Source organism: Anser cygnoides, chromosome 2 (genome assembly GCF_040182565.1).
Source record: "Anser cygnoides isolate HZ-2024a breed goose chromosome 2, Taihu_goose_T2T_genome, whole genome shotgun sequence".
NCBI classification, from domain to species: domain Eukaryota; kingdom Metazoa; phylum Chordata; class Aves; order Anseriformes; family Anatidae; genus Anser; species Anser cygnoides.
The window spans coordinates 140,242,675-140,459,966 of record NC_089874.1 but is presented as its reverse complement, the minus strand read 5'-3'; the positions used below and the strand labels follow the sequence as shown (position 1 = coordinate 140,459,966).

Genomic DNA, 217,292 nt, shown 5'->3' with positions numbered 1-217,292 from the left:
ATAAAAAAATCAGTGTTAAATGTAAATTTGGAAAGTGTATTTTTAATTGAATATTTACAATTTTCTCCTCTGTGCATGTATTCTGGATTTTTTGAGCGTCAAAGAAGAGCAACAAACTGCTGTGTGTGGTCGCCCTTTCTCACCCAACCCATTCAAAGTCTTTGAGCACGTTTAGCACAAGTGAAACTGCCTTGGATGACACCTGTTACAACTCAAGTAAGATTTTTTGGGGAAGTATATATGTGATACAATAATCTCTTTCTCTGATGAGGATATGTGTTTACCATTGGTCACAACAGTAGACATCACTACAGTAGACATCACTACTAGGATGCATCACTACAGGCGCAGCTAAAACAACTGGGGTGTGTCTCAAGTGGGGAAAGGACGAGGTTATTTCGGAGATAGCTTTTAATTTTATCTTTTGAATAATAAAATTCTATATAACAGGTTGTGCCTGCCAGAATTGCTTTCGCTTCATGCTTTTGATAAAAGACAGGAGAGGGGAAGAGAGGGGGTAAGAGGAAGGAAAAAGGGAAAAAAGGAAAGAGTGAAGGAAGGGCATTTCTGGTATTACCCAGTGTGACAAAAGAACAAAACTAGAAATTAGCAGAAACAATGTGTGAAAGAGTCCCAACGGGCACAGCGGCTTATGGATGCATGAGCCCTCCAACCCATCACAACTGTTGCATTGTTTTTAAAATAAAACAGTTTGTGGGCTAAAAAATAGGATGCTGAAAAAAGGACTGAGCTGAAAGAAATGGCCTTTCTCATCGTGCCTATTATTTGAGCTTCTTGACATCAAAATGAAATAATGAATTACACCATCCTCTCTAGAAATCACAGCAAATCCTCACATATTCGGATGATGAAATTTCACTCAGATTGTTCTTTCATTCTCTGCTTTATTCTTGTTCTGTCCTGGACATCTTTTGATTTCTGTTTGTTGAGAATCTGGCTTAGCCATGCAAGGCTGCTACGTTAGTAGTGTTGCAGTGAGCCCGTGACCAAAAGAGAGCTAGAATGGGTTAGGCAAGCTGATGATAGTACAAGCTTTGCATGTCTTAAGAGTATCCTAAATTTTTTTTAAACATTATTTGGTATAGGCGTTCTTCATTCTACAAAATGTACTTTCTTCAAGACAAGACCTGATGCAATAAACGAATGCTGTGTTTTGTCTATTCTATTTGTCACCCTGCCTTCTTTACAAACTACCTTGAACTCATTAATCTCATTTTGTCCAGGGACAAGTAGGCTCTGACTTTCAAAGCTGCCACAAAATGGCTTCAGCACGTCTCATCTGTTCTTTCTCACTTTTCATTATCCAGTACAAGTTTACTTGCTCTTGCAGGGATTTGATGAGACCCACGTTCACGAAGAAGAGTTTTAGTACAGCTGAGTTGAATTTGCAAGAGGTAAACTGTCGGTACTGTTCAGATTGCTGACCTCTGGGAAGAGCATTTAGAAGGGGGACTGTGGGGCTTTGCCTTTTTTTTTTTTAAAGGTTTTTTTTTTTTTGGGGGGGGGGGGAAATAAAACAAAGCTATTGCTTTTCTCCTTTTCTCAGGCTTAGCACTTCAGCAATGTGCTTTTGGTAGCTTATTTCCCCTCAGCTCTGTTCCTACTACCTACCTCACAGAAACACGTGAATGGATCACGTTTGACATGTCTGGCTCTTCCAGACTTTGAGCACTGAAAGCAAACTGTCATGCTGCATTTGACTACCCTCTGTGCATGTGTGTGCCACGAGCCCCCAGGGCTTACACCTCCATCAAGCGGCCTGTCACCCTGCCAATTATTTTCCCAGATTTGTTTCAGCAACCCCAGCTGCCTTTCTGCCAGGTAACTTCTTCCATTCCTTACACGCTGCTAAACAAACCAATTGCCCTGGACCTGCTCTGAACTTCCTTAACAAACACACAACGGTCTGGCAGCGGTCCCACAGCACCTCATTCCCCTCAGTAATCACCACTCTCTTCTGCAGCCTTATTTTCTGGATCTGCAGTGGTGAGGTATGCGCATCTCAGAGTTGCAAGGTGCTCGGCTTGGTGGGTCCATTAGTCCCTGCAGGCTCTCTTCGTGTACCAGGCAACTACCTTGCAAGGCATGGTCCAGGCTGGGAGAAAACCCTTTGCCAGGTGAGTCTCAAGTACAGTGTTTGTTCAGATGCTCTGGGGGAGCGCTATGTAAAGCTACACAACCAGGCAGTAGCAGTCAAGCTCTTCAGGGCTACAGATAATGCCAGAATTGCCTTCTGTGCTTCCCCTGAGCTTCCAAAAGCTCTTGGAAGCCAGGAATGAGAGCTAAGGGTTAGTGCTGGCATCCATTTTGAGAGAGTTATCTGGAGAACAGCATGGGAGCTGGACAGTTTATGAGTTTGGTTTTTTTTTCACTGGGTTTGAGTTTCCTGGGTTCCCGAAAATGCCTGTGTATCAGAGCTCATGGGAGCTGATCCAGATGCTCTGGGGCAATTAACCAAAGGGTAGTAACTGCAACAAGATACAGCCTAAGAACAGATGTGTGCCACAAACTACACCTGATTCAACATGATGAACACAGACATACTGTCCAGCTGACAAAGAGATAACACAGGCTTAATTATCCACAGTTTGATTATCCAGTGTTGACACGGTTTTTATGACTAAGTCACCCTTGAGACACTCAGAATCTGGAAATCCCAACCACAGATAAAAATTTCCTTGCAGCTACATAAAGTCACAGTGTTTTTCTGACAAACTTTGGCTGAGAGTTTTGAGCATTTTTAACTTATCGGGCTTGCAGAGCATTTTACAAGGAGAGTGAAGTCTTAAAGCATAAATCATTGACTTAAAGGAAAACAACTGTGTAACAATATTACACGATACACAGAACAGGATGCACTTGGATTCCAGTTTCTGTTCATTGGCTCACCAGAGAGGAGGATCATAAATCAGAAATAGAGAATGGAAATCAAAGAAAAGTAACAGGAAGTGTCAAAATGAAAACCTGGCAGAAATTACCAATAGGAGGAAAAGAAAAAGGACTCCAGATGTTAAAAAAAAAAAAAAAAAAAGATTCAACGAACAAAAGATCTACAAGCAGAAAAGAAAAAAAATGATAGCTTGGGTGGGGGGCTTCTCCTCATTCTTTCTCACATACAAGCGAGGTCTAGGGAGGCAAGAAAATATGTATCTGAGAAGATGGGGGAGGCAAGGGGGGGGGGGGGAAATAGCCATATAAACATCACCTCCCCTCCTTTCTTCCCATGAAGCACAACTCTGGAAACTCTGATCCTAGAAATATTTCAACTGAGCTCACAATTCAAAAGGTTCATTAAATCCAGGATTATTACCATGAGAGAACTTGATCAGAGCAGCCAGACTGTAATGTTTAAGGGGTTCTTTATTTCCACATACCTACGTGCTGCAGAGCTCGGAGTCACATGGCGAGCATGTGAAGCCCTGACCAGCACAGCACCAAGCCTTTTCCTCTGGGGCCATCTACCGGCAAAGCAAAGCAAAGCGGTGCTGGACCGGCTTCTCTGTGTGCTCCTGCCATGGTCACTTCACGAGGTGCGCTGCAGGAGAATGGTCACGCACCATTTCTCACGGAGCTGTACTCCAAGTTGTGTCGGAAGCCGTGGTCTTTCTGCAAGCCGGTGTGCCCCGCACGATGCCCACGGTGCGGGAGGTGGCTGCAAAGCACCTTTGGTCACGGCGGCTGGGAAAGTGCTCAAAGTCCATCCAGCTGCACTCGCAAACTTGAGAAGTGAATTTATCATTCTCGTCCGGAAAGAATTAACAGGAAAATCCTCAACAAATGAGTTCAAGCCTAAATTAACTAGATCGATCTGTAAATCTTCCCATACTTCACTTGCGATCACAGATGTTCCCCTCCTTTCCCCAAGCATGTGTCCTATTTAAATCCAACTACGTCCCGAAATTTTAATAATTAAGGAGTTAAGGTACTCTAAATCCTTCCTCCAACAAAAAACTCCACCCAAGATTAATTTATTCACCTCAGACTTTTTCAAACAAAGCTGTGAGTGTATGAATTAAGTTACAGGCTGATACTTAGAAAGACAAAACCGTTAACTGATCCATATTTAGTTTTTTAAAGAACCAAGCTGAACAGTAGACTCCTGAATCAAGAATAGATTACATTTTTATTTGTCATGATCATTTCAGGGTAAATGTTACCAGCTGGTATATACTTGTATCATGCTTCTACTGAACTACAATGTATTACTGTAAACTCGTTATTAAACTGCTTAACTCAAGAATGGCTGGAAGTTTAAGGCTATCATTAGAAAAAGAAAAAAAGAAAAGTCCAACCAACAAAACCAACTAACTAACCACGCTTCCCCACCCAAATCAAATACCTTGCTCCCCTTACCTGCCCCCTGCACACTTTACAGGTTTAATGACTGTTTGAGCAACATTCATAAACCCTACTGTAAATTGAGGAAAACCTCAGTCGCAGCACTTTCCATACAAAAATAAATTCATGTTTTAAGGAACCAAAATATCCCTACTTATTAACAGAAAATGTATGCTGACCCACCAAGAGCCACTGACATCTGAAAGGCTTATACTATCTTTAAAAGAGTTTTCTCTCTCAAAACTGAGAAATTGATATGCTTTACAATTTAAGAGATTCAGTTGTTACAATTTAAGATTATACAATCTTTTATTTGCATTTCATTTAAGCACAAAGCTTTTCCACCAGAGTACCTCACCTGCTTTCTGTGCTAGATTTGTCTACTTAGCTCTATTCCACTGTAGCCACGGACCCAAGGAAGCGGTAAAAGCCCCTTGCTATACACACAGGCCCAGATGGCATGTGCTTGTACGTGATCACCGAACTGGAAAGTTTCAACATATCAGCCATCTGACCGCAAGATTTCAAAAACGAAAAATTTGTGATTTTCTGTGTAAGGACTGTTATAGCAGCCACTGCTCTGAGGTGAAAAATGAACTATGTGCTTCTTAGAGATAAAGACGATCACAATCGTTAAGTTACTGTTACAAACCCTTAGCAGCGCAGACATCAGAAGTAATACTTGGTCTGTTTATGCATCAGTTATTTTCATGAGAAAGTTACAAAGCTTTTCAATTGTTTCATACTCCTCAAGACTCCGGGACTCAGAAACACCTCCTCAAATTTGAGGCATCTCAGAAAGGCCACAGAAGACATAACACACATTCTTTGGTATTTTTGGCATTCTGCTGCATTGTAATGATACTTAAACCTCAATACTAAGTCTGGCAAATCTGTACTGTAAAGATGCTGGAGTTCTTAACAAAACAAGCCCTTTTTTATCTGCTGGCTGGCCATGTAACATATAAAGCAAACCTGTCAAGCTAACAAAACCCAGTGCTTCTCCACAGCCTGCAGCCAATGAAAAATCCCCTCGAGTGACATATCCCAGGAGACTTCTGGAGCAGTGCGAAGTCATATCTGGGAGAGTGTCTGGCCAAAGACCAAGTATGAGGTCTTCATGTTCCTCAGTTGTTTCTTTATCTAGAATGCTGGGAGGGTCACTTTCTAGAGCCTCCACATTATCTTTCTTCTCTTCCTCCTCCTCCTCCTCCTTTGTCGTCTTCTTCTTCTTCTTCTTCTTCTTCTCCTCTTTTAGCTTCTGTACTTTGTGCTTGAATATGTCACGATGCTTGGGTTCCTGAGGACCGCAGAAGAGTTTGTCTTTGCTTAAATGCAGCAAGTCATCTTCTGTTGGGATGCAAATCATGGCGTGTAATTCAGGGTTCCCCTTTCTCAAGAGAGACAAGTTGACCCATACGAGAGCCCTGGGATAGCGCATCAAGATTGGTAAAAAGACATCCTCAGTCATTTCCTTTTGTCCAAGTCGGGAAATAAGGCGGATTCGACGATCTTTTCCAGAAGTGGGATAGCACCAGGCTGCTACCTGCATTAGCAATTTCTTGCTCCTATTAAAAAGTTTTAAAAATAAACATCAAGGATAGTTATTAACAAGTAGCACAAGAGAAATCCAGAAACTCACTTATTTACAAGACCATGATCAAGGAAGCCCAGGGGCTTTCTGTAACCTTCTGAGCCGATGTTTGTATCACTCAGCACAAAAAGAACAGGGGTGAGTGGAATTCATGTGTTAGGGTACTTCTTAAGGAGACATTCCATGTTAAAACCTGCTTTAATTGCAAACACTTTAAAACCTTCAGTGACACTCATTCAGTCCTGAACTGCCAGTATTTTCTTCCTCTAGTAACTACACAAAAACAGGAGACCTGCATTCAGACACTTTCCAAACACTGTTGCTGCCCTCATGTGTTGCACTGAAATGCAGGAGATTCTATTTTCTTTGCAGATATGTAAGTAGTGCAAGAACCACCTGAGATGGTGCATTAGAAAAGAGTATGCAAGCTGATATACACAGCAATTTTTAAGTCACAAATATAGGCCTCAAAGCTCTGCCTGCCTAGAAGCAGGCACTGCATGTCAACTCCAAAATGTTAAATTCAAGACTGTTATATTTAAGATAATTCCTTACTTCATCTAGTCACAGTGTTTGCTGGAGAAAAACAGGACTTCCACTCAACAGCAAAATTCTGGTCCTCAGCAAAACTATTTAATCTCCTCCTCATTGTATTTGGATCAATTCATTCTCTCAACTTAATAATCAAAGCTGAGCTGTTCCTTTTCCCAATTCAATTATTTCTAATAAAGGAATGACACCTCACGTGGTTGTATCATTTTGACATACCTGAGAACAACAAAGTCTCTTGTCATAGCTTCATCTCTCTCACCAAAGTTTTGGCTGCCTGGATCATCCTCTCTCTTTATGGCACCTTCAGAGCTTGTGATTTCCATGGTCTCCTCTACCTCACCAGTCTCAGAGGAAGCTTCTTTGACCACTTCTGGTTCGGGGTCACAAAATCCATTCCCTTCAGTCGCACAGTGCTCAGAGTGTGGTGAAGAAGGGCAGAGAAATTCTTCTGAATCGTTCATTCTTCTTTCCCAGTTCTTCGTCAGCTGCCCCCAAGGACAGATGAAAGGGGACAGAGTGCCCAGCTTGACATAGTTTGCCCTTTTTGCAGGGGGACGCCTAATGATAAATCAAGTAGGTAAGAATATTTCTTTCCTAGGCCCTTATTTCAAATTAGGGCTTCAAAAGGCTAAATGCCTATTTTGCCATACTGATCTACGGTGTTTTGAAAACAAGTATTTAGAACAGAAAGCTACCTGTGCATTCACTTGGTAATCTCATTGACCAGTAACTCTGAAGTTACACTTCTAGACAACACTGTTGTATTTCTGCCCTCTACATCCTTTCAGCCATTCTGGATACTTCTACTTACTACAACTGACACCACCGCCATTTCCTCTGAATTTCTCCCACCTCTGAATTTCTCCTACTTCTCCTTCCTAGTCCAAAGGGAAACCGACACCAGTTTGTCCAGAAGACACTTCTAGCTGACCAGTAAGTATGGTTAAGAGTTCTATGTTTATTGCAATGAAAACAAAGGCAAACTGCAGAATACCTAGTATTAAAAATAGTATTTAAAAGGTTGACACTGAAATACACCCCTTTGTTCACTTTATCCTTTATCACAGAATACTACTCTAATGTTCTGCCTTTGCTTTCTCCTCCCTCCTCCCATTTGCTGCTAAGGTTGCTTGAAATAAGTTGTTACGCAGCCTTCTTAGAGCCTTGTAACTGAGCATATGTCTGGAAATAGAAGGTTTTAGTTCATTTATACGGCCTGTTTAGCAGAGTCTTTCTGTTATGTACAGCTTGGATTTTTTTCTCCTTTAAATAATACTTGAATTTAAAACTCTAGTAAAATATCTTCATAAAGTCCAAGTCTAAATGAACACAACAACAGATAATTAAGGAACTACTTTAAGCAGCATTACTTCTTTTCCCATTCTTATGATCAGTCCTGAAATCAGTATTACCGTTTGAACTTTTCAAGAAGGGTGGCTTCCAGTTCTTTGGCAAACTGCATTCCCGCTGGGCAATCTGGGAAATCATTTGGAGTGTGAGGTGTTCTTTGATATTCAGAATGCTTTGCAGCCTCTTGCAAGCCACCAACTCGTACACCTCGATATATCTGTTATAAAAACCAAAACCCCAAAAAAGCCATGTTTGTATTGATTCCTGGTTACTAACTGAAACAAGACATTAATACTCCTGAAGCTACTGCCTTAAAAAATTGAAAGTACTGCTTCAGCTTTCGAAAAAAATCAACTTAAGTATGGTTTCCACAGTTCTAAATGATGACTTCAACAAAAATATTAGTCATGTTCTTTAAGATTGTTTGGAAAAATAATCAACAAAAATAAAGAGAATTTCACAGGTTCTGATCTTGTATGTTGCCAGGAACGTTGAGAGAGCTGGAGATGTTCAGCCTGAAGAAGAAAAGGCTCCAGGAAGACCTCATTGCAGCCTTCCAGTACTTAGAGGAGGCTTATAAAAAAGACAGAGAGTGACTTTTTTTCCACAAGCAGTGATAGGACAAGCAGGTATGGCTTTAAACTAGAAGAGGGAAGATTTAGATTAAATGTTGGAAAAAAAAAATCTTCACTCAGAGGGTGATGAGGCCCTGGCACAGGCTGCCCAGAGAAGCTGTGGATGCCCCATCCCTGGAGGTGCTCAAGGCCAGCCTGGATGGGGCTTTGGGCAACCTGGTCTGGTGGGAGGTGTCCCTGCCCAGGGCAGGGGGGTTGGAACCAGATGGGCTTTACGGTCCCTTTCAACCCAAACCATTCTATGAATGCGCTATTAATTTCATAAAATCACTGTTCAATTATTGTAATACAATAGGTGCCACTGCACCCTCTCCACTCAAAATTAGAAAGTTAACTGTAGAAAGGCACTGTAACAACCGTCTAAACATTCAAAAGTAGCATACTCCTAACAGCACCAAGAAAATATTCAGCCTAACTTCCAACTTTGCGTTTCAAGCTCCCCTCAAATCAGAGGCAACAGAATGTTGTCAGAACAGTGGAGATAGCCAAGCTGGAAATGGATTAGCAGCTGGCATCAAATGAGTTCTCTTCAGAGACATATGCTCTTGGAAACACAAAACCCAAGAGCTATAGCATTAGCTTTCTTTTCATAGTCCCCACGCTTCAAGCTTCAAGCTGCCACGTGGGCACAGTTATACCCAACAGAACACTGGGGATTTTGATCCTCTGATGGTGAATTGATTACACCATGTGAAGTATGCTAAAATCAGTATTTCAAACCAAATGACATCATTGTTGTATTTACTTGCCATTTCCAAGGAAAGTCACTTACAAAAGGAATCCAGAAAGCCATGCCCCAGCCCTTTGGTAGATAGATATCCCAGCCACTCCCCCATCCTGGTCGATCTTCTCCAGCCATTTTTCCTGGCTGTTGCACCAACAGTATGGGAATCTTAGACTCACAAGGACCCAAATCGAGCTGTGATCCAGGTACCAATAACTGGGCTCTCATTTGGTTTAAATCCTGAGAAGGAGGAGAAATTTCCCGTAAGTTAGTAACCTTTTTCCCTCTTCCAGATAACGTTCTGAGACACAGACATGAGATAACTTATGACGAGGAAAAATAAATTAGAAACTTTCTACACATTTGAATTGACCATCATTGAGGCACAAAATATACCTTTAGAAAAAAAAGTAAACTTTTTTCCCTCTCTTGTAACTTCCATATTCCTTAATGGATGGCAGGTATTGAAACTCAAAAGCAAAAATGTACAGCAAAGATGAGAAAGAAAAGCAAGTATTCCAACTTGATTCTTATAGATTTATGCACAAGACTAGACTGAGCTGGTGCTTTCAGAAAATCTGCCGATACATGGATAAAATCTGAACTATATCCAGGGAGATGGAAACAGCATTTAGTCATGAATCAGTTTTGCATGAAGCATGCTGGCACCAAGGCTTTGTCAATCACTCGTTGTTATATTTCATTGTACAGCATTATGAATACATTTATGAGAAGAAGAACGCCAGACTGCAACTTTATACGTCCCTTCTGCATCAGCTGTTTTTGTAAGGTAAACATTACATTTCACAACAGCAGGAAGACCACAAAGACTGTGCTGATCCCATTATATGCTAGTGTAACATTTTGGAAGCATTTTGCTTTTTTACACTGTGGTGGTCAATTTGAAAGAACACAAAACTAATTTGCATCGCAAGAATATTTGGAGAGATGTTTCTGCCATATGAACATTTTCTCTTTGGGTTATAATGGTGCCAAAATGTATCACCTCTTGTGACTAGATCACCTTTTCGCCCATTCAGTTGTGGGTTGCTCCAATAGAAATGTCAAAATAGAAGGTTTCAAACCTGTAAGAGCACATTTAAAGCTGTCTAGAAATCACAGGTATTACCCAGAATGACACAACACAGCGTGTTGCAGTTCACGACCAGAAGGATCTACTTAGTCTCATTTTCCTTTCTTTTGTCAGAAGAATCCACCTAGCTTTGACTGAGGAGTAAAAGGACAGAGCCTCCCTTTGCCACTTTGTCGCTTTTTATCTGCTATACACGAGTTAAGGTGATGTAGGAAAATCCAATTCCAAATCTTTCAGGTAAATAAACCTACGATGATTTAGTCCTGTGGACAATCCAGTAAAGCTTTCTTTTAAGTGAATCACAAACACTGGTCATACAAGAACATTACATAAATGCTACAGAATAGACACTTAATCTCAGTAGTTGGATACTACTACATTAGTAAACTACTGCTTTTGGAGTTAAATAAGTTTCAGGAGTCTCATATATGGACCGTTAACCATTTTCTCCACGGCAATCCACCTTGTTAGTTACCTGCTCTGAAATTTTATTTTCAGTGACGTTCTTACAGATGTCCTGGTCCCAGATAAAGCTGTGAGCGCACTCAACGGGTACACCCTCCAGGTACAGCTGCCTAACTTTATCATTATCTACAAAAGAAGAGAACCTTCAAGCAAAATTCACATTTTTGCAGTTTAAATTTCAAATTATCGAAACCACTCCAATATCATGAGTACAATGAGCAAACTGGAAAAAAAAAAAACACTACTGAGAGGTTAACAGTCATCAGAGTGTCTGGAATATATCTTAACACACATTTTTCCAAATACAGAACATGAAATAAACTACCTGTTAGTCTTAGAAGAATTAACCTTGAGTTTTCTTACAGACATTCCCTAGTAGAAGTGACATCACATTTGGCAATGTTAGTTACATACTTAGGAAGCAACTTTTAATATTCTGGAATTTGGCGTTCCAGGAAAAGTATGCAGCTCACCCAGGTTTGGTAAAAAAGCAATGTTACAAAGTCTGAAATAAGTCCTAAGCACTTTTCAGATAAGTGAATCTGACCTTTAAAAAGTGTACATACAGGCAATATTTTTACGGATACGACTACAATGCAGTATTTATTTAGCACTAGCTTTCCACTCCCTGGATCATTTCAGGCTCTGCACTTCAAGGAAGGGTATTAGTATGTCTGCTTTGAGTATGTCTGCACAGTCCCACTGCGTAAGTGAGTGTGTACTACTGAAGATGATAACAGTTCATCATTTGGGGTATTAAACCTACCTCTGCTTCAACTCCCCAGTCCAAGCAAAATAGAGAAAAACTATGGGTTAAAAACCTACAGGTTAAAAGCATTCAGCATTCCATATGTGGTACGCAGTGCACGCCAATCCATATTCTGAGTAAAATAATCCTTACCAACAAATGATACAACGAAGCTATTAATAGTTATGTGATTAAAACTCACTGCCCACTGAGTTATGTGATTAAAACTCACTGCTGCTCATTTTGCAATCTACAGTCTTACATATTAAAGGAACAATTTGTTTGTTTGTTTTTTTTAAATAATGTTTTGTCTTTTGAAAGACAAAATTCAGGTAATTTTTCCAGTTAATGTGGACAAAGACTTGGTGCACAGAAGACAGGGATTGTTCAGTAGTCCTAACTATACAATAGATACTACCAAACATAATTGCAATAATTACTTGTTAAAAAAATACATACTGTCCATAGTAATTACAGTTGCAAAAATCAACAGAAACATTTAATATGGCAACACTCCGGATAGCCTGATGGCGCTATTAACCTGATACTTGCTAAGCATTCTTGCTGATAAGATACATTTACATACAATGATGAGGAAGAAATACTAAAACAGTAATCAGATTAGGGTGGCATTCCTTCAAATTAAGAAGGACTCTGCATTTTACTGTGGACATCTTCACAAAATTAATGTAAAGACTCCAAATAAATTATTACAGTTCTTAATTTACAATAAAGATCCAAAATATAAATGTCATTTTGGGCATCCATTCCAGGTACATGCACTAGCAGGCAATCACCTAATAGCTGTTTCATTTAGAACGGCCAACAGATCTTCTTCTCTACCCACTGGGTACAGACCTCTCCTCTATACAGCACAGAATTAAGGTTTGTAGCAGAAGGACTACAACTGCAATGTACAGCACAGCAAGATCTAGCGGAAACAGAAAATTTTATTTTGTAAGGTTTCCAGTTTATTAAAACAAACAAACCAAACACAGAAAGAGCCATGCTATGGATGACAACTAAAAAGAAAATCTTTAGTCCTTGCCAATTTAGCCACAAGAATTCCTTCTGTGATCCAAAATTCAATCAATAACCTGAGGAGGAACCTGAAAAGGTTCTACGTTCCCAGAGGAAAAGCACGTTCTGTCTGGAGATACAGCAAATATCAACGAACTGAAGGAAGGAGAAAAAGACAGCAAAAACGTGAGTAGTTGTGGTAGGGAATTCCTTCCTGACTCTTAGAGACAACCAAGGTGAACGTAATTACAGGCAAATGGAAGGTAAGGGAAGGGCCTTTCCCATCTTCTGTACAGAAAGTATTTGTGAACATTAGAATCTCTTTAGGTTACATTATTTAAACATGTTCTACTTCCTTCAACTGTAAATTCTTCACTGTAACTTTTTCTGAATTATTTTTTTACCTCTTATCTCTATTACCACAGCTGAGATAATGCTATCCCTGCCATTCTTGGAGTTCTTTGGAATTCCTATATTGTAGGGCATGATTTATCTTTTTTTTTTGCCTACAGTCCACCCAATATTCTCCTCACTACCCTAAAATCTTTAACATCATACATTCTTTTACCTTGATCTCCATTCAACCTGGAGAATCCCATCTCTCTGCAAAGCATACTGTAATTCAAACTGTAGCCTTTTCCTGTTTTCTTCACTCAACAACGTAAGATTTCTGGAGAAATAACCCTACTGATGAATAATTTGCTAATGATATTGGAAGTGAGATGTTGCAGCTAGTACAGGAAATGAGGGAGCTGCATTACTAAGCACAGAAAGCTCAATGACAATCAGCATGTTACCTGCTTCTGCTGATGTCAAAGGTTGGTGCTCAAACAATACTGGCAGAGAAAAAGTTTTGTTTCATTTCATATTGTTGTTCTGATGTGTAACTGATTACCTTAGCAATCTTACAAGACAGAAGTAAGGTTAAGAGTGCTTCTACTTGAAATTTTTCTTTCTGTCTGTGAGAAGCAGCAGCAGAAGCAAAAAAAAAAGTACTGTTAGGGAACAGTTTCACAGCGTGTATGCGGGGGGTACCAGGAGAACCAATGCAAAGGGCTGGATACCTAAACCACTGCAAGAATGTGTTTATTGGCAAAGAATCAGGCTCTGTGTTTGCAGAAGTAACTTTAGCTCACTTATCTTTCATGATGCATTCTCCTTATACGCATCTCATTCACTGACTGTTTAGAGGCTCCACCATACCCCATGCTGAGCAGCAGAATTTGTATTCTCCCATAAGACAGCAGCAGTGTATCAAAATGTCGGAAGAGTACTTTAAAACGGAGAGAAGACTAACGCTAATTTGCGGTCATGTAAGTACTGACCGCTTGCTGGGAGGCTCGACTTCCAGAAGGCATAAACCTGCTGAGAAGGCAGTGAAAAGTGATTTATTCACAAACTCTCTATCCCACAGCCTAAAGAAATGAGGTCAGTTCCGTGAATAAACACACAGCCTGAACCCATGCATATGCATTCAGGAGTGTGAGTAACTGGAAAAGACTGAAGTTACCTTTGGTTAACACGTCACCCACAGGGGGAAAACTACACAGGCATGACCTTAGAACAGCTTTTTGAAAACAAAATAAAATAAAAGGAATATGGATAGATCCATGTCATTTCACAGATTTCACGTATGACGATCCACGGACAGAGATGAGGGCCGTAACTTACCTAAACTATTTGCACATCTGACAAGCGATGCATCTCTAAATTAGTAAGCACTGGCTAAGAAAATCTATTGGTTTTTACCCATTGAAGAACAAGAGACTAAAGCAAATATACAATCTGCTACCATAAGCAGTGTCATTTCGATCTTACTAATATTAATCCCAATAGCATTGGAATGTCCAGGAAGCAAAAAGAGGAAAAAAGTGTGGAATAGAGCAAGGGTTCCTTTTTATTGCTCAGTCAACGTGACATGTCATTAAGACAAATAGCTAGTACCATTTCTTACATAAAGGTCATCTTACCACATTACCACATCTGAGTAAGGTTATATCAAAACCAAGGCTCAGAAAGTTTATGTAGTTCTAAGGCTCGTAAAAAGATTTCCTCTTACAGAAGGAGCAAATTAAAACCATTTCAATGGAATTACAGACCTCATCTTCCATCAGTGGATCAACTATCTAGAATAAAGGCCTAACTTTTTTTTTGTGGGTGTTACTGTGGAAACATTGGTAATATCATTGCCGTAGTAATGTATATACTATGTGCCAAGATTAAATTCCCTCATTATTTTTGTTTAAACAAATTGCCCTTCATAAATTTGAAGAGGAGGATAGAATCCCTTCCTGGATCACTCCTCACAAAAGAACCAGTGTAAGCAGGACAGAACCGTTTGGAAAAAATGCTGGTAAAACTGGTAAATCAAACTCAAATAACCCCTGGGAACATGTTGCTTTTGATGACATTCTTGCTGGATATTTCAGTAATATGACTCCAAGTGTGGACAATAATAGGGTTCTGGGGAAGAGTGCAACACTATGATCAGTATGCAGTGATGTCATTCTAGACATTTATGGCTTACAAACTTCAAGTTAGAGGCGATCTTTCTGCATCGAATGGCCTTCAATAGTTTCTCCTCCGTTTATTTAATGGATTTTTAAACTCCTGCAAATCCACCAGGCAATCAAGGAGGTTGATAGGAACAAAGAACAAATACAGTTGATAGATAGAGCAACAAAACGTGCAACAAAACCACATGCTCCAACAAGATCACAAACTAAGCTGCACATAGTTTCAGGTCCTGAAACAGTAAACAGTGTGAAGAATGGATAATGCCTGCAGATAGAGAATAGATACAAAACATATTTTGCACAGTAACTGATTATGCCTAGGATTCCTTTTATTAGTACAGATGCAATTTTACTTTTTCTTCAAAAACACTAAGAATCAAAAGCATGTGAAGGCTTTCCTTGACTAGAAAATTATAAAAGTATCTGAGTTTAATAAACTAACATGGATAGATTTTCTAGAAGTTTTTCAAAAATGTAACTTCTCTTAGCTACTTGAACAAGTAAACCGATTAAGGCAGAGATACAGCACTGGTAGTAGCTGTCACATAGTCAATTACCAAGTCAGGATGGGAACAAGAGTCTTTGGAGAGTAACAGTAGCCTCTCTTTTCAACTAACACTTGAGGCTGAGAGGAGAGTGGTAGTTATATCTCAGTCTTGAGGTTTCTAAGTAGGAGAGATGAACTACCACACCATACGATTTAGCCACTGCACATCTAATGGGTACACAGCAGACTGTGAATAACCCTCTAAGTCATCCCACACAGCATTAGGAAGTCATTCAGGTGGGAAACATGGAGAACAGCAGCCATTCCTGTTCCCTCCCTACTGCTTCTTGTAGCAGGGCTGTTCTCTCCCTTTCTGCTCCCTTACCATGATGTCCTTTTGATTTTCTGTTAGAAGACAGCTGTATTATCTATCTACCTTCATTCTTCTGCTTACTTTTAACCTATCAGGTAGTGATGTGTCTGTGCAACATCAAGTCCTTTAGCAGGACCTAAATTAAAAGGTATCTCACACAGTTTACTTTTTCTTGCTAGCTGATCAAGGGCTTTCTCCCTGACCTGAATAGAAGTCAGAGAGGGGAGGTAATATTTTGAGCTTATGATAAAATAAAATTTTTAAAAAATCTCAGAAAGGAACCAGAAAGTGACACCAGATTTTCTGAATGTTTGTGGTTTAGAAGATTTTTTTTGCAAGTAGAAAGACCTTGAAGATGGCCATTTCTAGCCAGCCAAAGAAAGACAGGCATAGGTACCTACTTCCTCTTGTCTCCCTGCCCTACATCATTACTTCTTTACCATGTCTCTCCTTCCTGAGGGACGACCATCTCTGGCAGTGGGACAGAAACTGCTATGTGCCTTTTCCACTGCTTAGAAGCCTTCCACTGAACTCGCCTTCTTGAACGCATCTTCACAGACATGACAAGCAGAATGAAAGGGAACAGACTACTTCTTGTGGTCGCTAACTCCTTTACCAGCTCAAACAAGTCTCTGTAAACAAGTGGTGTATAGCTCACCTTACTCCTCGGGACGAAGGAACCAAAGTAGAGGTCACATATGCAGCAACATTTCCAACACGAACATTAATGATGAGAATGTAGCTAAGCAGAACTAATAAACAGAAGAAAGGCTGTTCTACATACAGAGGTTAAAATAGGAGGATATAAGAAAACCTGAATAGGAAGAGTTGTGCTAAAAGAGAGCTAAAAGATGGTAACCTAAATCAGCATTCAACCTGGTTTTCAGTGAAAGCTAAGGCTAGATTATTCTAGTATCTTGTAAACACACCACCAAGGAAACGAAGTATTTTGAAGTCTCTGGCAACTTCACTTGTCTTGTTTGCTAGCTGACTATTCTGTTTCTCACACTAAGTTAGCCAGGCTGTGTCCAATCAACCTAATTGTAAATGCCTACACAGCACTGTACACAAATCCCATTGTGTATGTTCTTGCACGTTTTTCAAGGACGTTCAAATCCAACTGATTTTGTATTTTGCACTGAAACGTTGTGCAAGTCAGCACTGAAATGAGTCTACGTAGTCACCCATGCATCTTTTGTTTTCAAGGAAGATACCGTCTTGACCATTTGAAATACTAACCTTGCAATTTATTTTTTTTCTCCCTAGTGAATTTGCAAATTTCACCATTCAAAGACTATAAACCAGAAACAGCAGGCATCTTCTTGGAGAGAGAGACAGCACCTGGAAGACTAAATACTGAACAGAAACTGAGCATCTTTTAGCACCTGGTTGGCCTTGCCAGGATTCGAACCTGGATCATCTGTATGGTCAGACAGAGGCTTCCACTGAGCACAAGACCAGCTTTGGTGCACATCCCTCCCTCACAATTGCTGTTCTAAAACCTATGCACTCTATGCAATTTTCAGGCTGCTTCTGTTCTGACAAGGCAAGTAGAAAGAGGAAGGAAACATTCTGAAAGCTAATGCTAGAGGAAAACAGCAAGAAAAAAAATCAGTAGAATATGACAGTAAATGAAAACAGAAGTGTAGAAAGAAACTGAATCTCTTGCCTTTGTCAGTTTCACACACAATATAAGCAAGGCATTTTACCTTGGTATTTTTCAGGGTCTGGCATGGCTTTTCTCTTCTTTTTTGGCAGATTTACTCGAGGATCTCCAACAGTGAGGCCCAGTATTGTACCTGGTGGCATTTCTGATGGTGAACTTATCCCTTTAAAAATACATAGATGAACACTGCCATGAAACCACAAATAAATTTGCAATCTTCTTCTGCACTGTTATTTTGTGCATTTTTGCCTGCAGGGATGTGACACCACTAGAAGCCAGAGATGCAAGCCAGAGTACTCAGTTTAGCATGTTTTGAAAACTCACCAATGCTTGTTAAATGTCCAATAACAAAAGACAACAACAGCAGCATAAGACTTAGTCTGCAATTATACTTATGCTTAGCATAGAAATGAGGTCACTCGCTCAACTTACAGACTCATATTCATCCTTTACGTTTGGCACAACTCTTAAGTAACAAACCTTTCTTTTCTACTTTTCTTCCAGAGAAAGGGAAAAAAAAATGTAATTTTTACCTCATCTTGTCCAATCTGAGGCTTAACTGCTTGAGACTGGGGAGCTTGAGTATAATTTGAGATCTAACATCACCAGCTCTTTATCTGCTTTCAGAGCTAAAAACTAAGATGTTGTTTACTTTGTATTTTACATCTCAGCCAAGTAAACAAATGCTCATTAGGAACAAAAACATGCAAAGCAAGACAAAATGCTTTCAGTTTGAGCAGGAGTCTACCATGTTATCTGAGGAGGCAGTTTACAACTTATTGTCTTAAGTGTGTGTATATACGTGAGTGATATAGTCCAACATAAACTATATCCCATCAACAACTTCAAATCCAAGTTCACAAAGACAAGAAACAAGATTTATCTGTTTAAGAGTTTGGACTACACAGAGGACTTAATGTTCCCTTTAAAAAAACATCAGCGTAGCTATCCTCAAACCTTTGACATTGTCACAGTAATTACCTATATACATACTCACTAGCATCACTATCTTGATGAAGCAAAAAAAAAAGCCTTTCCAAATCTAAGCCAACTTGTTAGCATGCCAGTTTTGACCGCTAGAACCTAAGAATTTTCCCTTCCTCCCATTTCACCCATGCCCAAATACCTTCTAATAGCTCAAAGATAGCAGTTTGACGTTGATGAAGAGATACTTTTTCAGAGTCCTTGCAGTTTTCTACCCACCACTTATTCAGTTCCGATTCTGAATCTGCCATCTCCTGGAAAACAACACCATCTAATTAACTCAAGTAGTAATTTAGTATTTTCTATCAGTACGAATTCAATCTCAGTTTGTCTTAATCACTATGATTATTTTCTTCCAGGTTTCAAACCAAAATCATTTATTTCTGATGCAGCTTATTCCTATATTCCACTTTATAATATCCCTCCAATAAGCACGTTCAATTTAACCTGTGTTCCAAAAGTAAACAAAGCAATCCACAATCCTTCCTAACTCTGTAGTCGGTAATTTCTTATAGAAAGCCAGAAATTTTATGGCCTTCTCATGTTTGCTGCAAGAGACAACAAAATCCCACACTGAAACCACAGAGATGCTACACGCCAAGAGGTGGACAAAATACTAAATCCTGTAGAAATTATGCATTTGATTTAAAATACAAGTCTTCTATACTTTTCATGCCTTGCTCTACAGAGTGCTCTAGCTTGTTGCTTGAGAAACATGATCTATAGATCGCCAAAGACAGCATGAATTATTCTAGACCTCTCAACACAATGTGTCCCTACTAAACTTTCAGAGCCCACTCAATAGTGTCATAGCTTCTGTGTTCTTCCTACCCACACTTGAAGTCCATACAGAGCTCCTCCTGAGATCAGCATCAGTCAAGGGGCTCAATATAGAGAAGCTAACAGAGTAAAAATACTTATTTTAAAGGCTAACCTGTGTAAGGCTAGACAGTTTGTGATTCTTTCTAGCAAAAAGAAGTTTGCGCACCCTAGAAACCTTATTAAAGCTACAGTAGTATCCAACTTGCTATTTTCCTTACTGTTTGGAGGGAAGCAGCTTTCAGGGTCTCTGTAAGGACACAGTGTGATAGCGGGCCGATCAGTCGATATCTGAGAATCTCCATAGTTCGATCACTGAAACAGAGGGAAGTTTCACCTGAGTGTATGCTTGTAGAGCACACTATTTTTCCCCCAGTACTTTGTTAAGCTATAATCCATCTACTTTTAACTGGTTATAGGTCACAGTTTCTGACTCTACTGTGAACAAACCTGATCACAACACCAGTAGTTTGTGAGATCCATGAGTAGGACTGCAACGGATCTCTAGTGCCATCACCAATTATTTTTTTCACTGGCACAGTTTTTTCTCCTTCTTTATCCTCTTTCTTTCTTTTTTTGCCAAGGCTCACAACGACATCCATTTGTTCTTCCTCTTGAACTGATGTTGTAACTGGCTCAGGAATACAGACTTTTTCAGGCTCTGAACACTGAAAAATTTCTTTTAACTCATTCAGTATGTCCTAAAGAGAAGTCAAAAGTTTGGATTAGGAGGATGAGCAGGGCATTACAAAGCTTAAGTACAATTTTAAGAATTACACTCTAGCATTTTAATTTCTTATAAGGATTTAAGGGAATGATCTTCATTCTGCTTAAGTCCATGCCTTACTATCAAGTGCTGAATGTAATACTGTTGCCAGGAAATTACTGTCACTCAAATTAATGGAAGAAAAATTGCAAGTGTACAGTTTATTTTATTTACTTATTGAAGTTCATAGCTAAGAAGCAGATTATGATTACCTGTGATGACAGCAACCAAACAGCCCGTCATGGGTGGCAGTGAGAAGGAAGCAAATCAAGCAACAGCACATTGTGAACGTACCCCAAGGGAAGTGTCACTAGAAAAACTTGAACAAGCTCACAACAAAAAAACTCAGAGGCATGCACCTTAAGAACAAGTTGCAGAACACAAATATGGTCAGTGTGAAAACAGTGCTGTAATTTTTAATTCCTAAGGCCAAGTACTACAACTGTCTCTTCTACACCTTTCAGAAAGTATCTCCAGCATAAGGAATAGATAATGCATGAACAAATTGGAATTCAACTATGAAAAACAAAATACCTGTTTGAGAGCTGGATGCATCCAGATCCATAACTGTCTGTTTTCAGACCCATCCCTGGGTTTCCAAATAAACGTAACGGGACCAAGCGTATCCTTAGGATAGCGATCTGCTCGGTAAAGATTCAGGGAACCCTGGAATCTTCCAGACAGACAACGCGCCACTCCAAATGTCAATCCTGAAGAAGAAGATACTTATTGAAAAACAAAATTGTTTAAGAAACAAAAAAAAAAAAAAAGAAGTTCAGTCTGGCTGTTAAGACAGTACCAAATAAAGAAGACAATAATAATTCATTTACTACAAGACAAATGAAAATAAGAAATCGTGGTCCTAGTATAGGACATTTTAATCATGTTTTCCATCCAAAAATCACAACTAAGTATCAACTGTTATTACTTCTCAGACTGCTGGCATATTAAGAAGGGAAAAGGATGAGTCAACCTTTGGTCTGTTCAGAATCTTAACTTTATTTCAAACTAGTTAAATTTTACCTGTGTCAACACTACATATTCGAGCAAGTTGCTTCAGAAGCTCATTCTCTTTACCAGTCAATTCCAGGCAACAGTAATATGATAAATCCTGAAACAACAGAATAGCGGTAAAGTGAGAATAACTCCTGCAAGTGAACCTGGCAAGGAAAAATCAGATGGAGCTCCATGATTTAAGCTGTAGCAGTATTTTTTCATTCACTGAAATCTGAGTCAAAGAGAAAACATTTTCCTTTCTAACTTAACATTGCTAGTTAAAGGACAGCTGTCAGGCATTTCTCGTTCAAGAACCAACCTTCCCCTTGAACCAAGGGATCAGAAAGGTCACACAATAAAGCACCTGTCTTCAACAGCACCCTGCTCTGGAAGAAGATACAGGGATTCACTTCATTTCTAAGCTCTTATGGTTGAAAATGGAGTATTTCAGTCACAGTTACCTTTTTAATACATAAGACTCTTCTATAGGCTCACCTTGTTCTCTTTGATGCTCTCCACCTTTCACTGCAGTTATGAAATTATTCATTTCATAGATAGCAGTTATTAACAGCTGACACAACATTACTTCAAAGAGACAGAAACACTTATAACTGAAGAGTTAATTACTTCAACTTTGCAAAATAACAAAGAAAACAGATGCAAACGTGGTACCTGAAGAAGGCAGTGATTTGTCATGGCTCGGTAGCAAGCCCTGTAGCACTTCTCTGTAGGGCTGTCTCCTAAACAGTATCCCCATTTTTTTACCATATGAAATCTCTTTGCATGCCAAATATGCGTTTCCAGCCAAATATTCTTTCTTTGCCTGCGATTAAACTCTGCTACCAAATTCACGTGGCGCCTTCTAGCCTTGCGACATTTAGTCTTTGACTGTTCTTTTTTCTGATGTACAGCCTTCTCTGCCTGTTTTTAAAAGAGAGGACATCAAAGTAAATCTCGAAAGGACAAACTTGTGTTGAAGAAAAAGGTTAACATATACAAGGATACAGAAAGCATTAGCATAATCTAAACTATACTTTATCCTGATGTTATTTCTCCATAACTCTACCACTTCATTTGAGGGTAACTAACAGATGGAAATTTTATATGCAAGCCCCATCCATACAAGCACATCAAAGTTTGACTTGAACCCACAGTTAAACCAAAATCCCCAGACGTTCAGAAACTTACCAGTGAACAGTAAGATCTGTTGGGTGGTGAGGCCCTGGCACAGGCTGCCCAGAGAAGCTGTGGATGCCCCATCCCTGGGGGTGCTCAAGGCCAGGCTGGATGGGGCTTTGGGCAACCTGGTCTGGGGGGAGGTGTCCCTGCCCATGGCAGGGGGGTTGAACTTAGATGATCCTTAAGGTCCCTTCCAACCAAAACCATTCTGTGATTCTGCTACTTCCTGTGCCAACATCAGTATAGCCACGTGAACAAAAGAACATGATACTTGGAAAACCTCGAAATCTGAGCTTGTACAGAAGCAGTATGGACTCAAAGACTGGCAGGTAGGACCTGAGGATTGTTAGAGTCTCTACAGTGTGCAGAAGCAAACAAGAAAGGGCCGTTCGTGATGTAAAACCAAATTGCTGGTAACGACCCAGTCAAGAATAGAATCACTAAGAGCGAATGCATGGCTGAAGAGGAAAGCTTGCCTCTCCAGTTTTTATTTGTCTTTCTATGAAGAGAAGTAGCAGAAAGAAATAGGGACTGTAGGGGAAAAATAAATCAACAAATACTTCTTACGATGCCCATTGTGGGCTCGCCAAGAAATGGCTGACAACAGACCATCGGTTGTAAGGGTAACAGCAGAGGAATGGGAACGCTAGAAAGTCACTGCCCTGAGCAGAGGAAACACTGAAATGACCCACAATGTCAAGGCAGACAGGCACAGAAGAATAAAACAAGTTCCAAGTCGCGATCACACTCATGTGATTGCCTGCAGAAAAGGCAACAGAAGCCACTGGGACAATGGTACGTAACTGATTTGTTCAGAAAGACAACTAGAGAAAAAAGTGATGTGGTACTGTAGACAAAAAATGCATTTGTCTTCAAACTTGTGAAGAGGTAAGAGAGAGTCTAGGTAAGTTTTTGCATGAAAGTGGTCACATTAAAGGATCTAAGAAAACAAAGAAAGTGCTGCAGAATCAGAACAGTAACTTTGAAGAAGCAGACTTCGAACACCAAAAACTAATAGGCAGAACCTTTAGAAAGGGAAATGGCTCAGAAGACACAAAAGCCCCAAGAAACCATGAAACAAAAAACCTGCGTAGGCACACAAACTACACAAAAAGACCCGAAGAGAGAGAATAGAGCATAAGAAATACAGCTACATGACCTCAAAAATCCAAGAATCATACGAGTGAAAACAAGGATGGATAAGAGTGAGTATATACAGAGAAGTTAGAAATGCTTCCACATGAAATGAGTTAATAAAGTAGGACACAAAAGAAGAAATATAAACATGAAAGAAATCTAGATTAACAAGGACAGAATGTGTAACCATGCAAAACAGCCCATGCTGTTTATGCCAAACTGTATAAAATCTCATCATGACTAACAAAGCAAAAAGAATGCCAACCAGAGCAATTAAAAAAAAAAAAAAAAAGAGATGCAGGTTATGAAGGTCTAATAAACCACACCCTAAGGAACATGAGCAGAAGTACTTGAAGCAATTTCTGAATCATGAATCTTCGGGAACTCGGAAGGAAGGGGTAAGATCTCACAGAACTTGAAAAAGGCAAAGCTAGGGGGAGAAAGCGTGCAAGAAATATGTCAATCAACCAACCTTAACGCATAGAAAACTTATCAGGAAAACTCATTTGATCATTTTAAGAAGTGTCCAGAGAAAGTATAGTGATCAATGACAAACATCAGACAGAATCAGACAGATACCTTTTTTTAAAATACATATTAATGTCGTAGTGGATTAGGAGCAAGTAGCTACACAGGAGCATTCTGACTAAATGCTGAGATGCCGCTCCAAAATGAGTTTCATGAGAAACCAGAAATACTCATTAGCAGGTCTGAAGCTGCATGCAGCTGCCAGCTACTCCAGCGTATGTCAGAGCTGTAACACATGAACAATTGCAGGAATGAGCTGTGATGGTTTGAGTCCAGCAGGGTCACATCTCAAAGCAGTGGCGGGTGCAAGCTAGGCAGGTGTTATTCAGGACTCCTGGAACCCAGATTCACTGCCCAAACAAACCCTCCTGCAGTAAGGGTTCTATCACTACTCCAGTAACTTTTCAAGTTGTCCAATAATCACAGAGACAAGTTGTTAGTGAGATCTACCTGAGCCACCATCTAAAACTGAGAAGTTTCTGCATTTTGGATCCAAATATCAGCCAAAGTTTGTGTACCCACAGAAGTTTTGCAGACCAGCTCAGGTCTAAACATTAACAAACGTACAGCTGAACACCATACACCAGCTATGCCCACGATACAGTTTAGCAAATACTATCAAAACACACTTATACCTCTTTTCTGGCAATCTCTTGCAGCCTCCTGGGTAGGCGTTTAATATTGTGACTCATAGCTCGCCTTCGCATGTGCCTAGGTAGCGTCTGGAAAACTAGTGAGTTTGAAGACTTTTGCGTAACTGCTTTCAACATGGCTTTCATCTCAGCAGCACGAGCTTGAGCAAAGGTAGACACTGCAATGAAAAGAACCGTATCAGAGCACGACAAACGGCAAAAATCAAAGAAGGGGACGCTACACAAATTCCTGAACTCCCAGCGGAGTATTTCTGCTACATCCATCCAATGACTTCTTGAGGTAAAAGAAAATACTGTGTACTGTCTATTACTGAAGTAACAACTATTCTTTAGATATTCTGAAGCTTACATATTTATTTAAGCACATACTTGGACATGAATGACTCTAAAAAGCTGTGGTGTAACCAACAAGTTCTATTTGCATCAAGTACTTCCTTACTAGATTAGAGTAGCAATGTTTTCAGATGGTACTAAGAGAGATGTAAAAGCTTCATCATGGAAAAACAGGAAGCAGTAGTTGTATTACATCCTGTTTTAAAATGATCAAATAAAGAGCCAGAGGGTGATTTTGTTTTATACTTACAGAAGTGTATTCATTATCATAGCACTGCCACATTTTGAAAAACTAATTTGTCTCTTTGTTCTCCTAAACAAATATTCTGTTAGAAGAAAAGCTGTCTTTAACTCACATCATGAGCATAAACAGTTTCACTGGCTACATTAAAAACAGATGACTGTCAGTACTCATTTTATTGGTAAACAGAAAGCAAAATGCACACCCCTCATCACAAGTAAGTGCAATTTTTCAACTCAGAAGTCTGAAAGGACTCACTGAACAACATCTGGTCGTTCATTCTGGTACACAAGTATATCTGTATTTTGGAGAAAATCAGGAAAAACAGAAGACCAAATGGACACGCCAAACACAGCATCAGTTCTGATTTTTGCTATTTCACAAAACCAAAGACAGACAGCACACAAATAGCAGCAGGTTGCCCTGGAAATTGTGGCCTTTTTTTGTATATACAAACCTGTTATGTATCTAGGTATTTCCTCAGAAGCACTCTGGTGTCCTCCTTGCCATCCTCCTCTTCCTCTGCCTCTCTCTCCTCTATTTTGTTCTCTGGGAAAATACTGGTCTTTCCTGTAGGGAGGCCCGGATGACTGATGCGCAAATTTCTGCTGTTGATACTGCTGCTCGGAACGAACATCTCCTGAAGGGTTTAGAAATGAACAGAGGTAACAGAAATACAAAGTCATCTGAGCAATGGATAAATGCTAAACCATCCTTTCTAATACAATTACATTACACACACCTCCTACTATATTTAACATGTACCTGAAAAAGCCATGAGAAAACAGAAATAAGTTCTTTTTCATCAGAAGAGACAAAAAATTTGAGCTGCCCAGCAGCAAGCTGCGGTAGATTAAGGAGTTTTTACACATTTTGAAAATGGTACCCAACTCAGACTTTGCCTCCAATGCTCTATCAGGCCCAATAAGAAAGACCTGATCAAAATCAGCCTATACTGACCGCCATCAGTAGTGGTTCTTATTATTGTCTAGTCGGGGTTTCAGTATGACACCAGCAAAGGTAATATTTTACCCATAACCATATGTATTTTTGTCTAGTATCGTATCTTCTAGCTTAAATAAGTCTCGTGTGTGTATTTCTATTACAGCAGTAAGTAAATTCAGCATGATACAGGTATGTTGGTGCAGTAAGTTACACACTCTTCTGGTGCAGGCATCTACATCAACATCAAAATTAAATAACAAAAATCTAGAGAAATACCCCTCAAGAGGGACAAGCACCTTAACAGCATTGCAAGGAAGTTTAAGAGAGCCCTGAAGTCCATAGTGAAGGATGAGCTTATATTCAACCTACGCAATTAAATCTTGGTTAGGATTTTGGGTGCAACTTGATATAAGGCTGTCAGGCAGCTCGTGCTGGGTATCTGGACTAAAGAGAGCCCATACAGCCATTTCTTCCAACCCACCCACTGCACCAAGTCAAGTACTAGCAGTAACGCAGGGCCATACGTTTCAGGGAGCCCCTCCCCTGATAATTATCCTGTGTCAGAGGGAATGGGCAGGAGATTAAAAAAAAAAAAAAAAAATCAGTTTTCAGGTTGATGAGCTTCCTAAACAAGTTTAACGTATTGTCCCATAAATTCTGCCACTGGCATGAGGAACACACAGCCTGGAGGAGCAGATACCCCTCCAGTAGCCTCAATTTAAACGAGCTTAGAGCAGCAAGGAACCTCCCTCTTCTGTTTCAAGCAATTGTGAAACTGAAGTTTCACATTCAGCAAGAATGCTGTTCCAGCTCGTGTAACCAGCTCAGAAGCAACCACACATTATGCAGCATATATATATATATATATGTATATATACGCACACTTTGGGATAGAAAGAAAAGTAAGTTCTCATGTGGAATAATTCCCTGATCTGAGTTTGCCACATGGCTGGGAGCAGTACTATCCAGACAGTGAGGTAAGGGTGGGGAGGAAGTAGCTGGGAGATAGGGATGGAGGCTGGAGCCAGCAAATTTGTGGAAACCTACAGCCCAAGTCAACTGAAAGAGGAGAGCTGAATGGCAACTAACTCATATCACAAACACACCTTCCACTGTTAGGTTAGCCTAAAAATGGAGGAACTGAATACTTTAATAAGATGGAAAAAGAGTGTTTCAAAAGGTAGTGACTGATTTAACACCCAAAGAAAAATCAGATGATTTTAGGTATTACATAGATTCATAGTTTTATAACTCTTCTGTATTTTTTTCCTTGTTTCTGCAGAACTAGCCCCATAAAACCAAGATACTCACTAACACTACAGGATAACGTTATGCATATGCTATTCAGCAGAGCAGAAAATTATAACCACGTAATCTTTTAAGTTCCTTACTAAAAGGAAAAGGCAGAAAGCAGTGTTTAATCCGATAGCACTGCTTTGAGGACACTGCAAACCCCTCAGCCGGGGCTGGCCATAATTTGCTGCATCATCCTGTCTGCCTCAGCACCGTCCGCTCGATATGCAGGAACATTTAAACATCATTTTTTCACCCCAAAATAGAGAGGCAACGCGCCAACCTCCGAATACTGCGCTCTTTGTATTTTTTCCCCAAAATAATATAGGTTAAAATAAAAGAAATCTAAGCCTGACTGAGGCGTGAGGTGGCACACGCAGACCAGGGGGCAGCGGGCAGGTCCCCCCTGAGGAGCCGTGAGGGGACCCTGAGGGGGCCGTACCTGGGGGCGGGCAGGGCCTGGGGCCGCCGGCGAGCACGGATCCCGGCTCAGCAGGCATGGTGACGCTGGCCGGCTGGTTCCTCATCTTCTTGGCCCGCTTCTTCTCCCTCGCGCCGGACATGGCCGCCGGGGGTGAGAGGACACACACGGGGAGCAGGGGAGGAGGACACGCGGTGCCGGTACCGGCCCCGGTGCACGCCGCGGCCTCACCTCACCACACGCCGCCTCCCGAGCACCACAGTGCGCATGCGCACCGCGCCACAGCCGCCTTCCTCGGACTACATCTCCCATAAACCCCTGCGGCGCGGGGCGGGCTGCGGCTGTGGGCAGGGGAGGGGAGGGTAAAAAGGTGGGGGGGCAGTAGGTGGCGGGTTGCTGAGGAGAGGCAGGGGGGTAGCGGCAGCCATGGCTTGTCTGGTGAAGAAAATAATCAGCACCGCCAAGGCTCCCGCTGCGCTGGGTCCCTACAGGTGTGCCCCGGCTGAGGGTAGCGGGCTTTGCCCGAGGGGAGGCTGTGGGGTGGTTGCGGGGAGGTTGGGAGGCTGTGGGGCGGTTTATGGGGAGGTTATGGGGAGGCTGGGAGGCTGTGGGGGGATTATGAGGAGGTTATGGGGTGGCTGGACCTGCCCCCGGGGGTGCTGGGGCCGGCGGGGTCCCGGGACCCCCGAGGGGAGCGGGGTTCCGAAATGGCAGCGGGGAGCCTCAGCCCGCCCGCGGGGTCCCTAAAATGTCCGCCCGGGAGGCACCGGGGGGAAACCGTGCAGAAATCGGCGAGAAGGGGAGAGAAGGGGTCAGTCCCCGCCGGAAACAGTCCGATTTGGGCAGAGCAGGGGGCAGCGAGCCCGGGAGGGTGGCTGCTGAGGGTGGCACACCTCCCTCCCTGACAGGGGCACGGCAGGCGGCTGGAAGCGCTCCTCAAGCCAGAAGATACTGGTGGAAAACGGGCTGCTCTTCGGCTTTTGTCATGCCTAAGTTCTTCATTGCAACGGTTCTGGACTTAATTTAAAAAAAAAAAAGAATCCCAAAAAAGGCTTGTCTTTGTTATTTAGATGTGAAAAATTGTTCCTGGAGACTTACGTCTAAGGTACTGAGGGGTTTTTACCAGTGTTTTCCAAGGGTTCCTATTTATGCATTCAGGGCATGTTATGCTTTCTTTTCCCATTTAAACACAGGCTCCTCGGGTTTTAAAACTGCTTGTAGCATCCTCATGCCTTCAAAAACAATATCTGTCTCCGTTCCTGTGAAAATGAAAGTTCTGAACTTCAAGCTGGATGTTCTCGATAGGAATTGTAAACTTAGAAAAGTACCATGTGTAGAGGCAGAGAGAGTCCCATGACCTAAAGGTTAACTTCTGCAAACAACGAGCTGTTGGTGGACTGCAGCCAGGGGCTCGGCATCACTTATACAGAGCACCTGGGACAGGGAAAGCAACAATTCTTCAGCTGCACACACACCAACTGGCTTAGCCTTTAATGTAGCCCTTGATTTCTGCTGTGGATTAACTGCACTCCTGTGTTTTGTGCTTGTTGGTAGTTCTTAACGAAATACTGCTTCTTATTATGCAGCCTGTTACTGGTATGACAGGCTACCATCAATAAGTTTATCACTAACTTAGTTAATCGAGTTCCAGTAAACTTTTCAAAGTCCAGTGAGCAAAAAATTGCACAAGAAAAAACTGCTGTGTCTCTGCTCTGAGCGTGGTAACAGAGGAAGGAGGGCTTAACGTGGAGGGAAGGTTTGGGGTGTATGGGCTGTGTTCCTGTCTCTGCTGCAGCCCTTCAGGGTGCTTCTTCTACCATATCTTATACCTCCTTTACCTCATCCAACTTCCAGTAATTTTATTGATATATTTATACACTTTAAAAGATGCAGCGGAGATGATATTCTTATATTAATCAACAACCCTATGAGTAAAGAAAACCTGACTTTTTCCAGTTTTTCTCATTAAAAAGCATGTTTGTTGATGCCATCCCTCTGAGGGGCGTTCTCCTAAGGTCATAATGGCCATCTAGGAATGAATGCACGTAGGTGTACCGAAGCCGGAATGACTTGAGGCACATGCCTAAGTCTCTGCTGAATCATAAAGAGTAGCTATGATTGATCCTAGGTATAGGATACATCTGCACTTAACATTTGATTGTAGTTTGTGCGCTTGGAGTTTCTGTGAGCTTTTCTCATGCCTTTGATTGCAGTGGAAATGTACTTTTAAGTTGGAGAATTGTTACTGGTGTCAGTGAATAGGGGATTCCACGGCTAAGCGTACAAGGGAAAAGAAAGTCGAGGAGCAGAGGACTCAGTAAGGTTGCTGCTGATCTGGCAGTGGTATTGGAAGGCTTCGGCTTGCTTTTTCTTTTTCCCCCCCCAATTATTCATGATTTGGGATTGTCCAAAGGTCAGTTAGGATGAACGTTTTGTGGTGTCATTTGCTTTATAATAAGCAGTATAAGACAATCTTTTTTTTTTTTTTTTCAGAGAGCTAATGTCTCCTTGTTGTGTGGTTCTCCACACAGGAAACAGAAACACGAGCTTGTGGTCTGAGGGCCTGTTCCTCAAACAAAGCATGATATGCTAAGAAAGAAAACAGTTAAAGAAGAATCTGTGTTGTGCTCATATACACTATCTAGACTGCGTCAGCTAGAAAAATATTTGTTTTGCCAGTTTCTCTTCTTTAAATGGTATAATTTTGTCTCATCCCAGTTTAGATGGTTGCTGATGTCAGAGAGAATAATCACCGTGTAAGATATTTTGCTCCATCAGATAAATCACTGGCTTTTTTTCCCTTAGTGGAATTGTAGGAGAATGTGGAAGGGAAGGTGGGAGTGATGGCATTGTTCAGATTGCCTAACCATAATCATTTTACTGAGTCCCTAAACCAGGTTAGGCCCACGTAAAGTCAATGGATTGAGCAATTAAGAGAGGTAGTAAAAGCATTCTCTGAAAGAGTGGCTTTCTTTCTCCACTGACATGAAAGAGAAGCTAAGCTGCTAATTTAGGTAGTTCAGGGAGGTGCCTATCTCCAGTTTGTGTAACTTCAGAGGCTTGTTCAGCTGTTAGAACAATAAATTTTCTTGTGGAATGGGAAGAGATAAGAAAAATGGCGTTGACACACCGTAAACGTTTTGAGAAGACCCTTTCTTTAATTTCTTTACAAAATATTTTTAGCTGTCAGCTGAAGGGATGCAAACTATGTCTCTTGCATAATAGATAGTTTAAGTCCTTGTTTTAATCTCTTAATTTTGTGGTAATTAAAGATGTTAATAATTGCTAACTCGACTTCATACCTGATGTTTACATAGAAATGGTTAGCAAATAGCTCGAATTCTGCAGTCTTCTGAGCTAAGCCAACAGGTCACTTGGGTTATTTGGTGTGGGGAGAGGGTTTGCTCTCGGGATGGAGATCCTTTGCCTCCCCCCGTCTATCTGCAGTGCAGAATATGTGCAGCTGAGTTTAATGTTGTGCTGCTGCACTCATCCCTTCCTGAGAAACAGGGTTTCTTACCTCAAAGACAGCTATGCTGTCTTCCACAGGTGGTTCAATCCCAGCTGAACTAAACACGCACAGGTTGAACGTATGACTGCGTGTACAAACTTGTGCGCGCATAACCCAGCTCATAAGCGCTGTGACACCGAGGGGCATGGTTTAATGATGGGACTTGGTAAGTCAGACTTGATGGTGTTGAAGATCTTTTCCAACCTAGGTGGTTCTATGTTAACCTATCTTTCCGAGATATTACAGATGACTGAAGAAAATGTGAAATGTGCTTACAAGGGAGTGTTTTTGAATAGTTAAATGCTTTTGGTGGGGAAACTATCAACATAAAATGTCTCTTCTGTTTTCAGCCAAGCGGTGCTTGTAGACCGGACCATGTACATTGCAGGACAGATTGGTATAGAGCCTTCCAGTGGGCAGCTTGTCTCTGGAGGTGCAAAGGAAGAAGCTAAGCAGGTAAGATGTGTCCTGGCAATAAACTTTTAATGGAGTTGGCTTGTGCTTTTTGAAATGTAGACTGATGAGAAATTGAAGAGTCCTAGAGAGCACATTTTACCTCACCTTGGAGGATGTGCAAGTAAGAAGTAATTTCATCCCATCCCTGTCACTTTTCTATCCAAACAACCTTGGAGGTCAAGGGAAGAATCTGTATTTCAAGTAGGAAAGAATCAATGTTTTGAATGAAGGTTTGACCCCAGTGGCTTTGAGTAGGGGAAAGATTCGTTCCCCCAGCAGCAAAGAAGCTGTGTGAGTAGATAGGATGATATTGAGCTGCATCCTACATTTGCATGTAATGAATGGATGGGGGTTTATTAGACGTTCCCTTTCATTAATTTACTTTTTAAGCTATTTCTGTTTTTTTTTTTCTTACCCACTGATGACTGTTGAAGGTTTGCTGGGTGAACGACAACATGGATCTGTAGCTAGGTTACAACTCATGTTTACATACTTACCTAAATACAACCTTGCTGCTACTTAAATATTTTTATCTCAATTTTCATTAGGCTCTAAAGAACATGGGAGAAATCCTGAAAGCTGCAGGCTGTGACTATGGCAATGGTAGGTGCTGTTATGATGGTGGCAAACAAGTGATTATTTTTAAATTGATTTAAAAAAAAAAAATAGTGACATAAAATAAAGCTGTTTGCAAAATATAAAGTTGCTACTAATAGCTAGAGGGGAAAAAATATCAATGTGCAAGTCTTAATGTGATGAGTATCAATGGGACACTGCCTTTCCCCCAAAGTTTCTGACCATAATACTAACTTTTTTTAATTCTAACTGAAGAAGCTCAGGTGTAGATAGAGCTGCAACAGACTACAGGCATTTTAAACATCGTAGACTTTACTTCAGGTAAAAGCAGGTCTATGTCTATCGTGTTCATATTCTAGGCACTTTCATTACCTTTTCTTTTGAAGCAAGCTCTAATAGTGGAGCCAAACCAGGATTAATATTGGCTTAGGCAGTCATGGGTAAAAAATTCTAGCGTAGACTGTATCTTCAGACATTCTGTGGATTTTTTGGCAGCAGTTATTATATATAATTTTTTTGCCAACATTTGGCTTACAATAGCTTTCTTAAATCAACCTGCTTCATCAGTTTGGTGCCTTTTAGAATTGGGCTTATAATGAAAGTTAAAACGGATACTTTCAAAACAGATCAGGAATATCTAATTCCTTAAAGTTTTATGTACTAGTTATTAAGATTTTTTAAGTTGGTTCTGTAGGTGGTAGTTCTAATGGTCAATATCTGTTTGGAAAACTTTTCAAAATGTTTATAATATTTGAGATAAATTCATGGAATAAAAGCAAGAAACTCACAAAATAACTGTGGTTATGTAATTTCTAGTTGTGAAGACTACTGTTTTGATGGCAGACATGAAGGACTTCAATGATATTAATGATATTTACAAACAATGTAAGTAGACTTTTTTGTTTGTTTTACCAGTATGGCTTATAGAACTAATTACACTCACTGTGTTTTAATGACTCAGATGATTTAATTCCCCTTTCTTTGAGATTTCATTAGAAATACAACACTAAATTAAAGCAATTTACTTGCAAACACCTGAACAAGTACAGCCGAATTTCATATGGACTCGTGTCCTACCATCCCACTAACTTTTCATATAAATATCAACCCTACAGGTTGATCTTCTACTCCTTTTTGCCTTGACAGATGCTGTGTTGTCCTTAATATAATTCTGCTGTAGGCAGCCTTAAAATGCTTACTTTCAGGCTGTGTATTTTTATTTCTTTAAAATCTGTATCTTTTAATAATTTCTGTGCTATTGTTATGGGACAAAGCTCAATTAAGAGGATGAGCCACCCTTCTGCACTTTGGAATACGAGAATAATGCTTGGTTAACCAAAGCGAATGTAAACTGAAGTAGGTGATTCATGAGCCGTGTTGTGCAGAAGAATTTGGGAGGCTATGCACATTACTTCCTTATTTTTGTAGGTTTGGGTTTTAATTAGATAGTAACATCTGGTCTTGAATAAAGTCTTTTATTCATGAGCTATCAGTACAGTCTTCTGCATGTCAAGATGGAATTGTGTGTGTTTAAGTGGAGGAAAAACAGACCAGCTGGATACTCAGTTACTTGTTGGCAAACAGACCTCCTACCTGTTGTTCAGGAAAGCTGTTGTTGCTGTTCTTTGATGTGAGTTATTAACTTGCTTTGTTAGTGCAGGAGCATGGAAGTGCCATTTCTGAGCCTAGCGTTAACTCTCACTAGAAAAACTTGTATTTAATTATGCAAATTCAACTCTTGTATCTTGACTAATACCCTTTTTTTTTCCCTTATTATTTTAATATGCTTGAGCTCTGGACCTAATTGAGACTGGAGGAGTAGGTCAGGGCCTATTTTCTCTGCCTTCCTTTGATACGAGTAAGGTTTGCCCCCTGCTAACTTCATACAAATCTGGGATCCTTGCTCATGACTCCTGCCAGGGTCCTGTTTCTCCTTCTTGCTCTGTCTGTGAAAGAGCCCTCTCCCTCTCTCCAGTCTTTGCACTGGCTGATCACCATTCTGGTTCAGTATTTTTGTTTCAGCCAAGTTGGTGTCAAAGCCATGCAGTGTCAGCAGAGTGCGTGTTATCTCTGTCCACTAGATCACAATTGTAGCTACCTTCTTGATGATGAATGGTAGCTTGCTGAGATACTAGAACAGTCAGTGATTTAATAAAAAAAAAAAAAAAGGTGGGGGAGAAGAAAGCTGGGACAGAAGATTATTTGTCTTGTCTCATTGAGCCTGAAACCATTCCAGTGACTGCATTTTATACAGATGACTTAGAGCTGTGTGGTTTATCAAGCAAAGTTAAATGATTTGTGGATGGTTTTGTTTCAATTACAGTTTTCAAGTCCAATTTCCCAGCCAGAGCAGCCTATCAAGTTGCTGCTTTGCCTAAAGTAAGTGTCACACTAAGTACTTGCTTCTGAAACATTATGACAACTTTTCTTATTCTGTAATAGGTTCAATTGTGATTATTTTATTGAATAAAATAGTTTTTGCTTTTAAGTATACTGGTCTTATTCCCCCATACAAGAGTTCTGAAAATGAGATACCTTGCTGTGTAATGGAAGATGGCTACAACTGTAGAAATATGAGTTTCTGGTATGTAAGGAAGAGTAAAGTGAATTTTCAATGTTAACGTTACTAAATCAGTAATACCACTGTCAGAAATATAATCCCCTTCAAATGTCACTCTTTGTTCTTATCAGTCATGTTATATATCCAATTGCTTCGTAAAACAGATACTTTTAAATTCCTAATATGTTTCTTCATTGCTGTCTCACAGGGTGCCCGAGTTGAGATTGAAGCAATTGCCATTCAAGGACCCATCCAGGATGTTTCAGCCTCTCTATAAGTAAAGGCTGAGTATCCTACACCTAGGACAGGTGCTTTCTTCCGGATTGTGGCCTTGCAGTCTGTAAAATACAAGTTTACAGTGGCTTCTCTGTAGGTGAACCCTGAAACCCATGGAAGCACTGCTAAAATCCATTGAGCCTGATTGTAGAACAGGGGCCTTATGTTGTGATGGTGATGAGGTATTCAGATACTGAAGTACTCATTTTAGGTGAATGTATGATAGTTAACTGTGGGTGATCTGGACATGGAAAACTAATGACTTGTAACAGTAGGCTTTTAGTAATTATTTAAAATAAGAAAAAAAGTCAGAAATGAGAAAACAGTAGAACACTTGAATTGGTTAGCATACGTTTCACTTACGTGTTTTGGAGAATTTTGTTGTATTCATTTCTAAACTATCTTAAATGCTTTCTTTACAGAATAGATTAGTGTTGGAATTTGCTCACATTTTTTTCATAAAGAAGCGATTTCTTAGGAGGGTGAATATTCATTTCAGAAAGAAGAAAATTATGCTTCTCTGAAGTAATGTGCTCATAGTTGTAAATCACCTGCAAATGAATCTGTACCTGCAACCTTTTTTCATAGTCTTTCTCATGATAATTCAACTTTTACTATATTGTGGTGAGGAAAAAAAAAAAGACATTCCAATTGTATGAGGGAAAATATCCTGTTTAATGACAATAAATGATAATTATATCTTTAAAAATGTGCTTGTCTTTTCTAGGAACAAACTTTTTGTTTTCCTGGTTATGCTTTCATGCTCCATTACAAAGAAAGTCCTGATTTTGCTTCTTCAGTAAGAAATAATTCAAAAAAAGAGTAGGTTTATTATCTGTCACCTAATAGCTAAGAATGAAAAATAATTCTTCAAGCTTTCAGCTACCATGGCATTACAGTTCTTGGCATTTCTTTGCTATTAAGAACAACTTTAATTGAAGCAAAAAAAGAAGCTGCTTGGTGGGGTGTTTAAGCAATACTGAGAAGTCATGCTGGTGATAGTAAGCTACCCTATCCCTCTGCATTCATCTTATATCTAAATTAGTAGAAATGGATACCGTGTTTTTACAGAACTAGTTTGAAAAGTCAGCTACCTCATAGTAGAGTTGATTCCCTGTCTTCCCCCACAGCCATGTATCTAAACACAATATTGGTTTATTCAGGTAAATGAATATACATTCACTTTGCTATCTGAATTATCAAGCAGTAACCTTAGAAAAGTACCTGACTCTTCTGCATATAAACTTTCCACAAATAAAAGCTATTAGTCATGGTTCTGCTCTTTCTCTCTGCTTACTATCGTCTTTTATATTCTACATCTCTAACTCAAGAAGCAATCCCTCCTAAGAATAAACATGAACAGATGTATTCATGTTACTACCAGCTACTTCCTGATATGATTTTCTAAGAAACAGAGGGAAAATGTTGCTTCATTTTGTCAGTTAAGAATAATTAAGAATGTCATTGAATGGAGTTATATTATTTAAACAGATTCCCAATTTATATTTGTTTCTTTGTTACAGCTTTGCTCACATATAATTACTTTAACTTTTTTTGTAGCAGAACTGTTTTCCCCAGCAGACTGCAATAGTGTTGGAACATGAGCTAAGTTTAGTGTTAAGTAATAGCAAGAGTTATCCCTTATTACCTCTCACAACATTCTTTACTGTGATGCCTGCCTGCTTTACTTGTGCTATGCTGCTTCTCTGCCAATCTTAAACCTAACACTAGGTGGCAGTATGTATGTAGTTAGTTAATTGTTTCTCTTATTTTATTTTTCCTGCTGCTGACTCTCACAAAGGGGTGTGAATATACCACTACGTTCCCCAGTAAGGTATAGGCTGAGAGTGAAATGTAAGTGAAGCACCCCCCAAAAAAAAATGCGTGCTGGATGCAACTAGTAAGAGTCAGTACACTATTTCCATTAAAAATGTTTGCATCAGTAAGTAAAATTCTGCAAACAGCCAGGAATTAAAAATTCACTTTTAGCTCTAAGATCATTTAGCTTTTAACTGAAGTCCAGTTGCATGGCTTCTTGAGTGTCTCAGACCTAAATATGTATTCTTCAGGTACAAAAATTCTTGAATAACAGAGAGAAACTCTTTTATTTATAACTGTAACAGCAGTTCTTAACATAAAATCAACTTTACAGACATGTTTAAAACTTTGAATTTTTTAAGTAGAATTATATTTCTTGATTCTATTTTTTAAACAAAAAGGCAAAGCCTCATAATTCTCCAATATGAAAACCAAGTATTGTGGAAGTATCTCCTGTTTAGAAAAGTATAAAATATTTAAGAAATCTTGTTTAAACTGGAACTAGGTTAAACAGGTTTTTTTTTGGTTTGCTTTTGGACTGAGCTGCAAGCATGAAAAGTATGAAGTTGCAGTTCAGCCTGTGACATACTAATTTCACTGTTTAAAATTTGTTTCAATCGCATGTAACTTTAGAGAGAAACAGCAAAACCTAACAGGTCCTGTGTTCCATTCTGGTTCCATAAATGTAAAGCAATTCTTAATTTTGGTATTAGGTATTTCTTTAGTATTTTTTTCCTTAATGATTATCTTGTCTACAGATTAAGCAACACAAAAATAAAGTTCAGTACATAATTTTAATAAAACTGTTCTCTATTAAACCAGAGACTACTTCAAAGTTTAATTTTTAAAATTTAAACTGCATTGATCTTTTGCTACAAGCACCTTGCTCTTGCTGCAGTTTTTATCTGAGAGAAGTTATGCATTCAGTGAAAAAGCCAACCCTAGCAAGCCAGATTGCTGAGTATCTTCTGAGATCCTAACACTGCACGTGTTTGTCTGCGTAGAGCCAATAGGGTCCGAAATTAACCTCCTCTAGGGCTATGTGTTTTGGTAATTCAAACAGAATTCTTACCAGAACTTTCTTGTTAGCTTGAAACCTTTTTACTTCAAGAGTCCTGCCCACCACTCTCTGCAGCATGGGATAACTACTAGCTTGGATGAAGTTAAGGACTGAAGATAGTCTAGATTTTGACAGACATTTCTGGAAATGGGTTTTTATTTTGGTTATTTAAAAAAAAAATAAATCTAAGGTACATTGTCCTAGCTCTGGAGGTATATCATGTAAGGAGAGACATCAGAGTACATCTTTTTCTCAGACTTTAAATGAGAAAGCTCTTTGATCCACAGACCAATTTCTGCCCTAGGCAATCTCTGTGATACCTACAGGTTTGTGGAAGCAAACGACGGCCTGTATTTTGACCTTTTATGCATGGTACGTGCTTTGGTAGCTCACAGACCATGAATACTAGGCCCCTAGTCCCCAGTGGGACAGTGATTGTCGTCTTTCTTAAGGCAGAGAGGTTCAGCGTAAGTTTAGCATCCAAGTGCTGACTTTGTGGTAATTTATCCAATTAACATATCACGTTTAGCACAATATCAAGCATATTTCATTTTATGGGAAGGTAAAATAGCTTTCATTTATTGTAATCACAAAATACGTAAGGACTGAAGATGACTGAGAAGGGCTGACCTTTTGAGCCATAACTGGTTCACACTCCTTGTTTCCAATTAGCATTGCTTTTAATGACTTGAAAAAGTTGAACAGCGAGGTAAAGTTGTATATTGTCACCTATCTTCTTTGTAACAACAGTGGCAGCAAGAGTGGTTCTGAGGTGAGCAGGTTATCTTGACTCCCTTGTATGTTTATATTTTATTTCCAAGTGCCATTTCTGCTTTTGCTGTTAATGTTACTGGTCTCTGTCATGGAATTTCCATCGGTTTATGCTTTTAAATCATTCAATGTGATGGGTCATACTGCATCTCTTCATCTAACATGCAACTTGCAAGTAGTCAGCATGGCTGCCCCACTGATTTTTAGTTCCTCTGTTTGGAGCAGGTATTTGCCAACACAGGTGCTGGTGGCTGAACCAAATTCTTGGCTTACAGGAGGAAAGCAGCCACTGGGACAGCTGAAGGTGAAAGAGCCTGGGCCACAGTTGCGTGTCCAGCCTCATCCTGTATCATGCCAGGGAGTCCTTATCCTGTGTCCCTGCTCCTCAGCTCTCTAAAATGTATGTCTCTCATGGCTTTTTGCCATCAAAAGATTTGGGGATGTGGACAAAAAGTTTGACCTCCTCTGTTAGAATTTTTAATTTCCACTTTAATGTCAATAGATTTTCAATAGAACCAGCTGCTTGTTTTGACTTTTTTATTACAGAAGACTAGTAAAAATAAAAAAAAAATAAAACTGCAACATCCACCTACCAAAAGTCCTTTAAAAGAAAGTATGCATTTTGGTTTCAGAAGTTTATGCTGCTGCCTACAGAAAGGCAACCTTAACTGAAGTTGACAAGATAGCTGTAGCTTGAAAAGATTGCTGATAAGCAGAAAACCTTAGATGCAGTGATGTAGCAAAGGAATATCAGCTAAAGTAAAAAAGCTGGTGGGCCAGGGTTGTCAATGAAGATTATTTAAGACAAACCAAAGTCATCCGGAGTCAGATGTGCGTGTGCAGCTTAGAGGTGATTTCCATAATTTGCTGCTGACGATAAAATATTTTGTGAAGTCCTTTTGTACAATAAAGCTAATAAAAATACTAACGTGCTTGCCCCTTTTAGATACTTGACCTTTTCTCCACTGTCTACTTCCATATGCCAGAGAGTCCTGTAAACACAGTCCCCAATAAAGATATATGGTCCCTTTGCAACATTCGCTGTCAGAGCAAATTTCTACTCTCTGTCAGATCCATGACATCAATTATATTCACCTTTTCCACAGGAAGTCTGAAGGATTTGTCATTCCGCTTCAGCTCCAAAATGATTACTTTGCATTTTGGAAAATAACGCAGTCCCTGAATGCATGTTTCTTCTGGAGGACAGCTCTACAGGGAAATCTAGTAGATGACTTCTCCTTGGGGAACAGGCTTCCGTATGTCCCTAGTTAGAAATCTATTTTAGAAGCCACGAGTGTATATTAGGAGCTACATGGCTAAAGATGGCTTATTAATCACCATGTGTTTTAACTACTGTGAATTTATATTTTAAGTGTGCCAGACTTTAAAAGACTAAAACATCCTACTCCTAGTTCAAAATGACTTTTTTCTTCCAGTTATGCAGAAGTTATTATGTATACTGTACTACTAGCCTTTCAATAGATGTTTTTAATAATGGAGAGTTAGGAAAAGACACCTACTTGCTTCCTGGACGTTGCACCCTGTCTGTCTTCCATTTTCTGAAAAACTAGCCTCTGCATTTAGTAAATGGGCAATTTGGGGTTTCCAGTCCTCTATGTGCTGTACACTTTAGCAGCTCCATAAACTGGTAGTCCAGGCACTCAGAGAAAATTGCCTGCATGTACAGGAGTTCTCAGGACCAGGACTTCCATTTCTTTCTACTTACACTACTATTAAAAAAAATAAAATGCTACGCTGTATCCTTTATCCTATATAATGCTGGTTGAAGGCTTCAAAGAATTAAAGTTGGTTATATGAACCTGGACATATTCTTAATTGAAAACTGAATTATTATACTACTGTCAGAAAATTATTGCTCTGTGCTAACAGCGTACAGAAGGCACTCTGTGGCAGGGAGGTGAGAGTTCGGGTATTCCAAATACTTGAAGTCTTGGCAGCTTGACTTCAAAAATATATATATTATATAAAAGTTTTTCTGATGTCTCTTATTCTTATATGTGGTTCATTCTATAAAAGCTCTATTTTCCCAACTTAACAAGATTAAAAAATGTTCATGTGGACAGAAGATCCGGCCCACGAAGAGGATGTTCATACAGACATAGCTTCTATTCCTTGTTATTAGCTGTTTCTGCAACACATGGAAAAGAAAAATAACGTAATAATTACTTTAGAATAGAACTTGATATTCACCATATCCTACAGGAATTCTGTATGCAAGTGCCCTGGAAGTACCACAGCATGAAGGGGCTATGTGCTTTTCTTCAAAATCTGTAAGGGTGTTCTGTGCGGACTCGAAACGGCCACAAGCAGCTGCTGGCTCTGCTTCCTCTTCCCCCACCCATCCCGTTCATACAGTCTTCCTCTTTTAGGCATTAACATCGTTATGTGAAATCCAGTTATGCTGGGATGATTTTATGCTCCTTCCCACCCTGCTGCCTTTTCTCTTAACAATTTTTGAAATCACTAGGTAGTTTCGGTCATACTTGACACAAGCAGAGATCTCACAGACATTAAACTTAAAGCAGGCTTGTAAGAACAAGAGGCAACGGGCACGAATTCAAATATGAGAGATTATATTTAAACATAAGAACAAGTTTTTCTTACAAAGACCCTGCAAGGATAGGATGGGAACATGGGACTTGGGGTTCTTGTAATGGAAGGTGGTACTGCCATGAGGCTGGGGAGAGAACACAGGGAAGGTGGAGTTTTGCAGGGAACTGCAGGTGACAGGAGAGAAGGGTCCAGCTGCAACACAGAGGCTGACAATTTGTATGAATATTGCAAATCCTTTTAGTGGTTTTGAACTCAACATTCACGTAGTGTCACTGAGCATTTCTTTGTTCAGTGAGGAGCCTCGACTACTTTTAGAGCACTGTTTATTTTGTGCTGTGATCAACTCATATCCTTTCAGTTATCTCCTCTCAGAGGCAAGACTTTGAAGGCTTTTGATCTCTCTGAGAGCAAGAATTTTTCCATTCCCTTCAGCAATCTTGCTTCTCTGCCCAGAACCTTGTTTTAGTCCTTCAATATCCTTTCAAGATGGAAGAATTGCTCCTTTACGCAACAGCATCCCAAATTTATATGCCCACTGTTCCGTTCTTAACAGCGTTTGCTTTGCTCGCTCACAGCTGTTCACTGAGCTGTCTGCACCAGTATGCTCCTATCCTCTGAAATGTGTTAGAGAGAGAGGAGCAGGGCTGCTCTTTCTGCTTCTCTAGAAATGTTGGGGATAATATTGTCAGGCAGGGCAGGTAAATGCAGAAAGGGAGTATTTCATCAAAGCTGTAATCATCGCGTGATGAAATCACTTACTCTTCAGAAGCAGGATTCTGTTGTGGTTTTGTTTGTTTGTTTCTTTTTTTTTTTTTTTCCTGAGGTTTCCTAGAAGCAAATAAGTGCTTTGCTGAACTCGCAGCACAGAAAGATAATTCTGACCCTTTGCAAAAGTTTAGGGGTAAGATACTGAAAACCATTCAAGTGAATAAACTTCTCCAGACTTCACAGGCAAAGCTATATGGCATAAAATCGAAGATCAAGAACGTAGATGAAGAACTGCAAGAACATAGCTGCAAACAGCCAAAAATAGCTTTTTTTCTACAGGCCAGCTTAAAAATGTAAAAACATACCAGTGATAAACTTTTAAATAGATGAGAAGTAACAAGTAGGTGAGTGCATTTTTTTAGTCACTGCTTATCTAATTCTACTTGAATAATCAGAAGGTCATAAAGGCACGTATGCTGGGGACATCAACCTACTGGTCTCTCAGGCTGTGATGTTCATGCTGAAAAATGTTTTCCTGAATCCTGTAGCAGGTGGAATGTGCTGGGTTGCTACAGTCAGCACAACTGCTGCAGATATTTGGGTCTTCCCACTTGGAGAAGAACCTGTCTTTCTCCACCAGCCACAGAAGTTGGCCTGCAAAGCCCTTTCAAATGCACATTCCTGGACCTGCCCAGCAACACTTCTGAGTGTAGGTTACTCAGTGAATATTGAGGAAGAAGAAATAACTTTTGCCGAAAGACTGTGATGATGGAAATGTGAACGTAATTTCTAAGTCTGATGGAGGGTTAGTCCTGTTCCCTCACCTTCTTCTCTTAGCTGGTGTTATAATTCTCCAAAGGCAATTTATTTACCTGGTGTTTTTTCCTTCCCACCATGTGACTGCATTTACTGTGCAATGTGCTTTCACCCCAGTGCTACACTGCTGATTTCAGCTAGTAGTGAGAACAAGGGGATCTAAAATGAATGTCCAGCACAGGATGGAAATCACACAGCGGTGTTAAGGCATTAACCCATAAAAACAAGCTTGGCAAATAATAATGAGCAGAGTCATGATTTTAACATTGGTTTCTGTTTTCCAAGACTGCATGTTACAGTCTAGCATTCTTTCCAAACAGTGAAAATGTATCTCACGTGTTATAAAAAGATGGCCCATGAAAAAAGTGGCGTCATCTTTAGCAAAAAGCAAAAACATCTCTTAACATGGATAAAAATATTTATGACTCTCCTTCTTTCTTGTATTAAACTGCAAAAAGCAGCAGCTGTACCCCAGGATGGAGGTGACAAGACATGTTCACTGAGGACATCAGAGCTTTTCTGTCTCCTAAACAATAACCCATGCAGTCCTTCCCTCCTCTGTCAACATACCTATCTCTGTTGCTGCTGCACCATCCACAGCTTCTCCTGTTTCTTCTTCTTTTGTTTCAGGCCCTCCACTTACTATCTCACTGAGCAGCTCAGTTTCCACCTGTTCTCCCGTCTCACCTGGGAACAGTAACCATGGAGATCAAATTAGGATCCACTGAAAAAGCACCGCGGGCCCCAGCTCCTTCCTGCAAACCTGATTTTGCTCCGCCAGCTCTCCAGTGCCCTTTACAGGGGCACTGTGTGGAGGTATCAGCTGAATGGATCAACCAGGATGCTCCCCATCGTTTTCCATCATCCAGGTACACACATCCCTCATGCCTGTGAAATCCTCCTGACACTTTCATAAAATGCCCTTGACACTCTATTCAATATACATCATAAGCGCAATCTCTGTTCACATTATTTTTCCTAAGTAATGGATTATTTTTTTTACATGTGTGCAGTTTTATTTGCAATTGGAACAAAACATTAACGTGCCATTCTGGCTGAAACTGCAGCAGGGAAGCTACTACATAATTAATCTACTCACATAGCTAGTAAAGGAAAACAAAAGTCCTTATGCACCACACCATAAGAAAGAAGAGTCTGTTCTTCATCACATACCTCATGGGAAGAAAATGCATGCAAGTTAAGACACTGGAATATTATTTCTACCTTGGTACAAAAATGAGAGGAAAACTCTTTTCCCCAAAAACATTGCTTGCTCGCCCTTCAAGCAGCATGGATAGCTCGGTGGCCAAAACCCAGTAACTGATCCCCAGGCAAACGTCCAGTTGTAAGCATGCTTTCATGTACAGTAGGTCCTACTACACCATTCAGGGGGTGCTGTTCTGCCCCCAGTGCTGCACCACAAAGCTTATAGATGGTGATAAACGACACTGGAGTTTTCAGCCAGGTGCAACTAAGTGTTTTGCAGGTGAGTCATTTACTGCTTGTATAAAACAAGACTTTATTCCAAGCGATAGATCTCCATTTTATCTAGAAGAGAACCTCAAAATTCTTTTACAAAGAGACGTGGGAGAGGACAAGCCAATACCCATCCTCAGCTACTGGGATGCAGAGTCAGATTTATGTACCCAGTTCACACACGTGCACAGCAAAGCCATGGAGTTAAGAGGCAGTGCATGCGATGGGCTCTGGGCTTCCCATAGAGCAGTCCTTCTGCATTTTGGACTTCTTCAGGGCAAATGTGGAGTGAGGAAGGCTGCTGATACTATGTTTCCCTGCAGAGAAATACCTCTCATGTGCTTCACCTGCATATTCCCTGAAGAACTGCTCCCCAGGGAAGTATCCAATTCCTCACTGAGCTGCTTTGTACCATTTAGGAGAAAGCTGACTCCTCCTGTGAGGTGTTCACCTTCTGCATGTGCAGTAAGAGGCACATGTCCTGGGGGCATTAACCCAAAGTAGAGTACAGCCTGCAGTCTCTGGCAATGGGCACACCTCCTGCTAAAGGTCCCTCTGACAGCTGCCTGGTGCAGTGGAGATCCCTTCTGCCTCGGGCACGCAGCCTTCGTCCCTAGCTAGTCATCTCCAAGGATCTTTGGAAAGCCCAGCCCCATGTCCCTCCAATCCTGTCTCTATTCTGCTTGCTTATTAGCTTGTTTAGGACAGACTGGATATGCCAAGGGCGCATCTAAGAACTGCTTTTTCCTCTACAGATAGACGTCCAGCCCCCAACTTCATGTGCATAGGGACGTTACAGTTAACACAGGTAACTAAGGGATAGAGCCTTTGGGCTCTGCAAATATGAAGCACTGTCTGAGCTACACAGAAACACAACATTTAAATGAGGGATACGGTGGGGCATCTTACCCACTAAGAACACAAAGGGTGTGAAATGAAATAGCAGAGATAATGATTGGAAATGCTGATTGGATTTATTACAGCTTGGACTTGCGAGTCTGAGGCTTCCCCACCCATGCCTTATTATGCTCTACATTGTACAGACTCTGTGGGCCAAATTCTGACTCAGAAGCTCACATGAGGCTCTCCCTAAACTCAAAGGGACTCCCCAGCGTGTCTCTGGAGGCAGAGTTTGGTCTCCCGAATTTACAAAAGCACAAATATTACCCTCAATGAAGTGGTCCTCTTCAGTAACATGCACTTTGTTGAGGATTTCCACTACAGAGCTGTCACTGCCCTCTACCAGCCCACTGTCCTCCGCCGGGCCTGGTGGCAGTGACCCAGCATCTTCTCCCGGCGCCGGTGGTGGTGAAGGCCCTGTGGTCTCCTCTCGCCACGCAGACGGCAGCTCAGAGCTCTCCTCCGACCCCGCAGGCAGCGGCTCCTTGCCCTCCGGCTCCTCCCTGTCCCTGACCGAACCGATCTTCTCCTCCTCGGCTGGGCTCACAGCCGCAGCTTCGTCCCCTGGCAGGCGCTCGCCCGGGTTGGTCTCCTCCGAGGCGAGACTCACCTCCTCCGCCGGGCCCAGCAGGGTTTGGTCAGCTATGGTCTCGTAGTCGTCTGCGGTGGGGGTGTTCTCACCTGGTGATGCTGTCAGTCACGGCAAGGAGAAGAAAGAGAGTTACAGATAACGGACGAGTGGCCATTTAGGTTAGATGAGGACTAGACTCACTGGGGACTGGGCCGCACAAGCACTACCTGTCAAAGAGCTCACACCTACAGACAATACTTGCTCACCGGGGCTGCTGCTCCTGCAGGATGGTCTGTTTGTTTGTTTGTTTTTTAATATTAAGCTACCATTCGTATTCTTTTTCCAACAAACCATTCAACAACAGGAAGGCTCACCTCAATAAAACTTCTGCTCCCTTCATCTCTCATCAACTCACTTAAAGCAATGGGCCTTTCTGGCAGACAGAATTTATGAACAAAGACATGGCAAAATTACTCTGACAGGTATTTAATGATAAAAGTTGAAGCCTTAAATTGAGCTATACCTACCTATCAGACTGATTTAATCCCTTCCTGACTAAATTCAGTTTGACACGAGCTTGTACTTAACCTTGTCAGAAGGAATGTCAGGATGGAAACACTGGGAGGTCATGCACAAAATTTGTTTATGTAATAATTACAAGATCTGTATGAGTTGCATTTTCTGGGAAAATTATTATCGTAGTATCAAAGACTGAGCAGAACTGTATGATTTTTCATATACACAGGTGAAAACAGTGGAAAAAAAAAAGTAATGCATCTCACTCTTGAAAAGGCTGCTTGAATACTGTTGTTTTTAAGATAAATTCACAGTTCTTTTGAGGCATTCAGGCAAAACAGGTCCACAGGGAGCACCATCCAGTTAGTGTGTGCCTGTAGACACAGAGGAGGATGGCTGAGCCAGGGGAAGGGCAAGAACAGGGAACCTGAGGTGTCGAGATAGACAGGAAGCAACTTTGTCCATGGGACATGTAAAATTTCATTTTACATGGGAACGGTAAAACCATCCAAGGGTTCATATCCTGGGAGGTTCAGCCTGAAAAAAATATGGAAAGGAACCAGGCCTCATGCTGGGCAGTGGCCAGCAGGCATTTCAGGTGCTTTGCTTTCTCAGCAGCCTCCTGAGCTCAGATGAGGCATTTGGCTTCACATGGGACATGCAGGTGATTCAAGGCCCCCCAAAATTCACAGCCAGTGCTGTGAGCAAGCAGCTATCCAGCACCACTGGCGGGACACGTAGCAGGGAGCAAGTCGCTAACAGCAGCTCCAGCCGGGTCTGGGCATCTCCCTCCGCTCAAAATTCAGAGCATCGCAGCCTGTCAGGGAGACGTGACTTCAGATACCCCTTTCTGACCATTCGGCACCTACAGCAGCAGCCAGAGGGGAGCAGGCATTGAGCTGCTTTTGTGGTCTTAGTCCTCATTACTGCCAATGTAATTAATCTGTGTGCCAGCTGGGTGTCAGCAAGGCTAACAGCCACAGGGTAAAACCCCAGGTCTTCAATGCATTTGTTGGAAATGTTATTAGGGTATTGCCATGAATTTTATTATGGTCTGCTTATAGTATTGCATGGGGATTATGCATGTTACAGCACGATCAGGCAATAGCTAAACCTGTCAGCTTAACTCCTCCGTGTGATTTTTTCCACCCGGTAATGTTTTAAAAACAAAATGTGAAAATTCTAAGAATTTGAGGTTGTGGTTTAAAGAAAGGAGTAGACAGGGTTTTCAACACCTCTTAAAGGCACGAGAAGCACACAAAGTCAATGAAAGGCCCGTTTACACACCTCAGATTTGTGGCTGTGTAGAGGTACGGTTATACACGGTATAAAACAACACAAAGAAAAGGAGGTAGGATGAGCTGCATAAGCCTCTGTCTCGTAAGTCAACCTGTCTCTGTGGGTGGAGGGTTTCACAAAGCACATTGCTGCTCTGTTTAAGCCTGCTACAAGTAATTTCATCAAATGACACATCTCTTGTGATATAGGATACAGCAAATGTGTTACCCCGTTTACCTTCTCAAGATCTCTATCACACCTTATCAGCCAGGTACTCCTTTCCCTAACATGAAAGTCAATGTGGAATCACTTTCTGCAAACAGATAGCTAGTCAAAGTAACAGTAAATAAATCTTGGACTTGGCACGAGCCTGTGCACAGTGTTTCACAAGAAAGGCTCCTTCTGTGCACAGAGTTCTGGTGATTTCAGGCTTATGGCCCTTTATTTCCCAAAGGGATCAGTGGGAGCACAAGTGTCCATCCACTGTTCAAGTCCTGATGGCTTCTGGCTTCCCAGCACCTTGTAAGAGTCACACACCTTGAAGAGTCTCACCTTGGCTACCCTAAGCAGTGACTACCTATGCCAACAGACAAGAGGCTTGATCTTTTCACGTGTTATTTTTTATCCCTTTAGACACTTCTCATGCCTTCATCTTGCTTAGTACAGGTGGACGGGTAGCATAGAAAACCCACAGGCAGAAATAAACGAGACATGAAAACTCGCTGTTTCTACCAGTACCAGAAACTTAACTCCACAAAACCAGTAAAAAATTACTGGGAATTTCCTGCAGCTCCTATAAACATCAGCTGGTCCTCTCTTCATCAAGATATTTTTTATAAATTGGATTATAAAATACTCCCATGCAATGTGAGACTTGCACTGCTGGGAAGCCTTGAAGCATTCTTTTGCTCTCAATTAAATGCAAAGAATTCTCTAATACGGAAAAAATGAACCTCCTGGTAATCTGTTCAATACCTTCATCTGCAACAAGAATGAAAATTGTGTGGCAGTCAACATTCTTAGGATGCCTTATTGTTTGCTTTTTTTTTTTGTTTTGTTTTTTGTTTTGTTTTTAATAAACTATAGTTTTTCTTTTGTTCATTATTTATATTTTTTATTTTCCCTGTTGTAGACAATTTCAGCTGGAGGAGCAGTGAAAAGCACATTGAATTTAAGTGGACCACAGGTACAATATTTTAACCTTTGCCTTCTTTCTTTCCTTTTGAAAGAGCCTCAAATTTTTCTGAGTTATACATCAATAGAATGAAATTAAATACATTTTTTCCATTGGCACATTTAGAGAAGTTTATTTCAAATTCTCGTCTCCCAGTAATTTAAATCAGAAAACAACTAACATATCTGGCTGGTAAGAGTCCAATTAATGGAAGTATTTCAGATGCAATTGCAATTAATTATATGTTATCATGACATTAGCTTATGTACTCAGGACTTTAAATAATTACACTAACATGAAAAAGACTTCAGACAGAATTCCTGAGATACTCAGAACAAATAACTTCAGTTGTTTCCCTGAGCCCTTCAGCATTCCTGCACAAAGCATTAATATCATTCAGCTAGAGGACAAAAAGGCAGAGGAATTTGGTACACTGACCAGGCGAACAAGACAGCAGGTACAATACGAAGAGACTTCTGCTGATACTTTCCGTGAGGCTGCCTGTATGCTGTCCCTGTAGTGGCACACACAGCACTCACCCCATACAACCTGCTAGCACCCCTGCAATCACTACAAGCCGTGACACTGCGAGGGAGGAAAGAGAAAATAAATACACGAGGAAAACTTGGATGCTGCAGCCAGAATAACAGCAACGGAAGGATAAACTCGAGAATACAGGAAAGAAACGCAGCGAAATGAAAAGCAAACAACCTCTGTGCGTCTGTCTTCAGGACGTACCCTTTCGGAGAGCTCGGTATCGCTATCTGCAGTGACTGGGTTCTTAGAGTGAGAGCTCCCCAACCCCCTTGTTATTATAAGGGGGAGGAAGAGATCCCAAACATGGGATTTGCGAGGGATTATGGAATTTTTGTAAGGTGTTATGGAAAACCCGAGGGGCTCTTGGCTCCCCGCGGTGCTCTGCACCGCGGGGAGCCAAGAGCCCCTCGGGTTTTCCACAGCACCTGTGGGAAACGATGAGCATCCCATGCCCCAGAGACCAATACCCCCATGCCCCTTGCCCCTATTGCCCCCCACCTTCTCCCCCAGCCCAGCTCACCCCGCAGAGGCTCCCCGGTGCCAGGGGGGTGCTCCTGGGGCCGGCTGCGGGCGCTGCTGGAGCAGCCCATGGCGCTGGAGCCTCTTCCCAGCTCCAAGGGGGCGGGCGGTGCTGGGGCTGGGTGCTGGGGCCGGGGGGGGGGGGGGGGGGGGGACAGGGCGAGGAGGGGCTGAAATTGCCGCTGGGCAGAGCAGGGAGATGGAGCCGGGGGGGTGAGGAGGTCGCTGGGACTTGCGGGCTTGCAGCAGTACCTCTGCAGGCTGTGGCTGAGATGCCGGGGATAGCGGGGAGGTTTAAGCGCAGGGATTCCTTCCCTTAGCGATTTTTCCCGAGTGACAGCAGCTGGAGGTCTGCCGGATTTAATCCTGTGCCTCTAAAACTTGCTAGCACACTTTGAGCCGGGCTAGCAAATTCATACGGGGACCCATCTGCCAGGTGGGAGGGTCCAGGGTCTTGGCAGGGATGTCAGACAGACTTAGAGACCGTGCTGATGTAGGAGAGATCCATAAATTGCAGATCCCAGAGTGCCTGAGGCCGGCAGGGCCCTCTGGAGCCACCCGGTGCCACCCGTGCCCAAGCAGGGACACCCAGAGCAGGGTGCCCAGGACCACGTCCAGGCGGCTTCTGAAGGGCTCCAAGGAGGAGACCCCACAGCCTCTGGGCAGCCTGTGCCAGGGCTCCGTCACCCGCACAGCACAGAAGGGCTCCTGGTGCTCAGGGGGAGCCTCCTGGGGGCCAGTTTGTGCCCAGGGCCTCCTGTGCTGGCGCTGGGCACCACTGAGCACAGCCTGGCTCCGTCCTCGCTGCACCCTCCCCTCAGGGATTTACAGACAGTGATGAGATCCCCCTGGTGTGGGGTGAGAATCACAGAACAGCCCAGGCTGGAAGGGACCTGAAAGATTGTCAGGTTCAGGCTTCCCCAGGAAAAGGGAACCCAGCTGAGGTTACCTGGCACCTCCAGTGATGGGGATTCGACCACGTCTCCGGGGAAGCTGTTCCAGTGACTGTTCTCTCTGTAACAGAATTTATTTTTTGGCTCACTTTCCCAAGAGCCCTTCAGTCCCAACCAGCTGGCGAGGAGCAGCAGGACTGGGCTACCCGCACTTGGCATTCTCTAACTCATTTTGGAGCTCACTAGCTGATCATCATTTTGAATATTTTGGACAAGATTCCTACTCCAACTAGTAAATTTATGTCTACTTTCTGATCCCTGAAACTATATACCCACAGCCAGGGACTTACCATATTACAGTAGACTTTTCAAAACATGATATTAATAATGAGTTTTCTTTTTTAAACTACAACTCCTTTTCTCAACTCTTTGCCTATTCTTTACAGAAAGAACAATACGGACCAGGCAATAAAATATCCTAGAGTTCATTGTGGTGGACAACTGAGGCCAAATTTTCCACTGAGGCAGATTTGTGTAGCTCCATTTACAGCTGCTCTGTGATGATGATTTATGAACCACAGAAAACTGCCTTCTGAAAGACAGCTTTTTATTTTGCCTAGGATGGCAATGACCTTGACACTTAGCTTCTGAGATGTACCTCGTGCTTTCCAGGAAAGGAGAGAATCTGAAGGTCTTATTATCAGGCTACCTGCTATTTTTAGAAATCTGTATCTCTGGATTTCTGAACAATTTGGCCCTTAGAAAATGTAAATATCTTGTTTTACTGGCACTCTAAGATTGCTATACATATATATATATTAATATATTTTTATATGTATGTACTTATACATGTGTATACACACAGGCACTGCTAAACATCTTTTTACTTACTGAAAGCATATCCAAGGTGTGCAGATATCCAGGTATTCATAACAGACAGTATTTAACCTCAAGATTTTCCCTGTACCCTAATGAGGTAACCTTCTTTCTGCATTCAGCCCATTTTTCTCTACAGCTCTTTTCCTCCCTTCCCTTCCCTTCCCTTCCCTTCCCTTCCCTTCCCTTCCCTTCCCTTCCCCCTTCCCTTCCCTTCCCTTCCCTTCCCTTCCCTTCCCTTCCCTTCCCTTCCCTTCCCTTCCCTTCCCTTCCCTTCCCTTCCCTTCCCTTCCCTTCCCTTCCCTTCCCTTCCCTTCCCTTCCCTTCCCTTCCCTTCCCTTCCCTTCCCTTCCCTTCCCTTCCCTTCCCTTCCCTTCCCTTCCCTTCCCTTCCCTTCCCTTCCCTTCCCTTCCCTTCCCTTCCCCCTTCCCTTCCCTTCCCTTCCTCTGAGTAAAGTCATTGGAAGGATGGCTGGGAAGAGATTTGAATACTGACTCAAGAGACCTGTACATTACTTGGATTCCAAATTCCCAATGGTCTGAAACAAAGAGCTGTATTTGTTTGCCTGACAATGAAGGGGATAGTTCAGTGCACGACCCTGTGAAAATTGGATGAACGTGTTTGCATTTGCTGTAAATGTGATTATTGTCAGAGAACACGGTCTGTCACTTTTAATAGCCCTGACAAGTGCAAAAAGAGAAAATAATGGACGCAGGTGTTCACACAAAGTTGTTATATAATTGTGCAGAGAATTTAATGGGACTGAAGTGTAAGAAAGGATTATGTTTTTCCATATGTTGCATTTTTATTGTATACATTATCATGAAATTATATATTGCATCCTATCAAAATAGTATGTTTTGGCCACATTGGTAAAAGAAAGGGGTGGGCCTAGCTTTTCAAATGGTCAATCTCCTTTTTTGAATTGGATCTTGTTTTTCATGGCTAGAATGTGACTTCTGGCACTTGAAGCACAGCTAAAGATACACAGCCTCAGCCTTGCGGTGGGTTTAGGAGAGGTGGTGACTTAAAGCCCACCCCTGAATCACATCACACAAAATTTCCCGGTTCTTTGCTGGTAAAAGGTTGATCCCATCAGTCACCCAGCAGCTCTGACAAGCAGCAAGTTGTGAGCTCTACCCACTCCCTCCTCAAGTGCAGGGAACGGGGGCAAGCAGGGGTACAGCTTCAGCCGTTCCTCTGTGCTGAATGTCTGCAGAGGCCACACGAGTCCCAGGCTGTCAGGGAGATGCGTGCTCTCTCTAAAAGTCAGCAGTGCTGCTGGTTCAGCTTTATAAAAAACAGAGTTCAGAGAATTTAACAGAATGATCCATCCCACGCTACGCCAAATAGTATCCACGTACCACTTGTTTTTCAGACTTCAGTATTATTCTTTATCTTTCTTCATTCAACAGAGATCTTTCCATTACTTCCCCCCACCTGATCATATATCATCTGCAATAGCATACATAATTAGTGCACTTTTCTCTTTTTCTTACTGCTTCATTTTATTGCCATCAGATTACACGTAATTTTTAGATGATCAGGGAGGGACACTCCTCTGTTAGTAAGCCAATGATGGCGTTATTGCCGTCGCATTTGAGGGGGCAATGCCTGGAGTTCTACAACGTGGGGAGAAAGTTGCTTTGGGATTTCTCTGCAGAAATGCATGTGCCTTTGCAGAGTATGGTCAGTACTTACTGCTTGCAGCTGAACTTGCAAGAGACCACATCCACGATCCTAGCCAGCCCCCGCTGTGAAGCAAAAGCTGTTAACTCGCCTGGCTTTCCTCAAGCATGCGTATGCTCTGCTACCACGGCTTGCTCTGTAGTTTTGGCTGTCAGTGGTGATGCAGCCTCAGGAGCTTCCTCCCTCGCCCTGCGCCTCTCCCCTCCCCGGGTCCCAGCTCATTCCCACCCACAGCAGGACATCCCATGGCCTGTGTCAGTACAGCTGAGATGGCATTATGAAATGAAGCACTGGCTTGAGTTAAAAACAACTCTGAAAATAAATAAATAAAAAAAAAGGCTCAGGGTGGGAACTCCTTTAGCTGCCATCTCTGCTGAAGTTGATGTATCATGAAATTATGATCCCAGCTAAAGCAGGACAATTAGACTGTTAATCCAGCCATGACTCAGTAATTTGTGATCACGTGTCCAGACTCAAAGGAAATAAGGTTTCTTTATGATCTTGCACATTTTTTGCCTTCTACATCACTTAGGATTTTTCATATGCTGAGTTTGTTGCATTTTCCTCCAGATCCCGAATGATGAAGCTGCTCTTCAGTTTTTTAGCTATGTCAGTGTTCCACCGGTGACTGAGAAGTCCTATGTCTTTCGTGCTCCTAGTTTATGCCTCCAAATACCTTTAACTGGTGTCTTCTTACAGAACCTGATTACACACACACAAGAGGAAGGTGGTGAGAGACCTCACGGAATCACAGAGTATTAGGGATTGGAAGGGACCCTGAAAGATCATCTAGTCCAATCCCCCTGCTGGAGCAGGAACACCTAGATCAGGTCACACAGGAACACGTCCAGGTGGGTTTTGAAAGTCTCCAGAGGAGATTCCACAGCCCCCCTGGGCAGCCCGTTCCAGTGCTCTGTCACCCTCACCATAAAAAAAAGACCAGCTTCACCCCTGAAGAAGTTGATCTTCCTGGCCCAACTTGGCCACTGGGGCAGGCAGGAGGGTTGGATGTGTCCATGGTGGCTCCTTTAGGGCAGGAAGACCTTGATGGGAGAAGTAATGATGGTTTTCCTGACATTGGCAGCTGCTCCCTGGCTCTCTTCACCTTGAGAGTTTTTTTGTTGTTGTTGCTGTTGGAAATGGTGGCATCTGTGCTTCGCTCACTTTTTTTTACTTTCTTTTTTTTTTTTTACTTTTTTTCTGCTGTAACGCTGTAACGTGGCCTAATCATGGGGAGGAGCACAGCACCCCTTGCAGAGGGAACGGCACTTGGCCTGCATGCCAAACGCAGCCTCAATGCTTTCCCTGTGCTTTAATTCTGGAACAGCGCATTGTAAATGCACATGCACTCAAGCTGCTGACTGATATTTAGTGGCCATGTAATATTGTTTAAGGAATTTTCAAGGGCACAAAGCCTTTTCTTACTACTGTTGTTGACTTCATCTGACTTGAGACAGCCCTTTGCCTTTATGAGAGACATTTTATGAACCACAGACTCTTAGAAGATACCTGCACGACTACATAAGGGAGATTTGGGGTGTGAGGAACAAGTGCAAAAGCCTATTTCTGACTCTATTTCCCCACATATCCAGAATTAGTGTCACAATTTGGGTCCCAGTGACTGGTTTCTGACAGAAAGTTCTTTCAGAAAGGCATTTCTTTGTTTGTTTTCTTTAAAAACACATCACTGGAAAGAACTAGTTCTACAAGCTTCTAAGGGAAGTACTACATTTTCTCCTAATTTGAGCTGAGGTTGCAAGGAGTACCCTTACAAACAGCTCCCTCTTCAGGAGCTGTGCAGGATTCCCAAATTTTGCAAAATAACATAAAACATGGCATAGTCGACCAGAACTGCACTGAGGAATTCGCTAGGCCCACTGAGCTTTATACCCTCTTGTGAGTAATTTCAAAATGCAAGAAGAATATTTGAGATGACCACAAACAACTAGGTAAAAATTTAAAGAATTAAAAGAAAAGGCACAACTTGGCAGTGGGAATAACAGCAGTGCACCTGAGTGTTGGGACACAAAGAGGAAGAGGAACAAGAAAAGAATGAGACAAAGCTGACAAAGAAAAGTTTGAAAAATGCTTCAAAATTGATGTAATTATGCTCTGTGAAGGGCTGAAAATATTGAAAACTTGTTTCAATAAGTAAAGTTGGACTACAGGAAGCCATCAAAATGTAACTTTTCATATTATGACTTAAATAGTGCATATATTATTCATATGTTCTTAATCTAGAAATTATTGCCAAAGAACTTTTCAATCAGTGATGGACCAATATTTGAATTTCTGTTGTTAAATTTAAGGTCAGCTGAAGCTTGGTGATTTTTTTTCCCCTTATATACCTTTATTTCATTTTCATCTTAATGTTAGCAGGTTGGATTTTTATCTAGGTTCTTAAACTGGCCTGCTAAAAACTAAAGTTGTCACCCAGTTTGTACACAAGAAAATGACTGGGATGATTTTGACTGGGACGCATTTTGACCAAAGGCTGCTTGCCACTGAAAAGGCTTTACTTTTATAAATATTTGATAAGGTGTGTGACCATATACCAGAAAAAAAAAAATCTGTGTGAAGGCATCCATATCAGCAGAAAGGCATAGCAATATATTTCTAGAAATTATTTCCCTTCCTTAATCAAAATAAACTATATTCACATAAGCATCCTACTGTAACTGATTCTGGTATGTATTGGCTTTGTTCTTCATTTTTTTTCTACATAACACACAAAGGCATCAAACTTCCGAAAGCCAACAAATACAATGCTCTCCCATGCCTATGCCAACCTAGGCAAATGTATAAATGCTTTTATGCTAGCTTTGTAATTTCATCACAAAACACATACATTGAGACGCACATGATGCGGTGTGCCCCAAGAGCACAAAGTCATACCAGCAGAAGACCTACTGTACTACAGGCAGACTTCCCTGTCCTGATGTTTCTATTAGGGAACCATATAATTTTGAAAAGAGTTGACTGTGGACGAGGCACGATTTAGCTGGCCTGTAGATTTAGAGGTAGCATAGCCAGTATCATCTCTGCAGCAGAGATGGGTTGGGCTGACTGACTGCATGCAGCGGTGCCAAAGATCCGTAGAGATGACGGATGCCTTCTCCCTTATACCATCAGTACTTAGGGTGCTGTTGAAATGCAGTGAACACTGGTATGGAAGATGTCTGACCGTGGACAGAGAAAGCAAGCATCTGCTCCTAGAAGAAGTGTTGCAGAGAGTACAGAGACTGGGGCTCGTCCCCGAGCATCCTAGGCCAGCCCTCTGGGACAGACTGGGCCTCTCAGCTGCTGCAGGGTTTCACAGGGGAACACTCCAAAATAACACCCCAGATCCCAACCTCACTCGGTCCCTGCAGTGTCCAGGTAGGCATCACCTGAACCTGTGCTGCCCACTGCTCCCCAATACCTACGCTGCTCTGGGATGTCTTCCCATGCCGGGAAGCGCCATGGGACCCCTGTAGTCCCAAAGCTTTTAATTAAAAGACCTTTGTGTAGATTCTGACTCTGTGTGCTTATTGGCAGGTTGTACTGAGCACAAACCTACAGACAACACTATCACAGCTGTAACTTTCTCACACCCTAACTGCATTCTCCAGTAGCGTGTACTCAGAAATTTTCTCGGTATTTTCAAAGACAGTTGTTTCCAAAGCCCACAGGGGTAGGACTTTGTTTCTGTGCCCCGTGTTGAGAGAGAGAGGGAGAGGAGAGGCCTTTGCCTTGAGCAGAGCCAGGGGGTTTATGAAGCATGCCCAAAGCTGAACCTGCCAACACGGGCAGCCACGAAGGAGCCACCCCGCACGGCACTGGGGCCCTGTTCGGTCAGGGGCTGCCCGTCAGTGTCCCTTCCCCTTCCTCACAGGGGAAGGCAGGCCGCCTGGGCCTCCCCTTGAGCAGCGTCTGAAGCCTCCCGGAGGCTGCGAGGGAGAAAAACAAGTGTTTAAAATCGCTCCGTGAGACACAGGGCGCCATAAGGCGCTGGGGATGAGGGACACGATGAGGAAAGCGAGCTAGCACGACCACCCCGCTGGGCCGCTAAGGCGCGGCCGCCATTTCGGGGAGCGTACTCTGCACGTCCCCCCGCCTCGCCCCGCCCCCTCCCCGGATAAGCCAATGGGAGCCGCGCGCGGGGGCGGATTGACAGCCGGAGGGAGGGGCCTGGGCGGGGCTGCGGCGCGTTCGCGCCTCTCGCGAGAGCTGGCGCGGCGGGGAGAGGCGGCGCGTGCCGGGGCTCGCCCCTTTGGCTCGTGGCGGCCATCTTGGCGGCGCCTCAGCGGTGAGTGGGGCCGGGGCCGGGCGGCGCGGGGGGGCTCGGGGGGCCGCAGCCGGGCGCTAACCCGACCCCCGGTCGTCCTTTGTGTGTTCCAGTTCCCGCCCCAGCCGACGCCAGCCAGCGACATGGTGGCCGCCAAGAAGACGGTGAGTGGCGGCCGGCCGCCGCGTGGCCTCGTGGGGTGGCGGCTGGGCCTCTGCCGGTGGCGGGCGGTGCGCTGAGGGGAGCCGGGGGGCTTCTGAGGGGAGCCGGGGGGCCTCCGAGGGGGCCCGGGGGGCCTCTGAGGGGCACGGCCTGAGGCCGGTTCTTGTGGGCTCGGCTCCCCGCCATGGGACATCCCAGGTTGCTCACGGGGTCCCTGGGCTAGAGGGGAGGAAAGGGGAGCTGGTGCTGTGCTCCTGGTGTGGGTGGTAGGGTGGTGGAGCTCAGACTTGGCGTTTCGTGCCATCTTTTTACTATAATTTCAAGGCTGTTTTAGCAAGCATGGGTTTCTTACTAGGTGGTGGCACTTGCTGTTGCACGAGCACCACGTTCTCGTGTTGGGGGGGCTGCTCGTTTTGCATGTGATTGCTTGGCTTTGCCTACCCGCTTAATGCTGTCAACACGTGCCCTGGGAAGTGCCGTATGCAGAGCCTGGCTCGGCTTCGTAAGGTGGAGGTGGTATGGGTTTTGACTTGACATAGCTGAGCTTTGCAAAGGCACGTTTCTTATACCACTTATGTTGATTAACATAGGTAGCACCAATAATGCTTTTTTCCCTGTGTAATTGGTAAGAGGCATTTTGATGAAGTTGGGCGAGTATAGTATCAGCATCATTCTTATCCACAATTGTATGGTGTGCAAATAATAAGTCATGAAAAGATTGCTTGTAGTTGAAATTTCTTCACCTTATGTTTCCTGCCATTTTGTCAAAGGCAAAGTAGCATATAATAAAGCTTTTTTTTTTTTTCGTCTTCAGAAAAAGTCCCTGGAGTCTATAAACTCTAGGCTTCAGCTGGTTATGAAAAGTGGTAAATATGTGCTAGGATACAAACAGACTCTGAAAATGATTCGGCAGGGCAAAGCCAAGCTGGTCATCCTCGCCAACAACTGCCCAGCTTTGAGGTAAGCAGATGTATGAATTACTACTTTTTTAAGCTAAGGCGAGTGCTTTGTATAAATACAGCATGTGCTTTGTGTGAATTGGTAATACAGAGTAGCTTATTGGCATGCTCCATAGTACCGTGAATTAAACATGGTGGGTTGATTGGTGTATATGAATTTCAGGTCGGGATGTATTAAAATGCTTCCCAGATGTTTTTTAGCTTCCTAATACCAAGAGTTCACATTAGAGAATGTGCTGTGAGATTTTTCACACTGTGATAGCATTCATTGAAAGTGTAGTGGGACTCAATTCCTGCTTTTTCAAAGTAGTATATCGGAAAGTAATTTTACAGGTAGGAAAAACTGGTAGTTGACACTGATTTGAAATATATTTGAAGAATACAGTATTTGCTGTCAAAGTTAAGTTATAACTTAAAGCTCCTGGCCATAGAAGTATTTTTTTTGAAAACGAAGTCTTTGGCAATTTCCATCTTCTGACATGTTCCTTGTTGAATTTCAGGGCCCTTTTTGTCATCAAGGAGTATCTGACAGGTTAAAGAAAGTAAAGATGCAGACATAACGTAGGAGACTGTTAGGTTTTCTGGCAAGAAATAGATGTGTTTTTCTGGGAGAGGAGGAAAACTGTAGAGTTTAATTGTGGTTGGAGTTAGCACTGCTGTTGCTGTATTATGTTCGATCAGAATTGTTTGTCAGTGCTTTAAGACCCAGTTTTTGAATCTCAGGAAGTCGGAGATCGAGTACTACGCTATGCTCGCAAAGACCGGCGTCCACCATTACAGCGGCAACAACATTGAGTTGGGTACAGCCTGTGGCAAATACTACAGAGTGTGCACGCTGGCCATCATCGACCCAGGTACGTGTCTGCTGCCGTATAATGACCAAGCCGGGTGTGTATCAGCGGTTCCTCCATTGTCTGAGCACTGCTGCTCACTAGCAAGTAATGCGCAGGCGTGATGTTGTAGCTTTGCTCTACTTCCCTGTACCGTTCTTAATTTTCTCTGCCCAAGATCCCATTCTTTTGGGAGTCCTAGGCTCTTAGAACTTAGAGGTACTCCTCCTTAAGTTTGTGTGTAGTTCCTTTCACTGTTAAACCTTGTGAGCTTGCCTTCTGTCTACCTGTCAGTCTGTAATGAGGGTTCTTTCAGTGGCTGGGAAGCAACTTAACGGTACTTGTGTTTGAGCCTTGTGTTTGAGCCCTCTGCTAGAACGTGAGCTTGTGTCACGTGCCGTCTGTGCCAATTGGGTTTGAACTTTCTTAACCCAAGACAAAGGGTCTCAGCAAAACAAATTGTTGGATTGTGACTTGTCTTGCTTCCTGGGGTGATCTATACTAGAATAAGCTATGTGCAAGTGGATACTAGTCCAGTACCAGAGCTGAAAATCATATTAAGTGATAAAACTGTAAATTGGTGTGTAATTGCTATGGCTTGGTAGCACTCTTTGTTCAGAGTTGTTCAAGTTCCTTGTAGAGTCTGCTAATTAGGGGACTGCCTATCTTCTTTCCTGAGTCTTCTAGGAGAAGAATCAAATTATCTTCCATTATTCTGTTTGACCAAGAGTTATCTTAATTAAATGCATACGTACGGATTTAATGATTTTTAACTTTCATCAAATGTTCCCCAAGTGATGTCCGTTTGAATTCACTGTTTCTTTAGAAACCTTTATTTAGCTTGTTTGTATTCAAATAGCAGGTAAAGCTTTGTTTCCAAAACAATGCTTTTAGGTTTGTTTTATTTTGTGGCTGTCAGATTAAGAGCTTTATGTTAAGATAAAGAACTGCAACTCAGACTTCCTGCTGTGTAGTGCAATGCGAATATTCTCGCTGTCCTGATATTCTCGTGATCAGGGGAGGCTAGACATTCGCTATATTAAAGCTGTGCATTGTGTCCTCCAGGACTAGATTGTCACTCTAGTACTGGCTTTGTAAATGCTAGTGACAAGTACATAATTATCATAAACATACTGAGTATGAATTAACAAAAATGCAGGTAAAAGTATTGTTATCAAGCCATCAAAGTTACTTTTTTTATAAATACACCGTTTCCACGTTACTTTTACATTTTGTTTGTAGAATCTCTTATTTTTTTTGCTTATTTCTGGAAATGGATCTTTTTGTAGATCTTTTTGTAACGATGTATTTTTGTTTTACAGGTGACTCTGACATCATTAGAAGCATGCCAGAACAAACCAGTGAGAAGTAAATGCTGTAATGGTGTTCTTTCTACAATAAAACTGGTTACAAATCTGTTTTAAAAAAAAAAAACACTTGTATTGTATTATACATACTTTGCTGGTTTTAGGGAACAAACTATATAAATGAAGATTCTTTATCACCACTGTGTTTTTTGTTCTGTTAGAAGTAACATTGGCGGGACAAAACTTGCCTGTTGCTTTCTGTATGAGCTGGGGCTCTTGACAAGGTAAGTGGAGTAGGAGTTGACCACAGTAAGCATGGTGTCAAATCCCAACAGGGTATTGCTCCCGTAGGTTTTGGTTTTTGGGGTGCTAATGGGAAGACAAGTCATAATGTGAGGCACAGTAGCAAATTTGGGATGTTGCTGGGGGATCACAATGGCTTTACTTAAAAGTGTGAATAAGTTTATTTTAGTATTTTTTTCACCTAGTCAGTCACAAACTACTAATGCAAGTTACTGTATATTCGTTCCAAGAGAAAATATGTACACGTGTTACTGTTGAGGAGGTTGGCATTTTCTAGATTTGTCTTTTTTTTGTGTGAGACCACAGTCTCACAGGACTGTTCCTTAGTATCAGTGACTACTAAGTGGGGTGTTGGCACTTTGCTGACGTGCAATGAAAGGAACATTTAACAACAATCAGTATGTACCAGCAGTCTCACAAAATTTGCATTCTATTTGCCAAAGAGTGCTAAAACACAGAATACCTGTTTACACCTTGTTGCTTTGTACACGTGCATACTTACTAGTTTATCAGTGATAATTTAATTTTGCTGCAGCTACATTGGTTTCTGGAACAGAACATACAAAGTTGTGTACTTCAGGTTGGAGATAGTAAAGAGGCAAAACGTGTCAGAGCAAAGAAGGAATTACCGGTGTCTATCTATTAAACCCCAGATTTAGGTCGCTTCAAGAAATAGTTCTGGTGCTGCAGCAGTGTGAAAGTAGAGCTAGCAGAAGAGTGCTTTTGCTGCTAAGGAGTGGGGGTAAAACTTGAAAGCACTTCAGTTAGCCAGAATGGCTGGAAGCGATTTGCTGTTTCATTTTCATCTTAGCGTTTGTCAGACAAGCGTGCAGCTAGTTGTATTGCCCAAAGAATGTCTTCATAATGAAAATAGTTGCATTCAGAAAAATGAAAGAATCGCTGAATGCTGACCAAGAGGAGGGTTGAGGTAACCTGGTCTTGTTGTGGCAAGAGAAAGAGTACTTGGAACTTCAGATGGTGCTACCGTGATAAGCCAGCAGACTCCCTGCTTTGCTCATTTACATTCGTCACATTTTCAACACAGACATAAATTCGTATTTTCACTTCCAGCTGATTTCAGTAGTCTGCACTTGTTGGAAAGGATGTATGAAATCTAACTGCTGCGAATGCCATCCCACTGTTCTGTTCTTGCACATGCACGTACATACAACTACACGTAGGCGTGCAGTCAGGGTGCTCGAAATAGGAGCAGAGTGAGTGGAGGAGGGAAGTACAGAAAAGCAACCCAAATAAATTCATACCTTAAAAATACTTCAGAATGTGGAGGTTTCACATCAAAAATAACAGCATTTTAATGTTTTGCATAGCTTATTTCAGTTTAGTTCTACTGAATTAGAATTTTTGCTAGTTACTAAATTGTTTATATATAAAACTTTCAAAAAAATTCTTATCTGCAATCAATGCAAGACAGAACACGTAGTATTACAGATGCAGGAGTCCAAAATACTCTTATTTAACTTGAGACAAGGATTTGTTATTTTACTTTAAACTGATTTAACAAAATAGCTCTCACAACTTTGTATGTATAAATATACAGTGTAGTGTACACTTGATGCTTTGGTCAGTATTTTAGCCTGTTTTCCAAGTCTTCCATTCTCTTCGTCATTTCTTCCAGTAGACAAAAGTTAAGGAAAGAGCTAATGATAGTATATAATATTAAAAAATAACGTCAGGTGTCCAACCAGTTGCATATTGCAGAGCATGACTACATAGCATGGAATAAAATAGGAAATTAGGAGGGCTTAGGGAGGTTAGCCATCTCTTGCTTCAGAAATGGCTGGGCATCAGTTGTTCATGGGAGGTGGGAAGTGATTGTCTTTGCATCACTTGTTTTCTTTGTCCTTCCACTTCTCTGTTGTTGCTTAAACAATTTTTTTGTTGACCTGCAAGTTTTGCTATAATTCCTCTTTTCCTCTTCCCCTGTCCCCCTGGGAATCAGGGGGAAGGGGAAAGTGTGTTGCTTAGCTGCCCACTGGGACTGGCCTACAACACCCCCCTTTATGAAATAATTCTGCTTTGCAAGGAATAATTTAACCAAATGAGCAAAATGTGATTCCTTGCTACTGAAGGGTTTTTCTTGGGAAGATGGGAAGTAACAGTGGGGCTGGCTGTTGAGATACACAAAATAGCTGGATGTAAGGCAAGAGCTGGTAGGGGTACTCTTGAGAAGGTACTAAATCGGGCTTGGTGGACAACATTCCGGGATTTGCTTGTCTATCATTTGCTGAAATCTGTATATTTTGGGGTATCTGACAGACACAGGAGAAATAGTTTTGTGGTTGATGGTTGAGCTGGCTTAAGAGCACCACTCATCTCTCACACACCTGATAGTGGAGTTCTTGGGCAGGCAAGTTAGGCAATTTCAGGTTAGCATGTGTAGCATTGCTGACCTCGTAGTGAAGCTTAATTTTGGGAATTCGAATCTATCAATCTACGCTTCCTTTTCTGTGTGCATATTTGTTCATGCAAAAATAATCAGACACTGTGTCCTCTGCTTCCTCTTCACTGGGAATCTTACCTTAAGCACCTTCCTGCCTCTGGTGCTTCACCTAGCATCTCGGAAGGGAAATATCTGATGGTTCCTGTTGCTACTAAATGCTGTTTTGTTAACATCTGAAGAAGGAAACCAAAGCAGAGTATCAGTCTTGAATTTAACCAGTGCTTTCTTTGCTGATCCTGAAGGTGTTAATTGTTACAGATCATTGAAAGATCCATATTAATATTTTGGTCCCTTCTATGAAGGAGAAACAGATTTCAAGTCTTAGGAGCCTTGCTTCTTGGAGATTAACAGTATCTACTAAGTAGTTCAGCTTTTCATTGCAGTAGATTGATCTGTGCCATGAAGGCAGCTTATACTTGCTATGTTAATAATTTCTTTTAACCCATCCCTCTTGTTTTACATATAAGAAAGGATATATCGCTGTGTGAGTTTTCTTACTTCACTGGTTGCATAGTTCTGGAATGTCACAAGGTTTTCACATTTGCATTGGTCTTTATCTTTTGCTGAAAAACAGAAACAGTCAAGCATAGACTTAAATGCCGAATAAATCCAATGGGCTGAGGGAGAGAAAGACAAAGATTCTTAAATGCAGAGTAGGTTTAATACAGCTCCCTGTTCTCAAAACAGGTCAACATCCCAAAGAATGCTATGGGACAGATCTTGTATACTGGAAAATAGTACACGGCACTTCTTAGCCTAGATAATCAAAGAGCAGTCTGGATTATCTAAACAAAGGTAACCTAATTACCTGTTGTTCTGGTGGAGTGAGTGTGACTGTCTTCAAAATGATACTTATGGTGTATTGCAAGATTGGGACAGGCAAGGACATCTGTGATGGTTATTGTGGTTGATTCAGGTCCTGCAGGAAACCCCCCAAAAGTCTAAAAATGAAACCCACTTCACGTAATTATGCATTATTTTTTGCTACTCACATGCACAGAGTTCTCCTTAATTAGAGGGTAATCTCACTGACTGCAGTGAGGATCATTCATGGAGAGGACTAGTGATACGAAGATGTGAAGGAACCAAGCTGTTAGGCTGTATTTACTGTGTGCATGATTTAAGTTGTGGGTTGCAGAACTGAAAGGGAGTTGTGAGGTTCCTGTGAGAAACAGCAGTGATTGAAAGCTGAACATGCTTTAAAAATCAAGCAGTGTTGAAATACAAGCTTCCCCTTGAAGAAATTCATTTGGATGGTGTAAAAAGGGAGCATGCAGCCATGCGTCTGTTACGGTGGGTCTCAAAATTTTCTGTACTAAAAGCAGATGTGAATTGCAGAAAAGAGGGTAGCTTTTAAGGGGGTTAGGGTGGGAAATGGGTGAACAATTCTCCTGTATGTGAACTGTTAGGGTTCTGTACAGAAGCAGCCATGGAGAAGGCAGCTAACTTAGCGGCGATTCAGGGAGACAGCAGGACACTTGTGTTAAAACAGCCAACCTGAAGACTGTGGACCAGTCTTACGAAGCCTTCCAGATGACAGATCTTGCTGGCGAGCTGAATCTTTCAAGGCTGGTAGAAAGAAAAGAGGTCACAAAAGAAGTAATAAAAGTTTCACAGAAATGGAAATGTTTCTTACTTGTCTCTCTCTCACCATACATTGAGAACACATCATACTTGTGCAGGTTGGAAGAAGTCCATGGTGATACATACCAGGACTGACCCTTCAACCTGACTATCAGAACTCCTCCAAAACAGGAAGTGCTTTACAAATACTTCATGGTGGTGAAGCACTTTGCAATTACAGCAACCTATGTGGTGTCCTTTAGTGACAATTCTTGTGTGTTTCACTGTCATCTGTTGGTCCTTTTGGGGTGGACTGAGTAAGAATAAAAACTGCTTGCAGAAGGAAGACATGTCTCATTCTCCTTCAGTGTTCTCCTTTGTAACGGGAAATGTGGATCGGGGAGTTGGGAGTGTTTGGTGAGAAGGGTGCAGTTGAGTTTCTTTAATGCACTACAGTTATTAGCAGCAGTACCAGTATATAGCTCATCAAACAGACTTTAGACTGCAGGAATTTATTCCAGATTCCACCTACCCAATTTTTAGTTAAAGTGTGTCTTTAGAGAAATGGAAACCTATTTCATACTTACAAAACCCCCTATTTTACACCTACAGGTATAACCATCTCAAGGGTGTTTGCACGCTACCTGCTTCCTGCCACTAGAGGGTAATGGAGAGACAACTTTTGTTTCTTAGGAGTGAGTTCTCTTCTAGAAAATTAATGCTTCACTTTCAATTAATTGTGAATTTTGACGGATACACAATAATAAGCAGATGTACTAAGCTGCTGGGAAGCAGATGACACAGTTGGGGGGTGGGGGCTGAATGCTGAGCACAAGGAACAGGGAGTGAACAGATGAGTGGCTGAGTAAGACCAGAGTTCAGCAGGCAGAACTACATCAGAAAGCATGACTGGGAGCCTGTTGGTGAAGGGAACACTCAGAGCTTAGATCTGAGTCCAGAGAGGTGTGGGATGAGATCACGAGCTGAGGAGGAAACAAAGTAGGTGAGGTGTCTAGTATAAGAATAACCACCTAGGAACAAGGATGGTGAGATTCCCAGTGTAGGTGGGACAAAACAGGTAAGGTGAGCCTTGAGTAGTTGACACTAAGTAGTAAATTGTGTGTAGTCGTGGCCGAGTGGTTAAGGCGATGGACTAGAAATCCATTGGGGTCTCCCCGCGCAGGTTCGAATCCTGCCGACTACGGCTGGAGCTGAAGAGGCTCTGTGCAATTTTATGGATCACAGGAATTTCCGCACCAACATGAGGAAAGAACTTCTTCACGGTGAGGATGACAGAGCTCTGGAACAGGCTGCCCGGGGAGGTTGTGGAGTCTCCTTCTCTGGAGATATTCAAGGCCCGTCTGGATGCCTACCTGGGCAGCCTGCTCCAGGGAACCTGCTTTGGCAGGGGGTTGGACCCGATGATCTCTGGAGGTCCCTTCCAACCCCTACAATTCTGTGATTCTGTGAAATCGCTCTAGAAGTAGTTGAAGATCTGTAGGCTAATGAGACGGTCTAGGAAGGGTGGAAGGACTGATGTGAGAAGTCTGAGATCTCGACACTAGGCTGACAGATAGACAAGGAGTTAAGGATTCACATGTAGGGGGCAGAGAAGAAACAAGACTGGCAGGATACATTGGTAGAGGTGGGGCAAGAGGCTTCCAGTTTGGGAGGGTAGTTGAGCACTTCAGAAACTCCTATTCAGGCTTCAGAGACTGGTTTGGACCCAAACAGTTCTATCTCATCACCTCTGTCAAATCAGACAAGTACAGACAGAGGCTGCTAACCTTAAGTAAGTTATTTGATAAAGTTAGTGTAGTCAGCATAAATTTTCAAATTTGTTGAGGAAGCCACACTAAAGTTAGGTGTTTGTATTTAATGTTCTGTTTTGGAACAAAATCTAAATATTACGTTAGAAAAAGCCTTCAAGAAAGTATCTTCAAAGGCAGTGTCTGACTACTTGCAGCAGCGATAATGATCTGCAATTTGGAAGAACAATGTTAACCAACAGGCGTCATCTGATCAGGGCTGGGGGGGGCCTTGTGACAAAAATACATGTAGCTGTGTAATTAAAGGCTCCCGTAACGCATGTGCTCAGAACAAGGGTGGAGACCATCATGATGAGTGCCTATTAAATATGACATCGCTGTAGCCTTGTTAGTGCTTCCAGTCGTACGAGAAATTCATACTAACCAAGGCAATGAATGGAACCTTCCAAGTGAGTTCCTCTTAGTAAGAAGCATAAGAGAAAAAACACCTTTTTTTTTTTTTAAATTACTAGTCATCGAGAATAATTAATAGTAATCAGCAACTGTTCTACAGAGCTGATGGTTTCTTGCAGAATAAAAGGAAAAAGCCTTACCCCATAACAGAGTTGGAGGACTTCTCTTTTGCTTGTACACATGCAGCCCATCCACAGTTGGGACTGGGGATAAGAGGCTTTGTCAGTGGAGTCCATGTCTGAGCTGCACAAAGTGCAGAGAGCTCATCCCTGCCCTCACAGTCTGGTGCCTTAGAAGACCTCAGCTGAGGACTAAGGCTAGAGTCAAAATGAAATTACTGCTGTTGGAAAGGATGGGAAAAAAAAATAAGCCGAGAGGAAAAACTGAAAGGAAAAATAAAACTTTCAGCTTGTGTAACAAGCATGGAGGCAGAATTTCTGGTGGTATGAGTTAATGAGCAATAGCTGATGAGCAAATTCCTGGAGTGTCCAGGAAAACAAACAAACGAACAAACAGCTGAGGCACTGCCTCAGGTGAGAGAGGAGGAGGACAGAAGCTGTGAGGCACCACCTCTAACCAGTTACTAGAGGTGCAGTTTAGAAACTGCCACAGAGGGGCGGAATTTACTTATTTTTCATATGATATCAAATATATTTAAAAAAAATGGCTGCTAAACACTGCTGTGGGTACCTGAAGGATGCATTTCCATCACTGAGCTCTGGGGTTTGCTAATGAGTGAGAATTATTATACCAGTTGCCAGCCAATTTTGGCCTTGGCGTCTCCCCAAGCTTTTAAGATGACACGCTGTCATCAGTAGATTATCTGCCTGGTAAGAAGGTTAATGAACAGACTTGGGTTTATGCTATCACAGTATTTTGAATTTCAGAAAGACGGAGCTAGAAGATTCATATAACTATAAGAAGCACAAAATATACAACCTAGGAAACATTCTCACATTCTTTTTTTTCAGATTCTTCCCTGACATCTGTATGAGGAAGAAATGCACAGCTGCTTGCCAGTGAATTTTACACAATAAAGCTAAAGAACAAAGTAAAACCTGTTTGCATTTAATTTCAAGAAAAACAACCAAACAGAAGTAGTGAAAATTAAACCACCCGATACAATTCTAGTGCTGTGCTCAGTATTATTCACAGTGATGCTTCTGCATTTTACTTCAGGTATAAATCTGAATGTTCTAAATAATGCTGAGTCCTGGGAACGTGTGAGTGGGAGAAACATACCGTCCTTCCTCTAGCTGAACAGCTTCCATCCCAGCTCACATTCCCCCTGTACCTTGCAAAATGTCAGCTGGGAATGTTTAGATTGAGGCTGTTTGTGCCAGAATGAGGAAGGGTGCTTTCTGCAGCAAACCTTCCACATTTGTAAACCAAAACGTGGAGCTTACGTGCAACTGAGATCTACTCTTTGTAGCTTTGAATATATATTCAATGAACTGTTTTTAATATTCGAAAAATATGCACAACAGATCTTGATAATTTGTTTTGCTGAGTTTGTTTTCTTGCTATTGATCTTAAGAGCAATTTACAAGTCTCATTAGGCTCTATAAATCCATTATTATTTTCCCACATTCCTAATGAACTAGATCATGCTGCTTCGGCAGGGTGGGGTTCAGTGCACGGCTGGCTTCAGTGTAGCAAAAAGAAAGCGATTGATCCTTCTAAGCACAGAAGTGTAGATTTTATACAAGCATTATGAAAATAAAGAAAATGAAATTATTCTATACCTTTACCTGGTGATAGATTAGGCATATATTTTCCTCACATATTAAAGAGCAGAAAAATTACCATGAGCGACTCATGCCTTGCAAAGTCTGACACCGATGACCCACTATGACAGAGGTCACCATGAATAAAACTACTTGTTACTTTAGGCCTGCAAAATAAATCTATAAGCATTCATTCCTCTTCTAGCTCAAAGGGGAATACTGTTACCTTCACAGATCTGGACTTTTAGCTCTTCACTTATGTCCTCCAAAGCTGTGAAATCCTCAGCATAGAAGAGATGCTTATATGATGGTTCAGAAGCAATTTCCAGCAGTTCTTCCTCAATTGCTTTTCCTATTCCAATGGCATAGATAATTATACCTAGATTCAAAAGAAAGTGCATATAATTATTACATTGGCATTTCTAAACCCTTGCTCCTCCATGAAAGGAAAATGTATTAGTCATTTTAGAGAGAGAGTGGGAGAGCACAAGAAATATATATACGTGCTGTATATCTTCAAAAATGTGTTTGAACAGGCTTAATATGCTTCAGTTATTTAAAAGATGTGCAGAAACTGCTTTGCTGTCATTTAACAGATAGATGTTTTTTAAGATAAAGAGATGAGGGTTGGTTGGCCACTGCTAATTGTAAATGAACCCATAAAGAGCACTGTAAAACATCCAAGAGAATTAGTTGGAAGCCACTAACTAGTGGTATACCTCAGGGGTCAATACTTGGCCCTATTCAACATCTTCATTAAGGATCTGGATGATAAGGCAGCGCATACCTTCAGCAGGTTTGCAGACAACACAAAACTGGCAGAGCTGGCTGACTCACCCAAGGGCTGTGCTTCTATCCAGAGGGACCTCAAAAAGCTGAAGAAATGGGCTGATAGGAACCTTGTGAAGTTCAGCAATCGGAAGTGCAAAGTCCTGCACTTGTCAAGGAACATCCCCAACCACCAGCACAAGAGGCCACCCAGCTAGGAAGCAGCTCTGCAGAAAGGAGCTGGGGGCTCCTGGAGGGCACCAAGTTGAACATGAGTCAGTGATGTGCCCTGGTTGCAAAGAAGGCAAACGAGAGCCTGGGCTGCATTAGGCAAAGTGTTGCCAGCAGATCAAGGGAGGTGATCCTGACCCTGTTGGGCCCTGGTGAGGCCACATCTGGAGCACTGTGTCCAGTTCTGGGCTCCCCAGTACAACAGAGACCTGGGCATACTGGAGAGAGTCCAACAAAGGGCCAAGATGACGAAGGCACTGGCACTTCTCTTTTATAAGGAAACGCTGAGCAAGCTGGGACTGGTCAGCCTAGAGAAGAGAAGGCTTGGGGGAGATCTCATCAATGCCTCTAAATACCCAAAGGGAGGATGCAAAGAAGATGGGGCCAGGCTCTTTTCAGTGGTTCTAGTGACAAGAGAAGAGGGCACGGGCACAAACTAAAACACAGGAGCTTCCCTCTGACCATCAGGAAACGGTTTTTCACTCTGCAGGTGATGGAGAACTGGCACAGGTTGTCCACAGAGACTGGGGGGGTCTCCCTCCTAGGAGATTTTCAAAAGCCATCTGGACATGGTCCTGGGCAACTGGCCCTGGGGTTGGACCAGATGACCTCCAGAAGTCCTTTCCAACCTCAACCACTCTGTGGTTCTGTGAATCATACAAGTCAGCCTCCCAGTTGTACTGAGAGTTCCTGGTCTGTGTGTGTCTGCGCATGCAGGGTATGTGCGATAAAGGCAATTAGTGGGTTGGTGGGGAGACCTATTATGTGTCAGCAAATGGGTCAGACTCTTGAAAGATGCCAGTAATTTTTAAAAAATACATAAATAATAAGTTTTTCACTGGAATCCGCAGAGCAAATGGATACTAGATGCTTTCATTCTAAGGGATGGGTTGGGAGGCACAGCAAAGGCACCCAAACCTGTGAGGGTAAGAAGAACATGGGAAAGGAATCCTGGGGGTCTAGGAGAGAAAGGCCCTCACAGCAGGGATGCTCCATACAGGCATCTCCCCTGCAGACGTGCTAGGGAGAAAAGAAAAGAGGATTTATATATAGTCTTCTTCACTCTGATACCTGGGCAGGAGGAAGTGGCTCACAGCCCTCTAATTGGAAAGACTGTAAACAAGCAATGAGTAGAAAACACGGTGATCTTCAATATCCCCTTTTTCAGCAGTTAACCACGGATTTCTTTATTCTTGCAAACATATCACTTGACACAACATTTCGCTACGTCATTTCTGGCATAGAAAATGTCCACAGCTAGTATTGATTTTTTGATCCATGATACAGCAATTAGCTTCGTAGTACTTCAAGCTCTTTTGTGAGATTTCAAGAGCAAACAGTGACTTCTCAGCTGTTTGGTTTCAGATAAAACTTAAGATAAGAGGGTTCGGTGTCTCTCTACTGTCACTGAAGAGTAACAGCTACACACTCACTGAATTACAACTTTAGCCTTCTTGATGAAGAATCCTGGGCCTGATAACATCATAAAACATGAATTTTCCAACTCTTCAATATTTTGCTTGAGCATCTCCTTACTTTTTGTCATGAATCTGCCTACAATTGCACTTCAGCCAGGAAAGCAAAACATTCACCAGAAGCTTATTCAACTTAATGAATGAACCAGTCATGCTGAAGTCTGTTGCTTTTTAAAGACTTGGAGATATCAGTGATAAAGCATTCAAGGCCAATTTTATGTTCAACATTACTACATTGCCTACACTGCAATTACACAAGGGATGGATTTGGCTTGTAGTGCTACAAATATCAGTGTAAACAGTCTGGAGCTGGGGTTTCATTCAGTAAGTAAGCAAGGTTGGCTTAGTACTGTTTTCCTTCAGTCCTGTAAATTCACCACATATTTTCCCAGACCGCACTATTTAGTGTATAAATCTTTCATTTTATTTTTTTTTAAAGCACTTGGTTTATATTTCATTGTAACAGCAACCTTGTTGGCGCATACTCTCCTCATATCCTTTTCTTCGCACAAAGAAGTCGCAGTCCTGACCAGGGCTACGCTACTCATACATGACCGTGACTGTCATACCAAGTCAATAAAACAAGAACAGAAAAAATATGTGCAGCATCGTTGTTGTGGTTTAACCCAGCAGGCAGCTAAGTACCACACAGCCGTTAGGCACATGGAGGAGAGGATTGGGAGGAAAAAAAAGTAAAAGTTTGTGGGTTGAGATAAAGGTAGTTTAACAGGACAGAAAAGGAAGAGAAATAATAATAACATCAACAACAATAATAATGGAATATAAAACCAAGTGTTGCTCAATGCAATTGCCCACCACCTGCTGACCAATGCGCAGCCTATCCCTGAGGAGTGGCTCCTCCCCGACCCCGGCTAGCCACCCCATGTTTATTGTGTAACATGCTGCCACATGGTATGGGATATCCCTTTGGCCAGTCTGGGTCAGCTGTCCTTGTTCTGTGCCCTTGCAGCTTCTTGTGCACCCCCAGCCTGCCCACTGGCAGGGCGGTGTGAGAAGCTGAAAAGTCCTTGGCTTAGTGTAAGCACTGCTCTGCAATTAACTAAAACATCAGTGTGTTATCAGCATTATTCTCATCCTAAATCCAAAATATAGCACAATACCAGCTACTAGGAGGAAAATTACCCCTATCCCAGCTGAAACCAGGACAATCGTCTAAAATTTGGCTATTTTATCCATGTTGTGGGGTCATCAGGCCTGGTTCTTAATGCAGTTTCTCAGAACACAGAAAATGTATTTCAATGTTTTCCTGTAATGTTTTACTGTAGCACACCTACACTATCACTACTCTATGATTCTCTATGATTCTACATCCTCTTTATCACAATATTTGCCTTTAAGAAAGAATCAAAGACACTTCCACTCACCAGTTTGCTTTGCTCTAGCAGCCCACCCAGAGACTTCATCTTGGGCTCGTCCATCCGTAAATACAATAGCGATTCGAGGGACATTTGCTGAAAATGGTCTGGCTCCTTCTGTTTCTGTGAAGCTTCTCTCAAACATTCGCTTCAGAGCCAGTCCTGTCATGGAACCTCGCCCCATATATTTCATTTGTGATACAGCTTTCTTCATGTCTTTGGCTGAGTTGAACTGCTTTAATGTAAACTCTGTGCGGACTTCACTGGAATACTGAAGCAAACCAACTCGAGCCGCTTTGGGTGAAATCTCAAGCGTATCCAATATTCCTGAGACAAATTGTTTCACGATTTCAAAATTGTCCTCTCCGAGACTTTTCGATCCATCAATCACAAACACCAGGTCAACTGGGCCTTCAGTGCATCCTATGAAATAAGCAGCAGTGTTCAGATCATGAAAAAGTCCACAAACTTGAAAATAGGACCTAGATACATAGGGACTGTATGAACTCAGGTGTCATCTAGAGTACCTTGATCCTGGCTCAGACAACCTTGCCAGTGTGTCTAGAGATGTTGTGTACAGTCTATATCAAAAGGTAAGAGTGTGCCCATGACCGGAGTTTATAACCAAACTATAATCACAGTGAATATTTATCAAGATGTGCTGCTTTGTAGAATACTTCACATTTTTAAGTTTGCTGTAAAATAGATTTTTAAGCAAATTTTAAGAAAGACAGTTAAGTGGGGAAAACTGTAACTGAAGAACATAGCTAGGATATAGAAACAGTTTCGACCATTTTCTTCTAGGGATAGGCCTGTATGCTAACTTTACCTTTGTGTAGATGACCAACACTGAAATAAATGGAAGAGAATCACTGAAGCTGTATTTGTACTACAGAAGTATCAAAAACATAAAGGTGGTAAAAAGAAATGAGTTGCTGAAGCTATACTTGTATATAAGTTGAAAATCTAGAGGTTATGTTTAGAGTTGCAGGAAATAATGAGGCAAGAGCCAAAAAGCTTGGGGAAGGCTGAGAGAGAAGGGTTAGGTAGACTGCCGTACAGCTTGGGATGAGGTTCATGTCTAGGGACAAAATTCAGATGATGCTTGTGTTTTATAACACAAATTTAAACCTCCAATGGCAAACAGCTAAAAATTATAGGGGAGACAGTAAATGCTAGAAGGGTGCCTAGCTGATAATGTTGGATCAGAATGGTTTATACACATTGTTTTGCTTGTAACTCTCTAAAAATCTTGTAGTTAGAAGCCTTATTCATTGCTGAAATTAATGTTTTCTGTTTTACCCACTGAAGCTGTGGGTAATCCAGGAGATACCGACAAACTTGGAGTTCTCATACTTGGTTAAGTGCACTTGCAAAAACCAAAGCAGCCTGTAAGCACTCTGCTTTGACTGCAGAAATTACTGAAGCTGTCTGTTAGCAAGTCAGTAGGGATATGCAATTTCAGTTTTAAAGTTTGGACAGTTCTTCATAGACAATAGCTCCTTTTTAGAACCACTGTCCAAGAATTCCTTTCTGCAGTCATCTGAGGAAAAGATGTGTCATGTACTAAAACAATGGAAATGAACTGAATATCAGAACCACCTCAATATCACTGCGTATGTTGAGACAGGGCAACAGTTCATGGCAAACTGTTTTAATTATGACTGAGATCAGCCATGCACATGTTACCATTCTTTTGGTAATAATACTCTCCTCAAGTAAGGCATCCATTTCTGCAGAATAAATATTTTTACTGAGCTCCAGTAGATGAGTTTCTCCTCCAGAAATTAAAAGGGTGATGAGATAAATGCATATCATGTTCCAAGGATGTCATGTTAGAAGATAAGAAAATAGAATTAATGATATTTTAAAATTTAGTATATAAAGATAAAAGCTCCACAGTATATGAATCTGTTTAAAGTACACATTCCTTGATAATAAGATTTTGTTCTGACTTTTTTCCTGATGTTTGGAAAGGATTATTATTGTATTTGATACTGTATCAAAACAACCGTTCATTTTGTTATTTTTTTGTTTACAAGAGCATCAAGCTAAATTGTTCAAGACATTTCCCATCACACTCACATATGCTTTGGGCTTTCAAACAATACATCAGTTTTGAAGTGAGGCATTTGAAGTGAGGTCAAGTAATTTTAAAAATCAAAGAAACAAATTCTTTCCAAATAAAATGTACCTACTTCTGCAAGTTTTCTGATCTTCTTTTAGTACATATCCGTCCTGACATTTGCAGATGTATGAATCATCATTATTAACACAAATATGTTCACAACCATGGGCAACTGATTTGCAGACATCTTTGCCTACGAAAAATTGAAATATTTATATGTATTCTATTTAAAATATTTCTAAATTCAAATATTTCAAACATGTCATTTGAAGAACATATGACAAAGAAGTAGAACATCTTTGATTTTTTTATGTAGTAATACTGGAGAAGGGTGTCTGATAGACTTATTCAGTTACTTACTTCGACATGTTTTTCCATCTTGCCGCAGGACAAAACCCTCATGGCACTGACAGCTGTATGAATTGTTATTATTAATGCACACATGTTCACAGCCATGGTCAATGGATTTACACGGGTCTTTATCTGAGAATTGTTAAGAGAATTTCCTTATTAGATTTGTTCTCAAATGCAAAACTGGCATAAGACACTTTTGAGAAAATTTAGTCTGTTATCGCTTTTATGACTGAAATAACATATTCCCCATAAAAGTTCCAGCTACTCACTCCTGCATGTTTTCCTGTCTCTCCTCAGTATAAACCCTTTGTGGCACTGACATACGTATGAATCACCAGTAGGAACACAAACATGTTCACAACCATGGTTGACAGTTTTGCAGATATTTTTACCTGGGAATAATGAAAATAATGTTTAGCACAGTTATCCAGGTAAATAACTTTCACAAAACATAAAAATTAGAGCAATAATCTTCCATGAAGGAGCTCATTTCCATTAAGTTGATTGCATGTTATTTTATGAAGTTATTGCTGTGTTAAAGACAGAAAGAATGCACTACATGATATGTTTCATGAACAGATCAGAAAGTACGTAATGAAGATCAAACATCTTACTTTTACAAGTTTTCCTATCTTCCCTCAGTATGAAGTCCTCATGGCACTCACAGATATAGGAATCATCAGTATTAACACAAATATGCTCACAGCCATGGTCAACTGATTTGCAAACATCTTTATCTGAGGAGAATGGATGGAGTTTGTTAGATGAGATTCTTTAGGGAGAGATAATATCTTCAAAATGTAGCTCGAGTAGTTAGAAATCACAAATAAACATACACGTGTGGAAACACTCACAGGTGCAACACTTAAATGCCTCAAAAAAAACCATACTCTTATGGCTCAGGCTACTCACATCTACATGTCCTTCCATCTTCCTTCAGTATGAAATTTTCATTACATTTGCAGATGTAGGAATCTTCAGTATTCACACAAACTTGTTCACAGCCATGGTTGACTGAATTACAAACATCCCTGTCTGCAAACAAAAGAGTCAGTAGTTAACATATATCAGCAAAGGTCTTGATTATATGCGTCATTCACCAAATTAAGTTATCATGCTACTTACTTTTGCAGGTTTTCCCATCTTCTCGCAACAGGAACCCATCATGGCATTTGCAGATATAGGAATCATCAGTATTAACACAAACATGTTCACAGCCATGGTCAACTGCTTTGCAAAGATCTTTATCTGAGAATAGATGACAGCTCTTGCTAGTTAATACGTTTCCACACAAGCATGAACTGCAGATAAAAAGTTTGCTGATAAATATTGGACTACTTACTTCTGCATGTTTTTCCATCTTCTCGTAGCAGGAATCCCTCCTGACACTTACAAATAAATGTATCACCAGCATTAACACAGGAATGTTCACAGCCATGGTTGACTGATTTGCAAATATCCTTGCCTAGCAATAGTCAGATAATATTTAATGTGATTTCCCAGTTAAACTTGTATATATATATTTATATTTATATAAAGACTGTAGGGGTAATCCCATGAGCAAAGAAATCTGGAAGCATGCATGCTGAAAGCAAATTTCTGGCTAGATGAATGATTGGCAGTTTAGCTCACATGGGGCACGAGTTCTTTACTATCTGAGCAGAAAGAACTGCACGGTTTGGACGGTCTCCCACTGACAATGAATCATTTTAGGATTAATCTGACTAGATTAAGGGGGACACTACACTAACAGCAGTAAGAGAAAAAGGAAGGAGTAATTTAGCATAGTCATTTAGCATAAATTCATGCTAGTGAAAACAAAATTAAGCAAAACACCACAGGACACAAAGCAAAACAATTCCTTAGGACTCTTACATCAATGCCAAGAATCTGCATAAGCAAAATCCAGGAGAATAGGAACTACTCATTTAAGAGGATAAATAAATTGCTGAAAACTGATGGGGGAATTTGTATGAGTGCAATGTTAAAACCAGTTCATCATAACCTCTTCAAGAAGGATAGAGGAGGAGAAAGTACAGGAGGAAGTCAAGCCATCTATCAGCATTCCCTGTTGCTTTTTCACTGCAACAAAAAAAAAAATATATATTCCCAGTTGCTAATGCAGAACTACCTTTACATAGGAAATATAACCGTGGATACCTCTGACAGCAAAGTTCAGATTGGTCAGAATCACAGAACCATAGAATATCCGAAATTGGAAGGGAACCACATCGATCACGGAGTCCAACTCCTGCCTCCACACAGGACAACCCAAAAATCAGGCCGTATGTCTGAGAGCATTGTCCAAACTCTTCCTGAACTCCAGCAGGCTCAGTGCCATGCCCACAGGCCCAGGGAGCCTGTCCCAGTGCCTGACCACCCTCTGGGTGCAGAACCTTTCCCTAACCCCCAGCCTGACCCTCCCCTGTCCCAGCTCCATGCCGTTCCCTCGGGTCCTGTCGCTGTCCCCAGAGAGCAGAGCTCAGCGCCTGCCCCTCCGCTGCCCTCGTGAGGGAGCTGCAGGCTGCCATGAGGCCTCCTGTCGGCCTCCTCTGCTCTGCGCTGAGTAAACCAAGGGATCTCATCCACTCCTCATACATCTTCCCCTACAGGCTCTTCACCATCCTCATAGTTCTCCTTTGGACACACTAATAGTTTTATGTCCTTCTTATATTGTAGCACCCAAAACTACACGCAGTAATTGAGGTGAGGCCACACCAGTGCAGATCAAAGCGAGACAATCCCTTTCCTCGACTGGCTAGCAATGCCACGCTTGATGCTCCCCAGGGTATGGTTGGCCCTTTTTGCTGCCAGGGCACACTGCTGGCTCACGATCAACTTGCTGTCGACCAAAACCTCCCAGATCCCTTTCCTCAGGGCTGCTCTCCAGCCTCTCATCCCCCAGTCTGTACATATGGCTGGGGTTGCCCCATCCCAGGTGCAGAATCCAGCACTTAGTCTTGTTAAATTTCATGTGGTTCGTGATTGCTCAACCCTCCACAATCAACAGCTCCTGCTAATTTAGTGTCATCTGCAAAGTTACTTATGCAGTCAAGTCCTGTCCAGATCATTTAGAAACACAATGAAGAGAACTGGCCCTAAAATGGAGCCCTGTGGACCCTCACTACTGACTGGCTGCCAGCTTGATGTAACCGCATTCACTATCACCCTTTGAGACTGACCCATCAGCCAACTGTTCACCCATTGTATTATGTATTCGTCTAGCTGTATTCTGGATATTTTGTCCAGAAGGATAATGTGAGAAACTGTATTGAAAGCTTTGCCAAAATCCAGATTACATCAACTGGCTTCTCTTGGTTCTTAGCAATTAGCAGAGCAAGTAAGTTCAATGTGTAGGGAAGACATTTATGTTTTCACAAGAACTTCAGTCTGAGACGCATTACCTGGAGGTTTCATGCTGCCAATACAAAAATTCCAAAAAATACTATAGAGGACAATGTTCTAACTCAATAAGCATTACATTCAAGACATAACAATCTAGACTAGATCGTGTTCTAGCAGGTAAACAAGAAATGGTTATGAAAGTAAAAATTAGCATCAGTTAGCATCAGTTTATGCACAGCTGTGTGCAATATTTGTTGATTTCAAACAGAATGAAATACAAGCCAGCTTGTATTTCAACAAACAGCTATTACTTCAGAAGGATAAATTTTACATAGCTGAAAGCAATTATGGATTTTGTGTTGGGAGGAAAAAATAAAATATAAAAACAAAAAGTAATGATGACTGCATTATTTAAGGTTATTTTAGGTAACCTTAACTAGATACCTCCAAAAAAACTTAGTCACATCATCAAAAAAGAATACCAGAGTAGTTAAAAACCAACCTCCTTTAGAAATTGAAACAGAAAACAGCTATAAGATATGAATAATGAATGAAAGGAAAATTCACATTATTTACTGAAAATGAAAATGTGAAATTCAAAAACATGGAAATAATAAGATAAAGGAAAAGGGAATGCATGACCAACAAAATGAAGGGTAGTATGAGTAAGTTATTTAAAGGCTATTTAAAAAAAACAAATCATTCTAACAGTATATTGTTAATTAGTAGACAGAAATAATAGAATTGTCAATCTTAATCCAGAAAAGGTAAAAAAGATTTAGTATATTCAAACTGGAACTTATGAAATAGGCTACTGATAATATTGTTGGAATGATGTTTCATGAGCTGAGTAGTAGGTCACACAGCACCTACTGAAGAAACAGCAGTAACTCCAGATCACTTGCAGCCAAGAGGTGTAACAGAGCTGGCTTAGTGTTATTTTTTGCTTAGTGTTATTTTTTTGTTACCTCCCAGAACTCCAAGGAAGCCCCAAAACACTGAGGAGTTTCCATCCCTTGTGCATACACACACAGTGTTTGAAAAGGACAAATAATTCACTGTAAGCCTGTCAGCTTGACACTAATCTGCATTAAAACAATGGAATAGATAATGTCGACCTTGATTTAGAGAAAATCAAAGAAAGAAAATTAATCAAGTTGGTATTATGGAAAAATAGATCTGGGAAAAGTAAATAAGTATCTTTTTAAATTGACTATGATGCTGTTTTGTAAAGCTCAGGTTATTCATACAATGGAGAATCCAGTAAGGTATCAGCCTTGGTATTTATTTTGATTAAGAAAACAAAACAAAAATAACTACAAAATAAACATTATATGGATTAACAGTGGCTAGAGAGGTCTTCAGGATATATTGTAAATTGGGAATTGTCAAGTGGCTTTCTTTCTAAGGAATGCCTCTCTGCTATTTAACATTTTAATGAACCATCTTAAAGAAAATATAAAATAATCACTGACAAAGTTTGCAGGTTATTCCAAAGTTGAAGGAATGGCAAATAAAAATAGAGCAGCTGCTGATATAAGGAGATGGGAATATTTTGCAGGCTGAGTAACAACAAGCCATATATATTTTTAAATAGCCAGAATTAGACTTACATATTTAGAAAAAAAAGAATGAAGGCTATACTTCCCACAGGATGTGGGACACTTGTGTGACTGAAAGCCTTATATGGCTATGGTCATGGTAGATAACTGGCTACACATGAGTTTTAGCAGAGTTGTATGGTCAGAGACTAATGCTATCTTTGGTCATAAAAAAAAAGGGTAGATTCAAAAAAGAATTAGGGATATAGTTCTTATACCTTAGACCCTACTGTACCTTGTATTGTAAGACTTTGTACCAGTGTGGTGTCCCCGCAAGGATGCTGATAAATACAAAAGGCTTTAGGAGAGCAAGAAGAGATTTATGAAAAGATAAGAAAACATATAAAGAGCTTGAAGGAGTTTCATCTGCTTATCATGTACTGAAGACCATGATAAGAGGTTAAGCTAAGGAACAGGTTAAATTATGGTCCACATGAGTATACACAGAACAACACAGTGGCAATTAGAAGTTCAACTCATCAAAGTAAAATGTAGCAACATCCTATGCTCAAGATTAAATTTTGGCATAGTCCAGAAATGAGGTTCACATTTTAAAAGCCACATAAAGACTTAAAACTGGCTGATTTTCTGAAATACAGCTTTAGTTCCAACAATAATTAATTCCTAAAAATCTTATGATCTATACAGGACAATATTCCGTTCTGACCACTGTGAATCACTGAATAATTTCCAAGTAAAAGAGAAATGAAATATCTGCTTTTATTCATAAGCTACTTACTTCGGCATGTTTTCCCATCTTGCCTCAGTACAAATCCGTCATGGCATTGGCAAGTGTATGAGTCGTCATTATTAACACAAAGATGTTCACAGCCATGATTGACTGATTTGCAGATGTCCTTACCTAGGAATAATCTAGATTTTATTTACTACAGTTTAATAAATGAGTACATTTCCAAAAATATAAATGCTAAAAGTAATAACCTCCTAGTAAAATAATGAATTTATCCTCTTTTTTTGTCAGGTAAAATCATAAATAAGACCTACCTCTAACACAACATGCTTCTCCAGTAGACCCCTGAGTGTAAAAAACACATTAACATCAAGTAACTTACTTTTACATGTTTTCTCATCTTCCCTCAATACAAAACCCTCATAGCACTGGCAAATGTATGAATTATCAGTGTTCACACAAACATGCTCACAGCCATGGTCAACAGAATTGCAAACATCTTTATCTGGAAAAAAAATAATGGTGCCAGACTTTAAAACATGTCTACAAATGCACAGATTATAAGGAAAACTTCTATTAAAGATAAGGATACTTACTTCTACATGTTTTTCCATCTTCCCTTAATGCAAATCCCTCATAACACTGGCAGATGTATGACTCATCAGCATTAACACAAACATGTTCACAGCCATGGGCAACTGAGCTGCAAATGTCTTTATCTGAGAATAGTTGACGGTTTTTGGTTAAAGCACATCTACAATGAATATATTATGCAGGGAGAAGTAATAGCTTTCATTAGGTCTACTGAGATCATTGGAAGAAATGGACAAAAATTTAGGCAGCTAACACTTCTAACTCTTGGTACCTGAAAATTTGCGGGTCTTTTTTGTCTACAGTCATATCAGTTTAGCTACTAAAATACACCATTTCTGTCCACTGAGTCTCTTACAAGCTTCTGGCAGGTATAACAATAGTATATCATGAATAAACTACTGCTTTTAGTTAAAACACTTCCACAGATCTACGTACTGTAGATAAAAGTCTACTAGTAATTACCAGAGTACTTACTTCTGCATGTTTTGCCATCTTCTCTCAGCAGGAAACCCTCATGACACTCACAAGCATAAGAGTCATCTTTGTTAACACAAATATGCTCACAGCCATGGCTGACTGATTTGCAGATGTCCTGTCCTGAGAATGATTCAGATATAAATATAGTTTTGAATGAAAACATGTTAAAAATGTAGGTATCAAAATGATGTTTTCTAGTGAGAAGTGATAAACTCCTTTCTTTCCTTGCCTAATGCACGTGCAAAAATGTTCAATATATATTGGTTACTCACTTCTGCATGTCTTCCCATCTTCTCTCAATATGTATCCCTCACGACATTTGCAGATGTAGGAATTGTCAGCACTAACACAAACATGTTCACAGCCATGGTTGACTGATTTGCAGACATTTTTACCTGAGAGTAATTTAACAGATTAAGAATTGCGTTAGTTAAGGACAGGATGTTCAGTTACTGAATGTTCTTGCTCTTGCTGGTATTCCAGACTCAATTCTGCAAATCGTTTATACCACCTGCTGTCAATTTATGTTGTAACAAAAAGGTACATCTTTGTTGTACAAATTTTATAACCTTATTACTACGGAAAAGTGCACCGTTTTGGTTCCAGAGTTTGTATAATTTCACGTGTCCCCAGCATGAAGATTAGTTACCCACAGAGATTTCCAAAGACACCTAAATCCCACATCCACATTTCAAGTAAACTTTCTGGTGAGAAACGTATCTTTCCATCACCATCATTTTATCTTCAGTAATAAACCTGCTCAAACCTGATGTAGTTATGTTTTCTTTCCCTGTGGTTAAGTTCAGATGGTGTTTGTCATTTTTCTGTAAACTAGAATTACAAAAGCTCAGTTTATGTAGTGTTTAAATGTAATGAGAAAGACCAACTGTATAATCCTGCTGTGGCATTCTTGAAAATTGCCAGCTATAGTTGGGTAAGCTGATGTTCAGTGGGCTTTCCTGATAGGTGATTTAGTTACAACTTCTATTTCAAAATAAAATTAAATTGTCTATTTATTAACATTGGATAAACTAACATCTTTCTTACTTATACTTTATTTTCCCCACCCTTTATTTTCTTGCCAAGACTGTTGCATGGACACAAAATTTCACTTCCTTTTAGCTTTTTGCAATGTTAAAGTGTCAGTACTTTTTGAGACAGGCAAAATTTGTCTCTGTTCGCATGGACTAACAAAGTAGGTTGTTGATGTGGTATGTGTAATACAAACTGATAATATGGAGATTTTAATTTGTCATGTTAGGGCCTGGATGACTTTAAAAAACATCTACAAAAAAAACTTTTAACAGCAGATGTTGATGAGATCTTTGGATATGATTTGGTTTATAGTTATAAAGTATTTCATGCCTCTGTGTTTTCTAAGGACTTATGCACAATTCTTCTTTGATCACTTAGTGTGTGTTCTTATACTGGAGAGAAATTTTCAGTTCCTTTTTATATCTGTCACTCTTCAGAACTGCGTAACGTAGCCAAATGTATAATGCAATTATGATATCTCTTTTGCAATGACCCTTATACCACATTGTGGAAAAGTGAACATTCCATTAGTATTGCAGGCTTCTTTGTGCTGTATAAGTCTTTTGAAATGCTATATATTTTTGCCTTGATTTGAGAAGAAAATTACAGTTGTCTGATATAAGGGTGTAAGTTGGAGTAAAATAATTTTGGATCCACAACAGACAAGCATCAGAGCTACTTTTTGTATGTCCCAGACATTCAGGGAGTCATTCAGGTGCCTAAAAGTTTGCACCCAGTGCCCCTTTAGAGTATCCAAGACATTGACATACTGCTGGCAAACAGGACACCAAAGGGGAAACTGTGAACTTCTGCAATCCTAGAGCATTTAAAATGACACAAATGAAAGCCATGTTTAGGTAATCAAATCCTACCCTACAGATTTTTTGTGTGTGTGAAATAAAAATCTAGCACTGATTTGCTGAATAATAACTTACGTTTGCAAGTTTTCCCATCATTCCGAAGCCTGTATCCTTCAAAACACTGACAAGTATAAGATCTGTCACCATTTATACACAAATGTTCACAGCCGTGATCACTCAGAGCACAATAGTCAACTCCTGCAGGAGCAATGAAAGTTATTTTTTTTAAATATTAATCATTAATTAAACTATTATTTACATCCCTAGTATTTGCATTGCATATAAGCAAGTAAATATAAACACATTGAATCACTTAAGCAACAATCCTGTTCCTTATCCGATAATATACATACACCTTCAATAAAATTTAAGAAGGCTTTGTGGTACACTTTGCATTGACTGCTGTAAGCAGAGTTGAGAATGTTTAGAATAACTCAAGAGGGTCCATGCCTCAGTACTCACAAACAGAATTATAATAAAAACAGCACTTTAACAATGATTTTATAAAAGACAGTGGCAAAGACAGAAAAGCTACCTTGTGAACACTCTTCAAAAATGGTTTCTAAATGATCTGAGGTAAACATGGCATTCCCCAGAACTTGCTTGTGTGCCTGACCTAGCTGCTGTGGCAGCAAGCAGAAAACCTCTCTGGGACCTCAGTGGTCTTTGGCTTAGGCTATCCAAGCTTTCGCAAAGAACTGAAAATGACAAGAACAGTCAAATGTGGTCCATTTTTTCATCTCAAATTTCCTGAGTGTTTCTTCTGCATAGTACAAAGACACAATATCCCCAGGAATCTGCAGACAGCACTCACTGCTCTTTACAGGTTACACACACAGTGCCACTCATTGTTTTGTACTAAGCTGTCAAAGCAGAAATCTGTTTACCACTCAGGTGGTCCTCCAGCTGTCTTAAGATACCTGTGCCTCTATATATCACACCAGTGTTGTCATGTCCCCAATGTTTTCCCATTAGGAGTGGTATATGTTAAATGCTAATCCCACTCAGCCACTCATTCAAGACATCCCAAGTGCCAGAACTCTTTTCATGGCAGTCTAAAAAACCCACAATGTCTCAGCGACTCATCTCAGGAGCTCAGGAATAGGACAAATCTTATTCCTAAATAAATATGAGGGGAGGGATACACTGGCAAGAAGAACCACCATTCAAAATCTCTCAGTTTTATTGCATGGAGGGATTCCAGAAGCCACAGCACAGTTTTAATGCTGCTGATGGGTCTCCAACTACAGCCTGGAGGAAAATGACTGAGTGAAATAAAACACCTCTTTTTACTACAAAGGAAAAGGATTTTTCCATTCGCAAGTTGATCAACTATTAAAAACATAGGTCAGCTCTTTCTGAATTTCCAGTGGTTCTTTTAGATGAATTTTCAGATAAATTGTTTCTAGCACACCCCAATCCCTATTATATGTACAATATAAGAGTACTAATTTTGCATTACTATCTGTCCCTTTTTTGATTTTTGCAGTGATAGAAGCAGTATCTGCCAAGATGTTGCGGGGGGCTAAAAAGGGTAGTACAGAGACAAAGATAAGGTTAAAGACAAAGGCAAATTGCCTTTGCAGATTTGCCTCACTTTTCCCAATATTATCTTTGTATCCAAGATTATTTTTGTATCATTTTGATTTCTGTTAAAACTGTGTGGCCCAAGTGCAAGTAAAGGAGCTAAGTCTGGAGCTACTCCAACACTCAACAAGCTTGAAAAACAATGTACCTCTGCAATCTGCAGAAAAGGTGGCCAAAACTCTCTCATCAAAGACGACAGGTCCAGGAAAAGTAACCAGGCAAAATATGATCACATTCCTCTCTTCCCGGCCCTTTTTATATATTTTTTTTTTCCAATGAAAGACTAATATGGCCATTTGTGAAACTGCAATGATTCTCAGTGATCATTAGATTTATAAAGGGTGGAGAGCTGTCAGGACAACTTTTGTTCATTTATTTAGGGCTCCCATGTGAGCGGTAAAGCTGTATGGGACTTACACTTCTGCCCCAGATCAGATGATGCAGTTTGCCTGGGGAACACGAATCTTAAAATGTCAGTCAGACACATGTGTCATGTGACTGGAAAACTGTCCTCAACAACTGGGGATGGACATATCTTCCAAGACTTGCTGCAAACACTAGAATTTACAGTCATCTTGACAAGTGCCTTTTCCCAAGTCCTTTTACTCTCTGTGTCTGCTTTCAAAGCATTATTAATGTGTTTTTGAAATTCAATCTGTGAGAATAAATTGAATCATAGAACCACCGAATGGTTTGGGTTGGAAGGGATCTTAAAGCCCATCTAATTCCAACACCCCTGCCATGGGCAGGGACACCTCCCACCAGCCCAGGTTGCCCAAAGCCCCATCCGGCCTGGCCTTGAGCACCTCCAGGGATGGGGCATCCACAGCTTCTCTGGGCAGCCTGTGCCAGGGCCTCACCACCCTCTGAGTAAAGAATTTCTTGCTAAGGTCTAATCTATATCTACCCTCTTTTAGTTTAAAACTGTTACCCCTTCTCCTGCTGCTACACTGCCCAGGATATGGTAGGCCTTCTGGGCTGCAAGCACACGTTGCCAGCTCATGTTGAGCTTTTCATCCACCAGTACTCCAATGTCCTTCTCCACAGGGCTGCTCTCTTAGCTCATCACCCAGTCTGTGTTCAAGTTCGGGATTGCCCTGACCCAGGTGTAGGACCTTGTGCTTCATCTTGTTGAACTTCATGAGTTTTACAGAGGTCCACCTCTCAAGACTATTGAGGTCCCTCTGGATGGTATCACTTCCCTCCGCTGAAGGTGTGTCCTCTTCCCTGTATGAAAACAGAAACCTTTCCCAGGTGAGCTGAGATCAAGAAGAAGACTTACGTGTGCAGGTTTTTAGGTCCTCATTAATGACAAATCCTTCAAAGCACTGACAGACATAGGAATCATCGGTATTTAGGCACAGATGTTCACAGCCATGATTACTTTCAGCACAGTGGTCCACTCCTATTGATTTGTGTTCATAATTGAAGAAAGCACAATGGAGTTTTAGGTACAAACACTATGACATTGTAGTTTGTGCACAATACCTTGGCAGAGCCAAGGGGAAAAGATCAATACAGCTTTTTATTTATGCAGCATTCCCACCTATTTGAACAACATGAGTTAATTAACAACACCTAAGTGAAATGAATAAAACAACCCCACACAGCAGACGACAAACTTGATGAAGTACTTGCCGAATGTCACAAAGAGAAACTAAGGCAAAGTGTCCTGCCTCATATTACCCACAGGATTGTGCTTTCTTTCTTTAAAAGGCAAGACTCTCTCTTTTGTTCACCATAAAATTTTCTCAGAGAGAAGTAGGAATATTAGTAACTCTCGTAAAAGAAATTATAGCTTCCAGATTATTTCATAAACAGTAAAATCTTTTCAACAAATGAGCAATCACAAATTAAAACTATCCTGCCAACAGGTTACAGCAGTTCAAGCCCAGTGGAGAAAAGATACAAATTATGAGTATGGGAGTGTCTAAACTTGTTCCATTTACTTTGTTTTCCTATTTCTATTCTGATTCCAAGTCAGATAAAATGGAATATTTATTGAATCTTGTATGAAACTGGTCCACAGAACAGACAGCAAAGCTTTAGAGTGAGATACGTGCACTTGCAAATGTACTATGTAATCTGCTGACTCCGTAAGTATAGAAAAAGCACATTTTAGGAAAAAAGATTTATACTGAACTTCCTCATAAGATTTTTTTCACGTCTTGCTAATGGCTATTTTTAGTTATATAGGCCCAAATCACTTTAGCTTAACTTGATCAAAAGTAGTGGAGTTCCCTCAGACACAAACAGAGTCTCATGTCTCTATTTGCAAATCATTTACAGATGTGAACAGACACGTCTGTAGCTGTCTACATTTAAAAAAAAAAAAAATCCTATACTTAACATAAAATTACTTAGGTTTAAATATTGCTGTTTATTAGTTTATTTAACTAGGCAATGCGTTTGCAGGAGTCAGTCCAGATTTACCATAATACGTAAGGAGAGGTAACATTGGCTTGAACAAGCAAAGCTGAGGTGTAAGTTTTTACTAGTTGAAGCAAGTTCCAGCTGGAACAGTCTCCTTATTCCAAGGGTTTACATCACCATGAAGAGGCTTGTGTAACTTCTCAGAGCACACAAAAAATGTGGAAAAAAGGAGAAAATAATAATAAAAAAAAAGAGTCTGTGAAAAAATGCATCTGTAGTTTGGCACCATCTTTTACAATACAAACATCCACACTAATGTGAATTTTAACATTTAAATACTTTGGGTTCTAATGCAGAATCTTTTAACACATGCTTTCAAGGAGTGGAGTACTCACAAAGCAACTAATTTCCAGGCTTTAAGAAATAGTATAACTGTAAATTTGTTCATCATATTTGCCTTTTTTTTTTTTTTTTAAGGAAGAGAAAGGGAGGGAAAAGGGGAAAGGTCTGTATTTAAAAAAAATTGTGTCTTGGGAAATACTTATTTTTAGATATTCAACTTGTGATAGCCTAAAAACATAATTGTTAAAAAGTTCTTGCAACACATCCAAGTATCTTTAAATACGGCTTTATCACACATAGTTTATTTAAAAATAATTACTCCCTAGCATATAAACTATTTTTAATTTCAGTGACAGAGTGTTCCTTTGGAAAAATTTATCATAAGTACATCAGGCAAAAACGCTACCAATATTTTAGATGACGTGCAAAATGGTTCTCTGGAAAAAACAACAACAGTATCTGCTGAAAACTAGGTGACGGGAAGTGGGTAGTGCTGTTGGTGTCTTCTGGTGCAACACTGGTCCCTCCTTTAGTAGCATTCTTATTAACAGAGGACACTTTATTAAACAGATTGATGAAAGTGCAAACATATTGCAGGGGGAGATTTCTACACATCTCCACATATCAGCATACATTAGTTTTAAGTGTGCTGCAGTTAAATAGCTCGTAGCAATGATACAGATGTTCCAGAGTAAGCTCTGCCGTTGTGTTTGACACCATGGCTGAACACCTTTTCCCAGTTATTTGTATTGGAGAAGATGATGTTTTAGTTCCATATTGAATCTGGGATCTTACTATATCATGACTTCATTAGGGCTGGCTTGTGGTTGACTTTACAGAAACATAGGTTTGCATAGCTCAAAAAGATCTCAGAAGGGACTCAGGAGCATTTTCTCGTTCTGTTCACACCTCACCCCACTGCAGTAACTAGTTGCTGCAGTGCATGAGATACTCGTTTCTGCACGTATTGCCATCGTGTTGTAGGGTGTATCCAGGATGACATTTGCACACAAGTGACTCTTCCGTATTAATGCATTCATGTTCACAGTCATGCTGACCAAAATCACAGAAGTTTACTTCTGTAGAGAGAAAAGCACTAAAGAATTCAAGCCAGTCGTGAGGGTTTCTGAAGTAAAACAGCTTAGAAAAACTCACTTTTGTTGAATGGTACCAGATTCTATGCTTTGGACAGCTTTTAAAACTGTGCATATCTGATAGTGAGTCGTGGATCTGTGAGTTGACTGCAAATACTTGGCTAAGCAAGACTGCACTTTGACTCCATACCCCTGCTCCTGTAGTCATTACAATTTATGCACCATGGTGCACGGTGGAGGAGGAATGCCTGGTGCTGGTCACCAGCGATGTATTCGTCCTGATTTATAATGAGGGCATATATGCAAATGTTCTACTTTACTTTACAAGTTTATCTAACATGAGCTTTGTTATAACAAGTTTTGGAATGGGAGCTCAATCCTGAAAAAGTCACCAGATTTACAGCCAAATCCAGAGTCCCCTAAAGTTAAGGAAAAGTACCCCAAAAGAGAGTTATGATTTGTCTTTAATTCTTAATTAAATCCTTAGCAATAAGTATTCCAGACAATATAGTTCTTTTACTCCTATACTGATTAAGGTACATCCATTCTATAAAAACCTGGATGTATTAAAATACCATACAGATAATAAAAGCCAGAGTATGGATTGCTGTAAAAACCACACTGTGTACATAATGATGCTTCATGAGAAAACATCTTTAAGACTGAAAGAAAACATAGTTGTAAAAACAGATAAATTTTATGAGGGTCTAGAAATATAATTATGTTGCTCTAATCAAGATTCGTACTTATAAAATATCAGTACAATTCCCCCCCTAGAACTGATTCACCAGGTCAAGATAGTTCTTTATTAACAGCATTACATTGAAAACTTGCTGAGTTTCTGGACCCCAACTCAGTACAAGCTGTAACACAAAAGGCTTTGTGAAGTAAATAATATGTACAATTGGTTTGGAACCCTACCATTGCTGAGGCTGTTAATACAGTTTGAAGAAAACTGTATGGGGTTTCATGTGTGATTTTAAGTTGCTTCTCATAACTACATTACCAATCCATTACTTTCTCAAAGCTAATGAAATACATCTGTCCTTGGCTAACGCAACTCAGCAGCAAAGCAAGGTAAAATTAAAAAAAAAAAAAAAAAAAAAGCTGTTTGTGTAACTACAGGACAATGTCAGAAAGTCAGAAAATAAGAAACAAACTTTTTGTTTTTTTTAGCCACTGTGGTTTCTATATTATACTTTAAGTTTTCCTGCATCTCTTAAAAAAATGTGTAATATACAACTTAGTCTATGAAACAGCAAACTATGTATTTTTCTAGCATGACTGGCTCAGTTAAAATTCAAGTTTATAAAGAAAGATTTGTTTCAACCTTTATAATAGAGAAAACTTTCATCCTTTCAGAAAGGAAACCATTCACAGCTGGTTTAAGAAATAAAAGCAGATGAACTTCATTATGTCCAAAGGATTACTCACTTTTGCATGTTTTCTTATCTGGATTAAGTCTAAACCCTTCTTGGCATCGACAAAAATAGGAATCATCTGTATTAACACATTCTTGTTCACAGCCATGGTCCTGAAGAGCACAATAGTCTGGTCCTAAATGGAAAAAATTGTGTCAGTGAGAAATATAATTCCTCAGATATAAGCTAGGCAAAAAACTTTTACGTCATTTTCTTTTATTTATTTTTTTTCCTTGTGCACCATTTAGAACTTTTACCATATTGTTTCAAACTGTGAAAATAAAATGTTCCTTTCTGACAAATAATCTGTTATACTAGGGTAGACCTGATATGTATTCTTAAATGAATTCTTGGAGAACACACGTACTACGTGCAGTACAGAAGTCAGAATCTTAAATATTTCTCAACATTTCACAGCTCAGCCCTATACACTGCCGCATCAAAATTGCCTATTTATTTTACTCAGAGCAAGTTTGATATGATCTGTAATAAATACACAACCAAGCTTCTGAATGCTATTCATTAGATCAAAGCGGGACAACCAGGTCATCAAAAGCATCAGTGTTTTTAAAAGCCTTGAGCGCTTGCTACATAGCTCTTCCATTTAAAACGCTCATCATAGGAAAGATGAGCAAACTCTAGAAACAGCTACTACTTTTGTACAAAGTACCTTAGAAGGGAAGATAATACTGCAGTAAGCACTGGGCTATTTACCCTGTAGCGCTAACCACTATTAAGTCAAAGAACCTGACATTCACTTAGATGTGATGTGTGGCCATCTCTTAGCTTTATATAAGGGGAGTTAACAAATTTATTGTAGGGAAAGAACGGTTTTAATCCTTCATCACTGCTAAAAATAGATAAATGAGTCGGAAATCAAGTAAGTTATATTTTTAATAACATCCGGCACTTTTGAACACTTCATTAAACAACCTGAAAACCGAAATTCAGTGCTTAATTATTATTCCCAGAGATAATTAGCTTCCTGAAGCAGGAACTGTTCTTTTCTAGTATATGCAGTAGACTAATGCAATCGAGCCTTTATATGTGATGAAAGCCTTCACTAATAATAGACCAAGCAGCAATAGTAGCAAAAGTCCTCTTAACAGTTAACTCAGCAGCTGGGAATTACCTCTACCTTCCTCACTGACAATCTGAATTTACTGCCCTCTTCTCTTTCTGCCACACGTAGAGTACTCTGCTGGTGTTGGCAGGATTCCCCTAATGAGCCATGTTCCTTTTATTTCATTCTGAGAAATTTGGAGTAATTCCCAGAGAAAATTTGTAAGACATGCATGACTGTACTGATAACATTTACATTTTCATGCCTTTTTTTTTTTTTTTTTTTTTTTTTTTAGCCTTGAGCATTGAAGCTTACTTTTTACTTTTTGTTTTTGAACAGAAAACCACGGTTCTTTGATAATCACAAGATCTCAAAAACTGGAGCCCTTGGCCCAGGCCTGCTTACTGATAGAGTGATCTGGTCTGGCATGGGTGTGAGTCTTGGCTAGTTGGCAGCTGTCACTGAGATTCAGTACATAAGCCAAACATGTAGAAATTTATGCTAAAAGTTTTAATTTACAAACATTTTAAATCCAGTGTTCTGAAGTTTGTTCCTTCATGTTGTTTATGTGAACTCAAAGGCAGTGTGATTCATAACATATGGAAACTAGAACACACTTTTGCTCTGAAGAGCTCTCATGTTGTCTCAACTTCGTTAGCATCAAAATCTACCCTCTTCTTTTCTTCAAGATTTATTTTATTAGCAAGGCTCAGAAGACATCAAGTGTAAGGTAAAGTGGCTTAGTAAGTGTTTGAGAGTTTGAGCTGTAGAAAATGGTATCAAAAGCCTTACTGAAATCTAGCCAGACCATATCCACAGCCTTTCCCTCATCCACTGAGCGTGTCACATTGCTGTAGAAGGAGATCAGGTTTGTCAAGCAGGACCTGCCTTTGATAGACCCATGCTGACTGGGCCTGATCGCCTGGTTGCCCTGTTAGTGCTGTGTGATGGCACTCATGATAATCTGCTCCAGGAGCTTCCCCAGCACCAAGGGCAGACTGACAGGCCTGTATTTTCCTGGATCCTCCTTCTGGCCTTCCTGTAGATGGACGTCACATTTGCTAGCCGCCAGTTGACTGGGACCTCCGCTGATAGCCAGGACTGCTGATAAATGATGGAAAGTGGCTTGGTGAGCACTTCCACCAGCTCCCTCAGTACCCTCGGGTGGATCCCATCTGGCTCCATAGACTTGTCTACATCTACATGGTTTAGCAGGATGTTAACCGTTTCCTGATGGATGATGAGGGCTTCATTCTGCTCCCTGTCCCTACCTACCAGCTCAGGGGACTGGGTACCCAGAGAACAACTGGTCTTGTTGCTAAGGACTGAGGCAAAGAAGGCATTAAGTACCTCAGCCTTTTCCACATCTCTTGTCACTATGTTTCACCCCCACATCCAATAAAGGATGGAGATTCTCCTTAGTCCTCCCTTTTCTTGTTTATGTATTTATAAAAACATTTTTGTCTTTAACAGCAGTAGCCAGACTGAGCTCAAACTGGGCTTTGGCCCTTTTAGTTTTCCCCCTGCACAGCCTCGTATCTTTGTAGTCCTCCTGAGTGGCCTGCCCCTTCTTCCAAAGGTCATAAACCCTCTTTTTCTTCCTGAGCTCTAGCCACAGCTCTGTTCAACCAGGCCAATCTTCTTCCATACCAGCTCATCTTTCAGCATGTGGCGGCAGCCTGCTCCTGCGCCTTCAACATTGCGTTCTTGAAGAGTGTCCAGCCTTACTGGACTCCTTTGCCCTTCAGGACTGCCTTAACAGGACAAAGTCTGCCTTCTGGAAGCCCAGGGCGGCAGTTCTGCTACCCCCCTCCTAATTTTTCCAAGAATGGAAAACTCTATTAATTCATAATCATCTTGGGCATAGGCCCAAGATGGCCACCAACCTTCACATCTCCAACAAGTCCTTCTCTGTTAACAAGGAAAAGATCCAGCGGGGTGCTGTTCCTTGGGGACTTCTGGTAAGTTGAAGTCCCCCACAAGAACAAGCACTAGCTACTACAAGAATGCTCCCAGTTGCTTATAGAATATTGTGTCTGCCTCTTCAGCCTGGTTGGACAGTTTATAGAAAACTCCCACTATGACATCTGCCTCATTGGCCTTCCACTTGATTCTTACCCATAAACGCTCAACCCTGTCATCACCATTTTTCAGCTGTAGACAATGAAAACATTTCCTAACATAGAGGGCTAGCCCCCTGCCTCTCCTTCCTAGCCTATCCTTTCTGAAGAGTTTGTAGCCATCCATTGCAATACTCCATCTGTATGCCTTCAGCAAATCTGTGGGTGACATTAAATTAGGGACATTGTCTGAAAGCAAACGGCAGTATAGAGAAACCTTGATAAACTTTACAACTGGACAAACAGAAGTCTTCTGAAGTTCAGCAAGAAGAATTGCTTGGGGGTATGTCTCTTTCCCTGAATCATAAGGTCAGATGTGCAGTCTGCATTAGATGCTTTCTTTCTAAATGTTAAAATTAAGTGACATAACAAGCATAATATGCACTGTAGTCAATAGGTTAACTTCATCTCTTTCACTGAATGTTGAAATGCCCCCAAGCCTTTAAAAAAAAAAAAACACTGAAATACAGTGCTACAGAAATAATGTTTGTTCACTTTATTAGACAGTATGGATTATATTCATCAATGGCATCAGCAGTTTCACTTTGCTAAAAACTAAAGGGTTTTGTCAGCTTAGAGCTGTGACACTAAAGTTTCATTACCAAGGTCTGCATTTATGAAAAAAGGTAACCAGGAGTATACATTAAAGTTTTCCCTTCGCATTTCCTGAAGTGAGTTATGACATTACATACTACAGAGGTTTTAGCTTATTTTCCCAATTAAGGGAAGCTTTAGCAAGAGTATTTTCTGGTCTATTAGTTCTCTTCCGCTTTATATCCCCCCCAGCTCTGGTAACTTTTGAACTTGTTAGTCCAGTGTCAATCACGTTTGACAAACAAGGAAACCTCTGAAGTTATTATAAGCTGGTGGAAACATGGAAGTTTTATAGAGGCTACTGATTTTCCCAGAGCTTTGGCACAAGTATCAAAGAACTCTCTATTGAGGAAAATCCATAGCAAAACAGGCTGCAGTGTTTTCTCTGATTGTGGAACTACTCACTCTGTTTAATTTTAGCTTGTCTTACAAACCAAGATGATTATAAATCATCTTGTACAGACCTGTTTGTTTATCCAGCTAGGGAGATGATATTCGAAATGAAATATATGGATAATCAAAGAGAATATGCAAGACAAAGCTTTTGGCTTTTACTATTGAAAAAGGAGCCTGGTCTCATGTTAAATGCTTCCTGTTTATAGAAGGGGCCCCTCCACCTACTCTCTCCCCCTAAAATCCAAACTACCTCCAAAAACAACTTTCATTGCTTTTATGACCTTTGGATTCAAGGGCACTCCAACATTTTCTATACCTAACATATTATTCAGTGTTCCCAGGAACAGTGGGAGAATTACTGCTGAGAACTGGACAGAAAGAGTACATACTGTGCATAATTAAAGCTTATCACTACTTACTTCTGCAAGTTCTTTTGTCTGGATTTAAAATGAACCCTGGGTAGCATCTACAGTAATAGGAGTCCTCAGTGTTAACACATTCATGTTGGCAACCCTGGTTATCCACAGCACAGTAGTCTACAACTGAAAAAGAACAAGAGCAACATATATAATCAGAAAAACAAAATTAGAACTATTACACATAGAGATTATGGTACTAGTTATACACAGTAACTACAAGAAAAAAAGGAAAAACTGACATCATTTTTCTCCTGAACAACCTTTCTGCAGAAAGCAGTGTACTTTAATTACCAGTTGGTACATCAGATTCATTTGAATCCCAGATTGTTTCTCCTATCCTTTGAACATTTATCAGCTCCCTTATTGTCAGGAAACTTCTCAAAGCGTTTTCTCCGATCTGGAAACCATGACTCAGTCAGCAACTCTGTTCAGAGACCAGGGCCAAGCAAAGTTTGTTTGATTTAGTTTTGTCTTCTGTCTCTCCAAATCCAGACCTGGAATTGTTCTACTTTTCCTTAAAATATTAGCTATATTAGTTATCAAGACTAGTTCCAGTAGCCTGAATACATAGGAGACCTATGGCAATACCTCCTACACTGAAGACTGTCATGACACATTTATCCCCTCTACCTTGGTCCAAAATCATCCTGTACAAATCAGGTGCAGCTACAAAGTCTGACGCTTCAGCTGATTTTCACCACTGATATTTTGCTTATATAATGCCTTTTGTGTGAGAGAAATCAAACATCATAGTTAGTCTAGTCACGTATTTCGTAAGTCTGGTCACCTATTACACAAATCCATATTTGCAAGATAGATTGCCAGAAGGGTGATAATATAACACTTCAGAGTTTACTTAGACGAGCCTATTTCAAAGTGCTAAAGGAGCAAAATAAATTATACTATTTCTTTGCAGTTTGAGCTGTTTCTTTACACAGAAAGCCCTAGGAGAAATCAAAGACAAGTCACGAGGCAGGTGTTCTGACCCCCCAAAAGCTTCCAGGCCCACATTAGGCAAGTTTACCTAATTCTTTCTGCAGAAGAGAGCAATGTGCCCAGCTTCACAGATGTTTAAAGTTTCCCCCTCTTTGCCAACTGACTAATTTTTTTATTGCTGTATATTGTGGATACTCCCAAACTGTTTTAAGAGGCTGTAAGTTTGTTTTAATGAAAACAATTTTTTTCTTTAATAGCCTTCCCTTTGCAAATAATGCACACTCAGGTGTGCTAAGATATTTAGTCAAAGTCTGGTCAGGAAAGCAGATAATACATTTAGTGACCTTGAAAGAGCTTCTTTAGGAAGATTTATTCTTAGGAATAAATGTGTTGAATGATGTCAAATTAGATTACTTACTGTCTACCATGTGAGACCATTTTCCTGGCAAGTACATTCCTGTTTCCACACTGAATAGCTTCATATAAAAATGTATTTGCTGAATATATATTTCAAGGATATAATGTGTCATGTAATTAGTCAGCTTTCCCCTTAAATAAATTCTAACCACATGCACATTTTCAAGTGTTTTAAAACACATAGTAATAAATAAGTGAAAGAATATACAATTTCTTTCTATACAGCACCATACCTGGGAAATAGCCTATTTAAATCCCTCCATAAAGTCACCTGCTCCTCTGCATTTAAACCCTAATGAACATGCACTTCTACCAGAACATCTGTAACTGCCCAACTAATTATTATGAAGTTGAGAGACATATGAATGGTTCAACAGGTCTTAGAATGCTTTATTATCAACATCTGAGTAACTATCGCCTCAAGTACTTTCAGATGACAATCTCTTCCAGGGAAGGACTGTGCCTTCTTAGGTCTATGCAGCTGCTAATGTACTGTGGGCAAAAAAAGGAAAAAAAGAAACACCTCAAAATAAATAATTCATACAAGATGCTGAATTTACCAGGCTTGCTTTGCTTCACATATATTAATTCTGGGAACCTCTTACTCATAGAAGTAGGTCTGTTGGCCTCTACCAATAATGAGCATATCAATTTAAATAAAGCCTTTCCACTGACAGTTAGGAAGTCAGAATATTCTCTTGACAGTTGCTTTTGGAGATATGTATTATTTATTTCCACTCCCTCCCCCAGTCCCTTATTCCATGCAGGCTTATCCTTGCAGACTGGCATTAGTAATCTACCTAGAATTTAATTTCACTTTCAGCTTCACGTTTCATTTTGGTGGTACTTGCTTAGACGGGAAAGTTGTCAACAGCATGTCAATCAGCAAGTAAGTTGCTGGAGGACTTAAATCTTCCTGAAAAGACTGAAAAGAATTATAAATCTACATTTCTTATACTGAAGCACTGCAATCCTGCAGAAAATGCATAACAGCTGTATAAGACCAAAGCAAAATAATATTTTCCTCATTTTTGTTAAAAATAATAAAACTTATACTTCCTTATTGTCACGAGAGTCGTGGGATAGGCACCAGAATGTGAAATCTTAATTTTGGCCCATGCCTATTTCAATAAGAAACTTTTCTAATTAATTCTGAATTAATGATATTTTTAAGCAAGCAAGCAATAAATTCAGTTGTCATCTCCCTATCTTTGTTCCACCATGTTTTTCTTGCTTGGAATTAGTTGCTAAGTGATGAGAGCTATCTTTTACATCTAGTTACCAATTTCACACCCTAGGTGCTCAGGTTGCCCTCTCCGATATGTGAGCAGCACAGGTCACCTTTCTCTAATATTGCTGTTTATGTATGTTTATGATGTTTATGTGATGTTTATGTATTTTTTCTTTTTTTTTTTTTTTTTTTTTTTTTGAGAATTAATTAAATTAAGGAGAAGGGTAGAAGAAAGCCTAGGAAGAAAATGTGGCAAAATAAGTAAAGGCATAAGGAGAATGAAAAACAGTGTGGAGTAGTAGAAGAGAAGACTCATGGAAGACTTGTTAAAACCTAGAAAACAGCCAAAAAATGCAGCAGTGCCAGGACTGCAGTCAGGTGCCAGCAGCCAAATCATTGCCAGGAGAAAAGAGCCCACGCCCAACAGCTGCAGCAGTATGGGGACAGCTCAGCACCAGTGCCAGGGAAGAGAAGACACCACGGCCAGCAACACCAAGAAGATGGGGAGAGTGGGACCAAGATTGAGAGGGCTGTGTGTTCAGCAGCATAATGTAGAAAGAAGGGCTCATCGCCACCAAACTTATAACTGGCAGGATTTTGTTCATATGAAAGGCAGACAGTTAACATGAAAAGTTGTTTTAAAAGGCAAAATGGTAGCGCTTTGCTAACCATAATTATCTGTACATTTTATCATAAACAGTGTGTTGCAAACACTCAGATTACTCCACCATTCAATGGTTACTTTAAATGAATGCATTGTAAGTTGCTGGTTGTGAGCTTTTATTTAATTATTGCCATTCAGGTAACTGGCTGACAGGTGTGTTAATAAAGCAGTTAGCATTGCCTTCAATTCTTAACTAGAGAAATTAGCCCTTCAGAAATGAGGAAGAGAACGTAACAAGATAGCAATAACAGCTGACGACAATAAATATGAATATCTCAGATTAAATATATGGTAAAAAAGAATTAGGGATACAAAAACCTGCTAAGAGAAGTCATGGATTTTTTCGCTTCAGTGATATAGTCACATCAATAGCAGAGAAAAGTCTGACCTTGACACAGGTGAAGGACATGAGGATTAGGCTAAGGTTACTGGATGAAATCCTGTGGAGCGTTAGATGTAGAAATTTGGGCTATAATCATCTAAAAGGCTTTCTTGCCTGAGCAACCATTATTAGCTGCATTTTCAAAACAATTCAACTTCAGAATGCAGGTTCTTAAAGGGATATGTTAGTGCCCAAATTATGTTGATGCAAAATTATGTTAAGAACTGTAAACACTCCTATGAGGATCGTGAGGCTACATGTACGGTAAACATTTCTGCAGAGAAGTAGAGTCAATGTTCTTTAAAAATGCATTTATTATTCCAAGTCTAAAAAACCTCAAAACCTCATTTGTGTGCCCCATGTGAAACTATAAGCAGATTGCTCAGTTCCATAAACTGTCATCTACTTTGCACCTCAAAATAGGATTATTCTGCATAGTAACTGTGAAGGTAATAAGAGACAGGTTATGTTTGTGGTGGATTACAGAAGACAGCATTTTCCTGAAATGTAGTATGGGATGAAACATTTATGAGAAGGGCAATAGCCTAATGTACCACAATTATATTAAAAATATTTACTGTGTATAAACAGAAAAGAAATAAAAAGTGAGATACTTATATGCTAATAGAAAAAGAAGTATGTTTTTTGTCCAAAATTTTTTGTACTGTATTTCCATGCTTGCTGTTTTGAGCTGTCTTAGACCTGATGTTTGCTTCTGTACTACCCATAGTAAAAATTAAAGACACCTATTGGATGGGTTCTTTTAATGGGGACCAACCATTCCTTAAAGCCATCCTTTCAAAGAGTTTGAAAGTTCTCTTGGCATAACCATAAAACCAAGTGAGAAATGGTAATAATTTGTCCACTTTCACGTTGTGTTTGTCTAATTTCTGCCTGAAAAGGAACTACCAAGTTCGTCTGCTTTTGTTTTTTTTGAATGGCCATATATAACATGCCAGTACCGTGCTGGCCACCTGCATGGATCTAAAATAAAACATTAGATGCTTAGTTTCAAGATAGCAATGTTATTTTTCTGTGTGAAATTCATTGGAACAATTTTTCCCAGTCATTGTTCCTTATAAGTAAGGGCCTACAATCATGTAAATATATATTTTTCTTTATCTACCACCCATGTAGAAGAAGACAGCTTTGCCATCATTGTTTATGGCCAAACTGGACATTAATTTACATTTAATTTTCCTTTGATTTGTGTCAAAAGATAAAAGTGAATTGCTAAACTCATACTCACCAATGCAATTCTTTCCATTTGCATCAAGTTCATACCCTTCATAACACTGACAGACGTAAGACCCAGGCGTGTTCACACAAATCTGCTCACAGGCATGTTTCTCCACAGCACAGAGGTCCTGAGCTACAAGACATAATTGCATGAATATGAAGTTCTTTGCCCTTCCATATTGTACAGGCAGACTGCATATTGGAAATAAATTTCAGAAATCTATGAACAGCTCTTTAGAGTTGAGCTCATTTCAAAACAGAACATGCTGATATTCTGTCACATAGTGAAACTTTTATAACAGCAACAACAACCACTCAAAGCTGAGGAGTTATTCCTTCAGCTGAAGGCAACAACAATTACTGGGACACTGGTGCCTAGTGGACTTGCTTGACTGAATATATCTCTGAAACATTTAATGGGTGTACTTCTCTTTTTTTAATATTTTTTGTATTTGTCTTTTTTTTTTTTTAATTTTGTGTACAATCAACCCTAATAAATTATGATGAGGATAGAAAAGGAACGAAAAAGAAAATGGGGCACCAAAAGCCTTTCATTTCTGAGTTTTATCATTTTTCAGTTTTGTGCAACATACCATAGCAAGTTACCCCTCCCAAGCAAAAAATCTCTTGGGAAAAATTTCTACAGCAAATGAGGTCAGTTCAGTTCCTGGTCTAATGAAGCACATTTGGCTTTCTTTACAATAGACTGAAGGTTTCTGAGAACCCCAAGTTTCACCAGGGAAACTTCTGGAAAGCAGAGTACTTTGTGTTGTTCAGGATCAGGCCCGGAGACTGCTCAACACATAATTACCATTTACAGCTGCAAAAAAAAAGGCTTTTGGAACACATTTAAGGAAACTAGCCAAGCAAATATGAATTTTCTTTTATAGTGCTCTGCTTCATATCATGCGGCATGATGAACAGTATAAACAGTTGTTTAACTCTCTTGTTCCAATATAAACTCTACAAATAATTTTTTCAGCCACATTTGCTCTTTTGTACTACTCTGTGTATTAGTATAAGATTTGAGTATATCTAGAGAAGAATGAAAGAGATTAAATTACACCAACAGTGTAATGAGTACAGAACAGCCATTATCTGACACAACCACTCTTCTCTAGACAATTTAGATGAGAGTTGGTAAGAGGAGCAATAGTAGGTTTTCATCCTTTGCATGGATGTAAAACCACGTTAATGATTTCCATCCTTTGCATGGATGCAAAACCAGCTAAATGACATAAATAAAGAATATTTTAAGTTGAACAAAGGATTTTTTTTTCTTGGCTTTGTTTTGGAAGATAGCTGAGTTGCCTTTTTTTTTTTTAATTATTATTTTCATGTGGAAGGCAACAAATCACAAATATAGCATTTTTTTTTCTCCTTCAAAGCAACACTGAAATGCATTATGGCACAAAACTACCATCCGTTCAAAAGACAAATGCACCCTTTTCCAACCTGAAGCAAACTTGTTAATTCATTGCTGATTTAAGCCATTTGGTTAAGAGCTTTTAAGAACTGAATACTGATATGCTGTACTCTCACAACATTAAAAAAAAAAAAAAGTTCAGAAAAATGAAAGGAGTATGTCTTTAGTTCCATAACATTCATCTTTTATGTGTTGCTTAATTTAGCAAGTGATAAAATGTATATGTAAGGAAACTATTTGTTCATGAACAAGTTGACAAGTGCATCCAAAAGTTAGATAAATACATCTGTTGTATGTTGACCATGTACTGCACTAAACATAAATATAATGAAGATTTATTTTACTTAGAGGTTCAGTAAGGAACATGCTATCTCTTTGCATGGGTGAAAAATCAGCAGCCAATGAAAGTAACTAAAACGGTCACAGACTGGGGTTTTTTCCATCGCCATTCTCCAGCTTCCCTCTAGAAATAAGCTCTCCAGTTTGTCTAGCTTCATTCCCCTTTGCTCACGAATGCTGTTACCTCTCTGGGGACTTTTCAGACGTAATGGTCTGACCCTGGTAGACTGCTACCACATCATTTCCCTCCTTCATCAATGATCTGCATCATCCTAGAACATTTATGGTCAGTATGATGGCTCTCAATATTAGATGTCCAGTACACTATTGCTAAAATTAGCTTATAGTTTGGTGATGTGGAAAAATATCCATTAGAAGTAGGCTGCAAACACATTGAATGACTCATGTCCTTTCCACATTTAGGAAAATCAAACCTACTCAAAACAAGTACATAGTTAAGCATATCATGTGAGATAGGTAACCAGGGAAAAGTAAAGTAAGACTGAGTCGTAACTTGAAAAAGGAAAAGGAAAAAGAAAAAGAAAAAAAAAAGAAAAAGAAAAAAAAAAGAAAAAGGAAAAGGAAAAAGAAAAAGAAAAAGAAAAAGAAAAAGAAAAAGAAAAAGAAAAAGAAAAAGAAAAAGAAAAGAAAAAGAAAAAGAAAAAGAAAAAGAAAAAGAAAAAGAAAAAAAGAAAAAAAGAAAAAAAGAAAAAAAGAAAAAAAGAAAAAAAGAAAAAGAAGCAGTGGAATTTGAAAAAGTGTATAAAGCAACACATCGAGGGCTACTGTGCATGGGTCACCAGTAGGAAGACCACACACAATTCCAAAACTTTCTTGGAAATTAATCTGTAACATGAAGCAGTGCAACGAACAAAAACTGAATTACTGGCTGATAAAAACTATGGAAATATAACACAACAAACCAGAAGACACAATAAAGAAACATTTTTTCATATTTGCAATTAAAATTCTCAATTTTTCTCCATTATTTAAATCTAATTGATTCTCCACTTTTTTTTTTTTTTCCCAGTGTTATTCTTGAAATTCAATTGTCCAAAGTGACATTAGGGGTGAAGATAGGAAAAAATGTGTAAGAGAAAATTCAAAAAGATAAATTTTGTATTTAAAAAAAATCCCAGAAAATTGAAAGCAGAAGAATTCTTCCTTAAAATTCTTTGATACAAGAAAATCAAGGGCACAAGGAGGGTTTAAAAGAAAGGTTTATAGGATACAAAAGTTTTGCATGAGTAGCATTTTAAAAGGGAAACAAAGGAAAGAAGAGGCTAGGGAATATTATTGAAATGTGATTACATAGTTGGAGGCCTCATTTGGGATTCTGACCGCCCTTTTTTGGGAGAGCTACAACAAATGTGCAGAAGCATAGAGAATAGGCTGTGTTAAAAGTTGTTCTTGTCACTGTTCTTGTCTTGGCTTAGCTGCTAAACCAAGTAATATTAGAATATATTTCAGATTGATTTCTTCTTCTTCTTCTTGAGGATACAAAACCTGGAATAAAGTGTTAAATTTAATACTAAGTATTCCTCTATAATTCACACATGCATATGACAAATGTCTACATTTAGTAAGGGATGCTGGTAAGAAAGGCAATGAAAACAAAGATTCTTAAATCTAGCTCATCCCATAGCTCAACAGCATGGGAGGTGAACAATTCAAAAGGAGTGTCCAATTGGGTCAAGGGGTCTGAACACGCTCCCACACACTGGCAAAAATGCCCACATCACTCCAGTGCTGACATCCTTTTGTCCCCATTTCTATTTGCTAAGGCTCTGACTGAAACTGTGTCCTGTTGCAGATGTAAGGACTCTAATCTTCAAGCAGCAGAGTCCTCCCAGATACTAACATACTCCCATTGTTTCAGTGGTCATCAAGTATTTGATGTAAAATACAACACTAAGCAAGGGAGACCAAAAAACAACAACAACAACAACAAAAAACTCTAATCCCAAACTAGCAGATTATTTAAGATGCTGAACATATGAGTTCCAAACACAAGAACAGGATTTGAGCATGCATCCTTCACCTCACTTCTAAATTATCTATTATGATGGGGACATACTATGCTCTCACCATGACAGTTTCCTCCAGCTTTTTGAAAAAACATTTTCCAAAATTATTCTTCTGGCTAAAATCAGTTTGGCAAATTTGGCTTGAATCCATGGAGCGTTGTGGGGTAAGAAACTGTAAGTGCATTTTCCCTAAGTGGTAAAAAACAGTATCCCACAATTGCTTTAAAATAATGGTGGATACAGAAATAAATTTGGCACACCCATCTTATGTAGTCTGCTGTTAATTACTAGGAAGCAAGTCAAAATGGACAAAAGAAATACTGCTTACAAAGATCAGAATTAAACGGAAGTACAGTTTGTTACTATAAACTATAGTTAAAGACAATTACTTAAACTTGAAAAAGTTGATCTTTTTAAAAAAGAAAATGAGAGCATAAGCAAGACTTTTGAAACTATTTTTTTAAAGGTCCTAAGGCTAGACTTCAAGCAGAGGTTGAGAAGAATTTTCCAGAATGGCATGTTATTTCCCAGTTCTCCAGTATGGGGTTTATTCCACCTTTCTGTACCACTTAGTATTGGTTGCTATCTAGACAGGTTACTAAATTAGTTTGACTCACTTCATGTGGGATGATGAAACAGTTCCTTCTTTGACTGTTGTTTCATTCTTGATCTTATTGCACCAATAAATTTCAAAAGCAACTTCATGTAGTTACAGTTTACTTCTGCAGAGTCATGTATAAAAATTAGCTTGATGTATTTCATAAAGGCTTATGAAAACTTCATTTACAAAAAGAAAAAAAAAAAGGCAAAAGAAATACGACTTTACATTTTTGGACTCTTTGCAATGATTAGCATTAATTACATACTGAGCTCAGTCCTTTATGAACCCAGCTCAAAGAGCATGGGATGTTAAGTGCTTTTTGGGAGCACGAAAGAGAAAAGTTAAAAAGATAACATACTGCTGCAAGTTTTCTGGTCAGCATTCAGGATGTATCCTTGTTTACATCTGCATTCATAGGAGCCAGGGGTGTTTATGCAGAAGTGATCACAGCGATGTTCAACTATACTGCACATATGGGGAACTGAAAGAAAAAAGTAAGAGGTTATTAACTGCGCGTCACAACTAAATAATATATGGTTTAAAAAGCTTTACCAAAGCCATTTAAAAATTTCTAATTAAATTTCAACAGTCAACACAAAAATGGAAGCTTAAACTTACATTTGAGTGTAGGTTTACCAAACAGTGTTATATGTCTATTCCTAACAAAAATAGGAATTTATATATTAGCTGTCTAGCTGATGTTGGTGGCATGATTTTGGACATGAAATTACATGTGGAATGGAGATATAAACAAACCAAAAAAATTACAACAGAGTATCTGGAAACACTAATTACTTGGTGGTTCCCTGAAAACAATGAAACAAACCTACCACATTCAAATTTAGAAAATAAGTGTAACTCAAGTACAAACTGTTCTAGAGAACATTTAATTTCCTGAATGAAGAAAATAACCCCACAGCACAATACGAAAGAAGAATGACTGGAAAACAACTCAATGAAGAATCTTGCTTGCTTAGTTATTAATTTTGAGGAATGTATGGGCAATGTATGACTATAATGAGGTGAAGCATCTCCAAGACTCAGTAAGGAGGAGCTGAGCTGAGCTACATGCTAGCGTATAACTCTTCCTGACTATTTTTTTATCTGTTTATATTTTATGTCTCTAATAGCAACTAGTAAAATGCAACAGACTGAGACAGGAAGAAGAAGAAAAAAAAAAAGAATAGTGAGCCTATTCTGTCAAATTCATTACTTAACTATTTTTCCCCATATCAGCACTTTTTGGGGAATTACTAAATCTCATTGATGTTTTCCTTCTGCTAGAGCACTGCTCGTATGTCATTCCTATAATGAGCAGGTGAATTACTTCTCAGAGAACAATGCGAGGAGAATAATATATTCTGCTCAATAACAGTTAGGGATTGATGTGCTCCTTATTGTGCTAGGTTGACAAACACCAAAATTTATGGAATAGATATTCAATGGTAATCTAGTAGCTACAACAGAAGCCTAAAAAATAACATGTGGTACGTGTGGAACTTATGAAAAAAAAGTGGTTTTTTTTGAGATACATGCTATGTATCCAGTCTTGGGAATGGTTGCCAGAGTTATGCATTTATTACTAATATACAAACCACCACAATTGCCAAATCTCCCAATCAGCTTTTTTTGAACTCTTCATATCCTGCCATAACAAAACTCCTCAAGTATTTTATCTGTGTAAATACAAAGCTGCTGGACCTCTTTCAGCTGCAAGTGAAGCATATATTCTATTATGTTAAAATGCTAAATGATCTAGAAAATCAGACCATTGAATGCACTGAGTCAAAGATTTAAAGTTAGTGGACGGTCTTGATAGTTTTAGCCCTGTTTCTGTGCCTCCATTCCTCCAGTGTGAAATGGGGATGACACCATTATCCACTTTTCAGGAGAATAATAAAGACTATTTTACTCCTGATGGCTCCAGCCTGACTTCTTTGTCTTTCTCACTCCTCTTTTATTCATTCTACATCTCCATTCCTGGATTCTGTCCCCTCTTCTATTTCCATTCTGAGTTTCCAGCTTTTGTCTCATTCCTCATGCCTCTGATTTCCCAGGATACTGCTTCCTTCTCCTTTACCTTGCTGCACAGAAATAAAAAGGGGCCCCCAGGATCCCCTGGTCTCAACTGCTATGTCTGACACCACTGAATCTTTAGGAGCCAGAGGCAGCAACTGCAGTCTGACTTAGCAGGGGATGAAGCCCAGTCAGCTTAAATGGATTCTTCTGAGAATTTAGTTGCTAAGGTCTGGGACATCTCTGCTATCCATGGGAAACAGTGGTTAATTCAGTTTACTTTTTATGTTGTCCACTGAGCTTCATCACTTGGCCAAGTTCTCTTATCTTCATGGGAACCATGAAGGCACATTCCCACAGACACCAGGGCAACCCAGACCCAAAGACTAATCAGGCGTCAAGTTCTCTTCCCAAGGCATGAAGCCTAGGAGACTGCGTGCTGGGAGACTTGACCAGAGAGGGGTGCCTTGATTGCTCTAGGAAAGAAGCAAGGTGTCCAGATGTTTGACTCAGCTACAATGATAATCCCTCTAGGTCCACAGCAGGGAGAACTTTTAAAAGCTAACCCCATTTCCTGGGAGGAACCTAGGTGTTCCAGGCTATGAGATGCTTAGATTCTCTCTTCAAATTTAGACAGCTGAATGCTGCTTCACAGCCCACACTCAACAAGACATTAAGGATCCTATCTGATGTTTAGTTCCTTAAGATGAAATCCACAGGATGCTAACACATTAAGTTCTGTGTTGAATTTGGGTTTTTAAGTGATTTTTTTTGATGTTGTTGGTTTTTTTTTTTGGATCTCACCTTCAGCTCCTGAAACAGCAAATGGTGTGGAGGCATTCACTGAGTAAAGGAGGCAGCAGCAATCCTTGTCGCCTCCATACTCCTCCATCTGCAGGGGGATGGTTTTATTGAGGATCACGTGTATTTGGATTTAAGATGAACTATCAAACTTTAATACATTTACTGGGTACTGCCTAGTCAGAAAAAGATTAAGTAGTACTTGTACTGGATTCATTTCTAAAATGCTATTAAAAATCCCGTAAAACGGAGTTTTGTAGCATTTGCTTTTCATTCCATTTAAACTCTCAATCCATGTTTAGTTTACTCTCTCTTGGTTTTTAAATGTATTTTACTACGCCAGCTAATACCACAGCAAGGAAGAAACAGGAAAAAATCTATTATCTGATGAATGTCTGTGATGATGTTCTGTGCTGATGCAGTTCATCTGGAGCTCTATTGCTCTTTGAAACAGTTTTGGAAAAGACCAAGTAAGGAAAATTCTCCAGCCTATCCTGACAATAAGCCTCAGTTCTTTCCTGGCAAAGGCATCATAAGAGATGAGTGAGCATTCAGTCTCACCATGCATTCTTTCCCTGGACTCTGCTGAAAATGCCTCCGTTTCATGCCATTATATTAAGTACAAAGATTGGAATAAAATTAATTATATATGCCAAAATATTTGTAAAAGGTAATTTTGTATCAGGGAATTACAGATGGAAGTGATTTATCTATTGTAAATTAACACCTATTAAAATATTATTTACTTTATGGTATGAATGAATAATATCATGGTAAAGGTTTTTCCTAAATCTCTAGGATTTTTCATCTAAATCTAGATGAAACAACTTATCTAATGCTCAAATAGCAGAGGATTGTAAACTAACTGCTGTTATGCAACGAATAGGAAAATCATGGTATGTGTGTTTGCCTCGCTGCTTATGACCGTTAGGAATTACATCACATTTTGTGGCACGTAGCAGTAGAATTAGCTTTTCCCCGTATGTATGATTGTTGTTCTGAATGCTGTCTAGCTACCCTCCCTTTTTTTTCAGCATATATATTCTAACAGAATAGGTTCCACAGGACAAAAAAATGACAATGCATGACTTTTTTTTCCTCTTTTTTTTTTTCCAATCTATGTATTCAAACCTACGTATAAAAGCCTTACCACAAATTTTAGTCTGGAAGGCAGAGGTCAGTGTTTCAATCTGACTGAAATTAGCAACCAGAAATACGTGCTCTTCATGCGGTTCACTCCCAATGGACTTCAGCGTGTTCATGTCCACTCTTCCCACTCCAATGGCAAAAATCAGGATTCCTGAGTTGCGAGCTTTCGCAGCAATCTCTGCCACTGGATCTTGCGGTCGCCCATCTGTCACGATCATGATAATGCGAGGCACGTTCTGGCTCAGGGGTCGAGCCCCTTCCGACTCTGAAAACGCGATGTTGACGGCGTACTGAATAGCCAGCCCAGTCATGGTGCCAGTCGCCAGGTGCATCATTCTCTTCACTGCTCTCTCGATCTCCTGCTTCCTCCTGAACGTCTTCAGAGAGAACTCGTGTTTGACAGTGCTGCCGTACTGAATCAGGCCCACTCGGGTGGCATCAGGACTGATGTCCAGGAACTGCAAGATGGTTAAAATGAACTCCTTCACTTTTTCGAAGTCGTAAGGACGTACGCTGCGAGAACTGTCAATGATGAAGACAAGATCCAGACGTTTTCTGTTACAAGTATTTTCTAGAGGACAAAACGAAAACAACAATTCTTTACAAGAATTCTGAAATGCAGATCAGATTAGCTTGACCTGAAGTGTCAAACATGCTGTCTAAACAAATACCCTGACAAGTGTTGGCAAAATACAGGAAAAATAGGAGATGCCAGAACTAAAGCTACTTGGGCAATCTGAATTTGGTCTCTGGTGAATAGCAGTAGCTGCCTGTTACTTGATGAGTATATTATTTTCATGAGATCAGTGCTCAGAACAGGCACTGTTGAGACTTTGACCGCATACTCCATGCAGGACGGAAACCCTCTCTGAATTACATAGTTATTATTGTAGTGGGCTGCACTTCAATGCTTGCTGTTGTAGTGCCTGAGAACTGAGAAATCCTAACGGGACAGCACTCCAATGACACAAGGTGGTATTAGTCCTTTGTTAAAAACAAAGAAACAGACACAGAGAAATCCAGGTCAAAAGCATCTGTTAATTGGAGTGACTGATCCAAGACGTGAAGGGGCTGATTTTTCAGGGAACTTGGCACTAAGGAGCAATTTGCATGTACAAAGTACAGCTCTCAATGACGTCAACTGCAGCTGTGAGTGCTCAGCACTTCTGCAAATCAAACCCCATGATTTCAAACACATAATTAATGGCCATCTGGGAAAAGTCGAGTCTATTGGACTAGCTCAGCATCACACTGAAATTCTGTGGCTGCACCAGAGACAAAATCCAGTTTTCTACAATGGCGTTTGACTTGGAAAAAAGACCGCTCGTACACTTCCTGAAATTTTCTGTTTCAGTCATCAACACAGCCTTTTTTTCCAAGAGCCACTGAAGCTGAAATACCACAAGGTATGTCTATGATAACTGCACAGACGGGCAGATGAAACTATCGTGGGTAACAGCAGAAGCGAAGGCTGCCCCTTCTGGGCATGCTACGAGCTTTCCAAGGCCCTGGGTACACCCCCTGGCTTCTGCTCAGCATCCATTGCTGACATATGCGAGTTGCAGGGTGAGAATGGATAAGGACTGGCCGTTCACTGGCTTTTCCTATACAGGAAGCCAGCACATGGCAGGCTTATGGCAAGCAGAGGGACGTGAGCTATGAGCCTTGCCAAAGGAGGCTGTGTATGGTAGAAATTTAAAAGGACTTTAAAATACTTCCTGGGATGATGGTGATATGAAGTGAATTGAGGTTTAATAGAAAGATTACAGGAAGTGAGAAAACTCACCAAACTGCAGTAGCATCCTCACCTTACTAAGCTGAGGTGCTCTTAACCAGGAGCGTCCCTCCCTGCCAAACCCAATTCAATTCCCAGAACACTCTTACCCATCTTGTGCGCTGAGTGAGGCAGATGCCCTGTGGAAAAAGTAGTTATTTGATTGTATAATTAAAGGCCGTGTCATACAGCACAAGTACAAGTGGGCCAATCAAAGACTCAATTGGAACAACATCTGCCTCTCCACAAGCCTTTACACGAGCCCAATTGTGACTGCTGATGAATGCTAACCACGTATTGCTGCCAAGGAAAGGGGTGAGAAGGATGCCTATTCTCACTTGTTAACTCAGAAGCCTCTTTCATAGATTACCAAGAACATTTGTGGGCACAGAATGAAAATGCTCTTTGATGACATAAAAATGCTTGGATTTATTACTCTGCAGACTACAGTGTGGCTTTATTCATAAGTGTAGGAATATGCTCGAGTTGCTTAGTCTTTCAAAATCAGAGCATGTTGAATGCAAGCCAAACTGAGCAGAAAAATAAAAATCCCAGTTCTGATGGAATACATATATCCTGACACATTAACTGTTTTACAACTTAGTAGATCAATGACACATCTAATTATTATTTTTACTAATATGAGATATCCCAGCACAGTTATAATACAAAGGTAACACTAAGATAAGACTTGATGGAGCAGGGCAAGGAGAAAGAAAGATTCAGAAAGAAGGCCAAGAATGTGTGCGTGCCTATGAGGGGAATGACAGAGGAGGGCAAAATGACTGCTATTTCAAAACACAAGCCTTGCTGTTGAATTTTTTTGAATTTCAGGGTGGATTTTCAATTTGAATGTATAGATTCGGATCCCAGTCTGAAGAGACTCAGTTCCTGATTTTGAAGTCAGGAATGGATCTTGATGGGAAGAAACCTGGAGAGCATTAGTAGATAGTACTACCAGAAATACCTCCCATCGTGCAACATTAGTTATGCAGAAGAATGTAATATAGTATATTTCAAAACCATTTTCAATAGAAAAATTCTATCTACAGAAATGCCAAACATTTCAAAATAAATAAATAAAAAAATTTAAAGTCTTTGCCTTCTGCGGATTTTTAACAAACTTGTAATTATTAATGTTGATTCAGCTGGGTTCCATGAAATATAAAGTATAACTCTTTTACTAAGCAAAACTCCAGTTGGGTGGTATTTTGAGGAGTGGCAATCAGTAATGGCTAACAGATCTGAACACTCATCCCCTCAGATAAACTTTCAATGATGCCCTTTTAGCAGTTCCATGGTTTTGCACTTGCCCTGCAAACTATAACTTCTTCCTCCTACCAGCTCTTAAGTTTAAACAGAGAACTTTCTCAGAAGTTTGGCAAACGTCTTCAAACCACAAAGTAACTCCCTTCTACAATTCTTATGAGCAGTGACACATTCATTGAGAAGAGCTACTCATCCAGAAACCTATATCTAAGTCAGCACAGTTTTTGTATTGCCAACACAGAAGTTAAAAAAAAAAAAAAAAGCCTCAAAATGTGAGATATATTATCCAAAGGCAAGGCAAGGCCAGGAAAGGAAAGGTCAGGTCAAGAGTAAACACGTTCTCCTCTGCTCAATACCCAGTTTCTCTAGAAATGACAGTTACTGTGATGCCACCTCTGCCAAATGAACAATGCAAGGACATTTTGGTTCTCCCTGGAAGAATCCAGCTGGGTTCCAACTAGAGATAGATTCATAAAGTACAGCTCAAAAGAGTACTTCATATTTCTAAAGCTGAAAATTTTATTGAGTTACTTTCAGTAATCGAAACTAAGCTCAGAGGTCAGCTGCCCCACATTCACAGCATTAAATTCACCTTCCCACTAAAACAGAGTGGCTCCATGCAAACTGCCTGCTGGGAATAACCCCTGCCCCCCATATCCTCTGCATCAGGCACAGAAGTTGCTTGGGGAGTGCTAATCAACATGGGCCAGAGACAGCTCTAAAAATTTAACAATAATAATGGTGGAGTCCCAATGCCCAAAAATGTCCCTTGGCATTATTTAATTTATCGGTATCCTCTAACATTTCCATTTTGGGATATTCAAGCTGAACACACTCAGAGGATCCAAGTTTTAGATGATAATTTTTTTCAACAGTTTTTGCAAGCTGTCTCCCTTGAAAAGATTGTTTAAAATGAAGTTATTTATGTTCTGTTGTTGTCCTACATCTTTACAATTCCTTAATTACTCCATTTGGTAAATACTACACCAGTGTTAAGATATTTAAACACTGAAAAAGTAATTTATAACAAGTAAATACTAGTTCCATGAAGACTTTTGCTATAGACTAAGACAATTTAAGCAAAAGGAAAGATGAGATCAGCTAAGAAAAAATGAGATCGTAGACAAATTGTTGCCTGAGCAGGCGATGCATTAGTGACAATTTTAAGATTCAATAGTTTGCGTTTCTTAGCTCACTCTACAGTGATGTATATACAAAAATTACATGTATGAGATTGCCAGCAACAACAAGGTTTATTTATAGATTTTTATCTTTATCTGAATAACAGAACCGAAGTCTTCACTCAATTAAATAACAGGAGAAGACTATTCTCCCAGCTAGCACATTATAAAACTTCTTCCTAAATTTCCTTTCTTTCTTTGTCATTTTATTACTTCATTGTCCCTCAACCTTACTTGCCTTTCTTTCTTTACAAAACTTCTTCTTACAAAACTTTCTTTCTTTACAACTTCTTTCTTTACAAACCTTGGTACAACTCTTGCCAAATTTGTTGCAAAATGCATGAACCTGATGGTATCAATTATTTCTTCTTAAAGTTCCAGAATTGTGGTTTTCCCTGGCTGAAAGATCCAGCCAGAAAGATCGGGTTTGACAGGTACAGATATTTCCAAAAGATTTCTCAGTTCAATCAGAAGGTTTGACCTTCTCATTGTAAAATTGAGCAAGCACACAATACTCAAATTTGCAATTCTTTCATACATACACCGGGAGTAAGACACTCTGATGGGAATAAAGGCATACGTACCTATTGTCTACATACACCTTCTAGGAAAGTGCAGTAGCTTCATTAGCAAAACTCAAGCATGAAGCACACAGCAGTAAATTTAACATTGTTCCTGTTTGGAAAACACATTTTGTGGCTGTTGCCAGGAATAAATTAAAAATAGCAATAATTCCAAGCACTTCTTGGCTCTAGTGAGATACTTTCTGCAAGCTTACTTCCACCTCTTTTCTCATTCTAATTGAAACACATGAAAAAGGGTGGTTTGGTGGATTTCAGATATAACCATCCCTAGCTCCTGAAGTAGGTGCTGGGAACTGCTCGGTACCCCTTACCTGGCACATGTATGTGCTGCACTTGGTCCTGCAGGTGACTCCACCTCTTCCCAGCTGTGGAACAGACCACGGGTCCAAGACCTGCCCCCATACTCCCTGGCCCCATCCTTGCTCTGAGATGTTTCCCAAACTCACTGGCCTCTGGCTCCAACCCAAAGATTCATTATGAGTTTGGCAGCTCACCCACTCCTCCTTACAAATTTCTTCATCTGGGAGCACTCTCTAAATGGAACACAGCCTCCAGAAATCTCTTTGTTGCCTCTGACAAAATCTTTTCGGAACTTCCAAAATTTCTGGGAGAACTGTACAGCAGTAGGCTCTTATCCACACTTTTCCATTTCCTTTCACATGCAAGTTCTCTACTACCAGTCACAGCAGGAGTTGCATTACCTTGCTCTCCTTTCACCTCACTATTTATATTACTTCCCTGTCATCTGTTCCAAAGTAACAAGGTCATTATTAGCATAAAGTCTCTCTAACTCAAGTCCCAAACTGACTCCTAATACATCTCCATTTCTTTACCGAGACTGGTGCTGCCTCTGGTATGAAACTAAAGTATGTTGTAGGGATGTTCTCAAGCTTCTCAGTTCTTCTTACAGATTTTATCATTTCTGAGATGGAAACTGTTGGTTCGCTGCTTTCATAGCCAGAAGGACCAGGGACAGAGAACTGGGGTTGCTTTCCTTTGCAGCAGGGGAACACCAGGACAGAGAGATGAAACACCCTGGTATCCCTATGTCAGTCCCAACAGCATCAACATCTACCCACTGCATCCTACCAGCATCAAATGTTGTATGCTCTCAGCTGAGTGTAGCTCGTACACATAAACGATGAGGAATTTGTTTTCTGAGACATGATGGAGAAGCCTTGTGGTATACAGAGGTAATGCCACTTTGAATCCAGAAAACCTGGAGGCATTTACTCTGCCTGCGACTGTTGTTTCCTGCACAAATCTGTGAAACGACAAATCCATCATAACCGACACAAAAAAGGCAGCTTTATAGGAGATCTTCATATCTTTCTCCTCGAAGATCTGAAACTTCTATCTTGCCCCAGCTACCTTGGATGCCACTCAAGGGACACAGAAATTACTACAGAAGGAACAGACAGAACAAGTAAATAGCTGTTAGTAGCAGTGTCAAAAATTCAGTGGAAAGAGTTGACTAATAAGTTTGTGCTGTCCTCCTTTCAGGACATTAGCATAATATTTTAAAAACTCCTATCCATACTTTTTTTAAGCCACTTGTGTCTTTGTTTATGGGGAAAGCTGTTAGCAACCTCGACATTACTCATTGATCAGCTGACTTGAAACCACATATTTCTATCCATTGGTAACAGTTTAAGTACTAGGCTCTTCCAGAATAGCTTCAGAAACAGCACCACGGGATACTGCCATATAGCATCTCCCACTACCCACAAAAATGCATAGGGCATCATACCCACTGGCAAACCATTAGTCCTACCACTTCAGCAGTACTTAAATAAGGTCTTCTCCAGCTTCCAAAGCATTTTAAAGAGCAAATCCCCCTCTTCAGCCACAATACTGTCTGATTATCCACACACGCCTGTAAAATGAGCTATCCCTTAGGTTATGCAAATGTTGTTTCCAGGCTTTTCAAGTTAATTTTGCACATATGTGGGTTTTTTTTTTGTTTGTTTGTTTGTTTGTTTTTGTTGTTTTGTTTGTTTTAATTCTTAAGCTGAAGTACTCACACTGAAACCAACACCACACTTTTGAACATTCAGTGTTCTTTTTTTGGCCTGATCTTCCTTCCAGATAAAAATGCAAAAGAGGCTTTGAACTCTTTGAGAATATACATAATAAAATGGAGTCTGTTATTTTACTCTGCAAATTATTGTCAGGACAAACTCTTTTTTCAAGCAGAAGTGGCATTTCACAGTAATTTGTGGGGGTTGTAACAAAATTTCAGAAATACAAAGAGCATTTGCAGCTTGGTACATGACTCAGTTTTTTTCTGTAGCAACAGATATTCTTTCCTCCATGTGGAAAACTTACAAAACGCTTAAAAAAAAAAAAAAAGGGAAAAGGGAAAAGGGAAAAGAAAAAGAAAAAAAAAAATGGAAAAAGATAAGAGCATAAGAAAATGAAACAAAAAGAGAAGACAGGAAGAAGGAAGGAGATAAAAGTGAGAAACATAAAGGCTTTGAGGAAATAACTATACAGAGGAAATCTTATACATTATACTTATGCAATACAGAATTATTGCAGAAAAAATTGAAAATTCCTCATGCTACTAGAAATCCAGTATCACATACAAAATTAATTACTGAATTGCTCTTTAAATGGCTGAAAATTGAATGCTATTTTATAAATGACTTAAAAAATTAACTGTGAAATCCAAATACAACAGTTGGCAAGCACAACGTTGTTATGTGGCTAAGAATTGCTAACACAAATCAGAAGCCAGGCTTTCTGATCTCCCTAACAGCTGGCTGCACATGAGCAGACTCAGTTCACAAATCCCTGAAGCCTGTCACAGCCCCAGCTAGCCCACAATGCTCATTAGTTGGGCTGTTTTAGGGATAAAAACTTCTGCAGGAACAACTACCCAGGTAGGGGTACGGTCACCACTCACTTGTTGCCTCCCCAGACTCCAAGACTCCTGTTTGGGTTTTGGGAGGCTAAGCCACAAGGCAGACCACAAAGCCTGAGAGCCACAGAGAGAGGAGAGGGCCTTTCACTGCCAACAAAACTCAGGAGCCTAAAGAGTGGAAGGGGCTGGACAAATGAAACTTCTGCTGCTGCTTCAGACCAGGGTCTGGGCATGTGAAACTCCTGCTGCTGTTTCAGACCAGGTAGATAACAGATATCAGCTATTGCTGGGAAGAGGCTGACAGCTGAGATATTAAGATGAAAGCTGAAGCTTGAAGCCTTAGTATAAAGACCACAGGAGACCTCCCAGCTATCACTACTGGAAAGTAAAGCATGGGATTGCTAATATTCCACTACAGCACACTGATTGTACCTACACTACTCAGAAGGAAGAAACAAGTGATTTTGCAGACTATAAAATGCTTTGCTCTCATTTTCCAAGTAACATAATCTATATTTAAATGTCAATTTTATGATTTGATTAGCAAGAGTCTAAACTGTATGTACTTGAATACCTTATATCCTTATGAAAATTTAGTTACCTTTTAATTAGAGAAGGATTTTAGTTAAAATGCAACTGAATATGTGATAATTCAGAAGATGTAATTCACAACCTCTTCCTGTCTTTATCTATAACCAGGAATAGTTTTGACTTCCCCAGATATATCAGCGTAGCTTGTCAGGAACATGGTGCAGTTATCATGGCACAATCCTGCCTTCAATTGCAATGCAGACTTCAGTTGCAATGACCCTGCTTAACGTCTTTGAGGACAAAAAAACTTGGCAGGGTTGCATTTGTGTGAAGAAATTACATGAACACACATGTTGAGGCTGTGAATGAGATTCCTACAGCTGCTATCACGTGGTTCAGCAGTCCACATTAGCAGGATTTAGAGACCTCTGGCCAGCACTGAGGGTATAAATGTCCAATAAACTCAATCAAAACTACACAAATCTTTTCTGTACTCCACAGAAGCTTTACAGACTGTACACACTTTCATCATGTATTTTCCCTTCTCACTTGTGGCTAAAATTTAACCCAGAAAAGTTAACTGGATAATGCTTTCAAACCCTGAAGTTATATACAAACAAGCTTATGAACTGAGTTGGATATAAGAATGTTTGGAATAATTTTAAAAGACTAGCAGTGATTCATAAATTTAGTGAGCCATGTGTACTTCAAATTACTTCCCCTCATATTATTAGTGGAACCCTATACATACAACCAAGAGATAAATCATTATATATTTTGCTGCAAAATATAATTCAACACAGACAAGGACACTTGAGTTTAGCCACAGTTTCTACTGAACAGGGGCCAAGAACATTTCCCTCTTGGCCTCCTTTCCCCTCCCTTTGTTTCAATTTTGTACAGTATAGTAAATCTCTTGTAGTTTCTTTCCTCTGGTATCATGCAGCATTTAAAGAAATGCCCCCTAGATTAGGTTTTTCATTCACTTAAGTTGTTATTTTCAAAAACAGGTAGGTGCACGTTTTATATTCCTAAGGAACAGATGGAATGTCATTGCTTATAATACTAATCCACAGCTTATTCAATTATTCCAATGCATCTACTTCAGAGATCTCCAAAGAAATATGCCTATGACGTGACACGAAATATACGCCCTGATTACAAGAACAGAGTTCACCAAAAAAAGCCAACCCCCCAAAAAACTTGTGGGTTTTGCACAGTTCTGACATTTTACTTTGCTTTGTTTTACAATAAATGCCTAAGATGCAGCATAACCATTGCTCCCCCTCCTCACCTCCCCCGACACACAACATCAAGCACAAAAAAGCTGCATCTTGCAAGGACTGGGTATGTGCCACTTCTGAACCTGGAACCTGCTGAAAAGTGCTGTGGACTTCAGACCACTTCCTTGAAATCCCAGTACTGGGATTACCTCTCTGAGCAACTGACTGAGAGCTTGCCCAGTCAGCCTGTTTAAGTGCAGAAGTCCATCTCAGTTATACCTGAAGGAAATTAGCTAATGTAATAGACTTCATTTTATATTTAAAAACATGTAGCCAGCTATATTCCCATTACTGCTTTTCTTTAGTATCCAAAAAGCAACACTAAGTTGGCAAACTGCGCTTTCACTGATCTGTGTGTAATCTAACAAAACAGCTGCACTCAGCAGGAACAATGATTTCGTCAGACAGCTAAGTAAAAACTCTTCAGAGCTCTCGTAAAACCCTTAGAAGATTCTGAATCAAAAAGATTAATTTCCTTTGAGGTATCAGGATAAGCCAAGGGATCCAATACTCAGGATCAAATTATTGATAAGAGGAAAGAGAAGGTAGGTTTTAATTTGTATGTCATTTAACGGGAGAGGGGACTGCTCTCTGCTTCAGAAAAGATAGATTTCCATGGGCCATCCCATCTCTTTCTGTTATTTCACATGGTCTTTCAGGACACCACTCCACTCCAAACACAGATACACCTACATTAACACATTGCTTTCCAACAATGTAATATATGTTCTGTGAATATGAGAAATACGCAAATATTTTCTCTCTCTAAACAAACTACTCATGTTCTGCAACTAATATGCTGCAAGGATGATTTAGGAAAATGTTCATGAAGTTAATCAAATCAGCACAGTTGACAGGTTTTAAATACTCAGGAGTTTGTTTCAGGGTTTAAGGAAAGAGAAGCGTGAAAAGTCAAACCTACTCAAAGCAGTTTGACTTTCAAAGGCCACGCTGAGTTCCAAAAGCTTTGTGTTCAATTGCACACAAGATACCAGATTTTAATGGAAATGTTTAGAATTATTACTATAGCTAATAAATCATAAGCTCAGTAAAGTTCTACAAAATGAAACCAATACACATTGAGGTTTAGCAGAAAGACTGGGGATAAGAACACAGAAAAGACATAGCTCATTCCTTCCGAAAGCTTTCTTAGAATTTCCTTCCTATAGTTCATTAGCCCTAACAAGACAATTAACAGCTCTATGAAGAATGAGTGTATGGCTGCCAAAAAAGCTAAATCCTCCTGAAGCTGGATCCCAAAGTACTTGTATCTCTATTTGGATAATACCACAGGATTTTTCATCTGTTCCATTTTGCTTATTTATATTGCCAGTTTCCTGCAGCAAGGACTTTTTCTTCTGTATATAGCCACTACTAGTATTTTACCAGTAAATACCTGTCACAGCAGTGCACTTTTGTTTTAAAAATTGGTAATAGAGAAAAAAATGAATAAAATTTTGATGTTACTAATACTTACAACACACAATCCTTCATTCTAGTCCTAGAAACAGAGACCTCCACCCAACAAAAACAACAAAAACTACTTGAACTTGAATTGCTTTTCCACATATCCATTGGTTCTTTGCAGCTATATTGCTCATTTTTGCCTGCCAACCAAGTCTTTCCACAACAGCAGCAACTGTCATTGCCACTATTTGTAATATATATATTATATAGAATGGAACAGCTTCTAATCCCTGTTAAATTGCTCTAAGTCTGAGTGATTTTATTAAGTCAATAAAATTGATGCCACTGAGATCATGATTTGGCCCAGCTCTTTCTAGTGTCATTTAAAGAACAGTGCAGCTTTTGAGCAGAATGGCATGCATTTTACACATTCTGTTCTTTGCAGAGAGGCACGTTTTAACTATGCCACTGCTCATATGCAACTGCAGAATTTGAAGCAGGTGACCTAATTTATTGTAACAGAATGCAAGGTCCAGAAGGCTGACTCCAAACTGCCACGTAGTTTTATGGGCTGGACCAGAGAATGTCCCAAGTTTCTTGCATCATTTAATGTCTCGAAAAGGTTCTTTCAGCCAGAGCTGCCAATACTGTTTGCATCCTGCACATGCCAAACCGAATAGGAATACAGAAATTTCCAAATGCAGGGGCCACAAAATTGCCCGGCTTTTGAAATATGAAAGAAATAATTTAATCTGTACCTTTTGACTTGATATTTGGTGCTAATACTTTTAATGTATTTTCTACCATTTAAAATATGAAAAAGGGACTATAGAAGATCTTTTTTTTTAATCACAGAAAAAAGCCAAGCTGAGAAACATGACACCTGTTAGTTTCTCCACATTGCACCTATTGCATTCATTTTGTAGGGAGACAGTTCATTTCTTGAAATAATAAGATAGGATATTTGCTGGAGACCCTGAAAGTTTCAGGAGGGACTTCTGTTTAATCTCATTTTAGAGTTTAAGATCTTAGAAAGATTAAGAGTCTTGTTGAATAAGGAGTGAATGGGAGTGTTTCTCTTTGCTGTTTCACATCCATGCCTTCTGATGGACTAGGTCTCCAGAGCTGTGGTTTTCAGCCTCCAGTTGCTGAACCCCAAGCATCTCAAGACCACATCTATTACTTCTGATAGAGACAGTAAGAAAGGGAACTGGCAACGATCAATGAGAGAGATGAACCTATGTTTTAAAATACAACAGACACAAGCTAACTGCCAAATTCTGTCCTCAGATTTTTGGCAAAACAGGAAAAATAAGCTACTCATTATGAATAAAATCAACTTGACAGAATGAAGGGATTAACATCAGGTAATGTAACAAGAAGCCCCATTTCAATAGCTAATGATTTTAGTTCAGTCACCCTTACCCAAAGCACATATAAAAAGCTAAAGGTTGCTTGCATAGTAAAAAACAGCTTTGACAGAACCTCCATGCACCAAAACATATTTTCTCTAAACACTGAAAATAAGGCCTTTTTTCCAGTACAAGAGTCCTGTAGCAAATGTTTATTTCATGGCACTTATATAAAATAGATCTAATATCCCAAAAGTAAACACCTTATTTCAATAGCTGCTAGGTCAACAAACTCTCATATTCCTGCCTGAAAACTGTTACAAACTAACTCAGCCAAGGTTTGGCCAAGTGCTTATGCCTTTTATCTTTATTATCTTTATATTTGAGATGGCTTTTAGTGGTGGTTGTTATTTTTCTTTGGTTTGTTCTTTTTGTAACTTACCTAGTAGAGATTGTGAGTTAACATCCCTTCTTCGGATGAAATGTCCTCCGGGGAGATCTTTTGCCATGACAGAGCCAGTGGAAAGCAGAGCGTGCCCGAACAGCAAGAAGAAGCATGCCACCATTTTCATCATTTTCAAGAAGTAAAGGGACATTCCAGGATGCAAAACTGCAGTAAAGGAGAGAAGGAGATGAGCTCTGTGATTACACAAAAAGATACACTACAACCATGTCAACCATACAGTTGTGTTGCTTCCCTCCCATCACACACCAACAGTCAGATCTAATGATATGCCTACACCTTCAAGAAGGAAGATCTATATAATAAAGTAGCAGTTAGCAGACCCTGCATAGTCTTCATGTATATTATTAGTTGAAGTTTGTAGCTAAAATTGTAAATGTATCAACTCTTAGACACATCCATAAAAATCAATTATTTTTAAAACAAGAAAGGAACTTTCTTTCAGTGAGCTCGTTAGCACAGATGGATATGAGGACACAAATAAATTTTCATTATTCTACTCAGCAGTCCATGTAGTGTGCATTTTTTCACATGTTTAATGGTTCTTGTGGTCTGACAGATACTTGCTTCAGAAAATTTTGGAGAATAAGACAAGAGAAATTAATATACTCCAGAAACAGTAACTGTGAACATGAACTGGAAACAGCTTATGCTTCTCTTTCAAAAGACAGTTCTTGATTGTTAGCATGAAGGTAAAAGAGCAGAACAAACCTTGTTTACTCAAGAAGATGACTTCTGATGATTAGCAGTGAGCTTTCCCCAAGTTAAGAAGCTTTTTTTATAACAATGAGCAAATTAACCAGCAAAATCCCTCTACTAAGAGATGATTCGTGTCCAGGAATTTCTTAAGGTACCATCAAAAGCCATGGCTGACTCTGCCCACAAGCAGAAAGCTAAGACTGAGATGCTAAAAGCTCATCTTCTGGCCATGTCCCCTGTAGGTGACATTTTCAGATGGCTATTCCTTCTACCTTCCCCCAAAACACGATTGTTATGTACTGTGGAAGCTTGGTCAAAAGATGATGCAAGAGATGGATAAAGCTACCCACTTTCACAACAAAAACAGGACTGTCCTACCTGAAATGGTGGCAACCTCACAAGCAGTGAGGCTAAATTTTGGCTAAATAACTGAAATAATGAAAACAATTTTAATAGGGTCCTAAGCCTGATAAGCATAGTTACACAGAGCCACAGATCTGTAACAGAAGACAACTAAATGCCCAGGTTCAGCAAGAGAATTACATTTTTTCACCACCGTGAGGCACCCACTAGCAGAATACAGAATTCTATGGAAATATTTTCTCTCTAATAAAAAGGTTTTTATCCATTTTTCTTAAGTCTGTCCTACACAACTGTATACACATGGCACTACTTTTCTGTGCACCAATCTATTTTTCCTTTTGTGTTTCCTACTTGGCACCCCCAAATACGAACACAATGTTCTGGTGTACATGCCATAGGGCAAAATGAACAGGGCTTTTGCCCAACCATGTTTAAATGTTTAATGTCACTCAGTAACATATGATTTAAGAACATTCAAAACAGGGCAGAGTTTATGTAAATAGTTGCCACTTATAACAGTTGCCACAAAGCAGTAAACTTTTGGAGCCCCAGCAGCGTGGACAGCTGGATGGTATTATTGGTAGAGCAGTTCCAGTGCTCTAGTCAGAAACAGATGGACTCTGTAAACGGCATGCACTGCTCAAAACGGGACCAAATTTTGCTGGATGCAACAGTAGTTACTGCTGAAAGCTGCTCCCAGGTCGTCTTCTCACTTCTCAAGGCCATCAGCAACAAACACGGGACTCTGCAAGGGGGCCTCCTTCCTTCTGGCCAGCTGGTTAGGACCAGTAGGCAAACGAACCTCAAGGACATGCCAGTTCTCTAAGTGAAGTCATTTCACCTGTTCCTGATGGTGCATTAGCAGAGAACCAACAATGCTGTGGCAGAGCACCTTCAGAGAGCATCCCTGAACTGTCCTGTGAGCAAAGAAAGCTGTGACGAAGAATTAAGGACCACCCTCCCAGCTCTGCAAAGTACCTCCAACTAAACTCTCCTACGATCTGCCCCTTAACATAGTTTATACCTTCACAGCAATCTTTTATATTTGGTGACAACTTCACTAGGATCAACTCTGCCCACAAGCAACTTCAGAAATCAGAAGAACAAAATGTTTGCTGTGGCTCTAAATATTTGAATTCTACTAGGAAAATGTTTATAAAGCATGCAAATATATGATTAGCTGACCAGATAAACCAAAATGCCTAAGGAATCATTCATTAGCTGTCACTGAATTATGAAACATATTGAAAAAAAAATTTTTTTAATGTTCAATTCTACATGATTTTATGAGTCAACGGTGACAAAAAAGGGGTACTAAAGAAACAGAAGAATTGAGTAACAGTACCTAGTTTTCTGGAGATCTTCATATTCAAGCTTAGCATAGCTTCTACTGCTTCATAGCATTTCATTTTGCTTCAGAAAACATAGATCCTTAGATCTCAATACCCTTACCAGTCTGAAAATTAGAAAATTAGCCTACTTACAGTCCCAACAATAAATGCCCTATTACCAAAGTACTCCTACCTTCACAAGCATTTTAAACTACTGTTTCAAAAGGAACCAGTGCTTAACAGAGGAGAGACTTATTTGCCTCATCTCCAAGTTCTGATATACAAGGATAATCTAAAATAAAAATAAAAGGGAAATTGCATCAATTTTAAATGAGAAAAAACAATGAGTTCCCAAATCCAAAAGCTATATAGGACGTGTATAAAGTATAGTATATGAAGTACATGTGAGAGCATATAAGTATACGTGATAGAAGGCACCACCAATCCAAACCTGTGCTCTTCTCTTGCCACCTTGAATCCGAACTCAAAACTTCTGTACCACTTTCCTGCGGTGATGGCACTCTGGACTGGGGTGCTTTGCTCTAGTTCCAGGTACATATTTGTGTCCACTGCTGCTTGTGTTTTCACACGACCAGCCTGCACTGTGGTCGCACAGCTTCCATGTGTACAGCCCTCCCACAGTTCTCTGTTTATTTTCTGGGTCTTCTGCAAGGTCCGCTGTCTTCACTGGCGAAGCTGGATAGTGTTTATTGCACCACACTTGGTATTTAACACCTCATTTTCCCAGCAGGCTAAGCCAGGCTGCTGGCACAGCTCTCTGTAGCATCGCTTTGCTGGCTAACCCTTGCTCTACCAAGCTAAAAGCGTGTTCCCCAAGTTACAAACACCTACTTTCAGTGACTCTCTGGAAAATATGTTTCAAGCCCTTCAATTCCGGCTGCTACAGCAGGAGTATTCATGACTGTGCCATCAGGAGACAGCTCACCGGGGCAGCCCCAAAATCAAGCTGGTGTATGACAACCATCCCAAACACCTCGAAAGCCAAAGGCACCAGGAAGAGGTGTGGCAAGACACATGGCTCACCCAGGCTGATCACCAGGCTTCCAGTGCTCTTTCCTTCCACCCATGGAGAGAGGAAGAGGAGGGTCCTGAGCAGCGTTTTCACAGAGGTACAACCTGAAGGGCTGTTTGCAATATCTGCTTCAAATCTTGAAGAAATTTGGTACAGAAAAGGATAATTTTCCTAGAAGACAGTAAGTAAATAGACAGGTTCTCTTGTTCTTTTCAGGTTTCCTTTGCTCCCTAACTGGCTGCTAGTCAAGAACTCAACATTGCCACAGCCTTTTCTTATCAATGTTACCTGTGCTTACTTAGTCGTATACCCATACAACCAACTTTTTTTTTAAGCCCTCTAATGCATTTTTCAACTTCCATGAATTACAGTGTAAGAATATTGAAAAAATGAAATTGTGACTTCATCTTTAAAATACATACTTCCTTCATTGGACAACGTTCAAACACCACATGCCTGTTTCTATCCTTCAAAATATGTTTCCATGGAAGTCTTCTCACAGGGGATTAATGGCTGTGTTTTGAGCAGAGGCTCTACTGGATATTCAGTGCCAGTGGTGATAAATCAATGACCTTCTCCATCGCATGGTGCGTGTTTCTAAGATTTGTCCTCTTTCCTGTGATAACTCATAAACATTGTCAAAGGAGGAGAGATGCTCTGTGGCTCGTGCTAAAGTCGGAGTTCTTCCATCTCTTACTCCATTGCAGGGAAATTTCTTTCATACAGAGAATTAGGAAAACTTTCCATTGGCTTTGAAGGCCACCGCATTTTCATTCAGGTCCTTGCTGGGCAGATCGTGTCCAAAAAGAAATCAGGAAACCAGGATAGTAAGATGTTCCAGCTCAAGCCTACTGCTATTCTGGGTGGTCTCCTTCCTTCTTGTGTGGGACGAGTTCATTTTGGAGGCTAAATCAGACCCTGTAACCCCACAAACCCCTGCCCCACCACCTTCTCCAGCTGCTACCAAAACCGGCTCTGTGCACAGAAGGGGCAATTTGCAGCAGTTATGTGGGACTTCAACACCTCTAGTAACTGCAGATAACATCCCCTCTCTTGAACCCTATATAGTTTCTCATCATATATGGGAAGGAAAAGGACAAAAAAAGCACCACCGACAGCTGTTATGACTGCTACAAGCTGCCTTCAGCTTTCCTTGTCTGATAGTTAAAAGACACAGACATTTATCTCCATTAAGCTGCCTGCAGATCTAACTTCGGTATTCTTGATACAAAGATCACAAGCGCATAAAAGCAAGAACATTCTGAAATCCTTTCAGCACTCCTTATCATCCACCCATTTTTAAGATAACAGCAAACTGTGGTTAAATCTAAAAGCTTTTCCTGAAGTTAAAGAACCTGCAAGCGATCAACGTAAGTCAATGAAATTGGGTCAGCAAGCACTGTGAGCTACTTGGAAAACCAATCAGCCCCTATTACATGCAAGACACAAAATACCTCATTCTCATTTCTACCACCTCAGAAATTAAAAAAAAAAAAAAAAAAAAAAAAGGATAAAAACAAGGACTGCAGGCACTTCAGAGCCCCGTTAACTATCAGTTAGAACATGTTCCAAGGTATTCCACTACCACAAGCCAGCACATGCATTACTGGTCCATTACTCACTGAAATCACTGTGTGTGGCATGGGTGTCAGGACACAGTGTATTAATAATTTCCTCCATCTTTCTGGACCAGATTGCTGATGCAGGCACTTTTCAGTTCTGAAAAATAGCTGTGGAGTTCCTCAGAGCCCCGCACTGGAAAATATCTGTCCCTAGCTATGCAGGTGTTGTGTGGAGGCAGCCAGCCACAATCAGAAGGATATTTAGCACGTCAGCAAGAAGCACCATCTTGCCTTCGTCCTTACAAAGGAGCACTCTACATAATCCTGTTCCCCCAGATGAAATGGATTTTCTATGGCTCCTTGTGGCACAAGCAGGTCTTCGTTAGGCTCAGAACAGCATGGGTACAACTCCCCTAAAACCATGGCTATCAACCACAGATCACTGATAGAGTTAAGCCATTGAGAGGGAACAACGTTGCAGGTGCTCCACATTTGCAAATCCCCAATCTGTTCCCCAGTCCTGATGGCAGGCACTACCTGCAGAAGTGTGCACGAACCTACCTAGGACGACATCGAGTCCTAGAAAGCAGCAGAGCAGCACTCCCTCGTTAACACATTCAGTAGCTCCTTCTAAGGGGCTAATTTTGGCCATTTGTGCTGTCGGTAGCATGAGAAGAACTTGGGAAAACCATTATCTAAAAGCCAGTTAGTAATTCAGGTGTATTCTGAGACAGACAACCCAAATGCAAAGACCTTCCATAACAGCACTGCAAGCCACCACAGTATAAAACTAATTGCTGACTCGGCAACATCAAACACTCCCTTACCAAACTAAGGTAACAAGTGTCCAGACAGTAAGAGCAACCCAAGTCTGCAGTGGGTTCAGAACCAGAAGTTGTCTACCTAATTATTCTGGGCGCTGCTGCAAATGCCCACACCCGAGTTGTGTCCTGAGTTAATAAAATCAAACATGGCAGGGGAATTGTCCTGGTTCCAGTTAGGACAGAGTTAATTTTTCCTCATAGTAGCTGGTAGGGTGCTATGTTTTGGATTAGGATGAGAAGAGCGCTGATAACATGCTGATGTTTTAATTGTTGCAGAGCAGTGCTTACACCAGGCCAAGGACTTTTCAGCTTCTCGCTCTGTCCTGCCAGCGAGCAGGCTGGGGGTGCAGCAGGAGCTGGGAGGGGACAGACCCAGGACAGCTGACCCAAACTGGCCAAAGGGGTATTCCATACCATCTGACGTCATGCTAAACAATATATAGGGGTGGCTGGCCGGGGTGGGGGGCTGGCTGCTCGGGGATAGGCTGGGCATCGGTCAGCGGGTGGTGAGCAATTGCATTGTGCATCACTTGTTTCTTACACATTATTATTACTAATACTATTATCATTATCACTATTATTATTATTATTGTTATTATTATATTCCTGTCTTAATAAACTGTCTTTATCTCAACTCACAGGCTTCACTTTCCCGTTTCTCTCCCCCATCCCAGAGAGGGAGGGGGGAGGATGAGCGAACGGCTGTGTGGTGTTTAGCTGCCAGCCGGGTTAAACCACAACAGGAATAAACTTACATCTCAAAACAGCAAAGGGAAGACCCAAACCACATTCCAGAGCAGTTCCTAGAAGGGAGGTGAATGACATGAGGTGGTCAGCCAGCTACTGCCACAAACCCTGCAATATGCATGAGTTCCCATATGCAGCGTGGCTGAAGATGCTACGGAATATGTAAGGGCAGCCACATTCTGGCAGCAGTCAAAGAAGTGCTGTGGATGAGGGGAAAACAGCTTGCCTGTTTGAGCATGGAGGGCAGAAACACACACGTATGATGAGTATGCACACCAAAACACACAGCTCATCAGAAAAAGCAAAGAGCAATATTCTAAGTCTGCATTACATTTTGTTGTGAGGTATAAATATCATATTAGGACTTCTACACAATGGACTCGATTATCTAAAGGGCTTAGAGTACATGTGCTACAGGTATAATTTAATTCTCTACTAACGAAATAAGGAACACTCAGAGATCTCTTATTTCTAACTCATTCATCTAAATCACAGATAGACTTCCTGGTAACACCATGGTAGAACTAATAACTACTAAATCACCGAATCACAGACTAATTGAGGTAAGAACGGACCTCTGGAGGTCATCAGGTTCAACCCCTGCTCGGAGCGGAAGCTGACGATCATTTCAATCATTTCAGAAGCCTGCCATATAAAAATTAAGAGCGATGTTGTAGAACAGTGCACCCATAGTACAGTTTACTCTGCATAGTTTCCAGTGGTCAGACGGCAAGCCTTTGCAGTGGGAATTCTTACTTTATGACAGCATCAATCTCCATGTTACAGTTTTCTTCAGTTGCCAGTTGGACAACAGACCTTTTCATTATCTTGTTCTTTAGGGGCAGGCTTATTTGCACTTTCTGGTTCTGAATTGGATCTAGACATCACAGTTTCCACTAAGTTCGCAGAAGAGTAGCATGGCAAAGCTGAGAAATTTCACTTTTACAACTCAGAGTAGGAAATTATATGAAAGCATGTATTATACGACATATAATATGTATGCGGGCTGCTTAGTTTTGTCTCCTTGAAGTACAGTCACAAACCATAATGGACTGCTCCTAATTGCAAACAGAAAGTTTTTCTTTACAAAAAAGATCCAGTAGCTCTGAAACATATTCGCAAACCCACACTGACCCCAGTACCAGCACCAACACAAAACAATAATTTGGGGTTATAAAACACTCCATTCCCCAAACCCCTTACTCATAAAGAAAGCACCACCTCACAATGAGTACACTATATTAAAGGAGCTTGTTAATGATGTGCAGATCATAATTAAATAGCAGTGGTTAGTGCTTTACCTTCCCATGGAGATAGTTTATAAGTCATGGGAGAGCATTTACATCTGATTAGCCTTTCCCTAGTTTGCACGGACTGACTGAAGCATCTTTACAATTACAGCCGGGTCCCAGCTCTTAACCACTAGTGTGTGTTTGTGCAGGGTTTGTTTGTGAGAAATCCCAATGAAGTCAATGGAAAGACTCACGTAAACTATGTGAATATTGTCCGCAGGATTTAAGGTCTTAGCCATAAGTAATTAAGTGCTGCATTTTCTAAAGATGTAAAATAAATTTAATTTGATGGATATGCCTATAATGATATTGGTATATAGTACACGAGAAAAAGCTAAAAAAGCTGGTGCTTAAAGCTGATACATGTATAAGAATAGTGTATCATTCAAAAATTATTTTGGATCAGAAGTTTCAGGTTTTTGTGAAAAAGACAAATGTGTATTTCATTAAGCTCTTGATGGGACTCAGTATGTTAATTTCTTCTCAAGTCCTCAGCTTCCTGACAGCAGCACAGCTATAACACATAAAGCAGCATGCCCCCCTTTTCAGATTGCAGTCAGGATCACTGAGTGATGACCCAGAAGGAAAACCCAGGCATTTAGGAAGCATTAAATTAACCAGGGGGTTGCAATCTTCCTTCTGAGCCAACTCCACCCCACCGTCGAGCGTAATGGCACGGGTCGGTATAACCCTGCAAGTACTGTGTTCAGAAGCAGGACTAGGTGGTCATTAAGGGTGCCACCGCGATTTTTATAGGATTAAGAGCACCACCTAGGCCGGGTTCCCAGAGCAGGCACATAACCCTCAGCACGCTGCCCCTCGCCCCTTCCCCACAGCAGAGGCCGAGCCCTGCTGCACCCCGTCCTGCGAGAAGCCGGAGAGGACACCTGCGAGATATCTCCTTAATAAATCCTTCCAGGTAAAGTGCCTCCAATTCCTCACCGAGCTTAAAACCCGGGTTTTGCTTCTCCTCCCGGCACACGGACAATGCATGAGTTAGTGAAACACGGACGAGGAAGCGGGCGTGAGGGGAAATTTCCCAACCCCGCGCACCTCCGAGGGCCACGGAAGCGTTTGGGGAAGGGGAGCAGCGAAGCCCCTCGGCAGGACCCCGCTGCCCGCACCCTCCCCAGCCGGGACCCCCCTTCCTCGCCCTCCCGCTGCCCACCCCGGGGGTCCCGGCCCGGCCGCCCCCCACCCGCCGCCCTTACCTGAGGGGGCTGCCGGGGCCGCTCCGCGGGGCGGCTGCGAGCGGGGCAGCGCCTCCTCCTCCTCGGCACGGCCCCGGGCAGCCCCGAGCGGTGTCCGGCGGAGGGGTGGCCCCTCGGGAGGAACCAGGCTCGCTGCCCGACCCGCCCCGGCCGCCTCTTCGCCGGGAGGCAGCCGCGGGGGGCCGGGGCGCCGCTCTCCTCAGCGCGCACCCGAAGGGACGCGGTCCTCACAGGGACGCGGCTGTCCGCACGCCGCCCCCCCGGCAGGGACGAAGCGGGGTCGGCAGCCCCTCACGGGACGCGGGTCGTCGGCTCCGCTCCTTCTCCTCCCTCCTCTGACGGCCCCAAGCCTTCCCTCACGGAGCCGGGACCCGCTCCCCGCCGCCCGTCCCCTCACGGAGCCGGGACCCGCTGCCCGCCGCCTGCCCCCTCACGGACACGGGCTGCCGGCCCCTCTCCCTGCCTCCATCCCTCCCCACCGGTTGAGGTCTCAGCCCCGAGCCCCCCCTGCACCTCGGCCCCTTCTCCCCCCACCGCTGTCCTCCCCTGTCAGACCTGTCCCTGCCCCGTCCCGGGGGCTCTCCCCGCAGCAGGGGGACGCGAGGCCGCCGGCAGAGGAGAGCCGGGGCCGTGCTCCTTTCCAGGGACGCCTGCCGAGGGAAAAGCTGGGGAATGGAAATCCCATTCCCCGCACGGAGGGCCTCCAGGGCCAAGGCAAACAGTCCCTGGTGAATCATGCGGTGTCTCTGCCGCGGCGTCTGCATCTGCAGCGAGCTGGTGGGAGCCCCGTCAGGGGAAATGCCTCGGGAGGTGGCGGGGTGAGGGGGTCGGGCACAGGGAAGGGGCACTGCTTAGCTGTCCCTGCAGCTGCACCGTCAGCAGTCCAGGTGGAAAAAGCAAAGCATGGGGTTTACATCAACACAGCTTTATTACGCATGAAGAAGAACAAAAAATACAACTTTGTTCCAAAGCAATTGTTATTTCTTTCTTTTTTCTTTTTTTTTTTTTTCAGGTAAACAAACAAGCAAAACCAGCAAAAGCAAGCACGACAAAGACGAACCGGGTTCGTCACTTCCAACAAGAAGCTCTGAAATCTCTAAGCCCTGCAAATTCATGTTACAAGAATGCACGTTGCATGGGGTGCCAGCCAGGTCAAAGAGGGACGGGTTGTACCTCCCAGTGCTGCTCGGGAGGTGAACAGGCTTTGGAAATCAGCTGAGCTGATTTTGGTGAGTTTGGCAAGGCACAATAATTGTGTACGAAATCTAATCCCCAGAAAGAGAGGTGTAAATGACAAGTGTATCTCAAACTGAGAGGGACCAGATTCACCCCATCTTTCCTGCTGAGCACTGTCTCCTGAATCTCTCCTGTAGCTAGAAGAAAGGAAAAAGTAAAAATAAAAAGACAGCTAAACTAACAGTCCTGTGGATAGACATTACAACAAACTCAGCGAAGCCAGGTGCAGAACACTTTGCATGTTCTGTTTCATCCTTTGTAATGCAGCATAGGAAGAGGCCCCAGCCACAGTGCCAATTAATGCTCTGTAGGCTCAAAATACACAGTCTGTATCCCAAAGATTTTATTGTGCTGTGGCTTGATTTACCAGGTTGTTAGAGAAAGACACGAAGCAGGAGAGCAAGAATCGTGATGAGAAGACGACATGAGCATGCAGAGGCTCAGCTTGGCAGCTTCAGCTCCAATTTACACAGAAGAAATCCCAGCACTAGCTATTCGCAGACGCTGTGCAGCCTGCTGCTCTTAGCAGATTGAACACATGCAAGGTATCACAGCTGGAGAAGATGGGCAGGGGTATGAAGGCAGTGAGTCAGCATGCTAAGGCATCTATTTGTTTTGTGAGAGAGAGTTTAGAAGACAGGGAGACCTTTGCTGGACAAGCAGCTTGATGAATGAGCCTGGCACAGAGCAATTACATGGCCTTTCTTGGGACTGTGCAGGTCACACCTTCCACCACGTGTGCTCACGGCATACACCAAGGACTTCTTGCATCTCTCTGTCCAAGCTCCTCAAACAGCTCTCGTGCTTCATGTCTCTCTGTTTCAAGGGCTGACACTGCAACACCCCACTCCCAGAATCAGAGACTTTTTGCAACCTTTATTTTTCCCTCTGCCATGAGCAAGAATGTCTCTGTGTCCCTGCTCCATATAAAAAGGCATTTTATTCTCTATATTTTCATTTGACTTTATTGATCAACTATTTCATTTATTTAATAGGGTATCCAAAGTTCTCTGTATTTCCATGTTGCAGATTCTCACTGTCTCTTCACTACTTGTCTTTCCTTGAGCTACTGCCCTCCACTCCCACTGTGTTACTTCTCTTTTTGTGAGAGACTTTGCTCAGTCTGTCAACATTTGGGAGGATAGGCAGAGCAAAGCTGGGAGATATTACGTTAAAAAACCTGGAAAAAAGCTCCTATTAAGTTATGCTTTGATCTGCAGCAATTATTAAGCTGCTTGAAGATTGCCAATGAGATATCAGAGGCTTTCTATGTCTCCTCTTCCCTTTCCTGGCTTCTCTCAGTATCTGTTAGGATAGTTCTCAGTCTGGAAGAAACTCCCAGTGATGTAGTCTGCTTTCTAGTTATCACATGCCATGACATAATGTAAATCATTCCAGAAAGTAAGTTCCATCTTAAAAGCAGATGAATAGGGAATTATTAAAAACAGTAGGGAACTAGTTTTGTGCCGGCTGTTAGAGGACTCTTCCAGACCTTCCTCTTTCTGATAGTTGGACACTTCCTATGGATGTCTAGCCTAAAAGTATTCATGACCATTTAATACTTATTTTCCAGTACCAATGTTGTCTTTTAGCCTGAATAGCTCTTTTTTCTTCTCCAAGTCTTTCCTAGCTGGCTTATGTAGTGACAGCAATCATTTTCTCTTTCAGCCTTTCTTCTTGTTTCACTAAACAAGCAAGATTTCACTGTGCATGTGCTGAGCTGGTTCCTGTGAAGGTGTGTGACAGAACTGAACATGATACGCCACATGAGCTCTCACCAGAACGTTTCTATTTACTGGAAATACTTTGCCTGATGTGGTCTAGGATTTCATTATCATTTTAATTGGCTGCATTGCCACTGCTGGCAGATGGTCATCCTTGTATCCTTAATATATGCAGCTGCACCTGTTTTCCAGTGGATGAATCCTAGCTAATATATGATCTTTCATTTTATACTATGGCATTTCATCTCTCTATTAGTTCTTTCTTTCTTAAGATCATTCAGTTCTTTCCAAATGAGATCCTCCTTTTCTGTTCCATTTGCAGTATCTATTGATTCTCTTATGTTTTACTAGAAAACTTCCACTTTTGACTGCCAATTTCATAAGTGAAAAAGTTGAATGTTAACAAAATTTTTAAACTGATCTTTTAGAAATCACTAATAACTTTTCTTTATCTCCCCCCACTGATCACTCCTGCATCCCATTTTCGTATTGTCATTAGCTAGGTCCATACTTAGCTCACAGTTATTAATTAATCTGTATTAATCTGTAGTGAAATCAAAGCAGATTTTTTAAGTCACTTCAAAAGTTTATTCCTGACAGCCGTATGATTGGAAATGTTATAATGTATATGTATGAATAGCTAGCAGGGTTTATAAGCCATGCTGCACTGCAATTAACCAAGCACAGTTCACAATGCATATGCAAACTGAAGTCCATCAATGGAAGCACCAGGCTTAATTATATAATTAGAAGAGATGCTCTTTCCTGGGACCAGTGCTCACTGAAATTAAGCGGTCTGCACTGATTCCTGAAATGCTGGCTCTGCTGGTAATTAGTATCTTAAAAAACATGCAACACAAATTCCTTCTAGTTAGATCTAGTAGATTTTCACATTTCTACTGTAGCTCAGAAGTAAAACTGTATTCATCATTGCTTCACTACTATTCCTCCTAAATAAAGACAAAGCAGGGTTTTTTGTTTGTTTGTTTTTTTTTGCTTACATGGCTGTTGAGTTTATAGCCACTGTAATATAAAGTAGTTGTCAATTACTGCACAATACTTTGTTGTTACCACTTAAATAAAATATAAGTATATAGGGTTCAAGGCTATATTTAATCTGTTATCTTGAAGATGTTGTTAACATGCTAAATGTCATCATTCCAGAAAAAAAAAAAAAATTATCCTTTTGCTATGGTGTGTACTTAACTTCTTTTCTTTGTTGTTTTAAGCAGCTGTTCCATAGGTAGCTCTCTCCTTGATGCTTGTGTGATTCTTTTTATACATTATATAGCTTCTAAAAAGAAAGGATGAAAGTTATTTTTGAAAATCCATACTGTTTCTTTGCATGAATCCTTTCCATTCATCTGACACTTCCCATCATTCCAGGAATGTGCTGCTGGTTGACAACAAATTCAGTACAGATTCAAACACAAATGTATTGACAAAGAATTTATTTCATGCTTTTGGCCGAAAAGACTCATCTGAGGGTTAGCAATGAGGGTCAGTGATGCATGGTTCTGTTCTGTCAACTTCATTTTATATATATATAAAACCAGGGAGAGTGACATGAATCACATGGATCAAAGGGTTTGAAGGAGTATGAATTTGTAGAGCATGCATTTACTTTTCTCCCACACTTCTGTGTTGATTTTGCTGTGTTTTAGGTCCAGATGTTTGAGGATTAGGACTTTGTCTGGCGCTGTACGTAGTTCTAAGAATCACTTAATATTCTTAAGTCATCTGAAAAAGGCAAGTAACACACTGGCCAGATATTATACAGCCTCACTTCGGTCTTTCTTCTTTTTTATCTCTCCCCACCATAGCAGTCTGAAGCTTCCGTATTTCTAGTTGCCGTGGATAGGCAACTAAAGTCTCCTGCAGTGGCTCAGAGAACTGGGCAAAAGGCAAAAGTTTTGTTTCTTGAAGCTCAGATATTGTAGTCACCAAAGTTTTCCCTACTGAAAGTCTCCTGGAAAATCCATTTGTTTCCTTCAAATGTTATGGAAGAAGAAAGTGAGAACTCCCGCAGCTGGCACTTGAAAAGCCAATATTTTTCATATGTAGGCTAAGTCCTTTCTTCATTATCCTCAGGAAAATTGTATTCAACTGCAGAAAGCACCTACCTACTTTAACTGGCTGAAACATTGCCCTGGGACTGCCACTCTGCCAGCTATATTCACACACTTCACTTTTGATGTAACTTTCAACATGTGTACAGTAAAATTGCATTTGCAACATTTCACTAGGCAACTTAAGCCATGCCATGCTTAAATTCAGCCTTTTTTTTTTTTTCTTTTTCAGAGACAAATTGAGTATTTGCTTACTCAGCTCTTAGATAAAATTGAGATCACCATACACAAGGAGCCAGACTTAGGCTACAACATGATCCAGAAAGCATACAAGTTGCTAGCTCTAAGTCACGCCCTGCACAATGAAAAAAACTCCAATTTTTTTCACCAGTTTTCAGCAGTTTCTGGACCGTAAGCAAAATAACAAGGTTCTTAGGGAATCTTAGGTAATATTTGTGTTATGCTCAAAACAGGCACCTGAGTTTCATCCAAGCTACAACTTTGGCAGAACTGAAGCCATCTGGCTCTTAGTGGTGTTTGTACAGAACTCTGTAGTTCCAAGATGAAAAAAAGAAAATGACAACAACATTTAAGTTGTGATGATTTAGGTGCCAAGCAAATAAAGAGTTGCCAAGCCAGCCTTACCCCTGGGTGCTTTTTGTGGCATCATTTGCAGCAGAAATACCAGCCTGGCTGATCTGTTATTGCCATTGTCATTGAGATTTGCCCTGATTTCATCTTTAATGAAATAAATTGACAACATTAAACCATAGAATATTCTATTATCATAGAATATAATAATGAAGCAGACTGTCTTGTAACAGGTGTCAAGAAAAATACAGTACTTACACAGAGTAGGGGTTTTTTTTTTGGTTGGTTGGTTTTTTTGTTTTGTTTTTTAATGTTAATACAAAAAATATGACTCAATTTACCTGCCTCCAAGCAACCCAGCAGAAATATATTTTGTTAAAAGGCTGTTATGGTAAGGTACATTAATTGATACAGAGAACTATGGCTATTATGAACCACTGTGGTGTCAATTAAACGTTGCAGACTGAAGCTGTGGTACTGCTATGATGCTGATACCCAGTTAAGTCTGACTTGCTAACCACCTTGAGAAGATGAAGGGGTATGTCCACAGGGCCTCATCCAGGACGCATCAAAGCTTGTGCTGAACTTAGATTCAAAAGAGATCACTCACAGTCTTCAAGATGAGCATGCATTCAGATGTTTTGGTGGTTTCTTAAAAACAATCATCACCTTAAAATGGATTTTACTCCTGGAAGTTTGGTCCTGCAACACATAGGTTTGTGGCAACAGTCACTGGAGAACTTGGTGCTTTACAGAGTGCATGAGAAAACGTAGGTGCTGCCAAACCTGTTCCATGGTAAGAGATGAAAAAAGGCAGGTCCTTGCTGTCAGGGCTGGTCCCGTATTCCTTGCCAGGCTGTGCAGAGGACACCAAGAGCCAGGAAAGGACTGCAGGTCCACCCCGCTCTCTGCAAGTCCTTGCGCTCATCGTCCTATGCTCACTTTCCCAGACGTTTCCAGGGCAGATGATCCAAGCCTCTGTGTAAATAGCAGTTTTTAGTAATAGCCAAGTCCCACCTGCACCTTGGGCTGTGCTGCATAATAAGCTAGAAGCCACTTTTGCATTTTGTTGGGAGAAAATTTCTTTTTGCTGAGTGAGTTGGAAGAGCACACAGGGGGACTCAGGTGGCTGAATGGCTTCGGGGAGCTTGTGCACGGGCCGGGCACCAGCCCACTCGTCTCTGTCCAAACCAGAGTTAAACACAATTATCAGACCTTTTTCCTTATCTGGATCCCCTTGAAGCCTAGGCAGCAGGTGAATGCTGGGCTCCACAGCCTGAAGAAAACCCAACGCACCATGCAGCACTGCAGACAGCAAGGGAACAGCAAAACATCTAGCAAGTTTAAGCATTTGTAAGGGTACACAGCCATTGAACATGTCTAGACATCGGTTTTGGAATAAAATATCTAAGTTCTTGTTTAAACCTCCTACACATAAAAAGAGACTGAATTTCCTTGCATTAGTTCATTCCTGAATTAATTTATGAATTGCCTTGCAACAGCATTCCTTTATTACTAAAAAAAAAAAAAATGCTAACAAGTAAAAAAGCCCTTACAAAACATTATCAAATATGAAGGATGGGGTGTAGGATAGCAGAAAGCCAGCTTGTTTCTAGTCTGATTTTTCTATCTGCAGGTTTCTGCCATTGGGTTCTGTTACACTTTTGTTTGTTACATTTAAGATAGCTTTTATTAAAGTTTTGTCCCCTATGCACTTACTTATACTGTGTCCTTAAGTCACCTCTTAAATCTGAGTTATTAAAGACATTGCATTTCCTGAGTTTTTCCCTTGATGGCATATTTTCTAATAGCTCCTTCAGCTCTTCACCAACCCATTCTATTTTTATTTTTTTTTAAACATTCTGCTTCAATTACTTACAGGCTAAAGGTATAGGCAAAATATAATCTGGTCTTTTTTTTTTTTCTTTTTATTGATGATGTATGCTCTTTAAAGTCATGGATTAAGAATTTTAAATACTACGGAGTCAAAAACTGACCCCTGCAGAATTTCTCTTGAAACAGTCACTCGCTGAGAATTCGTTGCTTACCTACAGCTGAGATTTATCAGCTGTTTTGCAATCTATTTCATATGTGCAATGCTGTTGCTATATCATTATAGTTCCCTGGTCAAAATATTATATTGTACCAAGTAAAGTGTCTAAGAAATACCCAAGCGTATAATGGTTGCACTGAAGCCCATATCGATCCATTTCATAACCCATTTAAAAAAAAAGGAAAAAAGAAAAAAAAAAGAAAAAAAAATGATAGTGTGGATAGTTTGACAATGTCTGTTTCCACAAGCAGTTCTGTATCAATTATATATACATATTTTTTGTGCACTAGATCACACAATTATAGATAAATTTAGGTAGGAGGTGACCTAAAAAAATCCCCAAGGATTGTGTTCAGCCCCTCTAGGTTATAGTTATGTATGATGAATCTCCCAGTGTACCTGAAGTCTAAAAATTCTAATTCAGGAACTCTCCAAAACATGATTTTTGAGTACCACCACTGGCAATGGTGGCATTTGCCAATGTTTTGGCTATGCACAGGACCACTGTGCTTTTAAAGACTGAAGAGAAAGAAAACTTTCTTTGTGCTGAAAGCACAGAAGATGAAAGATTTCTTGAAAATACCACTATACGGTTGTAGCTATAGCATATCTTAAATAATGTTATGTCTTCCTAGTGATGTAAAAAAAAGTCCTCAACCTCCCTACCCCCAAATACTTGGAAAATCTATCCAAATATAAGATGGTATTTCACAGAAAAAGGCATCAGAGCAAAATTACAGTGAAATAAAAGCTATGAGCAGATCTGTAGTAACCTCTTAGTATAGCTTGTAGTTGTAGTAAACCTTGTTGGGTAGTGAAGAGAATCCAACTCAAATCCAATCCAACCGAAAGAGAAAAGTCACAGACTCACAATAAAATGAATAAGCTCTTTTTGCTTCAAAAGCAAAGTAGAATTAATTACAGACTTTGTTATCTGTGTCAAGTACAATGCAGAAATGCTAGCTATGAACTAAAGAGAAGACGTCTTCGTCGACATGGATATATATGGACAACGCAAACCCATGATCAGGGACCGTATCTCAAAACTCTCCCAGCTTGTGATTCCACCTGGTGAAGGTGAAGCTGTACTTCCTCAGACACATTCACCTCCCCGCTTTTCTCAGACACCAGCATTTGTAGCCCATCCTCAGGGTACTTGTGTAAAATAAACTGGTCCCAGCTCAACGCCCATGGGCTCTGCTGCCCCAGTAGCCTTTCACAGGAGGCCACAGGCAAGGCAGCTCTACGGACTAGATATAGCACTTACCTAAATGTGGCTGCACAGCCACACGTCTGAAATTATGGGAGCATATGGGTACTGCCCAGTGGTAATAGGAATACAGCAGTTACAGTCAAGTTTTTCTTTTTCTGAGGTCCATGTTTCTCTGGGTCTCCTTTTCTAGATGCCTGCAGTGCTCACAGTGTCTGTTCAGCATAATGATGCATCCATTTTATTGTACTTTATTTTTGCAAAACACTGAATCAGAGCTTTTTATCCAGGTTGAAAAATGGAATTGCAAAGAGAGGAAAAAACAACAAGAAGATAACCATCTATCATGTATTGTGCTGTGCTATGGGCTTATTTTGTTTGTTGTTGTTGGTAATTCACAAGGTAAAACAGAACAAAGCAAACCAAAATAAAATGGGGAAAAAGAAAAAAAAAGAAGATAAAAAAAAAAAAACACAAAGAAAGTATACTTTTAAAGTGCAAACCAACCAGCTTTCCTAAGATGAAAATTTGGCCACAGATACTTTAGTTAAAACAGACTTCTTTATTTGGGGGGAAAAAGAACAACAAATTGCTGTATCAACTACTTTGCTTCATTAAAAGCGTTTTGAACTGCTTTAGTTGCTTTTTCTTTATGAAAAGCAAAGAAGCAGGATCACACAATAGCAGGAAATTTAAGCTGGCCTGTGCAACTGATAATTTCATCTTTGGCTCCAGTGCAATGAAGGAAATTAAACCAATTCCAATTTTCTAATGATTTGGTGAGGAGAGGAATTCAGGAACTCACAAAAGATAAATATGGGCAACTAATTGCCAGCTCTCACCTTTGTTCCTGTACTTTTATCGCCCTTGTTGTCCTCAGGTGGGTGCACCTGCTACTGCTGAGAATGACATCATTAACACAAATAACATCAATTTCCCAGCGTCCCACCAGTCTTAGACTGGTGTACGGGTGATATGCAAAATATAACTGTAAAAGTAGTAGTCTGGACAGCCACATTTTCTCCATAAGAGATGAGGCATCTCTCTGTGCTTGCCCGTGGCCCAGAGAGGAGCCCAAAAGATCTGCCGTCCATAAAGTAGAACGTGGCTGTCTTATTAGGACGGTGTCTGTATTTGAGAGCTCATCCTGACACTGATCGTGCTAAGAGGATTTGATGCTAAGAGTCTACCAGTTTTGGACCTCTGGCTCCAATCACCTCCTCTCCCCTGCTGTTGTTAATGGACTCGAAATGGGGCACTTTGGAGGGGGAACCAATTTCAAAATTGCAGGCAATCAACTCCCCAGAGCTCCTGATGATGAAGTAAAAAAAACCTCAAAAAAATCTCTCACATCAAAAAAAAAAAAAAGTATTTGTATACTCAGAAATAGTCTACATGAAAGCAGAACCCTGTTAGAGTTATTAGCAGGATGCACTTAGGTACTGGAATGGTGCCCAAATTCGGGGCTAAAAAGCTGCATGTTGCTCATCCCTGATATTCCTGGTCATGCTGACCTGGAAAAGCAAGCAGAAGACCTGGAATGGCTGCAAAGCCTCTACTGTGCTGCAGCTCCCTCTCTTAGAGTAGCTTCACAGCTCCTCTCCCTGCTGGCTAGCAAGCTTCTCCCTGAAGCCAAGTAGCCAGCCCTGCTACATGCCTGATTCATCTCCTTGCTGTTTATTCAGCCTTCCAAGTGACCCGGTGTCCTCAGCTCAGGCCAATTACTTAAGTCCAGCTTTGGCTACAGAGGACAAAGATGTTTCAGGACTGTCTGAAAACCCTTCTATCAGCAAGGTCTGAATAAACCGAAAGAAAACAAATTATTGCATTGAATTTCACATAAGCTCTTTGTTTAAAATAAGCTACTGTAGTAGATCATTGTCTAGGATATATTCGAAGAACTGCCTTTTTGCTTTGAAATGACTTGATATCTGCTGGCAGAGTGACAATGGGGTTTTCACTCCTGTTGTTTCGTATCCTGCTGGAGGTAGACGGAGGATGCAGGCAGAAGGTCACAGATCTGGCTTCCACACCCTGCTGAGCTATTCAGCTGAAAAACTGGCCACGTTGCAGAACCATTTTGGGTCAAATCCATGGGTGTGGAGCCATCACTTACAAATACCAGAGTCCTTCCCTGAAAGAACTCTAATCCCGATTTATCAGAGCCAAGCCTCCCTTTACATAGCTATGGCTGTTGTTTGGGGTTTCTCGGAGCTGTGAACTGAGATAGTGCTGGAACATCTCTGTAGCCACAGGCACCAACATTTTGCAAGAAATACCTTTTTGTGGTACCTGACTGCAAATTCTGCACCTAGTATACCCAGTATAGACATATAAATGGCAAGGATATAGGTTAGCTCCAGAGAAGCAGCCACTATATGCTCAGAGTCCTCTGTCAAACCAGACAGTTTGGCAGGAATCAAGGCATCATCCTTTCCAGCGATGAAAATCTGAATCAGAGCTGGCATTACAGCTAACGTAGCAGGTTACAGGAGCAATTATATTGTCTCCTGACCATAACATGGGAGAAAGAGAGCACATAAACCAACCAGTTTTGTAGCGGTGAACCTCTCAATGCAATGACACCTGTCTCTCTGTGTTGCTTAAAGGATGTACATTATTTTTCCCTCTGCTTCCTTGCCAAGCTTTTTTTGGCCATGAATTCATCTGATGTGGCCTTTGGTAAAATATCAAGTCTGGGCTGTTTTTAGAGACCAAGGGCTTTCCCAAAGAAATACAGACAGACTAGCAACTAAAATAATAGTTAATAATTGTTTTAGAAAATTTCATGTACTTACAAGTGCCACACTACTGGCTAGCAAGCTCCTCCTCTAAGCCAGGTAGCCAGCCCTGCTACATGCATGATTCATCTCCTCTTGAACTCCTCTTTACTTTCTGCAGTGTGATGCATGGATGTGTGTTTGAGAAAGGGAAGCCACATTGTTCCATCAGGAATAAGAGCATCAGGCACAGATGAGAGAAATGGGATTTGTGCTTTAGCATGTGTTGGCTTTGCGAAGCCTACGATGCCTTGCAACTGATATTAAAAGAAACAAAATCAATCAATCAAAAAAAAAAGATCTCAGCAAAAGATCTACTTACACTTCTGGTACTGTCAAGGTTTAGACTGCTATTTGCTGACTTTGACTCCATATTTATGATGTTCCATATGAACATACCTGAAAATATTTTCTTTCCACTCTTCAAGTTACCAGATATTATTAGTAATAAACTGCCATAATAGAGTTTAAGATAAGAAAACAGGAGAGAATTTGAGTAAGTACACACTCCTAATATCTAGGAGACATGGAAAACTGCAAGGAATAGTGAGAAAAGCAAGCAGTCCCCAAAGCTCCTAACAACTTAACAAGCCAGGTTTTTAATGGCTTTGTGTGTCACAGATGACTGACTAATAAAAATGAATTACAGAAAAGCTGTAGTGTGAGTTCCCCAGGATTAGACACAGAAATGGAGAACGAATTCAACAAGTGAGGACAAAAAAAACCCTTCAGCTGGGGTTCTCTCTCTTCGTGTGACCCGGAGAATCTGGCCTCGTTGAGAGCAAGGCAACTCGTCTTCCCCCATGTGTCCTCCAATACATCAGCAGAGCTGAACGTAGGTTGCATTATCTGCCCCCTCCACAACCCTGCCTCCTTTAACTCAAACTGGCCCAGCTCCAAGACACAAGGAGTACTGGCAGGAGCACGCATGCAGTCACACTTATGCATGTATGGTATGCGTGAAGAATTCTTTTTAGTTCGACAAGCTAGAGTCTACAGAAATTTCATGTGAATTAGCACAATATTATCCCGGTAATGAGGTGGAAAAAAAGAAGCCATAGCTTTCAGTAGAGCTCAGTATATCCCTGTTCTGCATCACATACTTCATCAGACCTGGGAAACTGTCTGCAGTTCTGGACAACAAAATAGAAACTTCAATTATTTCTTGTTTTTATTGTATAATAAATTATCCGATAAAGTTACTATTCTTTTCTCCTCTTACACAATATGGATGGAAAGTTGGATGAAAAACTGCTGCTTACTTAATTTACAGAGAAAATCCTGCCGTGTCAGATTGACTGGAGAGGAATCAGTGTAGATTTGTGCTTGGGAGACCAGCAAAAAAAGATTTCCACAGTTTTGAGGAAACACCCTTTATTGTAGAGAAGTTTGTATACACAGATGCGATGTATTTACAACCAGGTTTTCTCAAACAGATGACTATTTAAAATCCTTCACAAATCTGTCAAGAATGAAAGAAGACGAAGCTCAGAAGCCCAACCAGCCAGCCCAACCCCCTAAATTCAGATTAATTCCCAAAGATAACTGCAAGGAGATCATTATACATGGAGTTATTCTGAAGGAAGCAACGGGACTGTGACAGAGATCAATGGATGGACTTCAGGGTTGGTTCAGTCAAAAGCATTGCTTAGTTTGAACTCAGAGTGAATGAACCACAAAGTAAGATGCCAAGAGGCAGATTGGGACGTGCTTTTTCCCAGGGGTGTGGAAAAGACAGGCAGAAAGAGCTTGTGACCCTTCCTTCCATGGCCTCTGCAAGGACTTGTCACGGTGAGAACCTCTGTGAAAAGAAGTTGTCAGTCCTGTGTTCCCCTGGAAAGGTCTTTTCCAGAAAAAGGCAGGAAAAGCGCCATTCTTCTTCAGTCTGCAGGATGGAGTCAATGCACTGCATGCGAGAACAGACATCCTCCCTGGGAAGGGTGTGGGCTCACGTGCCAGCCCAGCCACAGGAGAGATGGCCCCTTGGATTCTTCTGGTGCCCCTCCAAACCATCCCTCAGCTCTGCGCTGCAATTTTCCTCTGTGCAGTGGCATCAGCCTTGCTTCAACCTGCTTAATCACCCCAAATGCTGAGGAGGCACCACAGGGGGGAGCGGTGAGAGGTAGAGATAGACATTGTATTTCCTTGTCCTGATCCTTTTCAGTTAGAAGTAGCATCTTCGTCAGCAACAAAAAATTACATGTGCAGGAGGCACTTCTCTGGGGAAGAAAAAAAAAATACCTCACGCAAGCATTCGTGGATGGATGAGTCCCATGAGGAAGATTCTCAGCATAACCAGTTCAGTTATAAAAGGAATCTGAAATCCTCACGCTGATGTATACGAGAAACACGCTAAACGTATCTGCTAATGCTCCGGGAAGGTACATGCATAAGTTTCCCATAGGCTGGGAACATATATCTTGGAATCTGCATAATTTACTTCACACCCAGCAGAACACTGCGATATTTACAGGCACATTCCAATGGGAAAACATTTGCATATCGAGTGCGAAAGATGCAGCTTTGCCACCTAACCATGGGACTTTCGAAACAGGGAGTTTGTGACCTCAAAATGCTATTTGAGAAGTTTCTGGAGAGAAAAATGGTGTATAGGCAGGAAAAGAAAATTACCAGAAGTTGGTAAGAAGTTGTTTGTTTTTGTTTTGTTTTGTTTTGTTTTGTTTTGACCATTAGAATAGTTACAGGCTGGGACTGAGTCGTTGTAGACCACAGGTTCTGCCTTGTTACACATCACAGAGTGCTTTGTCTATTCTGATTTCCCATACTTATTTTTCCCCATTAAATTGGTTTCTTACTAGCCAGGTTGATGAGAATAGTACATAACTTTCATCCTTCTTGCAATCATCACTATTCATATGAGTAAGTATGCTTACTCATAGATTTTTGCAGAACAGGAATGAAGCTGAATGTCACTTTTTGGATTTGGTCTGTATTCTGAAGGTCAAAGTGGGCATCTGAGAATTGCATTTATAATTCTTTGGAAGTTTTATAAATTAAAAAAAAAAAAAAAAGGACATTACACTCTGAACCTGATTGAGAATGCCAGTTCTCTATCCTGTAGCACTGCATGTCAGACATGGTGGGCAAAGCTATTCAGCAACTACTGTAACCTTATCGCTACCCAGAATTGTTCTGAAACTAGTTCAGCACACTACTGTAGTTGCAGCAAATTATTAAAACTATCTACAGAATTTTAATCATACAATTTAGGTTTCAATATGTCAGCAAAACAGCAACGTATAACCCATAGAGGTTATACCCTGGAAGTGAAATGATCAAACTATTGCTCCAGTGTCTGAAAAGTAAAGCTATCCTCCCTAGGTACATAGCACACTCTCACTTATGCTGACACATAAGGTGGTGGTGGATCTTTAGCAGCTCCATTCACAGGATCATCATATGGTGGCAACAGCACCTGCAGGAAAGGAAAAAAAAAAAAAAAAAAAGTTATATTTTCTAAAAAGAAGCCAGCTGATAAAAATTACAAGGGAAAAAAAAAAGTCCTTGTGCTAAAAAATAACAAAAAAGAGTTATCAGGAGCTGATTAGTTAGAAAATGAAACAGTATTAGTTTAAAGTTCCTCCTTTTCAATTTATATGTTGGTTTTCATTAGGAAGGAAAATATTTCTTCTCATTCTTATTGACTGCAGCGACAGATTGATTTCAGCCAAAGGCCACTGCTTGCTGGTACCTGAATTTCTTCAATCTGACGGTGACAGTAGCTGCTTATTCCACAGCTGTCCTCTGTCTAGAGTGCTTAAACCATGTCTCCTGGAGGACTGCTCAGGCTGCTAAACCAGAGTGAGGAATGTCCCCCAAACCTCTCTTTCTGATCTCTCACTGGAATAGCTAAGATTTACTTTGGGGTGGCAAGAAGGAAAGAAAATAGAGAACAAATTACCAACGTCTAAATAAATCTCCAGTTTTGTGCTTTAGGGGCTCTCAGCTGTGAGAGGGAAGACATACATTACCATAAGCTCTTGAGTAAATACTTAAACATCTGATAGAAATTAGGACAGCTTTAATCATATATCATCCCCATTCATGGGAGGCCAGACAGCTTCCTAGGACATGGGAGGTGCAAGTTCAGGCCACACAGGGCAGAGGAGGGATTTGAACCAAGGCTTCTACTTCTTTAAGCCAGCATGCTAGCTATCATGCAATTTTTTAGAGTCACCAGCACTGACATTAAATAGCTTGCATGTGAGAAGGTGAAAGAGCACTTGGTTTGTGAATCCCAGCAGGGACTGAGAGTAAAATGGATGTCTAAATGAAGAATGAGTGTGCATTCCCTAAAACCTATCAATAGGGTGTAAAAATATCAGCTGTGGTGCATTGGCAGAGATACTTTATGCAGCTGAAAATCAATTATTCACAATGGAGTTTCCAGATATATCAACATCACTTCTTGGTCATTAAAGGGCACATGAAGCTGAATGTCTAAACATGCACAGGGAAAACCCTGACACCATTAAAATTGATAGGAGTTTTGCCATGGGAGGATTTCACCAGTTTTTAAAGAAGTTGATAATACTTTTTCTGTGAAGAAACATCCGTGGTCATCTGTTTTGGACATCAGCCACGACATAATAAAATCAGTGGGAATCTTTCTATAGATTTAAATAGGCTTTGGATCAGTCCTTTGTAGGATGGTTCCAAGGGTGATTCACATTGTCCTTACGTGAGTTTACAAACATGCACTGTGTGTTCAAGTACATCTGTGCACATGTTTGTTGGATTACAAAACAGATACCTTCGCATCTTCAGCCCTTAATCAAAAAAGTTTCACCATTTAGAAAAGGAAATTGTCAGTGTTGTTGCTCTTTATGAATACCATATGTTTGAACTTGTAAATGTAATACATGATGCATACATCCACTACAAAATCTAAAAAGCTCTGTATTAACAAGCATTTAATAAGCATTTAATAAATGGCATCAACAATTAAGTGTAAACAACTTAAGGCAGAATACTTATCTAGTGAAATTAGAACAACATATAGAACTTTATATAAATGTTGTGATAAAAAAATCATAAATTCATGTTATAATGTTACCTCAGTAAATCACATTGCTAGAACATGTAAACTGTGAAGAACATTAAAACTGAGATCCTATCCTTGGTGCCGATCACTAGTTTAACAGTTTTCTAGGGTCTCTAGTAAAATCCTCGTGTTTCTGAAAAAAGCACTAGTTTCTCAAACGTATTGAAACACATTCATTAGTTGTATATAAAACAATATAATTATTAATTAAATCTAATCCACAGATGACTAAAAATGAATTAAATTCACTTTGTGATGATTTAGCTTTCTTTTTGCATTCTTGTACTGCTCAGCCCCAAACTGTTGTCTATTCCTTTTAGGTTCAGAGTCCATTTCATCAGGCATAATATGAATGACAGCAGACTCAATCCAAAAAGCTGTCCATTTCCCAAGTCTACCAGTTGATTAATAAAGAACAATACCTCTCCCTGTGCTCTGATCCTCTCTCTTTTAGATCAATGAATCCTAAAACTACTGTGGCTACATCAATATTACTACTTCAGCACTGTGGTTACTGTCATTTGCAATAGGTCTCCTGAAGGATTTTCTGATACGAGTGAGCTTCTTGGCTGCCTTCACTCTTGTGTGAAACGAAATCCTTCAGGTAGGAGAAGAGCCTCCTTGCGAGGCTCTTACCATGCTCTGGGGAGGTGAATGCTCTGCTTTGCTCCATGGACCCCAAAATCATATGTGGGTCAATGACCCCTAGGAGCCCCAGAAAATGCTTTCTGTCTTCCCAACAGTTCCACAAGAAGAGAGGGAAAACAGGAGTACCTAGAGGAGACATTTTGGAGAAGCCATTGGTGATATGCTAAGGCATATGGATTTCTGTTGGAAAATTCAACGTGTGTGAGGTATGAATTGGGGAGGTCACTAAAGAGGTCCGTAAGTTTCACAATAAATTGTCTACAGTAGAAGGCTAAAGAGTGTTTTCAAATTTTTGTAAGGTCTAGGGTCACTTTATTGCTGGCAAGGGTTATTATTGCTGGTGAATAATTCCATCAGTGATGAGTTTACAGGCTTACTCCACACTCATTTTTGTGTTTAAATATTGGAGTACCCTCATCATCCATTTCCTTGACATGAACAGAATTGTGAGCTGTAAAAACCAATGAGTGCAGAATAAGCACTATTCAAAATTACTACCTTTGCCTAGCAGCGTTTGAGTTAGACAAAGAAAATATGGACTGGTTTTCTTTCAGTGCGGTGTTTTGGTTTTTTTTTTTACTGTTACTTAATCATTTGTCAACTGTAAGTATAAATAGTCATCATTCAGCTTCCAAGACAATTTTAATAACTCTTAAAACACTATAATTATAAATCTTGCAACTCTGCCTGTAAGACTACATTTTCCTTGTTTTTGACAGGAACAGTTTCAGGCCATTACTTCCCTTAATAATTTTTCTGTCCTTTCAGTTAAGTCCATTTTGGCCAAAGGGAAAAAGATAAGAGCTGAATTACCTCAGCTTTTAACTGTTTACTGTTAAAACAGTTAACCACCTAGAAAAATCTCAAGAAAAAGAGAATTCCATTAGAATTTTAATGGACGAATTTACACCAAAGTGGCTGAGATGAAAATCTGGATGATGGTATTTTTCTCATCTATTGTCTTAATTTTAAATCTCAGCATGGCTTAATGGAAGCAGATAAGTTCCTTGGACATAAAACTGCTTAATTATTCTGGCAAAACATTATGTTCTCTAGAGACTTAAAAAGGAAGCCAGTCACTGAGCCAAAGGGTGAATTCAGAAGCTGGAAAAGTGGACAGAAACTCACTATTCAGTTTTATCTGAGAACCTAAATAGAATGGATGCAGTCTAAAATAATTAATGAATGTCAAAAATACTTTAGGTCAATGGTATCCCCAAGGCAGAACATGCACTAAAACAACTGAAGCATTTTGCTTCCTGGGCACTACATTAGAACATTTCCTTGTTTGTTTGTTGTGAATTGAGTAAAATGTATGTTTGTTCCCCTGAATGCTCTGGGACTAATGCTCACAGAGTGTTTGAGATTGTCACTTGAAAGTCATTATGAAGAGTAAAGACAAATGGCCCCGATTTTATGGAACACAGTGATTTCTGTGAAGTGAAATTCTGGAGTTTTATGGCTAGACCAGCTAACACGTTTGGAAGATTAGGGTCCAGTCCTATAGGACGCCTAAAATCCAAAGGACAGAAGTTCCCAACTTCTTTCACAACCCCTAAAACAGTATTTAAAAACTACAGATGATTGTAATATCATCCTGTAATATGCATCCAAAAAAGGAGCTGACATTACTTGCTGTTTGTATAATGTTTAGTGATAAAAAGCATTGCCCAGAGACTGTGAGATCAGAGGTCTAGGGGCTCCCAAACCAAGATGGTTTGAATCCACATTGCCCATCTCTCATATGAATGCCTCAGACACAAGGTTATCGGGCAGGTTGGAAGGCCATTTTCCACCTTTCTGTTGTTATAGCAAAGCCAAGTGTGCAATAATCCATTGGGAAGGAGAGAAAATAAGAGAAAATGTGGCTCCATAACCCCATAGTTAGTGCTTAAGTGGGACAGAGAGTCCTGGGTGCTGGGCTTTGCTCCCAATACCATTTAAGCATTTTGTGATAAGCAGTCTTGTATAATACACAGAAATAATCCAGAACTGACCCATAAGAAATCCTGGTCCTGACTTAGCTGGTGTCATCCAACTTATTTGGATAATTGTATTACATAAGCTTCTCTCTATTTTAAAGTGCAAGATAAAGAATGACCTTCTCTGGAAGAAATAATTACCATATAAGTTTCCCACTAGCTATAACATATTCAGTTAGTATAAGCATATGTCATTTCTTATTTTTTACATCCTGTTTAATCTGTTTTTGAGTGGAAGTTCTTAAAATTATTGCTTAGAAATATGCCTAAAAAGAAACACACGCAAATACTTGTATATTCAAATAGTTCAGAATTAATCTTGGCCCAAAGTTGTTGTTTTTTTGGGGGGTTGGGGGGGGATTGCATCATTTCAATAATCCTTCTATATTTTTTGCAGCTGTTTCCCCATTTAGCAGAATTTCCAGTAGAAATTTTTCTTTCTTCAGCATATGTGCAAGTTCTATCATATTGCTGCATGTATTCCTGTTTGAACTCAAGATCTTAGATATGTTTGGTGTCTAGTACATTTCTACAGGACAAAATGTGCTTAGTCCTGTGTGAGTAAACTTAAAAATTTGATGAATTGATTATTTCTGCATTCTTGAGGACCTGACCCAAGACTCACTGAACTTAACAGCAATCTTGCTGTGTCTTCAGAGAGCGTTGAATAACATTTTCCCACAGCCATTTGTACTCTTCACAGAGTGCAATGGTACAATTGTCACAAAACAGCTTCTGGTTTGAACAATATTTTGGCTGGCAGCAGATATGTGAGGCTTTTGTGAGTTCCCATGGCAAAATACCTTGTTGATTTCTTGTTAGAAACAAACATTGTTAGAGACAGTTCTAAACTATATTTTTTCCTGACAATTCCTAGCACAGAAATGTACTTGATAATGCCAAAAAAAGCCATCGATTAAAAATTTCTATGGTATGTGCTGATGGTGGTAGTCAGCATTCAAGATGTTTTCTCAAACTTCAGCTTGGAGATGCATCAGTCCTTCAATCTCCTGTCTGTAAATCCAGGATTATAAATTATAGAATAGCTTTGGAAACAAACAAACAAACAAACAAACACATCCTATGCATCAATCAGGTTGGATAAAAAAAAACGTAAAAAAGACAGATTTACTGTAAAATGATTTAAATTCTTTTTTTTTACATATGAAATACAGAGGAGTGTGAGCTGCTGCCGAGTGTTTGGGAACTCTTCCTTCAGCCAAGACCCATCCCTGCTTCTTGAAGTGAGAGGCATGTTCTGGGACCAGCCTTATGAATGCTCTGTACTTCAACAACTGTGCTGTGAAACACAAGAGTATCACTTCATGAATTTGGGAGGGATACGTGCTTGAACTCTAGCACTTCATAAACAAGTGATCATCTTCCTGTTCTCTATAACCTTGGTGAGCATTTCCAAGGTGCAGCAACTTCCAGCTTTACTATGAGAGTTTGTGGAGCAATGTGAACAGGTTGCAGGGGGTCGCAGCAAACAGCACCTGAGAGTTTTTTCAATAAAAGCTTCAGACCTTGACACTAAAGGACTTCACACTACATCAATACACGATATATAAAGAGGGATAGATGACAACGAATGATTGAGTAGGATTAGGGTCATCACTACTGCAATTCAGTCCTGGTCCTGTCTCTGACATTCTGAGTTTTAACAAATCGTTTGACTTGGTTGCAGAAGGATTTCACATTTGTAAAACAGGCACATTATTTGAAACATCCTGAAAAGTGTTCCAGACCTAAAGACAGATTTAAAACTCTCTTGGGTGAAACTTGCATATGACTGTGTGAAACATGGACTAAATTGTGGAAATACTTACAAAATAAATGTATATTTGCTAAATATTTGACCTATGCCTGGAAATGTTTACCCCACACTCTCCACCACAGCTATGTGTGCAGTACTTCTCTTTCTCCTGCAGAAGGGACATTTGCATCCCAGACACCCAGACCATTGCCAGGAATCCCTACAGGAGGCCCATGCAGATACGCAGAGAGGAAAGAGAGAGAGGGCAAAAGGAGCCTTTTCTCTCATGCAGCTGATGTACAAATTGTCAATGAGTACAGGCCTTTCTTTACTTAAAAAGGGAGGGAGAGTAACCACAAAGTGATGGAGAGTATGGCAGGGCCTGGGCAGGAATCACCGGAGCGTTGCTGGACCAAGTCATGGGTAAAAGTGCTGAACCACAGGAATTTCCTCGTCCGGGAACTTCTGCCCAACATGCAGCGCCGGTGTGCTGACGGGAGGAGTGCTGGCACAGCTGCGGGCTGAAATAAAGAGCTACTGAAGGTCTCCTCTGCTGCGACTAGCCTTTTTTTCCCCTTCCTTTCCAAATCCAGGACAAAATTTCTCCTCAATGTTGCACAGGGCTAATGCATCAGGTTCAGGGACAGCTTGATTGCAATATGAAGCCTCAAGCCACACAAGCCTAGTTGCAAAAATCCTCTGTTCTGGGTTCTTTTTATCTCAATAATCCCAGCATGAGACCCAGCACCTACTTGTACCGACAGATGCAAGGCATGATAAATGTACAGGTGTTACTGTTGTGTGGTCTGGAGTGGGTTTCACAGTGTGCAATCACATTCTCTAACTCCGTGCTTACTTCTCTTCTCTCCTGTCATTCACCCGACCAAGAGGAGAGGGATTTCCTTCCACAGCTGCGGTGCCGTGAGAAGCCATTAACCGCAACCTAAACCACGTTCAGCTGCAGTGGAGCGAGCAGACAGCCTACAAACAGCTCTGAAGGGAAGGCTGCTGACATGACCTGTCCGGTTCAAGGTACTCCCAACAGCCCTCTCCTCGTGTTGGAGACAAATATTATGAAGGTCACTGGGGGAAAGCAGATTTCTGTGTGCATTTCTGATTGCTTCACTCTGCACACAGAAAAGGATGAGAATGATTCTCTCTTTGCAATGTTTTCCTGTCAAGTTGGCAATGTGTGCTTTTTTGTTTCTTTCTTTCTGTGCTTTGTTTTTGAGAAGTCAGATGACAGAGGAAAATGTAAAATTAAAATGGGTTAACATAAACTTTTAGGGTGATTATTAGCATACCTAGCAGATTTGGGTGAAAATACAACTGGATGGACAATCTGGCCTGGAAGAACAACGGATTACACACACCGAGATTGTCAAGAGAGAGAGAGAGACTGAATCAGGAAGTATTAAAACAAAATCCATTAAGAATTCAGAGAAAAGCCTTTTAACCCATGAGCATGAAGACACACTTTATGCTGACTGTATGAAAAGACTGACAGCCTTCTGGTGAAGAGCGAGCTTTTTCCTCAGAATGGAGAACCAGGGAAAATACAAGTAATTCTAAGGCAAGAAGCAATTATTAAATGTTTCATGCAGGGTAAGAACTGGAGAAAGACGTAGGGCTTAGCTTTTTTAGCTGCAGCTGAGCATGTACATGTATGGACAGCTCTGCTGGATTAGGTGAGAGGTCCATGCAGACCACAGTGATTAGTGGTGGATGTTGAAGAAAGAGAAGAGCAAGAGGTCTTAATAAAAGAAACTTCTTAAATAAAAGAAATTTATTAATAAAAGAAATGAAGACGGAGCAAGCATATATGGGCAGGTCATTACTGGCAAGGTCAAGACCAGGCAAGTTAGAGAAGCAAGAGGGGTGCTGAGGAGGGAGCTGACCTCCATCTGAATGAAGCTTTCTCCGTGCTCAAGAGAGGACCAGGCACTTTCTCCCACTTGATCTGTATTAGCTATGTTCTTCCAGATGAGATCAACAGCCCTGTGGAAGCAATTCTTTTTCTCTGCTGCTTAGAAATATCTGCTTTCAAGGTGGCTGTTTACAGTGTAAAGGGCTGCCCTGGTCACATGAGTGCAACCAAAGGAACTGTTTTTGAAGAAGTTAAGAGAGCAATGTTTACAAAAAAAACTTCCCATCTGCCTTTTTCTCCTTCCCCTATCCCCAGTTAAAAAAGCCCTGGATATAGGACCAGAGCTTCATATCAGAACCAAATAGTATTTAATATCAAATAGGAAATGTTTTTCTTTGCTTTATTGACAGCTGCATTTGCTTGAAAAGTTTGCCCCAAACATGCTAGTTAATTACAATTTGTTTAAGTGTTTCATGATTCGTTATTTGTCAAATAAATCCCAGGAAACCTTCCTCCCGACATGGACAGGAAGTTTGTATGTTTATATGTGTGCATTTCCATTAGAAACCACACTAGAATGATTACAGATGGACTAACTGGAAGCAGAATAGCTCTGAGATAATTCATAATTCCATTCAGACAAAAAGTAGGCCTCAATGCTGAAAAATCATCTGTACAGAGTTAGAGTTGGTATTTTTTTTTGTTTTGTTTTGTGTCTTTTTTTTTCCTTTCTCAAAACTGCTTATTTACTCCAAGCCACCAGCTCTCTAAGACACTGTTTCAGCTACTTTACATGCGTTTATGGATTTCTGCAATGAAGCAGCACAATGTTTTCAGCGCTACAGATAGATGAATAAATGTATATATTACTAGGACACAGCAATATTTAGGGACAGATTGTGATTGCTCTTGCGTGGGAAGAAAATTGGATTGAGGAAACTATTGTCTTTTTTCATCGTGCGCAACCTCATAAAAGTCATCCAGAATAATGGTGTAATTACCCTCCCCATTCAAAGGCATGGAGTGATAGTTCACCTCAGGCCACAAAAGCCTTTCCTACATATTGGCCAGCCCTCTTCTGCTGTACCTCCTGTCGTGCATCATGATCGTGCGTGGACAGAGCACATCCTTCATGCTTTCAAAATGAGCATTTGCTGGATGAATATATGATTCCTAAGGGGTACTTGACTGCATGTCACCAGTACTGATGACTTGGAGAAGTATATTACAACCCTGTGTACCAAATGGTTGGTCTGTTGTCCTGAGCGCAGAGACTGTGAGAGCACACTAATCTTTTGATGGACTTTTTAATTACTAACATGCATCTCCAACCTTGTCTCCTCTTATAATTACATTTTGCTGCCACTCAAGAGTTAAAAAGATGGGAATCTATAAATAGCTCACACAGGGCAGCCAAATTGTTTAATAGAAATGGTCATCTCGTGGGAGATATTCTTGCTTTACAGATACTGCTGGAAAGGCTTCCATTTTATCTTCATCTCACCAGATGGACCATTTTTACCTCCCTATCTGCCCAGGGATGTGGGGTGATTGAACACTGGTCTTTGGCACCACAACAGAGAGATGGGCCAGTTGTAAAATTTGGGGGTAGAAATCTCATCATAACATTTGGGGGCAGTAAGATATGGGACTTTGAGATGCCTAGTTCTGTCTTCCATAAATATTTTTCACCAATTACTATTTTAATACAAAAAAAAAATATTTATATATTGCACAGTGCATTTAGGCATTTCCTAGTGAAAGCTGAATGAAAGCCCTTGTTTATAACAGAATTATTGTAATGCTGTGTTAAAACTACAAAGCAGTGGTGTCATGAAAGGTGATGAACTGACAGCTTGAGGGAAAAGCCGTATGTTTATGTGGAAATCTGTTAATGTTAGTAAATCACATTTGTAAAGCACCTGTCAAACAGAAGCTCTCGTGATTTTTTTCACATCTAAATTTGGCACACGACTGACAGCTCAGCCTTGTTCTTTCCAGAGTTAAGGAGGGTTTGTCACGGAGTCCAATTAAAGCAGACATCGCTTTTCTCACTGCTCAATAGACAGAGGACTGAGACCGTAAGCGCTGTGCAGCTCAGGGCAGGCTGCAGTGGAGAAAGTCCTATGTCCATAAAGAGTCCTGAGGGAGGCTTGGCAAGAAAGCAGTTGCTCTACTGGAAGCTATCGCCTTTGTGGAAAACGAAGGCAGACTGGAAGAACGGTCCAGAAATCACCAGAAGCTAACAACTGCAGGAAGTCAGCCTTCTGGATTGTTGTCACACCCTCGGCAAAACAACTGCAGCTGCTTGTACTCCCCCGTGATACGGTGCTGAGCACCGCCTCAGTGCAATCTCTAGGAGAACAATGCCACCTACTGAACTGCCGGCGGCGGCAGCTCCGTCCCACCCAAGTTACAGAGGATGTTATTTCTGCATCCACACAGCTTAGGGTGCTGGGTGAGTTTTGGCACAGAGGCTCAGGGCTAAAATATCTGGGACATGCAAGGAGTTGCTCCTCCACTTGGCAATGGCCAGGCTCGCGCTGTACAAGGGGGTGTGATGCAAAAGCGGAGCTAATTTTAAAGATGAAAGGCAGCTTAGCAGAGGAGCAGGGCTTCCAGCATGGGCCAGCTCTGTGGCTATACAGCCACAGCATGGCTGACTGCTGCCAGGGCTTGGCATCTCGCATTCTGCTGCACTTGCTGGTCTGCACAACACTGCTGGGGCGGATTCAGGCTTCCCCTCTTCTTCACTGCACAGTGTAACTACAACTCGAGCCTGTCCTGGAAAACTCACACAGGGCTCAGCTTGTACACCCGTATATCCTTGGCAGTAAGGATTTAAGCTGTCATCAGCTTTTGCCGCACTGATACATATCCTCAGAATTATACCTAAGACTTCAACTCATTTTTTCAAGCCCACAAAACAGCAGCCGCCAGATGGTAATGAATTGAGCCTGCTAGGGAAAAAAAAAAAAGGGTCTGTAAAGAAACTCTGCAACTTTATAAACACTCTATTTTTTCCTACATTGCAACACTCCTAATTAGTGAATTGAAAAAGATTTGGAAGATTCAAATTACACATCTCTGTTATGTCTTTTCTTTTTAAATTTAATTATGAACAGTGAAAACAGATTTATCTCTTTCTATTTCAAACTTCTTACTGATTTTCATGTGTTAGAGTAATTCCAGTATTTGAGCTCTTAGAGCTGCAAACAGCACTAGATTTTTTTTATTTTTTATTTTTTAATTACACTGGGGAAAATAGATAAACACGTATCTTGATTTCTAATTGAACTTGTAAGTAAATGTAAGTGTAAGTGTAATGACTGTAATGACAAGTGAAAATGTTCTGGAAACCTTATTTTTAATCTTTGGAGGGCATTTGCCCCAAATTGACACCATTAATGGCCTGTCTGAGCAGCACAGCTGGCTTCTAACATCAGCCAGTAAGTGATAGGTGAGACCTGTAACAAAAACTGTGATTAGCAAATAGCCCAAAAAAGCAGAGCAAGCAGGCAGCATAAAGCAATTTTGACCTCAGGGAATGCTGGAATTTAAGAGAAAATCCTTGCATAAACAAAGAAGCAGTGGAAGAAAGAGCTGTGTATAGATGATAGGAAGATGGGAAAGGTGGAAAAAAAAAAGACGAAGGAGTAACAAAATCTCTTCATTAAGATTAAAGGACAACTGAAAAAGGATGAGACTTCACTGCAGGTAGAAAGTGAAGTGCTGGAGCAGCCGTATAGCTGTTTGTTGGCAGAAGCAGACTGTTAGGATACTTTTCTGCAACTTGGAATCAATTAGAAGAGGAAGCGCACGCACACATGAGAGAGACGTGAATGCTGGCATCCACGTGGGACTTGAGCCCTTTGAAGATTCTCTGATTAAAGACATTGCTGTGGGAATGTACAATTCAAGCTCGTAAGAGCCATTCTGCAAAGAAACAGATCCAGCCCTTAAGCAACACTTCCAGATCACATGCAGACTATTACTCGTGGCTACTAACTAATTACCACCTTTACTTCAAGTGCTCGGTAGTTCTGCTTATATGCTGTGGTTTTTTGTTTTTGTTTTCTTGCCTCTGCTTCTTCTTCCTCTTCTCTGCCTCCTGTTTTTACCTGCTTTCCCTCTTGCAGGTTTTATCAGACAGTTTCCACCAGGGAAGGTGGGAACTCCTCTGCCTGCACGCAGCTGGAGGCTCCGAGAAGGGCTCAGAGAGTGAGTCATGGCAGCGGTATTCATTTGTGGTGTGTGCTCACTGTAAAGTATGCTCATGGTTACTACTCAGTGGAAAAAGATGCCTCTGATGTAGTGGCCCAGCCATAACGGTATGCATACAAACCACCATGCAAGACCAACTCCTTGGTGAGCATTGCCAAGTTTCTAGGAATTTTATGCTGCATTATGGAAAATACCTTTAAAGCAGGAATTTTCTCAAAGGTACCTTGAACTCAGACACGTACTCTCTCAAAACTGGCTCAGTATTTGGAAATCACAGGTCCCAAAGAGCCTATCAGAAACAAGAACTCTTGGGCACCGTTTGGCTGCCTCTGGACTCCATCTCACATTTCTGTCTGTTTAATTGGCAAGAGTCTAAGGATCCTTCTCTCCTTCTGTACAGAAACTACTCACCCTCCACACATGCAGAATGAGACAATAACACAAAGAGTGGCTCTTCCAACCTCACCAAAGAATATTCCTGCCTCTGCTCAGAGGAATCATCCAGCAGGAATGAAAGACCGAACTCTGCACTTCTCAAACAGGTTCCTATTGCTTTGAGAAAGGGAGAACAAACGAAAGAAGAGTGTTGGCAGATTAATTTCAAACTACACGGTTGATGTCATGTCCACAAAAAACTGTATCTGTGCTGAAAGCAAAACCAAAAACGAATAACTTACCAAATAACTTATTAACCATTGCAGATAAATGTATGTCAGATAGGATCCATTAGAGCAGTTTGGTAAAGTACGTAAGAATCTAAATCCCAATTTGAGGAGAGATTTACGGCTTTACATTTTATCCTCACTGGCAGCATGACCAGGTTGGCTTCCACTGATTGGCTATGGTGAGTGTTAAAAATAAAATAATGAAATTCCCCGGTTGTCCAAGAGAACAAAGGAGCCATTCCTCCTACGGAGAACAAAATGTCTAACTTTGGGTAATCCTCCACACTCATAACTTGGCAATTTTTCCAAATCGGACAGTCATTTCCAGGGTACTGCAGTCACAGTTTAAATCAGTGTAGAAAACTGATCTTCATCCATGGAGTGCTCGAAGCACTTGGCAGGAAAAAGCAATCCCAGATTGGGAAAGTAGAAAAAGTAACCTTCAGGTTACCATGGTTTGTTGCGTGGGAGCCACCTTACTGCCATCTTTTACAGTACTGGAATAAAGCTTAGAGGGGTGAGATGATAACGTACTCTTGAGCAACCCTGAGGCTGTTGTGACTAAGGTACACAGCTGGACCTCCAGCTTTTGCCATTACCAACCCCTTGGGCATAACAGGGTAACGTCTTCCCATCGGCTGGGGTCCAGGCTGTTCTCCAGCCCAGGCACCAGCTGGTCCCCCCACCCCATAACACACACTGTTCATGGAGCCAACCTGGGTGCACTGCTCTGGTGTCAAACTTAGATCAGGGGCCACAGAATGAAGGATGTTTCACCTCACAGGGGTAATGTGAGCATCCCATTCACAGCCAGCAGTGGGGAGGAGGCTCGTTTTCCAGATGGCACGCTTGCAAAAAGTATGGCTTAAACCACTTACACTGAGTGACAAAAATCAGATTATCTGGTAGCTAATAACTATAGCTATCAGGTTACTTACAGTACAGATCTACAAGTGTTATTTATAAGAAACAGTTTGGTCAGGGAGAACTAACTGGAAATTACTGTGCTGTGAATTTTCCCACCAAACTAGTCCACACTGAAATTATTCTTATGTATTTTAGTGGCATGAGAATTGGACAGTAAGAAGGAAGGGAGGGAGACAACTGGAATTTTTTAAAAATTAAGTATCCCTGCAGTGAGGATCTCAGAAGGACTGTGGGAGAAGGTAGAGCATATGCAGGGGAGTGCTGGTGACAAGGACTGGCAGAGCAGTTCTGTGTGAGGGCAGACAAGACAAAAGCTCGTCTCTTGGAAGGCAACACCTGTAGTTTTCCACCATGAGGCCAGCCAAGAAGATGAAGGAGTATTGCTGTTGAGACCTATACACTCGACATGAATTCAGATTCTTGACGGGCTTGCTCTTGGATAGAAACGGAGTAACTCATTGTGAGACCCACCAAGGACTTCCAAACGCACAGAGCCAAGGAGCAAGTAAGTAACAAGAAGCAGGCCCACGCAACTGTGCTTAAGGAATTGCCCGTTCTTCTAATCACGTTTGGATGTGATGTGCAGGTGTGCTTATGCGCTTTGCCAGTGGTAAATTAAGAAATGCAGTAAAACAAAAGATAATCTGGTTATTATTTTCAGAACAACATGCTGGATTGGAGAGCCACTTAAATAAAATCACAGATTCTTGCTCTTTTGAACCAAACACTGTTGCTCTATATTAAAGATGTTTCCTCCTTTTGTAAGAAAGGGACCTGTAATCCAAGCATCTCAGAAGGGTTCACAGCTGCTGCAGTCAGAAAGTAACTATGGACCCTTTTTACCTCTGTACCACGACATCCCAGCTATTATGGATCTGATTTTTTTTCTCGAGAAACTCTCAGTCAGGAATTTTATATTTCCATTTAAATTTGAATTTAAATATATTTTCAAGCAGGTAAAACAGGCAATTCCCTATTCAAACATCAGAAGAGGGAAAATAATTATCTTTATGAAGCTATAAGTAAGTTCATATTTATCTGTCAATGGAACATCCAAGAATTTGATTTTGCCGAGATTTTAATAGACCAGAGAATAAATAAGAATAAATATAGTAGCTGACACATCTTCTCTTGCAACAGGCATGGGTGTCCCTTCAAAATGTGGCACACAGCAGTCATCAAGCAATCATAACACAAATGTGATTCAAGCAATTTTCTATGGCAATTTGTCTGTAATTGTAGATATTAGAGAACATGGATTTACCCATTTTTTTCCATTTTCAGGATAAATCCTGTTGGTACATAGAATTTTGAATTCAAGGATGAGTTTGCTGATGATTTGTTATTGATCTCTTACTGACACTTATTTTCCCTGAGTGCAAATTACAATAGAAATAAGGTACATGTCCTTTTTAACATATTTTTCAAAGACAGCTCTCCCCAGATTTGTTGTAAGGCACAGTAATACAATGTTTGTAGCAGTAAATTTCTTAGCTTCATTGAACATATTGACATAACTGCAGGGAGATTTTGAATTTCTAATCATCCTAATATATAAGCCAGATCTTTCAAATTTGACAGTAAAAAAACCTGTGCTCCAGTCCATATCTGAACTCCATACTAAATAGAATCATAGTATCGTTCAGGTTGGAAAAGACTCTAAGATCATTTGGTCCAACCTTTAACCTAGTACTGATAGTCCACCACTAAGCCATGCTACGAAGTTCTACATCTACACGTTTCTTGAAGACCTCCAGGGATGGTGACTCAACCACTTCCCTGGGCAGCCTGTTTCAATGCCACACAACCCTTTCAGTGAAGAAATTTCTCCTAATATCCAACCTAAGCCTCCCCTGGCTTAACTTGAGGCCAATTCTCCTCATCTTATCACTCGGTGCTTGGGAGAAGAGCCTGATCCCCACCTCACTACAACCTCCTTTAAAGTAATTGTAAAGTACAATAAGGCCTCCCCTGAGCCTCTTTTTCTCCAAACTAAACAACCCCAGTTCCCTCAGCTGCTCCTCAAAAGACTTGTTCTCCAGACTCTTCACCAGCTTTCTTGTCCTTCTTTGGACATGCTCCAGCACCTCGATGTCCTTCTTGTACTGAGGGGCCCAAAACCGAACACAGTACTTGAGGTGCGGCCTCACCAGAGCCGAGTACAGAGGGACAATCACTTCCCTAGTCCTAGTGGCCACACTATTCCTGACACAAGCCAGGGTGCTGTTGGCCTTCTTGGCCACCTGAGCACACTGCTGGCTCATATTCAGCCAGATATCGACCAACACCCCCAGATCCTTTTCCTCTGCACAGCTTTCCAGCCACTCTTCCCCCAGCCTGTAGCTCTGCTTGGGGTTGTTGCGCCCCAGGTGCAGGACCCGGCACTTGGCCTTGTTGAACCTCATACAGTTGGCCTGTATGAAGCATGTATGTTTTTGGTAATGCCATGTCTAGCAATTGAAAACTTAATAACTTTTAAAAAAAATCTTGGGTGCAGCGTATAGATGAGAGGCATTACTTGCACATTGTATATAGCACAAGGGATACTAGGAAATAACAGCTGGGACCTGATCTCTAGATTTTAGAAGTATCAGGATATATTTAAACCTTGTTACACTAAAATGTAGTTATTATGCCCAGTCCCATATTTAAGCTCAGATTTTTACTTCCATTTGTATGGATTGCTATTCTTTTAGCTAGTGCTAGTGACAAGTATGTGTAAAAAAAAATCCCTGAATACAAGAATATGCCCTACAGCTAGGACCTACAGCTCTGTTGGAATTCAGGCAGCAGGTTTGATTCTAAAAATGATACATTTCTTTTGAAGTAGAGGGCAGAGATTAACCCACATTTTTTCAGAAACTTGTAGTTTGTAATTAAAAAGCACGTTGGGGTGAAGGGCCTTGCCAAAAGAAGTTTCCTATCATCAAACCCATCGTTTCATACATAAATACACTTGAGTGTTGGGGGAATGTTATACAATTCAGCAGACAGCAGTGACCTATCAGAACATTTCAAATTTTATGAGGCTTACTCAGGAATCCTAAACTCTCAAAGGTCCTCAGCATTCAACATTCTAAGTCTTATTCTTCCATGCTTCGTTTTCAAACCACATTTTTTCCGATTGTCTTGAGTTTACTTTTTAAAAATTATGTGAAAAGAGATTTTTGATGATCTCTTTCAGCCTATGCATTGTGAAAAAAATAATCTTTTTCAGTCCTCAGATTGGGGGATGAAGGGAGGGAATAACAATCTTCTGATTCAAAGCACAGGAGGATGATGATTTAACCCTACAAACTCTGTTGTTCCTTGCTGAAGCTTAGCAATGAGCATAAGAAAGAAGGGCTGCTCAGGAGTACATCAGCTCCTCCATCACATCCCTGAGTGCAGGGCGCTGGCAGGTGGCCATGGAGTTTGTCAGGGAAAGATGTGCAAGGGCTGGAACCTGACTGCATCACCTGGAGGTGAAGGAACTCATCCTGGCCAGAGAGAAGCACTCAGACATGGCTTTGCATGAGGCTTGCCTCCATCCCAAGTAATGCGTTCAAAAACCAGACTGTTAGTGACTCTCCCTTCCTGCCTCTCTGGCAGGGCCTGAGAAACTCTTCTCCAGTGGCATTGCTCCTGAGCCTTTCTGTACTCCTGAACCAGAATTTTGTGGTGAAGAAGATGGTTAGCTGAGAAATTCCCACACAGCGCTTTCTACAGGACCTGATCTAACATCATCCCATTGAACTTACGAGGAATGAACAAATACGTTGTAGCTGAAAGCAACAGATTCTGGCCACGTTCACATGAAGAGAATGTAAATACTGGGGAAGGAAAATATGTCCAATGGTCAGGGCACTAGCCAGGGACATGCAGCCTTTCTCAAAACCTGCCTGTGCGGTAGCTGTGTTTTAAGATCAAGATAAGCAAAGTTAAATTAAACTCTCAGTGCAAGAATACGCCATATGTAAAACAGGGTGAAAGGGCTTCCTTTCCCCACAGAAACACTCACAAGAAATTCAAAGATGAGGAGGCAGCTCAGATTACTTTGGTAATTAAACATGTAATTTTATAGTGAACACAAAAGTACTGAGATAAATTCTCATAGCCATGCATGTCTAAAAACCAAAGTCTTCTGCTCTGTAAAGGAAGCAGTGGAGCATGTGTTTTTAACCCAGGTCTTAAAAAGCCTTGGTAAATTTAGTTTCCTAGATAGCTCAGCTGACATTCTCCCACTGCCAAGCCTGCCAGTGCTGTGGTTTGTGTAGTTAGCAATGGTTCAAGATGAGTTACAACAACCTACAGGCTGAAAAAATGAGCTATCAAAATTATTTCACATAAAACTCATGATTTTACTCAAAGTAGATTCCGGTTAAGAAAATAGTAATATGTCTTAGCTTTCAATAAACCCATATTTTTATACTTAAATGTCCTGTTTGCCAGCTCTGATCGTAGCCTGTAAAACTTCCTAAGCTTCTCTTAGAGCTAGAGATCATGTGAGAATTACAGCTTTCATGTGAAAGCAGTTTTTTAGCCCTTGAATCCACACAGGAGTCACTCATTCTCAAGGTTTTAAGTTGTTGGTCTAATGTCTCAGCATGTGGAGACCACCCATGCTTCTGGAAAACCTGAGGAGGGCAGTCCTGAAATTTTACGAAATGATCCCAAGAACCACGATCATGCTGCTGTCATTCGGTTATATAAATTACGTAAAGACGTAATTTACATAAACTTGTTCCATAAACCAGTGGTGTCACCCAGGGACTGATTTGGCACACTGCCCTCAATGTGGGGCAGCTCCACAGAGATCACTGCAAGCAGAACTAGCTCTTTCCATGGACTGCATTCATTCACTGCCTTCTACAACCAGCAAGACTTTGCTTAGCAGTAGTACTCTGCACGTGTGCATGTCAGCACTAAGATACTATAAAGTGAACCGATATCTTCCATCCTTTGTGGTTAAAATCTGTTTATTCACTTCTTTCATGTTGCTCTTTGTTTTGTTGTCTCCTTACTTTACAAAACCCATCACATGTTGGGAGATGAATCACTGAACTTGTGTTGCTTTTCAGATCCTCTCTGTGTTGGTGCAAAGTGCTACCACTGAGTGCTGAGTGCCCTAAATCACAGTTTCTATAGCTAAATTCACATTTCGCAGCAGGTGTAGAGCATGGCATCCCTGGGTCCTAATCAGTCCCTGAACTGATCGTAGTTCCAGCTGTGGCATCCCATGGTGTGGTCTTCCAGGCTAAATGACCCGTTTCATCCCACACAGCAGTGGGGGCTGTGCCATCTCACATCTTAACATGAGATTATCACACAGCTGGAGAGTTCAGGGCTGGAGGCATTCCTGGGCCCATGAGATCAGCTGTAGTTTATGCCTAACACTGATTCTTTAGCAGACCATGCATAAAATAAAACCAGTACTTTAGCAACAGGTGTCACTTCAACAACAGCACCCCAAGCCATTAAAACTCAAGTCTAAACATAACCAACAGAGGAGGACTCTTGAAGGAATGAAGATGGCGAACTAAGGAGTTAGAAATTAATAGAAAATAGAGATATTGACACAATATCAGACAAATATTTTCTCTGTGGTCTAACACCCTTACCGCAGTGTCATTGGTGGTAATGTACACCAACACATCTGAGTTGTTCCTGCCATTAATGTATCGGTAACAGTTCCACACGCAGCTTATCAAGTAACCCTGCAAAGAGAAGGGAGTTATCATTATGTGCAGAAGATAAACCATACAAATTTTCCTGCCATACATTTGTGCAAATTCTTGAACCTGGACTGGTTAAGAGCTCTGGCTTGACACTGAGAACAGAAGGGGAGCATAAATACAGCAAGTTCCATGAAAACAAATAAACAAGCTAATTATTAGGAAAAAAAAAAAAGATAGATATGATTATCAAGCTTTCTTTTGCTAGAGAAATTTCAGCCTCCTATCTTTTTGTTCTGTGCCTTTATGAAAGGCCATATCATAAAGGAAGCTTTCCACGACGCCCTGTAAATTGTATGCTTGCCTTAGTCTTGTGATACCAAGGAACAAAGGAGTAGAAAGAACAGGCAGAGTAGTGTGGAGTGAGTCATGCTCTCCAGAGCTCTGTACACAAACCAGGGCATTTAAAAAATGAAATACTACTATAAATATGAATATGAGCCTGAGAGAAGCATGGGACAGTCACTTTGCTTGCTGCAGTGACTGTAAGTTTGTGCAGGGGTTCTGTAAGTGATCCGACATCTCTTTATCCCCAATTTTACTTAAACGAGCAGGTCACATATACAAGCTTTCTTCCTTACACCTCTCTAAATACAGAGAGATATGAGTACAGTCAGACACCTCACTGCCATGCATAGGATGCTGCACACTGGCAGGGGTGTGGTTTACCATGTAAAATGAGCATACAAGTCAGATCATGACAAACCAGAGAAGGTGTTGCAGATGCAGAATGCCTCAGGGACAATAGAAAAAATAAACAGAAACCAGTTCTGGATTCCTCCGTGATAAGGCTGTTTAAGTATTGTCACTGAGCGTTCGTGGTCTTCAGAAAGCTGAAGCAAACCCCAGTAGAAAGAGCACAAGCAGGCTGGGATCTGAAACATCATCAAGAAAATTACAGGAACCCCTCCATGTCCTGTGGTTGGAAGCCTAGCTGGTGACTACATGATGACTCCATTTATCACATGCATGGTTTCAATACTCCTTTTCACTCAATCTGAGATTAAATCAACGTACTCCATATGACCGGAATAGTCTGTGGTCTTCCTATTCTTGCCTGAACAGAGAAAATTGCCAGTGTATAAGTTTTTACTGAAATCTGAAATTATTCCTATCCTTCTAATCCTTATTGCAAATACTTTTTTTTTTTTTTTCCAGTATAAAGGAAAAAAAAATATTGCAGTAATATTCCTACTGCAGGATCATAAACTTAGCTGTTTTTGTTCCTGGAGCTCACTTGGCTCCAGATAGCAAAGAGCTAGGAGTCTGCCTGGCAAAGACCTAGGAGTCTGCACTCATTTTATAGCTGGTTAGGCAAAATGCTCACATCTCCTCTGCCAGCAGGAGAGGTTCCAGTCTGGCCAGCAGCAAGGAGCAAAGTGGCTGGATGGAAGACAGGCGGCAAGAACACGTGGAGGAGCAGGACTCAGATCCTCAGCATGCCATGGACAAGGCTGGTGGAACTAAGCAGCCCCCTGTGGAGCTTTCTGCTTCCCACGTAGCCACACAGGACAGTGATGAGGTGAACAACGTGATTTGATAGCACTCAACTTATATTTTTACTCAGTGGGCTCTGCATAGCAGTCCTTCCACAAACCTAGCGTGTGCAAATTGAACTGCCAGCGCTGATTGGATTTGCATGTGTATCTCTCAGAGTGAGTCATATTTTTGTGACTCACTTGCACTGATGACCTTCCAAAAGCCTCTTATCCTCTTCAGCTGCCCTGTGCTTCCTCCCTCTCCAGAGCTGTCACACAGGAGCTGTGTTTCTCAGGATGCCACATGACTCACTCATCGCTTGCCTGCAGACCAGGAAGAGGTCTTTTTTTTATTATTATTTTTTTCACTGGGGCTGAGCTGGCTGAAATCCAGTAAGTTTTCTTCCTCTTCTTAATGACACATCACAGATCCTGGATGACATGGAGGTGTCACGGGCTTTGACAATACTTTCTACTATCAAATGGGGAGGATGACAGAAGTCTGGAGCGAGCTGAGTGCTAAGGGCAGGGCAGGCTGGCTCTGCACCCCGAGCCGTGGGCTATGCAAACCTGACACAGGTTACTGGAACCAGTCTTGTAGAGGCATGTAAATGATGAACTGCATCTTTTTCTTTTTTTTTTTTTCCCCCCCAGAATTCAGTAACAATGACACTGTTGTTAATGATAAATGGTAATAAGTAGTTCAGTAGCTTTTGATACTCAGATGCCAGGCACTGAGAAAGGTATGAGGTAGTACAGAGCAGAGTACTGAATGCGGGACACTTGTGGGGACAGCTCATCTTCATAAGAAACCCATGCACAGCAAGGCCACCTGTTTGCAAGCCAATCTTTATGCTCCTTCTGTTCAAATCCAAAACGAGGGAAGCCCCATTTCTGGTAACACAGCCTTGTCTGGGAGAGGCTAGCGGGAGATTTATCTTTGAGTTCTCTTCTTCTGCTATGTGTGGTGAATAAACCCCATTTCACCCCACAACGTGCACACACAGCCCCTCTGCCTCCCGGCCCGCCTGGATGCATGAGCTGTTTCTCAGAGGGGGAGGCCTGCTCCAGCCCTTGGGGTGAAGAGGCTTCCAGTCAGCACACACCACATAGCTGGCGATAATCAGCCCTATGTAAAAGCCCAATGCACTCTGAGGGGTATTTTCATACAGCACAACACAGGCTGCTGGCAGACTCCTTTTGGGGCAGCAGCCTCCGTTGCAGAGGAGCACGGTGATGCCACCACCACTTGGAGGATGAGGACGCCAGAAGGGCTGAGCAAGGAAACAGGCACCGCACCTCTTCCTGCCAGCTTTCGGTCCCTCCACTTGTGTGGTGACAAATGACACTAGCTCCAAAGGAACTGAAACCCACAAAACTATAACTCTGCCTCTCACAGACCTTTTTGCATGCAGATGTTTAGCTGCACAAGATTTCAGCTCAAGCTGCAATATATATGAAGACTTCAGGGTGATGCGAATGGCAGAGCGGTTGGCTACGTGTATTTCACACATAGTGCTGCAGGAGGGTGCACACGGAGCTGCTTTACTGATCAAATCTGCAATTAAATCCATCTTCCCAGCACATTTGAATGTGCATCTTGTGAGTATAAGAAGGTTTATACAGGTTAGCCCTGCTGGGAGCATCCACGGGGCTGAGATACTGGGTCTGTCCTGGTGAGCACAAAACGGGGTGAGCACCACCTTATCCCATCTGCTGAGCACCACCAGGGGTGGTCTGGTTCCCAGGCTCACCAGTACACCCCCACAGCTTATAGGCATATCACAGGGACCAGGGTGACCCTGAACTGGAATACCTTTCGGCTGCCTCTTCCTCCCTACTTTCCATCAAAAGGATGGCCAGCAAAGAAGAGAAGAGGCCAAAGTCTGCAGCTGCAGAGTGCCAGGGCAGCGAGGGGGAAGGGTTTATTTGGTTGCGTTTGTGCTCACTGGACTCTACCTCATTTGTGCATGGGGGGCTTTGCCCAGGCTGGGGAGGGGGAGGTTGAGGCCTCAGGTTGTCTGTGCCAGCAGCTGGGGCTGGCCAGAGGAAACTGGGGCTCCGCTCCCCAAAGCAGCTGCAGAGAAAGGCACGATTCAAAAGCCACCCTGTTGGCTTTGTGCCATTTGAAGTGCTGCATACATTCAGTTATGCTGCTGGGTGTCCTTCGTCAGCCAGATAGGAAACACCTATGTTTCATGGTATGTAGCTCTGGTTCAGCTTCTAGACAAACAGGGTAAGCGGTATAACACATTTCGGTCTACTCTGAAAAAGACTCTCACTTGGCATGAAGTATCTGTCCATGCATCTATCCATCCACCTGAAATATCTATTAGCTGCTTGGGATCCAAGTGAATCCTGAGGGCTATAAAGACAAGTGCTGGTGTGTGGTTGGCTTTCATTCATTCTTACTGCCCTCTTTTGTCCCCCACTTTTCACAGACTTATGTACAAAGCACAATACTTCTGTCTGACACATCGATATCTCAATTTCTGCTCAATAGTGTTTTCATTTGCATGTAGCTAGACCCACAATAAAAGTGTCCTGATGCCAAATGTTTCTGACAAATTATGTGATTCTGTTTCATATTTCCGACCAGACGAATGCAGCTTTTCCTACTGTAGCTTTTCCTAGGTTACAATGTTTTGGTTTCTCTCTATTCCACAGGGAGAGGGAGCTCAGGCATATTTTTATGCACAGCACCTTTTCAGTTTCAGTATATAAACCTGGTGCCATCTGTTAAGTCTATCAGTGATAAAGTGTGATGCATGTCATAGCGTCCAGCTTTCTTTTCATGTAGCAGACTCCAAAAATCTGCATAGCAGCTCTTCTGGAAACACAAGAAATCCAAATTAAAACGCTAACTGGAATTTAGCATGTGTTTCTGTGTGAGTCATATTTTTGTGACTCATTTGCACAATAATATGTTGCTAGAATGAACATTAAGAAAAGCAATAGTCTGTAATAACCCTGGCTGTAAAGAACTCGAATAGAAGAATGGAACATTAACCAATACTTCAATCTAACTAGTCACATATATTCTTGGAAAAAATATGTGTAGCAGCTTTAAAATAGAATGATTACTTTGCACTATTAATTTCTTAGATTTCTTTTTTTCTGTAGTAAGTATTTTTTGCTATTCCAATTTTAGTTGCATTTATTTTAGAAGCTTGAGACATCTTCGCCATACTTTTTCAATGAAACACCTGACCCACCAGGAAAAAAACAAGGTGATGCTTGCATCCAAGAGTTTTAAAGAGCATGTTGCTTGTGTCACCTGGCAGATCTACATATTTATTACATTCAAAGGTGAAAAAAAAACACAACTCTATTGCTGTGAACATATATATGGACAAAGCCAGAAGGCTAAATTATATTTCTAAGTCAAAAATAGAAAAATGAATATCACTTCCAATTGCACCTTAAAATATCTTATCTTTTCTTTCCAACTTTGAAAGAGCTTCAATAATCTAATCCAGTTTTTTTTTTCTTTTTTTTTGGTCACAATAACTTTCCCTGTTCGTGCTGTATGGAAGCAACTTCCTGTCCTGGCTCTTCAGGATGTCTCTAACCTAATGTGTAGCTGCTCTGCAGAGGAAGAGCAAGAGCTATTCTGACACCAAACCAACAGCAATTAAATAATTACTCCCTGTTCCCTTTTTCCGCCCCATGTGACAGTCCTCTGTGCTGGCACTCCCAGGAGGGACTGCCTGGATCTATTTAACTGCTCCTTGTATGAGAGCTGTTCCATCCTTCGGATCACTTTCCTTCTGCTCCTGCTGGTTCTGCAGCTCTACGGCATCCTTTTTGAGACAGGACACCCAGAAGTGAATGTGTGCTTCAAGATGCCAGTGCATGGCAGACATCACAAATGGCTCAGAAACTCTTAGATTTCTTTTTTAATTTCTTCTATTTCCTATTTTACTTTATTTCATTAGGTTATATATATATATATGATATTTTATTAATATCTAATATTCTTATTATTTGATTCACTTGTTTGACCAGAACTGAGAAGTAAACTAATACTTTCATGGGCCTATGTTATTACAGCTACAAGACCCCTTTTCAGGTGCTCATGCTTAGTTCAGAGTTGTCTGCGGTGTCTGTGAAACAGGATTGAATTTCCTCTGTGCCCATCACTTAGAATATATCACCATGGGGTTTCTCCACTGTTTTATTGCTCAGTAACTCAGAGCCATGAGACCGTTCTACAAAGCTTTCTCAGCTGATTGCTTCCCTATTTTGGGCGACATTGCAAAAAAACATTGTCAGTAGATCTTCATTCCCTTCCCCAGATCTTTTGTGAATGGACAGCATGGGGCTTTGTTGTAAAAACTGACGATTTACCTTTATCCTCTATTTCCTAGCTACAACGTATGAGAGGACCTTTCCTCTTGTCCCTACACTTCTCAGGGTGTGGTTTTTTGTTTTTTTTTAAAGCCTCTGATGAGAAGCCCTGCCAAATATCTTTGAAAAAATAAGAAGTCTGTATCAACATTCCCTTCCTTGTCCACTCCTTCAACAGATTTAAGTATCATGCGCTCCCCCTACAAGCATCACACTTCCCCATTGGGCCCTACATGTTCATGTGTCTGTCTGTGACATTTTCTCCCTTCTTTTTTATTTTTATTTTTTTCACAATACCTACCACTTTGCTTTGTGCAGCTTTCAGACTGCCTGGTCAGTATCTCCCTATGTGTCTTCTGGGGACAGGACTCCCAGAGGGAGCATTTCGCCCATGACTAGAAGTAGGTGGTATACAAATAATGGACTTACCTTAAAAGCCAAAATGATGCTTATGAAAAGGAGTATAATCACAACCAGGCATGTAGGGTTCACAGACATGATCTCTTCCTTGTAGGGAAAATTGCTGGGCTGCAAAAGCAAAAATAAGCAAAACACTGTAAGTTAATCTCACGAGTCATTTAAGATCCATTCAATTAGTGCAGTCTATAATTAATAGCTTAAAAAACTTGCTGTGATCTACTAAATTGGGAGCTCTCTGCACCAACAACCAATTTCAGTAAATTTGTCTGGAACATGTGCTACAAAGGCTCAGCCTGCCAAATGTTCCCCGGAGGGCCGAGGGGATGGCTTTTGCTCTATGTGTGTGGTGGGTTTTCTTTCCCTTTGTGCACACTGGTTTTGTAATGGACACAGATTGACAAGGGGTATCCCTCTGTGGGCTTTGCAGCAGGAAACGTGCCCTCTGGGACAAATGACAGGCAAGTTCTGGTCCTATGAAGTGGTCACTGTCTTACAAGATACAGTACTCTGGCTGTGATTGCCAAAGACTAGTGGCAGCTCCTTCCAAGAGTCAAAGAGGAAAAGTCCAGACAGCACAATCCTTTCACCTAAATATTTGATCAAAAGACATTGGCTGTATTCAAATCCATCTTCTCTTAGCTAAATTTGGATTAGTTCTCCCAGGGGCACTTGTTAGTGCTGCTGTTCCCCAAGGTGTGGGCCGTCCAGGGGAGCAAAGTCATGACGTTAAATCTGAATGTGCTCCAGGCCCTTCTGTTATCTTGTACGTGAAATCAAGGTGACAATGTTCATCTTCTTAGGAGTAGTTATTCAGAACTGTGGGAAGCTTCACGATCAGTGGCTGAAAAACAACCTCTAAAAATGTTTTGCTATATCTGGTATCGCTTTAAAAAAACAAAAACAAAAAAAAAAAAACAAACAACAACAAAAAACACCCTTTAAAATGAATTGTTTTGAAACATGGCAGCACAAGGGCTCCTGTTCCAGATGGAAGAAACCATTCTTTGCAGACAGAGCCACTCTTCACACACGATAGCTCCGCTGCAGCAGCAGCAGCTCACTATAACTGCATGCATTAGCTCCTTCCACGCACAGCCCCCTTTTTCCTTACAGGTCTAATTACTTAAGCAGGCCAGCTCTGAATCCCTGTCAGGACAATTAAACAGCCCAAGCTACAACTGTACTCTTGGCAACAATGGTGAAAACCCAGCGTAACCCCTTGATGCCCCTTACACCAGAAGTCAGAGCAGTGCTTCAGGAAATTCTCCTTTTGGACAGCCGCTGGCGAGAATCGCTCTTAATGTAGTGCTTCCATGAACTGTTCAGAGTGGTTAACATCAGCTGCAGCTGTAGCCGATGCAGATAACGGTTACATAAGCACATTTTTCACTTCTTGACAGCAATGTTTCTGTTAATGTACTGAATTTCATGGCTGAGGTTTTTATCATGTTATCTTCTTTGTCGAGGCACAGCTTTTGTAGGAAACCAACTTGCTATAATTCAATGAGTTACTTCTTTTTTTCTTTTTCTTTTTTTTTTTTTTTCACACAAGGTTATTGCTAAATATAGTGGATGCGGTCACCCAGAGACCAAGAAAGCAAGAGTGTATGCCAAGAAAAGATGCACTGCAAAGTAAAATCAAACTCCTTATATACAGAACATTTAAGTACTACGACCACAGCCCACTCTACTGCTTGCAGGAGTGAGGCCAAAGGCTTGGTTAGAAAGCCCAGTCAGTTAGGGTCAGTCCCAGTAAAACTGCCCAAATAGGTTACCTTTTAGTACTGATCTACCATTAAAAACTATTCAAACTAATTCATGAGTGTAATAGGAACTTCCTAGCTTGGCTTTGGTCTTCATATGCTCTGGTTTTGGGGAACCAGTCGCTAGTCAAAGACTGGACAACTGTATACTGGGGTTTTCATGCCTGTTTTATGCCTGTTTCCAAACATCATTGCAACTGGGATTTGCACGGGGGCAGGGGGAGGGTGGGAAAATGACCAAGGAAGTTCCTGCAACCTTGAAGAGCAGGAACATCTGCTGGAGCCAGGAGCCCTGGCCAAGTCTGGGAGCAGCACATCCCTTACGTCAGCAGTGCTTTAAGTGAAAGGGCCTAATCAGCACTGAAAGCAACAAGCTGGGAGAGTACGTGAGGAGCACATTCTGTGGTTTCTGTCCTCCACGCTCAGGTTTTGGAGTTTCCTTCCTGGGGAGACGTGAGGTGGGAGCAAGCCCCGCGTGGTGGCTGCCCCCACCAAGTGGTGCCTGGTAGATCGTCATGTGCTGTGTGAAAACCAAAGCAGGCCCCTCCTGGGGCTTCCCTGCTTGCTGCGTGGGACAAAAGGCTTCTGGGGCTGCGTGGAAGGCCCAGGGCTGTGGGTCAATGTGGAAGAAGTTCATTTTGTTTGGTAACCAGGCTGGTTGCACCTGCCAGCCAGAAGATATTTAATGCTGGCTTGCCCAGGCTGGCTGACGAGCCGCCTGATCTTGACTCACAACCACAAATCCCTTCGGTGCAGTAGGAAAAACAGTTATGAAACCTTCATTTTGCAGAGAAGCAGGAAAAATTACAGGAAGTGTCTCAGCTGCCCAGTGCAGGTACTGCTGCGGAGCTGGTTTGTGCCAGGAAGGGCTCCTTCATTCCCACCATAACCAAGTGCCAAAAGTGGCTCAGATGAACCAAACACCCATTGTCCTCCGCTGATGCTGCAGTGATGAATTCAAACACTGATGTGACTGTATGAAGTGGGAAAAGACAAATTCTGATCCGTGCAAGGGGTTTGTCACCCATGGGGAAACCAGGAGCTGGAAGCCTGCCACAGGGATGGTCCTGGGCACCAGGGTCAGGCCAAAGGTTTGGCAAATGCACGGGTGCCATAACTTCTGGGAAAAGCTCAGCGTCAAATGTTGTGCAAGGTCTGATGAAGCTCAGACAGAAATATGGTTGGGTGAGAAAAAATCCAGCCCGTCACTGGAAATGCAGGAGGGATTTTGCAGGAAGATGTTGTGAAATTTCATGCACTGACAAGAAGTACTTGTAGTGGTGTGGCACTGGCATGCTAAAGTCTTAATTAAAGTGTCATTCATAACCTTGTCGTGGATACTGAGTGCACTGCATGCATAAAAATATACCCTTAAATTTTCAATTAAAAATAATTACTGCTTATATGTAGCAAAGCTCTATTAGAGACTTCAAAGGAATCTAAATTTTGCATGGCAAGTATATGGTATTGACATTGTACAAATGTACAACAACAGAAAGCCCAAGCCTGAAGCTCCTTCTTGTTCCCTCTTGTACAACCACCCATGCTTTCCTTCCTCTGGGACCACAAAAAATCCACTTCAAATAATGGTGTGGGTTCTCATTCAACAGTTACAATACTCCGAAATTAGATCTTACAGAATTGAAATAAAACAGAAATGAATCTGTAGAATTTTTAAAACCCTGCTAGGAAGTTAATTGTACTTCTTTGGAATTATAAAATGGCATTAAAATGTCAGAAAGAAATTCAATTTTTAAGCTTTAGTTTATAGGAATCAGTTCTTTAGTTCTAATCTTTTACATTCTCTAGACCTCTTTCCTAGGATTGAAAAGCATGACTGGTACAACCTGAGCTGTTAGAGAGCAGCATCACAGCTATTTAATATACTTTGAAATTTTCTTTAGATGACCTGAGAAAGTTCTCTACTTTCATAAAAAAAACAATGTTGCATAACTCAGTTGCAGACTAGCCTGTTCTGCACCTCTGATTCAATTCATTATGTATACTGTTATCAGATGACAGAAGATGAAGTGTTTAATTTTAAGGTTTTAGAAAGCACATACATCAAAGTGCTATTTGGGGTAAAGAAATGAAATGTGTTTTAGGTCAAACTACTTCAGACCTCTACTGCTCCAAGAACCAAGAAGATTTTTTTTTATACATGCAACATTTGCTCTATGTGAAGATTTTTTTTTTCCTAGTGACAGCGATAATGACCAAGATGTCCAACATAACCTTCAGAAAGTTTTATGACACGTCATCTCCCTGTGACGTTTCAAATGACAGATTTGTAACATCTACTTATTTTACATGACCCTTTGTGCTGAGATGCTCTTGCAGTGTATGGGATTTAAGGGATAGACCTGTGTGCAGCTGGGTACTAAATGGCAATGCCAAGTTTCCAAAGACACTTAACGACTCTGAAAGAAGCAGTCAGTGTAGGCTGACATTACAAAACGGCTTGTGAACACCATGCTCAGTGTTTTGGAGTTGCAACACTTTTAGCTAGGGTTATACCTATCCTATTGATAGAATCCTATTTGCCTAAAAGTACAGAGAGGGTTTTATAGCAGCTTGCAACTCACCGTTGGTAGACTTAAATCTGGTAGATGTGCACCAAACTGAAGAGATAAAATAATTCCAGGTACTAGCATAGAGAAGTAGAAGTGATTAAAAATATGGGCGGTTGACCTTATGGTAAAAAAATAACATTCTTCTGTGACTGCCAAATATAATCCATTACTTGAAGTATATGCTCTTGCAGATATTCAATAATGAATCTGAAGAATGATTGGGATTTTTCATTTCCCTTATGGAGCTGTGCTCCCTAAAACACCAATCCCCATATTCAAAGCAGTTTTAGAGGCACGAAAACTGAGAATGCCAGGAAGAAACACAATTCACTCCTTTACTTTCTGCCTTGCTTGGCAGGCCCCTGCAAATGGAATGAGGGCAAGATGCCCCTAGGGCTGATTTATAAATCATCAGGAGCAATCACACCTAATTGGCATGACTCATATCTCACCTGTGGGGACATGGGTATTAACTGCAATCTTGTTCTCAATGTGGTGTTTAAGACTACAGACGTATCTACTATGAACATCATTTAAAGGTAAGGGAACACGTCCACGGGTGCAAGCCTGTATAGCAGTACCTGGGCTGTATAGCTGCATTGGTGATATTATTGTTAAAAACTGGAGAAGTTTATTTTTAGTTTCATCTTGTTCTCCGAAATCCTTTACGTTGCAAGAGCATCTCTGAATATCTGATACCAGCAGACATGAATTTCACCCACTGTGTCTGTTTTTTCCTACTTAGAGTGTATTTGCTCTGAACCAAATGTGACAACCTTTTGCCAGAAGATGTGGGCTCCTGTGTGGGGGTCCCAGGGATTCCTGCTGAGCTACTTGTTCTAGGGACCACAGCCCAGACAAGGAAGAGTCAACAGCTTCAAAGCTGTTGTAAAATAGCTTCAAAATGTTGTTGAACAGTTGGCGTTAGTGTACAAAATTCACCTTGGCTGTTGGTAGTTTTTGCCAATCACTAATCTCTGCTGTAAATGATACAATAGAAATTTCTCTTTGTTTCTTACTGAACTTCACCTGGACTAGCTTTTAACTACTCATTATCATTACACCTCTCATCTAATTTAAACAGCCTTTAAACCTAGCTGCTATGCATACAAAAGCCATAATGGTATCACCTCTTGGTCTCCTTCCTTGACAAACTAGGCAGGAAATTTGATTATCTGTCATCATACTACAATTTATCCAGCTTTTATATGATTTACAGAAGAGCTTCTCTGCATTTACTTTGACTTTTAAGTTGGAGACACCAGAAGTAGGTAAACACAACCTATGTGATCAACAGAGAAGGAAAGCCTCCTATCTTACTATTCATTGCTCTATATTCTTCAGCCCGCAAATCTCAAGAATAGTATTTGCAAGCAGGAAAAAAAAAAAGTGGACTCTTGTTTTGTCACTTAGTCCCCCAGGCTGCATTCTAGTTGCAGTTGCCATGGTATAAGCTCATCTTTATTCCTTTTTTTTTTTTTTAATATTTATTCACATTTAGCAATGTAGCACACGTGGCTGAATGAACTCAGCTTCTCAATCAGTGTGGCTCACTCTGAGTAATGGCTCTGTCCATAATGTTATTTACATCTCCATCAGTCTGTGTCAGCCACAGGTTTTACTAGAAGTGATTTTGCTGGGGAAAGCCACAAGTATTGACTCTGGGAAATGCAGAGATCTTCTCACTTTGGGCAATGCAGGGTATAGTCTTTCAGAGGATGGTACAGCAGGACTAGATTAGGCTCCTGCTCTTAACTTTCCTCTAGAGGACTTGGTCCCTTTGGACAGTGACCTAGGGAAGCTCTCCCAAAGCTGACATTACCTTTGTGAATGGCCTCTTGGGCACCACAACCCTCCTCCATCTGCCATCTAACGTGATCTAATGCATTTGTTACATCCTTTATCGATCTAGTGCTTCACTGATGTTCCTGAGTATCGTGCTGCGAAGTCAAATGGCTTACAAAGGTCTACTACGCCCCTGCCCAGCTTTATCGACGAAGTCGGTAATCTTGTCAGTGAAAGAAAATGAGTTTCCCTGCAGGACTGATTTGCTGTGAAACCATGCTGGCAGTCATTAATCATATTTCTCTGTCCTAATCCTTTGTCAATTGACTCTCATCTCAGCATTTCTGCTACTCTGCTTGGTAGCAATGTCAGGCTAATCAGCCTATAATTATCCTGAAAATCCCCCTTGCCCTTCTGAGCACAGACAGTTTAGTGCTCATGAAGCCTTGTGCAATTTCATTACCCACGTAGAAAATGATTTACAACAGCAAGAAAGGATCTGTGCAATCAGACATTTTAACACTCCAGAGTGCACGTTATCTGGGCTTGCTCATTTTAAAACGGTGTGTTCAGAGTGAAAACTCTTTAATGTGTTTCTTGACTGTCAGTGAATAGAAATTACTTCCAAAACCCCAGCTATATAAACATGTTCTACTGCTTGTTTCCAAATGCAGAGCAGAAATAGCTGGTGAACACTTCTTCCTTTTTTTTTTTTTGCATCAGTATATTTATCACCTCTGCCCAACAAATGGCCTCTCCTTGCATTAGAAATTTTTCTTTTTCATTTCTAATATACTTATAAGTAGTCTTTTGGCCTTTTTGCAGTTATAGATTTTTCTCTGAGGTTGTTAGTTTGTGTTTTTTTTTTTTTTACCTCTGGTAACTTCTAATGAAGGTTTCATTAATTTAAGCTATCCAGAAATAAAACATCTCAACAGCATGGAAAATTCTTATAAGATTAAATCTCCAGCTTTCTTGAAGTCAGCTCCGTGCCTGAGTGTACGACAGGAAAAGCGTCATGGGAGAAAACCCAAATACACGTGTTCAGCAGGTGGTGGCTACACTGACCAGGAGGGAAAAATGTGTCCTTCTTGGAGTTATTGGTAATGCCTTGGAGTTGCTGTTAGAAATGTAGGTCAAAACAGGAATGTGGATCACAAAGAGTTCTGCTGCACAATTTCCAGTGTCCTCCAGGGTCTGCTCTTTGTATTTTGGCTATGGAAGGGCCAAAGGCAGTGATGTCTTAGCACACATTTTGAGGGAATTGGCCGTCCTTTGCCCTCCTGGTGAGCCGGCTCCAAATGTGGCACCAACAAGAAGAACAGCAGCTCTTCAGCATGCAGTTCCCAGCCCCAGACTGCTGCTTTCCCCCTCACATTTTCCATCAAGGACCAAGATTAAACAAAACCTGGTTACAACGAGCCCCCTGGGATGAGGAGCGTGAGCTCCAGAGCTGCAGCTGGTCCTCATGCTGCCACAGGAGGGGGGCTGGCACCGACCCACGGTGAGGGGCTGCAGGAAAAGGGTGAAGAGGAGGGCTCCAGCCTTAATTTGTTCTTTTTCACCCTTATCTCTGAGTACCTTTTGAATTGTTCCTCTGCTTCTCTTCCAGTGCAGCACCAGCTGTGACTGTGGGCGGGTGTTAAGTAAGGTGAAGGATAACAGGTCCCTGATGCATCCCAGCTCCCGCTGGCTTGACACATTGCCTCTTCCCAGAGATTTGTGCAGCCACTTATCTGCCTGCTGTTGCTCATTACCTGTTATTTATAATGCCCTAGGTGGTTTTCCATCCACATAACAAAGTTCACAGCCAAACTAATCTGCATTCAAGTTCTCAAGGTGGGTTTTCAGAGACAGCTGCTGTGTTAAGTTGTCCCAGAGCTCTGCAACTCCATCTGAACCCATCCAGACACAGCCCAGGACCCGAGATGAAAGATTTGCTTGTCTTCACTGTAGGTGGTTGCAGTCACATACTTTAGGCTCACACAGTACTGAGTATGGATGTTTGGCCACAGTAGAACCTGTCAAGAAGGGAGCCTCTAATTGTCCCAAAGATGAGACAGATTGATAATATTTTCTGGAAAAAACAAACCTACCTTGAATCTAATTCCTGCCTAAAGAAAGCTGTGTTAAAGCCACCAAATAAATTCAAAGAAGCAACAAAACATCCTTTCTCATAGCATGAGAAATAAGTCACTGGATATGAACGCAGTAACTGAATCCAAAAGCAATCTCTTAGGATCTCTCTCTTGCACTATCATCATCATTCCTAATGAAATGGTGCTGAGAGCTTCCACAGCATCACAAAACTCTAGAACTCCGCATAGATACTGTAATGTAAGTTGGAAATGTAACTTGCAAGGGTGTGGAATACAGATGAGCAAGCTCAAACTGAGCAGACTGTTCAAGGACTGCATACGAAGACAACAGTAAACCATTGGCTAGAAATATGGGACAAACTGGGCACCTTGCATGGTTCTCCCCAAAGCCTCAAAAGGCTTATGAAATTTGGGTGATTTACCAGCTGGCGGAGGTAGTCCTGAATTGTGCTGGGATAGACAAGTACACTGATGGCAACCAACGTGTTGAGAGCAAAGTCAAAGATCTGGTAACAGAAGAAAGGGATGATCCAAGCCGCATGTTGCTAGAAAGGAAATAAAATAAAAACACATCAACCACAAGCTAAAATGGGAGGATATATATCTTTCTGCACTAAAACCTAAGGAATATCTAACAGAATGCAATGTTACATTTCATGAAGCTATAAGAGGAAATAACTTGTAAAATAGGCTAAAAGAAATGTAACATTCAGCCAAAAAGATTGGCCAAACCAGCTTGGCTGCTGAGCTGCTGCAGTATGTGTGGTGCAACCCCCGCAGCTCATTATACCGGGACATTTAAAAACCACATGAGACTTTTTTTTTTCCCAGATAAATAGGATTAATATCAGGACAAACCACAGATGTGGGAGGGAATGGGAAAAAAATCCATTAAATTTGGTAGGAACAAGATTCAGTTCTCTGAATTGACAGTTTGCCCAGAGCTTACTCCTATTTGAAAGTGCAGAGAGCAAACACATCTGGGCAGCCTCCAGCACGGGGCTGTGCCATACCACTCATCTAAACAACCAGCTCTGCCACCTCTTTGTTTTGTTTGTTTGTTTTTCTCTCAATTTTCAGCTAAACATGAAATTGTTAGAAAGCAACTTTCTTAATTTTATTTCCACAGAGTTGTATAGTTCACTCGCTTCACATCTTTATGGAATGTAATGAATTACCTTATACGCGCCATACGTAGCCATTGCACAAATCAGAATCATTAGAAGAGAAATTGCTGTGGCAATGCACATATCTGAAAAAGAAACACGTAAGAGTGATTGCAGGAAAAATTCAGAGCTTGGTTCAGTTATTTTGCCATCTGCTTAGTGCTGAGCATCCCAAAGGGCAGGATGGGAAGCGTGGGTGGGTGGGGATGAGCCAGGTGCATCACGCAGCCATTGCTGGAGGAAATCTCTGGCTCCTGTGGGAAATCTCCAAATTATGAGAAGCTAAGACAGAGGTTACATTGCACAAGCCTCCGCAGCCCTGATAAGGCTGGGGAGATGCCGTGAATTGTTCCCCCCCCCCCCCCCTTTTTTTTTTTTTTGAAGGATTTTCAAATATCTGGGGAAGAATGGCTAGAAGACTATTTTGCCTGTGAGGATGACGTCTGTAGTCAGAAAGTGTCGGTGCTGAAGTCAAAGCGTGACCACTGGAGATAAATCTGAGCTTGCCAGACACATGGAGCTCAGCAGGAGCCGGATGCCTGGCTGTTACCAGCCCCTCGGGTACCTTTACATCCTGTACCCAGCTCTGCCTGTTGCGAGACAGCTTTTGGTATCAGGACCGGCAGCTGAAGGCTATCTGTCTTGTGTGAGTCAGCAGGAACCACTGTCACTTCTTCGCCTGTGGTTGCAGACATGCCTCCCAGACTACAAAAGTTTACAGCCTTGGAAAGGATGTCTGCATTGGACTACACAGATAAGTTTAAATTAACCTTGGGGAGGTCAGGATCTTCTCATTATTGCCACACCTACTCTGCAACTAACCTAAAGAATGACCAAGCTGCCATGGGTCAGGAGAGGAAAAAAAAAAAAAAAGAGAAAAAGAGAGGAGAGAATGAACACTGTGGCTTGTTTTTGCAGTAACAGCTGCCATGTATCATTGCTCACATCTTTCTAAACACTTCAGAGAAGCAGAAATGCATTTTTAAACACAAAACCAGACAAGGCAAGTAGAGGTATCTTACAACAGAAATAATGTACTCCAAACTTTCATTTCAACCAGGAATACTACAGAGATACACGATTTGTTAATGGAGATGTATGTGTGTCAGGAAAGATAAGGTAGTAAAGGAAGTAAAATATTCTTTACAGTTTTGATTGGGGTATTACAGGACTCCTGTCTTTTTCTTCTATTGCTGCTGAGCTTTCAATTAACTTTTTATTAGATTTAAGAAGTTTCTAAGCCACGGACAGCTGGAAGGAGATCCTGGGGGGAAAAAAATTATGTATGTTTGTTCTTTTCCTATACACCTCCCTAGATATAATCACCGGCCTTAGGATGCCAGAAGTGAGAGGCTGTATTTCTGACCCTGCCCTGACAGTAGGTTTGGGAGCACAACTGAACATTGCAACTATTCTTCAGAGGCTAAGCACAAAGAGGAGAGAGGAGGCAAGGTATTTAGGACATGACTTGTAGAGGTCCCAGCTCTGTGAGTATCCATGAGATACCTGCTGCTCACAGTGCTCTTACCATGTGCGTGGAAACTGCCTGTCTCCGTGAGGTATTTGGGGGACTTGAGACACAGAAATGCTGTGTTCAGGCTGCTCACTGCCTGACTTTGGAGGCGTTTGAAGTGTGAAGATGCCTCCATTTGACCACAGTGTTGACATGACACCTAACTCTAGCACTTTCTGAGGAGCATCCCACAGCAAGGGACAGTCCTTCACCTCCCTGTCTGCATCCAGAAGTGGCCCTGCACAGGTGCCTGGGAGCCTGCAGGAAGCTCCCTGAAGGGGCCTGATCTGGACAGGGACTCCAGTGCAGCAGAAGAGACCCTACTGCAGGCTAATTCCTGATTTAATGGATGGAGCCTCTTTCCTGGGCACTTTTAAACTCTTGTAGTATGACAAGGAGTCCCCATTTCCTTACTCACGGTGCTTCCTACACAAAGCTTCACACATGCTGGCTTGTGGATGCCATGGGGGGACACACAGGCTCCTTGTTTGTAACGCGGGAGGGGATGACGCCTCAGTGCTTCCCAAATCTCGCTTCAACCCAAATTGCTTTTCAGAGGCACCTTCTTCTCCTGATACTCATCTCATACATCCAGCTTGGACAACTGAGCTATGCTACCATGAGCAAACTCCAGCTTTTTAGGAGCTGTAAGGCCTGCAGTGTTCCTGTTGCAGGTGGTCTGGATTCTGTCCTCGAGAGAAAGAAGGACCCACAAAATGAACCTGTGCTAATAACAGTTACTGCAGTCTGCTCGTATGCTCTTATTTGTGTGGTTGTTTACTCTAACTGCCCCCCGCGCCTCCTGTGAAATCAAAATAATGTTGAGCACTCCCAGTGCAATCAAGGTTATGAAAGAAAGGAGAGATGTGGGAACGGCCGTCTGTAGCCACCAACCTCAATTGAACCTCTTGAAAAAGAGCCTGTTGGATCGACATTTTCATTTTAGCCATCAGTTTGAAGCCACTGCGTGCTTATTTATTCTGCCCATTCATAATCCCAGTCCTTATTCCCGGTCTCAAGGGGAAGCTGCTGTCATTGCAGCTCGCAGCAGACACAGCAGTTAGGGCCTGGCTGTGCTGGTGATCCTGGCAGCTCTGGTTCAGGGCCAGAGCCCAGCGAGCCTGGTCCCTGGTGCCACTCGAGCCGTGCACAGCCGTGCCAAGCCTTCGTTGGCCCAAGCTCATCCTTTCCCATTTAAGGTTTCACTGGGCTTTTCGGGCTGTGTCAGCTTCAATTAATGAGAGTGAAACCAGATATGTAGCACACTGAATGAGACGCTAGCAGGGAGGTGTGATTTTTTCCCCAAAACACGCTGTACATCCCATGGCACTCATGACTAGATGAGCTGTACCTGCACCACTGCAGTGTTTATAAGGCCTGCTGCTCTAGAGGGCTTCTTGAGGTTTCTGTTTGGTTTTAAAGAAATGGAGTTAGATTTTTCTCTCTTGAGCCTTGCGGGGAGACATCTTTCTGCCTGTGATAACTTCTGCTTCCTTCACAGGGAGACAGCGAGGAGCCGCAGCAAGGCCATGACCTCCCATCCTCCAACTCCTCCCCTGCCCACCCTGGAGGGACCGAGAAGATGCTGAGCAGCAGCCTACAATCCCCAGGCAGTTATGTCTACCCTCCCAGCCGTATTTATCTGGCAGCCTGGCCCTGTTACAGCCCGCTGAGGATTACTGCCTCTCTGCCTCCTCCAGCCTCCCTGGGGGAGCTCTGTGCCCCTGCTCCCAGCATCGCTCCTGGGGCCCAACCCCTGCATCAGTGGCATTTTCTGTCCAGCAAAAAAAGAAGGCCAGTAAGAAGGAAAGAGAGAAGAAAAGAGTGAGCTTTCTGCATCTTTGAGTCCAGCTCATTTACTCCAAATGTTAAGATGTAGCCCCAAATACTGGGGCAGGGGTCTATTTTTTTCCCCTCCCTGTGACATGGGGTTCATGCTACACCAGTGATGTTGATGCAGAGGGGCAGGGAGGGTACCTGCTCCCTTGTACCCCCCCAGTGGAAGTCCAAGCCTGATATTTATAGGTTTCCTTATAAAAATACATCTATTTTAAATATTGTTTTTTTTGCGCCCTGGGGTGCATGTCACATTCTGCAAGGAGACCATCCCACCAGCCTGCCCACTCTTCCAACCCTGTACAGAAACCCCTCGCCCCATCTGCACATCCCTGGGCAAGAACACCAGCTGATTTTGGACTGATTTGCTGACACTGGTGTCAAAGTTCCCATGGGTTCCCACAGGGCATAGGCAGGATTTCAGTCCTGGCTGTCATATGGGTTAGGAAGGATCACACACACCTGTTACCATGAGGGCAGTAAATGAGAACAAGCAACACTCCTTGCTCATTTGGGCTTTAACACATCAGGATCATAGCCTGCACACATGAAGAAGTTGATCAGGAGTTTCAGGTGAAACCCGCTGGGAAGCCAGAGTGACTTACAGGGCTTTTCCATCTCCCATACAGGGATCATCATGCTTTTACCAGTAAAAGCATTGCATAAGGCAGCTCACATGTTTCTTTCTTGTTTTTCCCAGTCTGACTTCTAGTTCATAAACTCCCCCAGGCCCTGAGGAAATAATGGAAAGAAAGATGAGGCTGAAAGGGCTCAGCTGAGCATCCAGCAGAGAAGAGGAAGCCCAGAGCACTGCCGGTTCCCAGATGCACGCCTCGGGGCGGCAGCCAAGCCACATGCCCCTGTCACCCAGCACATCTATCTGCCACAAGGCAAGACCTGGCAGATGCTTTTTCACCCATTGTTTCCCTTTCCAGAATAGAAAGAAAAAGCTCTGCCCTACAGCTTTTTCCAAGTGCTCAGGTAGATACTTCCTCTGCTTAATCGACCACTTGGTGCAGAGCCCATGGCAATGCCCTGGGGACCATGCTCCAGCCTAAATCCTGAAGTTAAGGGTAAGCAGCCATTTGCATAAGAACTGGTGCTGCACTGGCATTTTCAAACGTTTCACAGTTGACTGGCTCTGGCTCTAAGTGTGACAGACAACTGTGACACTGCTGGAATAGAAAACTGAAAATTGTCCATAAACCAGGCCTTAGTACAGTCGTAAAGAAATATGAATACAAATATGGGGGGAATTTCTTGGGAGCCAAGGGAAAATCTGACATCAACATCAGGTGAGCCTTACCTCCACTACTATGACTCAGCTGAAAAGTTTGTTTCCAGCTAATATTTGCAGAGGTTTGACCAAGTCTATTTGAGGAGTGAGGGAAAAGGAGTGACAATTTTACATGCAAAATCTGTGGGTTTTTTTTTTTTTTTGGATTGCTATGGATAAGGGTAACCAAAGCAGCAGAGAATAAAAGTTACTAATACTTCCATCATTATTTGTCAGTACAAGCACAGAATCACCGAATGGTTTGGGTTGGAAGGGACCTTAAAGCCCACCCAGTTCCAGCCCCCTGCCATGGGCAGGGACACCTCCCACCAGACCAGGTTGCCCAAAGCCCCATCCAGCCTGGCCTTGAGCACCTCCAGGGATGGGGCATCCACAGCTTCTCTGGGCAGCCTGTGCCAGGGCCTCACCACCCTCTGAGTGAAGAATTTCTCCTAAGGCCTAATCTAAACCTACCCTCTTTTAGTTTAAAGCTATTCCCCCTTCCCCTATCACTACACCCCCTGACAAAAGTCCCTCCCCAGCTTTCCTGTGGCCCCCTTTAGGTACTGGAAGGCTGCTGTAAGGTCTGCCCAGGGCCTTCTCTACTCCAGGCTGAACAACCCCAGCTCCCTCAGCCTGTCCTCATAGGAGAGGTGGCTCCAGCCCTCTGGGCATCTTCATGGCCCTCCTCTGACTCGCTCTAGCAGGCCCATGTCCTTGTGCTGGGGGCCCCAGAGCTGAACGCAGGCTCCAGGTGGGGTCTCATGAGAGCAGAGCAGAGGGGGACAATCACCTCCCTCGCCCTGCTGGCCACTCCTCTGCTGATGCAGCCCAGGACATGGTTGGCTTTCTGGGCTACAAGTACAGGTAACAACTTTGGGACCTTCATTAGTGTGAAAGTCAATGTATCTTACTGTATTTTGTACTCATGGTTTCACATCTAAGAATTTCAGCACACGTATCTAACCTAGGAAATATATACTCAAAAACAGGCAAACAAAACTGGGACAAGGGAAGAACTTGTGAAAGTTTGTTTGATGTTTTACTTCACAAGAAAGTGTTTCCTCTGATTTGAACAGATATAGTAATATTGAAAAAAAAAAAAAAAAAGAAACAAATTTTCTCTCATGCTGGCTATTTCCAGTGACTATAAAAGCCAGCAGCCTGATTCAGCTGCCTTACTTGGTAAGGCATTAAGCTAGAGGGAGTCAAAGAATAAAAGGAGACCTTAATTCACATGTTCGTTCATAATTTAACTGCCTGAGAAACGTTCCCTCTACCAAATGGAAATGAGGTTGCCTGGCCCACAAGCCATCCTTTTACAGCCTTTCAGGGCTCACTTCAGAAACCTGAATAAAAAATACAGAAAATACAATTTTCAAGTGTAGATGGAAATCCCCAATGTACTTGATCTGACAGCTATTGCATTACAAAACAGAATTACTATTTTAAAGCCTTGGGCACTGGCAGGCCTCTGATGTTGGCTATATAAAACCACACTGACAGACAGTCATTACCAAGGTTAATCTCTGAGAATTAGGACACGGCAGTCAGTTTTAATATGTCAGGATCAGCTAGGAGCCCATCTGTATGTATGACGGTCCCTACTTCCTTAAATCCAGTTATATAAAAAGATTTTTAGTCCAAAGGTGTTGGTGCTTTTGTCAGTGAAGACACAATAAAGTAGCAATTGCCCCCTGTTATTAAATGTAAGCCTTCGAGGCATATCTGCACTAAAGAACTTGTGGAAATAAGCATCCCTTAACAAATAACCCAGCAGCTCTGACACACCATGGTCATAATTATTTTTCTCATGTGTGGAGCTATTCCTTTTCCTGCTGATATTTTTATTGGCTTCAGCGGGAATGAGTTGGAACCTTTTGCTGTAGATGTGTGGCTCTGAGCAGCAAGGCACCAGTGGGACTGATGGGAGCCCTTATTTCAGATTGCAGTGGGAAATGTTGAACATAGCAATCTTGTGAGCAGAAAAACAAATACGTAGACATTTTTTTATCAAAAACACATACAAGGGAAAATCTTCTAGGTACTGCTCAAACAGTTAAAACAAACAAGCAGACCAAACACCACCAAATCATTGCCCTGAAAATAAAACTGCCATGGAAGAAAGAAGCATTTGCAAAGGGCAGGAGGTTTTTGCAGGAGAAATAAATGGCATTGAAGATTACTATGGCCTTCCATGAGAAATAACAGCCCTGTGTTATCTCTATACATCTATGACTGTACAGTTAATGCTTACTTTTGCATCTGTCACTACAGGTTGGGGCAAGTCATGCCATGTGCACGTAGGGGTGTAAATGAATGACCATATTCAGATGGTTATAGAAATAGCAGCACATGGTCTTACGTGTGTGCAGCCATCGCAGGGCATGGTGCTCAGAGGCCCAGCATTCCCTGAATTTTCCAACCCCCCTGGGGCTCTCAGCATTGTGCTGGGGAATAATATCTGCACGTCTGGGGGCTGGCTGTGCTCTGTCAAGCCAGGAAACAGCACAGGGAACAGGTAAGGCTAGTAGTGGGCAGCCAGATTGAACTGTGCCACAAATACATCTTTCACAATAAAAATGCATCTGTAAGGTACCAAGAGGAAGAAATAATTAACGGTCAATAATTACTGAAACAATAGGACAGCTACTTAAATGCTGGAGCAATAGATGTTAGTGCTTAGACAGCCTGTACTTACTGGCATCATCCATAAATTCAAATTCACCCCCTAATTCGGCACTGGTGAGGTGGTACTGGTCAGGGTCGGTCAGGGCGCTCAGCAGAATCAGCAGTACCACCGAGTTGATGATCTATGGAGAAGAAGGGAGAAGGGTCAGGCTGTGAAAGCAATCCATAATGAAACTCTGGGCAGGACGTCCCACCACAGGCTCTGCTGCCGACTGACGCACTGGCTGTTTTCCAGCTGCAAAACTGTAGCATTTCACTAACACCAGAATTAGTTCCTCTAGGTTTGTGTGGGCAGGATATATTTCTTTCCCAAGTGGCAGGAAAATTAAACAAAATGTGCGTCACTCCTTTTCCTTCAGACTCTCTCCCACAACATCAGACAAGTTATCTCTGTTCTTTCAGATTACAGAACATGTTAACACAGCCATTTTTTTTTTTTTTTCTGTCAAAAAACTCCAAATCAATTAAAAACAGTAACTTTGTGATTACTACAAATGAGTGCTGCAGTGAAGGTTTACTAGCAGGGCAGAGCTGGAATTGGTGATGTGCCCCATTAAAGTGCTAGATGATCAAAGAAGGGCTTATTTGCTGGAAGAGGCTGCATTTGAGAAGAGGCTGTGAATAATGAGCAGGTTCACATGAGCTGCTAAATCAGGAGGCTTTGGGGGGACAGGAGTAGGTGGCACCATGAGCCCAATGCCTGATGAACACATTTTGTGGCACGTGGCATGGGGAGAAGTTCACACCCAATAAGACTTGCTCTATGAAGCTCAATAAGTGAATTAAATGCAAGAACATAAGATTGACTGAGAAATTCTGTAGAAACAGATTGTCAGGTATGAGTGGAATGCAAAGGTAGGGAAGAGCTGTACTTTGAAACAAATCTGAACAAAATACTTATAGCTCTTTGAAGTGATGAGGAGACTAATTGCAGGGAAGAAGATTGCTCAGCATGAAATAACACTGTCTGGCTAAAAGATTATTATGCAGAAGTAAGAAGATAACTGATCAACAGGAAAAAATGAAGAAAAGAATGCTGATTATAGAATATGCTGGGAAAGATGGATTTGTATTGCTCTGGTTCGCACTTTGAAGTCATCTCAATTTGATCACAGGTTAGTAACAGCAATAAAAAGGTGTAGAACGAGCTATAATAAGATATGAACAGGCTAGAGAATTTTTTGGGTAAGCTACATGCTTTTTGATGGGCAAATTCTGCTGTGTTTAGCTGACATCAGATTTGTTAACAATGTTCTTTGAAAAATTGTTAAGAATAGATTGAGTTCACAAGACAGGGAAAGAACACATCCAGTTTATACCTTCACAAAGCAGAAAGGCCATAAAAAGAATTTCTGCCTAGACTGTACTATTTGAGAATAAAATAAACCCAGGAACAGACAATCAAGTGGTCTCCTTGTTGGCACTTAAAATTTGTACGGTCATAAGCAACAACCTCCATGGGTTTCTCAAGGACAAGCCACATTATCTCATCCTATTCACCTTCTCTGACAGGTAAAATAAGCTTTGTGAGCAGGGGAAAAGGAGTAGATAACTTTTTGCATCTTAGCAGGCCTCTTGACATAATGAGAATCTTGGTAGTGAGCAAGAAAAACCTGGTCTGGTTGAAGGTGCAGGAAGGTGAGCGCACATCCAGCTGCATGGCTGGAATGAAAAATAGCTCTCAAGGATTCACAGAAGATATATTGGTTAGGGGTTCTCCAGTATTGTTCAAATGGTATTTCAAGTAACTTGTGAATTGTGTCTTTCTTCCATTTCAGCCAATTCCAAGATGTGAGGACACTGACCAACTATGGCAGAAGTCAGACAAATAGAGAGTAGCGCACCTCATTTGTGACAAACACCTACAGAAGACCAAGAGTAGAGATAACTGAGCAGGCAACAGTTCCTCAGAAAGGAGTCCTGGGAGTTACAGTGAATAAACTGAACGTGATTCAGCACTGTCCCATACCTGCTGCAGGATCCTGGGTATTAGATGCAAATTGACCTCCCACATGCCCTCCGCAGGGGCTCTGCAGGAAGGGTGCAGTTCAAAGCCCTTCAAAAACATACCAAGAAAAACCCTGTGGAGGATCCTACAGCAGAACAGAGGGTGATCAGACATCCAGAATGTGTGACTGACAGTGGAAAAACTGGGATTGCTTAGTCTAGTGAAGAGAAGGTGGAGGGAGATACTCTCAGCCTTTCATATGCAGAATATGAAAGGCAAGGAAAAGGAGGCAATAAAATCCTTCAGATCCACTGGGAGATGAGTAAAGTAACAAATTTAAATTACAGGAAAAGGGAATTTAGGTTATGCAACTTGCTGAACAATAGAGGAGATTGTCTAGAAGGGTTTAGGAATCTTCATTACTGCATTTTTTTCGCAGAGCAGTTAGGTAGTTTTGTGTTGGGAATGCTGTTGCCATAGTTTTGGCTTGTCTTTCAAGTCTCGGCTTGGCTTCCAAGGCAGATCACATGAACATCAGGATTCAAAGTAATATTCTATAAATCCTCTCAGTTTTTAACATTATATATAACTTTATGTTTCAATCCAGTTATTGCTTTAAACTCTTCTGTGGAAAGCTTGAGGACAGCTATCAGCAATAAATAAATAAGTGTTACTTACGGAGAGTACTCAAAATAATCAAGCAATCGGAAACTATAAATGCATACTGTTGCTATTTTAAAGGCATGCCAGTTTAATCTTTTGTACAGATATAGATAGGAAGATTCATAAAATACTGACCTAGGCACTCTACTTTCTCCATATGGGTATGTTCAGATTCATATTACATGTTGGTCAGCATAGTCTCTAAGTCTGTGTGTAAAGACACAGGATGTGTTTGTCTGATCTAAAGCCTAGTGCAGTCAGTGGGCATCTCTCCAAGGCTCTTTAGTATATCACTTTCCTGACCTACCAGGTTTTTGTCTTGAGATCCTCATAACGATCTCCGAGCCCCTTCCAAATGTGCTGTTAGCAATGAAAAGTAAAAAAAAAAAAAAAAATACACCGACTGTTTATTTGCTCAACCTTTCTCTCAAGAGAAGATATGTATGCACAGTTGGGTGCCTTGTTAGGGTTTTTCTTTTGTTTCAGCTGTGAAGCAACCATTGAATTTTGAATAATGCTTTAATGCATAAATTTAATGTGCCTAAAAACTTACTGATGTAGCATCTTCTAAGGACACATCATCAAGGAAAAGAGCATAAAGTGAATCCCTGTTGACATATGCAGTTTTTATAAGAGTTGAAATATCTGTTTGAGGAAAAGCAAAGGTTGTTTTACTGCTCTCTCAATAGAGCCAAGATTTCTTTGAAATTTTTTTACATTCCTTCAACAACAAATGATGTAACAACAAATTAACAATGCTTAGAAAACATTTTAATTATGCAATGTTTCAGTCAGCAACTAAACACTGTGCCTCCTTGATGAAACATCATCCTCCTTTTGTGGATTGAGAAACAGAAACATGTTCATGATCATGCAGCAGGGTGGTTGGTGTTAGGTGGTGAGCATAAAATTCAAGAGTTCCCACTATCAAGTCAGAGCTATGACCACGAGGTCCTGCTGCTGGTTATGGCCATAGTTCTACACAGAGTTATAAGAGAGGAACCCCTGAGGCATCAACAGGCCCCAGCTGGGACCTGCCCCTATGCCTGCCCGTGACCCAGGACCCCATTTCAGCTCAGCCCAGGACTGTCAGTCCCCGCCTAAGAAACACCATAGGAGAGCTGTTTTCTAGCCTTGCTGCCTTAGTGAACCCCTTCCAAAGTATGATGGAGCTTGTCTCCTCTCCAGCTGTGTTCCTGGTTTCATCCTCTTTTGCTCCTGGTTGGGCTCCCTGGATAGCCACTAGCCCTGGTTCATCACTGGCTGCTGTGGGGGCTGTTGATGGACCCTGTTACCAGCCTCCAGCTCTGTCCCAGGCTCAGCCCCTGCAGGATGGCACCTGGGGCGTTCTAACAAGAGACTCGATAAAGTTCTCACAGGAAGTCCTAGAAATGTCCAACTGTCCTCCTATCCTGTAATAGAAATAAAATAATAATAAATCCCCAAATCTTGCTGCTCTGGCAAACAGGTGAAATACACCCCCCTTCTCCTCAATGTAGGGAAATAAAAATACTCTGCTTTGTAGAGACCCCAGCATACGTAATGAAAGCAGGACATGTTCTAGAGGAGATATGGAGTCCAAATATTGGAGCATTGCTTGGATTTTTCTAACTAAACATGATTTCAAATACGAGTGGAAGATTTTAAATAGCAACAACTGTGTGAGAGAACATGTACACATGGAGAAGGGAGCAAGGCAACAGGTGCTGAGAGCAGGACCGGCACCAACAGCCACGGTTACTGCTCCCATCTGTACAGGGATAAGGAACCAGCCACTTGTGTATGGTGTGAGGCAGCTCTGCTAGAAGGAACATGCAATGTTTTAGGAAGAAAGGAAGCAACCTCATGTTTACCACAGACAGCATTCAGAGTTTAGAAACTATATAATGTGCTACACTTTGAGACCCCTGCCATCAGTGAGTTAGTTGTCTTCTCTTCCACACCATTTGCTCCAGAGATGAGCAGTGAACTGCAGTGACCCACGGAGATAAAATGCAGAGGAGAGAGAGCAGGTATATCACTGAGCATCAGCACTGTATCAACAGGTGATAAGAAAATGAATACTGCTTTAATTTCAGACCCTTCACAGAGCTGCAGGGTGCATGGTATCTATCCCAGCTTACCTAAAATTAAAATAGCTCCAGTAGCTCCAAAGAGCATGCCATTAATACAGATCTTTTGCTGATACCTAACTGAAGCAAAGGGAACAATATTCAAGCTAGTGACTTACACAGATGCCTGTAAATATTGAAAGAATTGTCAGGAGTGACAATAATGAAATTTCTCCACACCGTCCTCCAGCTTACAGTCAGGAGTTGAAATAAAATTGCTCTGATAAAGGAGTTTAGAAGAGGAGATATAAAGTTTACTTTAAATTGGCACATTGCATTAAAAATACACTGATTTTTATTGAACCCCACAGGGTCAGCTCTACAAATATTCTCGACTTCTCCCAAGACTTCCTGATGCAGTGAAGAGAGTTCCTTACGTTTATGGGAAAAAGCAAGAAGAAAGCTTGCTTTATTTATATTGAGAATTCAATTTAACTGAATCCACGCGCATAAAGTTCTTCACACTGTGCTGTGAAAGATGCCCATAGGCTGTTAATTTTGAGTTTTTTTCGCAGCCTCACTGAGCTCCAGAGGAGCCAGGGCAGCACATTCCCTGCACCTCTGCCATGGTGGAGCACCATCACCCTGTCTGGGGGCCCTACAGCTCCAGAGAGGCTGTAACGGCAGTGAACACCACCCTAATACATAGGGACAAGAACATATGTTTAGATAAGGGAATAAAAACACAAGTCTGCAAAGCTAACCTTTGTTTTTATGATGTAGAAAATAACAAAAAGTTGGATGGACTAAAGGACTATGACCAGTGGGCCATCTGAAGGGCATTGCTAACCAAGACTTCAAAATACAGTTCTAGTGTACTTTTAAAAACACACGAAACTGGTAGATTTAGTTAGTTGCTCTCTACAGAAGTATTATTGAAGCAAGTCACTGATTACATTGATTTCACTAGTAAGAAATTATAAATGTTTTTAATAAAACTGAAGGTAGTCTCAAGCAAAACTCATTATCTATGAGTTTTTAGTTTTATTTTAGTTTTTATTTTTTAATGAGTTTTTTTTTTACCTATTATTAGTGCTCATTATCTAGAGAAAAACAAAAACAAAACAGAAACAGAAACAAAAACAGAACCAGAAGCAACATTTTTGCTCCTTCAAACTAAACTAAAACAGGTCTGTAAATATTTTATAATACTTGGATACTTGAAGTCGGTATTACCATCAGAGAAAGTTAGAATGTATGGAAAATGTCTAGGTAAGGTAACTCAAATAGCCGTAATTCTCTTTATCTACCTTTACCATCCCATTGGGCATATTCTTTGCATTTTTGTTGCATTTTTCTTTTAGCATAAAAGACATTGCCAAGGAAAAGTTTTGTTTATCAAGAGAACACAAGAATTCTACAAAAGAAAAAAAATTAAAGTTCATGATATAACTTAACAGTTCAGGGTAGATTCGTGCCATCTGGGGCTCCTTTCACAAATTTCTTTTTTAGCACTGATAATGAGTTAAGAAGGTTTATGATCTATAGTGCCTTACAGGCAGAATTTTCTATCTATTTATATCCTCTCCCTGCTAGGCAAAGTTTATGTTTTTCTTTTCTGAATTCTGATTAAAGAGGAAAAAAGGAGGCAATTTTAGAAATTAGGTTTTTACAGCTGTTTGACTGTGGAAAGCAGGCAAATGACGTGAGAAGACAAGAAGTGTGTTGGTATGTGCCCAAGTTTCATTACAGATCTCATGGCAGCGATTCAATCGTCTTCCCCCTCAGGGCACAGAGAAGCCAGGAGCTACGTCTGAGCACACGTCATACGGTGGCCTGAACTCCTAGGAGAGGAAGGAGCAGGACAGTTCTGGCTGTCTGAGCAGATACTTCTCGCTCTTTTTTCCACTCTGTAAGCCTTCTGCTTCATGCTATTTAAAATGTATGTACTCTCCAGTGATGTGGCTAGGGACAAGCTGCAAGTGATGCATGAAATAATGAATGATTCAAGGAAGGAAACCCAGTCACACTTGGCTAGCTTTTCACCCCACAAAAGAGTAACAGCCTGAAGGGAAACAGAAAGATGGCCAAGTGAAGTTGGGTTAAAGGGAAATTCTTCATCCTTTTCACAAGTGATATCCATTCATAGACATTATTACTGAAGGTGTAACGAGGAATACAGAAAGGTTGAGATGTTTATTCAGGAAATGCATGTGCTCAGTCCTATTTCCAGGCATCTTATAAAACAAAATATAAGCCCTCATGCTTCAGGTTATTGCCCTAACTTAAAACAGTAGGAGAATAAATGAAAATGTCTTCCCTGCACAAGACATTCTTTCTAACTTCCCTGTGTGGTTTCTTAAAGCACATGTTTCTGGCTGCTACCTGAAACACTGCACTGGAATAGGGAGAACATTAGTCAAACCAGAAGTATCAATTAAGTTGTTCTTCAATATGGAAAAGACAGCTTAGAGTCTGCAATTCTTTTTGCTTGTTTTTTCTTATTACTCATGAGAATTCAAAGAAGGATCCAGGAAGGCTCAGACTAGCATAATACAGATTGCCCATTATAGACAGCATATAATAGAAAGCTGCATAAAATATTTTATTCAGACTTTATATGCAATCTCAACTTTGATTATTATAATGACACTAAGCATTGAACTTTAAAGTCTATGCTGATTAAATTGATATAGGAAGTCCAGCATAATTTATCAGCACCCTTCTATACAAATGACTCAACTACTGCTGGCTGCCAGCCTTTAAACAGTCCTAAAACCCAAACCACCAGAGGCCTGTCACTAATGAAATATGGTAATGACTAAGTGTGCAAAAGAAAAATTAGATGGACAGGCACTGCAGGATGCACACTAGAGATTTCTGCCTCCCTAGAGATAGAGTTTAATTTGTTATATACTTAATCTTAGTCCTATTGTGGTTTAGAGGAATGGGATATTTGTATTCAAATTTATTGGCGGATTCTTTTTTACTTTTGCATTGCATTTAAAGAAAGTTGAAGCTATATCTGATCAAGGTCCTGAAAACGATTGCTGTAGTCTTCTGCCCAGCCTGGGGGAAATTTAATCATATAGCAATGTTCTAGTTACAACAGTGCCTGAACAACTCACAATTCCTACTAAAGCACACCTTGGTTCAGGATGCTGTGGAGAGCTAGAAATGAGTTGGCATGCATTAAAACTTTGTTAGAAAAAGAGTTTCAAATAGTCAGTTGGGATTTGTTTGGTTTCTGTAGGCATCCCTGACTTCCAAATACAGATTTGGAAATACAACTGTGAAAGGTTGAGGGTGGCCCTGCTCAAGTGTCACAGTTGGGGTGATTTAGGGAAACCTCCCATGAGTCTAAACCTTAATTTGCACTCGTGACAGAGGATGGCCCAGTCACTGCAGCTGGAAATGAGCAGGCTGGGTTGCCAGAGGCAGCTGGCCCTGGCTAGCTGCTGGAGTGCCTTACCCATGCCAGCTCATGGTGCTGTCTGTGCCCAGACCAACCTCCAGCCTCTCTGAGCATGAGCTATTGCAACGGTGAGAGGAGTGTGCTCCAGCAAGCCACACACACCTGCTTATTTAACAACCAAACCAACCAAACAAAAAAAAATCACCAAAGCTTTGATCAATTATTCTTACGTAGTCACCACAGGCAATTTCCACAGAAACCAAGCAATGGAAAAGGGCTGTCAAGTAGTACACTGCATCCTCACGTCATTCTGCAAGCCGGGCAGCAATTTAGCTATATAAAAAAGAAGCAGGCACACCACAAAGGATGGTACACTACAGATAATTACCGAAGTAGTAAACAACTTGATCACATTTATCTAATCTGCCTGGGCCCAGCTGTTTCACAGCTGGAAAATGCACCTCTGCAAGGTGAAAATTTCCTGCAAACCCATGTTTCTGCCGAAAGCATTTGTCCTGTGTGAATTAAGTAGCTTAAAGTATCTCCTGACAGAACAAGACCATGCTCAGCACAAGCCAGAAGTGAAGTGAAAAGCAGCCACAGCACTTTAAAAAGCTCTCTAAGCCAGAGGACTAAGATCACAGGAGTCGGAACTGACTGCAGACACACGAATGAGAGCAGATCCACAGGAGGTCCAGAACATTGCACTAGGCTCAAGTCCAAATTATTTCTTCAGTGATGCCTTGCTGGCAGAGACAATGCCTCAGATGGATGAGGAGTACTCTTGCACCTTCAGTAATGAGCATTGCTCTTCCCTTCCTGTTCTGCTGTCCAGAGATATGGGCCTTTAAGCCCCAAGCTCAGCTGCCGAACACCAGAGAAACTTGCATGCATTTTCAGGTTTTGGCCACTTTGAATATCCATAGCTTTATAGTCAAGTCATGAGCCTCACAATAAAATGAGAGAGGAAGTAGGCAATAGAGGAGATTAATTCCTGCCTATTTTGCAACATCCGTTCCATATGTCCAGGAATATATAAGACTAATTGCATTTTCACTGACGTCACTCTTAATCAATGATCAGTTTACAAAGCTTAATGTCTGGCTCAACAGGAAATATATATTAACCTTCAATGGAACTGCTAAACACCTTTTACTTGATTAATGTAATACCTTCTCTCCTTTCTGTAAATATGTTCATGATTTTTGAATGACATCTTTAAAAAAAAAAAAGATAAATATAGTGTACTGTACTTTTAATGTGTTTCTTTCCTGTAACAAGCATTTATCTAATCTTTGCTCCTCTTTCAACTGTCCGTTTTCTCAAAGGAAGGAGAAAACTGTTCCTTGTAATCTCCGAAAATTTATCACCCAATTGAAAGCCTTACTAAAAAAAAAAAAAAAAAGCACATTTTACAAAAGTTTGTATTTTCTGAATTGATAACTATGTTAATTGGAAAAGACAACTCTGTCACTATCCTGAACAGCTAATGCAGATTATCATCTCTAGTTGCAATAATTCATACTGTGAAAAATCCCAGTGTGGTATCTGGGGATACAAGAAAACCTGCATACACAAGATGATTAGAGCTTAAAAAATTGTTTAGAAATCTTTGCGTTTAGTAAATGCATGGGCTGTCCAAAAGATACTTACAAGAAATTTTAGCCTTCCAATGCCTTAAAAAGATTTTAAAAATGCTGATATGTGACAAAGTCTGGGGAGGACTGAAAAAATGCTATTTCTGCTTCTCTGTGCATTATAGCAAACAAGCAAACCTGGAGATTTTCACTCAAAACAGAAAACACAGGTAGTGTTAGATACCAGGTACCTACGAGTCCACTCTTTTTTTGTTGTTGTTGTTTCAGATAAACTTTCTGTCCTCTTCATGCATTAATTCTGTCACCCATAGTTGAGTGATTAGGGTCTTTTCAAGTTGTCTTGTTGATTGTACATTTAAATTTCTCCCACATGGGACTTTATTCAGTATTTTAATTGAAGAAGTCCTGAGGAATGAATTGGACTGAGAAAGAAAGGAAGTGGGATAAAGTCCTGCACAGTAGAAACCTGCCTAGGTTTGTGCGTGGTGGGAAGAATTTATTAAAGAACTTCACCAGAAGCCTTTCATGAAGCAGCCAAGTAGCCATTACATAATTCTAAACTGTCCCTCTATACAAGTTACAATCAGAATATAGTTATTTAGAAGGTCCTCCAGAGCAGATGCATCTTGTTCGTGCGAATGATCAGTGCTGGTCTTTACTCTTTGCTTTATCATGTCTAAAATGCAGACATATATTTTCAGTGTCTTACGGAAGTACCATACAGGTCCTGAGCAGACATTTATGTGTAGGATCATTAATGTATCCCCTGTTCATCTTCAGTAAGATAATGAAATGGATGTGATTCACTCTAAAAGTAAATAACCTGATCCCCCCCTGATTCCAGTGCCAGTTGGGTATTCAACATATACATCAATGATATGTAGAAATCATTGAAAGTAGCACTCATGTTTCTTTTTTCAAAGCAGGAAGGCTCCAAGAGTTACTTGGGAATATTTTTCCGCCCTCCAAGATCTCAGTATTAATTTTATGAAAGAAAGCACAGACAATAAAAAAGATAACAATAATTTTGTAGGCAAGGAACTTGGAACATAAATATTCAGTCATTGCAGCTATTTCCACTACAAGAATCAGGCAGCTCAAGTCATTTCAGATTACGTGCTGACCCCTTCACCTGCCGGTGGAGAACACTCGTCTGCTGCTGACACTGCATCTCCTGCTAAGGGATGGAAATTAGCCGTGTCACTGGCACCACCCAGGTCTTCCCTGTGAATGTACTGCCCAGGCCTGAGCCATGGAGGTGTAATCACCTGGTGAACCCACAGCGAGCCCCATTCTGCAAGATAGTGCCACCAGTACTGGATTGTTAGAGGAGGCAGAAGAGGGACCAGCAGTGCCTGCAGGATAACCCGACCCAACAGCCCAGCTACATCACACTGCCACAACATGGAAAGTGACATCCCTGGCTGGTATGAAGGAACAGAGACTTCAGTATGACCATTTGTGTGCACATAAAATTGGAGAAACTGTATTCTTAGCCAATTTCATTCCAAATAAAAACAAAGAAATCTAAATTCAGGTTTGAAATTACAAGAAATTTCTTCTCAGAAAGAGTAGTTAGGAGTTGGAACAGGTTGCTCAGGGAGTTGGTGGAGTCACCGTCCCTGGGGGTGTTGAAGGAAAGGTTGGACTTGGTGCTTAGGGACATGGTTTAGTGGCTGACATTGGTGGTAGGGTGATGGTTGGACCAGGAGATCTTGGAGGTCTTTTCCAACCATAATAATTTTTATGAATCTATGAAATTTCTAAGTAAAGCACAAGACCTCAAATTTGCATTCATGCAAATTCCCACAACCTGGCCCCAAGATAACAAAGTTCCCAGTTTCCTTGAACCTCAGTTTCTAATGGTGCGATTTCCCCCTTTTCACAATTTTCACAATTCAATTGTGTTTGTTTTTTGTTTTTATTTTTTAGTTTTTCAAAGTCTCCCAATTCTCACAGGTTTGAAAATGATAACTTCACTTTTTTTTTTTTTAAAAAATTTCTTCTGCCTTCCCTGAAAAGACTTTTTCACACCATTCAAGTGACCGACACTTACAACTCCTTGCTGATGTGAGCAGTCCTAGACAGTCTAAAGGTTGCAGGAGTGAGAACAGAGCAGGTTAGAAGGACCTCAGTGTGGGTATATTTTGTTTACATGAACAGTCAGTGCTGATCTCTGCTCCCTGCCAAGTAAGCCAAGATTTCAGTAATCTTCTAATGGGTATTTAAGCACATCGCCATACATGTTGTTTTGCACAGGCCTTGGAAAAGACAAGGGAATAAACATGGCCCAGTCACAAAGTATAGATCTTGAATCTCTTTTTGACATCAGGCCAAGCACACTTTACTGATCTCAGCAGAGATAAGCAACCTGTAAATTCATTGCACAATGAGGCTATAGTAAGCAGTACTTCTCTTTTCTTTACCGTATAAAAAGGATAGTACCAATACATTTTTTCATCCATTAGGACTCTATCCCTTCATTAAAAACAACTGGAATGCTGACAGAAACCATTCAAGTTTTCAACCATCTGCTCAGAAAAATCCAGCACTGAAGCATCACGACTAGCAATCCGTCCTGAGCTTTCCACAAATAGCTCAAACGTTGAAGCCACCCTGGCTAAAAACTTAGGCTTGCTCTATTTATGTTCGTACCACACGTCCTTCAGAGAGTGCCTCCACAATCTGAATAACTGGCAGTCATAAAAGGCTCTTGCTCTTCCATTAGTTTTTTATTTTTAGGCTCCCTCGCAGGGCCCTGGGTTGAGGAGACGGAGCAGTGCTTCAGCACGGGCCGTGCCGGACAGCTCCCGCGGTGGTTGTGGGGTCCCGGCTGCCCCGCATACACGGGGACAAAGCTCCTTCTTCTCCTGTTCCCCCACCACTACCCCTCCCGGATTTTTTTTTCCAGAAAGATGAAAGTTTCATCTTTGCCCCGCGCAAGTCAATGGAAAATAATTGCCGTTGTCCCAGATGGTGCCGGCAGAGCCGTGGGGTGTAAACAAAGCCCCTGCTGCCATGTGTCGAGCTAATGGAAAACCCTTCTGTGGCAATGTCAGCACATCAGAGCTGTTTCTTCTTTGTTTTTTAGATAAAGAAAGGGGAGTGCATTTACTCGGGAAGACAACATGCTGTGTTTACAAGTGCTGTTACCAAAGAGGATATTACTCTGACTCACCGCTACCCACTGGATCACTTGGAGCTAACAAAAACGCCAGCTTTTCATTCTCATTGTCCTTCTTTTTTCCCTACATATATGGCACTTTTAAGACTTTTGTGCCCTAAAGTCTTCTGCTTTATTACTCATGGCCTCAGATTTCATGTTTGATATAATACAAAGAGGTGTAAAGTCCATGCCAGTGGGATGAGAGACAAAGATCAATAACCAGCTGAACTGAACTGGTCCCCAGGTTTCTGAATAAATATTACCCTCCAGCCAGCCATATTATTGCCAGTTTATGAACATTACATTTATCTTCAACATTACAGCATGCCTGAAGTTTTTCTCCCCAGTGTAGCACATCAGCTCCTGAAGTGCAGGCCACTCTGGAGCCCTGCTAGATGTTGCTGTCAGGAATTTTCCTCTGATTGATATTTGGCTATTTCACCCTTTACAAGTTACATTTTACATTGAAGTACGTCAGTGCTTTTTGATAGTATATTTTAAGATGCGTACTATAGTGTAATATCATATAATGCTGTATTACGTTAGTCTAGATGTGGTGCCTATGGCTCTACCAGAAAGAAACTACCGAAACACAACAGCTGCAGAAACATTAGCATTCTGAGATCCATTATATTCTAAAATGAAGCAAAGTTAAATATTTATTTCCCAGCTATTGATATTTTATGAAACCACTGTTCCTGTCCTTCACCTGCAGGGGAAAGTGCTCTGATCACCCAACAGCCCCACCTGCACTCAGCTCCCCTCACTCTCCGTTATTTGAAGGATCCCAAACATACAATTAAAACATTAAAACTGAAGAGCTAAAACATCATCCCAGAGACACACACTGCTTTTTTCCACATTTACTCAGAAATTCTGCCTCCTGAAATTATCCTAACTGAAAACCTGTTCAACATGTGAAAATGTTATTTAAAAGACCTCCCCAAACTTACAAGCTACTGTATTTTTTCTTCTTAAGAAACTCTTTCTGTGATACTGAAGCATTGTATTCATAGTCAGAGAATTAGTAAGACTTGCACTTCACAAGAAGCAAGATATGGAAAAAAAAAAAAAAAAGAAAACTGTTCATTCTCTAGGGGGATTTTTTTTTCTCAAGTAATTTCCTGTAAAGATTAATGGCAAACAGTATAGAGAAAACATATTGGTGGTGAAAAAACAAAGATTTTTTTTAACTTTTATTTGAGGTAACACTCATAGCTCATTTGTGGTTTGAAGTAATACAACCACACAGAATGAATGAATGAATGGAGAGGAAAAATCACCAGCAGGACAGCACCAATTTTTATGTATAAGGTATCAGAACATAATTGATCTGAGATAAAACATTATTTTCTTATATGACTTTGTAAACTAGAACTTACAACCAGGGGCTTAAGGGGCTTATTGACTTAAGGGGCTAGCCCTTATTTACCTCCTAACTTGGTAAGCTGGCAAAAAGGTTTAGTATTTATTATCAACATGCAGCAAAATTTCTGTTCATAGTAGTCAACCTTAAAAATAAAAGTACGTGTGATATATGAGAAAGAGTAGAAAGCAGTGTTATCAGTTAACTGGCATGTTATGAGCTATTGTCAGTTTGAAGTCATTTAGGAATCTGCCCTGAAAAATGTATAAAAGGGAAGGAAGCAAAGTAGGAAGAGGTATAAATCAGGAAAAAATCAATACTTAAAAAAGAACATTTTTAAAGAGGTTTTGCAGAAACGTAGTAAGTGAAACTGGGGCACTGGCATTTAAATGTTAGTAACATGGTAGGTAAAGTCTAAAAAAAAAAGCCCTCAGCCTTTTCTTTGCAACTAAAGCTAAGCTAATGCACTTACTTCCCTCTTCCTTGAATATTTTTAGGTCCACTGAAAAGCTAAAGTATCTGTATCCCTGTCTTTGTGGAGCTGATGTAAAGAGGCTTCATTCAGCTGAAGGCAGAAAGAAATAACAAGAATCCTGGAAGAAATGTTCAGAAGCTTTCAGGTCATATTCAGACTCACTGAAACTCTGTTATAGGTGGGCAAAAAGGGCATCTTTTTCAATGCTGTGATTATTTCGGATACCACGGGCTGTGGATATTTTATTTAACTATTAAACGGGGAGCAAGAAATAGCTGAACTGACACACCATTTTATCAGTGGTGAAATATGCATTTTATAGGACATCATATTTTATGTGATTTCTGGGACATAGATGTCAACCTAGCATTTTAATTACGCTGATTGAATTTATTTAATGAGCTGCCCTACAATGGAGGACAGCCGTACATTTTTCGCTTCCTTCTGAAGGGAATTTCAGCAGTTAGCAAACAAGCCTGGGTCTAATCTGCTTCCGTCTGCAGTGACCCTTGGCAAACAGCTCTGCGTGGCCTTGGCATCAGATGGGGATGGATTTCTCACACCAAGAGACTGGGAAGACAAAACAGGCTGAGAAGCAGCACATCCACATAACCCAGAGCGACGAACCAGCTCTTTTTATTGTTGTGACACATTTGCAAACCCCACAACTACGGGGCTGGCTCTGGAAAAGCTGCTTTTCCTGCACTGCTACCCAAGGGGTTGAGAAAAGATTGCCAATGACAGGAGAGGAGATGGGGGCTTGGTGCATCTCCTCCTCTTTCTCTGGCTGGACAACCGGGTGTCCAGCAATGCCAGGTGCCCAACAGCCTCTGGATGGATGGATGGATGATGACCCATTAAAGCTGTGCCTCAAGGGTCAATCCCTCACTCCTCCAGCCTGGTGGAGGAAAGAAGTCTTCCTGATACACGTCAGAGGCTCCTGCAAGCCTCCAGCCCCCTGTCAGCCAGGCTCGGATGCCATCGACCACCACTTATCCGGCACACGCGGAGCAGCAGTGACGAGAGCACCTGCCCTCTTTGCAAAGCAGCCTCTCAAAAATCTTGAGAGCACAAGATTTTCTGTGCAGCGCGGTCAGAGCCTGAGCAGCCTCGGCGGAGTCAGCGCATCCATGGGGTCGCAGCGCTGCAGTGAGCAGTGAACCCTTGCTCCGAAGTTTGGGGAGCCGGGACAAACCCTCACGTCTCGCATCTTCTCCACCAAACCTGCTTTTTGCTCGAGACCCCTGCTTACCTTTAAATCCACACGGATTTCCTCTCTTGCTGTCGGCAGATTTCCACCACCGGCCCTGCCAAGGAGCGGCGGAGAAGCGCCGGACCCTTATCGGGGCTCAGCCGCGCCTGCCCGTGTCGGGACCCCCCCAAACCCCCTCTTACCAGGTACCAGACGCCGAGGATGATGGTGCCGGTGCGGACATGGCAGCAGAGGCAGCAGCTGTTGGAGTAGAAGCGTGCCCAGGGCGAGCTCAGCATCTCCGCGGCTCCTCCGGGCTCCTCCGGGCTCCGCGCAGCTCCGCACCGCTCCGCGGGGGCGGAGGCGGGGCCGGGCCGGCCCCTCCCGGCGGGCGGGACCCCCCTGGCCGGGCACCCAGCACGAAACATCCCCCTCCTTCCCTAGTAGATAGGGCCGGAGACGATGGGGAAAATCTCAGCATCGGCCCCGGGTTGCGAAGGCACGAACGGTTGGGGTTTTGCCAGCGTCCTCCCAACCCGCTCCCATAGCTGCTGCCAGCGAGGGGGCTGGCGTTGTGGTGGTTGTTGAGCTGGCACGCAAGTGGCAGAAACCCCACTCTTGCTGGCTGTAGTCAGTGCTCTGACGGTGGGGGAACTGCAGCAGGAGTAGGGACCCCCTTCTGGTGGTCAAACAGCAGCCCCCATGCAGGCAGAAGCTAAGCTTCCTACCTAGCGGATGGCTTTTTCATCATCATCGTCAATCGTAATATTTTTATTCTTATTCTACTTCTTGAGACTTGTATCATTTTCTAGAGGAAATAACGGAGAAGATTCGACCAGGAGGTCTGCACGCCTGTCCTGACCCCGAGAATAATTCAGTCGCCGACATCTTATCTTGGCTACTTCCCAAATTGCGCAATGTATCATCAAAATATAACGCTGAAGAGTACTCAGATGTTTCCCTATATGGTTGCTTTGGGGCTCTTTTTTATTGCATACATACATCTGCACCGAACAGAAACTCCCAGATAAAAGCTAACTTGGCACAGAGGAACATTTCTAACTACGCCTCATCCCTACTTGTAAAACCACTGTAGTAAATTAAGTTAAAAATCCCTTAAGTAGGACCTTTCTACAACCTCAGTTTTTACCTTGCCCTTACCAAAAAAAAAAAAAAAAGTGAAAAAAAAATTATTGTGTATAGAAAAGCCACTTGGCACTGAATTTGTAATTTGGACTATATTATGTGCATAAACTAAAAATTGTATTTTCAAGATTCATATTGAAAATTGACACTAAAATCTATTAAAGTGGAACATGCATAATGGGCAAAAAAAAAAATAATCCAAGAGAGCAGAGAAAAATCCCAGGCAATGTGCTCTGAACTATCTCGCCAACAACCTTGACAGACCTCTGTCTTTAATACCAGAAGGTATGCAAGTTAGAAAGATTAAAATCTTGTATACCCGACTTGTGAGAGTATGCGGAAGGTAAGAGCATTTGCTTCATTAAGGTTATCTGAGCAAGGACCTTTTCAAAGCAAAGGGGATAATAAGCAAAGGTGTGTGATAAACAAGGACACCCAGGCACAAACCCGGAGGACAAGGGATAACGGAGACAATGCCGAAGACCCAAAGTCTCCAGTTACAAACGGATGGGCCATTGAGGAGCTCCAGCATTGCTTTGGAGAGGGGCCCCTGGACTTTGTGACTGATAAGAAGGGGAAACAAAAGGGACCTGAGGAGCTGGGGGGGGGGGGGGGGGGGGGAGGGCTGTGGGCCTGTGGTGTCAGTGGCTGGAGCCAGCGGGTTCTTGTGGTTTCCCATCAATGGCTGTAATCCAGATATCCTCTGAAGAAAAAGGAAGAATGAGAAAGTGACCATTAATTACTTCAAAGCAGTTTCCTGTACAATTATAAATTTCCATTCAAAAAGCCTGATGGGAAAGATGCGGAAACATCAGGGTTTACATCACACTCCCCATTTATAATCAGCTCTAGGGGGTCCAGAGTAGTACAAATCCTAGGCAGGGTTTAGAGAAATGATGAAGCCCAATCTGCTCTATTTATATTTCTGTGGTGTACAAGATACTTTGCAGATGGAAGACCTAGTCCCTGCCTTGAAGCACGAATAGTCCTTGGCTCTAGTTAGTGGCTGACGGGGCACAGGCACAAGTGCTGCTGTGTGCTTGTAGAGGCCCCACCAAGCAACCCCATCTCTTGCCCCTTGCTATCAGCTGTGGTGGCAAGGACGTAGCTGAAAACTGCATTAAAACAAACAGATGCAAGGAAGGAAAAGTGGGGGTCATGGCAACACAAGTTACAACATGAGGTTTACTGTGCTCCAACGCACAATCCATTTTTCTTTCACACATTAGAACTAGTTGCTGGTACTCCTCCTCCTAACTTTTCAATACTTTTCTGAGCAAGTCTGCTTCTGGACAGGTGGCTTGGAAGCTGCACACCTTCTGTCTGCACTCACAGTCCACAGAGATGGTGGAGCATGGTTCAATTGGCCTTGAATAATTCAATTACACTGCACCCGGTGTTGCCTGCAGCACATACACAAAGGGGTGGTTGGAGGGAGTGCTCTTAGGAGCACTGCTGATGCTCAGTAGGATTAGCCCCATGCTCCGGGGTGAGCAAAGAGGTTGTTAATTGTTTTGTATTTAGCCAGCTTAAGACAAGATAAGAAAAGGGTTAAATATTGTCCAGAAACCAAGGTCTAGGTATTGTCCATGGGCACAGGAAAGTGACAACATTGGGAAATTGGCTGATTGTATTAAAGAGCAATTTTGCTTAAGTTCCTGCTTGGCCAGGTCCAGAGCCTGTGTTTCAGGATGGCTGCAAATGATTTAAGTAACCAGGGCTACAGAAATAATTAATGCAATCAAGTTTAAAAAATAAACAACAACAAAAAAACACCACTTTCTAGGAAAAAAAAAAAAGTCTCCTTCCAATAAATACCTGACACCATCTCTGTTTCACAGAGAAAGACAACAGGCAATAAAATAGGACTGCTGCTGCAATTCAAAATGAGTTCAAAAGGTCATTCATTCTCCTGGTTTGAGTAAAACAATTCAAGGTGAGAACAGTATTTGTCTCCAACACCTTGCAACTCAACATACATTTTAAAGACATATAAGAGAGACATCACACTGACACAGCTTGATGTACAGCCGCTTACACAGAGCTAGTCAAATTCCCTTGATCCAGTACCAAAAAATGAATAATAAGCTGTTACCTGTTTTTATTGTTGTTTTGTCTCTCTCTCTCTCTCTCTCTCTCTCTGTCTCTCTTTCTTTCTTTTGTTTTCTGTGTTCTCTATTGACCTTTAAAAATTGTTAGAAGAAGTGCCTGGACCTCTTTATTTCATTTCTAGGGATTTTTATCATGATTGGTCTTATAGCAGATGATAGCTCTAGTCTCATAGACAACTGATATACTTACACATATTCTTTAACGATGGTAACCAGCATTTGCAACACCAGTTTCCTGGGTCACTGTTTCATAATCCTGTTTTAAAGTCACTGGTTTTAAAATATGCATCATTAAAATATTTTGATATGTTGCCTTTGTAAATCAGGAAAACCCAGAGCCCAAAAATTCTCCAAGAAAAGGGTCAGCACTATTACACACTGAATATACGCCTACCACAGTGCCCATACCTCCTCTCTTTTGACAAGGCTACAGGGGTTAACACCGTAACCAACAGAACATGTACCTACTACAACCTTCACCTCTTGTCCCCACAAAACACAAAAACAAGAGCATAATAGCTGTTTAAGTCATTTACTACATTTTAGAATGCAAGCAAATGATTCAGATTGTATGAGCAAGGACGAAAATTACTGCTGCAGGTGCCAATAGGTTCATAAATCCTAAAGGCTTCATCCAGACATGAAAAGAGCAGTACAGTGTTTGCTTGACATAGTGTGGGCATTTCCCTATTTCAGGAGTTAAATTATGCATCAGATAGATTTGATCTCTTATAGCTTGCTCCAGTTCCTCAACAGCATCAGTTGAGCTCTGGCATTTCCCTTGCACAAATCTTTGGCTCACCGTGCCAGATCTCTAAAGGGCCTTCCATCCCATTCTGCCTCTCCTTTGTCTTTCTGGAAGACCTGTAAATCCTAGTAGGGTGGGAGCATAGATAATTTTCAGACCTTTTTGACACTATTTTTAGCTTACTGTGCATCATTCCTTCAGCGTGCTCCCCCAGTATAAAATACAGAGATCCCACCTTGACCAACAGGATGCCACATTGACAGTGCACTGCAAGGGCAGGACTAGGGGTGCCATGGCCATCAAGAAGGAGATACCTTTGGGGTGCCCTCAGAGGGTTGGATTCCTGACTATGTTACTGAACTGTGTATGTTGACCAAAGTCCTGCCATGACAGACAGAGGCCTGGTGGTCTCCCCCACCCCCATAAATCTCCAGTGACACTGCAGGCTCACACAAACAGAGATAAAGGGAACAAAGGAATGCAAGAGTTAAATAATCTCAAGGATAAGGAGGTGCTAGACACCGCCTGGAGCATGAGCTGAGCACCAGCTGATCACCAGCACCAGATTCACATTTAACTGGTTTGAAAGGGCTGAACGTGGGGCATAAGAAAAGGTATAAAAGAAGTAATCACCTACTCCCTGTGTGGACTCAGACTCTCCATCAGCTGGCCTGTGGACAAGAACCCACCCATCAGCAGGGACACCCCTGGTGCCAACTGCCAGGGAAGAGGTGGGTCAGCCTGGTGTGGTTTGAGCTGTGTGAGCAGAGCCCAGAAGCCTCCCAAGGTTAGACCAGAACCACCTCCATATGGCTCCAAAAGGGACCCACTGCTGGCCAGAGCCAAGCCAGTGAGCAACATCGGTTGTGCTTCTGGGAGAGCAGATTGAAGAAAGGAAAAAAAAAAAAAAAAAAAAAAAAAAAAACCTGCTGTGCAACAGCAACTGGGAGAGTGAGGAGTGAGAAGCAGCCCTGCAGCCCCCCAGGTCAGTGCAGCAGGAGGGCAGGAGGTGCTCCAGGCACGCAGCAGAAGTTCCCCTGCAGCCTGTGGAGAGGCCCCCGGTGGAGCAGGCTGTCCCCCTGCAGCCCACGGGTCCCACACGGAGCAGATCTCCACGCTGCAGCCCGTGGAGGAGCCCCCGGTGGAGCAGGTGGATGTGGCCTGGAGGAGGCTGCGGCCCATGGAGAGCCCCCGCAGGAGCAGGCCCCGGGCCGGAGCTGCAGCCCGTGGAGAGGAGCCCACGCAGGAGCAGGGGTCTGGGGGGAGCTGCCGCCCGTGGGGGACCCGTGCTGGAGCAGTTTGCTCCTGGGGGATGGACGCCGTGGTACGGAGCCGTGTGGGAGCAGTTCCTGAAGAGCTGCTGCCTGTGGGCAGCCCCCGCAGGCTCAGTTCGGGAAGGACGGCATCCGTGGGAGGGACCCCATATTGGAGCAGGGGCAGAGAGCGACTGTGAAGGAGCAGGGGAGATGAAATGTTAGGGACCAACTACAGCCCCCATTCCCCTGTGCTGCTTGAAGGGAGGACTTAGAAGAGGGTGGATGGGGGGGGAAGGCATATTTCATTTGTTTTTAGTTTCTCACTGTTTTGGTCCGTTGGGAGTAGGCAATAAATTACATTAATCTCTCTTTGCTGAGTCTGTTTTGCCTCTGTGGTCGGTGAGCAATCATCCTGCCCTTATCTCAACCCCTGAACCTTTTTTTTCATCCTGTTTTCTCCCCGATCTGATGAGGAGGGGGAACAAGAGTGTGACATGGAGGTGCTGAGCTGCCTGTTAAATCACCACGACATGAAAGTTAAGAATATAAAGAAAAAGCCTGAAAAGTACATCTAAAGATTGAGCACGATAATATGTAAAAGGAATGTTTACACATTGTACCTTGCCATGCTGCAGTGGTTCTATAATGTTAGTCAGTACTTTAGCAATAAAGAACAATTTCTCTCCCCTTTTACCTTGGGGAAGTCCGTGAACTTCTCCAATACTTTTATTTCTCTTGGCTGAATAGAGCTAGTGAACCTTGTGCCCCATCTCATGCCCAGTGGAGAAGAACAGCTTTGACTTTTCCCCTTCACTGGCTCAGAATGCTTGGCTGTCCCAACCCAGTGCAATGGGTACTTCAGTCACCTCTGTGGGCACGTTTGTCACACATGGACTGCTCCCATTTGACGAGCATATGGCCAGAAGAAAGCACAAGCTAGTGTGTGCTGGCTCCTCTTGCACAAGCCTTCAAGTCTCATCTAACTGCCCTTGTATTTAAACCAGTAACTTGTACCCATCTCCTGAGAGCTCCCTGAGAAGGAACCAGTCTTCATCCAAAAGACAGAGAGAAGTGGAGACACCACCACTGATCGTAGCAGCTTGGTCTCAACCCGTTATCAACCCCACTGATAAGCCCAGATGTCTTATATCCAACACAAACTTGTCACCTCTTTCTCTGCCAGGCGAATAAGCCCTTTAGCACCTAATGTCTTGTAACTTATACTCTGCAATGAAGTCTTTTCCAAATCTTTTTGTCAAATTAAGTTTCTACCAGCCAAATACTACTTCCAGTCCCTTAAGTATATATTTATTGCTTCTCTCAGGTCTGCATCTAGACAGTGTTGTAAGAGCCTTAAAAATTGCAGACATCAGGCACATTATTTACTAAATGGACACAGGGTTGGTATTGTGCCCTCATTCCTCCTCACTGTTCAGATTCAAACATCCCAGGGTTTACACTTGACCTTTCACTATGGTGACCGAGTAGAAGGTCACACTTAGGGCATTTTTTTTTTTTTTTTTTTTTCCTTTTAGCCTGAGCAGTTATGCTGGACACAGTATTAAGCCAGCTGGTATAGGTGGGTACATTTTATCCATAGTCTGCAAACAACCAATTCTGAAGCACGACATACAGCATATTAGGATGGGATTCTAGCTGTTGGATAAAGAGGTTGTTACATTGCCAACAATGCCATGCTGCTTGCCAGATTGCTTAAACAAAGGAAATCTAAGTGACAGTTTTTAATACCGTGGTGAGTTTGCGGTCAAAGAGGTCACAAGCCTTTTATTGATGGGAGAGGCAGACCTTCTAAGAAAAGCTATTGTACATAAAGAGTATTTACTTCCTCTTAGTTCCATTAGTTAGATTAGTTAATTTTTAATTTATGACTTTGAGTATGGCTCAACACTGGGAATTTTGCCAAATTTTATTCCCTTTTTCTTTATGTGATAACAGGTTTCTCCCCTTCATTTAAAGGCTCAATTTTTAATTTTTATTAATGCAAAAGAATAGATGTTCCTCCCAATTTTACTCATCAGTCTTATGTTTACATAGTTGTAAGGAAAAAAAAATAAACCTAAGAACTATCAGAAATCATGACCGTTTGGTCTTTTAATACTGACCTCAGTGTAGTGATAAAGTATCTTCTTCCATCCTATCGAGAACCAGGACTTAATTTTATGTCAGGAGAAACTAAAACACCACACCTTCCATAATTGTATCTCATTACTTTCTGTAACTTACACAGCAAACACTTCCAGTTTTTTTGTCTTTTTGTGTTACTCACATTACCACTTGGAGCCTGCTTAGACTTTCCCCAGATGCACGTTGTTAGTCCATATATTAAGCCACATGCACCAGAAACCTGAGCTCTGAATTGTCACCAGCTTTAAACCAACTAAATACCATCTCCATCATTATTTTGACTATCTGTGGAGTTATTCCTCTTCTGCTCTCTTTGAAGTTTGCTGGTCTCTTGAGCAAACTCCAGGACACGCCATACAATTTTCACCGGTGTTCATTGCAGTAAGAGGTTTGCCACAGAGCTTTACAGAAGCTTCCAGTCTCACTGATATATTTTTTCCCTTCTATGCTAAGAGGAGCACTTGAGCTTTTCTCTTCGTGTCATCCTCTGACAACTTAACCATCTACTGCTTAATAAGGAGTCACCAATGGAGACTGATTCTTTTGCCAGCCAAGCCTGGAGAATGTGCCACAGCAGCTGTTGGCTTCATACAATGAAAATATCAGTGAGGTTTGCCCCCTTCAGCAGTCTGCTCTGAATCCCCAGGAAAAGCCCCCTTGATGGTTGACTTGCTGAGTACCTGCTGGTGATTCGAATGCAGTTAAGCCCATACTCACCTTTTCTTGCAGGCCATGCAGAGGCAATCTGCAAGCACTATACATGCAGTGTAACACCTTTCATATACACCATACATATTACAGGTCATGGTATGTCCTTCCTGAAACACAGCACACGTGGATTTGTTAATTCAAAAGCAAGGAAAACACTTCTTTTTTGGTATTAGTGGTGCAGAAAGTTTTATAAATTGGAACAAACTTCTAATTAAACTTTTGCCTGTATCAGAAAATACTGCTAGGAAAACCAGATGAAAAGCTACATAAAACACAGCCACAAGTACAGCAACGTGTGTGGGGTGTGAGACTGAAGCTCTCTAGTGCTATGTATTTTATGTTTTCTAAAGAGAGACAGGTCAAGGCTGCTAATGTTCTTCCAATTACAGAAACCAAAGATACTCCTGGCTTCTCTTCACAACAAGCTCCTCCAAATGACCAAAGTATCTTAGGATCCCTTGTGCCAGAAGTAAGATTGATGTTTTAAATAACGTGCCTGATATTTCATTCTCCACTTTGTATACCAAACGACCTCATAAATACCAATATAATCCTACTGAAATAGCATTATTTGGCAACTCATCCCCAAGAGCAACATAAACATCACTTCAAAAGCACATCTCACACTTATTCTTGTCATTATATTTTTGTAAAGGTACATTCATATATTATCAATACAAAGTTTATTACCGTACTGCCGCTATGTAACATTTTATAGGCATACACATCTGAACATGTTTGATTATAGTCTGAGGCAACTTTGGGAAATCCTGACTGGGCTAACGCTATGAAGATCTCCCAATTGACTTTGGAAAGTTTAATTGCAATAACACACAACTACAGCTCATCACATCTTTAGAGTCAAGCATCTACATACAAACCTTTGGAACAGGAGTGGCTCAGGCGTGTCATGTGGAAACCCCATCTCTGCAGGTCAGTGACACTCTACGGAGTAGCCCCTCTGATTTTACACCATCTTAGCACCTCGCTTAATCATGATTTATGCTGTTTTCCAGCTTGAGCCCAGATGACATGCACAGACTTGGGATTTTAAATGCTGCACTCATCTTGAGCTTTATTAGGGGTGTTCATCGGCATACTCCCAGTTTGCAAGCTGATGAGTATTTGGACAATGTTTAAACCAATTCTGAATCTGAAAGCGCTCTGAAATTAAGTCAGTCTTGTTGGGGCAAGTCAGTAGGTATGTACCTGTATAATGTTGTTACTGTACATCCTGCAGCTTCCTTGTTTCACACTCTAGTACTGACGTACCTGACATTTGCTCAGAGCCTGACTTTCTTTTCCACTCTAACATGAAAGTAACTGGTCACCAGCAGGATGGTCGCCAAAACCAAGCTTACTTTGAACGTGTACATCTGCATGTTTTTCCCCCTTTCCCTTTGTTTAGCCTACGTGAACCCTTAGACCACTTGACTACCATGGGTGACACCTCAATACCCTCTCAGCACAAGGTGCTGACTTTCGGCCACGCCGAGCAAGATGTCCTTGGTGTGCTGGAGGAATGCCCCGCCGACAGCTCCCTTTTGAGCCACCAATTCACCATAAATAACAAACACGATCTGCAGGTAGCAATTCTCCCCCCAGTTAAGCTGGCAAAAAAACTGTTTTTGAGGTGGGCTGGCCAAAAAATACTTGGAACAGTAAAATCTCAGGTGTTTAAAGCCTCGCAGCGTATCATGTTCTCAACGCAGTAGCAACACGAAGCAGAAGCAAAACATTTTGCGTGAGAGAAAAGGCACGGTGGTTTCCAGAGCTGTCAGCACTACATTAAGTCCTTACATAAGAAATCCTGCTCCCATAAGATGTTCTCAGGCAGCACAGAAGGATGAACTCCAGCAGCATACTAGCATGAAGTCAAGGTCATTAGCGAGGGAATTATTAATAGAGTGAAGCACTCGCAGTCGTGCTTCTGTGTCTTAACCATGTGCTGCATGACAGACATTTTACCCGGAAGTGAACAAGCAAAAAACTAGTTTCTGATGTGATGTGCACTGCTTCTGACCTCAGTTTTCCCTGTCTAGTACCCACGTGATGTTACTATGTAAATCCAAAATGGCAATCATTGGATATATAAAATCTGCCCCTCTCAGTTGCAGACACACCAAACACTGGAAGCCTTCAATCATATGTCTCTGTCACAGCCTACCAAGCATTTTTATATTCAATGCGGGACATCCTTAAATGTTTTAAAAATACTGTAAAGAAGTTGCTGTTAGCAGGCTGCACAAGTTGAATGACTTTGAACACCACCTCTATAATATATGGACATAAAATAGCAGGGTATTGATTTTCCAGCTCCGTTCTACCAGTGCTGTGCATCCTGAGCCCACTCCAGAACACTTAAATACATTCGCACTCATGCAAAGAGGTTAGCTGAAGCCGAAGTATGAGATCCGTAACCTTGCCCCTTTCATAACATAGAAGAGAAAGTCTGAGACGAGGAATCTTAAGACACCAGCATCAGCAAACACAGAACATGTATGGGCCCTCTCCCCCCAATTCCCATATAAGCAGTGGGACATGGTGCCCATAGAAGCTGCTGATCACGGTGACAGCCTGCTACTACCAGCTTTTCCAGAAGAACTTAGAGACCTTGCTCAGCTCTGTTATCTGTGGTTTCATTACTGGAGTAACTACTCACAACTGCCCAGCCTCATTACCTGGACATGCCCTTTCTATATGTGAATGGCAGCAATCTCAAAATCTTTTATTTTTCTTCCTTCCCTTTAATCACATCATCAGTAACGCAACATGTAATTAGGTAGCCACAATAATGCAATACTTGGTCAAAATTTGCACACCCCTCTGTAGCTACTTGTTTTCCTGAGTTACTAAGAAATGCAGTTTAACTCTAAAATGAACAATTTTGAACACCAGTTCGCCATCAATCTCTAGATCAAGTTCAAATAACATTAGTTTTGCTTTTTAATAAGTCATCTTCCATCTCCAAGTTTTTTTGTTTCATTATTATTATTATTTTTAAATCATCACATTAGTTCAGAGCAGACAGCTCTTAGAGCCCGTCTCTGGAACCTGTAAATAAATAAAAACAGCAAAAGGGATCTCCCATGTGCAGCTTCGATTGTGGGTATAGATCAAGGCATGACTTCACTGGTCAGCTACATAGATAAAGATGGTCTAGGAAATAGGAATATTGGGAAGGACAAGGTGTTTGTGAATGGGCCTGGTGGCAGCTTCAGTCAGTGGCCTCTAAAAACAAAGCTCTCAGTAACAAAGTACTTGGCTTATACTCCACCAGACATTTGAAATAACTCACTTAGCTCAAAGGCAGTCTATCGAACAGCTACGTGGAAACTGTGTGTGTGCAGAAGAGTTGATATTCCTGAGAAAACAGAACTGTCTTAAAAATACTAAGCCAGTTTCAGAGGTCACTTGATGAAGGACAGAAAATCTACTTGCTTTGAACTGCAGATGTTCGCAAGCTTGCTCTTTTAACAGCACCGTATGAAATCCTGAAACCATTAGTTTCATATTAAGAGTTTCAAATGCAATTTTCTGTGAAATGTTCTTTTACAGAACACACCAAAATTAGACATCATGGTTTCAATAAGAAACTGATCTTCAACGAACTGGAAATCTTCAGTTTGGTACAACTAACTTGGTATTTAAGAAACAGAAGGTCAAGTTTCATTAACAGAAAGGATCCTATACAGATACTAGACAATTTTTAGCAATTCAACTGTTTTTTTCTTCAATAAGAACAACCTGTGAACCTTTACTAGCAAGATGCTAGTCCAGAAAACACCGAGTACCCCCCACCCATCTGATGACATACAAGTTTTCCCACTTGGCTCCTGACACAACTAGCAGTGGCTCTCTTAATCCTGCACGGAAGACGACACATGGCTGTATCATACTGCTTTCAGGTTCATTATCAGCCATGGAACCTGTTCTGGTCCTCACCCCTCTGCCCAAACCCCACAAACTCTAACCCATTTTAACAGTAAAATATTTTAGCAGTATCTTTAGAAAGGTAGTTCCATTTTATATTTTTTTTCTTCCTTTTACAGCAGAACTATGCTGAAAGATTTTAGAGTCAGCCTGGAAAACTCAAACTATCCTTCACTGGTTTGCAGCATTCACTAGAAAGAAATTCACAAGTAGAAATGGTTATCGTTATGGTCACTGCAAAGACTTGCATCTTAACAACTCAAACCTTGGCCAGAGACCAACTTGAGACATGTAAAAGCAAAACTACTACGGTTAATAATAGATGAAAGTCTGCTCAAATTATGTATTCTGATGTCACCTGCAGTTATAAGAGCCTTATTTCACAGGCCAATCCCATGGCTAATAACCGTTAATAAGGCAGTTTCCAGTGAGATACAATTCAGTTACAACACAACAATACTAGAAGTATTTCTATAAAGTTTGAAATGTTTTTAATATGTACATTCTTAGTAAATATTAAAGTAGTGCTCTTCTCTTGCACTGTTTTTCTTTAGACTTCTAAAAGGGCATCAGAAATACAGTTTTCATCCCCCTCCGAACCAATGCACAGGTTGTTACCTTTGTAACAAGCACATATGAATACTGTACATCTTTCCCTCCCCACAAAAGAAAACTATGCCATGACTACCCAATTACACATCATCACAAGTTTAAATTACGCATACAAATAATTCCAGAGTATTTAAAAAAAACCCAACATATTGGATTTATGAAACCATTTCATGCATTCAACAACAAATAAAAGGAAAAAAAGATGGTTAAATTTCTTTAAATAGTATTTTCTCTACCCAAGTACCAAAGTCTGGATTCAGTGTATCATTAAAAATAACCATTGCTTGACTCATAGAAACATGACAATACATAGATAACCACGTTTCTATTTATAGACAACACGCTATATACCTCTTTAATGAATGTCAAATAAAGCAAGGTTTGCTTTCTAAGACATTGAAACTGCACATTAAGAAAACAGTAAGAGGTGCTGCTAAAATGGGTAACATTTTGAAAGGAAGGGTATGTATTTATACGATCCTGCTTAGGAGTAGCAGTTAATCAGCAGGGTTCCTGTGTTGGTAGCTAGATTCTTTTTTCCAGAATGACAAACTTTCCAATAGCTAGAGCTTAATAACCCCCAAATACCACCAATTTTATCCTGAAGAGATGAAAAGAATAAATTTATGGAGTGAAAGCTCTTGGAGGCAGTCATCCTCATCACATAAATGCTTCATTTTTTTTCCCCCCCTACAAGAAAGGCCCATAGCTCAACATA

The 217,292-nt window shown here is 41.2% G+C and overlaps 6 protein-coding genes, 1 long non-coding RNA gene and 2 other non-coding genes across 15 annotated transcripts; 5 read left to right on the top strand and 4 right to left on the bottom strand.

Annotated features, from left to right (window-relative positions):
- Window positions 1-4,125: 4,125 nt before the first annotated feature.
- POP1 (POP1 homolog, ribonuclease P/MRP subunit) lies at window positions 4,126-28,146 on the bottom strand. Its single transcript, XM_013179987.3, has 15 exons — window positions 27,899-28,146; window positions 25,676-25,858; window positions 24,627-24,802; window positions 21,820-22,068; window positions 21,175-21,262; window positions 20,686-20,861; window positions 19,836-20,086; window positions 19,607-19,700; window positions 18,709-18,820; window positions 17,626-17,745; window positions 10,783-10,898; window positions 9,263-9,454; window positions 7,918-8,072; window positions 6,722-7,063; window positions 4,126-5,927 (listed from the first exon to the last, which is right to left on the bottom strand). Exons 1-15 carry the CDS (start codon window positions 28,017-28,019, stop codon window positions 5,225-5,227), a joined length of 3,078 nt encoding a protein of 1,025 aa, XP_013035441.3. The 5' UTR covers window positions 28,020-28,146; the 3' UTR covers window positions 4,126-5,224.
- Window positions 28,147-28,208: 62 nt separating this feature from the next.
- RIDA (reactive intermediate imine deaminase A homolog) lies at window positions 28,209-35,965 on the top strand. The gene is made up of 6 exons (XM_048068750.2): window positions 28,209-28,368; window positions 31,739-31,844; window positions 32,393-32,447; window positions 33,237-33,305; window positions 34,744-34,799; window positions 35,189-35,965. The coding sequence occupies exons 1-6, from the start codon at window positions 28,304-28,306 to the stop codon at window positions 35,255-35,257; spliced, it is 420 nt and encodes a 139-aa protein (XP_047924707.1). The 5' UTR covers window positions 28,209-28,303; the 3' UTR covers window positions 35,258-35,965.
- A 2,341-nt stretch (window positions 35,966-38,306) lies between these two features.
- Window positions 38,307-50,127, bottom strand: ERICH5 (glutamate rich 5). Of its 2 annotated transcripts, none has more exons than XM_048068749.2 (4): window positions 49,976-50,127; window positions 45,647-46,069; window positions 43,574-43,690; window positions 38,307-41,054 (listed from the first exon to the last, which is right to left on the bottom strand). In XM_048068749.2, exons 1-4 carry the CDS (start codon window positions 50,043-50,045, stop codon window positions 41,032-41,034), a joined length of 633 nt encoding a protein of 210 aa, XP_047924706.1. In that variant the 5' UTR covers window positions 50,046-50,127; the 3' UTR covers window positions 38,307-41,031. The 2 variants fall into 2 exon arrangements, with proteins under 2 accessions (XP_047924706.1, XP_066846716.1); XM_066990615.1 differs by lacking the exon at window positions 38,307-41,054 and adding an exon at window positions 41,414-42,307.
- Window positions 50,128-57,613: 7,486 nt separating this feature from the next.
- On the top strand, window positions 57,614-61,154 carry RPL30 (ribosomal protein L30). Its single transcript, XM_048068702.2, has 5 exons — window positions 57,614-57,720; window positions 57,813-57,863; window positions 58,676-58,821; window positions 59,544-59,674; window positions 60,973-61,154. Exons 2-5 carry the CDS (start codon window positions 57,843-57,845, stop codon window positions 61,020-61,022), a joined length of 348 nt encoding a protein of 115 aa, XP_047924659.1. The 5' UTR covers window positions 57,614-57,720; window positions 57,813-57,842; the 3' UTR covers window positions 61,023-61,154.
- LOC125183351 (small nucleolar RNA SNORA72) lies at window positions 60,629-60,763 on the top strand. Its single transcript, XR_007165205.1, has one exon. It is a non-coding gene; the product is annotated as a small nucleolar RNA SNORA72 (small nucleolar RNA).
- A 1,388-nt stretch (window positions 61,155-62,542) lies between the features above and the next one.
- Window positions 62,543-131,337, bottom strand: MATN2 (matrilin 2). 6 transcript variants are annotated; one of them, XM_048068700.2, is made up of 28 exons: window positions 131,133-131,337; window positions 121,495-121,662; window positions 108,807-109,376; window positions 105,198-105,320; window positions 100,457-100,579; window positions 95,578-95,700; window positions 90,999-91,121; window positions 89,427-89,549; window positions 87,038-87,160; window positions 84,244-84,366; window positions 82,546-82,668; window positions 82,271-82,393; window positions 81,799-81,921; window positions 81,585-81,707; window positions 81,251-81,373; window positions 76,908-77,030; window positions 76,691-76,813; window positions 76,478-76,600; window positions 76,180-76,302; window positions 75,835-75,957; window positions 75,572-75,694; window positions 75,282-75,404; window positions 73,093-73,506; window positions 69,460-69,612; window positions 65,219-65,290; window positions 64,530-64,640; window positions 64,198-64,284; window positions 62,543-62,895 (listed from the first exon to the last, which is right to left on the bottom strand). In XM_048068700.2, the coding sequence occupies exons 1-28, from the start codon at window positions 131,260-131,262 to the stop codon at window positions 62,843-62,845; spliced, it is 4,095 nt and encodes a 1,364-aa protein (XP_047924657.1). In that variant the 5' UTR covers window positions 131,263-131,337; the 3' UTR covers window positions 62,543-62,842. The 6 variants fall into 6 exon arrangements, with proteins under 6 accessions (XP_047924657.1, XP_013035452.2, XP_047924656.1 ...); XM_013179998.3 differs by lacking the exon at window positions 89,427-89,549 and having other exon boundaries at window positions 131,133-131,335; XM_048068699.2 differs by lacking the exons at window positions 89,427-89,549; window positions 131,133-131,337 and adding an exon at window positions 130,578-131,020.
- Window positions 66,407-66,488, top strand: TRNAS-AGA (transfer RNA serine (anticodon AGA)). Its single transcript has one exon. It is a non-coding gene; the product is annotated as a tRNA-Ser (tRNA).
- On the top strand, window positions 130,038-137,773 carry LOC106035297 (uncharacterized). The gene is made up of 3 exons (XR_001206684.3): window positions 130,038-130,285; window positions 131,590-131,806; window positions 132,184-137,773. It is a non-coding gene; the product is annotated as an uncharacterized lncRNA (long non-coding RNA).
- A 7,448-nt stretch (window positions 137,774-145,221) lies between these two features.
- Window positions 145,222-204,478, bottom strand: LAPTM4B (lysosomal protein transmembrane 4 beta). The gene is made up of 7 exons (XM_048068701.2): window positions 204,116-204,478; window positions 188,049-188,160; window positions 180,735-180,808; window positions 179,979-180,101; window positions 171,346-171,444; window positions 164,975-165,070; window positions 145,222-145,676 (listed from the first exon to the last, which is right to left on the bottom strand). The coding sequence occupies exons 1-7, from the start codon at window positions 204,338-204,340 to the stop codon at window positions 145,602-145,604; spliced, it is 804 nt and encodes a 267-aa protein (XP_047924658.1). The 5' UTR covers window positions 204,341-204,478; the 3' UTR covers window positions 145,222-145,601.
- Between the last annotated feature and the right edge of the window lie 12,814 nt (window positions 204,479-217,292).

Bases quoted from the DNA above. Each gene is read 5' to 3' on its own strand.
- POP1 (XM_013179987.3), bottom strand. From the start codon at position 28,019: ATGTCCGGCGCGAGGGAGAAGAAGCGGGCCAAGAAGATGAGGAACCAG. The intron at 20,087-20,685 runs GTATTTTGTTTT...ACTTCTCTTTAG, and splicing joins TGCATCCAGCTCTCAAACAG to GACATACTGAATGAGTTAAA. The intron at 8,073-9,262 runs GTAAGTGACTTT...TTTTTATAACAG, and splicing joins TGGCTTTCTGGATTCCTTTT to ATATATCGAGGTGTACGAGT.
- RIDA (XM_048068750.2), top strand. From the start codon at position 28,304: ATGGCTTGTCTGGTGAAGAAAATAATCAGCACCGCCAAGGCTCCCGCT. The intron at 32,448-33,236 runs GTAGGTGCTGTT...TGTAATTTCTAG, and splicing joins AGGCTGTGACTATGGCAATG to TTGTGAAGACTACTGTTTTG. The intron at 34,800-35,188 runs GTAAGTGTCACA...GCTGTCTCACAG, and splicing joins AAGTTGCTGCTTTGCCTAAA to GGTGCCCGAGTTGAGATTGA.
- ERICH5 (XM_066990615.1), bottom strand. From the start codon at position 50,045: ATGGGCTGCTCCAGCAGCGCCCGCAGCCGGCCCCAGGAGCACCCCCCT. The intron at 46,070-49,975 runs GTGAGCTGGGCT...CGTGACTGACAG, and splicing joins CACCGGGGAGCCTCTGCGGG to CATCACCAGGTGAGAACACC. The intron at 42,308-43,573 runs GTATGTTGACAG...ATTTGCTTCTAG, and splicing joins TGCAGCAGCAACAGAGATAG to GAAACCTCAGGAAAAAAAAA.
- RPL30 (XM_048068702.2), top strand. From the start codon at position 57,843: ATGGTGGCCGCCAAGAAGACG. The intron at 57,864-58,675 runs GTGAGTGGCGGC...TTTCGTCTTCAG, and splicing joins TGGTGGCCGCCAAGAAGACG to AAAAAGTCCCTGGAGTCTAT. The intron at 59,675-60,972 runs GTACGTGTCTGC...TTTGTTTTACAG, and splicing joins GCTGGCCATCATCGACCCAG to GTGACTCTGACATCATTAGA.
- MATN2 (XM_048068700.2), bottom strand. From the start codon at position 131,262: ATGGGATTTCCATTCCCCAGCTTTTCCCTCGGCAGGCGTCCCTGGAAA. The intron at 109,377-121,494 runs GTAAGTTACAAA...TTTGTCCTCTAG, and splicing joins TAACTCACAATCTCTACTAG to AAAATACTTGTAACAGAAAA. The intron at 81,708-81,798 runs GTAAGTATCCTT...TTTTTTTTCCAG, and splicing joins AGATGGAAAAACATGTAGAA to ATAAAGATGTTTGCAATTCT.
- LAPTM4B (XM_048068701.2), bottom strand. From the start codon at position 204,340: ATGTTTCGTGCTGGGTGCCCGGCCAGGGGGGTCCCGCCCGCCGGGAGG. The intron at 171,445-179,978 runs GTAAATCACCCA...TTGCTTTTGCAG, and splicing joins AGGACTACCTCCGCCAGCTG to CCCAGCAATTTTCCCTACAA. The intron at 145,677-164,974 runs GTAAGGGTGTTA...CCTTTCCTGCAG, and splicing joins TTACCACCAATGACACTGCG to GTGCTGTTGCCACCATATGA.